At 40.1% G+C, this 234,565-nt stretch overlaps 8 protein-coding genes and 1 pseudogene across 13 annotated transcripts; 5 read left to right on the forward strand and 4 right to left on the reverse strand.

The window, feature by feature from the left end:
• Positions 1-24,700: 24,700 nt before the first annotated feature.
• Positions 24,701-36,790, forward strand: SLC25A4 (solute carrier family 25 member 4). Its single transcript, XM_060778637.2, has 4 exons — positions 24,701-25,043; positions 28,915-29,401; positions 33,434-33,574; positions 36,299-36,790. Exons 1-4 carry the CDS (start codon positions 24,933-24,935, stop codon positions 36,454-36,456), a joined length of 897 nt encoding a protein of 298 aa, XP_060634620.2. The 5' UTR covers positions 24,701-24,932; the 3' UTR covers positions 36,457-36,790.
• Positions 36,791-39,213: 2,423 nt separating this feature from the next.
• Positions 39,214-59,274, reverse strand: CFAP97 (cilia and flagella associated protein 97). Its single transcript, XM_060778636.2, has 6 exons — positions 58,936-59,274; positions 55,655-56,549; positions 55,494-55,565; positions 44,775-45,043; positions 43,314-43,464; positions 39,214-40,532 (listed from the first exon to the last, which is right to left on the reverse strand). Exons 2-6 carry the CDS (start codon positions 56,517-56,519, stop codon positions 40,399-40,401), a joined length of 1,491 nt encoding a protein of 496 aa, XP_060634619.2. The 5' UTR covers positions 56,520-56,549; positions 58,936-59,274; the 3' UTR covers positions 39,214-40,398.
• Positions 59,275-61,648: 2,374 nt separating this feature from the next.
• SNX25 (sorting nexin 25) lies at positions 61,649-134,906 on the forward strand. Its single transcript, XM_060778635.2, has 19 exons — positions 61,649-62,359; positions 74,869-74,953; positions 77,739-77,955; positions 86,440-86,612; positions 87,641-87,827; positions 90,510-90,580; positions 95,827-96,017; positions 102,411-102,542; positions 104,232-104,507; positions 105,524-105,679; positions 107,380-107,511; positions 109,062-109,202; positions 110,457-110,570; positions 121,485-121,649; positions 123,375-123,492; positions 123,966-124,032; positions 131,940-132,121; positions 133,044-133,144; positions 134,311-134,906. Exons 1-19 carry the CDS (start codon positions 61,847-61,849, stop codon positions 134,389-134,391), a joined length of 3,102 nt encoding a protein of 1,033 aa, XP_060634618.2. The 5' UTR covers positions 61,649-61,846; the 3' UTR covers positions 134,392-134,906.
• Positions 102,195-102,313, forward strand: LOC132777371 (5S ribosomal RNA; annotated as a pseudogene).
• Positions 134,907-138,149: 3,243 nt separating the features above from the next.
• LRP2BP (LRP2 binding protein) lies at positions 138,150-155,638 on the reverse strand. Its single transcript, XM_060776186.2, has 10 exons — positions 155,474-155,638; positions 153,166-153,260; positions 152,502-152,640; positions 150,816-150,928; positions 148,873-148,980; positions 145,745-145,887; positions 143,788-143,893; positions 142,551-142,774; positions 140,404-140,569; positions 138,150-138,500 (listed from the first exon to the last, which is right to left on the reverse strand). The coding sequence occupies exons 2-10, from the start codon at positions 153,169-153,171 to the stop codon at positions 138,435-138,437; spliced, it is 1,071 nt and encodes a 356-aa protein (XP_060632169.2). The 5' UTR covers positions 153,172-153,260; positions 155,474-155,638; the 3' UTR covers positions 138,150-138,434.
• Positions 155,639-165,011: 9,373 nt separating this feature from the next.
• On the forward strand, positions 165,012-172,155 carry ANKRD37 (ankyrin repeat domain 37). Its single transcript, XM_060778634.2, has 5 exons — positions 165,012-165,325; positions 165,535-165,687; positions 167,639-167,730; positions 168,794-169,023; positions 171,955-172,155. The coding sequence occupies exons 1-5, from the start codon at positions 165,299-165,301 to the stop codon at positions 171,999-172,001; spliced, it is 549 nt and encodes a 182-aa protein (XP_060634617.2). The 5' UTR covers positions 165,012-165,298; the 3' UTR covers positions 172,002-172,155.
• A 1,013-nt stretch (positions 172,156-173,168) lies between these two features.
• Positions 173,169-196,522, reverse strand: UFSP2 (UFM1 specific peptidase 2). 2 transcript variants are annotated; one of them, XM_060778630.2, is made up of 12 exons: positions 196,326-196,521; positions 190,620-190,698; positions 187,770-187,953; positions 187,607-187,673; positions 186,215-186,372; positions 184,529-184,721; positions 181,870-182,016; positions 178,984-179,148; positions 178,622-178,746; positions 177,055-177,131; positions 175,116-175,240; positions 173,169-173,685 (listed from the first exon to the last, which is right to left on the reverse strand). In XM_060778630.2, the coding sequence occupies exons 1-12, from the start codon at positions 196,356-196,358 to the stop codon at positions 173,599-173,601; spliced, it is 1,440 nt and encodes a 479-aa protein (XP_060634613.2). In that variant the 5' UTR covers positions 196,359-196,521; the 3' UTR covers positions 173,169-173,598. The 2 variants fall into 2 exon arrangements, with proteins under 2 accessions (XP_060634613.2, XP_067324838.1); XM_067468737.1 differs by lacking the exons at positions 173,169-173,685; positions 175,116-175,240 and having other exon boundaries at positions 177,072-177,157; positions 196,326-196,522.
• On the forward strand, positions 196,513-212,680 carry CFAP96 (cilia and flagella associated protein 96). Of its 2 annotated transcripts, none has more exons than XM_060778633.2 (8): positions 196,513-196,725; positions 200,596-200,750; positions 202,860-203,082; positions 204,685-204,822; positions 204,916-204,991; positions 207,856-208,038; positions 209,096-209,268; positions 212,239-212,680. In XM_060778633.2, exons 2-8 carry the CDS (start codon positions 200,651-200,653, stop codon positions 212,285-212,287), a joined length of 942 nt encoding a protein of 313 aa, XP_060634616.2. In that variant the 5' UTR covers positions 196,513-196,725; positions 200,596-200,650; the 3' UTR covers positions 212,288-212,680. The 2 variants fall into 2 exon arrangements, with proteins under 2 accessions (XP_060634616.2, XP_060634614.2); XM_060778631.2 differs by lacking the exon at positions 196,513-196,725 and adding an exon at positions 196,816-199,954.
• A 3,192-nt stretch (positions 212,681-215,872) lies between these two features.
• CCDC110 (coiled-coil domain containing 110) lies at positions 215,873-231,630 on the reverse strand. 4 transcript variants are annotated; one of them, XM_060778626.2, is made up of 8 exons: positions 231,487-231,630; positions 231,284-231,379; positions 227,100-227,152; positions 225,842-225,907; positions 223,839-223,949; positions 219,296-221,387; positions 219,079-219,120; positions 215,873-216,402 (listed from the first exon to the last, which is right to left on the reverse strand). In XM_060778626.2, exons 1-8 carry the CDS (start codon positions 231,542-231,544, stop codon positions 216,218-216,220), a joined length of 2,703 nt encoding a protein of 900 aa, XP_060634609.2. In that variant the 5' UTR covers positions 231,545-231,630; the 3' UTR covers positions 215,873-216,217. The 4 variants fall into 4 exon arrangements, with proteins under 4 accessions (XP_060634609.2, XP_060634611.2, XP_060634608.2 ...); XM_060778628.2 differs by lacking the exon at positions 219,079-219,120; XM_060778625.2 differs by having other exon boundaries at positions 216,335-219,120.
• Between the last annotated feature and the right edge of the window lie 2,935 nt (positions 231,631-234,565).

A 234,565-nucleotide genomic window follows, 5' to 3' on the forward strand; every position in this document is an offset into this window, starting at 1 on the left:
GCATAAGGCAGGGCATTGTGGATAAGCATACAGGTGCAGAGTTGTTTGTTCTGCTTCACAGTCACATAAGGATTCTTTTACAGAGTAAATAGAATTGTTGTTGTGTGTCTTCAAGTAATATCACAATGCCATTGCCATCTTGAGGCTGAGAAAATGTGACTTGGCCAAGAGGGGATTCAAACCCTGCTCTCCAGATTTGTAATTCAGCACTCAAACTGGTTTCTTGGAATTGCATAAATGTATTCCATATAGGACATGAAGAGATGGTGAAAAACTTCTTTAGTTTCCCTGAGACATTGCGATAGGTCTGAGTATAAAATGAGACAAATACTTAATTATGGAATGACTGGAGGCAATAATTAAGATCTCGGGGGGGGGGGGGGGATGCTAGATTTATATTCCAGCACTTCTTCACTCAGTCTCAAATCCAGATTGAAATTATCTTCTCCTTCGCAACCATTCATTCATTGCCATAGTAATGCTGATAAATAAACAGGTGAACAAACAGAGGTAAACTATATGGCGAGATGTAGAATAAATGCATCCAAGCACCTAAGGATGTCAACATCTCGGACAAAGAAATCATACAGTGAAAGAATAGAGAAAAATGTGTACACAAGCAAGGGATGAGGCTGGCACTGCCTTTTGCAATATATGTTGCTTGAGAAAGCAACACTCCCATGGAGACCAGAAGGCATCTGACCCATTTTGACCCAAAAGGCAGTGTTCCAAATCTTTTCAAAAGTCTCCTACAAAACACAGCTTGTTTGACTGGGCCAAACCAACAACAGACTGTTACCCAATGGACAGACTTACAGATTTGGTGAAAAGATTTGTTTCTCATGATGTAAAAAATTGTTGGTACAAAGACATCATTTGTACCGATCGTTGGTCTGCTCAAGAACATTATTAGGCAATTGTAAGCAGTACTTGGTTAAATGATTTGCAGAGTTGCTTACTTACCATTCCATTTCCAAAGGTTGTGGTTAAACAATAACGGGCACTTTACTTTGTATGTATTTGTATGTAAAAGAGTAACTCTTACCTATAGGATTCTTGCCAGAAATTAGTCCAAAATCCAGCATATATACTAGTAATTTCTGTGTAAAATCAGATCGGTTTTTATTTTACTTATTCTTGTTCAGGTGACTATCCTGATAACTATTTTTCTTTCTCTCTTATGCCATTTCATCTTCTTTCTAAATATGTACATCAGTTAATTGCTAGAGCAAACCCTATTTATATCATGGCTGCTAGGCAAAACTACTCACATTTAGTATTTCTGCATCCAAGACTTTTGTTGAAACATATACATTTCAAGGTATTTACACTGAGACTTGGCCAGACTGGTGTGAGGAGTCCAGCCGGCTTGGGCACTCGGGGACCAAGCATGCCTCGAGTTGCCAAAGACAAAATAAGAAAAGACTGACAAACGAGGAAGGCTGAGCATTAGACAGACAGACAGACAGAATAAATGTGCTTTTTCTCATGCAAAGGGTAACACAAAAATTAGATGCAAACTTTACATTTAAAACTGCATTGTTCCCCCTTTTAATCTGGCCACCATCCGTGTGGTGATCTGGATGTTAGAGACGAGATGAATGGGAGACATTGGCAGGGATTGAAGCTCAGGGATGAATGTGGAAATGTAGAATGGATGTTTCTTTTTTTCCTGGCTTTGAGATGACTGTTGTTTCTGTCTGTTTTTGAGAACTGATCCAAGGGGACAGGGAAGTCAGTGTGGGCGGCTCCGAGCTGGGCCCTCCTCTACAGCTGCAGCTCAGCGGATTAGGAAGTTTCATCCACAAGGCAACATTACACAAGTAGCCTTTGAACAAAAGTCATGGATACTATTAATGATATGGTAATCCTTAATCGAGCTACCTCCCAGTAGTGATTATACTGACATGGGAAGAATATCTAAGTCGTAAAAGCAGCCCATAACAACACTGCGCTATTGTTCGCCCCAAGCTTGACCACAACTAACTTTTACCAGCATCTCTAACGTCACCTTCTTCCCTCACTGTCACCATCCTGATCCTAGATCTTTTAAGATGGGCTCCCCCACCCGCCCCCTTGTTCCCACACACATTTACTATCGTCTCAAAAATTCACACTGCCAAAGACAGACGTCAAGCAACCCTTTCCATCTCAGACCAAAGACCACACAAAGGTTAGTTCTGTAGGTCTCGGTGAAGATGTTTTAATTGGCTGACAAAAGGCACCGTAGATCATTTGACTTGCAAATCTGAGGTCTCTTGCTCTGAGATAACACAGCAAGAATGAGAAAGGTTGAGTGTTCGGCTTAGTCCCGCAGTTTAGAATCTTCTCCAGTGAATGATTTTGGCATAAAATTCAGAGTGTCGGGAGTTTATGACTTGTGTATTTTCTAGCAATGGCCCCATTTTACCTATTTAAAATACTTTTTTATAATGATCTGTAGCCTTGTCTGTCATTGCAGCGTCAATGCCTACCTTCTTTTTTGTGCGATCCCAACAATCTCTTCCCTTAAGTTTCAGGTCCAAGTAGGAACACTTCCTTCAGGTAATCCTGTTGACCAATGCCAAGAAGATGAAGACAAGCAATAATTCTCTGTATCAGATGGAATATCTTTGTTCTTTTAATGTAACATTTCGCAGCTCTCCTCGCATGCAACCCACGTGGTTGTGATGGTTTTGGACAGAAAATAGGAAAGCAAGTGTAAAGTTCTATCAAAAGTAGCTGCAAACAATGTTTCATGCAAAAAAGTTGGATTTATTATCAGTGATGGTTTATTTTCTTCAAAACAACACAATTCATAGAAATGTTGGAAATAGCAACCTTCTACAAGCCTCCTATACTAGTTGTTTGTTGTATATATAATTGATATTGCATACTGTATTGTCTCTGTGTGTTGGTATATAGTTTCCTGAACTCTATGTAGTTGGAAGAGCTGCAGACCATGTGATCAGATCTGGGACTATTCAGCTCAGACTCCATTTTAGATCTCAGACTCCATTGGACTTTCAGACTAGGCAGAGACTCTATTAGACTCTTAGACCAGAGAGATGCTACCTTTTTGTGTTAGCCCTGGCCCAGTCCTATTATAGCTGTTCATATAGCTGTTGAAATGTGTAACCCTAGGCCCTACCTTGGCCAGCAGTTAGGATCCTTATCTGTAGTTTACCCACTTCCCTGGCCTGTGCTTCCCCGTTGGTCCAGCCCTCTTATAGCTGTTCAGCAGGCCTTGGAAATGAGTAGCTCGAGGTCCATCAGTTAGGACCCTGCTCTGCACTTTACTCACCCCCCCTCCCCAGCCCCATGCTACTTCATTGCACTAGCCCAACTCTCTTATAATTATCTAGGCCAACTCTGAAATTCTGGCCATTGGTAGTCAAATTTTGCCCAATGGAATAGTGCTGGAACTGACTTTTAAACTTTAAATATGTTTTAACAGCATTATGTTTATGTTTTGTAATGGTTATTCTGTATGATTTCAGCTTTACCTATGCTGAAAACTGCCCTGAGTTTTAAGCTTTAAATCCCTAAATGGTTCAGGCCCAACTTACCTATCTGACCACATTGCCTCTTACCAACCTGCCCAATCATTAAGATCTTAATACCCAATCATTAAGATCTTCTGGAGAGATCCTTCTCTCGTTGCCGCCGCCATCACAAATATAGTTGGTAGCAACAAGAGAGAGGGCCTTCTCAGTAGCTGCCCTGACCCGTTAGCACTCCCTCCCCATTGAGATTTAAACTGCCCCTTCCCTGTTATCTTTCAGGAAGCAGTTGAAGACCTACCTGTTCAAGCAAACTCTTGACAAATGTATTCCGTTGCTAATGGCAGCAAGGTCAATTTGCACTGAGCTTAGCAAAATATACTATTTAATTGATTAATCTCCACAATAATAGTAATTGGTTTCAAATGTTTTTAATGCTTAATATTTATTTATATCTTATTTCTGGATGTTATCATGTTTGTGTGATTTTAGTCTTGTATGCTTATGTTAAATGTCCTTTGATTTGTAATGTATTATGTTGTGAGTCGCTTTGGGTCTTGTTGGGGGGAAAAGCGGGATATAAACAAAGATTATTATTATTATTATTATTATTATTATATGATAAAATTAGACTTCTTTGTAGTTCAGTTATCTATGGCTTTGTTATGATGGCCTGATACCATAAAGATACCAAATACTATCCGATCTTAGAAACTAAGGATGGTCAGGTTCACACTTGATTACCAGATGCTGTAGGCTATATTTCAGAGGCCCTTTCTACAGTGTCATATAACCCAATTGCTGACTCCAGATTATCTGCTTTGAATTGGATTATATGTCCGTGCAGACTCATAGAATCCAAATCAGATTATTCTGGATTCTGAAACTGGGTTATATGGCATTGTAGATCCAGCTTGAATATTCTTCCCTGAAGAAATCCTTATGCAATTCATGGGACATTTGAGAGTGATAACAAGGAGCCAAGGAAGAACCTTTGCTGTGATCAATGCAAACAGGAAGCAAAAGATAACAACACTTTCACCATATCCTCATTTTACCTGGAAAATTTCCTAAGAGACATTTCCTTTCCTGAAGCAGAGCAGCAAATGGTGCATCCCACTTGGTCCTTTTCAGGTGCCTGATACCTAAAGCCAGCTGAACTATTTTGGAACCGGAAACAGATGCCTGGAATCTTGGCTGGATTCCTACCAATGCATCTGGTAAAACAATATGTAAGAAGTAATGTTCCCTTAGGCCTGAGATTGGCTAGAATGATCATTTGTTTGTCATTAAATCTGAGCAATACCATCTGTCCACTGATTTGTCTGTATGGGATTTGAGGATATATAGATATAGATATAGATATATCCTAGTGCAAATTGGGAAAAGAGAGTTGATCCCACAGTTCACTAAAATTCAATTCTCACTTATTACTTTTGTACATGTTGGATCAAAATTAGAGCTGTAGGTGGGATTTTTCTAGTCCAGAGACCAGATGAAAGTTAAAAGCAATACTCACATGTCGGCTTTTAGTTTTAGTAAAGTCTATATAACCCCTCAGACAGTTTTTAAAATATTATTCATCACATGTAATTATTCAATTGTTTACACAACGATTAGGAATGATTAAAAGTAAAACAGACCCTAGGTAGGGAAAACATGGTCTCACATGGGCATACGCAGGAAGATAGAGGAATGGTTATGCACCTTTTCACCCTTTAGATTTAAAAATATGTGTTCATGTTTGCTCAGTTGTTCCAGCATGAGAAATGAAAGCCAACACCCATTACAATACATCTGAAAGGACTTGTAATCTCTTTGTGGCAAGTGAGAAAATGGAAGGTTTTGATATATTCCTATAATAAATATGAGTTCTGAAAAATATGCTTGCTCTTCTCATATATAAAATCGCTTGGGAGTGAATCCTATGGATCTTGGCTAGACACATCTCTGTTCAGTCAAAGAGATTTAATTACAGTGGAACAGTAAACTGTAAGCACTTGACATGGGAAGACTGTTTTCTCTTTATCAGTGCTCACTGAAAACTGTGAAATCAAATATGTACAGAAACTGATATAATCAACTGATAAAATTGCTAAGTGATCTCATAGTATTTTACTATCATTATAATAGCACAATAAGAATGAGAACGTCACAAACTTGTCTTTATATCCATTGATAAGTGATCTCAGTAAACTTTATTATAAATTTACCATACATTATAGTAATAGTTATTATTTTTTGTAAATACACCTTTTGTAATTTTAAAGATAGAACTTTGCATCTTGCCTCCTAAGCTCTAAAACAATTTTCTGGCCACAATACTTCATGCTCTGCTTGCCGTGAGCTGAATGCTCAACTATAGGTATCCTATTCATATTTTGTTTTTGGGAGTTTTCCCTAACAAAAAGGGTTATGGGCCCAGACTATGTGTCCAGTCTCTGTGTGTGTGCTGAAAGAAAGAGCTTGAAAGAAACATAGGAAGGCTGAAAAGAGCAGAGAGGCTCCTTTAATTTTTTTGTTGGATTTTTGGCGCATCTTTATTTTTTGGAAAGATGCAAGGAATGGAAAAGAGACAAGAGTTCTTCCTGAATTTTCCTTTTTTAAAATATAAATATTTATTTTCAGCATTTTCAATAGTTTACAGTGAAAGTGGGGGAACAATGTGATCTTTTTAGAAAGAAGGTTGAGAAGAAGGAATATAGGCATAGAAGAAGAAAGGAAAAAGAGAAAAAGAGAAAAAAGCGGGGGGGGGGGGGGAGTGAAAGAAAGGTGCTGGCTTCCGGTTCGCTCCACAGGGACGAGAGCAATTATGTTCACTTGCTTTTCCACCTTAAAACTTAATTACTTTTCTCTATATTAGTTGGTATGTCCTTCATCCTTGTTGGATTTGCATATCTTCCTGCATGAACCTTTTCAAAGACTCCCAGTTCGTCTGCTTATTTTTATTTTTGTTGTCAATATGTTGTTATAAGTTGTCCATACTCATATAGTATAGAATTTTGTTTATCCAATCACCAATTTGTGGAGGGTCTTTCTCTTTCCATTTCTGGCCAATTGTCGTTCTTGCCGCAGCTGATATATAAAAAAACAATTTCTCTTCATTTTCATTTAAATTCAGGTTTGTTATGTTCAAGAGGTAAAATTCAGGTTTCAACTCAAATTTCACTCTAATAATTTTTTGGGTGCGTTTGTGTATTGCTAACCAATACTTTTTGATTGTTTTACACCCCCACCACAAGTGGAAGTGGGTACTTAGCTCTTTTTCACATCTCCAGCATCTATTACTATAGTTTTTATTAAATTTTGAAATTTGTAGAGGTGTCAGGTACCAGCGAAAATATATCTTGTAGCATCCTTCAATTATATTTGTGGCTTTCGTGAATCTGAATTTTGGCAGATCAAAAAACACTATGGCACTACCTAGAAGGATCCTCCACCTTGTGCGATTGTGGAGCAGAGTATGCTTGCCCACAATGCCCTGCCTCATGCACAGAGGAAGAACTGTTTAAAGCTACAGACAATGTGGTCACTGTTCCCCATTTTTGGTCTAAAACTATTTAGCTGCTTGTGCTCCCTTTATTTTATCAGTTTTATAAGGTAAAGGTAAAGGTTTCCTCCTAACATTAAGTCCAGTCGTGCCCAACTCTGAGGGTTGGTGTTCATCTCTATTTCTAAGCTGAAGAGCCAGCGTTGTCCTTAGACGCCTCTAAGGTCATGTGGCTGGCATGGCTGCATGGAGTGTCGTTACCTTCCCATCGGAGCGTTATCTTGATCAGCAAGTTCAGCGGCTCAGCGGTTTAACCCACTACAGCACCATTTATTTATTCAATGTTTTTGACAATAAATAAACAAAGCTTATTCTTATATGAACAAACTGTCAGATATAAAGCCCAATTTAAAAACTTTGAGCTTTGAGTTCCCCCCTCAGAAACACATTCTTCCTATCTCATCCAGAGTTTTATCAATTCTATCAATTCTACTTCTAGTACATTCGGCCTGCCCACTGTGTCCCATTTCTCTATCATGTCATTTTGGAACTGTTTATTTTATTTTATTTTGTTATGTTATGTATTTATATTGATGGTATTTTTGCTTTTTGTATTTTATTTTGCTGTACTTGTATTGCATTTTGTTGTAATTTTGGGCTTGGCCTCATGTTAGCTGCCCCAAGTCCCCTTCGGGGAGATGGTGGTGGGGTATAAATAAAGTTTATTATTATCATTAGTATTTTAAGTACAAAAATGAAGCAATTTCATCCATCACATTAGGTTGAATCCAACGATTTCTTGCACCAAAGTAAATGTTTGTGATTGTATTTAAAATATTTTCTTTTTTTATTGCCAAGCCTACTGCATTATACAAAACACTCAGGCAATAGGAGTACCGGTAGATGAAAGAAGAAAAAAAAACCCGGTGTGGGTTCATAATGCTTAGTAAAAAAAATGAGAAACAAAGTTAAGGTTCTGCTGAAAACAAATGTCTTCTGTAGGGTTCCATGACCAAAAAAAGTTTGGGAACCACTGATGTAGACTACCATTCCCACAAATATTATATCCAATACAAGGCAAGTATTTTAAAAAAAGATTCCCTTTAAAATAACTCAAGTTGCTCTTTTTTGCTATTTGTGAAGTTTCTTTTGGTGAACAGAAATTGATTGACATATGACAAATGAAACAAAATGTTGGAACTGCATTCCGTAAGTCAAACATGGCAAGGAATTGGGGGATATTTGACATTTCCATCTTCATCAAGGGGGCTTCTGTCAAGCTGAGGCTAAAACTCTTCATCCGTCATCTGCATGCCAGGCCTGGGACAAACAGGGGTGAGCGGCAGTCACTCAGCGGAGTTCACACTTGGGTCAGCCGAACCCACAATACCGCCAAGCATATGGCTGCCATTAAGGCTTTGTGACTGCCTCGATCCCCAAGATCAAGAGCAGCACGTGAATCTCAGAGGTTAATCGGGGTTTTGATCATGGCAGCTTTCACAGAGAAAGAAATTCTGCCCCCCAAATCCCTCCATTGCTGGGGTGCAGAAATAGAAATAGAGGCATGCGCAATTGTCCTCTGTGAAGAGTTATTCATTACACTAAAACACTGGTATCGCTGCAACTAGTTAACTCTGAAAGGCCTTTCAATTGGACTGTTTAGCATGAAAGAAAATGCAGAGAGGGGAGGAAAAGTGCCTTTTTGGAGGTTTGCAAAAAGCTCCTTACCGTCCTTTTTTGCAAAGCATTTTCATAATGGCCTTCCAAGACATTTTGCATAGGGGGTTGTGATTATTCACCAGCAAGAAAGAGTTTTCATAAAAACGTAATCCATGAAATACTGGCATAAGTAGGAATGACTTCAGTGATAATAATGAATAAGGCATTCATTTGCCATTTGGGCGATTTGGGGCAGGGAGGGGAAGAGGGCAGAGGACAGTCTGGGTCCCTTTTTAGCAAGGCAGTGAAAACGTTTACTTGGATAGAATTAAGATATTGTTTGGGTTCCTCCATCAGACCATTCTCTCTTTTCGAATATGAAATAACTTTCGTTTGTAGGTTTTAATTTTTTTAAGTTGTCACTAAATTTGTTGAAATAACTGCAGATATTTTAGATACTTTCTAATTTCTGCATTAAGAATATTGAATGGCTGGGATAAGAGAAACATTCTTTTATAAAGTTGATTCACACACACCCCTACATTAAATAGTTGTCTGCATATGATATACACCAGTGGTTCTTAATCTGTGGGCCACGGACGACTAGTGGGCCACTAGGACGAAAATCTGGCCCTCGAACCTCTTTCCTCTTCATTTATTTTATTTTATTTATTTTATTCCCACTCCTTTTGCACAACCTGCCACTCCTTCCCTGTCACTGACCAACCCTAACCCCTTGGATAGACCAACACATCTCTATATTATTAAATATGGTTTTCTGTGGGCAAGCAGATGGTGACTACTGGATGGCATATGTTCTGTATCAGAAACTAGAGCTGATGTGGTCTATCCAGTGCAATTTCTGAATCAGCACCCCAAATAACCAAACCAAATCTGAGGTTCACTAAAAACGGTTTTGTAACCCTTTTAGGTACTAATGTTGGAGAGTGGTCCCTGGTCAAAGTGGTCCTGGTCAAAAAAGTCTTAGGAACCACTGATATACATAGACATTGGTATCTCAATTTCTCTCTCAGTGTTGTTTCTGTAATGCTAGTAGATCCCAAAATGATGGAAAACATCATAATACAATAAAGGGCAATGAAGAAAAATATTTTCTTGAAGTCTCATAGTCCAAACACTACTGCACTGGAATAATATGAGGATTCGATCTATCTATCTATCTATCTATCTATCTATCTATCTACGATATCTATAGCTAGGCAAATCTAATGGAAATAAACTTCCCCAAATAAGGAAATGCAAGCAACAAGAGCCTGTTTCTATAGTTGCTTTGGATATAAGCATTAGCCTTCTTTTCTCTTTTTCTTTGTTTCATAATGAGATCAGATCCATCCAATTCAGTTTTTAAACAATTGTAGTTTATCTAAAGCCATGATGTAATTGTTTGATTGTTCAAACAAACCATAGTTTGTCCCAGTCCAGATATAATGACAGCCTGTGGTTTAAAATGACTGCCTTGTCAAAATGCAGGAGGAGAGAAAGGAAGAGCAATGCACTCGGTCATAAATGATGGTTTATACATCCTTCCTTGCCATTACAAGGTCTAGATGTTTTAGAGCACAGTATTAACCTATTTTATATCTGGTGATCCTTCCATCAAGTGCATCTGGTATACTCCAGATTATTGAACTACAAGTCTGTTCTCTTCCCAGTGTGATGGCAGTGTAGACTGATATAATTCAGCTCAGATCAAATTATCTGGATTATTTGCTTTGATAATTTGGATTATATGGCAATGTAGAAGGGGTGTAAACAAATTTGAGAAAAGGTAGCTGTGATTGTTGAAGTAGAAATGAAAAAGAGCATTGTGGTACTTAATTTATTACTATTATTTATTTAATTTCTATCCCAGCTTTCTCCCAAATGGGAGTTAAAATGAGTTTAAAGATTCCTTGAGATTAGTTCCAGACTAACTGTATTAACAGTTCTAAACAAAGACAACTCCTTATGAGTTTAATGGGACATTTTATCGGGCAGAGAGCCAGCATGGTATAGATAATGAAGTAACAACAACAACAACAACAACATAGTTGTCACCTTGAAGAGAAAGACAATACTGACAAGATAGTAGCCATAAAGCTGTTACCTATTTAGTTGAAGGCTTTTTTTCAAGACTGGTACATCAAAAGTCATAGAGCAAATTCTGAGAGAACTGAGTTTGAATTCTGGCTTAGCCATAAAATGCCACTGGATGAAACTGAGCAAGTCATACTCTCTCGACTTTAGAAGAAGGCAATGTCAAACCTCGTCTGAGTATATAATGCTTAGAAAAAGGCAATGTCAAATCTCGTCTGAGTATATAATGCAAGAAAAGCCTGTGAATGGGTCATCCTAAGTTAGAACTGACCTGAAGACAAATAACAATAACCACTCTAATTGTAATTATGATTATATTTGTCATGTTTTTAAATTTTTAGATTTTAAAATTTTTGCATGTTATTGTCTATATGTGAGTTATATTAATTATATTGTTTTATTTGCTTATTGCTTTGTTGTTTACTGATGTGTTGTTGGGCTTGGCCTCATATAAGCTGCCCCAAGTCCCCTTGGGGAGATGGTGACGGGGTATAAATAAAGTTTTTTATTATTATCATCATCATCATTATTATTTCTTCTTTCCCAAAGGAGACCCGAAGCAGCTCCAAGGTCACAGGTTAAATACTGGAATCTTACTTGAAATGATATGGGAAAAATGAGATCAATACTGATGTGTTAGCTCTTGTGGAATTGTAGAATTGTGCTGGGAACAAAAATATATTGTGATTGCCACAATTTTTTGCTCCATTGTGAAGAAAGAGAGCTCAGCGCAACTAGCACAATGGATGGTGTTTTTGTGGTGTGTCTTCCAATTGTTTCCAATTTATAGCAACCCCAGCTTTTCTTGGCAAGATTTGCTCAGAGCGTTGAACTATGGCCCCTTCCACACTACCCTATATCCCAGATTCTGATCCCAGATCCTCTGCTTATTATCTGGCAGTGTAGACTCATATAATCCAGTTTAAAGCAGGTAATCTAGGATGAGATCCTTGGATATAGGGCAGTGTTGATCCAGCCAATGACTCTGACTCTGGAGATCAGAGCTGGAATCCCTGCTCAGCCCTGGCAACCTGTTAGGTGAACTTGTCTTTAAGTAATGCTCTCTCTGCTTCAGGGGAAGACACAGACCAACCCTTCCTGAGAAAAATCTTGCCTAGAAAACCCCATGATAGGGTTGCCAAAAGTCAGAAATGACTAGAGGGCACTGAACAAGGATGTAACCAGATCAGTTCTAAACAACGTCTGCTCTGCCACCTAGTGGCAAATATATATGGAGAAGCATGTATTCTTGGGAGGCAAAAGACAGCATTGCTGATAAGGTCGTCCAAATCAGATAGGATTTTACTGGGGAGCCAGAATAAATGTGCCAAGCATCTAGTGGGCAGCAGCAAGAGGAAGGTGACGGAGGCACAGGATCTTGCAGAGACAATGGCAATCGCAGCTTACCTTACTGGAGGAATTAATATGATGATTGAGACCAAGTGACAAATTGAAAACTAAACACTAGGTCTATGTGAAGTGCCTCCAAAAGTTCTCTAAGAATTTAAATGTTAAATTGTTGGTCTTGACAGAAATATATAACTTGTTCCAAGACTGGTTATATATTTCTGCCAAAAGACCTGCAATATAACCTGACTGTAGCAGACAACTGAAAAGAAGCCAAAAACGGATTGCAGGTAGGAATCCAAGAACTTACAGTTATGTTAGCTTTAATGTGTGTTTTGGGTACATTACCTGAAAGTATCAGTAATTATAAGCATCAAGCAATAAAGAGCGAAGTAATTAACCACTGACTAAGCAACAGGAAACAAAGAGTAGGGATAAATGGGCCATTCTTACCACAAGGGATGTCATCAAAGGATTCATGCTTTCATATTTTCTGAATACTAAAACTGGGGCTTTTGTGTTTATTCTTTATATATATAGTGAGGAACAAGCAAGGAGTCAGGGCTCTTCCATACAGCCATAAAACACAGAATATCAAGGCAGAAAATCCCACAATATCTGCTTTGAACTAGGTTATCTGAGTCCACACTGTAATATCTTCCAGTTCAAAGCAGTTAATGTAGGATGTTATTCAGCTGTGTGGAAAGGATGTCGGGTTCACATTTATCTCTCAGAGGTTTTTTTTTTTAAGTAACCCTCCTCCTTACATTTTGTCTCCAATTGTCCCCCATGAGGGTATTTTGCTGTTTATATATAATTCTGGTCCATTTTAGACCCAGGACAAACCTTTGTCCAAAACTAAGTGACAAGAAATCATTTAGGGCTTCCCTGGGCACTGAAATAGCAAAACACAACAAAAATGTCTCAATTTTCTAGAGGGCATTTAGGACATTTTGTTTTATTCCTGGGGTGCCATCAGAGCCCTGATGGCTACAGAAACAGCCCTGATTTGGAGGATTTGAAGATAGCTCCAGAAAGGGGTACATTCACACTGAAAAATTATAGCACTTTGATACTATTTTAATTGCCATCGCTCCAACCTATGGAATCCTGGGATTGACTGTTGGGTGATATAATTGTCTGCCAGAGAGGTCTTGTGAAGCAGCATTTAGGATACACCCAAGATCTCTAAAAACTGGAAAGAATGGGTCACGGTGGCATAATGGGTTAAACCCTTGTGCAGATTGAACTGCTAACCTGAAGGTTGGCAGTTTGAATCCATGACATGGGGTGAGCTCCTGCTGTCAGCCCTAGCTCCTGCCAACCTAGCAGTTCAAAAACATGCAAATGCAGGAAGGTAATAAGGGCGCCCATGCAGCCATACCAGAAACATGACCAGCAGGTGTGTACAGACAACAGGCTCAACTTGGTAATGGAAAAAGATCACCTACCCAAGACCATAGTTGAGAACCGACTCCAGAAGCTGGAGATATCTGTGTATGTTGCAATCTGCTCTCAGTCCCTTTGGGGAGATAGAGCAGAATATAAATTAAATATAATTATTATTAATGTATAATCTCCTCTTTTGTCTTTTGTCAGGACATAGAATCATAGTGGGACCAGGCTTTTGAACAACTGACATAGATAGATAACATTTTGGATATGGTATTGGATATGGAATTGACTGGAATGATGTTATGGCTATTAATACTGTTTTCACTGTTTTAATGAATGTTTTACTTACTGTTTTAATTGTTATTATATTGCTGTGTTATATGTAGTGGCATCAAATTGCTGCCAACTGTAAGCTGTCCTGAGACCCCCTTCGGGGATTGAGAAGGAACAGGATAGAAATACCGGAAATAAATAAATAAAATAAGACTGCATGGGCCATGAAGTCCAATCCTATGCCATGCAGGAACACACAAACAAAGCACCCCCAACAGATGTCCATCCAGCCTCTGTTTAAAAGCCTCCAGAGAAGAAAGCTTCACCACACACTGAGACAGCAAAGCAATCACTTGGGATATAAATTGCCTATATGCATTCATGGTGATGGCTTTTTCAAATGCTTTCCTTGCTTTATGGGGAGGGGGGTGAAAGTAAACAAACCAAGCATCTAAATAACATGTTTTTAATTATGTATAGATATATTGAAGTACTTTGGCCACATCATGAGGAGACAGGAAAGCCTAGAGAAGACAATTATGCTGGGGAAAGTGGAAGGCAAAAGGAAGAGGGGCCGACCAAGGGCAAGATGGATGGATGGCATCCTTGAAGTGACCGGACTGACCTTGAGGGAGCTGGGGGTGGTAACGGCCGACAGGGAGCTCTGGCGTGGGCTGGTCCATGAGGTCACAAAGAGTCGGAGATGACTGAACGAATGAACAACAATAGATATATTGTTATAATGTGTTTTCGTTTGTTCATTGCCTCTGAAGCCCTTATTGGTTGGGAGGCGACACAGAAATACTGTAAGCAAACAAGCAAGCAATTATGTTTCCACATCAAGCAGTGAAGTCATATATGATGTTTAAACATGGAAATAGTGGCTGCCGGTTATTTTATTGTTAGCAGAGTGGTGCATCTGGCACAGATTTTCCCATGAACTTTAAAGAAGCTGCCTATGGTGCTGAGCCTATTTGAAAGAGGCTATTCCAGCACCACGGACAGCTCCTTCAAAGTTCAGGGCTGACTCATCATCCCACTGACATCCGAGCCGCCAACTGGCACTGCAGGAAGGAGGACAGAAAATCCTCCTACTCTTCTATACTTTAGGCAGCACATGAACCAGAGCATATGTTTCTAGATATCATTTCATGTTCCCAATTATGTCAACCAGGAATATTGGCATCCATACGAGATTGTCCTAGTGTTGTAATAATAAGAGAAAGTGTACCTATCAAAAATTATTTTTGTATGACACTTAAAAGTCAAAATCCTAATTTTTTTAAAAACCTGCCAATAAGACAGTCTTGGCAGAAAACACCCCTTTGAGCCCAGTAGATCCGAGAGTAAAACAAAAGCTTTTGGAATCAGTTAATAATAATAATAATAATAATAATAATAATAATAATAATAATAATTTGATACATCATAAGATTGGTAAACAGCAAACAAGATCACTATGCTGGCATTTGTATTTGATCCCACTCTGGACACTTCACAAGTGTCTAGGACTGTGTGATGTATTGGCAAATAATGTGTGCAGATCCAAGCAGGGTGGCCTTTTGCAGATGACAGATGGTAATTTTGTTAGTGCTGATTGTTTTTAAGTGCAGGCCAAGGTCTCTAGGCGCTGCACCCAGTGTGTGCTGATCATCACTGAGACCACCCTTCCTGGCTTGTACCAGAGTATTTACATAAAATAATAATAATAATAATAATAATAATAATAATAATTTATACCACACTTTTCCTCTCCACAAAGGAGACGTAAAGCAGCTTACATTAAAACCATTTCATTTCAATACAATTTAAAATCCAAAAATATACAAAAATTAAATATTAAATTAAAATATGAAGACAGAATTAAACATCAAAGGTATAAATGAAAAACTAATCGTTAAAATCCATAAAACTCCATAAAACGCATTAATACATATTCAAAAGTAAAATCACAATGGCCCCTGACTTGTTCTTAAAAGCCTGCCTTTAAAACTCATATCAGATTACCAGCAAAGTAATACTGACAACAATATTTATTTTTGAAGAACAAATGCAAAACAGATTTTTTTTAAAAAAAAAATCTCACAAAATAGAGATGTATTGACACATGCCATTTTGGAACAGAATTTTGTGCAATTCAATTTTTTAAGCTTTCATGTTCATTTTCCAAAGCAAAGTTAGAAGGTAGGAATGGCAGAAGATGCCTTGGAGTGAAAGCAGTCTCCCCAGAGATTTGTTGCAGGGATAATATTACAGTGAGTAAGCTGCAAGGTTATCCCAGGACACTTGCGTTTGAAAAGAGGCAGAACCCAGTTGCTACAGCAGAGTGCTTCCCAAGCCAACTAGGCAGCAGAAGTCCTTGAGTTCTGGCTTTGTACCTTTCAGGTGAAAAGTCAGCCACTTCAGAAGGCCACTGCTAAAATAAGATAAAAGTTCACAAGGGATCTATAGTTCAGCTCAATGAACAAGTCCCAAGCACATAAGCTCCCCTGTCTCACTGCAAAAAAAATCTCTTTTATTAATTTGCCATCTCCACTAATGAAGCTGAAATGATATGAGGATTGGCTATGGCAATCTGAAGCCCTGTAGAAATGTATAAATGCCCACTATTGGCATTCTTTGCCAGTGTCCATATTGGCAGTACCAATGGGAATGGAAGTCTAACTGCTCTCAGAGCTTGGTTGACTTAAGAATTTATCCTGAGGTTGCTAAATTGCAACTGCAGCAGGATAATTCCATTTTTGGCTGGGACATATCACATGATGTTCTATCTATGCCATTGTTGTATTATTATTAGTTTGCAGCTGCAGCTGCACAATGGGTTAAACCCTTGTGCCAGCTGAACTGCTGACCTGAAGATCGGCAGTTTGGATCTGCAAGATGGGGTGAGCTCCAGTCTATCAGCTCCAGCTTCCCATGCATGAGATAAGCCTCTCACAGGTAAAACATCCAGGTGTCCCTTGGGCAACGTCTATGCAGATGGCCAATTCTCTCACACCAGAATCAATTTGCAGTTTCTCAAGTCGATTTTGGAATAAAATAAAATTTTCTTCACGGATGGAAAAAAAATCCAGCAGTAGCTGCAATACTGATGCTGTTGGATTATTTGTTTCTGGTGCTATCATCCCTTCTGTTGCAGTTGTGGTGTTGTGGCTCCTCTGGCTTCATTGATTTGAGATGCATTTCTTTATACCAGGACTGAAGTGGTTTAAAAGCAAGGTTTGTGTGGCCTGAGCGATCCTGACCTGAATGGCCTTTCCTGCAGGCAAGGGCAATAAACACATGCCCTGATCATACACTCATCCCCTCTGAAGTGACTGCCATGGACATCAGACTAGCTGCAGCCATAGATCTTTGGGATGACAGACTATGGAAGAAGTTCGGATGGAAACAAGAGACAGTCATGTTTCATGTTCCAGAGGGATCTGGAAACGATATTGTTCGACTTTTTAATTTCCAATTTATTATAGACTTTTCTTGGCAACATTTGTTCAGAAGGAATTTGTCAATCATTTTGACTGATAGATTGGCCCAAGGTTACCTAGTGTGGTTTTCATGGTTGAGTGGGGATTTGAACCCTGGTTTCCAAAGCCCTAACAACTACAACATGCTAGATCTCCTTTGGAGAAGCTACTACATCTCCCTTTCCCAATCTCTTGCCTCCGAACTGCTTTGGACTACAACTATCATCAATATCAGGCCCCTTCTACCCTGCCATGTAAAATCCATATTATCTGCTTTGAACTGGAATATAGGGCAGTGTAAACACATATAATCCAGTTCAAATCAGATTATCTGGATTATCTGCTTTGATAATCTGGATTATATGGCAGTGTAGAAGGGGCCAAGGAGAAGACATGATTGGAGATGTTGTTATCTGAAACATCTACTCTGTATTTCGGGGGGGGGGGGGATACTGTTATCCCGCCACGTTTGTGGTTTGGCTTTTGTGGATTTCATTATTCATGGATTTGATCAAAATCTCTCCCTATGTCCTCCAGTGGGATTCTAAGATCAATTTTCCCCAATCTTGCTTAAGGACCTAGAGTTTCTAAACAGAATACTTGTTTAGGAATCTCTAGGTCAGTGTTTCTCAACCTGGGGGTCAGGACCCCTGGGGGTGTTATGAGGGGGTGTCAGAGGGGTCGCCAAAGACCATAAGAAAACACAGTATTTTCTGTTGGTCATAAGAGTTCTGTGTGGAAAATTTGGCCCAATTCTATCATTAGTGGGGTTCAGAATGCTATTTGATTCTAGGTGAACTATAAATCCCAGCAACTACAACTCCCAAATGTCAAGGTCTATTTTCCTCAAACTCCACCAGTGTTCGCATTTGGGCATATTGAGTACTTGTGCCAAGTTTGGTCCAGATCCATCATTTTTTGAGTCCACAGTGCTCTCTGGATATAGGTGAACTACAACTCCAAAACTCAAGGTCAATGCCCACCAAACCTTTCCAGTATTTTCTGTCCATCGTGGGAGTTCTGTGTACCAAGTTTGGTTCAATTCCATTGTTGGTGGAGTTCAGAATGCTCTTTGATTGTAGGTGAACTAGCTGCAATCCCAGCAGATACAACTCCCAAATGACAAAATCAATCCCCCCACCAGTATTCAAATTTGTGCATATTGGATATTTGTGCCAAATTTGGTCCAGTGAATGAAAATGCATTCTGCATATCAGATATTTACATTATGATTCATAACAGTAGTAACATTCCAGTTATGAAGTAGCAACGAAAATTATTTTATGGTTGGGGGTCACCACAACATGAGGAACTGTATTAAGGGAATTTCGGCATTAGGAAGGTTGAGAAGCACTGCTCTAGGTCCACCAATGTGATGCTAGGAGCAGCTTCCAGCAGAAGTTCACCATACAGCCATGCTGAAAGACCTAGAAATTCCTGGGGGGTTGTTCTCTCAGCATTTCTTTATTTCCGATTTTTCACTTTCACAGAGGTCCTAACCCAAGCAAATATGGAGTGCTGGCTGTATTCATGACAACTGCATGCTTGACTGAACAGTTGTAGGTATTTGCTTGTTTGTGGGGAGGTTGCAGGAACTTAACAGTTCATCTGAGTCTTTCATTTGAAGCATTTGTGACCTTCATGACTATGAGACCTGGTTTCCCATGTCAGTGGGGAGGCGAATTTGCTCCAAGTTTTACATCATCACTTTGGATAGAACCTTTAAAGTTCATACTGCAACCTAGGGCAGGTTCACCCATCACTGCCATGGAGGCCATCAACAACCAGATAATTTCCTTAACAAATATGCATACTTATTGCAGGTAATTTTGCTTATAGCTTATACTATGAAAAACTACTCTTGATGATTTCTACACATCTGTTCTTGCATGGCATGGGTTGGACTGGATAGCCTTTATGGTCTATTTCAACTCTTCGATTCTATGCAGCTTTCAAATGCACAAAGAAGTTGTGTCATTTGAGGTCAGTTGTCATTTGTGCATTTTAGTTACAGTTTCATAGAAGAAAGTGCTATGCACTACAGTAGTGGGATGTATCACAGTATACTATATACAATATACATTGTTCTGTAGGATTTACTCCCTACAGTGTACACAAGACCATAGCTTTAGCCTTTTATATGGAAATACCAGTTCAGCAAAGAAGACAGGCAAGGATGTGTGTGTATTTTAGTGCACTCACAAGACTGATGATGTCAGTTCGCAAGCATGTCACACTCTCTACAAGTACCTCCTGTGCTCCCGTTTCATATTTTGGATTACGAACTTTCCGTTTCCTAATCATGTGCTCCTGGAGCCCTCCTCCAGGCTCCTGCCCCCTCCCCCCAGTGACATTGGTGTCCCAATCACATGTAAAGGCTGTCCTTGCAAGTGACAACCACAAAGAGAATCGATTCTTCCTACTGATATCCAGAGATGGAGAAGAATTGTTGACAACTGAAAAGCCTTCTCCATTGAATTTTAAAGAAACTGCACAGCATTTACAATTTAATACCGGTACCTTAAAGAAGAAAACATTCCACTCTTAGAGTAGATCTCCACTGTAGCATTAATGCAGTTTAACATCACTTTGACTGACATGGCTCAATGCTATGGAATCGTAGGAGTTGTAGTTTTACAATGTCTCTTGATCCGGTGACTCACCAAACTGTAAATCTCAGGATTCTACTGCATTGAGCCATGACAAAATGCATTAATTCTGCAATGTAGATGTATCCTCCTTATCATTCAGATTCCCAATTATCATTTACTGGCAGAATATAAACTTTTCATAGCTCTGTAGATCACTGTTTCTCAACCTTCCTAATGCCACGATCCCTCATGTTGTGGTGATCCCAAACTACAAAATTATTTTCTTTGTTACTTCATAACTGTATTTTCACTTCTGTTGTGAATCGTAATGTAAATATCTTGTATACAGGATGTATTTTCATTCACTGGACAAAATTTGGCACAACTATCCAATAGGCCCACATTTGAATACTGGTGGGGTTGGGGGCAATTGATTTTGTCATTTGGGAGTTGTAGTTGCTGGGATTTATAGTTCACCTATAATCAAAGAGCATTATGAACTCCACCAAGGGTGGAATTGAACTAAACTTGGCACACAGACACTGACCCCCCCCCCCCCCCCCCCATGAACAACAGAAAATACTGGAAGGGTTTGTTGGGCATTGACCTTGAGTTTAGGAGTTGGAGTTCACCTACATCCAGAGAGCACTGTGGACTCAAATAATAATGGATCTGAACCAAACTTGGCACAAATACTCAATATGGCCAAATATGAGCACTGATGGAGTTTGGGGAAAATAGATCTTGATATTTGGGAGATGTAGTTGCTGGGATTTCTAGTTCATCTGCAGCCAAAGAGCATTCTGAACCCCACCAATAGTACAATTGGGGCAAACTTCCCACATAAAACCCCCATGGCCAACAGAAAATACTGTATTTTCTGATGGTCTTTCTGCCCCATCCTCTGACACCCCCTCATGACCCCCTCCCAGTGGTCCCGACCCCCAGGTTGAGAAATGCTGGTGTAGATCCAGTCTTTAGGATTGTCAATAGGAAGGCTGGCAGAGATGTGTTCAAAGGGTATGCAATACTGAGATAGATTGGTTATGATTCTACGATAAGACGGAGCGGATTATTTAGTGTAATTATATTATTGTGTATTCGTGATTATTGCTTTATTGTAAATTGTTTTTATATGTTGTACACCGCCGTGAGTCGCCCTAGGGCTGAGAACGGCGGTCAACAAATGCAGCAAATAAAATAAATAAATAGATGGGTTCAACATGTAGAGTATTTGCAAATCCAGGACTTCTTGTCCCTTGAACTTAAAAAGTGTTCCAAGATCAAGGTACCCCTATGAGGGATCTTTTTATCCCTCAGCGAGAAGTGAGAATGTTACTTGCATCATTTTTTAACCTGCAATGGCATAAAACACCTGCCAAAATTATTTTCCTCATAAAACTTCTAAAGGTAGCGTAGAGATCTTGCTACCTTGTCAACATCATTGCACCATTCATATATTAGGAATTTTATTGACTTCCCTCACAGGTTTCAGACTGCAGAAGATGGATTCTTACTTTTCTTGGCAAGCTCTTATGCCAAGATGCAGATACTCTGCCCAGTTTTCAAGATCTGCAGGGAGGGCTTTCTTTCTGCCCCACCACCATCACAGCAATATTTGGTAAGGCTAGGGGAGAGAGCCTTCTTAGACCCTTCCTACACTTCCATATAATCCAGATTATCAAAGCAAATTATCCACATTATCTGCTTTGAACTGGATTACATGACTTTATACTACTATATAATCTAGTTCAAAGCAGGCAATCTGGATGCTATATGGCAGTGTGGATGGGGCCTTAGTGTCAGTTTCCAAGCTGTGGAATTTCCTTCCATGGAGGGTTTGTAGGTACCCTTTCTACTCTTTTTCTTCCAGTAGGCAAATACATTTTTTAATTTGTTACGAGTTTGGGGACCCAGCGATGTTTGGGTGATTTGAAAAGGGCATTTGTCGATTGAGTTTAGTGCTCTCTGGGTAAGGGTGAACTACAACTCCCAGATCCAAGGCCAATCATTCCTAACACTGCCTGTATGCACAGTTAGCTATGTTGGGTCTGTATGCCAAGTTTCATCCAGATCAGTCATCGGGTGGGTTCAGTGCTCTCTGGATAAGGAAGAACTACATCTCCCAGATACAAGGTCAATCTCCCCCAAATCCCGCCGATATGCACAGTTGGCCATGTTGGGTCTATGTGCCAAGTTTGGTCCAGGTCTGTCATTTGTGGGGGTTGCAGTGGCCCATGAAAGTGGAAGTCAAAACATTGCTGCATACACACCACATACATACAAACACTAACTTTTCTCCCCAATCCTCTCTAGTATGTTCAGTTGCTGATCAATTCCACTCTGCTTGTTGTGCATCATAGGAAAGGGTTAAGGGAGAGGCAGTGGGTGGGGTCATGCCTATTCCACACCAATGGAGAAAGTCAGGAACACTGGGGTGTCTGTGTTGGAGCTAAAACAGAAAATCTAGGATAAAATTGTCCCCATATCAAAATTTTGACTAGGGTGGTGAGCAGTATGATGTTTGTGGAGGACATTGGCAGGGCTCTTGTGCATGTTCATGGTGCTCACTACAACCTGCAATATTGGAGGGAGGGCTATTGGTGACTCCTGTATAGTGGGAGCTATAGCTGTTTGTGGAGGCAGGAGCTTGTTGTGTAAGGGGGCACCCCACCCACATCACACATGCACATTTTCACTTTTCTTATGTGCATAGATAGGAAAAAGGAGAAACAGAGAAACAAAATCCAAAATAACAATTATGTTTCAACTCATTTGCAGGATCTGTATGTCAGTTCAAACATATTATTGCTATGTGCTTCCTCCAGTTGTGAACCGTAAGAATGTGTTAATCCAAAAAGCTCATTTTGTTAAATAGTTGCTGTTAGTTATTGAGTTGATATTGTAACAAGTTCCCTGGCTAGGTGCCTTCTAGTGTGATGTGGAGATGTGTGTGTGTGTGAACATAAATGGAAAATAATGTATGTTTGGCTTAGGATTATTGTGTGCCTTCAAATAATTTCTAATTTATGGTGACCCCATTGCTGGGTTTTCTTGGCAAGATTTGTCCAGAGGAGGATTGCCATTGCTGAGAAAATGTGACTTGCTTAAGTGGATTTCTCTGGCTTAGCAGGGGTTCAATCCTAGTCTTCCAGAGTCCAACACTGAACCCACTATTCCCTCTGCCTTGGATGTGAGTGTGTATGTGCCTTCAAGTCACCTCTCCATTTATGTTGACCTCTCGAATGTTGTAGTGTTTCCTTAGGCAAGAAATCCTTGGAGGTAGTGTTGCAAGTTCCTTCCTCTGAAATACAACCTATAGCACTTGGCATTCATTGACAGTCTTCCATCCAAGTATTAACCAGGGTTGACACTGCATAACTTTCAAGATCAGACAGGATTTGGTGCCTTTAGGCTGAGGGGCCAGTTCATGGTCCTTCAGACTGCTGTGGGGCCAGGCTATAGTGTGAAATAAACATGAATGAATTCCTAGGCACACTGCATATCTCTCATTTGTAAAATTAAAAAAGCCAAAAAAGAACATTCCAATATTTATTTGGATTGAATGAACATAATGCCTCAACTTCGTTACTTGGGTTTGGTTCATCCTGGAAAGAAGTGACGAGCGGAGTGCTGCAGGGTTCCGTCCTGGGCCCTGTCCTGTTCAACATCTTTATTAATGAGTTAGATGAAGGCTTAGAAGGTATGATCATCAAGTTTGCAGACAGCACCAAATTGGGAGGAAGAGCCAATACTCCAGAAGACAGGAGCAGAATTCAAAACGATCTTAACAGATTAGAGAGATGGGCCAAAAAGAACAAAATGAAGTTCAACAGTGACAAATGCAAGATACTCCACTTAGGCAGAAAAAATGAAATCAAAGATACAGAATGGGGGACGCCTGGCTCGAGAGCAGTATGTGTGAAAAAGATCTTCTAGGTCCAGGGAAGTCATGTTACCCCTCTATTCTGCCTTGATTAGACCACACCTGGAATATTGTGTCCAATTCTGGGTACCACTATTGAAGAGAGAGATTGACAAGCTGGAATGTGTCCAGAGGAGGGCGACTAAAATGATCAAGGATCTGGAGAACAAGCCCTATGAGGAGCAGCTTAAAGAGCTGGGCATGTTTAGACTGAAGAAGAGAAGGCTGAGAGGAGATATGATAGCCATGTATAAATATGTGAGAGGAAGTCATAGGGAGGAGGGAGCAAGCTTGTTTTCTGCTTCCCTGGAAACTAGGAAGCGGAACAATGGCTTCAAACTACAAGAAAGGAGATTCCATCTGAACTTTAGGAAGAACTTCCTAACTGTGAGAGCCTTCAGAAGAACTTCCTAACTGTGAGAGCCGTTCAGCAGTGGAACTCTCTGCCCCTGATTGTGGTGGAGTTTCCTTCTTTGGAAGCTTTTAAACAGAGGCTGGATTGCCATCTGTCCCGGTGCTTTGAATGCAATTTTCCTGCTTCTTGACAGGGGGTTGGACTGGATAGCCCATGAGGTCTCTTCCAATAGGATCTATGATTCTCTGAGATTGTATGGGTTGAGCTGAGGTCCATTTCCAGGGCCATCCTGGGTCAATGATAAGGCTCAGCCCAGGCTGGATGGAGGATGGGCTTTAACTGTAAGAGCAACCCACTCCTCAACCCAGAAGAAGGAAGTCCTTCTCGTCTAGGCGAGGGCGCATCCATCAACAGCTTCTGCCTTGGGCTGGCCTCTTGCTTTGCCCCCAAGCGCTCGCTTCCCCAGCCCTCCCCTCCCAGGGCTATTAATAAACGCGGGAGCACATGCCGTGCCCCATTGCACCCTCCGAAAAGGAGGGAGGGAGGCAGGCAGGGCGGAGGAGATAACTTTCTTTTGCCCTTGCGCCTTGATGGGAAGCGCAGGGTCATAGCAGCGCTGCCCTGATGCCCTCCAAACGCATTGGTGGCCTGGGGGTCCTGGCCAATACGCATACAGAGCAGCCCCCCTCCCTTCTCGCGAGACCCAGGGCGCCGTGGGGAGTATAAATACCCGCGAAAAGGGACGCCCCGTCCATTTGGAGGTCGCTTTGGTTGAGGCCAGGGGTGTTGCTGGGTGGGGAAGCGCCTTGGTTTTGGGTTTTCCAAGCAACTAACCAAACGACCAACCCGACAGCATGGGTGACCAAGCGCTCAGCTTCCTGAAGGACTTTTTGGCCGGCGGGATCGCCGCTGCCATCTCCAAAACGGCCGTGGCGCCCATCGAGAGGGTGAAGCTGCTGCTCCAGGTAAGTCAGGGGGCGGGAAAGGGGTGGTTTCCCGGGAAAAAACGAGGCACGTGCCTGGCGCGCGCCTCCTTGCTAGAGAGACTGCAAGAGAAGGGCATAGGCTTCCCAGCTGAAGGGAGCAACAGGCATAGATAGTTATGCATTCTACATGTCTGGGTTTGGACAGGATAGTCTTGGTGATCTTCCAAATTAAATCTCGAGATGGTATTGGACAGACCCGTGTTTATTCAAAGTGGCCCCAAATGGACGTGGGGGAGACTTGAGATGATAAAACTGCTGTTCCATTTTTGGTCTTGTGTTGATGTACATGGAGAAGAGTAGTAACAAAGCTAACATCAGAAAGGTATCTGCAATGAATCAAGCAGTTCTGAGGCTGATGACTTGTCACACAGGCTTTCAGTCAAGTGAGAGAATTTCCCATTTATTCCTTCCATCAGTCTCATATTTATTTATTTATTTATTTATTTACGACATTTATATGCCGCCCTTCTCACCCCAAAGGGGACTCAGAGCGAATTACAAGAGATATATATATATATACACACACAATATATTATATTATTAGCATAGTACAATATCAGTATTATATATTACTATTTTGTAGTATACCATTATATTGTAATGTTATTAGTAATATAATAATAATAATAATAACTTTATTTATGCCCCGCCACCATCTCCCCAAGGGACTCGGAGCGGCTAACATGAGTCCAAGTCCAACAACACATAATATTACATGTAATATAAAATATATATTATAATATATTATTATTATATTACATTATATTATGAGTATAGCATATAATATATTATATTATTAGTATAGCACTCTTGCAATGATTCACCCTTTTTAACCTCCTTCTATGTGAATTGAATCCCCTTCAAAGTGAATCCCCAGGCTGCTTTTGGAAGGCAAAGGGTTTTGCTCCATGGTTTTAACTTGGGAGAGCCCTGACTTGAGACTTGGGGCAGGAATGCATAGAGTCAGGTGGGCACTAGCGTCAAGAGTCTAAATATGGAAACTCCATTTGGGCAGTTCTGGTTACACAAGATTTAGCACAGCACACACACACACCCGCTCTCTTTATAGCACAGGACTGGTATAAAGTAGACTCAGACCCCTTCCACATTGCTCCTATATCCCAGGATCTGATACCAGATTATCCTCTTATCCCAGATTATTTTGCAATGGGGACACATCTAATCCAGTTTAAATCAGATAATCAGGGATCAGATCCTGGGATAGAGGGCAATAGAGAAAGGTCCATAGGGCCCTTTCACACAGCTCTATATCCCAGGATATCAAGGCAGAAAATCCCATAATATCTGCTTTGAACTGGGTTATCTGAGTTCCACACTAAGATAATGTGGGATTTCCTGCCTTGATATTTTGGAATATAGGGCTGTGTGAAAGGGCCCTCAGATAATCCAGTTCAAAGCAGGAACTGTAGGTCTTCAGCCTTCCTTGCTGTTGGGGCTTCACCAAAACACCCCCCCCCCCCCATGGCATTTAATGTGGTGTCAAGTTGCCCTGCAGATGCACACTGAATTTTGAAGGAAACTCCTTTGCAGCCCCTGGCTATGTGTACCATTGCATATATTGTATTGTCAAAGGCTTTCATGGCAGGAATCACTGGGTTGTAGGTTTTTCGGGCTGTATAGCCATGTTCTAGAAGAATTCTCTTCTGACATTTCGCCTGCATCTATGGCAGGCATCCTCAGAGGAAGGGCCCATAGTCAAATTAATTAGGATTGGTGTTGTCATTGTGTGTCTTCAAGTTGTTTCAGATTTAGGGCCCTTCCACACAGCTCTATATCCCAGAATATCAAGGCAGAAAAACCCACATTATCTGAGGGTGGACTCATAACCCAGTTCAAAGCAGATATTGTGGGATTTTCTGCCTTTATATTCTGGGATATAGGGCTGTGTGGAAGGGTCCTTAGACCGACCCTAAGTCTAAAGTTTAGGGTGCAAACTGGGTCAATGACCTTGGAGGGCCACATTGGGCTTGTGGGCCTTAGTTTGAGGATCTCTGCTTTAGGGGTTTGGGCCCCATTTGTTGTTTGGTATTGATTTGTTTCTAATTTATGGCAATCTTAAAGCAAACCTGTCACAGGGTTTTCTGGGCAAGATTCGTTCAGAGCAGATTCGTTCTGAGACTGAGGTATCTTCTACACTCATATAAAAACATATTATCTGCTTTGGGCTGCATTATATGGCAGTGTAGACTCATAATCCAGTTCAAAGCAGATAATGTGGATGATCTGCTTTGATAATCTGGATTATATGGCAGTGTAGAAGGGGCCTATGAATGTGACTTGCCCAAGGTCACCCTAATGACTGTGATCTGAGTTGTGATCCTCTCTTCAAACTCCTTCATCAAGATGAAATGTATACATTGTCAATCAAATAATTAAAACTGATATTTGCATGCATATATATATATATATATATATATATATGGGTTGTTATTTAGATTTAAATATTGGCTTTCCTTTAATGTGTTTGAGGGCCCTTCCACACTGCCATATATCCCAGAATATCAAGGCAGAATATCCCACAATATCTGCTTTGAACTGGATTATCTGAGTCCACACTGCCATATATTCCAGGTCAAAGCCGAAAATGTGGGATTTTATTCAGCTGTGTGGAAGGACCCTGAGGTAGTTCAGGATGAAAGAGACAGATTACCCAGTAAGGACTAGAATTTGGATTTTAGACTTGGAATATTTAACTGGGCCAGTATACAGATGTGTTCTGCTACCAGTGTCTGTGGTGTAGTGAACAGAGGTCAACCAAAGGACTTTTCTTTGGAAGGTGACATAGATGGAAGAAAGATGGCATGACTTGATCATTTCCCTTTTTGCTGAAAATAGCATTGTTCCTTTTTATGTTGTAGATCCAAAATAACACTATGTAACATAATTTTTGTTCCTGGGTTATAAATGTCATTTCCTAATTGGTTCTATTATAAAAACAAGGAAAAGGTTTATTAAACAGCAAAAACATTGGTTTGCGGGACGTCCTCCAGCACATTTTGCTGTAGTTTTTCAATGAATATTTCATAGAATCTCAACCAATTCGATGTAGTTTGTGGCAGCCACAAAAAACAAAGTTTCTGGAGTCTAATAGTTACTTTCAAAGAAAGTATCACACAATTAAACAGGAAATGACACTTTCAAAACAGGAACTGATTTTTTTTTCAAATTTTGTTGCATAGTGTAATTGAAGGTTCAGGCTTGATAACGGAAATTGAATTACAGTGTCAATTGCAAACATTTTATATAATTGGGAGGTAATGATTATCTGGATGAGGGAAAAGAAACTGTCCAGTTCTGATCCTCAAGTTAACTACCATATATGTTATCGAAGGCTTTCATGACCAGAATCACTGGGTTGTTGTGAGTTTTCTGGGATGTATGGCCATGTTCCAGAAGCATTCTCTCCTGACGTTTTGCCCACATCTATGGCAGGCATCCTCAGAGGTTGTGAGGTCTGTTGGAAACTAGGCAAGTGGGATTTATATATCTGTGGAATGTCCAGGGTGGGAGAAAGAACTCTTGTCTGCTTGAGGATATGGAGATGTAACAGTTCCTTGTCTGTGTTTGCAAGTTCTTTGCGGATGGTGTGAATTCTCTCTTGCAAGAGGTTGCGTTCCAGGCAACTACCATAACTACCATAGTTGGGCATTCTGTGTAACTGCTGTGCGTTTGTCCTGTGTTAATCTCAAGTACATGGCCAGTTTTGGCAGTAAATGATGAGACTGCAGTTGCAATAGCAGAAATGGCTGCTCTTTTCCATTATTGGCATGGTTCATGTGATTCTTCTTTTCCATTCCCCATCCCGTTCTGCTCTTTTACCTTCAAACAGGTCCAGCACGCCAGCCAACAGATCACAGCCGCGAACCAATACAAAGGGATCATGGACTGTGTGGTAAGGATCCCCAAAGAGCAAGGCATCATTTCCTTCTGGAGAGGCAACCTGGCCAATGTCATCCGGTACTTCCCCACCCAGGCCCTCAACTTTGCTTTCAAGGACAAGTACAAGCAGATCTTCCTTGGGGGCGTGGATAAGCACAAGCAATTCTGGCGCTACTTTGCCGGCAACCTGGCCTCTGGGGGTGCTGCAGGAGCAACCTCGCTCTGCTTCGTTTACCCTCTGGATTTTGCCAGGACCAGGCTAGCGGCTGATGTGGGCAAAGGCGCGAGTGAGAGGCAGTTCACTGGGCTCGGCAACTGTATTGCCAAGATCTACAAATCTGATGGCCTCAAGGGTCTCTACTTGGGATTCAATGTGTCAGTCCAGGGCATCATTATCTACAGAGCAGCATATTTTGGCATCTATGACACAGCTAAGGGTAAGCAAGAGACATCTGGTGATTTTTATAGAGATATTTAAAAAAGCTCTAAACCAGTGCTTCTCAACCTTTCTAATGACGCGACCCCTTAATACAGTTCCTCATGTTGTGGTGACCCCCAGTCATAAAATTATTTTTGTTGCTTCTTCATAACAGCAATTTTGCTACTGTTCTGAATCGTAATGTTAATATCTGATATGCAGGATGTATTATCATTCACTGGACCAAATTTGGCACAAATACCTGATATGCCCAAATTTGAGTACTGGTGGGGTTGGGAGTGGGGGATTGATTTTGTCATTTGGGAGTTGTAGTTGCTGGGATTTATAGTTCACCTAAAATCAAAGAGCATTCTGAATTCCACCAGTGATGGAATTGAACCAAACTTGGTCCCAGAACTCCCATGACCAACAGAAAATACTGGAAGGGTATGCTGGACATTGACCTTGAGTTTTGGAGTTATAGTTCACCTGCATCCAGAGAGCACTATGGACTCAAACAATGATGGATCTGGACCAAACTTGGCACGAATACTCAACATGCCCAAATATGAGCACTGGTGGAGTTTGGGTAAAATAGACCTTGACATTTGGGAGTTGTAGTTGCTGGGATTTATAGTACACCTACAATCAAAGACCATTCTGAACCCTACCAACGATAGAATTGAGCCAAACTTCCCACACAGAATCCCCATGATCAACAGAAAATACCATGTTTTCTGATGGTCTTTGGTGACCCCTCTGACACCCCCTCGTGACCCCCCTAGGGGTCCCGACCCCTAGGTTGAGAAAGGTTGCTCTAAACGGTTCTGGCCCAGCTTACCTGTCCGAACATATCTCTCCTATGAACCATATGGGAGATTGAGATCACATAGAGAGGCCCTGCTCTCGATCCTGCCTCCTTTGCAGGCATGGTTGGTGGGAACGAGAGACAGGGCCTTTTCAGTGGTGGCTCCCCGGCTATGAAACTCCCTCCCCAGTGGTATTAGATCAGCCCCTTCCCTCCTGACTTTCAGAAAAAAGGTGAAAACATGGCTTTGTGACCAAGCCTTCGGCAACTAATACAGTGCAATAGATGACTTTGATTTATGTGTAACGATCATTGGAATGGCCCAACCTTGATTGTGCATAATGTGATTTTATAGCTGTAAGTGGTATTGTTTATGTTTTAATTGTTTTTAACCTCGTTTACATTTGTAACTAAATGTTATTTAATTGTTTAAGGCACTGAATTTTGCCTCTGCTTAAAGCTGCCTTGAGTCCCCTTCGGGGTTGAGAAGGGAAGGATATAAATATAGTAAATAAATATCAGAAGTGGCAGAATACTGTAAATATCTTACTTTATCAGATAGAGATATTAAATATATGCACATGGACCCCCAGAATGGTATTTTTCTGGCTTGAAAGCTTGATATCTATTCGTAATCGAGATTCAACCAGAGTTTTCTTCCCCTTTCTTTTAAATATCTTTTATTCTTCTCATCCATTCTTTTCGAAGGTTCATGAGAATTATGATTCATCATGTGAAGAGCTAGTGTGATATGGTCTTTGTAATATTCTTTGACTTCAAAGTCAAAAGGTTTAAAAGGAGATGTTGATGAGTAACCTATTTTTTTAGTTACCAATCCAATCAGGCAATTTGGAATTTTGATCTTGCCTGTTAGCTGAATACACTACTAGCCCACCTCTGTATTCTTTTCTTGCAGGCTTCCTATCATCATTCAAGCGGTGGTGACATTGTTGCTTGTACTTACCTCCCCTTCTTCAAGGCCGGCTAGGACCCCTTCTACACTGTCATATAAAGTCCAGATTATCTTCTTTGAACTGGATTATATGACAGTGTGGACTCATATAATCCAGTTCAAAGCAGATAATGTGTATTATCTGTTTTGATAATTTGGATTATATGGCAGCGTACAAGGGGCCTAGGACTGCCTTTTTTGTAGCACCACCATGGAAGTCTGGCTCCAGATCAGAAGGAAATCTCCAGTCGGCAGCAAAGATCGTGCTGTTTTGCTTGGTCTTTGCTTCTCAAAATTAGAGGTGGCCTTTCTAGCTATCTTTAACTATTTTTAAAACATATTGTGGTTTTAGAATTTTTTAAAAGAATAATTTTATTTTGTTTATTATCAAGTGTTTAATACTTTTCCTCATATTTTGTTGCACTCTAGCCTGGAATCACCTTTGCATCCCACAGCACACAAGAGTCCGATATTACTAACTAAACGGTTTATTGAAGAAAGCACATATAAAAAGGCCAAAGGTAATATAGAAAACAATGTCCAAAAAGCAATAGGAAAAAAGGCCTTCAAAAGGCAATAGTCCAAACAGCAAAATTCTGTTCAAAACAAGGTACATGAAAAAGACAGGAATCAAAACATAGGCATAAATCCATAACCAGGAATCAAAACATAGGCATAAATCTATAACCAGGAATACAAGAACTGCTTCCAAAATATGAATCCATGGATATGAGCACAAGACTTTCTCAAAGATCTTAGACATAAACATGAATGTGAAATGACAACAAGACCCAAGATGTATATGGTAACGCAGTGTTGCCTGATCTAACCCTTTCAGTAAACAACATCATAATTTAAGATCCACAAGCCATGAAGTCATGCCTTTGACATCTGCCCTGTTTCAAGGATTTCTCACTGGTATCTTTCACTGATTTCTCACAAATTCTCTGTGACCTTCATAATCTCACTCCCTTTTCCTGTAAATTGAGTCCCATACAGGTGTTTTCCTAAGGGAAAGATATTTCTCTTCTAGCTCTTTATCTTCCGTTGCCAAGGAATGACCAGGGGAAAGGTCCTCCTTATCTTCCCATGCCAAAGCATCTCCATCTCCTCCCTGCTCTAAAGCCATTTCTATCTGACCAGACACACAGTCATTCTCTCATAGAGAATCATGATCCAAAATCCCCTCATTTCCCAGACCGGAAAGCCCATCATCCCTCACAACCTCTGATTGAACCATCCCCTCGTCTTCATCCTCTGGCCGAACCACAACATATGTCTTCTTACTGGCCAAGAGGTCTTTTTAGAGAGCAAGCCGTTGTCCATGGGAAGCTAACAATTTCTCTTCTGGCCAAAGGATTCTTAAGTGTCCACTAAACAAAAGCCCCATTGAGTTCAGTGTATTTTACTTCTAATTACCATATATACTCGAATATAAGCCAACCCAAATATAAGCCAAGGCACCTAATTTTACCACAAAAAATGGGGAAAACAGATTGACTTTGAATATGAGCTGCGGGCTGGAAATGCAGCAGCTATTGATAAATTTTGAAATAAAAATAGGTACCAATACAATGATATTAATTGAGGCATCATTAGGTGAAATGTTTTTGAATATTTACATAAAACTGTAATTTAAGATAGGACTGTCCAACTCTGATTAAACCATTATTCTAACCTTCTTCAATGTAAATATGCTTGTGTATCCTTCCAATAATAATAGAGTAAAATAATAAATTTAATAATAATAATAAAGTAAAATAATGGAAATGTAATAACAGTAATTATAGAGTAAAATGATGGTGATGATGATAATAATAATGAATAATCTTGACTCAGGTATAAGCCAAGGGAGAGTTTTTTAGCCTAAAAAGGGGCTGAAAAACTAGGCTTATACTCGAGTATATACAGTAAGTAGGTATAGATGGTGGTTAATGACCTGTGGTCCAATTCAATTTTTCTTGCGAGCCTGATTCATATTACCATTAGTAAAACTTGATTAATTTTTCCCACTGTGAGCTTCTTGAAGGATGCATGCAGTATTAATTTAGTGGATTTCTAATTGCCTATCAGAGGCTTCCAGAAATCAGTTTGTTCCGCTTTACAAACACTGCAAAATTAATCTGCAGTTCTGCCATTGCGAAATTAAGTGCTTGTCTACTGTGCGGCCTGAATTAACAGGACCATGCTTGTTAATAAGCTAGAGATGGTTTGCTGGTGGTGATGATCTTTTCTTCCAACTCTCCTTCACTTATTCCCTCCATCTTTGGGCAATTTCTTCTCGATGACAGGTATGCTTCCTGATCCAAAGAATGTGCACATTATTGTAAGCTGGATGATAGCCCAGACTGTTACTGCCGTGGCAGGATTGGTCTCCTACCCCTTTGACACCGTCCGACGTAGGATGATGATGCAGTCTGGCAGGAAAGGAGGTAAGAAAGTAACCCTTCTTTTATATAGTCCACCCAGACCCAGAGAAAATAAGAAGAGTTAATTGCTTCCCTTCATTTGAACAGATTTATTTTGGCATACAGTACCATTCTGTGCAGGCAGTCCCCAAGTTATGAACAAGATAGGTTCTGTAGGTTTGTTCTGAAGTTGAATTTGTATGTAAGTCAGGGCAGTGTAACTCCAGTCAAGTGTGTGTGTGTGTGTGTGTGTGTGTATAGCTAGCTTTGGATAGCATAGGAAGGGTTAACACCCTTGTGTTTGCTTTGCTGCCTGTGTCCCTGTTCAGATTTCACCTCGCTTTCTGTCCCTGTGATAATTGGATTTTGAAAACATTGGCTTGTTGTGGAAACAAGGATTAGTGATAAAGCTTTAGTTGAGGCACCTTTTCCTCATGATAACTCTTTCAAGAGTGAAATTCCCTTCCGAGGGATAGTTTTCTCTCACTTCCTATTGTCTCACCCTGTTCTTAACTAAGAGTTGTTTGTAAGTTGGATGTTTGTAACTTGGGGACTGCCTGTACTTAGAAAAAGACTGAGAAAATTCAGTTGATACTTTTTTTAAAAAGTTAGGTTTACGATACTGTGAACTAAATTGATTTATTTCTTATTAAAGTATATTTACTGTACTTAGAAACACACTGATTAAATTCAATTGATACCTTTTTAAAAGTTAGGTTTACGATACTGTGAATTAAGTAGATTTACTTCTTATTACATACTACCCGTCTCCTGCCATGCATGTCTGTGGCCCTATACGTGTTTTGTGCGTGTATATGTGTGTGTATATATTTGTGTATATACATATATGTGTGTGTTTGTGTGTGTGTGTATATATATATATATATATAAGTGGTTTTGCGCATGCGCTGTAGAATCTTTTTGCTTTTTTTGCCTTTTAGGTCCTTTTTATTGTGTTTTTGAGTGTTTTTATGAGTGATGGTCACTTGTTGGCCTGATACATGTATTGTGTCCAAATTTGGTGTCAATTCGTCCAGTGGTTTTTGGGTTATGTTAATCCCACAAACTAACATTACATTTTTATTTATATAGATATGCCATGAATATTCTAATAGCAGTTTATGAGTTCTATTTGGGGAAAAGCAGGATATACAGGGTGTCCATAAAGTTTCTTTACAATGTTTAAGAAACTTTATAGACACCTTGAATCAAACAAGTAAGATACAACTTGAACAATTTTATTTTGCAGGTGCTATACGTAACATACTCAGTCTCTTTCTCTTATTATTTCACTTCTCTCTGAATGTAATCACAGAGAAGGTCAATGACTAGAGAATTTGAACAGTTTGTGTAGATCTGAAAACAGAAGAAGGATCCAGATATCAATGTAAAGGATTCAATTTTTGTTAATAGAAAATTACACTGTAAGCAGTTCTAGTGTAATTGCTTATTATGTACTACCCTTTTAATGAAAACTATATGGTGGTGCAATGGGTTAAACCTTTGTGCTGGCAGGACTGAAGACCCAACGGGTCGTAGGTTTGAATCCAGGGAGAGTGCGGATGAGTTCCCTCTGTCAGCTCCAGCTCCCCATGCAGGGACATAAGACAAGCCTCCCACAAGGATGGTAAAAAAACCCATCAAAACATCCGGGTGTTCCCTGGGTAACGTCCTTGCAGAAGGCCAATTCTCTCAAACCAGAAGCAACTTGCAGTTTCTGAAGTCGCTCCTGAGATGAAAAAAAAAAAAGAAAATTATGTAGTGAGGTTACATTAAACAATATTGTTTAGCTACACCAAAATTCAATTATGGGTGTGTAAATCTGGGCCATGGTGGCACAGCGGGTTAAACTGCTAAGCTGCAGAACTTGCTGATCAGAAGGTCGGGTCGGTCGTTCGAATCCACAGATGGGGTGAGCTCCCGTTAGCCCCAGCTTCTGCCAACCTAGCAGTTCTGAAACATGCAAATGTGAGTAGATCAGTAGGTACTGCTTTACAGTGCTCCATGCAGTCATGCCGGCCACATAACCTTGGAGGTGGCTATGGACAACGCCAGCTCTTCGGCTTAGAAATGGAGACGACCACCACCCCTCAGAGTCGGACACAACTAGACTTAATGTGGGGAAACCTTTATTTTTTTAAATCTGTTTTCACAATTGTTACAGTGGTGACATGATTGCCATGATAATTACTTGGCTCCTACTTACTTTACTAGGCATCAGCTGCTTGGGGAGAATGGGGTCAATTGGAAGTGATTGGAGCATGGGCGAATGATGAATGACATTTCCATCATGCTTCAGGAAAGGAGCAAAGAGATTACTTGGATAAGGATACTCAACTAAGTAGCTGATGTAGAATACTGCCCAACCTATTCCATTAAAAATAAAAAATTAAATAGTTCTTTGGAAGTAATTTAAATCAGTTTAAATTATTACCAAGGTTAAACAGGACAAAGGTTGAAAGCCATTAAAAATAGTTTCTCCTTCTGTTGGAGCAGTTAAAGACCAAAAAAGTAGCATTTCCGTTTTTTCTTCTGGAGGTCAGGAAAGTTGCTTTTGGGGCCAGTATCCTCTTAGTATACAATGCTAGTATTGTTGTTACATTTTGTCCCCTGGGGGAATGATACTACAATCCATTTCTCTAATGCTTAGCTTTTGAATAGGACATTTTGAGTTTCTTTGTCATTTTTCTTCTCTAAGTAAGACATCTGGATACAATATGCTTTACCTGCACATGTTGTCTTTCACAGCTGATATCATGTACAAGGGCACAATCGACTGCTGGAAGAAGATAGCAAAAGATGAAGGAGGCAAGGCATTCTTCAAAGGCGCCTGGTCCAACGTGTTGAGAGGCATGGGCGGTGCTTTTGTATTAGTATTATATGATGAGATCAAGAAATATGTCTAAGAGAACTCAGGTGTTCTCTTTTTGTAATCTACATGTGGTTTTAACAAGCAACTAAATATTTCCTAGGGAAACAGAGGTGGCGCTACAAGGGTCAGATCCAGTTGAGAGGTCAGGTTTGCTGTTTTGTAAGATAGGCCAACAGTTGTTCATTCGCTCACAACCAAAACACTTTTGTATGGAAGATTGGAGAGCCCTCTATGTATATATATAAAGATGTGACAAAGATCAGTAATATATTCTTATGTTTTAAGTGCATTTCTTGGAAGTGGCTTATTACACAATATTTAAACAAAATAAAATGTGAATTCAATAAATACTCTTGAGTAAAATCTCACACTTGTTTCTTTTGTGATAAATTGTGTGTGTGTTCAAACTGAGGTAGCTTCAAGACCCCATGGCATGTGGAATATGCGGATTTATATTTCATATTTAAGCTTTTCATAAATATTCCAACTCGTCTTTTACAATATGATACAAGAACTTGTTAAAAAGATGGATTGTCTCATATGTGCAAGCAAATTTGGAAGATCTCCATCCACAAATGTCTGATCATCATTTGTTTTCTGAGGCCTCTTCTACACTGGCAAAAAAAAAAAAAAGCAGATTATCAGCTTTGAACTGGGTTATTTGGTAGTGTAGACTCATAACCCAGTTCAAAGCCAATAATGTGGATTATCTGCTTTGATAATCTGGATTATATGCAAAGTAGAAGGGGCCTAATCTCCACCATCTGAGGTAGGTTCCTCACTCGGTCTCCTAATACAGCCAGTCCTTTACAGACAGGGAAATCACTTCTCATTTGTCAAAGCAGATGTTTCCTTTCATAATTTGGATTCAGATATTCCTCTTTTTCGGAGACATTGCTCCCACCGCCAATGATTATTATGAGGCATAACAAGACAAATTGATTGAAAGAAGAAGTAAAAAAGAGTTGATTGTTATTTTAATGGAGGAAATGGCTGATGATAAACATATCAATAGCCATTTCCCAACATATCAAGAGGTTGTTATACTCTAGAGTGGGAAGAATCCCTGATTGGAAACCAAGTCTAGAGCTTGCAAATATTGGCATGAATGTTAAACGGCTTCCTAAAATAAATAAATAAATAAAAATGTTTAAAATTAATTTGCCAAGTAAATTATAAATAATGATCTAATTAAATTAAATTAAAAACTACCAAAACTGATGCCACTTCAAATTAGCCTCTCATGTAAAGAACATGGCTACTTGATTCAAAATTTTAATGTTGTTGGCATTAACTATTAAGATGATGAATTTTACATTTATTGTTGAAAATGTTAATGAATCAGAATCAACAAATGATTCTGAGCAAGTTATTTTTAAGTTCTAGCTAGGAAAATGTGAGTCATACACGTAGCACTTTGCTTGCTGTCGTCAGTGCTGTTTGGATACAGACCACTGCAGGGAATTAAGCCTGTCTAGCTACTTCAGACAGGCATCTTCAAGAAATGCCTTGCCTACAACAGGAATGGGAGGTATCTCAAGATGTAGCCTTAGACATGGTGAAGAATGTTTTCTCACATTTTTATCTCATTCTTCACTGACTTCTTCAATAAGTCCTTAATTTTGATTGGGAGGGAGGGACTGTTTTCATTAGCTAGTTCTGCTACAAATTAATTGAAATCCCTCGTTTATTTATTTTTATATTTACTTCATTTCTACCCTGCCTTTCTCAACCCTGAAGGGAACTCAAGATGGCTTACAAATCAGGCAAAAATTCAATGCTGCACAGGTAAACAATAAAACATCTCATCAAAATATAAACAATCAAAATATATAATCAATTAAAACACCTATCAATCAAACAGATTAAAAGTGATATAAAATACCGAGTCCTGATCTCATACTAATTGGATGCAATTTTCAGGTGTATTCCCTTTACTGGAATCTAACATTCTTCCATGTTTCATCTGGACATTTTATTTATTTATGTATTTATTATTTATTTAACTTGTATACCGCTACTCCCAATTTGGTTCAGAGCAGTTTACAGAAATAGATTAAAACAATGTTTAATGTTATACTGATATTTAATTATTTATGTTACAATTGTTTTTAATTGCCCTATACTTGTCTCGTGATGTTTTGTATCAATGTTGTTCACCGCTTTAAGTCGCCTGAGGGCTGAGAAAAGCGGTATATAAATAAAGTAAATAAGTAAATAATAAATAAATAAAACAATACAATTAGCTTTAAAACAACCACAACAATAACAGTAGGTAGCATGTAAAAAAGGAGACAAAATCAAAGCCATTTTAGACCTCTCAATGGAAATTATAAGGAGTATAAGTGGACGTAACCAAGGTGTCTAAATGGGATCAGGTACTGACTGACTATGCAGCACCCTAGCAGTCATACTATAAGGAATTATTTTGAAATATTTGACTAAATACTCATTCTGAAAAAAAAAACAAGAATGTAAATGGATGCTTGAAACAGAGGATTTCAACATCAAGATAAGTGATTTTAATGTTTTTATATGTGCATAGGCTAGTTATGTTTGCCGTTTATATGTTGTGCTCTACCCTGAGTCCCCTTTGAGGTGAGAAGGGCAGAATATAAATGCTATAAATAAATAATAAATAATTCAAGAAAACAAGACATTAAGTACAAAACATATGATAAATAATGGATCTTCATGGAGAAAATATTGTTTTTAAATAAATAAAGGAAAACGAAGGGAAATTCTGGAGTTGGCAAGACTTACAGAGACAAATTCAATTATAAGCAGAATGTGAACACAACTGAAAGACACACTTTATTAGAGTTTAATAGTGTTGATTTTGTTACAACACAAAGGTAAATGGTTCAGAATATAGTGCAATGCTGAACACTAGCATAATTAGTCATTTTGCTTAGGTTTTAAAGATTGACATACAAATCTGCTATAACCAACCAAGTACAATACTATAACTACATTATTTAAAACTAGTACAAGCTGTAATGTTTTATCAAAGAGGAAAATGTCACTGGAAAATTTAAAAGTGCTTGCAGTTAGAAAGTGCATCCACAAAATAGCTGCTCATTGGTATTTATTAAAGAAACATCACTGAACAATCAGCATAATTCTGCACATATATTGCACAGCCAGAGTTACCCAAAGGTCACGTTACAAGGCCAACCAAAGATAAAGCTCTTACAGAGACCACTCTTCCACATTATTTGCTTGAAAACATACCACTTCAGACATTAAAATTGTCAATGTTCTGAATTTAATACACAATTGAAGATGCGTCATTGAATTTAGATTCAGTTTATGAAGTACTGCAGAAAGTGGATGAAATTAAGCATGAAAACACTGAAATTGTTCTTGGAATGCAAATATGGAAAAAAGCAGATTTGGCTCTTTCAAAAGGATTCATTTCATGGCCACCTAAGCATTCGATAATAAATAACAATGTAACTGTATGACATATGTTCTCTCCCCAGTTACCATTAAGATTGCATACATCGTTATCATAAACACTATTGATTTATATATACTAAAAGGCTGCATAAATACACTACACTGAATTAAAAATGGCAGCTACATTCATTATGTAAGAAAGCAAAATTCAAGACTTAAAAACAGGCCAGAAAATTTATTGTAAAATATAAAATGAAAAGCAGTTCCCCCTTCTGGTTCCAAAATGGCAATTATCAAACCTAAATTTAATGGGAGAGTAATAGTGTTGCCATTTTTTTCTCTGTATAAGAGGAAATACTGATTGAGAAAATACTATTCAAGAGATGGAACAGAGATTTTGCCTGCAATTAAATAAAATGAAATAATTTAACCATTGTTGTTTCCCTTTGTAGTTAATATCACTTCTGGATGTCCTTTAATCACCAATGGTGAATATTACAATACTCTTACACAGAATTACAGCAATCTGCAAAAACGTCAGAATTAGAAATCTGGTAGTGCAATGCATGTAAACTTATAACCAGGCACCACGAATGCTAGTAGGATTCAATTGTTGCAGAGAACTTCTGTATGTGTCAAAAACTGGTCTTTCACTCCTCCGGCTTATTGTACTGGATGCGCTGTGGCTGGATGGTCGTGAAGCGACTCCTGGTAGAAAGAGAGAAAGAGATCAAGGCTGGGTGTAATGTGGTCTAAGAAATGAGGGGTCCCTTAACGCATGTGTGACGGGGGGAGGGGGGAACCTTCCTTTTCAATCCCAACGCTGCCACCAAATGTAATGTGGCCAGGGACCCGGGGAATAATACTTAACTAATATATTCCCTAGCACACACACCCACACGTTCCTTCAGCTGTTATATTGCCTACAGCTGACCACCAATTTGAAGGATCAGAGTAAAGGATTTTATTTACTAAGGCTCCAATTGGACACCAACACAATCCTGTCACAAAGCTCGATGTGTGTTGAGGAAACGTGAATGTGCATTAGTAGAATTACTGCCACCACTCAAATGGATTTGAGAAAATTATCTTGATGTTAGGCCAGAGGTAAAGCTTGTTGTTCCCCCAGCCCTTCCTTTAACTCCCTTTAAAATGTCTGAGGTAAAAAGATGTTAGAATTTACTGGAACAGATCTAATGGAATGAATCAATGTGGAGGCTCTATTGAAAGTTGAACTAGAACAAAGTTTATTTATATACCAGAACAAACAACTAAATTCTACTTTGAGTTACACAAGCGTATTTGGTTATCACAGCACAATCTTCTCAAACGATTTCTGGGTCCTAACAAGCTTGCTGGACTCCCCAACTGGGTATCTTTTCTTCAACGTGAGCAAATTCCCTCTGACAGACCAATCCTGTCTGTCCCCTCAGAGTATCTAGCTTCCCTAGAATACCCTGTCCCTTAGAGAGTAAAAACAACTAGTGTGTTAACACCCACACCAGTTCACAGGTGGCTAACGACCCTCTAGGCCACTCTCTATAGCCACACCTGCCTTCAAACACTCTCCCTCAGGAAAGCTTCAGCTCACTCGAAATCCACCCAGATCAAAAATCCAATCTCTCTCTCTGTCAGAAGCTGCCTGCCTTTTTTTACACTCACAGCTCCAGCTCCTCCCATGTGTCCTAGCCAATCCTGGGATAGCTGAGCTCCTCCTCTCTGCTGATCTGCCTCTCATTGTATTCCCTCACTAACATGAAGGCCGGCTTACTGACTTCTAGGCTTTGGCTTCGGCCTACAAAGGTACGAGTCCATTACACTGGGCAAGAAGAGTCTGAAGAAATAGTCTAAAACAGGCACGGGCAAACTTTGCCCCTCCCGGCGTTTTGGACTTCAACTCCCACAATTCCTAACAGCTGGTAGGCTGTGGGAGTTGAAATCTAAAACACCTGGAGAGCCAAAGTTTGCCCTTTCCTGATCTAAACCCTATGCAACAAACTTCACTTAAAGGGTTGAAAATTCAGGGCTGGATTCCAACATGTGGGGCTTTTGCTTGTGCAAATCAGTTCTAATACTCTTCCCACTGTCCTTGGAGGTTTCCAAACAGCAACTTCTGAGGGCTGTGATTTCTTAGGGGGAAACCTTCTTTGCACAAACAATAGGTTCATCTTTGACTCCAACTCACAAAATGAGGGACATTAGCTCTCAAACCACTCTGAAGTTTAGTTACAAAAAGGGGCGTGATAACAGAAAGCGAGATGAAGTCTACCCCTAGGAAGGGAAAAACACTCCTGTAGGAGTTATCATGGGGAAAAGGTGTCTTTACTGAAGCTTTATCACCAATCCTTGTTTCCATGAAAACCCCAATTGTACAGGGACAGAAAGTGAGGGAAAATCTGAACAGGGGCACAGACAGCAAACTAAACATTACAATGGTGTTAGCCCTTCCTTATGCTATCCAAAGCTTTATTTGAGTTGCACTTTAAAAATGTACCTGTTCCAACGTACATACAAATTGAACTTAAGAACAAACCTACAGAGCCTATCTTGTTCGTAACCCAGGGACTGCTCGCACTTTTCTTGAAAAAGGATTGTGAAGTACAGAAATAATGAAGGCACTTCAACATTAGTGAGAATGACAGTCACTTGGTAGTTATATTGCCTAAGGCAGTGGTTCTCAAACTGTGGGTCCACAGGTGTTTCAGCCTACAATTCCCAAAAATCTCAGCCGGTTTACCAGTGGTTAGGATTTCTGGAAGTTGAAGGCCAAAGCATCTGGGGACCCACAGGCTGAGAACCACTGGCCTAAGGCATTCTGTTTATAAGGGTGAAAAATGCCTGAAAATGTGATTTTTAATTTTTTTAAATCAAAACTTAGTTGAACATTGATTCCAACACAGCTTAAATAGTCACCTGTAAAAATTTAGGCTGGAATTCTGGGTTGCAGTTTAACAGATTCATAATCAAAATTAGAGAACTATAATTGCTCTGTATTTAGTAAATTACCTTCTTTCTGTCCACCTTAATAGCCAACAAACAAACCAAGCAAACGAAGTTGTTCAGCTATAATTGGGGCACAATGAGAACAATGTTTCCGGCCCTGACCACCCATAAGTGAGGATTTATCAATCAGAAGTAGGACTCCTGTTGCAATTCCTTATACCCTTGTTCACTGGTGAAAGGGGGCCAAAAACATCTTCCTTCTACACCCATCAGCGGCTAAACAGATCCCATTTGACTGATTTGGCCCATAGCTATTAAAGTGGGCTGGGATTCAGGCCAGGAGAACTTATTATTTTTGCATACATATCTAAGTAGCGAATGTCAACATTAATATCTATTTCTTCACCTTTTTCACTTGAATAATGGCGGAGTGCCACACAATTGAATCTTAGTGAGATTGAGGATTATGTATATGTGTCTGCAAAACTATTCTCTACATACACTAAATATACAAAGAGAGAAAATTATCACATTGCAGCTACTTACGAGAAGGGCTGTGGTGGCTTAAAGCAGACTTCCCTCTCCTAGGAGTCGGAGCAGCACTAAGGTAACTCATTTGTCGCTGATAGTCCATGAGTTGTTCTGAGCGCCTCAAACCAACGGTGGGTTTCACTGCTTCAAGTCTCTTCAAAAAAGCCTTAATTTAATTTGTTTAAAAATTAGTTTTTTTTTCATCACCAGTTATTGAGAATTTATGTCAGAATCATGCATAGTTATCTCACTATGACCAGGCCAAGTCTATCGACATAACACTTCTTGTATATGTAAGTATTATGGAATATAACACTGCACATGAGCACATTTGGGAAAATATTTTCAGCTGGGACAGAGAATTCCCTTATGTGGCTATTTCAAGCACTAGTTTGTTCATCGTTTAATGGACATGTACATGGAAACTCAAATGCCACAATATAAGAGGAAGTGAAGAAGTGATAGAAGACTCTGGTTTATTAAGCTACAACCTGATTATTCAGTAAGGCTCAAGAATGTTGTAGCAATCAATGGTAAATATACACTCATGAACCATTTATGCCTTTGCGGTTGTTCCATCACAAAAGAATACAATGATGCTGGAGAATGTCAACTGATGGATTGGGAGGAGGGGGAAGTTATGCAAATAAAGTCTAACAAACATTATGAAAACCTGACCACTGTGGAGACACACTTTAGCCCATTCAGAACCAAAAAGGAGCAGCAGCACACAGAGCTGTAGTATTTCATACTTATTTGACTCAAGAGATGTTACTATGGTTACTACAATGGTTTAACAGCAATGGAACAAGCAAAGATGCAGGCAACTTAGGCTTTCAGGAATGAAAAACATCTCTAGGAGAGGGCTTGAAGGTGGGTATCAGTGGTGGCAGAATGGCCCAGAAAGGCCATATGTGACCTGTGGCCTACACTTTCCCACGTTGCCTACTCTAATCCTTCCCTTTCTCTCAAAATGAGAAGCTGTGATCCCATACGCACAGGGGAAGTGGCCATCACCACATACATGTAAGGTCTTCTGGTGACAGCGAGAAACTCTCTTGCTAGTGCTAGGGTAGCCACTGCTGGCCACAGATTTGTGTTTTTCTCTTCAGGGATAATAATCCAAATACATGGAGCAGAACAAGAGTTCTACCACAATCAGACTCTCCTCTTAATTATGGTATTTAAGTGTAGGGAAAAAAGAAGAGAAAAAGGAGAAAGTAAAAAGAGAGAGGGAGAAAGACAGATAAACTTTGGTATGAGCAATATGTGACCACTTGGGAACACCATTCTCTTTTCTGATTCACCCTCAAGAAACACCTGGTTTGTACTCAGGTTCATGTGCCCTGAATAAGCATGCATTTATAAGGGGCATCTGCCTTCAGCCACATAATTGTCATATAATATTTCTCTGCCCATGACTCAAGGCTGTATTTGCTACCGAAAAGGTCTGTTACAGTAAGAACTTCAACTAACCAGATTCTCTCTGTCAATCCTTTGCTGTTCCCTCTGCCTGTTGATAGCACTGTGGTACATCTTAGCCGTTGGGCCTGAAGGTTTTTTCACTGAAGCACTTTTGCTTCTGGGTTTTGTAGCTTGCTTTGTCAGTTCTTTTAAGAGCCGTTGGTTTTCCTGATCAATCTGTCGCACTTCTTCATTTGTGAAAGAGTAGTTTTTCCTTGACCCTAGAGAAGACTGATCCAAGACCATCTTCTGTTGTTCCTTTTTCTCCAACTGCAGAAACGCTTTTAAGAAAATCAAATCAACATTTAAAAAATGAAGTGAACATTTAAAATTAAATGACTTCTCTGTCAGCGCTTTTAACATAATTATTTCATATGGGTTTGAAAACAACTCTAAATTGAAAATGTCTAACAGGAACCTGTGGTACATATCATTATTGCAGCCATGGCACTGGAAGATGTAAATACACACCCGTGTACATGCTCACTCAAAAATAAATCCCAGTCTGTTCAGTTGAACGTATGTGTGTGTGTGTGTGTGTGTATGTGTGTGTATATATATATATATATATATGCATAAAACTGTATTGTTAATAATCCCAAATGTAAGAAGTATGCAGAATTGCTTCTGACTTCCAAAATATATAAGGCACATTCAATTGTAAGCACTGCCTTCAATTATTCCTAAAACAGAAATGTTTTTAGGATGAGAATGCCAACATATGGATTCTTAAATTTAACCTACAGCTCAGTAATGGGAGCATTAGTAATCTGAACAGAGATCGTAGCTAATTTTGAAAATGTATATACAACTGGCATACTTTTCACTTGCAAATTTAGTGCATACTATCTGTCACCATAAAAGGTGATCAATTTACATTTCTCATAATTGTCAATGTGCATTGTGCTGAAAAAGGTCATGGACATTGGGTTATTTTAGTCTATTCAAAATTGTAGAGTTTCAGCACTGGAGAGCCCATTCTAGCTTTTGTGTATGCGGGGCATCAATGGATCAGGCACTGAACTGTGGTTAAACTGTACAAGATGAGTAGTATAACATATATTAACAGTATTCTCAGGAGTCTCATAAAAGGCTCAAATCTTAGTCCAGCTATTTCTGAATATCATAAAGAACTGGAATGTCATCACATTTTGCTAACTGGATTCAGGACTGCCCTACCAATCTTAACACAGAACAGTTTAATTCAAAAGCTTTTAATATTCTTACTTCTTTACAGACTTATTTTTGTTCAAAGGAAGTTATTTACTCTATAATACCATGTTAACACTTGAACAAGTTAAATTACTTGTGAGATGACTAAAGACTTACTGGGATGTCAGTTGTTTAAATAGTTTTAGGAACTACAAGGTAGGTAGCACAGCTCCTTCAGAAGACATTTGGAAGGAGAAATGTTACAGGAACATATGGTGTGGTAAAGAGATTGTTGTCCTTATGTGCCTTCAAAATGATACTGACCAACCCTATCATAGGTTTTTTTGATGACATTAATTCAGAAGAAGTTTGTCACTAACATCCATGGGTTTTCTATGGCTGAGTGGCAACTTGAATCTTGGTCTCCTAAATTTATAGCCCAAACTCTAAATATTATTATCCTACTTGGCCTTTTGGAAATTCTACACCAACGAGACTCTACACTATCATTTGAAAAGCTTTCACTGTGCCCACTATGCTGAACTGCTGAGGTCAATCATCATGAAAAGAACATTTGAGAAAAGGGCAGTAGACTGACAAAAGAGAGAGAAGATGAGCTACAATTCAGAAACATGTGGTGATTTTTTGAAGAAAGGGAGAACCACACTACATGGAGGGGGTCAGGAAACAGAGAAAGAAACCAATACAAATTCTCAACTTGGATGAAACACTACAATAATAAAGAGCTGCTGCTTAGTGTACAGTATTATGAGATTGGCATACTAAAGAAAAATGATCAATTATTCCCACCACAAACCAAGGGCAATAGAAAATCGGTGCTTTTCTCATGAAATCAAGATACTAATGTAAATAATACAACAAAGGCAAACACCAAGGACTATGTATTTCCTCAAAAATAAACAACATTGATTCAAAGTCTTCCAAAATTGATGTTTAGCATTACTATCTTATACTAATGCAAATCTCAATCATTTTGCATTTATTCAATCATTCCTCAAAAATGAAAATATAATCAAACATTGAAAGCAATTCAATAAAATGAATAATACTGATTGTTGGGTGATAACCAGCATCAATTAAGATGCATGGATTTATGGCACGATACAAACAAATGAGTCCAAGAATACAAGAATAAGTTTAAAATAACACTCCTTAGCATTTATTCAAAAACAGAATAATTTAAATTCTAGTTATTAAACAGGTAAAAGCGAAGAAATACCCCTGAAAAGAAGATCACATGACTGGCTCACATCCTTTCTTTTATTCTAAAACAAAGATCTCAGTTATAGTCTACAAGAACATGAAATGCAACAGTTGCAAAAAAACAAACAAAACCCAAAACAAAACAAAACAAAACCCCAAATATATAATGGTCTATTTTAGATAATATTAGAAATTTGTACAACCTTTTTTAAAAGAAAAAGCACTCAGAGCTTTGGGTTCATATCATGCATGGACACCTCCAAATATCTTCTCATGTTGGCCTTATTACTCCTGAGACAATTCATTATAAAATTATGACATAACCAGAGCTAACCAATACTTCATTTAAATATAACAGATTGCACTGAAAAAGGGAGTTTTCATAGATTCCTATATGAAGTCCTGTTGTACATTTTTGGGACAATGGGTTAGCATTTTGGGGATTGAAGTGTAGAGAGTGCTGGCTTGTATGTTCCCTTTCCTCCTTTATTATGGCCTTGGCTGACTTCCAGTTTAGATTAACTGACACTTTTTATATCTACATTTGAACAAATGTCGACCTTAATTATTGCTGAAAGATGTGAATACAGCTGACATTTCAACTAATCAGAATTAACACTAACAACAATTTAAAACTTGGAAATACTAAAAAATTCTCATTTCTGCCTCATGGCCCCAGAAGTTAGATGAAGGGAGAATGTGCCATAGTATTATGAGCTGAATGTAGCAGCCACTAGAAGCTACTTCTGCAAGATGCCAAATGCAAAATAGACATTCAAACCAGCATGTTTACAGAAAGAAAGGAGGGAACACATTAATATGGTTTGGAAACCAAGCATGTTTTATCTTTACTCTTTTCCCCACTGCCTCTTCTAACCACTTATTTCCTAAATTGCATGGTTCTGTAGAAAGGGAAGGTCCATGACCTCCATTAAACCGTACATGTGTGCTATATGAACAAATATAAACAGAAGTCAACCTTTTACACATATTTGTTTGAAACACAGACACTCAAGTCCAAAGGAATGAGCATTTCACTTCAAGATGCTATACTTTATGGGAAATGGCTGGAATCCAAATAGCTATTTAACACTACCTCAAAGCCATCTACTTATTCAACATTCTTCCCTTCCAGCCTTACACTTTTTGGTTGTAGGTAAAACAGGAAACTATATTCCACATAACAAATTGCTTCAATGGTTTCCATATTTCAAATGGTTTCTTTGCCCCTCAGCATTGGATGCTGCTGGTCAGAAGCAGGTTTCAATTCAACACATTCACTATGGTATAGCATTACCCACTGTTACTTTTGCCATGAAGGCCATAATTAATTCCCCCCCCCCCCCATTCATTGGCCTTGCTTAATCTAGAGTAGTAAAAGATAACACATCCTTACTGGCAAAAGCTCTGGACATACCTAGGAGTGAACGGACCTGCTTAGATATCACTAGTTGAACCTGTAAATGGTACATTGTCACAAAGTGATGTTTAATCCCAAACTCAGTGATTCATTCAGTTTGTTGAATGAATAATGTGTTTGGGAAGCAAGGATTAAAAATGTCGGCTTGATCAACAACAAAGCAACCCTTGTTCATAGACATAACATAAAAAACCAAGAGTCTTTTGGGTTCTTATATGGTTCTGTATCCAATAATAACCTTCTCTATGTTTCCCTTGTTCTATTCCTATGTTTAACATACCGGAATGGGGAAAAACAACTATACAATACTAAGTATTGAAAAGTCACTTACACATCTCAACCCTTCATTGCTTGCAGCCTCTATATAGACATTTTCTTCTACATTACAGTGCTTTAGTTTTCTGCAATGGACAAACCACCCCAGTCTTGCTCTATCATACAGTGCCTATGGAGTACAGTTAAAATCTATTGTTTAATATGCAAAAACAAAGACATTCATGTAATGTAATTAAAGTTTAAAACTCTAACAAGATTAAAATAATTCCTAGTACTATGAAGTGAAATTGTGCAACATTGTAAATGTTGGCAAAGAAGAAAAAAGCGAATAATGTAAGCCCCTGGAGTATTTTTCATGAGCAGTGTCCTTGACAAAAGAGGTCCAGTAAAAGTGGCAAGTTATCATTTTCTGTTCTCACCATAGGAATGCTACAGCTGAGTGTTTTTATATGCAGAAAACGTACTTAAGAAATTATTAAAACCAATCTGGTGCCAGTTTTCTTATATGGATTAAATAGAGGCTATTTGCTTGATACCTGAATTTAAGTTAAGAGCACAAATGACCTTGCTTGCTCTTTCTTTTCACCATGGATAGAGGCTAATACAGTAATCTAGAAATGGGAATTTTGCTTTCCTTCAAATGATGTTGAACTGCAACTCCCAGCAACCTAAGAAGGCAGGTTTAATGGAAGGAGTACTGGCAATTGCTGTCTGATCACCCTCCTTAGATCACCCTCTTAGCCAAATTAGTTATCTATGTGATCAATCATATTAGGTTGAACGAGCAAAACCGAAATAAAAAATAAGGCTTAGATGATACTGAACAATAGATGCCATCACCTATGAACCTTTTGGGACAATTTTCCCATAGAAGCTCATATCTTGGGCCAAAAGCCTTTATTCGAAAGGATTGTGCCCATGCATAAGAATGCATTGGGAGAGAAACATTCTCTGGAAGACTTCATAGTTACCTTCAAAACTGTATAAGTGACATCATATAGATGCTGCACAATCCAAAATGGCAGCATCAAAGAATCAGGTACCAGCTATGTTCTCAGAACATTGTTGAAAATGGGCATAAGTTAATAAGATTTAGGGCCGAAGGACGAAGCGGGTGAAGAGGTTTTTAAATGGGAGCCTATAATCACAACTTGTAGTTTTTGGAAGTCAGACCATGACTTTTGATTGTATTTGTAGAATCTGCAAAAGCATCCCAAAAATTAATTACTTCAGCACATTTCACAAAGAAAACTTGGGGATGTGTGTATAGAATTTCATACTAAGTATGCAAAATAGAAATAAAAACCTAAAGAAGTAACATTAGCTTGAAGTACAGACCAAAATGTTTTCATTAAAAAACGCCAATATATTTAGTACCTTTTTTCTTTGGATTTAAAAAAAGGATTTTAGAATACACACAATGCATAGTGTTATGATACTACTAAACCTAAAAATTAAAACACCTAACTATAAAATGTGTTTTGTACGTAAGTTATTTTTTGTGACAGGATAACTTCAACCAGGATTTTTTTTATAAGGCAAAAAAAAATCGAGTTCACACTGGAAAGTTTTGATGCATCTAAAATAACAACTGGTGCTGTGGATTTTAACCATCTTTCTCAAGAAAGACAGCTATTTTGTTATACCTGATTACTGGACAGCCATTTCTATGTGCTGATACTTTTACCAAGAGTCAGTCCCTAAATGTATTTGCTGCGTTCTCCTTTTGAACAGAATAACCTGTAATCAAGACTATAGGCCAGGGGTCCTCAAACTTTTTAAACAGAGGGCCAGGTCACAGACCCTCAAACTGTTGGAGGGCCGGATTATAATTTGAAAAAAAAAAATGAATGAATTCCTATGCACACTGCACATATGTGTGGTGCAAAAAACACTTAAAATACAATAATTAAAATGAAGAACAATTTTAACAAATATGAACTTATTAGTGTTTCAATGGAAAGTGTGGGCCTGCTTTTGGCTGATGAGATAGTCTTGTTGTTGTGTGCTTTCAAGTTTTTTCAGACTTAGGTTGATCCTGACCGCGGGCCGGGTAAATGACCTTGGAGGGCCGTATCCGGCCCTCGAGCCTTAGTTTGAGTACCCCTGCTATAGGGCATCATTTGTTAGCAATTAAAAGATATTCTCATAAGCAAAATGCAAGTAACTCTCATATATTTGTTCTTTTAGTGGACTGAATGGAAATACATACAGATATACATACATATAACTATTTCTCCTGTTAAATAAGTGTGCCATTTCAGCACCTAGAAAGTGTTTTCATAATTAGAATGTAAGTATAACTATGTACTGTACAAAACAGCAGTAGATTGTTTAATTGCAAACACCAAGACATATGAAATGTTATCCAATGTTCTTTTCTGCGCTTCTCAGTAGAATTCCTCTTTCAGTTTAATTCTCTCCTCTCTTTAGTAATCTCACCTATTTTTGTTTGGCAAATTCCAGAGAACTAGGATGCTTCATCAGATTGGACGGTATCAAACTTTCTGGAGAAACCTTCTTTCTAGCTGTTTAACCCTTGAAACACTTCTGGCACTGGAAAGTGTATTGCCAGCATGTACAGAACCTGCTTATGTGACATCAGCAGTGCATCATAATAGATTGCCACAGGGCATCTCATATGGGAAAAAGTCTATATGAATGTCCAGCTCAGCCAATAAAATGTATGAGATGGTGGCAATGTGATACTGAAAATTAGCTACTACCAGCACTATGACCAAAGCAGTGCAGTGCGGTTTCTGAAGATGCCTATTGCAGAGCATCCAATTACAGGAAGAGAGCTGGATAATGTCTCTGTTCATCTCTATGCTGCCTAGAAAGATAGCCTTGTTAGAGTGGAAGGCTTGTGCTGCTGAAAAGCTAAGTTTGGGGAAGGGCTTTGGGCTGTTCCGTGTGCAGTGACAATAAAAGTGATTTGTGATAGTGCAATACAAACATACTGATTGTAATTACTGAAGAGGATGCCAGACAGAGTACATACCATACAATAAATACCTCTACTACTTTTCTCTTTTAATGCTATGCACTGTACAGTTAAGTAAGCCAAGCCAATTAATGAGGGGAAAAAACCTACTGTAGAGAAATGTAATTCATTAAAAAAAATTATCCCCTTCCACCTACACACATTAATCAATTTTGTGGTGATCTGGAAGCTTTCTTTTGCTGTCTACAACTCCAGGAATACTTCAAGAAGAGGGACATCGGCCAGAAGAACAGTTCACAAGCATAAACACTACATGAATATGGTTCCACGGGCTACTAAAAGAAGAATTGTAATAACTTTATTCTTGTATCCTCCCGAAGGGACTCGGGGCAGCTTACACACAACACAAAGTGCCTTCAAAAACAGAACATAAAACATAATGTAAAATACTATTGAATAAAACAAATAGGCATATAAGACAACAACTCAAGACTCTTCAGAATTCTAGAAGATTAGAACACGGAACTGAATATCTATATAGAATGCTTTCACTATTGTGCCCAGACAGATAACCAACAAGAGGCACACAAAAACTCAGCCATATATGTAGAATGAGGTACCACCCAGAGTGGCAGAAACTTTCCTACATTATTATATGATAGACTAACAAAAGGGAAGCTATGCCTATCATGAACAAGATAAACAACATATAGAAGGCTGAGAGACAACTGCACAACATCACATTTTACACAATGCTCTCTAAATATCTCACTGTGTGTCTGAAGTGACTCCAGAAATTACTCAGACAATTCTCCAGTAATATTTGGAGCAGAATTCAAATGGGAATACTCCGGGAGTCCAAATTGGGTATCTTCTATTTACTACTCAAAATATACAACCAAGACAACTCAGGAAAACCTACTGTCACAAACATGAGAATCCTCACTGTAGGGATATCTGAACATAGGGATTTGGTTCTCAGGTTACATGCCACCAGCACTCCAATTTATGTGAAGGATATCATTGATTTCTCAAGAGAAATACATTCCATCCCCAAACTCCCAGAAAACAATATCCAAAACCTGCCCTCGACTTATACAGGAGGGCAACTTTCATATAAAGGACTGACTTGCAACATGATATACAAAATTAATGGTAATATAGGTGCAAGATCCTGCTACAAACCCGGATGCCAACTCTCTCCACATCTACTCTGGGAGCATTATTACAGCGGTCAATAATAGCAAAATATATCAAAGGAGCATTTAGTTGCTCTCCGTCCAATGTGAATGTCATCCTATGTTGGTAGTTCCCCTACATTCCACATCAAACAGAACGAAAGACGATAAATACACACAAATCTGACACTGGAAATAGCAATACCCCCAAACAACCTTCTTGGACATACCATACAAGTTTTACAAATTGAGGTTCTTCAATAAGAAAATTACCAAGGTAAACTAGAAAGAGAGGAACTTAATTATAGCCATAGATTTCTATTATGTAGTCGAGATATAAACACTTCTCAGTGATATTTTGAAACACACAGAAATCTGGTAAGCTTTCATGCATCCCTTCATCCAGCACTTTGAAAATTTAGGACAATGGACATGATTTGTGTATTTCTGAATCCTACTTTATTCTACTCCATTTCCATAACTGTATACATGCACTTCACACCTCAAGTTTTAATATCACTCCCTACTGCACCTGAAGAAGTGGGTTTGTATTCATATCATATCATGCTAAAATAACCAGTTAAAGGTACTGCCATATTCTTTTTTTCTCCTCTCTCTTTCTTTATTCAGATGTATCAACCTATTATTTCCATTTTTATTTTTAAAGAAAAGCAGTGCCATTCTATACATCTTATTGATTTAAAAATACACTGAACATGATTATCAGTAATACAATTTCCTAACAGAAAAAAATGAAGTTTGAAGGCATATTGAATTATCTTTGACATCAAAGATGGAGCTGCATGGAGCATTAACTGCAAGTGTGGCACAATAATACAGAAGCTGCCCTATATCAGTGCAGACTCTGTGTAGCCAATAGCCAAAGTGGAAGCAGCAATTAAAGGTTGCAGGCAAAGGCCCTTGTCCTCATCATTTACTGCCCAAACTATTTAATTGAAGATGTCATGGACTGAATCTGGGACCTTGTGCTCCACTACTAACATATGGTATTTTCCCCACAAAAGTACACAGGTTTTTCTGAACACGGAATCCATGGTTTCATTTAGCTAGACAAAGAAAGCAAATACATATGAAGACAGAAATGTTCTCAAGCAAAGCAGAGCCTTTTTCAGCCTCAGGAGGGCTTAAATGCAAAAGGGAACTTTCATGTACCATATAAGTCATGTATAATTCTAGGAATTTTAGTTTAAAAAATCAATCCCAAAAACCCGGGCCACCTTATCCATGGGTCAATGTAAGTACTAGCCCTTAACTATTAGATAAAAAAGGGAACCATCCCTGGCAAGAGTGGCAAAGGTTGAGTGTTTAGTCAGTCCTGGTAGAACTTTTAAAAGCACTGATCTCCACTACTTGCTTTGCCGTGGTGTTTTTTCTAGTTTTGAATGTCTAAATGGAAAAGTGGCAGACAGGAGAGCTGGCCTCAAAGTAGCATGAGCACTTTTTCTTATCTGCATAATGACTCTTGGCTTATCCAGGCTACAAATCAAAATCCATAATTTTGGTTCCAAAACTTGCTCTTAACTTATACATAAGTGTATGATGAATATAGGTGCATGGGTGATACCTATGGGTTTAGTGATTCTGTATACTTAAAACTTTGAAGCAAGATACTTAGCTGAGAATCATTTGCTGCAATGATAGAACAGCAGTATGAGTCCTCAAAGAAACTAATACTACCTTAGAAATTAAGATTTTACTTATCAGAAGTGACAGATGAATGAACCAGAGACAGTCACACAGTTGTTATTCTTTAGATAGCTAAATGCCACTACTCTCAGAGTTCAACGAAAATTCATGATAAAAGTTACTGAATACACATGAACTTTAAATTTTATTCTTAGGACTATCCGGATTACTTTCACTTATACATATTATTATGTAAGGAAATGTTGATGAGCTACCAAAACAAGCATCAAGTATGTAAGCAACAATGCTGCAAAATGATGAATACCATGTTTAAATATCAAAAGATAAATAATATTATTGCATCTTATGTTGGTAGTTGATTATTTTGTTGGTTTTTTTAGTTTGATTTGTTATTCAGACATTTGCAAACATTTTAAAAACTTCAATATATGCTAGTTTTGGTTTGAATTTTTTCATATCATTTGATTAGAGCAAACCACAGACCACCTAAAACAGTGCAACCTGGGCCCTGTCACATGCACAATGGAGGATCTTCTCACAGCGACACCACAGCCACTTCAAGTGGCCAGCTTCTGGTCAAAGGACATTCAGCATAATGCTGAGTTCTTTTTTAAAAAATTGTTTGTGTTTTTAAATGCATTTTAACCGTATCCTCAACTTGCTTCTGACACGAGAAATAAAATTGGATTAGGTAAAATTTCTGTTTTGCAGATAATTTCTTTACATAAAATAATTGGGAGTCATCCTATTTTATTTCATCATCCTGTTTCAAGTATAGTTATACAGTTACATTATGCAAGAATACAGCTGTATTTCATAAAAAAGGTTCCCCTCCAACACTTTTAAAATTATTCTGAGAGAAAAATCACCTTTCAAAAGATTATTCAAGTCCAAAGCTTCATTCAGGACCTTTTGATGACATCTGTGATCCAGATCTGGTTCTAATAAAAAGAGAAATTCAATTTTAAAAATTGTATTTATTTGGGGTTTTTTCCAAATTGGCCATCATATTTAGATTACTTAAGCTTACCATATAACTCCTGGCTCACATTTTCTTGCCTTTTAACCTTCAGCTTTTTATCATTGGATGCTGCAACTTCAAAAGATTGGATGGGACTGATATCTGGAGTTGAAAGAGGAGTAACATCAGTCACTGTGTCTTCTGATTCTTCTGCATCATCGCCTAGCTTTGGTTTGATTTCCACTGACTTGATACCTGGGGTAGTTTTTTGTTTTGGAGAAAGTAGTGCTCGGCTATACATGCTGCTCTTTTTTGAAGAAGAACAGGAAGAGTCTGACAAGCCATCATCTGTGTCTGAACAATCTGTATCAGAACTGCAAGATGAAGAGGAGGAGGAGGAAGAGGGATGGACTCCAATAGTCTTGCTACACTTTGCGCCACTTGACTGTTTAGACAACTTAAGCCTAACTTTCTGGTTTCTGCTGTCATCACTGCTGTCTTCTTCATCTGTATAGTAATTTACTTCACATTTTTTACCTATTTCAGGAATCTGACTTGGAATATTTTTTTCATGCATTCCACTACATTGTGCTGAGTTTGTACCAGATGTACTTGCATTTTCTAAATTGAGGGAAGCCAAAAAGGATGCGGCATCCTTAGGTTGATATGCATGACTGCTCAAGGTGTCTTCCTTTTGTAATTCTCCCTCTTTCTCTTGTCTTTCTTCTTCTATCAAGCCACTTTTCATCACTTTAGTTTCGATACTCATGTTAGGATTACTTTCAACTGTAGCTTTTGTTTGTGGATTGTCACCACTGTCTTCTCCATCTATTTTTGTTGTGGTTCCTTTTTTCTTCGGCTCCTCCTCAAAGTCACTGTCAAAAAAGGAGTGATCCACTTCACAGTCTGAAACATCTTCATATCGATGGTCCATGATCAAAAGAAAGTTGATGGCGTATTTCTCCTGGAAATTGAAAACCAAAATCAATACATCAATAGATGGGGCAAACACTTGTTGCTGTGATCCTTTCTCTATAACTTTATTACATCAACCTTATACATGTGCTCTAATCCCTGCATACCAGGACTACTTTTAAAATGTTCCTGTTAGGTTTAACCTTAAATGTGGTTTCATAATGCATCTTATATTAGGAGAAAAGCAATCTATAACATAAACAAATGAATGGAAACCATTTTATTGATATCTTCCTTTACTATTACCCCACTCCTACTATTTCTCTACCTCTGGTTGACATTTTAGTGGGGATACTACCAATCTCCCAAACACACAACTAATGGGATGTCTTTAAGGAAGAGACTTTCAAGGCATTCAATGAAACAAAAACTTATTTATGAAGCCTTATGTTTAAAATAACATACATTTAAGATGTACTTGTTTGCACATTACAGGTTGTACATGGGAAGCCTCCTGAAATACTGCCACAAACTGCAGATTCACATGACAGCAGTAATGTTTGGAAGGGATGACTTACACAGCATACCAGGCAGTAATAAATCATGGTTCTGCAGCTCTGTTGCTATGATACTGCAATAATACTGCAAACAGGTCTGCTAGTACATTTTTAAAAGATTAGACCACTAGTCTTAACACTGCATAAATAATATGTGGAAGGACACAGCCTTACATCCCGGAATATCATGGCAGAATATCCCACAATATCTGTTTTGAACTGGATTATCTAGGTCCACACTGTCATATATCCCAGTTCAAAGCAGATAATGTAGGATTTTCTGCCTTGATATTCTGAGATATAGGTCTGTGTGGAAGGGCCCCCACACAGCTATATAAAATTCCATTTGAGCTGATTATATGGCAGTATGGACTCAGATAATCTAGTTCAAACCATATATTGTGGATTATATGCCTTGATATTCTGGGTTATATGACTGTGTGGAAGGGCCCCAAGTTTGAACTAGATTATATGGCAGTGTGGACTCAGATAATCTAGTTCAAAGCAGATATTGTGAATAATCTACCTTGATATTCTCGGTTATATGACTGTATGGAAGGGCTCTAAAATACCTCATTAAATTTATGGCCCCTTCTACACAGCTATATAGTCCAGATTATCAATCAAATCAGATAATCCATATTATCTACTTTGAACTGGTTTATATGAGGACCCTTCTACACTGCTAGAAAATCCAGGTTATCAAAGCAGAAAATCCACATTATCTGCTTTGAACTGGATTATCTGAGGGCCCTTTCACACAGCCCTATATTCCAGAATATCAAGGCAGGAAATCCCACATTATCTGAGTGTAGACTCAGGGCCCTTCCACACAGTCCTATATCCCAGAATATCAAGGCAGGAAATCCCACAATATCTGAGTGTGGACTCAGATACCCAGTTCAAAGCATATATTATGGGACTTTTCTGCCTGGATATTCTGGGATATAGGGCTGTATGGAAGGCCCGAGTCTACACTGCCATATATTCCAGTTCAAAGCAGATAATGTGGATTTTATATAGCAGTGTGGAAGGAGGCTGAGTCTATACTGCCATATAATCCAGTTCAAAGCAGATAATGTGAATTTTATATGGCACAGTAGAAGGGGCCTGAGTCTACACTGCCATATAATCCAGTTCAAAGCAGATAGTGTGGATTTTATATGGCAGTGTGGAAGGGGCCTGAGTCTACACTGCCATATAATCCAGTTCAAAGCAGATAATCTGGGTATTGCATGGCAGTGTGAAGGGAGGCTGAGTCTACACAGCCATATAATCCAGTTCAAAGCAGATAGTGTGGATTTTATATGGCAGTGTGGAAGGGGCCTGAGTCTACACTGCCATATAATCCAGTTCAAAGCAGATAATCTGGGTATTGCATGGCAGTGTGGAAGGAGGCTGAGTCTACACAGCCATATAATCCAGTTCAAAGCAGATAATGTGGATTTTACATGGCAGTGTGGAAGGAGGCTGAGTCTACACAGCCATATAATCCAGTTCAAAGCAGATAATGTGGATTTTATATGGCAGTGTGGAAGGAGGTTGAGTCTACACTGCCATATAATCCAGTTCAAAGCAGATAATCTGGGTTTTGCATGGCAGTGTTGAAGGTATCGATGCAACTATTACAAAATCCTTTTTAATAATCCTAAAATAGTTCTGATCCTAAGCATTTCAGATAAGGCGTCCTCAACCTGTGATTAAGTAGTGCAATTCAAGCGCAGACCTCCACCCTCTCTTTTAAAATAGGACTCCATCCTCTTCCTTGTGGAGGAAACACACTCGTGCAGGAGAGAGAGAGCAAACCTCCCCTTCTGTTGTGGATACGAAGCCACACTTGAGGCACGCCGCTATTCTTATGGCCCCCTCCCTGGTTACCTTGTCCAAAGGCGGGAAAGCGGGGGCGCCTCTTCCAGCCAGGCCCCTCCAATGGAGGCCGAAGTGATGCTCCCCTCTCAGCCAAAATGGAGGGCTCGGTCCTCCTCCCCGAAACAGAGCCGCTTTCTCCCGCCTCGCGGTTTTTGCGTAACCAGGAAAGGGAGGGAAAAGCCGAGGTTTCCGTGCGCGAAGCTCCCTTTCTGTGCAGCAGGGGGAGGCCGCGAGGCCCCTTCCCCTCAGGCTTTGAGGCCTAGCCGTGAGTGGCACCTGCCAGCGCCAGGCCTTCCCTCAGGACACCGGCTTCGAGGCGCACCTCAGGCGGTTGGCTCTGGCCCACAAGGTGGCTTGTGGCTCAAAGGCACAGCCTTCTCTTTCGAAGTGGGACAGTGGCAGGCAGGCGCTCCAGAAATAGGCTTGTGTAATCCTCCAGATTAGCCTTCCCTTTTCAGCCTCACCCAGGGCCCTGCCACACAGCTGAATAAAATCCCACATTGTCTGTTTTGAACTGGGTTATGTGGCAGTGTAGACTAAGGGCCCTTCCACACAGCCATATAACCCAGAATATAAGGCAGAAAAATCCCACAATGTCTGCTTTGAACTGGGTTATATGGCAGTGTAGACTAAGGGCCCTTCCACACAGCCATATAACCCATAATATAAGGCAGAAAATTCCACATTGTCTGCTTTGAACTGGGTTATATGGCATTGTAGACTAAGGATCTTTCCACACAACCCTGTAACCCAAAATATATGGCAGAAAATCCAACAATGTCTGCTTTGAACTGGGTTATATGGCAGTGTAGACAAAGGGCCCTTCCACAAAGCCATATAACTCAGAATATAAGGCAGAAAATCCCGCATTGTCTGCTTTGAACTGAATTATATGGCAGTGTAGACTAAGGGCCCTTCCACACAGCCCTAAAACTCATAAAGCAAGGCAGAAAATCCCACAATGTCTGCTTTGAACTGTGTTATATGGTAGTGTAGACTAAAGGCCTTTCCACACTGCCATATAACCCATAATATAAGGCGGAAAATCCCACAATGTCTGCTTTGAACAGGGTTATGTGAGTCGACACTGCCATACAATGCAGTTCAATGTGGATTTTATATAGCTGTGTGGAAGGGGCTTTAGGCTGCTTCTATACTGTAGAATTAATGCAGTTTGATGCCATTTTTACTGCCATGGCTGCTCAATGCTATGGACATCTCTTTCTGGATCTACTCTATGTGAAATCCAGGGCCCTTCCACACCCATAAAACCCAGAATATCAAGGCAGAAAATTCCGCAGTATCTGCTTTGAACTGGGTTGGCAGATCATCCACTTCAAAGCAGATATTACCGGATGTTCTACCTTGATATTCTGGGATATAGGGCTGTTTGGAAGGTCCCTGAGTCCACACTGCCATATATTCCAGTTCAAAGCAGATAATGTGGGATTTTATACAACTGTGGAAGGGCTTCAGGCCCCTTCCACACAGTCCTAGAATATCAAGGAAGAAAATCCCACAATATCTGCTTTGAACTGGGTTATCTGAGTCCACACTCAGATAATGTGGGATTTTCTGCCTTGATATTCTGGGATATAGGGCTGTGTGGAAGGGCCCTCAATCTTCACGGCCATATAATCCAGTTCAAAGCAGATAACACAGGGCCCCTTCCATATAGCCCTATATCCCAGAATATCAAGGTAGAAAATCCCACATCATCTGCTTTGAACTGGTTATCTCAGTCTATACACAGATAATGTGGGATTTTTGCCTCGATATTCTGGGATATAGGGCTGTGTGGAAGGGCCTCAGGTCCTTCCATACAGCCCTACATCCCAGAATATCAAGGCAGAAAATCCCACAATATCTGCTTTGAACTGAGTTATCTGAGTCCACATTCAGATAATATGGGATTGTCTGCCTTGATATTCTGGGATATAGGGTTGTGTGGAAGGCCGCTCAGAACAGGGGTCCTCAAACTAAGGCCTGGGGGCCGGATGTGGCCCTCCAAGGTCATTTACCCGGCCCTCGGTCAGGGTCAACCTAAGTCTGAAATGACTTGAAAGCACAATAATAACAATCTAATCTCACCAGCCAAAAGTAGGCCCACACTTCTCATTGAAATACTAATAATTTTATATTTGTTGAAATTGTTCATCATTTTAATTATTGTATTGCTTTTAAGTGTTTTTTTGCACTACAAATAAAATATGTGCAGTGTGCATAGAAATTCATTCATTTTTTTTCAAATTATAATCCGGCCCTCCAACAGTTTGAGGGACTGTGGCCTGGCCCTTTGTTTAAAAAGTGTGTGGACCCCTGCCTCAGAATATCAAGGCAGAAAATCCCACAACATCTGCTTTGAACTGGGTTATCTCAGTCCACACTGAGATAATGTGGGATTTTGTTTTTTGCCTTGATATTCTGGGATTTAGGGCTGTTGGAAGGGCCATATAATTCAGTTCAAATCAGATCATGTGGGATTTTATACAGCTGTGTGGAAGGGGCTTTGGAAGTAGTGCCAAGCTGCATTCATTCTACAGTGGAGTGTTTATGTGAATGGAGAGGAGCCATCTCGCGCAGAGAGGGTGTGATTGACGCCTGGGCGGGCCAAAGGGAAGCCCGGCGAGAGGGCGGCTGACGTCACGGGCCCCGCCTCCCGCTCCTCAGTGGTCATTGAGGAGCGCACATGGCTGGCTGTCATTCAGGCGGCGGCGCCTCCTCCCTCCTTGGCCCCTCCTCCTCCTCCCTGGCGGGCTTCCGGAGGTGAGGAGCGAGCGAGCGGGGATGCGGTGAGGCGCGCTGAGAGAGGGAGAGAGCGAGACCTCTCCGGCGTCGACGGAGGCTGCCTGGCCGGGGATGAGGAGGAGGCGGCGGCGAGGGCGATGCGCTGCTCCGCGGCGGCGGCTCCCGGAGCAGCATGTTGGCCGACCCTGCGAATGTTAACCCCGCCGGCGGGCAGCCGGAGCCCGGAGGGAGCCCCGCGGCTGGTTCCGGCTCCCTGGCAGCGCGAGGGCCCGGCGCCTTGGCCCCCACGGCCGCGGAGGGAGACGCCGAGGAGGAGGAGGAGGAGGAAGCGGAGGGAGGGGGCCCTCGCGGCGGCGGCGGCTGTTCCCGCCTCGCGCTGGCGCTTGGAGCGGCCTCGGCGCTCGCGCTGGCCCTGGCGCTGTTCCTGGCCCCGTCCCGCCTCCCCCTGCAGCTCGCAGGAGCCCAGGCCGAAGAAGAAGAAGCAGGAGGAGGAGAGGCCTGGCTCCCGCTCCGCCTCGCCCTCTACCTGCTCAGCGCCGGCGGATCTTTCCTCCTCGGCGCCCTCCTGGCTTTGGGCCTCCGCAGCCGGAGGCGACCCCGGCCCCTGCCCGATTTCCTCGCCGCTTGGAAGCGCCGCCACCTGGGAAGAGAACGGAGAGACTCTCCCTTCTTGCAAGCGGCGGAGGTAAAGAAATAGAAAGGAGATCTCTGTATCCGCGGCTAAACTGACTGTCATGGGGATCTCGGTATCCGCGGGAGGCTTGGCTCATATTATCATCATCATAGAATAATAGAATATAATAATATTAATAATAATATATGATATATTATATCATAGCATAATGGAATATCATAAATATATATATAATACTAGCCGTCCCCTGCCACGCGTTGCTGTGGCCCACATGGGGGTTCTATGTGAAAGGTTTGGCCCAATTCTATCGTTGGTGGGGTTCAGGATGCTCTGTGATTGTAAGTGAACTATAAATCCCAGCAACTACCACTCCCAAATGTCAAGATTCTATTTCCCCCAAACTCCATCAGTGTTCACATTTGGGCATATTGAGTATTCGTGTAGAGTTGTAGGTTTTTCCGGGCTATATGGCCATGGTCTGGAGGCAGTTTTTCTCCTGACGTTTCGCCTGCATCTATGGCAAGCATCCTCAGAGGTAGTGAGGTTGACAATACATATTCGTGTAGAGTTTGGTCCAGATCCATCATTGTTTGAATCCACAATGATCTCTGGATGTAGGTGAACTGCAACTCCAAAACCAAAGGACACTGTCCACCAAACCCTTTCAGTATTTTCTGTTGGTCATGGGAGAACTGTGCGCCAAGTTTGGTTCAATTCCATTGTTGGTGGGGTTTAGAATGCTCTTTGATTGTAGGCGAACTATAAATCCCAGCAACTACAACTCCCAAATGACAAAATCAATTTTTTTGAGTGAAGGACATACATTGGGTTGTCAGGTGTCTTGTATCCAAATTTGGTGTCAATTCGTCCAGTGGTTTTTAAGTTCTGTTAATCCCACAAACGAACATTACATTTTTATTTATATTATATATATATATGTGTGTGTGTATGTATATATATCAGAATAATATAATATAATAATAATAATATATCATATATCATAGAATAATAGAATATAATAATATTAATAATATATAATAATAATAATAACAGGGAGCTCTGGTGTGGGCTGGTCTATGAGGACACAAAGTGTCGTAAGCAACTGAACGAATGAACAACAATAATATTTTTTTACTTTTTGTATCAGAAGCAAACTGAGGGTGCAGTTGGAATGTATTTTTTTAAAAAAACACAAAGTTTAAAAACCTGGCATTATACTAAATGTCTTGATAGGTTAAGGTTAGCTCTGCATCTTGTGGTGCCAGAGTGCAGTCTGTTCAGCACCTTCCAAGTTGCCCAGTCTTCTGTGTACCCAGGGGGGAGTCTCTCATTCGGTATCATCCATGGCTTAAGGTTGCAGGTTTTAGCCTGCGGTTTTGGACTCTTGCTTCCTGAGGTGTTCCTGTGAGTATCTCTGTACATCTTAGAAATCTATTTCTTAGAACAGTATCATAATAATAATAATAATAATAATAATAATATAGTAATATAATATGGCTAATAGGGCATCCCTAGATCGGTACCCCAAATCCGTGGATGCTCAAGCCCCGTTTTATCTCTACCCCGGAGTGTGGTGGAAGCTCTTTCTTTGGAAGCTTTTAAACAGAGACTGGATGGCCATCTGTCGGGGGTGGTTCTGATGTAGTTTTCCTGCTTCTTGACAGGGGTTGGACTGGATGGCACATGAGGTCTCTTCCAACTCTATGATTCTATGAGTCTATGTATACAAGGACATTGCTTTATGCCACTGCTTTCTAAATGGAGGGCCCCCACCTCTACTCCTTAGATCAGACATGGGCAAACTTCAGCCCTCTACCTAAGGCAGTGATTCCCAAAGTGGGCGTTACCGCCCCCTGGTGGGTGCTGCAGCAATCGGGGGGGGGGGCAGTAATGGCCACAGGTGCATTTGGGGGCGATGAATAACTGTAAGGGGGTGGTGAAAGCATACAAGAAAGAAGAGAAGATTTAGAAAAATCGATTTCCAGGGGGTAGGCCAAATAAGTTTGGGAACCACTAACCTAAGGGTTGCTCACTGTGGCTGGATCTACAATAATAATAATAATAATAATAATAATAATAATAACAACAACTTTATTTGCACCCCTCTACCATCTCCCCATGTAACTCAGTGCGGCTTACATGAGGCCAAGCCCAAAATACATCAAACAACATCAATAACACAACATTAATAAATAATCAATAAAATACAAATCATATGAATCACATAACAAAACAACTATCAATAGTGACATATAAACAGCTTTAAAATGGCTGGGACAAATGTAATAGATTAAAATTGAAAATATGCTGACATGAACAGGTAAAAATATAACTGGATAGGATTTTTCAGAGAGAAACGAGGGAACAACAATCCATCCTGTCAGTGTTAAAGTGCATTATGAGGGCATATTGCTGAGAGTTCTCCTATTCTGGGAAGGCACACTGGAACAACCACGTTTTCAGGCTGCCCCATAACCCAGGATCTGATCCCAGGTTATCTGTTTACCCCTGATTATCTGGCAGTATAGACTCATATAATCCAGTTCAAAGCAGATAATCTGGGATCAGATCCTGGGATAAAGGGCAGTGTAGATTCAGCCAGAGTGGTTATTCAAACTCTGGTCTCCCGAGTCATCGCATGGATCTACACCAGGCATAGGCAAACTTTGGCCCTCCAGGTGTTTTGGACTCCAACTCCCACTGTTAGGAATTGTGGGAGTTGAAGTCCAAAACACCTGAAAGGCTGAAGTTTCTCCATGCCTGCTCTAGCTGCTGGTTGTAAAGAAATTTTAAATGTTATCTTTATCTTGTTTTGTTTAGATTCCCATTTTGCCTCCCAAAGTCTTAGTAGTGAAATTGTACATTTATTATGCTTGCCATCTAAGTTTAGATAATGTGTTATTATTTTTTGATGTAGATGAGGATTTGTTTTTGGGATTTGGGGGTTGGTTGTTTTTGTCCTTGTTCAACTTATCACGGCATTTAATGTTTGCCGACATCTGTTGTAAACCAACTTGAATCCCTTACGAGCTTGAGATGGAGGTGGGACCAAGAGAAGGGCCTCTTTTGAAGATCTCAGGGTCCAGGCAGGTTCGTACAAGAGGATCTGGTCGGTCAAGTACCCAGGACTTGAAAAAGTCTAGGGTTTTAAAGGCTCAATGCTATGGGATCTTGGGAATTGTGCTATTACATTCTCAATTAGGTGGCTTTAAATAAATGAATTGGCATTTCAGAGGTTGCATGCTTCTTTGATGAGGTACCACTGCTCTTTGCCAGAGCATACAAAAAACCACATCAAATGGCAACTTCTATGCTCTACATTGAGTTCAAACTGCTTACCTTCTCCAGTGTAGCCGTACCCCTTAAAATCAGGATTAAATTGCCTCTGAGCTCATATAGGGCCCTTCTACACAGCCATATCAAGGCAGAAGATCCCACAATATCTGCTTTGAACTGGGTTATCTGAGTCCACACTGCCATATATTCTAGTTAAAAGCAGATTTTATGTGGGATTTTATTCAGCTGTGTGGAAGAGGCTGTAGAGTGTGATTTCCCTCCAACTTTGCACTCCAACGACTATTGAGAGCTAGGAGTTCAAAGTTCTGGTTTGCTTGAATCTTGGCATCTCTTCTTTTAAAATGAAATCTCATATAAAACTATAATCAAGATTAGAAGTGCCTTATGCAGGGCTTACAGAGAATAGAAAAATGAAATCTGGCTACTTGGAGAAGATAAGTAGGGGTTCTTAAGCAACTTAGCACCTTATTTCCTGTTGAATTATGCAGAAATCATGTTTTTGCCTAGGAAGTGACAGTGCACTTGCTCCGGTTGTTTGGGTTCCAGGACCCAAAATTGCAAAGTGTGGAAAATTCAGTACAGTTCAAAGTAGGATTAAAAATACATTTTGGGTGCTGGTTCAGTTCAGTACCATAACCCCATCAATTTGCTACGTTCTTCCAGAGAGTGCTGAAATATGATCCCAGTCTGAAACAAACTACTATAGTGTTCAGCATTTCGTTCTTCTCCTTATTCAATTGTTTCATTTTAATAGAGGCTGTTTTATTTATGCAGTTGTTGTACCAAAGACTTTAGAGATTCAACATTTAGCCAGAAAGTTCCCAAAGAAAAGTACAAATACATAACTCAGATATCCCTGGTTTCAGGTTTCCAAACTAAATAAAACAGGAAGTACAAAGGAAAGTGGCTGAGACAAGGAGAAAAGTGCCAGCACTGTGAAGATGTGTCTAATTGCTCTTTTCAGTCTCTGACTATATGAACAGAAATGGGTACCATTCAAGGGTAGTGAAACTGTTCGTTGTTGCCCTGAGATAACATTTACATTTCCTGCCTCAGGTGCCTGTATGTTTCAGGTCCTTTTTGCATTTTTGAGGCGAAGCTTTCCTCTGTTTTGTTGTAGCTCTTTGGGTTGAAACTAGAAATATAAGACGTAATAGATATAAGGAAAGGTGCCAGAGTTGTGCAGAATGTTAATGATATTCCACTGTCTGAGTTTTGTTTTCACTGAAATGGCAAACTTTCTTCTGAAGTGTACTGCTGCAGAAAAACAGCTTGCAAAGTGGAAGGCTTGTCCATCCAAAAACAAAACAAATTCTCACAGCTCTCCCTGCAAGTAGAAGACTAAGTGCTCAGGTTTTTTTTCTTGATAGTTACATTGCTATGTAAAGAGATGCTTTAAAATAAAAATGCAGAAAGCACATCTCTATGTGACCCTCCACCAATCAGGCTGAAGAGGTAGAGCTCTGGCACAGATTTACCTTTTCAAATGAGAATTGACCCAAAGTAAATAAAGAACATTTGTTTCTGTAAAAAATTGTAGGAATCAACTCTTTGACTGCCATGTTATTTTGCTTGTGTGAACTGGCAGGGCAGAACTGGGCAAACTCCCTATGAACATGTTCTTCCCTTGAGCTTCAAGATTTTGTCCTACATGGCAATCTTTGACATGACATTTTTTAAAGAAGCGAAATAGAAATCCTTAGTTTACCCATTCTCCTATGTAGTTATTTCAAATTAAATTTAGTTCAATCTAGAGTAAACTTACACTTGAATAATGCTGCTGTATCTTTTTTCTCATAGGGTTTTAGATGTTTGAAAACCACTTTTATGTTTCCACTTAATCTTTTTTTCTCCAGACTAAACATACCCTGTTCCTTTGACTATTTTTATAAGATCTGATTTCGTACTACACAACATCTTGTTTGTTCTTTATCAGTGTCCTTTGCATTATTACCTCCAGAACCGGACATATTGTTCCAAATGCAAATGAAGTAATGTAGATGGGAACTATTACTTCCTGACTGTGACCTGGATGCTATACATTTGCAAATAGAATACAAGATTGCCTTAGTTTCTTAGTTGCTGCATCACAGTGCCTACTCATCCTCATTTTTTGTTCTACTAATACACCTAAGGCAATTTTAGATATGTTTTACCAAGTCAGATAATCTCCATCCTGTAACTGTGTATTTATTAGTTTCTAATATCTATTTATATAGATACAGTTGGCCCTCCAAACTTTTGCAAGTTTAACTTTTGTGGATTTGATTATTTGTGGATTTGATGAAACTTTACTAACTTTTAGGTCCTCCAGCGTGACACTGTAGTCAACTTCTGCCATATAGAGGACACCTCCCTAGGAATTTCTAGAATTTCCAGTGGACACATGCACATAAGCATATAAGTGGGGCAACCCTCCAATAATCTCAATTAGGTATTTATTTTTAAGAAATCAACAGCATAAAGCAGAGTTTCACAAATGGTGCTCCTCCATATGTTTTGGAATTCAGCTCCTACAATTCCTAACACCTGGAAAGCTGGCTGGGATTTCTTGGGGCTGAAGTCCAAAACACCTGGATGAGCACAGTTTGAGAAACACTGAAATAAAGGTATGGACAACTCTATGACATCGACGTAGAATGTTATCCTAGTAATTTCCACTCATGATTGCTCATTGTACAGTGGATCCATCTAACTGTATTTTTAGCCCAACTGCATTTTATCAGTTTATCAGCAAGGATGTCATTGGAAACTTTGTGAGAAAAAATTGCCTAAATCAAGACATACCATATTCACAACATTCCCATGACCTATCTAGCTAGTAATTCAGTAAGAAAAAGAGGAAGATGAGTTGTGTGATTTACTCTTGACAAATAGGTTGGTTTCTATACATTGATTTTCCTTTTTTTTTAATCGCAACTGCTTGGTAATTATTTTAGAATTTTGCCTTGTATTGGCATTAGGCTGGTCTGTTTCCTCCACTCACATGTTTCCTTTTTGTAAAGATGAGAATACCGGGTGCAGTCTCCTCGTATATCTCCTATTCACCAAAAATTCTCAGAGTTTACAAGCAGTGGCTTAGGATCCAGAAGTTCTTCAGTGTTTGAGGATGCAATTAATTTGACTTCAGATTTAAACTTGAGCTCATAAGTCATCTAGCTAGATGGTTTCGAACCATATCCTTATATATTCCCACATATCACTTGCTCCAGGTAGGAGTCCCTGGTGGTGCAATGGGTTAAACCCTTGTGCCAGCAAGACTGCTGACTGAAAGGTCAGCAGTTCAAATCCGGGGAGCGGGGTGAGCTTCCGTCTGTCAGCTCCAGCTTCTCATTTGGGGACATGAGAGAAGCCTCCCATCAGATAGTAAAACATCTGGGTCTCCCTGAGCAATGTCCTTGCAGATGACCAATTCTCTCACACCAGAAGTGACTTGCAGTTTTTCAAGTCGCTCCTGACACGGGGCAGGGGGGGGGGGGAACTTGCTCCAGGTTGAATAAGTCTACTTGTAGTAGAAGACACACATCCTTTATCATCACTTTGTTTCTAAGATCATCAAAGAACGATCTTGTTGTTTTAACATCTCTTGGAAGCCTCAGCTTATCCTGGCTCTATGCTTTCCTGATCTCTTTGCAGTACACCAAATTGGCCCTGCGTTTTGTGTCTGTGTAGCGCCATCCTAGACATGTTTTGTTTTGCTAAGCCCTCTCTCTTCACTTCGACCATGAGCCATTTGTGTCTCTCTTAGTGCAGAGAACAAATTCAGATAAGAAAAGCAGTAAAAATACACAACATTAACCATGATTAGAAATTGAATCATGCAACTCAGTAGTATAACCAAAGAGAGATTAATGCTGCTTACAAAGAGGGGACATCAAGTAAGCCACAAACCCAACTGTTGGCCCATTAAATTGGTTTCATGCAAAATACCCCTTTTCACTCACTTCTGTCAAATAGCAAATAGAGCTGATTTGCTGTGATTATTCCAAATCTGGTGTATTTGAGACCCAGAAGAGTCATGTGTGTCTTGCATATCATTGTATATGCAATCCTATACAGGAATCATAACTACTGGAAAATTATTAGTGTGATGAATGAGAGAGGAACATTTCTTTATGAATTCTTCATTCAGATGCCTTCACCTATGCTTGTAAGGCAGGGTTTTTTTGGTACCCTGCCTCTATCTCCCCTAAAGGACTTGGGGCGGCTTATATGGGGACAAGCCCGATCATCTCATAGTAAAAATACAACATATTAAAATACATAAACAACAGCATAAAACAAAATAAAATAACATAACAAAATATGAAAGCAAACATCAACCAACAACCAATTAACCTGCAATAATGGTCATTTACTGGGCATGGGTGGACGGACTGGTGCAAATCAATTGTGGGGATAGGGCTGATGGATAAAGTGCATTACTCAATTGACAACAGCAAGGATAGATGGCAATGTAAGATAGAGTGCTTTAACTTTGGATACAGTCCTTTGGTTATTCTGTAATTAGATGAGAGAGTATAAATTGAGTTTTGTGAATGCTGGGAAGTTTGGAGTCTACAGGATTGCCATGCCTTTATTATGTATGGTTTGCCTAGGTTTGTTCATATGCTAACTGTAGTTTCGTTACTCATGTTATGCGATTATTGTTGACAGTGGTAGTGAATAGCCAGTCAACTGCATCTCCTTATTTCATAGTTTGCCTTTTCTTAGGTGTTGAGAGGCTGCTGAATGTGACAGCCTCGTGAAATATTGGCTGCAGTTACTGTGAACAGAGCAAAAACTTGTCTGGCAATTCAAGCTGACAAGTGCTACTGTTTGTATACCAATCAAATTTGTGCTGAGTTGGTATCTGCATCAGGCATAGAGCTTGATTTCTTTCACTCTCCCCTGTATTGCGATATTTATATACATATATATTTATTTAAAAATCTGGAAAACTGTCACAGATTTGTTGTGTCACAGTTTTAGTGTGAAATTTCATGGAAGAATAATGTTATCTGAAGGCAAAATCAGATAAATTGGCTAGTTATCAAACCATTCATCAATGCCCTTGGCCTTTAACATTCCCTCTTGACAACAGGGTTTGTTACACTGCAATATTTGCATTCATTCAACTTATCAAACACAGGAGATTTTATTTGATCTTTGAGACTATCAACTTCATGCAAAGTAGGGATTGAATAGTCAGTTGTTTATTTTATTATGTAAAGAAATTCAAAGCATGTGCCACCAAGTGCTTTCTATTGCATGCACTCTGGGCCTTTCCAGACAGGCCCTATATCTGTGTTCTGATCCCAGGTTTTCTGCTTTAAACAGGATTGTGTGAGTCTGCACTGCCAGATAATCTGGGATAAACAGAAAACCTGGGATCAAATCCTGGGATAGAGAGCCTGTCTGGAAGGGCCCTTTGTTGAACCTTTGCTTCCAGAAAGTAAATCTTGCTGTAATCCCCAGGTACTTGCTGTTAGCAGTCCTGAGGAGTGTTACTCTTTGAATTATTAAAGACCGAGCTGCTAAAGACCGAGCTGCACACCGGGATTGTGGCGCAGCTGGCTGAGTGTCAGCTGCATTAAGATCACTCTGACCAAAAGGTCATGAGTTCGAAGCCAGCCCGGGCTGGAGTGGGTGTCCAGCCATTGTGTAGCCCGTTGTCGACCTTTGCAACCCGAAAGACAGTTGCATCTGTCAAGTAGGAAAATAAGGCACCACCTTGTGTGGGAGGCTAAATTTAACTAATTTATGAGGCCATAAAGAAAGAAGACTCTGGGGAATGTGGAATGCGGAAGAACTTCATCGGTGTCGTTGATGGACGATGAAAAGCAGCAGCTCCCCTGGCGGCCAGAAAAAAAAAAGGTTAAATAGCCTTTGTCTGTTAAATGTTGTTTGTCAAACTGGCATTGAATGTTTGCCATATATGTGTTTACTGTAATCCGCCCTGAGTCCCCTGCGGGGTGAGAAGGGCGGAATATAAGAACTGTAAATAAATAAAATAAATAAAATAAATAATTCTTCATTTGCTAATAAAGTTTATGTGGAGATACACTTTAGTGATCTATTTTTTCAGTGATTTATTTGTGGATATTTATGGTGGGTGGCTTTTCAAATAAAGGGAGAGAAATCAAAGGTTCATAATTTTTATAATATGTTTATTACATATAATACATATTTATTACTAGGCAAACTCAAAGGGCACAAATGGTTTGCAGACTTTTGAGCTCTTCATATTTCTTCAGCTGAGATGTTTCTGAAAACAAGTGGGAAACAAAGGATAGAATGTCTATCCCACCATATAGTACAGCAACCCCCCCCCCTCCAAATTCCTGGTGTCTTGATGTTTAGGTTATTTGGAGGGGGGTGATTCAGAAAATTGCACTGGGTAGACCGTACCCGCTCTAGTTTCTTAGATATGGTTATCATGACTTTCTCTGTGTGATCAGATGAAGACCGGGATATAGCATATGTTCTGTATCTCAAAAATAGAGCTGATAGGGGAAAACTTGTCCAATTTTTGGAATCAGTAGGTCAGATATATGCAGAAACAGGTCTAAAATTTGAGGCAACAAAATGGGTATTGGCCATTGTAGTATATATATCACTAGATTATGGTTTTTTTCTGTAAAGGTTGGTTTTAATTACTAGCCCACACATCTCATCCATATTAGTACATTGGCCACAGTTTCCTTGCTATTTGAAATAAATTAATAGTTTTTCAGTTTTGGCCTTGCTGGTTTAAAAACTGGGGTATTGTGTGGTTTCCAGACTGTATGGCTGTATTGTAGCAGCATTGTCTCTTGACATTTGCCTGCACCTGTGGCTGGCGTCCTCTGAAAATGCCAGCCACAGATGTAAGAAAAATGCCAGGAGAAAATGTTGCTAGAACACAGCCATACAGCCCAGAAACAACACAACACCCCAGTCATTCCAGCCATGAAAGCCTTTGACAATATATTTTAAAACTGTTAAGTGGTCTTTATTAATGGATCAGTTTCAGTGTAAAGTGAGAATCAGCATAATTGAGGCCTGATGTGTACTTCCTGGTAATTGTTATCTTTAAGTAATGGTCCAGCACATTTTTGCGGATGAAGAAGGAAACAATTTTAAACAATTCTACTGCAGATGTACATGCTGTTTAGATTTGTTGTGTATTTCCATTGAGAATGTGTTTTTCCTAATTGATGAAATGCCAACGTATTTTTAAGAAAATATTTTTTAAAACACACACACACACACACACACACACACACACACATATATATATATATATTGTCTGAAATAGGAAACTGTAGTTATTATATTTGGAATAAGCCAAGCCCAAGGTATTGATGCAATTTCAAACTGTTTAATACCCTGACTTACTCTGGAAGTGGTAACTATGGTTTTCCAATTAATTCGTAATGGGAAACTAGTTAGTTAAAGGTTTTCTTTTTTTTAATGAAAAGGTTGAATGCTAAGGGAAAAGACTTACTCGTATATTGGATTTTTAAGCCAGGTTATAAATTGCCTTGGCTATTGCACTGGGGGATAGATGGTTCAGTAGCAATCACATATCCTAAAATAACAGTTAGATAACAAATATTAAAATGCTACCAAGAGCAATGGTTTTTCATTATCAAAGTTGAACTGGACATTAATTGACATCTTGAGATAGTTGGATTCCTGGTGAAGAATATTAATTGACTCAATATTGAATATTAAGCTTGTGTGACTCATCTGAAATTGCTTCTTGTGCAGCTGGGTTTTTAATCTCTGCCTATATTGAAGCAGAAAATTTTGTCTGGACATTCGAAGATCATTATGTCCTTTATGTTCCTGGCTCCATTCCAGTTCTAACTTCCTCATAGTGCTCCAGAAACTATTGATGGGTTTGTTAATTGGTTTATTTTCCCCTGTAGCATCTGCCATAAAAAAATCAAGAGGCTGGAATAAATTTGCTTCTCGTTTTGTCTTTTTGTGCTGAGTGTTTGAAAACGTTTTTGGGGAAAGGGCATGCTTTGAAAATTTGACTTTAAAGCCCATAATAACTTAAGACTGGAATATCTGAAAGACTACTGATTTTCATATGTTCATGCACTTAGGTCTTAGGAACAGAGGAGCATTTAGTGTACAGCACCTGGTATTCATTTGTGGTCTCTCATCCAGATCCTAACCAGAGAAGTCCCTGCTTAGCTTTCAAGATCAAATGGGATCTATTGTCTTTAGGAAGGTTGATGTTCTGCTAGATAATCTCCTCTGTTCTCAGTGCAAAGATGATTGAAGTTGTTAGAATTGATAGACTGATGATCGTGTGTTGGGAAGGAACAAGGAAACATACCTGGATTCACTTCTCTCTCTCATTCCAGCCTCTGGTCCCAATCCAGTTGGTGTTCACACACTATTGTGGTTGTCAGAAATTGAACAACCAAAAAATTGAACAGAGAAGCCATGAGTATCCCAGATTACATTTAACTGCCCCTTGAGATAAGTGGTTAGAACAGTGGTTCTCAACCTCGGTTCCCCAGGTGTTTTTGGCCGTCAACTCCCAGAAATCCTAACAGCTGGTAAACTGGCTGGGATTTCTGGGAGTTGTTGGCCAAAAACATCTGGGGACCCCAGGTTGAGAACCACTGAGTTAGAATTACTATAATCCAGTGGTTCTTAACCTGGGGTTCCCAGATGTTTTTGGCCTTCAACTCCCAGAAATCCTAACAGCTGGTAAACTGACTGGGATTTCTGGGAGTTGTAGGCCAAAAACATGGGGACCCCGGGTTGAGAACCACTGCTATAATCAGTAATTTTAATTGAATGAAAGAGAATACATGTTTGCTTTTCATGTGTTTTATAGCATATAGTTACTTGCATTTAGTCATTTTGATTGTAATGTTGCATTTATCTTTTCTTAAAAGGTATGTTGGTTTTAAACCAGTCTCAGTCCCACCTAGAATAGACCTGTTTAACTGAAGAAGACATTGTGAAATGTTGACCATTTCCTGGTCAAACTTTACCCATTTACTTTAATAAAATATAAATCTTGACTCTTCAGTTTACATAATATGCATATTTGTAATCTGCAAGATTAATCGTTGTTGAGCAAGTCTGGAGTTGGAAGCTTGGCTCAGGTTTTTGGCAACATTTTGAAGGAAAATTCCAGTTTAATGATGGTAATTTCTACATAAAATTTAGCTCTGTATTTCAGACATTGTGGACTGTTCCAGATCTAGTAAACAAACTCTCTTGCTTTTATGTGCACTTAGGGGTATGCGTATGTTTTTTCTTTCTTCTAGAATCTTTTACTTGGAAACGCACATGAAACTGTTCAGTCAAGGAGAGTGGTGATTTCTCATAACATGGACAAAGCTCTGAAAGAAGGTAAGTCTTTAAAGATTATGCAGTACTGGGTAGACAGTGCGTATCTCAAAGCCACGTGTTCCCACCAATTCTGTTCTTGCATTCCGAGTTCCTGAAACCGCTCCCAAAATTTTGTGGCAGATTGCAAAATTTTGTTGTAAAGCACTTTGTGAAATCTGCAATTGAAATATAACATAATTTACCACTGAATTTCAGTGGCCCAGTAAAGTGATGGTGCAGCCTTTAGCAGGTTTGGCCAGAAATTGGACTCCAGACTCATCAAAGTTGTCCATCTCTGGGTTGAGACCAGAAGATAATAAATTATTAATGGAAGGTTTTCATTCCCAGTACTCCACTGTAGTGTATGAGTTATATTACAATAAAAACTCAAGTGTTTCTTTTAATGCTACCTTGTTAATTGTTGTGCCTTTAAGTAGTTTCCAACTTATGGTGATCCTAAGGTGTTTCTTGGCAAGATTTGTTAAGAGGGGGGCTTTTGCCACCCTATAAGGCAGAGAGAGTGAGATTTACCCAAAGTTACTCATGAGATTTTCATAGCCAAGTGGGGCTTCTCCATAGTCCTAGTGCATTGCATATGGCATCCACAACAGTTTCCCAATTGAGAGTTCTTATTATACAAAATTATTTGAGAGTGTAATCAAGATATACATTTGTAGATGAATTGAATGTATATATGTATACATTTGAGAGCCAAATTGATGTGAAGTGGTTTCAACTCATAACTGGGAAACTGTTGTGGATGCTACGTGTTTCTACTAGGAAACAAAACAAAGCAACACAAAATTTACAGCATGATTGAATAAGTAAATTCCAGAACTAAAAGTAAAAGAATTATTTCAGAATATTATCCTTATTTGTCTACAAAAGTTGATGTGATAATATTATATCTCATTTCTAAATTTCAGAGTGTTTAAAAAAAGATCCCAAGCTGCTATGAGTTTATTAGCTATATTCATTTTTCCTTCCTATTCAAATGTTACACATATTATACATAACATGTTATAGTATAATGTACTAAACTTTATCCTGAAAGCTGTTTAGCTATTGTTGTGTTGTGGGCCTTCTACTAGTTTTCTAGTATTGGGATACTGATTTTTTTTTCATAGTAGCAATTAAGAACATATATTTTTTCTAATTATATATAATCAACTATCACGTCCTCAATTATCTTGTTTTTTCCCCAGAACTTTTGCTAAATTCTCACTATATGCAAACAAATTAATAAACCCCATTTTTGAGATGTTGCGAAATGGTGTTTGATAGATGTACTGCATCATTCACTTCTAACTAGTTAAGGTTGCCAGAGTGAAAACTATAGGGGGCTCCTGTGGTTGTGTAGAATGGAGAATTTCAGTAGAGATCTGTATTGGGTTTTTTTTTCTTTTTTTAACTTTGGTATCTAGTGTTATTTTTCTGCTTATACGTTTTTTCTAACCCTCACTGCCGTGCTTCCCCCCCCAAGCCACAGCTTTTACATATCACTTGTCCAAAATTTCAATTCTTCTTGTGGAGGTAATTTTCCTTCTTTATTTTTTAATCCTTTTTCAATAAATTTTCTCCATACATCATCAAAATCACTTTGTTTCCATATACCTCTTTTAACTTTTAATATACATGTCAGCTTATCATTTATTGCCAATTTCCATACTTCCTTGTACCACTCCTCTATTTGTATATTTATTTCTTTTTTCCAATTCCTTGCTATAAGCAGTCTTGCTATTGTTAACAAATTTGTTATCACATCTTTATCCTCTTTTTTCAATTGTTTATTATTATATAATGATAATAAGGCTATACTAGGACTTCTTTCTATTTTAATGTTCATTATATCTTCTATTTCTCTAAATACTTTCCCCCAAAATTTATTTACATATTTACATTGCCACCACATGTGTATATATGTTCCTGATTCTTGACATCCTCTCCAGCAATTTTTTGAATAGTTTTTATTTATATTTGCTATTCTTACTGGTGTTAGGTAATATTTCCATGTTAACTTGTAATAATTTTCTTTAACCCATATTGATAAGTTTTTAAAGATGTCTTTGTCTCCATAATTGTTGCCATGAGATCTGTATTGTTGAAGGCTTCCATGGCCAGAATCACTGGGTTATTGTAGGTTTTTCGGGCTACGTATATGGACATGTTTCAGAAATATTCTCTCCTGACGTTTCACCTGCATCTATGGCAGGCATCCTCAGGTTGTGAGGAGAGAATGCTTCTAGAACATGGCCCTATATCCCGAAAAACCTACAATAACTCAGTAGAGATTGCTTGTCACGCAACTAGAACATTCAGCAGCTGCTGAAATTCGCTCATTTACAGAACCATTAGAGTTATAGGAACTTTCTCTAGTTTTAAAATCTGAAATCTGGCAACCCTCCTTGTAATACTAGGCAGCCACTTGGGATTTCTGTTCAGGCGGCTGACTGACTAAATCTACATACAGGCTTTTCCTTGTTGAACTCTAGTAATCTTACTTACAATCAGTGTTTTCTTTTGTACTTCAACATTACATGTCTCATTTTTTCAAAGAGAGAGAGAATGTAAATTTTAAAGGGAAAATAACAGAAATATTGTGTTGTCGAAGGCTTTCATGGCCACAGTCATTGGGTTCCTGTGAGTTTCCAGGCTGTATGGCCATGTTCCAGGAGCCCAGAAAACTCACAGCAACCCAACAGAAATATTTTTCAGGAATTGTTAGTAAGATAATCTCAAAAGAAAAGAAAAGAACAATGATTCCTGATTGAATCCCACCACATCACCTTTGGTATTTTTTCCCCAGTGTTTGACTATAGCTACAGAGATTACATTTTGTCTTGGTATGGGCATCTTAGCCGAGATGAGGGACAACTGTATCACCTGCTGTTGGAAGACTTCTGGGAAGTTGCCAAGCAGCTGCGGCAAAGGCTCAGTCATATTGATGTAGTTAAAGTTGTCTGCAATGATGTAGTGAAAGCTTTGTTCACCCACTTCTGTGACCTTAAAGCAGCCAATTCCAGGTAAGAACCCGCACTCCACCTCCACACTTCTTATGCTATTTCACTTAGGCATTTTTTTCTTTTCTTTCTTCCTGTTCTTTCTTCTTCTTCCCTAAACTGTGTTGAGTATCGGAGAATTGTATTGGAAATATTCAGAGTGAACACACTTAACACAATGACAACAGGTAAGCAAGACTACCATAAGTTAATGCACCCCTCTCTGCACTTTGTGTTTGGGTTGCATTTAATCAAATCATTTAGAAAGCAAGTCCAGTGCTGAACTCGAAAAAGATAATGATGGTATTCATTTATATCCTGCTTTCTTCTCTTACAGGAAACTCAAAGCAACTAAAAACACAGGATTATAAACATAATTCTTTTTTTAAAAAAAAGAAATCATGTATTTTGAATAGCACATTGTGACATCTAATATAGATCCAATTCTGTTGTTGTGCCAGGAATTGACTAGGAATTGACATTTCCTGTGCTACTTCTGAGATCCTGCCTTTCAAAATGTTTATGAGGAATGGTGTCATAATTCTGACATTGGTGCCATTGGTTCCATTTTAACAAAATAATTAGTTGTTATTTTTCGGGGGGGGGGGGGGAGCAAGGTTTATAGGAACACTGATCTTAATGTTATGTCAACATTATAACAAGTCAAATGATTTTTTAAAAACTATATCACATTAATGAAGGGAAGACGGCATATTACAAATAAATAATGGCATCCCTTTTTGAAAATAAAGAGCCATTTTCCTAGATATAGCTTGCTTGATAAGATTATAACTATAGAGTAGATGCCCTCAACTACCTTGGAGGAAGGTTTGGATATTAATATAAAGTAGTAATAGAACAGATACTCTAACTTGGACAAGAACTCTCACTTGGACATCACTATGTGCTTTAAAACATAATTGCTGAATGTTTTGATTTGTGCAAATAACTTTCGAGAACGGTGTTAAATTCTTTATTGATGTTATTAGTAATTAAGATTAGTACTTGTGTTATCTTAAGAAACATAGAGTGCTCCCCCCTCCTCTGCTTAAAACCTTCCTGAGAATCAGAATTCTTTCTGAAAAGGTTAGGGAACCTAACAGACTGCTTCTGAGGCTCCTTCCACGCTGTCTCTATAGCCTAGGATCGGATCCCAGATTATCTGTTTATCCCAGATTATTTGGCAGTGGAGACTCATATAATCCAGTTTAAAGAAGATAATCTGGGATCAGATCCTGGGATATAGGGCGGTGTAAAAGGGGCCTGACGTTTCAATGCAATTTTCTTTCCTGCATTTTAGGCAGATGCGATATGCAAAGATGCATTTTTGTTTGCAAAAATAATATGGTATTGATTTGAAACTTCCGCTCTGCACCTTTTGTTACATTATAGTTAGTTTTCAATTTTCTAACAGCCTAGAGTAATGATTCAAGATATGAAACTCTTTTAGTTGCATCTTCATTACAGCTCTTATGATTTAGTGACAAACTTGCTATTGCTCATGTTTTTAGAAGAATCCCTTGCAAATTACTAATGGTTTTGATATTCAGAAGGCTTGATAAACTCTTGAAAAACACCTCAGCTCTGTTGTGAAAAGAACTAATGTACTTCAGAACTAAGCTGAGTAATTGAAGTACTCCTTGCACCATTTTCTTTCTTTTCCCTCCTTTCCTAAATAGCTTTTGCAATAGTCATTTTCATGAATGTAATGGATGTGGAAAACATGAGAGGATTTTTCTTTGCAAATAGCAATCTCAAGTCCTGTCAAAAATGTTCTAGTATATGAAAAATGTGAAGTACCTGACTTGTTTCATAGGCTGTCCTTCCTACCAAATTTCACAAAGAGAAACATTTATTATTTTAGTAGTAGCAATTTCATTTAGAGCTTCTTTTAAATCACAAGGCTTTAACAGTACACACATATTTTAAATTTACTATTCTCTCAAGATGTACAGCTACCTGTTTTCCCTCAGGTAATTCTTGGCAGTTCTTTGTGAAGTTATACGTGGAAATCTTGCTAGAAATGCTCTGGAAAGTAGAATTTAGATGTATTGCTGTCGAGAATGTCTTTCTGATTTATCTCATGCCCAGTTTTATTTTGAAAGGCTGATATAGAGATACAGGAAGCCAGAATACATGCATGGCCAGTTTCCTTTGAAAAGGTCATGACTAACATTTTTGGGGAAAACATTAGTTTATCTAGTGCAGTGGTTTCTCAGGACTGCTCGCACTTCCCTTGAAAAAGGATCATGAAGTACAGAAGTAATGAAGGAACTTCAACGTTAGTGAGAGTGCCAGACACTTGGTAGTTATATTGCCTAAGACAGTGGTTCTCAACCTGTGGGTCGCCAGGTGTTTTGGCCTACAACTCCCAAAAATCCCAGCCAGTTTACCAGCTGTTAGGATTTCTGGGAGTTGAAGGCCAAAACATCAGGGACCCACAGGTTGAGAACCACTGATGTAGTACCTTTCTTTCTGATGAAATTATTGGCCATATATATAGAATGGGAGTGAGTGTGTACTCATGTATAAGGTGACCCATGGATAAGTCAAGAGTCATTCTATGGAGAGATGAAAACACCAATTCTAATTCAGGGAGGCAGCTGCCCCTTGTCACCAGGATCATTTCTCCTGCCCCCACATTAAAAAAGGCCAGAAGTGGCATCACAACGGTGGGGTAGAGGGGTTTAGTGCTTATTTTTAGATCCTCCCAGGATGGACTACATTCTTGCCTTTAACCACTCTATTCAGAGAAAGAGATGGATGCTTTTTAAAATAAGACTAATGGTACGGTAATAATAATAATAATAATAATAATAATAATAATAATAATAATAAAATAAAAAAACTTTATTTGTTACCCTGCCACCATCTCCCCAATGGGGACTTGGAGCGGCTTACATGAGGCCAAGCCCAAATAACAGTTACAATAAAGAAAACCAAAAACACAAACCGAAAACACAAACAATAAACAATAACATCATAGTTAAATAAAACACATGAATACATAACAATATGAAAAATAAAAAATATGCACAGGCACAATAATAATGGGCGGGCAACATGTAGTAATCAAGAGGATAAACTGATTAAAACTAATTTAAAAGTCGGGTGAGATAAAAAAGGGAAGCAGATCATTTACGGAGGAGGGCTCATTCCAGCGGGAGTTGTGGAAGGAAGCTTTCCCATGAGGGGGGATGTATACTCCAATGACAGAACTTTGAAGCAGAGCAATCATGTGGGATTATATACCTACTCATCAAAGGCGCAGCGGAAGAGCCAGGTTTTAAGGTTCTTTTTAAAGACCTCTAGGGAAGGTCTTCATAGATAGATAACTTGACACAGTTTTTCTAGATTTTTTTCATGGGTATATAGGGTATTTCTGTCAACGGAGCCTCCAGTGGCGCAGTAGGTTAAACCGCTGAGCTACAGAACTTGCTGACTGAAAGGTTGGTTCAAGTCTGGAGAGCTAGGTAAGCTCCTGTTGTTAGCCTCAGATTCTGCCAACCTAGCAGTTTGAAAACATGCAAAGGTGAGTAGATCAATAGATATTGTTTCAGTGGGAAGGTAATGGCACTCCATGCAGTCATACCAGCGACATTACCTAGGAGGTGTCTACAGACAATGCTGGCTCTTTGGCTTAGAAAGGGAGATAAGCCCCACCCCCCAGAGTCGGACACAGCTAGACTTAATGTCAAAGGGAAACCTTTACCTTTAACTTTACCATCACCTATACATAGAGATCCCTTTACTTTGTATAAATTTGGATAATTATACAATCAGCCTTCCATCCAACGCGTGGTGAGCCAAGAGTGCAAAGATGTGGGATGTCCCAATTTCTAGCACGCTTGATCTGGGAACCCCATTTTGGAGTAGCATTGGTTTAGAGCACTGATTCCCAAACTCTGGTTCTTTAGGTCTTTTGTACATGAGCTCCAGGAACTCTGGCCATTGACCAAAGTAGCTGAGGCTGTTGGGGGTTGAACGAGTTGAATTCCAAAACATCAGGGGAATCATAGTTTGGAAATCACTGGCTTGGAGGATGTGATTAACTCAGTATAGTCAAATGGCCCCTGCCGCTCCCCACACAATTTTCTCTTCTTACTGACATATTGCTGCCCGGAATTGATACATCATGAGAACAGGTTGGAACATTATTAAGTACTTTTCTTGCACTGTGAGTTTCAGAAAGGTTTTTCAAGTACCTGGTGAGAGAAGTCTATCCAGTATATTCTTGTACACTTGCCCTCTGCATGCAAGCACTTACTGAAAGCATATTCTGATTGGAAATGGAAAAGTAGACTTCACTCTGACCTTTTAAATAGGCATTTGCACAATGGGTATCACTTTCCAAGCCTCTTTGCAGATTGATGGCTTTTTAATAAGATGGACTGAAATAATTCTCCATTCTATTATTATAAGAAAACATATAGTTTAATGTGGAAAATAGATTTTGTAGCCATTGCAAAAGAAGTAGTAATTTGTCAGAGCATTTACTTGTAAGAGGGAATAAAATCACATTATAGCAGCATTTGCTTTGGTTTATCTGTCCATTCCTTTTCTTCAAGGATGGTCTGAACACCTCAAAATGAGTCCTAGGAGATGGGTAGGATGAATGAATACAAGGGGTGATGAATTTGGCTAATTGGTTGATGACATCTGTTAACATCTTGAATCTGGGAAATTTTTAAGACCATGCAATGCAGTTTGATAATCTTTTCATACTTAATATGGGAAGAGTGACTTTCCCCATCTTTTAAAAAGCATAAATGGCATATATTCATTTGCCGGCGCACCGGGTTAAACCGCTGAGCTGCTGAACTTGCTGACCGAAAGGTTGGCAGTTCAAATCTGGGGAACGGGGTGAGCTCCAGCTGTTAGGCCCACCTTCTGTCAACCTAGCAGTTTGAAGACATCAATAGGTACTGCTTCTGGAAAGGAATGGTGCTCCATGCAGTCATGCCAACCACGTGACCTAGGAGGCGTCTACAGACAATGCCGGCTCTTCAGTTTAGAAACCCCCCAGAGTATGACACTTCTGGACTTAATGTCAGGGGAAACCTTTACATTTACCTATGCAAAGAGGATATTTGTGGGAGGATGAAACGGGGATGTTGTATGTCAGGACTGATTTATTTTTCTTTTGTAATACAGTGTTAACAAATATAAGCAAAATAAAAGTAACTTGTTTTGTGCATACAAAATTGTCTCAAGAAAAGAGCTAATGAATCATTTAGCTGTGGCACAGTGTCCTTGTGCCATATTCCATACAAAACTGGTACTAAACTAGAATGTTTGTCCTTACTTTAATTACTTGATTACTGTGTTTGTCCTTACCTTGAGTACTTATTCAGATTGGCATCTCTTCTCTGAGATCTTTGGTAGATGGTTCTTTCCCAGTCCTGATACCTGAGGCCTCAGCCCACTTCTTTGTGTTAAACAAATAATTTAAATTCACAACTCATACTGTACAAAGTGAAATGAATCATTACAGCTGAAGCACACTGCTACGAAAGAGGGAGAAACTTCATGACTGATTTTTCTCATCAGAGCTCAGCAATCACAACTCTCCATGCATTTTTTGTCTTCATTGTCACCGGTTTTTTGAACATCTACTTTTCTTTGTTCATTTTGCTTTCATCTGTAGAGAAGCCAGAATAAATGAGTAGCTAGGAAGGAGGGCTTCTGCTTTTTTTTCTTTTCAGAATTGTTATTTTTTTCCTTTTCCTTCCATGAGATGATTTGCAATTTCCCTATTTCAACCTTCTTACCTTATCACCATTGAGTCACTTTTTTTGATACCTAATTACTTTGACCTTTTTTTGCAATACACAAAGATATGACACAATCTTAATTGTTCTTTTAAATCTTTTGCGGGTAAGTTATACTAAACCCAATTACAGGGTATTCTTTGCAAATTTAGGTTTAACAGCTTTGTAGACAATTTCACAAGCTAGAAGGCCCCTTGGTATGACACAGATAGAGGTATGCAGGATTCTCCTACAGTCTTCTCTTACTAGTTTGGTGGGAAAAGAGTTTTAAGAGCAGAGGCTTTACGTAACTGGGCCCGTGTAGAGGCCATCCTATGGCTTTGAGAGTTTAACTCTGCCTAAAATCAAAGTCAGAATTGTTTGATACTCCTGGGTTTTGTACAAAGACATTGCTACTTTTACTTTCAAATTATTAGAAAGCAGGAGAATAAATCAAGATACATATCTCATTGAATTGATACTTAAAATACTAAAAATAGTAAAATTGTAAAATAATAAGTAATAAGATTGTGAAATTATATAGTAGCAAATAGTAAAATAACAAGAATTATAAAATTAAGGGAAAACAACTATCCCAAACACTTTGCATATATCTTGTAAAATTACCTAAATGCTGAAAATTCTCAGTGGGTGTGCTTGTGAAATACAAAAATCTGTCTTAATATCAGAGCTAGAGCAAGGTGAAATCCAGGCAAAGATATATGGAGTTATCTCCAGTAATTGATGAGGTACTTTCACTGACCAGCAACCTTTTGTGTCAATTGCTTCTTCAGTGAGAGGTCAGCTGAATGTACCCTTGAACTTCAGTCATTGTCTTAGTTTGTTTTTCTTGTTCTTTGCACCTTCTACGTCTTACTCCCTTTCACTTTTGCCTTTATTTCAACTCCTTCTCAGCACAGGGTAACTCTCACACAAACAAACGGCAGCGTTTTAAACTGCAGCCACAGGGCTGGGAATGCAGGCAGGGAAAGGAAATCACAGCCTTCCACCCTGTAGTAGAAAAACAGCAGTAGAGTAGTGCTTTGCAGGCTGGAAGAAGAATATGGGATGGGAAGACCTGCACAAAAAAATTAGGCCCCCTTTCCAGGTGAACAAGCCCCTCATATTCTGCTAAAACTAGCCACTGAAATACCCACTTCCCTTTTCCCTTCCTGTAGTGGCAGAGGAGCAAGAGGAGCAGTTTTAATTTATTTGAGGCATCTGTGCTGGCAAAATTACCACTGGATATTCATTGCCTAGGAAAGCCCTATGAAAGTCATAGGGTCATGATAAATCAGCAAGCAGTTTGAAGGCATATAGCTGCTTCGTTGTAAACAAGATGAGGTGCCTTTCCATCTCAGTGAAAAGAGTGATTCTCAGCCTTCAGTCTGACAATCTGAAAAAAGACTTGGCCCAAATAGGAATGGGGAGGAAAGAAAAAAAAAACCCCAGAACACAAAGGTGATGTGGTTTTGGAGTGTGTGTTTGTCTCTGTGCTAGAGAGGGGTGTTAAGTTCAGTTGCTATGGGGTTTGGGTGGAAAGATAGGTGAGCTGCTCCATTATCTTTTTTACGTTAGTTATGGCCTTCTAGGAACTAACCAGTTACTCTATTCGCAAATATTACTAGCTATAGGCAACCAGACAAGTGACTTTTCACCATTTTTACTCTACTTTCTGCTTTCACTGTCTTGTATCTCAATCCAGATTTTGAATGCTGATATATTTGAAAGATATTATAGAGTTTGGAAGCTATTTAACGGTAACTGACTAAAATTTTAATCTCCACACCACTTTCCTGAATAAATTGTGTTGTATTTTACTGCATGCAAGTTATGAGACTTGGATGCATTTGCTGCATTTATGGCTGCAATTTAACATAATGCTGAATCACGGTTTGGAATTATGAGGATGAGCTGGTGCAAGCATTTGGACAATACAGCTCCCTTGCCTGCCTCTAGCTATAGTTTGGAAACTTAAAATACTGTCTTGTTTTTGATAATCACAACGTTGCGACCTTTTGTAAAGGCGCTCAAGACTTGGCTGTTTGGTTGTGCATTTAAGTAAAGTGATCAGATCTAATTTGCCAAATAGTCACTGTTGTATGTTTTTATATTGTGTAAATGCTACTTTAAATTGTAAGTCACTCGGAGCACCTTGGTGGTGAGCAACTAATTAAGAAATAAAGTGAAGTGAATATAGTGATAGTACTGAAATCTAATCTTTACTGTGGTGTAATTTAAAAATGCAGCCAACCATAGTTTAAAGATAAGTTTGTTGTTTTTTAAAAGAAAATATAGTTGGGAATACACACATTGGGTCAAGGTTTTGATGTGATTAGAAACATAAAGGGAATTAGGATGAGGCACATACATAGGCTCATTCCCTCAATATATATATATATATATATATATATATAAATTTTTATATGAATGCAGCTAATCTGTGTGTGGATTGAAGTGTGAAGTATGTTCTCCCAAAAGTGCAAGAGAAATGTGCAAAATTTCTGTAGCATTATTAATTTAACGTGGCTCAAGTGAATGAACATGCTGTGTTTTTTTTCCCTAGGGTGAATGAGAGAGAAAGCAAGGGATTTTAAGACTATATATAGTTGCACCACATGTGCAATTCCTATTTTGCAGTTGCAATAACATAAATACAGCAAAGCTAATTTTTTGTAATTTTTTTATATAGCTAATCTTTAGGGGTCTCATATTTTAAGCAATGGTGGCTGGAAGATAATTGCATTTTCTTTTCTAGACTAGAAGAGCAGCCACGACCATTTTTATTGCACCCTTGTTTGACGAATTCAGATGAAGAAGCAAGATTCCTGCAATCATGTTCTCAGATTCTGGTGTATTGTCTTCTACCCTCAAAGGATGCCCGCTCTCAAAGCTTGCGCATAGTCCTTGCAGAAATACTTGCATCAAAAGGTAATTGCCATATTACACCAAATCTAGGGCACAGTATTTTACCCAAAATTGAGGTTCCAAAAAAGGGGTGTGCCTTGCAATGGATGATGTCCTTGAAGTGCAGGGTTGATTTTTTTTTTTTGAAAAGTCCTCATGTTTTGCTGATAGCATTACTGTGCTAGTTTGGGTGGGAAACCCATTCTCCCTATTCATTTTGAAATAGGTTTTAATAGCATTATTTATTTGTTTACTGTAGTTATACCTCGCCCTCCTCACCCCAAAGGGCAGCCTTACAATTAGAAACAACAGCACCCTAGATTCGTTGAAATACGGTATTAAGAGATGGTTAAGCAATCGCATCAGGAAGTGTAATAACATAAGCAACCTGTATATTAGTTAGTATTGCATTTTAAAGTCAAGCTTTCTATATAAACCACACACCATGTGTATACAGTCAGCTCAAGTTATGTATCTACACAAACACTACTTTCTCCAGTTTACCTGGAAATGATAGGGATTGAGCAGGGGCTTTTTGCATGGATAGCATTTTGATCTTTTTTGTCTGGATAGTGCTTTGACCTTTGATAAATGCCAGGTCAAATTTTGCACACAGTAAACACACATGGATTCACTTTGTAATCCTACTGATCTTGAATCTGCTGCATCAATCAATTCCTCTAAATTGCTTATCGGCCAGTTTAATAATTGAAGCTCTAATTTTAGAGTGTTATAAATACAGTTTAAAAAGCTTGAATGATCCATACTTTTAAAGACTGGGTTTTCAGACTTCAGTGATTTTAATTTTTAAGATTGAATGCCACCTCTTGCTGTTTTTGAAAAAAGCTGTTAAGATTGCAATCTAATCTGTCCTTCTTGGCAGTAAGCCTCATCAAACACTGTGAGGCCTGCTTATAAGTGAAAGATGAATAGTAATGAGCTGTAAATAGGCATCTTATACTTAGTCAATACTTGTATCCAGAATGACAAGCCAATCATGTTTGATGCAAAGATACAGTTTTCTGTGATGTGTCAATTTGTTGTTGTTTCAGTGCTAAAACCAATGGTTGAGCTGCTGAGTGATCCCAACTACATCAACCAAATGCTGCTTGCCCAGATGGAGTACAGAGAGCAGGTGAACGAACATCACAAAAGGGCCTACACATATGCTCCTTCTTATGAAGAGTTCATCAAGCTTATCAGCGGCAACTCTGATGTTGAGTTCCTCAAACAACTAAGGTATCTGATGTTTGCTCATAAAACACTCAGCCCAGTACCCATACAGTTATTTAGTAAGAGGAGCAAAATCAAAAGTCAGAGAGGATAAATACATTCCAACATCTGTGGTGTATGTAAGGGGCAATTTGGAGAGCTGCAGTAGACACAAGATTGGGAGAGCCTTCACATAGGGTTTCTGTAGTCAAGTACTGGAGGCAAAAGACTTTGCTTGTTTCGACTGTACAAAAGCAGGCAAGGCAATATTGGGAGTTATGTCTGGCCTAGCCAGCCCAGAGACTTCTACTAATCAAAGGATCAAATGGCCTTAATTCTTTCAATATTTGAAAAAAATTCTGAAATCTGAGCACATTAGATTTGCAGAACTGGAATAGCACATAAACCAAATAACCAGCAGTGTAGGGTCTCAGATTATGCAAGACTTTTAAACTGAAAAATAAACAACAACCTTCAACTTGTTTTTGGTGATGTCTCACATTTGACATAGTTTAGGGCCTCAGCATGTTTTACTCTTGCACTATAGATTAGGATCCACTTTCAGATTTAAATTCTAGTTCCTGCTATCTTATCTTTTGTGCAATGTATTAGTTATTCAGACTAAGGAAATTTTATATGAATGCATAGACATACTAGTCTTTGATTTGTCGGTCAGTTGAATTTTTGAGTAACTACTGTTTTTTTAAACCAGTCTAAATGGCATTTGTGAGTGAAAGTTAAAATATGAAATAGCTCTTTGCTGTAATTGTACATGTGTACCTTCAGTCTTGTCAGGTCTGAGGATTTGTAGTGAGAGCTGCCTGGGTTATTTGCTTATCCTTGAGATGAAATAAAGAGAGAGAGATAATCTGAGAGGGCAAAAGTGAAAAGTCCTTTCAGACACACTGATTAAGCAATAAAGCCTCGGACTTCAGAACAAGATCTAAGTCAGGTGGAAGAAGGAAGAAAGACCAGGCATAGGAACTAGGATCCTTCCAGGTTGCACATTCAAACCCCTGAGATGTTATCCCAGAAAAAGAAAAACATTGTGTGTATTTGAAGGGTATAAAACATCAATTAGAAACCTGAGGTCCTTCATGTGATATTAAACTGTAGACCCCATTATCTATGACCATTGGCCATGTTCATCTGAGTTAAGGGAAGCTGGAATTTAGCAGTATCTGGAAGGTTCCATAACCTTGTTGCATAACTTTTGTAGCTATATTTCTATTAAGCACAGACTTTGAAACCCCGAACCGATGCATTCCTTTATCCATGGAAATGGAAATGTAATTATATACATCAGCTTGTTAGGATAAAAGCAATGCAAGAATCTGCAAATAAATAGCCTTGCCTTACAGCAGTGGTTTCCAAGTTTTTTTTGACCAGGGACAACTCTCCAACATTAGTACCAAAAGGGATCCGAATCAGTTTTTGATCAACTTTATATTCAGTTTGGTTATTTGGGGTGTTGATTCAGAAAATTGCATTGGATAGACCAGGGGTCCCCAAACTAATGCCCGGGGGCTGGATACAGCCCTCCAAGGTCATTTACCCGGTCCTCGCTCAGGGTCAAACTAAGTTTGATATGACTTGAAAGCACACAACAACAACAACAACAACAACAACAATCCTATCTCATCAGGTAAAAGCAGGCCCAAATTCCCATTGAAATACTAATAAGTTTATATTTGTTAAAATTGTTCTTCGTTTTAATTATTGTATTGCTTTTAAGTGTTTTTAGCACTACAAATAATAAATGTGCAGTGTGCATAGGAACATTCATGTTTTTTTTCAAATTACAATCCGGCCCTCCAACAGTTTGAGGGGCTGTGACTTGGCCCTCTGTTTAAAAAGTTTGAGAACTCCTGGGATAGACCATATCAGCTCTAGATTCTGATACAGAACATATACCATTCAGTAGTCGCCATCTGCTTGCCCACAGAAAACATATTTAATAAGCCTTGGCACTATAAGAGGGTTTCACAAGACCAGTTGTTCTTGTTGCAACAGTGTAGTAACAGTGAGGCAGCGGACCGTATTTTAGTTCTTGCAGACCACTGGTGGTCCATGGACCACAGTTTGGGAACCACTGCCTTATATAATCAATCCTCATTCCTGTTGAAATGTTTCTGATTATTGTGCATGCTAATATAGCCAAATAGAACATCAAGAGCTGGATAAATGTGACAGAACAAAAGATAAGATAAGAAATAAATTATATTTTCTCGGACAGAGTGCATTAGGTGATTATATTAAACTAGTCTGTAACTCAACTACTTCATTGTGTGTCCCTTCATATTATTTGCTGGTAATGGAGGTTAGCTGACACTGAAAATAACTTGGATAGAGCGTATCTAAAATCTGAATTGATGTAGAATTTATTATTTTAATGAGTATGCTTTCTTCAATTGAAAGATAAGCTGCTGCTATGGAGACGTATAATGTCACTGCACTTTTTATCAGCTCTCTTCAGGATGGTGTAAATTGCTGTCTGTAATCTTAGCCGAGGAGATTTTCTGCACATCGATGGAGTTACACTGCCATGTTATTTCGGGGGTGAAAAATTACATTGATTTCATGGATTTTTATATTACGTCTCCTAGAACCTTCTAGTTAGTCGAGTTTCAGTCCAAACACTTAAGATTTCTAAACTTTTTCTATTATTAGAGAGCAGAAATGACAGAATTCCTTTTCCTTTTGTACTAGGTACCAGATTGTAGTGGAAATAGTTCAGGCAACCACTATCAGCAGCTTTCCACAGATGAAGCGCCAAAAAGGTAAGCTGTCTCTTTCTAGGAAGTATTATTCATATGGTCATTGAAAATCAACTTTCAGTGAGTAAATGCAAATGAGCTTGCAGAGCAGTCTCTATCCCAGAAAATCAAGTATTTCTTGTCCAGTTTAGTATTTTTGTAAAAGGACAGTCAGTGATCGTTTTAAAATTGCCAACTGCCATTTTTCTGTTTAAAAGTTGATGTTTATCTACTCAGGATAGCATTATAGAAACCCACTTTTGACATTTCAAATAACATTTTTCATGGTTAGGTGGGGTTTGAGGGATAGATAAGTGAGAGCCACTAATTTTTAGTAGCTGATAAGAGTGACCTAGGAATAAGGATGGAGACATATGCAGAATGGTAGTGCCTTGCTTTCATGCTATTGTCATTCAGTTCCCTAGCTATCTCTGTACCAAGGATATTTTTTCAGCATCAGGGAGGCCTGAAACTTGCTGTCTTTTCTGAAAACTGAGGTTCTAAAAATGCCAACTTTTTCATCACTTCCTGATAATTGTGTGTGTGTGTGTATACACACACTGTCCAGTCATACGTTGTCTTCATGGCCCTGTACAATATATGCTCAGGCCTTTTTGTGTTGTTACTAAAATGTTCAGAATTGTGTGCTTCAAACATTAAAAACAATTTCCTAAGTCTTTAGAAAAGTTCTGAAACCCACGGCTATGCACTGCTCTATAGTTCTCCAGCAATACAAGTAATATGATAATTAGTTTGTTTGTTTGTTTGTTTTTTTTTAAAAAAAATGAGTTGTTTAAGATTTCCATTGCGGTTTGTATGAAGGCTGGATTGTGATTAGTTATGTTGAGCTTGCTAAAACAAGATTTTTTTCTAAAATGTAGACTATTCCAGTTTGAAATATTGGATAGAGGTCTTTTACTAATGTTTGAAACTAAATACATTACAAAATAGATGCCTGCTTTCTTTGTCATCACACAGGTATGTAAAGGAGATTACCAAGTCAAGATAACTACTATAGATTGAGTCTTCCTGATCTGAAATACTTGAGACCAGATCTTTTTATAAATTTTGGAATTTTTTGGTGGAATTTTCGAACACCTCTATTTGAATATGCATGGTGAATGAGATGGGGGGACGGGACGGACGACAATGGATTCTTGCTTTATGAAACGTAGGCTCCTTCCACAGAACTGAATAAAACCCCACATGTTTTGCTTTGAACTGAAATATATGGCAGTGTGGACACACATAACCCAGTTCAAAGTAGATATTATGGGATTTTCTGCCTTGATATTTTGGGTTTCCATTTCCATTTATAGTCTCCTCTGTGGACTTTACAAATTTAGCTCAGATTTTTTGGGCTATGACTTCAAATGTGGCAACCTTTAATATTATATTTTTGGAATAATATGCTAACAGGTCACAGTTAACTGCTGACTGTTGCAGCGCTGCCCTTTTTCCCAGAAGATTAATTCTAGGATCATTATACAAAGGGCAATGTAACAGATAACGTATTAAATCTTCTCTTTCCTTCGACCCACAAATACAAAGTCTTCCCTCTAACCAGCCTGATGGTATTGTCTGGAAGCGTAGGACTGTAAATACTTTCCTGAGGGCTACAGCCGTTATGTCTTGAAGATATTGTTGCCAATAATGGTCACTCTTTAATGGAGGATACCAAGTTGTGAAACCCTGTTGTTTACTGTCCTGCAAATTGTCACATGCATCCAACTCTAAAGATTTTATCTTATCGCCTTCTTGTCCAACTGCATTAGAGTTGTTGTTGACCTGTCAAAGTACTGATGGAGCACGGTCAACCAATATTGAGGCCAGTCTCCCCACTTATATTGATCCATCAAGCATTGCTTTGTTATACTCCCATCCTCCGTTTCCAAAAGTCTCTTCTCATATGAGATGTTAAGCTTATGCATATGGTCTTAATCTGTTTTTATTGTTCCATGTGTTTTATTAGCTTTATAGTTTGATGGGATATGTTTTATTGTTGAGTTTATATGCGGCATTGACCTTTAGCCAGAATTTTGTAAGCCACCATGAGTCCCCTGTGGGGTGAGAAAGACAGGGTATAAATGAAGTAAATACAATAAATAAATAAGTGAGGAAACATCCAATTCAAGCCTTAACAAGGCAGATGGTTTCACGGGGGCAGGGCTAAAAGAGCCTTTACAAACTTATTCTGGATATATGCAACCTGCTTTGTGCTACCCTGTCCCCATATTTCCGCTCCGTATAACAATTGTGGTAGAATTTTAGCAGTAAAAATCTTAATTGCAGGACATGTCAAAGAACCCCCCCCCCTTTGTTTTCCCAAAGGCTAGAATTGATTTTGCTGACCTCCAAGTGGATATTTTGGCTGCCTTTATATGTCTTTTCCAGTTACCGTTACATGTGAAGTAGATTTAAATTTGTGAATTAGTCCATACCATGGCTTTAAATTAGATAGGAGTAATTTTGCCAAAAGCAATACTGAGACAAGCTTTTAGTCTAAGCAATAAAATGAAAGTTAATTTGTATTTCATTAACTATCCTATAATTAGGGTTTTGCATTATTTCTTGTTCTGTTCTGGTAGAAGAATAATTTTCTACAATTGCATCTTTTTGTTCTGGTTTTGACCGTGCATTTATCTTCTATTACTGAAGTCTTTGGAATAAAACCAAGATTCTGAAATACGTGGTGTCCTGACATTCTGCAGTGTCTTATTTTTGTAGTTTTGCACTCAGTTGTAGCTAGCTTTGCAAATCTGTCCTAGGACCTAGAACTAGCCTTTAAAAAATGTTGAAGCAAATGTGTCTCTGGTTCTGAGGTTCTGGATCTGAGGGGCGTGGGGTGTGTGTGTGTGTGTGAGGGATAATATGTGTACAACCACAAGTGTTGTACGCATATTATGCAGTATTTTGTCTCTTATCCTGTCTTGAATTTCTGTTCACTTGATGCCCAACTTAATGGGCGATTGTAGTTTGGGGAACAGGAAACAGGCATGAGTCAATTAGCTGTTTTGTTTTTTTTTGTCGTGTCAGGAGCAACTGCTCCTGTTGTGAGAGAATTGGTCGTCTGCAAGGATGTTGCCCAGGGGACACCTGGATGATTTTTGATATTTTATCATCCTTGTGGGAGACTTCTCTCATGTCCCTGCATGAGGAGCTGGAGCTAATAGAGGGAGCTCATCCGCCTCTCCCCGGATTCGAACCTGCGACCTGTCGGTCTTCAGTCCTGCCGGCACAGTGCTTTAACCCACTGCGCCACCGGGGGCTCCAATTAGCTGTTGGTGATTGACTTCAAAATACCTTGCTGCTCTCCCAATCGTTGGCCAGTAATACATTCATCCAGCCAGGGTGACAGGATAAAGCTTCTATTCTGGTTGGGTGATGAGGTTTAAAGAGATTGGGATATTTTCTCCACCTCACTCTGTTTCGTTCTTTTCCTCACCCATCTTCCCTTTATCTTTGGAGCTTCATTTTGGTGATTCTTGGCTTATTGCAACTTTGGGCTGGTGCCATGGGTTGTGAATCCAGCCAGGGGGGAACTCGTTGGCTTGTGCACTGGTCAAAAATAGGGTCTCACTGGGGGACTTGTGGTGGAGTGGGGGGTTGACTGTGGACCTGCGCAGATTTGGGCCAAACGGGAAACAGACACATGTCAAATTTTCCCTTCTCCCCCGATGGCTGAGAGATCTCAGTTGATCAGCTTCTGACATCCCTATGGTATCTGGCATCTGTGGCAAAGTGCTGGTGCGTTGGTCAATGCAGGTTGGTTGATATCTGGTTCCAGACCCATGTGTACAGCTGTTACCAAAATAAGTTGTCGCCTTTTCCCCTCTAGTGCTGTGGTGTTGTATTGGCTATTGTACTTATATGCAAAGCGGATATAGTTTTTATTATATGTTATGTTTTTAATTGTATTTATGACATTGTAAGCATTGAATTTTGCCCTGTTACCCATCTTGAGTCGCCTACGGGCTGAGAAAGGCGGTATACAAATACAGTAAATAAATAATAAAGATTAATTCTCACACCTAATACAGCAACAAGATTTAAACTGCTAAAACAGAACTGAAAGTTTAGTTTGAAGAATATTTTCATCTTACAAAACTGATCTGTCTGTAGGCTGTCAGTTAGTAAAACTGATATTGTTGATGACTGTAACCTATGTGTTTTGGTTTGATGCTGTAAGATTAAATCTGACCATAGATGTGAACAGCCAATGAATTATCTGATCTTGAAGCATTGTTCTAAGACATTTCTTAAATGTGTTTTTACAATTGATTGGGCTTCCAGCAAGTGCCCTCTGCAGTTCTGAATGGTTGCTATGGAGACATCTTTTGCAATGAGTGTTGCTTATATGCAGAGGACATTCTTCACTATTTAATTCAGTATCCTGTCTACAAGGTGATAAAAACATATTCCATTCCCTCTAAGCTGGCTCTTCATTTTCACCTCAAAATTTCCATATACACAATTTTTAAAAATGGCAACTGGACAGTGATGGTTGAGAATGAAGCACTTTTGTATACCAACAGCTCAGAGACTGCAAAAAACATATTTATATGGTATGTAAGAGGTTGGCTTAGTTTAAGGATGTCTGCTTTTAAAAATGCTTAGTCATACATATAGCATACATATAAATGATTAAGAGTGATACATTAATGCAGATATTTTAAAATTCACAATTCCCAGAAATTTTATTATTTATCACACATCATTTGCAAATCTGAGACCTGTTTATGGCTCCAAAATAAGGAAGAAACACATTCTGTGAATTATATTTCCTGGCCACCCAGAGTTAGTTTTTTCTTGCCACAGGTAAATGACTGCTTTCAAGCAAAGTATATTATTAATGAGTGTTGATCTCATTTTATTTATTTTTAAAGTATTAGTTTATGGAGACTGGCAAAATTTTAGCCAGCCCAGATCAGTTCGTTGAGATTACCGGGGTACAGCATCATCTGATGTTATGAAATGTGTCCCTTGGTATCTTACGAGCAACAATTGTGATTTGTCAGGTTTTTGTGGTGGGCTACTTTGGAGCATATTTTCAACATATATTTAGTACTGTGAGAGGTTCCAGAATTCTGCATGCTGTGTCAAGTATGTTTGGAGACAGTCAGCTCAGTGAACCAAGCATTCAAAATTAATTATATGTTATAAATAACCTTTGCCATCTTGGCCACCAAAAACATTAATTATATGTTGAAATGTTAACTATTCCTCTTTTTTTTTTAAAAAAAACAATCTTTTGAAACTGTTTGTTACAGAAAGTAAAGGAAAAGAGACTGCTGCAATGAAAGCTGACCATCTTAGAGCAAGAAACATGAAAAGATATATTAATCAACTAACTGTAGCAAAAAAGCAGTGTGAAAAGCGAATACGGCTTTTAGGAGGTCCTAGTTATGACCAGTCAGAAGATGGCACATTTGAAGATACTGACAGCCCTCAGACCCAGAAGGTAAGGATGTCTTGTGTGCATGTCAGGGAGGGAAAGAAATTTGGATGTTTTAAATCTTTTTCCTGCCATAAACATTTGGACCATAGTGCTTGTGCTGTGACCTGAAAGTCCTTTTTAATATTCCTTTTAGTGGCAGTATTTAATATTTTCTTCCTACAGGGTCCTAAAAGGCTGGAAATTGGGTGCTATGCTTATGATGCTAAGGCTCATAACCATAAGTTTCTAGTAGGAGTGGCATCAGTATGGAAGGATTCTTCAGCATCGACTGCCCCTATACAAAGCACATTCTCCTCAGCCTTTGAAAAGTGTCTATGCTGCTCCTTTGATTCATACACATTAAAGGGTTGGTAGCTTTTCTTAGCACACTTGAAACACATGACCTTTTTTTTCATGTCAGAAGCGACTTGAGAAACTGCAAATCACTTCTAGTGTAAAAGAATTGGCCGTCTCCAAGGACGTTGCCCAGGGGACGCCTGGATGTTTTAACATCCAGCATGAGAGCTGACAGATGGGAGTTCACCTCGCTGGATTCGAACTGCTGACCTTTCGGTCAGCAGTTCAGCTGGCACAAAGGTTTAACCCATTGTGCCACCGGGGGCTCCTTAGCTCAAGTGTTAAGGTAAACCTTTCTGTCTGTGTCACTATATTTGTTCTGCTTTGTCTGACTGTTAGAGATGCACCAAACTGCTTCTAGGCCTTTTCCAAAATTCTGAAGAACACACCAAATTAGAAACATAGTCTTGGTTGTGGTGGTACTATCCTCAATTCTACTATATCTAGGTAGAAATTAAAATATTTTTAGAAAATAGATTTTCTTGAGGAATAGGGAAGCAAAACCAGAATTTTAAAAAGACTGCAGTAAGCCAAAGAAACTAAATGTGTTGCAGGAGGAGAGATTATTCTAATAGCTGGAAAATGGAAAATAGCAAGAAAATAAGATGTTCTAATTCTCAGTTGAAACAGGAGGAGGAAGAGTGTTGTTAATATCAAGCTAAATCCAAAAATGAGGTAGGAAAGGGGCATTCAGCCATGGAGGGAGCCTCTGAGTATTGCTATATTTATCTGAGATTTGCCTTTCAGTGGCTATTCTCGCTATGTATTCAGAAAGTATAAGACAGTTGCAAACTTAGAATCAGGAACACAAAAAAGAGCAGGGTGATGCAAACAAGAGAAGGACTATTGTATTTTCTTTCTTAACAATGCGACCAGAGGGGTTACACTTTAAGTAGAGTTTAATGCATCAGCTTGCATTATGTAATGTGCAGTTCTCTGGCTGCTGCATTCTGCTCCTGGAAGAATTGTGTGCTTAAGGTTTCTTTGTTCCGTGTAGGCAAATGTAACATCCCTGAGGGCATAGATGTTCTCAGTTGGACCAGATTCTGGGATTACCAACATGAAAACAAGCCATTTGTGCAGCATCTTATTGAACATTTATCAATGTACCAAGAATGCATAAAAACTGCAAACACTTCCTTTAGCTGAGGGGTCCCCAAACCTTTTAAACAGAGGGCCATGTCACAGTCCTTCAAATTGTTGGAGGGCCGTATTATAATTTGAAAAACAAAACAAAACATGAATGAATCCCTATGTACACTGCACATATCTTATTTGTAGTGCAAAAAAACCTTAAAAACAATACAATAATTAAAATGAAGAACAGTTTTAACAAATATAAACTTATTAGTATTTCAGTAGGAAGTGTGGGCCTACTTTTGGTTGATGAGATAGGATTGTTGTTGTTGTGTGCTTTCAAGTCATTTCAGACTTAGGTTGACCCTGAGTGAGGGCCAGGTAAATGACCTTGGAGGGCTGTATCCGGCCCTCAGGCCTTAGTTTGAGGACCCCTGCTTTAGCTGATAGAAGTCGAAATTCCTCACAATCTAAGGTTCCCCAAATTACAACATATATCTTGGGACCAAAAAGTAATCTCGGTGGATGGCATGCTTTATTCTGTCAGCATGAGAACTCGACGTCTTTCTTTTATTGCGTCATAACCTTAATTCATTCTAATTTCAGAAATTCTTGTTTTTGTGCTTAGACATGCACCTGGTATTTCTTGTAAAATTTTAATACTGCAGTTGTCTTTGGTAACAAGTTAGAGTGCTTCCATCTTTGTTGCTACCACTTTTAACCTGCTGTTTTTGTTTAGAAAAACGATTTTGTTTGGTTATTTTTGTTTTTGCTATTGCAAATCACATCAAGTGTTCATGTCCCAAGGGGGAGGAGACATAATGTTTGAAATAAATAATTAAGAGTGGGTCAATGCGACAGGAAAATTGAGAAAAAATTGTGGCCGAGCTAAGTGTGGTTCACTATTCCTCTCTTAGTCTGAAGCTGCTTGACATTAAAAAGCTTAAAGGGATACCAACTCTAAAATTAGATCCTCTCTCTGGTACACTAGTGGTAGACATTCACGTGACAAGATTCTCGCACGTGTCCCAGCATAGCCGTCTGCTTTCAGGTTAATGCTGGACATTAATGGTACTGAAGTATCTGAGACCTGCAAACATTTCAACCTTGTTCAAGGATTGCATAATGGGTGTTCAAAGGCCTATCTAGCAAATAGTGATGTGTCTGTCTGTCTATCTATCTATCTATCTATCTATCTATGTTTGATTATTGCAATTCCAAACATTTACTTAGATGCAGGTTATACTGTTTTTTTATGGGACCTATTTCTGAAAAATATGCAGTGAGGATTGCTAGGCTAGGCTAAACTAATACAACTGCATGCATTATAGGCAAAATAGTAATAACATGGCTAATAGTTTTGTGTCAATGCTAGTGAAAAATTGAAAATACACATATAGATAGATCTCTTTTGGGCTACTGAACTGATAACTGTCAAATTACGGAGTCTATGGTTTACTTTGATATTACAGTATTTCAAACCAGTTTTTGTTTTTGTTTTGGTCTGTGCTCTTACTTCTATGCCCTTGGTTTCAGCTTTTTCTCTTTAGGGATTTAGAAGCATCTAATTAGGATCAGTGGGGCTGAGCTATTTAAACAAGTGGATGAAATACAAAGTAACTGAACTTACTTTTGTTTAGGCCAGTTCATGGAGAAAATTATTGGGGGAAATGGAAATTTATACTTCCTTCCTTATCAGAACAGAAATCTTGATAATTGACGGTCTGATATCTATAGGGTTGACATAATTAGCTTGGCTTTCAAGAATCAGGTTTACAAAAAAGGAATTATCAGATAGATTGGGCAAAATTGTAGGGATGGAATTGAAGTGAAGAGAATTGGGAACTGTGCTATAATTAAAACTTTCCCCTTTGTCTGCACACACCTCCCATCCTCTCTAATCTCAGATATTTCTCAATGTTATACTCTTTCAATAGTAGTAGTTTTTTACCTAAAAGGATATTTGAACTCTGCTTAAGTGAAATCTGGATACATTTCCTGAATACTCCTCCCCCCCCCCCCCACACACACTGAAATGTGTTCTCTTTTTGAATATTTGGGGAGATGCAAATAAAGTAATTTGAAAAGAAGGGAACTCATGCACACTGATAATAGCTCCCATCTCTCATGGTTCCTTCAAATACATATGGCTAATATCCTCAGTGTCCCTCCCGTCATTCATTCCCTTATAATAAGGTAATGCTCATAGCAGAACCTTCACAGTTGCAATTTGAGTCATATTATATCAGCATCTCCTCCCTGCTATAGCAGTATCTAGTCAGATCTAATTGTTTACTTGACAGCATAATTGTTAATTGAAAGGAGTTCATTTTTGTACCACTTTGGGTACAAACTGTTTCTTCCTTGGAGGTCTGTCAAGAAATGTTGTGCTTCCTCCCATCCCCAACGGTTTTTGCTCACCTGTAGCATACACCAGTTTCCATGTATATGCACAGGCAGTCCCCAAGTTACGAACAAGATTTGTGTGTGTCAGGAGTGACTTGAAAAACTGCAAGTTGCTTCTGGTGTGAGAGAATTGGCCGTCTGCAAGGATGTTGCCCGGGGGCATGTGGATGATTGATGTTTTACCATCCTTATGGGAGGCTTCTCTCATGTCCCCGCATGGGGAGCTGGAGCTGACAGAGGGAGCTTAAACCGCTCTCCCCAGATTCGAACAGCTGACCTGTCGGTCATCAGCACGTAGTTTAACTCATTGCACCACTGGGAGCTCATGAACAAGATAGGTTCTATATTTGTTCTTAATTTGAATTTGTTTATAAGTTGGAACAGGTGCATTTTTCACTTCACTTTCTGTCCCTATGATAAGGATTTTGAAAAATTTGACTGGTGGAATCAAGGATTGTGATACAGCTCTCTTTTGAGGGGTCTGTATCCCCACCTGCTTATTCTGTACATATAGAATAATTCTTGTAATTGAAGGGGAAGCTTGGGAAGACTTTAACAAATACACAGAATTGCTGGCTTTTGTGAATGCCTTACTCCACATGAATAGTCTTTGGCTCCTATCTAAAGACCCATGTGTCAGCTGCTGAGTTATCTCCCTATTGCCTGGATGCAGCTTTGTACTACCGACTAATTTTTATTGAATTGGGAGCAAATGTCAAAAGCAGCATTTAACTCAATAAAAGGGAGTGCTGAAAGATGGACAAGGGAATCTGGTGTTCAACTGGAGCTAATTATAGGGAGTGCACGATGCCCCTGTTAAAGCAGCTCGACTGGCTGCCAATAAGTTTCCGGTCCCAATTCAAGGTGCAGGTTGTGACCTACAAAGTCCTAATTGTTTGTACCCCACCTATCTTTGTGACCGCATTTCTCCCATGAACCAGTGTGGGCTCTAAGATCCTCTGAGGATCATCTGAAGCAGGGGTCCTCAAACCTTTTAAACAGAGGGCCAGGTCACAGTCCCTCAAACTGTTGGAGGGCCGGATTGCAATTTGAAAAAATATGAATTAATTCCTATGCACACTGCACATATCTTATCTGTAGTGCAAAAAAACCCCTTAAATACAATACAATAATTAAAATTAAGAACAATTTTAACAAATATAAACTTATTAGTATTTCAATGGGAAGTGTGGACCTGCTTTTGGCTGATGAGTTAGGATTGTTGTTGTCGTTGTTGTGTGCTTTCAAGTAATTTCAGACTTAGATTGACCCAGAGCGAAGGCCAGGTAAATGACCTTGGAGGGCCGTATCCGGCCCCCTGGGGCTTAGTTTGAGGACCCCTGGTCTAAAGCATGGCTGGTGGGACAAGGGAGAGGGCCTTCTTGGTGGTGGTTTTTCAACTTTAGAACACCCTCCCCAGGGAGATTAGACAAGCCCCTTCACTATCCTCCTTTCGTAGGGATCTGTAAACCTGGGTGTTCCAATAAGCGTATGAGAATGACTAATCCCTACTTATAAATGCCCAGTCCTTAGCTCGCCAGATAGTACTCTGTTCTCTGCACTTCTTCCAATCCCCCAGCCCTATACTGCTCTGTTTTGCACTATCCCAGGCCCAGTCCTTTTTATACCCTGATCATGCCCATCTTAGTATTCTGGTTATTGGTTTTTGTTATTGTTTGAGTGAGTTTTGATGTTGCTGTTTTATACCCTCACAATTTATTTGATTGTGTTTTATTTGATTGTTTTGCTTTGCTAAGTTTTATTTTATTTGTGTTTTTAGTTTTTAATGGATTGTTTTGTTTTGATGTTCTGTGGATATTTTGTCCCATGTGTAAGCCGCCCCGAGTCCCTTCAGGGAGATTGAGGTGGGGTATCAAAATTAAGTTGTTGTTTTTGTTATTATTATTATTATTATTATGCATATAAATTTTTGCTTACACTAAAGGAGGAAGGTCCTTGTGATCATCACTGATTTGTTTCAAGAACTACAGCATGCTTTTATATGAATCTAGGGATCTTCGGGATGCTGAATATATTTATTGGAAACATGTAAGAGTGTGTTAGTAATACACTGAGTCCTATCTCAGTTACATTTTCTATCAGCAGAAGAATATTTGAGAATATAGTAAATGAATGTACCTATACGTACAAGCAGTCCCCAAGTTACAAACAAGATAGATTATGTAGCTACACTGCTTCTATACTTTGGACATCGTCCTCTTCCACCGAGCATGCAGCTTCGGGAGAGACTAACGTGGAGTGGTGAGGGAGGAAGGGGATATCCGCCTAGCCAGTCAGATCAGCCGAATCAACCCTAGCGATCAGTGGGGTGACAAATGTTACAACCAGATTGCCCTCACATCCTATGGCCATACCACCCTGAACACGCCCAATGTGGTCTGATCTCGGAATCTAAGCAGGGTGGGGCCTGGTTGGTACTTGGATGGGAGACCTCTTGGGAATACCACGTGCTGTAGGCAATAGATATGTATTCTCATCTTATTGTGCTTGATAAGGTAATTAATCAGTGACGTAGGTTTTAAAATACAGTTTAATGTTAATTCTATCTCTCTCCAGATTCTTCAGTTTGAGGATATTTTGTGCAACCCATCCTATAGACAGCACTTCCGAATATATATGGAACGAATGGATAAAAGGGTTCTAATCAGCTACTGGGAGTCTGTAGAATACTTGAAGAATGCAAACAAGGTACAAACAGACAAAAGTATATCAGATCTTATCGTTGGAAAGATCTCTTTCTCACCTTCTCCCTCCCTCTCCTATAAGTAGACGCTTGCTTATAAATTACTGTTGCATCAATATAATTCCTTATTACAATGATACTGTTTTCATCTGGCTTTAATTCATAATTTTATCAAAAAAAAATAAATTTGTCCAGTCAGTTGTCTTGACATGATGATAAAGGGCCCAGATTTCAAAATCTATTCTCTCTTCCGTGGAAGTGGAATTTTTAAAATATCAGCAGTTATATTACATTATTGTTGTACATGTTCTAATGTTTCTACATAGAAGAGTCATTTTAAAGTGAAGCCCAATCAATAGTTTTGTTTCTGGTTGGAAACATCTTTAGTTCTTGGCTTCAGTTTAATGCTAAACTAGAAATGAAGTCCCCAGGGGAGGACTGCAGTGTGTTTTATAAGGTTTCCCTTGTTCTTTGTCATATGTTCACTCTAATACTTTCCCTTCCAGTTCACTTTGCAGTGAATGCACAATATGTATTAGACCCTTCAGAAGGTGTATTGATGTGGAATCTGTTTTTTTTTTAATGCTAGCAACTCACCATATTTAGGGTCGGGGGTAATTTTTTCTGTGCAGAATTATGCTTTGTGACATGTCTTATGGATACTTTGTGATATTGTGTATCGCTTTTATATTCTGCCTATAAATAACACACCAGATAAATTCTACTCTGGATTATGATTTTATATTATGTGTAAAATTGCATTCCACCCTTGTTCCAAAGTGCTTGGGTTGACATACAAGGTTCTCTCTTCCTACCCCTTTCTTCTTAAGCTTCTATAAGATAGGCTCAGCTGAGAAGGGCAATTTGTCGTTCAGTGAAGCTCCTTGGCTGAGTGAGAATGAGAAGTTCTTTCTTCCCAGCACTCTATCGATGACACTACATTTGACTTCACATTTCATAAATATCCAAAATGGAAGCTTGTTCTTGTTGGAGATAGCAACCTTCTCAAGCCTCCTCTGTTTAATGTTTTGTCTGTTTATAATTTGTCGTTTATTTCTTGAAGTGTATGTCTTCTTTGGTTTGCAGTTTCCTTGCTCTATGTACTTGAGGCAGTGGGTGGGGCTGCAGAATGTGACTGTTTCGAATGCAGTTTAAAAGGGATGACAGTTGAGAAATGTCAGTTGAGGCCTTGAGTCAGTTTGAGTACAGAAGCCAGTGTAGGAAGTTAGAAAACTGTTGATGCTTGAGTCCCTTGGAAGTAGACTGTTACGAAAAGAGAGCTGTACAGAGCAATATAGTTTTGAAGAGACTGATAGAGATTATAAATTAAAGATACAAACCTAAACATGTTAAAGTTTAACCTGACAAGAAATGTGTGAGTAAAACAAACATGTTATTTTAAAGAAGTCTACTTGAATCTTTGTCTGCTGAGAGCATCAACTATAAATAAGATATTTATGTACCCAGTGATCCTCAATTAATTACCCAATAAATTAAAGGAACACTTCTGAAACTCTGCTACCCAATAGTTTATGATCCTAAAAGGTCATAATCCATATCCCAATAGTTCTTTCTTCAGAAACCTGAATCAGGAAAACTTAAAAATATTCACTGCATCATGTTGGGTTTCTCTCTCTCTCTCTCTCCATCCTCCCCCACCCCAACTCTTCCTCCCCCCCCCCCCCCCCCCTTAGGCTGAAATACCTCAACTTGTAAGTCAAATCTATCAGGATTTTTTTGTGGACAGTAGAGAAATCCCTGTGGAAAAATCACTATATAAAGACATACAGCAAAGCCTTGTGGGCAACAAAGGTGTTGAAGTGTTTTACAAAATTCAGACTGATGTTTGTGAAACACTGAAGGACAGGTATTACCCATCATTCATTGTCAGTGATTTATATGAGAGATTGATCAAAAAGGAAGAAGAAAGGAGTTCTGTACAGATGGCATCAGATGACAAAGATGAAGTGGTGAGTTATGCCAAAACTGTGTCGTGTTTATCAGTGAAGGACAATCCTAATTTGTTTGCTGTTTAAATGTTTTTATACCCAGTGTAGTTTTATCATGATCATCGTTATATCCAATTTTATATGTGCACAGGTTCCCTTGTGCATGTAGGACACTTTATACATTTTAAAACACAAAACACGAGCTCACTAGATCCAGCATTTTGGGGATGTTTGGTTTCGTAAAAACTTTGCCCTTTTTATACCTTGTGTTTTAGTGGCTTGAATGTATTGTGTAATGACTCATATTGCAACTAAATTGGAACATAAATGTTTTTCAATTAGACTATATAACACAATTTCTTAAAAAATGTGTTCCTGGTTAGAAATTGTTATTCTTGTTTAATTGTGTTGTACTTACTTTGAAAGTAGTTCTTATACTACAGAAACTTAGTTTTTGTGGCTGCCACAAACTATGTTGAATTGGTTGAGACTCAGTGAGATATTCATTGAAAAACTAGCAAAATGTTGCAGTTTAATAAATTTTCCATGTTTTATTATAGGAAATCATGTTTATAACACAGGAACAAAAAGCATGTGTTATTAGTAGAAATTCTTTGGCAGTTGTTTGTCTTTTCAGTTTAAGAACTAGTTGAAAGAAGCACAAAACACATGGACAGGACCAAAAACATTTATTAAAAATTACTTACAAATACATTTCTGAATTATTGGCGCATTTTCAAGAAATATAGAAATATCTTTAGAAAATCTTGTGATTTGTTAGTCTCTTTATTTTTTATTGTACTTCCTCCAAAGATTTTAGTGTAGCATTTTAGTCTGCCATAATCTTGTGATCACGGTAAGTTGGATTTTGATTTAGTGACTGGTCCAAGGTCACCTTCTGAGCTTCATGACCGGGGAGGAATTTGAACCCCATACCCTATATTTCTGTACCATATTCTTCTTTTTCCTGCACTTAGGTAGCTATTAAACCATTTTAATTGTATGTACCCCTTTGTAATCAATTCTATCTCTCCTAGAACCAAGTTTGTGAAGAAGCTCTTGATGAAGGCAGCTCAGGAATTAATGAACAGGCCAGTTATGCTGTAAATAAGCTACGCCAATTAAATGACAAACTTGAATATAAGAGACAAGCTCTAAATTCTCTTTGTAGTTCACCAAAACCTGACAAAAAGGTAGGTAATTGGTAGCTTTGTTCTTTGTATATACTATGATGTCAAGAGACAGGGTTTTTCAGTAGTCATGAAACTCTGCTTTCACTCCCAACATGAATTCAATGATATTGCCATTTATTTTCTACTACTAATTGTATATCAGTTTGCAGCCTTCTCCCATGGAGTTTGGCAGTTTGGAGCAGTGCTTCTGTTTGTTAAAACATCAAAATGTTGTCAGGTTTAATAATCCATTCTGCACCTTGGATCTCATAACTACATGTGAAGATCAGTTTATAAACTTAAACAGATGTCTGAATTTGACAAACAACCCAGTACTTTCATTTCTGACTAGAAGTGGTTCCCATATTCTCTGGTTGAGAGTTTTCTCAACCCTGAAATTCTTTAACCGCAGATGCCAGGGATGTTTTGCCTTTAAAGCTTATGTTCTGCTGTAGAGCTGTGTCTCTTTTCTCTATTGGCAGCTTACCATTATGGGCAGTGGTATATGTACTGTTATATGCTGTATAGCTTTATGACATCTCATTTTGGAAATGAATACTGGCACTCTTACTAGGAAGGTACTGGTAATCAAAAGTACCACCCAGTAGCTTGTGCTGTTGCTTTAGTTCTTTGGTTGCTTCTAGTTTTCATGTACATTTTAAACAAAGGCTAACTCTGTTTTGCATGACTGATCAGCTCCATTATGACTAGGGTGTTTATTCCTTTCTGTTTCAAGAAGCTGAAGCATAAAATGGAAATATGACTGCCTCCTTCGTGGTGCCAATCCATATTTTTTCTTCAAAAGTATCTTATTCAATTACTGCTGGATTATCTTTAATAAGATTATTAACAGAAATCTTTAATAATGAAGGTCCACATAGTTAAAGCAATGGTATTCCTTGTAGTAACCAATGGATGCGAGAGCTGGACCATAAGGAAGGCTGAGTGCAGGAAGATAGACTCTTTTGAACTGTGGTGTTGGAGGAAAGTTCTTAGAGTGCCTTGGACTGCAAGAATATCAAATCTGTCCATAATCCAGGAAATAAAGTCCGACTGCTCACTGGAGGGAAGGATATGAGCGGCAAAGATGAAGTACTTTGGCCCCATAATGAGAAGACAGGAAAGCTTGGAGAAGACAATGATGCTTAGGAAAATGGAAGGAAAAGGGAAGAGGGGCCGGCCAAGGGCAAGATGAATGGATGATATCCTTGAAGTGACTGGATTGACCTTGAAGGAGCTGGGGGTGGTGACGGCTGACAGGGAGCTCTGGCGTGGGCTGGTCCATGTAACGAAGAGTCGAAAGCAACTGAATGAATAAACAACAACAAAATCTTTTATCACCGTATCTTTGTAAAGTTTACAATATCTGTTGAAAACATAATAGTGCTGTGAGGAGATGGGTTAAACGTGTAATAATAGCTCTCCAAACTTCATATATCTACACAACTCTAGTTTTTCATTATAGCTGCATTACTTAAAAGGTCAAGTATAATAAGTATAATTCTGAAATGACAGCTAAATTAGGCCATAAAATACAATGCTATATGAATATATACTGTGGGCTCATTGGAAAAGGTGAGGAGGTTGCAATAAAATTGTTCTTCTTTCTATTTGCCTTTTTTAAATTTTAGCATGGGTGTCACAATGGACACCCACATTAGTTGCACAAAACTTTCATAGTATGATAATCTATGGTAACAATTCTATTTTTCCCTTGGCAGATTGTTTCTAAATTGAAGGACGAAATCACTCTGATGGAGAGAGAACACAGTGACCTTCAGTTACATATTGAAAGAACAGATTGGTGGTGTGAGAATTTCGGCATGTGGAAAGCCTTTATACATACTAGTGAGGTATAGCTGTTCCTGTCTGAAATGAGTGGAACCTTCTGCTCATGCATGATTCCACATGGGGACTAACTACTCTGCACTGAGTGATAAAGGATTGCAGCTGTGGTTTGCTGTGGATCCCACTTCCCATTTTAGTGTGAATACACACAAGTATCCATAGTTGTTGGTCATGTCAATTTCAGTGTTCTGATTCTGATTCAGTTTTCTGATTACATCTTTTTTTAAAAAGCAAATCTGATTCTTGTTACCCTTTATGAAACAACTAACTGTAGCCAGGTTTGCGTGCAATTAGATAAAATGGGAAAAGCTTTCTGGCTTTCTGTGGGTGAGCAAAAGGAGGAACACAACAGTAGTGAAAAGACTGCCTTCAAGTGTATACTGCTTGTATGTCTTCTAATTTATTCAGGCCAGGATCAGTTACTCTACTTCCAAAGGTGATGGAAGGGGTAGAGTAGAATAGAGATGAAAAACGAAGTGGCACCTAGTTTAACATCCACTGTAGCCCTTCATGCATACCCATGATGCCCTCTTGATTTGTCTTTCAGACAATTAAGATGCTGGGAGAAAGATGTTCCCATGCAGTGACACAATAGCCAGGATGCCCGTGATGTGCAAATATTGTCAAACTAGTTAAATATTAGATATATAGTGCAAAAATAGTCAAAATGAGTTGTTTTAAATGAATGAAGAACATGTAAGGAGAGATAATCCAATGCATTGCTATCCAATTTTGCCTTTTTTGATAATAGCTGCATGCATAATGGGGAGGCACCGTTTGGCATCTACACTTTGCAATGGGTGTGGCTCAAGAAAGGGCTGCAAAACCATGGGGTTGAAATATGTAGGATCCATGTGAAGGCACCACCTCAGTGTGAGGCCTGTCTAACTGTACGAGTGGCTTCAACTAAAAATATTTTAAAATACATCAAGGAGTATAAGCTTTCTGTCTTATGTTTTGCAGTCCTCCAACCTTATGAACACTTGCTTTGAGCTGAAAATACTTTGTTGTTGGCTTTAGTAGATTTGTGCACCTATCTATCTGCGATTTGGGCTAAGAAGAGACAGCATTGTTTGGAACTTTTTAGTCAGCTTTGGGTATTGAAACGGTTTTGAAAGTTCCACCCTGTTGAATAACTTACACCAAGAAAGGGCCTGATGGAGTGCAGTTCTGCTAGTTATTCTATGCCTCCTGTTTCAGTCGCTTTGGTTGTTACGTTGATACTATTCTGGGCCACGTAACTGAGTTAGAGATGGAGCCAAGTATCTCCAAGCCATTCTGGAGAATGTAGCGATAGGAACTTAGTGGCTAGCAGGCACTGGAGTTCCATCTCATTCTTGTAAAGGTAGTTTAGCATTTTAAAAAATCACTTTTGAGTTATTGATAATCAAACTGTGAAACCTGAGGGATGTTCCTAGGACTACATTTCTAATGTATGTACCTAGCAAGGCAATGTTAGCTGTTTGCTGAATAATTTGATAAACTTTGTGTGCATGTTTGCTCTTTTCCAGTAATATCTGTACATGAAATATTCTGTAATCCTGTCATTGTTTAGGTCATAGAAGAGAATGGTGAACAAGTGCCCTGCTACTCTGTCATGGTGAGTTTACAAGAGATCGGTGGCATTGAAGCAAAGGAATGGATTGTTCTCCGAAAACTCAGCGAGTTCCAAAGCCTGCACCGGAAACTCAGTGAGGTATAAAGAGATTTATTTATTTATTTAAAATTTATTTATTTAAAACTTCTATGTCGCAATCTTCTCAACCTCTGTAGAGGGACTCAGACCGGCTGGTGGGGTGGTGGGAAATTGATGTTGCCTGGAGTCAGTATTATTTTTGGTGAAAAAATTGCCATCTCCTTCATCTTCAAGGTCCCTGCTCCTTGCACAGGGCAAGGTTTTTTTTTTAAAGACAGATTTTGCCTTCAAACTTAATAGGGCTCATGTGGACCAGGAAATGTTATTTCAGAAACAATGCTTTGTTGCTGGAGGGCATGTTGATTGTCATTCATGAACACTCAGTTGTTTTCTTGTGAATGGGAGGGGCATAGTAGAGCTTGAGAGGCTTGGGATGTGACCCTCTACACCAGTAGTTCTTAACCTGTGGGTCCCCAGGTGTTTTGGCCTACAATTCCCAGAAATCCCAGCCAGTTTACTAGCTGTTAGGATTTCTGGGAGGTGAAGACCAAATAGTCTTGGAACCCACAGGTTGAGAACCACTGCTCTCTACTCTGCTGGCATAGTTATGCAGGAGGAGAAGGTAGCAGGTATTTAAGAAATAGGACCTTGGCCAGTGTCTGGAGGGCAGTTAGTAACTGTCTCCCTCGCTCCTCTTGGTTATTGCTGCTCCTTTCTTGCACAAGAAAGCCTGGAATCTTGAATACCTTCCTACTTAGTTCACTTGTTACTATAGGATGCTAGCCTGGACCAGAACTTCCAAAATCCCTCAGCCAGTTTGGCCACTCGGTAGTTGGGAATCGGGATAATTAGTTTATCATGTTCACTGGAGGATTCTAGTTCTCAAAAAAGTAACCATTCCACACTCTTAACTATAAGCATGTATTCATTTGTCATAATTCTGTATTCTGCTGAGATTCTCAGCATGATAGGACATAAATTTATACTGTTTAATGTCTCCACCTCACTTCACTACATTTCGAGGAGCGTAAATGTGTAAAGACAGATGGTAATGAAACATGGAATACTAAGCAACTCAATTCTCCTTGTTTAATTTAATTTAATTTAATGACTTGATAGCTCTACCTTGAATTTTGGAAAGCTGATCACTCAAATCAGCTTCAGGTCAGCACTGACTTGCATCTAGAGCAATTGCTGCTCTTCTTTCATGTATTGAAAGAATTGTGCAAAGGAAATGAAGATCAGCAGTCTCATCTCTGTCTTCCTTTTCACCCATTGCACCTTGTAATTGGATTTTTTTCCTCCCCCATCTAGTGCTTCCCATCATTAAAGAAAAATCAGTTGCCTTCACTCAGCAAACTGCCCTTTAAATCTGTAGACCAGAAATTCTTGGAAAAGTCTAAGAACCAATTAAATAACTTCTTACAGGTAAGAACTCCTAAGAGTTCCTCTTGTGTTTTCTTTTTGATAACCCAGAATTATGCACTGTACTTCTTCCTGATTTTTTGCATATAGACTTCAGTTTCTAGGCTTCATGTTCTGACTTTAACCTCCCAATATCTCTGGACCCTCTGGTCTAAGCTACAAGAAAGAAAATTATGATCAATTCTCACTGAAATCAGTCAGAAAAGTTACTTCTGACTAAGTCATGTCTCGTTAAGTGAGTTTTGTATGGCTGACGTTTTTCCTATTGAGAACTATGTTTTTTAGCATATAGTTTTTTGTTATTTTAAAGGTATACTATGGCATATAAAGCATGATAAACTAGTGTTCATGAAACACAAGTTGAATAAGTCAATTTGCCAGAAATTCAGAGTTGGTTGCTGATGGCAGACTTGGGTTTATTCTTCGTGTCCTCCGTGAAATGCACACTTATGGGTTATCCCTCCGCGCATGCGCAGCAATCCGGAACTTTCTAGAGATTTTAATGATTTAAAAATGATTATTTGAGTACAACACAAGCCCCGCCCATCCCCCGCCCCCCCCGGTATATAGGCCGTGGCGTGCGTCTGAGAGGTAGTTCCTTTTTCCGCGCCAAACAGGCAGCATCTTAGGACTTTCTCTCTGTGATCGGACTTCTTTGGCTTCTTACCAGGACTGTTTATCGACCTTCCAAACTCTCCTTACCTGACTCGGACCGGCTGACGACTCTCTCAGGCTAGCATGTCTTCCCTGTCTTTTAAAAATTGCTCTGCCTGCGGGGCTAATCTCCCCGAGGCAGACAGGCACTCTAAATGTCTCCTTTGCCTAGGAGAAACCCACAATCTCCAAACATGCGAGATTTGCCAAACCTTCACCTCCAGAGCGCGCAAGAGCAGGGATGCGAGGCTCAAAGCGCTGCTTTATGAGCGGGCCCTGGCCCCGCAAACGGCTCCCACTCCTTCCCAATCTTCCCCGATACAGGAGACCTCCCAGCCTTCCTCCCCACACGCTGGGGATAGGCGGAGCAAAGATCAGGCAGACGCTCCCATTGAGGAGCCGCCGAGAAAAAAATCTAAAACAACAAAACAGACCACGAGGTCTTCCAAAACAAAGGAAAAAGCTAACAAACAAAAAAAGGGACGGCAACTCACTGGCACACAGCCCTTGAGTCCTCCTATGTTGCAAACTGTGCCTTTCCTTCCCGGTTCCGCTCTGCATCTGCAGGAACCGCTCCCCAGCATGCTACAAATGGAAAACCCCTCCCACCTCCCTCCTTTGGAGCTTTTAGCTCCACACTTGGAGCTTGAGACGCAGCCTCCGGAGGATCTCTCCACCTCACCTCCTCCCCTTCCTCCTTCTCAAGCCTCTCCTCCCCCCTCCCCCAGCCCTCCTCAATCCCCGGATCCGGGCGAATCCCCCTCGCCCGCACAGCCCAACACCTCGGCGCACGCGGCCGGACGCCGCCGCCGCTCTCCTTCCCCGGCTCCGCGCCGTTCCGAAGCTTCCTCTCTTCCCCCTCCCAAGAAGGCACGCTCTGTGCCTTTAGAGCACCAACAGCCTTATCCTCCTCATGGCTACCCTTACCACCTTTACCCTCCTCCTCCTCCTCCTTTCCCCTTTTATCCCTATTACTACCCCCATCCTCCTGATACCTTCAGAGGACCCCACTCTCCTCTCCCCTTGGATCCAAATTTTCCCCAACCCCCACGTGACCCTCCCTCAGCTACACTCTCTCGCCCTCCGGATCCCCAAACAGACTTGGAATCCCAAACCTTCCCTCTGGATCCAATCATGCCCCCCCAACTAGACCCAGAAACCATTGAACTGGATGCTACAGATGACACACCAGTCATCCAAGACCCTCAACCAGATCCTGATCCTTCCCCTCAACATTTAGAGGATTTTAAAAAATTCTCAGCACTACTGATAAGGCTTGCTAGATCCTTAAACCTCACCACACCTGAGCCCACAGACACTGTGACAGATCCATGCTTCACCTCCACTGAACAACAAACACCTGCATCCACTGTTGCCCACTCTTCCATATTTGTTGAAAATCCTAAAGAATACAGGAGTTGCACCAGCCCTGGTTCCAGCAACTCCTAAAAGAGCAGAAAACTTATACCGTATTGATTTATCCACAGCCTCATGGCTCTCTAAGATGCCCAAGGCAAACTCTGTGGTAACTGATGCTCAACCAAAGCCAGTACAAATAAACCAAGCATCCCCTTCTGACAAGGAAGGGAGAAAACTAGACTCTATGGCCAAAAAATTCTATTCCTCAGCATGCCTTTTCGCACGCATGGCCCATTATGGGGTTTATATGAGTGTATACCAAACTTACCTCTGGAACAAAATATCCCCATACCTAGACCTGCTACCACCAGCAGAACAACCATTGGCTAAAGCCTTCCATGGGGAAGCCCTTCTATTGGCAAAATTACAAAAAGACCTAGCAAAAAATACAGCTGATACTTCTGGAAAACTTATTGCAGGATCAGTAGCCCTTCGCCGCCATGCATGGCTTAGGGCAGCAATTCTTACCCAGGCTCAACGCTCTCTCATTGAGAACTTCCCAATGGATGAAGCAGGCCTGTTTAATCCTGAGACTGACTCACAATTGGAGCACTCTCATAAGATGAAACAAACAGTGTACAAATATGACCAACAACCGTACACTTATCAAAGACAACGTTGGGGCTCCTATTACTATCGCCCCCAATTTTACAACAGACCATACAACAACTCTTTCTACAGAGGACGACAGAGGCCATATATGCCGGCAGCATCCACAAGACGCCCCTCACTTCCGTCTAGAGGTCAGTACCGTGGTACCAGGCCCTCTAACAACAACAAACGTCGCTTTTAGCATAACCTCTCCCCTTCCCCCCCCTTCCCCCACACAACCAATCACCTACCTTGACAGATTACACTCTTTTCTCCCACAGTGGCAGTCCATCACATCTGACACTTGGGTCCTGGATATAGTTGACAGAGGATATGCGATTGAATTTAACGAATATCCACCAGTGGGAAAAGTCATCCTTACACAACCCTCCCAGACTATATGGGAAGAGGTCCAATCATTACTCCTCAAAGGAGCCATATCTCCCATACCTCCACATACATCCAACACATGTTTCTACTCCCGCTACTTCCTCATAGACAAAAAGGATGGAGGATTAAGGCCTATCCTTGACCTTCGCAAACTCAACACTTTCATTACCCCACGTAAATTTCGTATGGTCACTCTCTCCAACATCCTCCCCTTTATTCCTAAAGGCTCTTGGCTAGCAACTATAGACCTACGAGAAGCATACTTCCACATTTCAATTAGGCATTCACACCGGAGGTTTCTCACCTTCGCAGTTCATCACTACCACTTCTCGTTCAATTCTCTCCCGTTTGGTTTGTCCACCGCCCCCAGGGTGTTCACAAAGTGCATGGCGGTCATAGCCGCACACCTCCGCCAACAAGGCATAACGGTTTTTCCTTACCTGGATGACTGGATGTTGGCCTCATCCTCTAAAGCTCAATTATGCACAGATATTCATTATACCTTATCTCTTTTGCAGGATCTCGGCCTAGTGGTGAACCACGAAAAATCGCAACTCCAACCAACTCAGCGTATTCAATTCATAGGAGCCATCATAGACTCCACAATTCAAAGAGCCTTCCTCCCAGAGGATCGTTTCTTAAGACTTCAACAGGCTATTTTCTCCCTCCTCCACTCCCGACAAGCCTCGGCTTGGGCCATCCAGTCTATACTTGGCCACATGTCTTCCACTACAGCCGTAACCCCCTTTGCTCGGCTTCGGATGAGGCCTCTGCAAAACTGGTTCATCAGGGTGTTCGACCCCCTCCACGATCCACAGTCCCGACTCCTCCACCCACCACAAAAGGTACTCCAGTCCCTCAAATGGTGGACAAAAGCACACAATGTTCGCCTAGGCATGCCCTTCATACAGCCACACCCATCCATGTCCCTGACAACAGATGCCTCCAACTCAGGCTGGGGAGCACATCTCAAAGGGTTCAGAATCAGTGGCCACTGGCTCCCTCAGGAAAAACATTTCCATATAAACGCCCTGGAGATGATGGCGGTAGAGAAAGCCCTTCGGGCCTTCACCCGCATCGTCTCCAACCGCATAATCCAGGTAGTGACAGACAACACTGCAGTAAAATTCTATATCAACAAACAAGGGGGAACACGGTCTCAGACACTGACGTCAATATCAACACGCATCTGGGAATGGTGCATTCAGAGAAACATCCTCCTCACAGCCATTCATCTACCGGGCCAAGACAACACTCTGGCAGACTCACTGAGCAGAACAGGGAAAAACAATCACGAGTGGCATCTCCACAAGTCTCAGTTCCAGGCCATTACACACAAATGGGGAACACCGACAATAGACCTGTTCGCATCCCCAGTGAACACTCACTGCCCAATGTACTGCGCAAGACTCCGCCCTCACGTATCCCCAGGCTGTCTAGGAGACGCTTTTCTCTTCCGCTGGACACCAGACCTCATCTACCTTTTTCCCCCCCTCCCCCTCCTGTCACATGTCATAGCCAAGATAATCCAGGACAACGCCAACTGCATCCTGATCTCCCCTTGGTGGCCACGCCAACATTGGTTTGCCACCCTCCTCCAAATCTCCAACGGGGACTACTTCCACCTTGCCCCCATTCCGGACCTCCTCACAGTGGAGAACGGGCTCGTTCTCCACCCAGACCTCCACTCCCTCCGCCTGACGGCATGGAGGATCAAACCACAGTAAACTTATCAGACGAAATATCGCGTATACTCCTAGCTGCTCATAAACCATCCACTACAAAATCATATACTTACAAGTGGTCATCATTTTCAAAATTCACAAAATCAGTGGGCTACGAGCCCATCTCTGCACCCACAAAGGTGGTACTGGATTTTTTAGTTCACCTTTCCAAGAAAGGTTTTTCTCTCTCCTCTGTAAAATGTTACCTGGCAGCTATCTCTTCCTTTAGAAAGAAACGTGGCTTGCCGTCCCTTTTTCAAGACAATCTGGTCCAATTGTTTCTAAAGGGTTATAAGAATGTTCACCCTCCTGTCTCCCTCCCTCCACCACAATGGAGCCTGGAGCTAGTACTGTCTCAACTGTCAAAACCTCCTTTTGAGCCCATGTCCTCTAATGATATCTCCCATCTCTCATGGAAGGTGGCATTCCTAGTGGCCATCACCTCGGCCAGGAGGACCAGTGAACTCGCGGCCCTCCGATCAGACCCTCCATATATACGATTCCATGATGACAAGGTTATACTACGAACTGACGTCACTTTCCTACCGAAAGTAGTCTCCCATTTCCACATGTCTCAGGACATCATACTACCGGCCTTCTTCCCAAATCCATCCTCTCCTCTCGAGGTGGCACTTCACTCATTGGATGTCAAAAGAGCCCTATCATTCTACCTGCATAGAACATCTACTCACAGAAAGTCTCCCAGACTCTTTTTAAAATACAGGAAAGACACGATGGGGCACCCTGTATCTTCTCAGGGATTAGCCTCATGGATCGTCTCTACGATCCGTCTAGCCTACCAATTGGCAGGGAAACAACCACTATCTCACTTGGTGGCCCATTCAACCAGGTCGGTCTCCACCTCTCAAGCCTTTTTGCGTGGAGTTCCGCTGGATCAAATCTGTAGAGCTGCTACGTGGTCCACGCCGTCCACGTTTGCATCCCACTACAAGTTGGATATACTGGCCAAGAAGGATGCCGCATTCGGCAGAGCTGTACTGTTTTCCTGCGTGGCATGACCCACCTCCAGATCAGTAGCTTGCTATTCACCCATAAGTGTGCATTTCACGGAGGACACGAAGAATAAATAAAGGTTGCTTACCTGTAACCGTATTTCTTCGAGTGTCCATCCGTGAAATTCACACGACCCGCCCGTCCTCCCCTCTGTCATGCCTATATGTATTATGTCACTATTTGGCGCTTGGGAACTACCTCTCAGACGCACGCCACGGCCTATATACCGGGGGGGCGGGGGATGGGCGGGGCTTGTGTTGTACTCAAATAATCATTTTTAAATCATTAAAATCTCTAGAAAGTTCCGGATTGCTGCGCATGCGCGGAGGGATAACCCATAAGTGTGAATTTCACGGATGGACACTCGAAGAAATACGGTTACAGGTAAGCAACCTTTATTTATCTTACTTCATGTGTAGTACAGCCCTAACTGATGAACATCTGTGATAATTTGTTTCATTTGGTTTTTCTTGAGACAGAAAAAAGATACTGATGTAGTGCCTATTTGGCTTAGGCCCAGATCAGTTTGACCAAACGTGATTTGTAATATTAATTGGTCCTTTTTGTGCAATCCCCTGAACACAGAATGAGGAGGAGGGAACTGAAAAGCTGGGCAAAACAGATCAAGAGAGCCGAATTTATCGGCTACTGGAGAGGATTTTTTAAACCTTTATTTATTTATTTATTTATTTACTTACCATATTTGTATACCGCCCTTCTCAGCCCGAAGGCGACTCAGGGTGGTTCACAGTTGGCAACATTTGATGTCTCAGCAAATAAAACAATCATAAAATACTGTTAAAAATTAGCATAAAATATAAAAACGACCATACAAAGCCGTAAAAACATTGTAGTGAGCGTCATCTTATTATGGAGTTAAGTCTGCAATATACCTGAGACAAGGGTCTGCCATGGGGCTCCTAGAGAAGATGGGATTACCTGCAGCGTCTTTTCTCCCTCCCCGGCAGTGAAATGTTCATTTCTTTGGAAAAGTTCCCTAGGCTACTCCTCCATAGAGGGCCCTGCTGGGAACTTGCTTTCCCAAGAACACGTGCGTGGAACAGGCATTGAAAAGTCTCTTGAGTTCCTCTCTCAGCATGATGGGAGTTGAAGTTTTCCTCTCTCTCTCTCTGTTTCTCAGCCAATAAAAGGCCTGGTTGTGTTCTGATTGGCTGAGAATGGAAACAACCGGTGACTACAATTCCCAGAACCCTCTCTTGCGGTTTGTCTTTGTGGTGAAGTGTAAATTTTTAACTTGCAGTTATGTATAATTATAGATAGATGTTTAAAGGGTAAGTATTTAAAGTTGCATAACTAAGGGGGATGGAAGCCAGCTCAGCTCATGTTGAGCTGGGTTACCATGGAAACAGGGGCGGAGCCAACTGCCACTTGGCAGGGCAGCCATTTTAAAACAGTTAGTCTGTAGTCAGCGAACTACAGGAGAGGCTGGTTCTAGTGGGTGTTGAGAACCAGTAAGTTAGTCTACAGTCTGTGAACTATAGGAGAGGCTGATTCTATAGTAGTAAGAATCAGGAAGGTTTTGGCTTTTAGCCTGATTAGTTTAAATAAGTCGAGTTGACTTATTTATATTAATAGTTAGGGTGAGAGAAACCCAGTGAGATTTCTCTATTGCAACAGAAACATCACAAAGAAAGAATAAGCTTGTAACTGAAGTAACCTGTTAAGGAAAGAAACACAGTTTGAAGAAAAATAAGTTTGAAACCTGTTTAGTGGAAGGAAGAGTCCTTTCCAGAGTTGTTTAAGGAATGCTATAAATGTAACTTTTGAAGAAATGTGCCTTTAAGAGTCAAGAAACATTGAAACCATCAAACTTCTTCTACATTTCAATAAACTTGTTACTGTTTTTCCTAAAACCCTGTCTCTGTTACAATTCCTTTCCAAGTTAAGTCACACTACACATTGAAGAAAGACCAAGTCAGCATCACTATCTAGTAGCTACACTATCAAATTAATAAACCCTTACAAAGTGGTGGCTCCTTTACAAACTCTTTACAAATTAGTGGCATCGTTACAAATTGGTGAAATCGTTACAGTCTTATTTTTTAAAATGTTATGGTAAAAACTTAAAACTTAAAATAATAAATTGGTGAATTGTTTTGAAACTTGGCAGGCCTGCAGTTACAAACGGGATCTAAAACTGAGCTAGATTTCATGCAGATAGGCATTAAAATGACTGAGAATTGCATCTTTAAAGTTTCCCATTGTAGCCAATAGGCCGAAGCTTTGCTGAATGAAAACGGCAACACTCCTCCCAATTCGAGTAACATCTCGGTAAACAGAATGAGGAGTTAGCCGAGAATGGACCCTGAAACAGCATGCGTTTTGGCCAAATTGCATAATCCTAGTGCCTACCTCTATCGTACGGGACAGTTTTGACACTGTCAAAAAATGTCCTCTCCCTGATACCTAGCTTTTAATTTCTTCAGAAGGTGCATGAACCAGTTATTTAAAAAGGTCTTTCTTCCTCTGACACACTTTTTGATACATTCTCTCATTCTACAGTGTACTTGAAAAAACCTTCCATTTGATTACGTGTTCATCTCACTGCCAACTATGATCATCCTCTGTCGATCGTTATGTCTTCTTTTTCCAATCCCCAAAGAAATAGAGCTATACATTTTGAATAAGCTGCCCTGCTGAGGGACTAATGAAATTCTGAATCTGCAGTGGGATGCAGTCAAGGAGTTCCACACTTCTATTTTTTTTAATGCCAGAATAAAAATGACATTTGGCAAGACTTTTCAGGGGAGAGGTTCTTAACAGCTAATTTCGGAGTGTCTGAAATGTACAGCTGTGCTTTGTGTGAAGAAAAAAAAATTGGCAATAGCTTGATAGAGTTAGAGACTTCACAGCTAAAATTTTAATACGTACAGCAAGTCGAAGCAATTGTGGTGTATGGTTTTAAAACCCACTTAAAGAGTACTTCTGCATTTGTGTGCATGAAATAGCTATTCAAATTATTGTATATATAAATCAGTATCACGTATAAGTCAAGGGTAGGCTTGGGGCCAAAATTATGGATTTTGCTATGACCCATTTTTGGAAAGTCATGACTTTTTTAAAGATCATAACCTTTTGGAAAACCAGAATCTCCATAACCTTTTGGAGAAAAATGGAATTCACAATCATCTGAAAATCAACCTTTGGAAGAAGTATGATCTTCTAGAGAAGAACCAAAATTTGTTTGATTAAACATTTATCTTCAGTGGTATATATCCACATATACTTATGCAAGGCAATTTGGCTTTCACTTGTTAGACTGATAACCTAGTTGTCTCTGATCTGTTATGTACAGAGATTATGCCAATGCACAAAATATAGCAGTTTTTCAGAAGTGTTTCTTTTCAGTGCCCCCAAAAATCTCTCATAAAATATCTTGTTTCTATATCAAGCTCTCAAGAAACAAAATAAAGTAGACTTTGTTAAAAGTAACATACCTGGTTTACTCACAACCTTCATGTATTCAGCATACAGGTACATAACTTGTCAATCCACTTACTGCTAGGTTTAATGTAGTTTCTCTGTGTAGATAACACAGTGCTTCTTTCTTATAATTAAGAGCAACATGAGTTTGCTCTTAACAGTCCAAAATCCACATAGCATTTGTGCTCTAATGGAGTCTAAATCATCTTATGGCTAAAGCATTTCTTTGTTCTAAAATGGAGTCTCAGATCTCAGCAGTCCCAGATCTGATCATGTGGTCTGTAGCCCCTCCCACAACCTCAACAAACATAGAGTAAAGGAAAATCTGCATAGCAAAGCATACATATAGAATATAGTAAGCAAAACAGAATCATATGCGAACAAATTACTAGTGGAGGCTTGAGGAAGGTTTCCAACACCTTTGGATAAGTTGGGCGTATAACATATGGGCATGGAACAAAAAAAAATCCTTTCATCTCCTTTGAAAAATGTGTAGCAGAAATATGCTTATGAAGAGCTAAAGAGAAGGAGATAGTCTGTTTATTTGAGGGTTTCCAATGAGGGTGTATACATTGTATTGCTGATCTTATATCTAGAGAAAGGAATATAAATGAGGGAAAAGACTGGGAATGTGACCTGGAAAAAGGGTGGAAGAAAAGCAAAGAAAGCAAACTGCCTTTATTAGGGACTTTATTAGGTCTTATTAGGTAATGAAGGCAGTGACAATAGGTTGGGGTAAGAAATTCCCATCCCATTACACACAATTGATATGGAACCACTGAAAGGAAGGGCAGGTTTAGCAGTTTGCAATCCAAATAGGAAAGGCACCTCACCCTGAGATTTCAGAGTGGTGCAGCCTCCCTATGACTGTCCAATGGCCTGCTTCCAGTGGGCTGCCCCAGGTATTGGTAGTTTCTACAAAATGCTGGACCACTCTCACAACCACCATGTCGGACTACACAGAGAAGCCATTGAAATCCACAAGCATGTGGACAATTTCAACAGAATAGAGGAAACCATGAAAATGAACAAAATCTGGCAACCAGTATTAAAAAAAACTCTAAAATTACAACAGCAAAACAACAGAGAGGAAACAAACAAGGACATCTAATCACCTCTCAACAAAAGATTGCCCCAGGCACTGCCAGGCCATCAAATGCTAATCAAGGTGGTCAGTTGAAACATTCACACCTAGCTCCACCCTGTCCCACCCTGGTCATTCCACAGATATATAAACCCAATTTTCCTAATTCCAACAGACATCGCTACCTCTGAGGATGCTTGCCATAGATGCAGGTGAAACATCAGGAGAAAATGCCTCTAGAACATGGCCATATAGCCCGAAAAAACTTACAACAACCCAGTTTCTACAAATTGCCCTATAATTGCTTCTTAGGTGTTAAGGCAGCCTCGTACATCAAAACAAGCTGCTTTCTTCTTTGTCTTATCACATGTGCCAGCTTTCACTTAACTCACTTGCCAGGAGTGTGCTTAGGAGCCAATGGAAACCATTCGATTCTGGAAACCACTATGCCATGACTTGTAAACACTGGCAATGCTAATCAACAGTTTTTGCTCTCATCAGCTCTGCTCATGAGTTTGTTCTTGCTTCCTGCTTATATAAAAGCAACCCTACAATTTCAGTCTCTTGAAATAGTCTGCCTTCTGTATCTTTCCACAGAAATTGCTTTCTGACGAAAGGCTCTGTCAGAGCGAAGCTCTTTATGCCTTTTTAAGCCCTTCCCCAGAACACCTCAAGGTTATGGATGTACAGGGAAAGAAATCTTCTTTTTCGCTTTCTTCTTTCTTGGAAAGGCTTCCTGGTGATTTCTTTTCTCATCAGGAGGTGAGTGCGCAAAGAACAATATATGGGGGGAGGAGAAGGCCTGTCCTAAACCGCTAGGAAACACTTCGATGTCATTCTAGTTGGACTATCCACGTCCTTAAGTGAATTTTAAGCGTGCTAAAGTTCTCTATAAATTATCGTTTTGGTTACTCGCAAATGTACAAATCCTGATGTGTCTGGTGTCCATATTTTACTAGTAACAGCTATTGATTGAGCCTTTCATTTTAAGTGGATTTGCACACACACAAATTATTCTCAGTAAGAGGCATATCCCTAGGCCTTTTTATAAAATCCCAGTCTCAATCAATTTCATACTCAATTTATAAATATAGGCCAGTAAATATGAGCAAAATAGCACAGAATACAGTTGCCAATATATAAGAGCCATTATTCTTAAAATAGAGTGCACTTCCTTCTCTTTCATGATACACATGGCTGTGGGATTTTGTCATCTTATTGGCAAGAAATCAGGGAACTGTTGAAGTGATGCTAGTAGTGAAAACTGGGTATCATCAAGAGCAGTTGAGTGGGATCTCACAACCTGAAGAGATCTGAATAGCTACAGTGAGTGGCCAAGTTCTACCAAGCTGATTTATATATGCATGTACATTATTCCACATCTTGGCATTTTAACACTTGCCATAAATACTCGAGTATAAACCAACCCAAATATAAGCCCAGGCACCTAATTTTAGCACAAAAAACTGGGGAATGTATTGAGTATAAGTTGAGGTTGGGAAATGCAGGACCTATTGGTAAATTTCAAAATAAAAATAGATACCAATCAAATTACATTACTTGAGGCATCAGTGGGTTAAATGTTTTTGAATATTTACATAAAACTGTAATTTAAGATAAGACTGATTAAACCATTGTTTTAACTTTCTTCAATGTAAATGTGCATACGTATACTTCCAATCATAATAGCATAAAATAATAAATGTTATAATAATAATAGAGTAAAATAACGGAAATGTAATAGTAACAAATATAGTAAAATGACAAATGTAATATAATTATAAATATAGTAAAATAATAAAAGTAATAAAAATAATGAGTAAAATAATGTAATTGTACTAATAATAATAGAGCAAAATAATAAATGTAATAGTAAAAATAGAGTAAAATAATGTAATAATAACAATAATAGAGTAAAATAATGTAAATGTAATTATAATAAAATGAGTAAAATAATAAATAACTCGAGTATAAGCCGAAGGGGGCTTTTTTAGCCTAAAATAGAGGTTGAAAAACCCGGCTTATACTCGAGTATATAAGGTAATTGTTTTTCTCCTGAATACACAATTCTGTCAACTGAAATATACTGCCAGGTTATAATAAAAATAAAGGTGCCCTCTTTCTAACACACAAACTCTTGCTTAAGATATCATACACGTAATCAGGAGTATGTGCAGCTTCTCAGCCTTAAGGGGACACATTACAAAACTTATCTGAAGATATCTTGCCAAGAAAGCCACATGGTAGGATCGCCTTAGGATCACCACAAGTCAGGAATGACTTGAATGCACACAGGTCTGTATATCTTTTCTAAGAGATGAGAGAATAATGATTATTAGGAGAAACTATTCTGCGTCTGCCACAATGAAAAATAAATATTCCAAATTACAGTGCAGCCAAAGATTGCTTTCTTAGAGGAGGAGCAAAAATGATCACCCTTATCTAACTCAATCTCTCACTCTTCTGCTACTTGTATGGCTTGTTCAGGAAGAAGTTGAAGAGGACGACGATCTTTTAGACTACGGAGAGGATGTGGATGGCAAACGAGATGCCCTTGCTGAGCCTTGCTTCATGCTGATAGGCGAGATCTTTGAGCTGCGAGGAAGTATGCAGTGAAGCTAATGTATTTCCATATTAAATGTTTTCTATGAGAGGTTTTAATATGGGGGAGAGGTGTTTATTATTTTGACTATAATCTGTGAGTAAAAGGCTTGCCTATGTAAACATTTTACAGAAACCCCGTTTCATTTTAAAACTGTTTGCCACATGGTCTGGACCATTGTGCATGTTAGGGTGTCACTGAAAAGTGGCCTGAGTGTGTGTGGAATGCTTGCAGAGGCCAGTGCTTAACCGACAGCCCACATCATAGATTCTGAGAAAGAACTTCTCTCTAGGAACCTCTTAACTCCTCCAGAACACTTCTATGGCCAACTTCTGGCAGCTGCTCACCATCGAGTGGGACTGGAGAAGCTGTGAGATTCCTAGAGAGATCTTTTCTTGTGTTTTTTTAGAAGTGTTTTTGTGTTTTTCCCACTTTGAATAGTGTTCTAGTGCTCTTCTTTCTTTCCTTTGTTTTAGTGTTTAAGTGGGTGAGGAAGACGCTGATTGCACTAGTTCAAATCACTTTTGGGAGAACCATCAACAAGTGAGTGCATTATACTACTTCCGTTTCTAGAGACATTGTTTGTGGCTTGTTGTTTTGAGAAACAAGGGTGTGAAAATTGAAAGGAAAGTCCCTTTTGTAAGCTTCATTTTGAAATTCCAGATAAACATTCCTATATTTTTAAGCCTTTGTACATCAAATATGGCAGGTGATCAAGTCTATACAGATTAGGGAACTCAATTCTATGGCAAACTAGCCTACAAATTGATTCCAAGAAATTTTTAATTTGTGCTGTGTGTGCATTCTCATGTATTTGCTCAATTTGGTAAAATTCTGTTTTGTTTGCCATTGAAGGGGTAAACAAATTCCATAGATTATTCTTGAGCATTTGAGCATGGTATTATATATGTTGGCTCTCTAATCATCATCATCATCATCATCATCATCATCATCTTTATTTTTACCCCACCACCATCTCCCCAAAGGGGACAGCTAACGTGAGGGCAAGCCCAGAATTACAGTACAACAAAATAAAATAAAATACAAACAGCAAATAAAAACATCAAAATAAAATAAATAAAATAACAGAAAATGAAATAAACAGATGCAAAATAATGTGATGAAGAAATAAAGTGCAGAGAATAAGATTGATAAAACCCTGGGTAAGATAAGTAAATGGAGAAGTATGTAGGAAGGAGCTCCCCCACAGACTCATAAATTTTACTTGAAATGTATGAGGCTAGAATTAGTATTCTTTATTTAAAACCCCACCTCTCTAGAATTTTAGACTATCTATACATATGGAAGTAAAGATATCCTTAGGATTGTGCAAGGCCTAAATGTTTTATGTATTGTGCGTGACTGTTGTTTAATAGTTTTAACAGTTTTAATCTATTATTATTGTTGTTTTGATATGTGTTGTTTTATACATGTAAGGCATTGAATCTTGCCATTGATTATGTTGGGAACCACTTTGAGTCTCCCTAGGGGTGAGAAAAGCGGTATATAAGTGCAATAATAAATCAAATACATATGCATAGAGAGATCTAATAAAATATTTTTGTGGCAGTGGATGCAGTTTTGCTATTAGTTCATCTCTCAGATCCTCAGGCTCTCTCTTTTTACCACCACTTGCCCACTTGCACCACCTTGAAGATTTAGGGATTTTCAAATATGTACTTCCCTTGCAGTAAATTATCTTGAGTCATGCATACGTTTGCACTGCAAAACCTTGTCAGGCATTGCATGAATCACATATGAGAACTAGAAATGTTTTTAAATGGAAAAAATAGAAAGCTAAGATGCTAGGATTCTAAATCTTGCACTTTACATTTAATGTAAACACCTTGTGGCTGTATGCAGAATACAGTGCATCAATGAAACACCAGAGGGAGCACAAGAGCAGATTACTGTGATCTGGTCCTATATTTTCTACAGATGTCAACAACATCCCTCCTCGCCTTCAGGAGGAAATTAAAAACGTGGTTATGGGACCAGGCATTTGGGTAGCTGGCAGACAATTGACAATGGCAATGATAATAAGGTTATGGAAAATGGACTATGGATAGTCTTCCAATGTGTTATGCTGGCTGAATTCGTTTCTGCATAGGGCTAGATAGCCTGTATTATTGTACTTTTATTAATGTACTTTTTATTTGAAACTAATTTTAATTAACTATATGTAATTACTGTATGTATTATTTATGTATTATTTATATGTAATGGCATTGAATTGTGCCAGATGTAAGCCGCCTTAGGGAAAAGCCAAAGTTATCATATGGTTAACAGATTTCTATTTCTTAATGTTAATAGACATAGTATATATTTGAACAGAGTTTAGGCATATCCTTTAACAACATGAGCAAACCTGTCTCTTTCAGGGGCCACAAAATAGTCCTAGAATAATAGAATAACAGAGTTGGAAGAGAGACCACATGGGCCATCTATTCCAACAAACTGCCATGCAGGAAAAGCACAAATTACCCCTGACAGATGGCCATTTAGCTTCTGTTTAAAAGCCTCCAAGGAAGGAGCCTCCACCACACTACGAGGGAGAGAGTTCCACTGCTGAACAGTTCTTACAGCCAGGAAGTTGTTCTTCCTTGTGTTCAGGTGGAATCTCATTTCCTGTAATTTGAATCCATTGCTCCAAGTTATGTGTGCTGTATGTAGTAGACCAATGAAAGAAAAAGATCTACGCCAGTGCAAAAGCTGAGGTCCAAAGAAGGACAAGAGAACTCAAGAACATCTGGTGGACAAAGAAGGCTGAAGAAATCCAACACCTGGCAGATACCCATAATGCTCAAGGATTTTTCAAAGCCACAAAGGTCATCTATGGGCCAAGAAACCATGGCATACAGCCTCTACGCTCATCAGACGGAACCAAACTCCTGAAGGACCAAAAGTCAATTGCACTACGTTGGAAAGAACACTACCAAAGCCTCCTAAACCGCAGCTCCAGTGTGGCCGAAGAGGTCCTCTCACAAATCCCGCAACAACAAACCAGGGATGAGCTTGCAGCACTGCCTAGTTTGGAAGAAGTCAGCAATGCCATCAGCCAACAAAAGAACAACAAAGCCAGCGGACCGGATGGGATCCCTGCTGAAATCTTTAAAGAGGGAGGACCTGCGCTGACACACCAACTCCACCAGCTCATAGAAAAAGTGTGGGTGACCGAGAAAATCCCAGCAGACTTCAAGGATGCCACCATCATCACCCTCTTCAAAAAAGGGGAAAGAACAGACTGCGGAAACTATCGAGGTATCTCCCTTCTAACCTCTGCTGGAAAACTCCTCGCAAGAATCCTTGCAAACCGCCTTCTGCCCCTCTCAGAAGACACCCTCCCAGAATCCCAGAACGGTTTCCGCCCCTCCAGAGGAACCGTGGACATGATCTTCACTGCACGACAGCTCCAAGAAAAATGCAGGGAACAAAACCAACCTCTGTACATGGCATTTATCGACCTTGCAAAGGCATTCGACACAGTGAATCACAGCGCTCTCTGGACCATCCTCCACAAAATCGGGTGCCCTAGCAAATTTGTGAACATCCTGCGGCTCCTCCACGATGACATGATGGCAACAGTCTTGGATAGCAATGGCTCCCAAAGTGACCCATTTAAGGTGGAATCGGGTGTCAAACAGGGATGTGTTATTGCCCCAACTTTATTCTCCATCTTCATCGCCATGATACTACACCTTGTTGATGGGAAGCTTCCCACCGGAGTGGAAATCATCTATCGGACAGACGGCAAGCTATTTAACCTCAGCAGACTGAAAGCCAAAACCAAGGTCACAACAACATCTGTTATAGAACTCCAGTATGCTGATGACAATGTCGTCTGTGCACATACAGAAGAAGATCTACAAGCCACTCTCAACACCTTTGCAGAAGCATACACAAAGCTTGGCCTGTCACTGAACATCGAGAAAACCAAAGTGCTGTTCCAGCAGTCACCAGCCGCCCCCTCTCCAATGCCAGAGATACAGCTTAATGGTGTAACATTAGAAAATGTCGACCATTTCCGCTACCTTGGCAGCCACCTCTCCACCAAAGTCAACATCGACGCCGAAATACAACACCGCCTGAGCTCTGCAAGTGCAGCATTTTCCCGTATGAAGCAGAGAGTGTTTGAGGACCGGGACATCCGTAGGGATACTAAGGTGCTTGTCTATAAAGCTATTGTCCTCCCAACCCTGCTATATGCCTGTGAGACGTGGACTGTCTACAGACGTCACATGCAGCTCCTGGAACGATTCCATCAGCGCTGCCTCCGGAAAATCCTGCAAATCTCCTGGGAAGACAAGCGGACAAACGTCAGCGTGCTGGAGGAAGCAAAGACCACCAGCATTGAAGCAATGGTCCTCCAACATCAACTCCGCTGGACAGGCCACGTTGTCCGGATGCCTGACCACCGTCTCCCAAAGCAGTTGCTCTACTCCGAACTCAAGAACGGAAAACGGAATGCTGGTGGACAGGAAAAGAGATTTAAAGATGGGCTCAAAGCCAACCTTAAAAACTCTGGCATAGACACTGAGAACTGGGAGGCCCTGGCCCTTGAGCGCTCCAGCTGGAGGTCAGCTGTGACCAGCAGTGCTGCAGAATTCGAGGAGGCACGAGTGGAAGGTGAAAGAGAGAAACGTGCCAGGAGGAAGGCGCGTCAAGCCAACCCCGACCGGGACCGCCTTCCACCTGGAAACCAATGCCCTCACTGCGGAAGAAGATGCAGAGCAAGAATAGGGCTCCACAGCCACATGCGGACCCACAGGGAAACCCATGATGGAAGACCATCTTACTCGTCCAACGAGGGATCGCCTAAGTAAGTAAGACCAATGAAAACAGCAAATGTTTATGAAAATGAAGGGGGAAAGTGTTGGGGGTGCTTTTCCAAAAGAAAAAAAAGCTTCAAGACCACATCATAGAACTGTGATGAATGTCTCATTCCATTCCTGTTTTTTGGAAAGGGGTTTTTTTACTACCCCATCAGCATGCAAATACAGGAAACTGTAGATGAAATGATAGTTGAGGCATTTTTATGTTATCAACTACAGCACTCATTTGCACCAGGTGAAATTATAGTTGACATCTGAGAGCCTTGTTTTGTAACTGCACAGGAAGGTTGAATTGCTACACACTAAACATTTAAAGAAAAAGGAGGACACTGGACATAAGAAAATGCTACTGTTGAGAGAAATGTCAACTGAGTTCTTGGAAAGTGAGGTGGTGATTACTGCTAGGACCTGAGGAAGGCAGCTAGTTGGACATGACCTTGGTGAAGCGTGGAGGAAAGTTTTATGATGGCATTTCCATTTCCAAAGTCAGCAATTCTGCTACTTTTGCAGTGCTGTCACATAAGAAAAAAATGATGTGAGCAGCATTTTTTTTCTTATTTTAGCTTTTGTACTTTGTACAAAAATGATCTAGAAATGATAGCCCAATTAAAGAAGTTTTCTGTCACTTGTTTTCATTAACTGCAAGAATATAAATTTTGAAATCAAATTCCAGGTGCTGTTGAAGCCAAGGAACAAATTTCAAATCACTTTACATCATTCTGTTCCCATTTTAATATCTCATGAATATAATGCAGATAAGTAGCCTGTGGCTATTTACAATGCAGAAGAAGAACATCTATATTTTTTACAGCTATATCAAAGGGGACTTTGGGCACATTTTTCTTGCATTACCATGGTATGACCAGGGATTCCAGAACTGTTTTTAAAGTGGGAAGCCTCAACATTGGAAGGCAGACAATTATTATCTTTGTATTGTCGAAGGTTTTCATGGCTGGAATCACTGGGTTGTTGTAGGTTTTTTGGGCTATATAGCCATGTTCTAGAAGCATTGTCTCCTGACGTTTCACCTGCATCAAAATTTCAGAACAATGAAAATGCAGAATGCATTGCCTTAAAATAACTACCACAAACTGAATCAGCATCTGATTACTGTGAAGGCAGTGGTGAATAATAAATTAAGTATTCCAAAAGTGGAATAAGAAAAGTATGAATACAATTAATATGTTAAAGGAAGGAAAACTGTAAAAGCCTGTTGAATTAATCAAAAGTACCTTCAAGGGCTTTCGACAAACCTATTCTGCTAATACACTGCTTTAAATGAAAAAGTTATGGTGATATGATAGAAAATCATAGGATACGCTCAAAAGAAAATGTAACTAAAAAAAGACTTCTACTTTGAAAACATGAATGCGGGGATATTATCTGTATGGTTGTGGATGTTTCTGTGTAGCATTCAGATAAGAGGCTTCAAAATGGTAAATGGGGGGTAAGGGGCTCCCAAAACCCACATTCAACTTCAGATATATCCCATACTAGCAACAATATAGTCCATCCCGGAGTCATCACTACAGTTCAGCTTCTTTATGGCTGAAACTCTAAGTCATTACATTGGACTTAAAGGATGCCTATTTTCACATTTTAATCAAACAGGCACTTTCTCTATTTTTCAGTGAGGGGACATGTTTTCCATTTTCATGTTCTTCCCTTCAGCCTATGCATTATGTGTTTATCAAATACAAGGCTGTATGGTTTCATGGCTTCGTAAACAAGGCATTGTCCTCTTACTTATACCAATGACTGGTTTCTCCTAGCAAATATTCACAATTCAGAAACATTTGTTTGATCTTCAACCTCCTGGAGGACTTGGGCCTCACAGTAAACAACAAGAAATTGCACATGATTCCATTACATCTTCTTGATAGGCATGCTTCTCAATTCACCCACTCAAATTGACTCCCTTTCAAAGGACAGATTTCTCATTTTTTGCAGAGCCACTCTTAGATGTATTCACAACTGAAAAGTGTCTCCTAAGATTCATGGCTTCTAATACAGCAGTCATGCCTCTCAACAGACTCCTCATGAGACCTCTGCAGGCATGGTTCCTGAACTGCTTTAATCCCATGATGGACTCTCCAAGGGGTGCTTTGAATGTGATTTTCCTGCTTCTTGACAGGGGGTTGGACTGGATGGTCCACAAAGTCTCTTCCAGCTCTATTATTCTGTGAAGTGTCTAAATCAGGGGTCCTCACTTTTTAAACAGAGGGCCAGGTCACAGTCCCTCAAACTGTTGTGAGGGCTGGATTATAATTTGGAAAAAAAAACATGAATAAATTCCTATGCACACTGCACATATCTTATTTGTAGTGCAAAAACCACTTTAAAACAATCCAATAATTAAAACAAAGAACAATTTTAACAAATATAAACTTATTAGTATTTCAATGGGAAGTGTGGGCCTGCTTTTGGCTGATGAGATAGGATTGTTGTTGTGTGCTTTCAAGTTTTTTCAGACTTAGGTTGACCCTGAACGAGGGCAGGGTAAATGACCTTGGAGGGACGTATCCGGCCCCCGGGCCTGGTCTAAATGATTCCTTGGGCAGTAGCTTGATCCCTTCATTGGTAGATAGACATGACACGGGTTCAGACAGGCATTCCCTTTCTGGTTCTGTAGCCTGTGCTATAGGTGATTATTGATGTAAAGGCCTCACTGTCAGGGGCAAATAGACTCAGGAGGAGCTGCCATTTCACATCAACCTTCTTCAAACATCTATGCAGCAAGATTGTTCAGATAGATAGACACAATGTGATTGTGATCGCCTACCTGAACAATCCAGCACACTTCGCCTCACAATGACTCTGGGAGTGGCGTGTCCCATGTCACATTCTGCCTTCAGCAATCTATGTGTCAAGGGGGAAAAGCATGTTAGCAGGTTAGTCGGAATACCAGTGAGATGCCACAAATGGAGATTGCATCTGGACACTGTCTGCCATGTGTTTGGACCCTGCGATACTCTGTCAATAGATGTGTTTGCTTCTCCTCAGAACAAACAGCACAGAATCTACTGCTCCAGAGTCTCTCTTAGAGATAACTTTCTATTCAGCTGGAATGGTCCAGTTGTAAATGTCTTCCCATCATTCCCTTTTGTCATCACAGGAGTCAGTAAGACAGGAACAAGTGCATACTAGTCAGGCTATGGTGGTCAAGAAAATACTGGTTTGTCAACTCTTGTGTCTCTTTCAAGATCAATACTATAGGTGCCCACTGCATCCAGATCTGCTCATTCTCGATGATGATGGCCTCTTTCTGTCAGATACCTTGCTGCTATATCTTGGCACTTCTGAGAGATTGGTCAAGACATTCCTGCATAATTGCAAGAACCATCCATCCATCCCATTGTCTTTCTCCTTCCTACCTTCACTCACAAGTTAATTTCATTCTTTTCCAGATTTTACCTTGTAAAATAAATATTCAGATCTTACCTGTGTTGTCTAGGTAACATGTTGTAACTATGACTACCTAGGTGAATATCATGTCAAGCAGAAACCATTTATGTTCTTTGAGACACAGCTATCCCTTTAAATCTGAGGATGTGTTAAATGTTTGTCTAGTCAGGCATGGCATTACGTCTAATTCTTTTTCATCACTTCTGTTTCAAGGCAAATTCGTGACACTGTAAATTGGATCTTCAGTGAAGCAATGCTTGTGTACTATATCAACATATTCCGTGATGCTTTTTGGCCAAATGGAAAATTGGCATCCAGCACAAAGCCCAAAAGTGAAGAGCAAAGCCGGGAGATAAAGCAGAAAGCACAGCAAAAATTACTAGAAAACATTCCAGGTGAGAACGTCATACAGGAACGTATTCCACTTTTACAAACAGATTAAATTTTCATGCACAAGTGCATATACTTGAGTGGCCCGTTTATATCTTATAGGGATTTCTATCTAGTGTTATTTCTTGAATTCCTCCTTTCAGAATAAATCAGGATGACATTTAGCTGATATGAAAAGAATACAGGAAAACTGAAGAGATACCAATATTGTGGGAATTAATTATCCCCACCTCTTGAAAGTAAAAGGGCATATCTTCCTTGTTGGAATATTCCAGATGCCTACTTCTTCAGCAATGCTTCAATGGGAGAAAAGACAGAAAGCTTAATCTTTTCGTTATATATTTTTATTCTTTTACGAACCAACTTAATGTAATCTTAGTTATAAACGAATACTAAGATTCCTTTGTCACAATAGCAATATAAAACTACTGGGTGAATGGACTGATTATATTTAAAAAGCAATATAAATGCCAGCATTTAATCTTTAAATAGCAGATGTTGAAGTGTATGTAGGGCATGAAATAGATGTCAGTTCTATTCATAGTGATATTGTATTGCTAGAATTTCAGTATTGAAATGAGAATAAATGAACTCCCATTTCAAGAAAACAATGGAAATTTGATGTGGCTGTGCTCACATTGAACTACTATCTGAGCAAAGATTTAAAAATGGATTCCTTGGGTTTAGGACCCATTTTGGTTGAACCTCATTGCTGCTTGACCTGCTGAAATTGAGTATTTGTGGGAAGGTGTGTTTCAAATTAGGAACAGGTTATCTATTGGTGGCAGAGCTCTATGTGTCCTACTATATAATCACAAGATGCATGGCAGAATGTAAGAGCAAAAGATTGGATGTGTACAGATATGTATCTACATAGATTTAATGAATGCTGTTATTGTCACAATTAGATTTCACTATTTCTTTCAGATACTCTCCAGAATCTTGTGGGACAGCAAAACGCTCGCCATGGTATAATCAAAGTATTCAATGCACTTCAAGAAACCAAGGCCAATAAGCATCTTCTTTATGTGAGTTGTTAGCATACTGCTTTGAAGCATAGTGGGTTTCTCGGTGGAAGACATTTACCTTCTTTCCTCAGATCTTTGAATAATAATTTGAGTGTTAGCTCCTACCGTGTATTTTTGCTTGCAGCATTAGATCCTTGTGGTTTTCAAATAACTGCAGAACTGATTACCTAGCAATGAGCAATATACACTGCAGAAATCCAAAGCTGGGCCGCTTATTTCTTCCAAAGGTTGTATCTTTACAGCTGGGTTATGGCTGAAATGAGGAAATGCAGGTGGGCTAATTTAGAGGATCTTGCCAATTCCTGAAATCTCTCTAATTATGCTGTGCCTATACAGAATACTTTCTCTGTCAACAAGCCGATTGTAACATTCATACCTGCCTCAAACAAACAAGAGTTCCTTCTCCCACCCTGGACATTCCAGATAAACCCTAGTTTCCAACAGGCCTCACAATCTCTAAGGATGCCTGCCATAGATGTGGGTGAAACATCAGGAGAGAATGCCTCTGGAACATGGCCATACAGCCCGGAAAAATCACAGCAACCCAATCATCTTTAGGCTTCCATAATCTCCACAAGGAGCATTTGGCCCTTTGATGAAGAGCTGGTCTGGGATGGCAAGGTAGATGTCCACCTTACTGATCTTACATGAGACAAATGATGTTAGGGACCTGGCCACACAATCTAAATAACATTTTGGCCGGTATGCCTTTCTCACCCAGCCAGGCATACTTTGCCAGCATTTTGGCAGAAAACTGAATCCAGATGCTGAAACTCAGCCAAATCTTAAATGCACCCAGCTCCCCGTTTGCCTTCTCACTACCACTGGAAAGGTGAGTGAGGAGGAAGACAGCCCCAGTTAGTTAGTACTTCCAATTGGGATTCAGTCAGCTTCAAGATCACCAGCCGAGAGAGACCCACTTCTTTCTGGATGTTGGAGAGCAAGCTAAGAGCAAAACTCCTGGCTACAAAGGCCTCATCTTTCCCCTCTCTTTTCCCGCCTGATTTTCCTTCTCACAAGTTAGGGCTTCTGAAATAAAAACAGCACAAGAAATAACAGGGAGTGTAGGTGGTTGTCTTACACCCACAAGTTTTCTTCCCTAACCATAAACTGAAATTTTCTAGTCAAGGAGGAAACCTAAAACTTTCATCTCTTCTCTTTTCCAGGTATTATTGGAATTGCTGCTAATTGAACTGTGCCCTGAGTTGCGAACTAATTTAGAGCAGTTTAAAGCAGCCCAGGTTTGAATCTGCACAAGCAAAATACTAGAGAAATGTCTATTATTAAAAATAGACATGAAATGATTTCCCTCTTTTCCACAGAGGGCTGACTGAAGATTCCTGACAATTTGTAGAGTATTTTTTTCCCTTTGCATTTTACGTGAAGCAAACAAAGACTTGAAAAGAATGGATGATGATAGGGTAGAATGCCAGCAAGTGTAGTTTCTGGCTTTTATTTAAATGGTTATATGAATAACTCAGTTTAAGATGCAGATTGAAATGTAAATGTTAATATAACTTGTAAGAATTATAGAATATTTTAAACATTTATGAAAGACATTTTGCTTTAGTGGTATATCAATGAATGTTGTACAGTTAATTTCCTTGCTGAGGATTATGAGCGATCCTCTTATTTTCTTGTGTATTGAAGAGCCTTGTTGTGCAATATATGTAAAGATATTGTGTAAATTTTACTGTTTTTATTTTTACCAAAGATTTCCCATAGTTTGGAGCCTTTGTAAGCAATAAATAATAAAACCAGACTGGAATGTGTCTTAATTAAACCACACCTCCTATGCTACAGCTTGAAAATGGGCTTGAATGATATATTCAGAAAGTGGCAAGGATGATCTTGATAAGGTAATGGTTCTCAATCTGAGGGTTCCCAGGTGTTTTGGCCTACAACTAACAGAAATCCCAACCAGTTTACCAGCTGTTAGGATTTCAGGGAGTTGAAGGCCAAAACATCTGGGGACTCAACCACTGTGATAAGAGGTTGTAAAGTATATTTAATGTTGTTCTGCAACAGTGTGAGTTTTCCAGCCTTGAGCCCTGTATGACTGACTTAACTTGCTGATAAGCTTCAAGTTCAGTTAAATTACTCATCTCCTCCTGACGCTATCTTGTGCTCTTTTTAAAATATGCAACTTTTAAAGGGGCTATTAAAGCTATATTTGATCTTATGCAAAAATGGTTGTTTAATCAGAATTACTAACAACAAAGAGTAGTTGCTATAGCTTGGATATCAAGTTTGCAGACAACACCAAATCGGGAATACTCCAGAAGATAGGAGCAGAATTCAAAGCGATCTTAACAGATTAGAGAGATGGGCCAAAACTAACAAAATGAAATTCAACAGAGACAAATTCCACTTACGCAGAAAAAAATGAAATGTAAAGATACAGAATGGGGGATGCCTGGCTTGACAGCAGTACATGTGAAAAAGACCTTGGAGTCCTCGTGGACAAGTTGAACATGAGCCAACAATGTGATGCAGCAGCTAAAAAAGCCGATGGGATTTTGGCCCACATAAATAGGAGTATAGTGTCTAGATCCTGAAAAGCCATGCTACCCCTCTATTCTGCCTTGGTCCGACCACCCCTGGAAAACTCTGTCCAATTCTGGGCACCACAGTTTAAGGGAGATGTTGACAAGCTGGAATGTGTCTAGAGGAGGGCGACTCAAATGATGAAGGGTCTGGAGAACAAACCCTTTGAGGAGTGGCTTTAAAAGCTGGGCATGTTTCGCCTAAAGAAGAGAAAGCTGAGAGGAGACATGATGGCCATGTATAAATATGTGAGAGGAAGTCATAGGGAGGAGGGAGCCAGCTTGTTTTCTGCTGCCCTGGAGACCAGGATGCAGGACAGTGGCGTCAAATTACAGGAAAGGAGATTCCACCTGAACATGAGGAAGACGTTCCTGACTGTGAGAGCTGTTCAGCAGTGGATCTCACTCTCTCTGCCCCAGAGTGTGATGGAAGCTCCTTTGGAGGCTTTTAAACAGAGGCTGGATGGCCATCTGTCCAGGGGTGCTTTGAATGCAATTTTCCTTCTTCTTGGCAGGGAGTTGGACTGGATGGCCCACAAGTTCTATTCCAACTCTATGATTCTATGATATTTTCGGAATGTATTTTATGTTAAGATTTGGGAGTTTTACCCCTGCTTTTGAGCTGCAGATAGGATCCCTAGAGATCAGTCAATCTATCTTTCACCTTTCACTGATTTTAGACCTCTATGACCAGTATTTCAGTGGGAAGTTTCTAAAGCTTTACTTAGACTCTCTACCTGGATAATTCTACAGAAGTTTCCCCTTTCTCTTATTTGAGAAATCAGAATCCTAGGATCCCTCATGTCCCCCAAACAAGAAGCACACGTGTGTGGGGAAAGGAGACCTATAAAGGAAAAGTGTTTCTTATGCACCAACTATCTATATTGGAAATGTACATTACCTCTTGCATGAAGGCTCTTCTTTCAGGCACACTTAGAGGAGTTACAAAGCTATAAAAAGAGCCTAAGTTCAGTGTATTGTTGAAGGCTTTCATGGCTGGCATCACTGGGTTGTTGTAGGTTTTTCGGGTTATATGGCCATGTTCTAGAAGCATTTTTTCCTGACGTTTCGCCTGCAACTATGGCAAGCATCCTCAGAGGTTGTGAGGTCACAACCTCTGAGGATGCTTGCCAGATGCAGGAGAAACGTCAGGAGGGAATGCTTCTAGAAGATAGCCATATAGTTAAAAAAACCTACAACAACCCTGCCTAAGTTCACTTTCCGAAACATATGTTCCTGAAAGGGAACCCACTGGAACTCCGCCTTCCTGATGCTCCAACTGGTGAAGCAGCAAAAGGTGGTCCACATTGTCTTCCTGTCAGTGCCTCTGGTGAACAAGCAGGTACAAAATACACAAGAGTGGGACAGCATCTCCCAGCTGGTCTTTCTGCTCAAGTCCTTCATGGAGGCCACCAAGACCATTAGTGCTTCAACAGCCCTTCTCAGTAAGGTGGTCCCTCTGATGATATGTCTGAGAAAGCACTTGGATGGGCTGGGAGTGTATGTATGCTTGCTGGTCTGGTTGGGATGCTGACCTGCTGGGTGCAGGAGGTGGTGACCATTTTGGCTTCCAACGTCAAGAAGCACTTGGAACTGCTGCTAAAGTGTCAAACGCACATGGTGGCTGCCATCTGCTGATGTAGCCCAACAACTGCCTACAAAAAAATGGAAGGCCAATCTGGTATTGCTGCTGAGGGCGGTTTACACTCAGAGGGTCAGAGAAGCAGGAGAAGTAGTAGTAGCTACTGTCACACCTGCCGGCACCACCACCTTGCCAGAGGGGACCCCAAGCAGCAGTGCCAGCAGCAGGAAGACGCCTGTGCCCACGGTGGTCATGCAGCAGGAGCAAAAGTGGAAGGGATTCTTTGCTTAGACCTTTGTAGTGCTCATCAGGCCAGTATCGTCCACCCAGCCATGCAGGGCAGACTCAGTGGAGGCTTCCATCAATTGCTACCTGGAGGAGCCAGTGCAGGCTCCATCCTGTGGCCTGGTGGCCTACTAGGCATCCAGGAACTAGGTGCCCGGAACCAGGGGTGGCCAACCGTCGTCATCCCCGGCCTCCCCCATGCCAACTGCCCCTGTCCCCACACCAACCCTCCCAGACTCCCCACTGTGCCAACCACCCTCCCCTCTGTGCCAACCATTTTCCCCCAGCCCAACCCCCAATGCCAACCATCACCCTAGCCTACCCCCGATGCCAACCTTCCCCTGGCCTTTCTCTTCATGTCAACCATCTCCACTGGTATTGCCCCCCCCCCCGTACCAACCCCCCTCCCCCATGCCAACTGTCGTCCTTGCTGCCCATCTCCCACTTTGCCTGGCTATGCCTGGACTATACCTTACTCTAATAAAACTCTAGAACTGCGACGCTTTCTCCAGTTTGAGTGCTGTGGAGGCAACAGGGATTAGTAGTGTTAAAGCAAGGTTGCTGGTCACAAATACCTCCATGCTGTACTTAATTACTGATTAGAAATGTTTATTATATTGACCAAATAAATTAGAGTTAACTTGAGGAACACAATAGCTTTTGACTAAAACATGATGGTTATCTCCTCCTGAAAGAACCCATTCATTCCTGAATAAAGATGTGATAGAAACATCAGAACATTATGTATATATATGAAATTACATATCTAAAGAATGAATATTGTTCACAACCATGATTTATCAAAAGCTGAGTGAAATTTTTGGTTTGTTATATAGTACAACTGCTGGAACTTGATCAGATTCCTCAAAACGGCTCTCTAAATTCTCCCATGATTAGCCGCCAGCTCAAGATCAGCAGCTAGAGCAGGATCCAGTCTGCATGCCTTAAATATATAAAACAATAAATTATATGTACCATAATAAACCTTTAGTGCATCACATAAAGTCTTAAAGTTCCACTAGAAATCGGTCAACTATGTTAGCATATTCTAACTTAGCTCAAATTAAATCACTTGATTAAAAATACACCTGGGTCATTTGATTTTTTTTTTTTAAGATGGATCTGGAATGACTGAAGAGAAGTGACTAATATATGACCAGTTGTGTCAATGCCCCTTTCTTCATCAACAAAAGAAAATTAAGCGGAAATTATTAGACTTCGTAACATATATATAGGGATGTTTTCTGGAAACACTTTCATGTCTGAATTCTGCACTTGAAATTTGAAGCAAAATAGTCCAAGGGAAAGTTAACATTTAGTTCTTCTGGTTTTGTTTAAACACAATTTACCAAGTACATCTTATTTAAAAGTCAGCTTTAACTGTGATTGCCTTGAATTAACATTTCTTATAGTGAAAAATTACAAAGCCTCTTATTTGTGACAGAACACTGAAACCAACAGTTTCTAAAATATATACCACATATACTCGAGTATAAGCCTACCTGAATATATGCCAAGGCACCTAATTTTACCACAAAAAACTGGGAAAACTTAATGGATGTGAGTATAAGCCAAGGGTGGGGAATGCAGCAGCTACTGGTAAATTTCAAAATAAAAGTAGATACCAATAAAATTACTTAAATTGAGACATGAGTAGGTTAAATGTTTCAGAATATTTACATAAAACTAATTTAAGATAAGACTGTCTAACTCTGATTAAACTATTATTCAAACCTTCAATGTAAATGTGCATATGTATCCTTCCAATAATAATAAAGAGAGGAAAATAATCAATGTAATAATAATAGAGTAAAATAATCAATGTAATAATAATAAATAGAGTAAAATAATCAATGTAATAATAACAATAATAGAGTAAAATAATCAATAACCTTGACTCGAGTATAAGCCAGTGGGGACTTTTTCAGCTTAAAAAAGGGCTGAAAAACTCAGCTTATACACAAGTATATACGGTGTGTGTATATGAATATATATGAAAAAATGTACATTATATAAAATGCACAAAAAGCTAGGCTGTTCTGGTTTTCTGGTGTTACATGGGCAACTCTAGCTTATTATAAGCTAATATCTACTGAAAATTTAGAGCAGATATGTCAAGAGTGAGCTGGGTCAGATCCAATGCTAGACTATATTTTAGCATTTCAAGATCAAGCCTAGCCTCCCCATCTACTCGAACAAATCCCCACTTATTTTAGAGCATATCCATGAGGATTTGAGAAGCTTTGACTTCCATTTTTTATTAATGGCACCTTTCCATTTTGTGTCAACAGGTACCAGCCTAGTTAACTATAACTGGTATAAGCAAACCAACAGCTAAAGCTTGGAAATAATTTGTTCTAAAAATTAATTTGTTGCCCATAATTTGTTTAAAATTGTTTCAACTGTGTTATATTTTAGTAACATGTAATGATTTGCATTAATTTCCATACACATCACACTGGAATGCAATAATTCCTGAGGCATCCAAGTAACAGCTTCCAGATAATTCAGAATTTATTTTTCATATCTAAATTTATTTCATAACTCAGCCATCCTGAGTCCCCTCGGGGACATAGGGCTGTGTATAAATAATAATAATAATAATAATAATAATAATTATTATTATTATTATTATTATCAGAAAAACCACCAGCAGCATTTGATCCCACTGCCTTATGTGTTGCCCTTCCTCCCAGAATTCCTCTCTTTTGACTATTCACAAGGAAATCTATAACTTGGGGTTGTTGTTATTAATGGTATTAATGGAAACGCAATAGTGAAATAAAAGGAGAATGTTTGTAATCCCAATATTAGCCCCAAAACAGAACACGTTGCCTCCAGCTTACCTTAGAATAATATCTGTCAGCTGTTGCTTTATCTGGTTGTGTTCCTAGACCAAGATGATAACACCTAGCCAAGTAAAAGGAAGCCATTGCCAGCCCTTTGGCGATGTAAAAGGGAACGCAGTCTGTTTCCTTGGCTATCTTTTCAATGTCATCATTTTCTGTGGTACTGTTAGGATTCAAAACAGAAGGTAAAATATTGGCAACTAGAACCCACAATTTTGCACAGTAGGATGAAAAATGTTGGGAAATTCTATGGTCGGAATCCAATTCTGTGCAAAAAATGCCACATCAATAGATAACAGTCTCACTACTCGAGCAATAGGGTTTTTGCATAGCTGCATCATATAACATTAAGTAAAAGTTAATGTCACATTCAAGTAACAGCAATTGCTAATTGGTGACTATAAAGATCTCTGTACCTGAATACTTGGAAAATTTGGAAATATCATTAAGCACTAACCAATCATGCAATGACCCATTATTTCCTTCCACTGAGACAAGCTGTTGTGTGCCTTCAAATAGTTACTAACTTATGATAACCTTAAGGAACATTAAGGTTATCATAGCTTTCCAGGGGGCTGTCTATATGGGCCACATACCCCAAAATTATCCATGGCATCCATATGATGCACAGGGTCTTCCCACCCCCAATATGGGGGTAAAGCCTGTTAATAGATTTTGTGCCATGTTGGGAAATAATAATAATAATAATAATAATACACCACACAATCCTAAATGCTTGGGAAGTGTTCAACTTGTGATTTTGTGATACGAAATCCAGCATATAGATCTTGTTTCTGTGTCATACTGTGTTTTTGTGCCAGCAAAATAATAATAATAATAATAATAAGAAGAAGAAGAAGAAGAAGAAGTAAAGGTAAAGGTTTCCCTTGACATTAAGTCTAGCCATTACCTTCTTGGCAAGGCAGTACCCCAATGTGAGGTAAAGCTGGTTAATGCATTTTGTGCCATGTTGGGAAATAATAATAATAATAATAATAATAATAATAATAATAATACATCACACAGTCCTAAATGCTTGAGAAGTGTTCAACTTGTGATTTTGTGATAAGAAATCCAGCATATAGATTTCGTTTCTGTGTCATACTGTGTTTTTGTGCCAGTATAATAATAATAATAATAATAATAATAATAATAATAATAATATGTCATAGTAGTAGTAGTAGTAAAGGTAAAGGTTTCCCTTGACATTAAGTCTAGTTGTGTCTGACCTCTGGGGGATGGTGCTCATCTCAATTTCTAAGCCAAAGAGCTGGCATTGTCTGTAGACGTCTCCATGGTCATGTGGCCAGCATGACTGCATGGAGTGCCGTTTCCTTCTTGGCAAGGCAGTACCCATTGCATGTTTTTAAACTTCTAGGTTGGCAGAAGCTGGAGCTAACAGTGGTAGCCCACTCTGCTCCCCAGATTCGAACTGCCAACCTTTCGGTCAGCAGGTTCAGCAGCTCAGCAGTTTAACCCGCTGTGCCACCAGGGGCCCCATAATAATAATGATGATGCTTTATTTATAGCCCGTCCTATCTCCCTGAGAGGACTCAGGGTGACTTACAACAAAATAAACCACAGAGGCAAACATTCAGTGCCAAGGATAACATATAACAAATCAAAAAAAGCAGCTTAAATAAACTAGACATGATACATTCCATACATTTAACATATTAAAACCTTAAAAACTCTTAAAATTCGACTAAAATGATTGGAGTTAAGATGGTATACAGCAGATTAATGAAGGTAAAAGTTCAACAACAAGGCAGGGTGCATATAAGATGTAATTTAGTCCTCCTTCAAGTTTGGGACTGTCGCAGAACTTCCCTGAAGCTCCAAAGCACCGCTTGGAGTGGTGTGAACAGTTCAAATTAGTTCAACAATTATTTCTAGGCCCAAGAGTTAATTTTTGTGCCTCTCACGCCCAGCTTCAGTGCTAAAGTTGGGCTTATTTATACTAGTTGTGCTACTAATTTACCATACCCAAACAAAATTGTTTAATGTAATGTCCATATTCAGGAGTGTGTTGAATGTACTTTTTGCCCAAGTTTAGTAGAAGCCTTTTTAATAAGACATAATCATCCAATTAGGAAAAGCAAAGAAAAAAAGAGTACCATAAATTACTAGCTGAAAAAATTCACCTTTTGGCAAATTTAACCGTTTTTGAATAAAATTTTCTTTTGTAGTAATACTCCACCAGATGACCTTTAACATAGACATTTCCACGATCCGATGCTTGATTTAGACACTCGAGAGCAGCCTTTAAATTTTTAGGTACACCATGTCCATACAAATACATGAGCCCAAGAATGCCTTGAGATTCCAGGCTTCCATTGCCACAAGCTTCTGAATGCCAAAAGAAAGCCTGTGGGGGAGAAAACAGGTCACCAGAGCTCAATTTGGGAAAGAAAACATGTTTGTTCCCCCCACTTTTCTTTGTCTCTTTTTTTTTTTTGTAAGAGTTTGGCAATATATTTTGAAGGCTATACTGATGAAACAGCAGATCAGGAATGACCTCACCTGCCAGGAAGAAGATCACCAGATCTTTGATCACCAAAATACAATGACCATGACATGGCACTTAAGTCAACGAATTTGAAACCTCAACAAATGATTATCTACATAGCAAATGCTTGATAACTTATACATGCAGAATTCTCTTGAGATTTAATGCTTTGTTAATATTTTATGTGCTTTCAGAAGAAAACTGATCCTAGAATATGGTTCTTTTATTGAAAGTGCTAGTGTTGTGCCCAAGCATCAACTCTAATGTGCCAAACTCCATATTGCTTATTGAGGGCCCTTCCACACTGCCCCTTTATCCCAGGTTATCTGTTTATCCCAGGTTATCTGGCAGATTATCAGTGTAGACAAAAGAGAGGGAGAGAGGAAGGGAGGGAGAGAGGGAGGGATGAAAGAGGGAAGGGAATGGAGAGAGAGAGAGAAAGGGAGGGGAGGGAGGAAAGAGAGAAGGAAAGAAAGACAAAAGGGAAGGAAGGAAGGAAGGAAGGAAGGAGAAAAAGGGAGAAAGGAAGAAAAATGGGAAGGAGAAGGAGGGAAGGAGAAAGAGGGAGGCGAGGGAGGGAGGTAAGGGAGGAAGGGAAGGAAGGAAGGACAAAAAGGTGGAAGTGAAGGAGAAAGAGGGATGAAAGGAGGAAGAAAAGAGAGAAGGATAGAATGGTGAGAGAGGAGGGTTTGAGAAAAGAGCCCAAGGGGCTGCATCCGGCTTTAAGCTTAAATTAATCATGCCTGTTCCCCTTAATTTCAGTGATCTCTAAAATCCAACCACTTTTTTTCAATTGGACCACACTGAACATATGTAACATTGAATCCAAAATGTATAATAACTGAATGCAAAATGTCCCTTCATGCCACTACCTTTTTAAGGTCCTTCGGATGCCTTGCTGAATATAACATTCCAAGAGCAGTTTGAGCCTTAACACTTGCTTTTGGGTTCCCATGGTCAGCAGCTAGATACCATAACCTGTGAAATTCAGGAAAGCAAAAGGGTAGTATTTTCATTTAGAGCGTAGCTATGTAGCAGCTTCTTAAGTGCAGTTGTGTCAATGTGGAAGCAGAGCAACTGAAACAAAGTATGAACCTGAGCAAGGCAAGGTCTCACCTTCTGCCCCATTGTGTGTGTGTAGCTTTTGCCATTCCTGCTAAGAACACAGCCTTGGGCAGGATGAAAAACAAGCAACAGCTGAAGCACGTGTGTTTACATGTGAAAGATGGAAAAAGAGAGATGCTAATAACAGCTATTATTTATTTATTTATTTACTCCATTTGTATACCGCTTTTCTCAGCCCTCGAGCAACTCAAAGCGGTTTACTGTAGCAAAATCCAATGTAGCAAAATCCAATGCTTGAACATCATAAAACAGATTAAAACAATTAAAAACCATAGCATCAATATACAAACATTACAAAGTCAATACTACATAACTCATGGCATCTCTTAGTTCAAATCAAGATCCAATCTCATCATCCAGTCGTTTCATGTTCCAATATTTGTTACACTGCCTTTTCGAATGCCTGCTCGAATAACCAGGTCTGAACCTTTCTAAGAAATGCTAACAGAGAAGGGGCCGATCTAATATCTCTGGGAAGGGCGTTCCATAGCCAAGGTGCCACCACTGAGAAGGCCCTGTCTCTCATCCCTGCCAAACGTGTTTGTGACGCAGGAGGGATCGAGAGGAGGGCCTCCCCAGACAATCTTAATGTCCTAGCTGGTTCATAGGAGGAGATACATTCAGACAGGTAAGTTGGGCCAGAACTGTTTAGGGCAGTGGTTCTCAACCTACCTAATGTCGTGACCCCTTAATACAGGTCCTCATATTGTGGTGACCCCCAACCATAACATTATTTTTGTTGCTACTTCATAACTGTAATTTTGCTACTGTTATAGTTTGTAATGTAAATATCTGATATGCAGGATGGATTTTCATTCACTGGACCAAATTTGGAACAAATACCCGATACGCCCGAATTTGAATACTGGTGGAGTTGAAGGAGATTGTAGTTGTCATTTGGAAGTTGTAGTTGCTGGGATTTATAGTTCGCCTACAATCAGAGAGCTTTCTGAACTCCACCAATGATGGAATTGAATCAGACATGGCCACACAGAAATCCCATGACCAACAGAAAATGCTAGAACGGCTTGGTGGGCATTGGCCTTGAGTTTGGGAGTTGTAGTTCACCTAAATCCAGAGAGCACTGTGGACTCAAACAATTATCAATCTGGACCAAACTTGGCACGAACACTAAATATGTCCAAATGTGGACTCTGGTGGAGTTTGGGGAAAATAGACCTTGACATTTGGGAGTTGTAGTTGCTGGGATTTATAGTTCACCTACAATCAAAGAGCATTCTGAACCCCACCAATGATAGAATTAGGCCAAACTTCCCACACAGAACCCCCATGACCAACAGAAAATATTGTATATTCTGATGGTCTTCGGGGACCCCTCTGACACCCCCTCGCGACCCCCCCAGGGGTCCCGACCCCCAGGTTGAGAAACACTGGTTTAGGGCTTTATAGGCTAGAGCCAGCACTTTGAATTGTGCCCAGTAGCAAACTGGCAGCCAGTGGAGCTGGCCAACAGAGGAGTTGTATGCTCCCTGAGCGCCGCTCCTGGCTGCCGCCTTTTGGACCATTTGAAGCTTCCGGACAGTCTTCAAAGGCAACCCCACGTAGAGCGCCTTGCAGTAGTCTATACGGGATGTAACCAGAGCGTTGACTACCATGGCCAAGTCAGACTTCCCAAGGTACGGGCGCAGCTGGTGCATGAGTTTTAACTGTGCGAATGCTCCCCATTTTTTAAAAAGATGTTACCTTTCAGCGTCTTGTTCAGAAATTTCAGTTCCATATCCTTCATAGTAAGCTCTCCCAAGGTTGAATGCAGCAGCAAACTTCAAATGCCTTGCTTTAGGGTTAGTAGATTTGATAATCTCCTCCATGTATTCCACTCCTTTTTTCTAGTGGGGATAAGGAACATTACATGGGTACTCATGAGGCTGCTGCTACTAGCATCAAGTCAGGCCCCTTCTATACTATCTATAATCCAAACTATCAAAGCAAATAATCCACATTATCTGCTTTGAACTGGATTATACTGCCATATAATCCAGTTCAAATAAGTAAATTTGAATTTTATATGGCAGTGTAGAAGGGGCCTCAGAGAGAAGGAGTTGCCTGCTAGCCACCATCCTCTTCCTCTGCAGGAAGCTGTGAGAAAACTTGTCTTCTTTCAAGTTCCCGCTTCCCAGACCCAAACTTCTGTAAAAGCCAATCATGGCCTTCAGTCTGTGAGATGTGAGCAAGGCTGTTGATGAAAGAGTGGCTTGAAGGACTCTCATTCATGGGGTCTCCTTGACTGCACAACACCAACTTTCTAGATGACCCAACCATAACTTACAACAGAATAAGATCATATCCTATTATTCCTAAGAGTTCTGAACCATACCACTTCAGGCTAGTGATGTTTTTATTAGTGCCACAGGTTGAGTATCTTTCAGGACCAGAAATGTTTTGGATGTTGATCTTTTCAGGTTTCGGAACATTTTTTACATGCATACATGTACATAATGAGATATTTTGGAAGTGGGATCCAGGTCTGAACATAAAATGCATTTATGTTCCATGTACACCTTATACACATAGCCTGAATATAGTTGTATATTGTATCTTTGGGTTGTTGTAGGTCTTTGTAGGTCTGTATGCCCATGTTCTAGAAGAATTCTCTCCTGACGTTTTGCCTGCATCTATGGCAGGCATCCTCAGAGGTTGTGAGGTCTGACCTCACGACCTCTGAGGATGCAGGTGAAATGTCAGGAGAGAAAGCTTCTGGAACATGTCCATATATGTAGCCCGAAAAACCTACAACACATCTGGGCGTCCCCTGAGCAACATCTTTGCAGACAGCCAATTATCTCACACCAGAAGTGACTTGCAGTTTCTCAAGTCGCTTCTGACACGATTTTAAAAATCTTGCTACGTCACCCTTTGTTTTTTCAGGTTTTAAAAACAACAGCACAGGACTAGTAAGCGAATTATTCAAAACAACATAAAAGTACTATTAACCCTGTCCCAAAACAGAAATATTACAAATTCTTTAATTAGCACTCTGACATAACTATACTTTTGTTACAAATAAAAAGTTACATATTATTTCCAAAATATGCATTGATACCAATCAAGGAATACAAAATACATCATTCCAACTAATGAAGCACACCAGCTTCTTCATAGGAAAAAAAATATTAAAATCATGTAGAAGAACCCCCCTCCCCACCCTTATGATCACCTTTCCAACTGAAGCAACTGAGACATAGGTTTGTGATTCTGACAGTCACTTTTCTTTTTCTCTATAATTTAACATCTGTGCCTAAGGAAGAAGTCAGTGTGTTTCAGAAGCTAGTATAATACATTGTGCAACTTGTGGTTGGCCCAATAGCACTGCGGTAGCTTTTGGATTCTGTTATATTTCCTTATGCTGCCATAACATATTTCAAGCTTTGTTCCTTTAGATAGGAAAAACAACTTCTCATGTGTTCAAAGAACAACAAAATATTGCCATCTAGTGGCTTTAAGGGAAAATTGATTTCATTTGGTATTTATGTGGAATTCCATAATCAAAAATCAAAATCATAAAATCAAAGCAACACACACACACACACGAGGGTTGAATGAAAAGTAATGCCTCCACCTTCGTTACTTGGGTTTGGATGGAAATATTTTAATAAATCAAATGCAGAAATCCTTAGAATGGGTTGTTGTAGGTTTTTTCAGGCTATATGGCCATGTTCTAGAGGCATTTTCTCTTGATGTTTCGCCTGCATCTCTGGCAAGCATTCAGAACACCAAAGCTTCTCACAGTGGGGTATACCTATGCTCGGTGCAATTGCTGAAGCAGCTTAGTGCTTTGACTCAGCACTAAGATTATTGTATTATGCAAATCTAATGCACATCTTAAGATCATTAGCAAAAAAAAAAAAAGGTGAGCATTTAATTTGAGTAAATACTGTACAATTTTTTAAACCTCTTTTGGATTTCTAGGTTTTCCAGCAAAAACACTATGGCCAACTTCTTCTAAAAACAGAATACAGAACATCATTGAAGGACCTATATATCTTAGCCCCCTTCTGAGTTATATGGCTGTGTAGAAGGGCCCCTAGAGAGGTTTTCTCTCTCAAAATCTCTAGGGGTCCTCCCACACAGCCCTCTATACCGGGATATCAAGGCAGAAAATCCCACAATATCTGCTTAGAACTGGGTTATCAGAGTCCACTCTCAGATAATGTGGGATTTTCTGCCCTGATATTCTGGGATAAAGGGCTGTGTGGAAGGGTCCTAGATCCTTTAGTTTGATGAGGCAGTTGACCACAGAATCATGCTGGAGGACCTAGTGATTCCTAAGATATAACATTTTAAAGCATATTCAGCAAATTATCAAATCCTCAAAAATCAAAACTGCAAATATGGAGGGATGGCTGTAATCTCTGCTGCTGATGGCCAACTGTACTCTAAAGAAAGAATAGGTGTGCTGAGTGGAACATTTTGTACAGAGATTTGGGAGGCATGCATAGGTAATTTATTCCTCAACAATCCACAGCACAATGTATGTCTGAATGGCTGGTCATGCTGGGGCTGTTTGGGTACAGTTCAATAACAATAAGGGCCATAAACCTGGTGGATAGGGCTGATGGGATATTTGGTCTAACATGGGGAAAGCCATGTGTTCCCCATGCTTGCTATGGAGTCGATGAAGTAGCTTTGCAGAAATACTGTGCTTCTAGGGATGTACTCCAAATTTAATCAATTTTAAGCTTGGGATATCTGATTTGTAATAACATGTTATTGTTCGATATTATTTCTATTTGCATGAAATTTGTTTTTATTTAACAAAGAAAATAATTGCAAAAATGAATAAAAAGAAAAACATTTTTTTAGTTTTAACTTACTGGGTCTGGTGGAGTTCCCAGCCCATCGTAATACATTACACCTAACTGGTACTTGGATTGAAAATCAGTATTCTGTTGAAATTGCAAGAAGGCTTCTTCATACCATCCCTGTATAGGGCACAATGCACAAGTAAATACTTAAATACTGAGAAGTTTAAACTAACTACTGCACATTTCAAGAGGGGCAAGCAATGCTGATATAAAATGAATATAGATCTCTACATTAAAAAGTAAAGTAAGAGTTTCCTCTTGATATTAAGTCTAGTTGTGTCCGACTCGGGGGGGGGGGGGGGGCTCATCTCCATTTCTAAGCCAAAGAGCCGACATGGTCTGTAGATGCCTCCAAGAGCTGTGTTACCATCCAACAGAAGCAGTACCTATTGATCTACTCACATTTGCATGTTTTCGAACTGCTAGGTTGGAAGAAGCTGGAGCTAACAGAGGGAGCTCACCCTGCTCTCTGGATTCGAACCTTTCAGTCAGCAAGTTCAGCAGCTCAGCAATTTAACCCGCCGTGCCACCAGGGGCTACCTCTCTACTTTAAAGTGGGAAATAATTCAAAAATCCATCTTTGAAACTCTCACTGTGCATCTTGAAAAATGAAGATAATCTCAGCAGTGGTATAGGCTATTGGTTCAAAACCAAACAGTGCAACCATCTTGACAAAAATGCTTGGAAAAGGAAGTTTGCTTGCATTCCTATTTAACAAGTCGGGTTTCCTTAGCTCCCACAAACAAATAAAAACAACACAGGAAACAAGCTTTTAGAAAGAAATAACATTTTTATGCTCTGCTTCCATGGTAATGTAGGAATTTCCAAACTCTAGGTTTTAACTTTCAAAAGTGACAATCTTTTGTTTGGGAAGCCAGACCATGCTTTAGAGCAGGTATGGGCCAAGTGAGGCCCGAGGCCTGGATGTGGCCCTTGGGCTTTTTTCTCAGGCCCTCCTCTCACACCATCCTATCCTTCTTCCTTCACTCTTTCCTTCCTCTTTTCTTCTGTCCCTTCCTATTTCTCCTTCTATTCTTCCTTCCCTTCCACCCTGTCATCCATCCTTCCTTCCTTCCTTCCTTCCTTCCTTCCTTCCTTCCTTCCTTCCTTCTTTTTCCTCCCTCTTTCCCTTCCATCCTTCCATCCTTCCCTTCCACCCTTTCCTCCTTTCTTTTTTCCTCCCTCCTTCCCTCTCTCCCTCTTTCTCCTTCCTTCCATCCATCCCTTTTGTCTTTCCTTCCATCTCTCTTTCCTCCTTCCCTCCATTCCCTTCCACCCTTTCTTCCTTCTATCCATCCTTCACTTCCTTCCTTCTCTTTGTCCTTCCTCCTTTCCTCCTGGGGGATGTTTATCTCGGATAAGAGAAGGTACAGAAGGAACATAGGAAAATGTTTCAAGATTTCAAAGGATGTCCCATTGAGAAGGAGGGGGAAAACGGACTTTCTGCTGCTATAGAGACCAGGGCACAAGGGAGCAGTGGTTTCAAATAGCAGGGAAAGAGATTCGACTGAAAAGATTAGGAAGAACTTCTTGGAGAGTGGCATGGATTTCCTCGGAGTGTGATGGAGTCTCCTTCTCTGGAAACTTTTCCGCAGATGCTGTCTATTGATTGTGCCTTGACTGTGCCTTCTTCCTGCATGGCAGGGGGTTGGACTGGATGGCCCTTGGGGGACTTTCAACTCTAGGATTCTATATCAAGAGTAGGCAAGACAGGGTCTAATGGATACACTTTTTCTCCCCTGTCCACCATCCCATCCTGACCATGACCAATCCTTTTGTAATCCAAATGTTTCCTTCACTTCCTGCCTCCAAAAGAGAAGAGGAAGGGGAGGAAAGGGCAGGGAGGGGACTTGGGGAGAACCCCCTCCCTCCCTCCCAGCCTGCCCACCCCACCCTGGCTCACCATGCAGCCCCCAATTTCAATTTTATTTTGTAAAAAAGTATAGCCCCACCTCTTCAAAATACAGTTGCCCTTTGAGAAAACATGCCAGAGAATCCCCAGCACTGATCCGCTTTTCCAGTAGCTCCTCTGCCTTTGCGAGCAGATATTCATGACTGTAAGTCTCTGTTTTAAAAGTTATAAAAAGTAGTGTTTGGTCATAAAACTTTACAATGGTCTTAACAACAGAAGGCTAAATCCAAATACCAGACATATTGCAAATCATATTCATTCGATTGGTCTCTTCTACTTGGCATATCACCTATAAGAGTGCATCTTAAACTATTTGATATGAGGGATCAGGAGGGTTTTCCCCTCTTTGTGCCAGAGAATGGCATCAATAGGGTTTTCATCATTAGAACCAGAATAGCTGTCCCTTAAAGGGCTGACAGTATTGCTTCCAAATGCCTCTAGGACAGTGGTTCTCAACCTGTGGGTTCCCAGATGTTTTGACCTACAACTGCCAGATATTCCAGCCAGATAATAATAATAATAATAATAATAATAATAATTTTATTTATATACCGCTCCATCTCCCCGAGGGGACTCAGAGTGGTTCCCAGGTAACATCACAAAACATGCAAAGTAAAAACAACATAACCATAAGATTAACAAAACAAAATATAAGCATAAAAATTGTCGCCATAACACACATATATTAAAAGTAATCCTGCCTGTTCAAAGAAATTTAACATTTAACCAGTTTAACCAACAAACTGCTAGTTAAGCTTGTTTTCTGCTGCTCTGGAGACTAGGATGTGGAGCAATGAATTCAAATTGCATGTAAAGCGATTCCACCTAAGCATTAGGAAGAACTTCCTGATAGTGAGAGCTGTTCGTCAGTGAAATACACTGCCTCAGAGCGTGGTGGAGTCTTCTTCTCTGGAGGATTTAAAACAGTGGCTGGATGGCCATCCGTCAGGGGTGCTTTGATTGTGCATGGCAGGGAATTGGACTGAATGGCCCTTGTGGTCCTTTCCATTCTAAATCTGATGAAGTGCATACCATTCAACTGCTTATCATTTTCTTTTTTAAAAATCTGTTTGGGGAAAGAGATTAAAGCAGTGGTTCCCAACCTTTTTTTGACCAGGACCACTTTGACCAGGGACCACTCTCCAACGTTAGTACCAAAAAGTTAAGACGAATCACTTTTTGGTCAACTTTAGATTCGGTTTGGTTATTTGGGGTGCTGATTCAGAAAATTGCATTGGATAGACCGCATCAGCTCTAGTTTCTGATACAGAACATATGCCACCCAGTAGTCGCCATCTGCTCACCCACAGAAAACCATATTTAATAATCTAGAGCCATGGACCTTATTTTAGATCCAGTGGACCGTGACCCACAGGTTGGGAACCATTGGATTAAAGGCTGCATGTAGCTGTGGGCTGAATACTTCATTCCAAAATTTAAAAATTATTTTTTTGGGGGGAGAGCCAGAAAACTAAGATGATAACTGAATCCATGAGTGCTATTCTGGGAACCCCAGCTACATGTGGAATAATAAACCTACATACTCTGCATCCAATATATTCTTCTATTACATTGAAGAAAAAAGGCCTGTGCACACTTCCCATGGCCAACTTTGCCCCTCTACTTGCTCCACTGTTTCTCCTAAGTTTTACAAATACTGTGATCTTGTCTATTTTTTTCCCACCAAAACAGCAAAAGAAGAGTGTGTATTACTGATTTTCTTTACCTGGGTCCTTCAGCCATTTCAGTCTTTCCAGGTCACAATTGTTCAACTGTGAAATTATTTCAAGGATCGCCTCGCTGCTCTCTTCCTGTGGCAGAGGCTCACTTGTCAGCTTCACTTCTTGCTTCAGGGTTATTTCTTTCTGCAATAAATTGTTTCCAGGACACTGCTACACTGCCATATAATCCAGATTATCAAATCAGATAATCCACATTAAATGTTCTGAATTGGATTATACAAGATCCCCTTTTACACTGCCACATAAAATCCAGATTATCTGCTTTGAACTGGATTATATGGCAATGTAGATTCATATAATCCAGTTCAAAGAAGATAATGGATTGTCTTTTTGATAATCTGGATTACATGGCAGTGAAGAGGGAGCCTGAGAGATAGCAAGGGCTCTTCTACACTGCCATATAATCCAAAATATTAAGGCAGATAATCCACATTATCTGTTTTGTATTTGAATATCTGATCCTGCACTGCTAGAAAATCCAGTTCAAGGCAGCTAATCTAGATTTTATGTTAGAAGGGGCCCAAAAGTCACAGAGCAATTTTCCAATGCTTTATCTTCAGTTAGGGTTTGGGATGGGGACAAAAAGGACCCAGGCACGTTTTCTTAAGAGGAAACCCCATACTAAAATATCTCATATTGCTCACTTACCTCCATGAGTAAGTAATACAGTACGTGTCACTCATAAGGCACATACTGTTTAAATGTTTCCCGCACAATTCCTCTAGTCCACTCTTAAGCCGTCCCTAAGGTTGTTTTGTGTGAGAAAGATAAAAGGTAGTATTAGGAAAACTAGGTACAAAATCAGAGCTAAACAGGGCCCTTCCAGACAGCCATATAAACCAGAATATCGAGGCAGATAATCCACTGGAACTGGATTATTTGAGTTCACACTGCCAGATAATCCACTTCAATGTGGATTTTATACAGTTGTGTGGAAGAGGACTCAAAAAGAAATGTTTGAGAGCTCCATTATTACCATTCAATTACTATAGAAAGGGTTACAGCATAAAATTATTGAAGGCAACGTTACCCAGTGAAGAGTTTTCAAATGAGAAAACATTTCTAAGATTCCAAAGATTGTGAAACACTATTTGAGTGACAATGCACTCTTTGAGTGACGATGCATTACGTCCCCAATTCTACCAATCCTCTCTGGGTGCATCTACACCAGGCATGGGCAAACTTGGGCTCTCCTTCCAGGTGTTTTGGACTTCAACTCCCACCATTCCTAAGAGCCTCAGGCCCTTTCCTTTTCCCCCTCAGCCGCTTAAGCAGCTGAGAAGGAAAAGGAAGGGGTCTGAGGCTGTTAGGAATGATGGGAGCTGAAATCCAAAACACCTGGAAGGAGGGCCCAAGTTTGCCCATGTCTGATCTACACTGTAGAATGAATGCACTTTTGCTTTGCTTTCACTGCCATGGTTGGTTGTCATTTTGCAAGGTCTTTCGGCTTCTCTGCCCAATCAGGTTGGTGCCACACCAAACTAGAAATCCCAGGTTACCAAAGCATTCATTGAACCATGGCAATCAAAGCAGAGTAAAACTGCATTTATTCTACAGTATAGAGCAGGCATGTGCAAACTTCGACCCTCCAGGTGTTTTGGACTCCAGCTCCCACAATTCCTAACAGCTAGTAGGATGTTAGGAATTGTGGGAGTTGAAGTCCAAAACATCTGGAGGGCTGAAGTTTGCCCATGCCTGGTGTAGAGGCACTATATGAGGTGACATACATTTGCAGTGGAAACTAACATATTTGTCAGATTTGTTGTGTGCTACAATTATGATGATTGACATTTTGCACCTGTTTTGTGAGTTTAGATCCTTGTATAAAGCTTGAAACCCTAAAATAATAATGTCAGTTCAGACTATGTATTGTCAAAGGCTTTCATGGCAGGAATCACTGGGTTGTTGTAAGCTTTCCAGGCTGTATACCCATATTCCAGGAGCACTCTCTCCTGCCGTTTCACTTGCATCTATGGCAGGTATCCTCAGGGATTGTGAGGTCAGCCCAGACTATTTTTTCCTGAGCAAAGCACAGTGATGCATAGGTTTACTCTAAAATCTTCTGGGGAGGCCCTCCTTTTGCTCCCACCACTGTCACGAGTATGGTTGGTGGGGAAGAGAGAGAGGGCCTTCTCGGTGGTGGGCCCCCGCTTCTGGAATGCCCTTCCAAGGGAAATAAGACAGGCCCCATCTCTCCCCTCCTTTCGTAACAGCTTGAAGACCTGGTGGTTTCAACAAGCCTTTGGGAATAACCAGTTCTAGCTCAGCCCCAAACATTGTTGAATAAGGCCTTATACTTCCTATCTATTACCCCAGTCATCCCTCTAACAGGCCCTGGAAATGAGCAGCCACAGACCCGTACCTGCTATTGCCGTTAGCCTGTTATAGCACTGTACTTAATTCCCGGTCCCCTCATATTTTTGAGTTTGCACAAGCCTTGGTCCGGCTTTTTAATTGCTCTGAACAGGCAGGATTATTTTTTTTAATATATATGTGTTATTGTGATAATTTTATGCTTATGGTGTTCTGTTAATTTTATGTCATGCTGTTTACTCTGTATGTTTTGGTGATGTTATTTGGAAACCGCCCTGAGCCTATCAGGGAGATAGAGCAGTATATAAATAAAGTTTTTATTATTATTATTACCATATATGCAAAAGAAGCTGTGTCTACACTGCAAAATTGATCCAGTTTGACACCACTTTTCCTGTCTATGGAGTCCTGGGAGTTTTAATTGGGTGAGTCACCAGCACTACTGGACAGAGAAGCCTGAAAGGCCTTGTAAAAAAACTACAACTCCCAAGATTGCATAGCATTGAAGCCCTGGCAGTTAAAGTGGTGTCAAACTGCATTTAATTCAACAATATATAAGCATCCTAGGTCTCCCCAGGTGTGATTCTGTCTAGTGAAAGAAAAAAGGAGAGAGAAAGAGGAAAGGATGAAGGAGGGAACTCACTCAATTCCCTGCTGGCAAGGCGGGACCAGAAGCAGCTCTGCGTTGCCTAGCAACGGGCGCGCGCCAGGGTGAGGCCACGCCTCTCAGACCTGAGCGGCGCGCGCTGCTACCTGGATGACCGCGCGCCCAAAGGAAGCACGCGCCTATTGTGATGGAATCTCACGGTTGGCGCCGGCAAAAGGGGCGCGGCTAGCGACCTCAGTGACGTCACAAACAACTTACCCGCTCTGATAGGTGGGAGATGCTTCTTCTCTCTTTCTCTCTTCTGCATCTCAGGCCACAAGGCTACAAAGGGATCTGACTATGCAATATCTAACTTCAAAGCCAGGAAGCAGCCAGGCTTTGAAGCTGCAAGGCCAGCACCAACTGCCTCTCTGGGCCAGAGTGAAGGGATTTATTTATTTCTCGTGTCAGGGCAGCCAGTCAACTATATTACATTTCTAACAGAACAAAGCAAACAAACAGAGAAAATACACAATGTGTGAGTTTGGTAGTTGATTAAATGTCCTTTGACCAGTAGCTGGCCACTTGGAGTGCTTCTGGTGTTGCTGGAAGAAGGTCCTCCATTGTGCATGTGGCTGGGCTCAGGTTGCATTGCAGCAGGTGGTCTGTGGTTTGCTCCTCTCCGCACTCGCATGTTGAGGATTCCACTTTGTAGCCCCATTTCTGAAGGTTGGCTCTGCATCTCGTGGTGCCAGAGCACAGTCTGTTCAGCGCCTTCCAAGTCGCCCAGTCCTCTGAGTGCCCAGGGGGGAGTGTCTCATTTGGTATCAGCCATTGGTTGAGGTTCTGGGTTTGAGCCTGCCACTTTTGGACTCTCGCTTGCTGAGGTGTTCCAGCGAGTGTCTCTGTAGATCTTAGAAAACTATGTCTGGATTTAAGTCGTTGACGTGCTGGCTGATACCCAAACAGAGGATGAGCTGGAGATGTCTCTGCCTTGGTCCTTTCACTATTGGCTGCAACGTCCCGGCGGATGTCAGGTGGTTCAATACCGGCTAAGCAGTGTAATTTCTCCAGTGGTGTAGGGCGCAGACACCCCGTGATAATGCGGCATGTCTCATTAAGAGCCACATCCGCTGTTTTAGTGTGGTGAGATGTGTTCCACACTGGGCATGCATACTCAGCAGCAGAGTAGCACAGCGCAAGGGCAGATGTCTTCACTGTATCTGGTTGTGATCCCCAGGTTGTGCCAGTCAGAGTGAAGGGAGAGGGGGGCAGTAGACAGTTCCACCTTGTCTCCTGTGCTATGTTAATAATATAATATAATATACTGTATATACTCGAGTATAAGCCTAGTTTTTCAGCCCTTTTTTTAGGCTGAAAAAGTGTCGTCGTCCCCCCCCCCCCCCCCCCCCCGGCTTATACTCGAGTCAAGGTTATTTATTATTTTACTCTTTTATTATTATTATTATTATTATTATTATTATTTTCATTTCATTTATTATTTTATTCCTTTTATTATTATTACATTTATTATTTTACTGTATAATTGTTGTTATTGCTACATTCATTATTTTACTCTTTTTATTATTGTTGTTATTTATTATGTTACTCTCTTTATTGTTATTGGAAGGATATGTAAGCACATTTACATTACATTACATTTGATCAGAGTTGGACAGTCTTATCTTAAACTACATTTTTTGTAAATATTCAAAAATATATAACCCACTGATTCCTCAATTAATGTAAATTAATTGGTATCTATTTTTATTTTGCAATTTACCAGTGGCTGCTGCATTTCCTACTCTCGGCTTATATTCGAGTCAATCTGTTTTCTCAGTTTTTTGTGGTAAAATTAGGTGCCTCGGCTTATATTAGGGTCGGCCTATACTTGAGTATAGACAATAATATAATATATTGTATTGTATATACCAGGGGTCCTCAAACATTTTAAACAGAGGGCCAGGTCATAGTCCCTCAAACTGTTGGAGGGCTGGATTATAGTTTGGGGCGGGGGGGGGGGGATGAATTCTTATGCACATGTCTTATTTGTAGTGCAAAAAAACACTTAAAAACAATACAATAATTGAAATGAAGAACAATTTTAACAAATATAAACTTATTAGTATTTCAATGGGAAGTGTGGGCCTACTTTTGGCTGATGAGATAGGATTGCTGTTGTTGTGTGCTTCCAAGTCATTTCAGACTTAGATTGACCCTGAGCGAGAGCCATGCAAATGACCTTGGAGGGCCGTATCTGGCCCCCGGGCCTTAGTTTTGAGGACCCCTGGTATATACAATATAATTTTATTTTGAGCCTAACAGCTCCTGATTCCCAACAGATTCTGCACCCATGAATTCAACCATCCGTGGCTTGAAAATCTAAATAAAAATCCAAGTATGTATTTAGGTTTGTCTGTTTCAACCACAAAGGCTCTGGATAGGTGAAGTGGCCCTCTGATGTCATGTATATGAGGAGAAGGGAAAGGAAAGGGGGAAAGGGGTGGAGGGAGAAAGTAAAGAAAGGATAGGAATAGGAAGGGAGGAAGAAAAAGGTGGAAAGGAATGGAGAATGAGAAAGTAAAGTGAAAAGGTATGTATGAGGGGAGGGGAAAGAAATACAGGGGAAGAGAAAGAAAGGGGAGAAAAATGAGAAAAAGGAGGGAAGAGAAAGGAAAGAGAAGACGAGAGGGAGATGGATGATGGAAAGAATGAAAGAGCCGCTCTGCCTATCCTTTTCAGAGTGTTGTCATGGAGACATTGTGAGGTAGGTCCTCTGAGAGCTGGAGAAAGGAGGAAGCAGGCCGGCAACAGTCCCCACATGAGGACACCAGTGCAATGCCAAGTATTTTATGCTATTTTTTTTTCATCCAAAAGGCAAATCTTTATTTTGCCATTTTATATAAGGGACATTGTTTCACGATGGCATTTTATACCATGGGATGGGATTTATACCACCAATCAATCATGATTCATATTTGGGCAATGCTGCATTTGGTGGTCCTTATGTAGACTCATCCACAGCTGCTTGGTATACGATAGACTCCTGCAGAAGTGAGAGGATCCCTCTTGTCCTTTGCTGAACATATCATTGGCTGGATTTTCTTAGTGGGTCTGTAGATAGTTTGTATATTGTGTTTTCTCATCAGCTTCCCTATGCGGCCAGTAGTTCTATCTACAGACCCACTAAGAAAATCCAACAAATGCTACGTTCAGCAAAGGACAAGAGGGCTCCTCTCACCTCTGCAGGAGTCTGTCGCATATCATGCAGCTGTGGACAAGTCTACATAGGGACCACCAAACATAGCATTGCCCAAACACGAATCAAGGAACATGAAGGGTAGAAAAGCAGCTGATGGAAAATGTTTGAAAACAAAGGACTTCTGTGCGTATTCCATACAAACCATGAGGAAGAGTGAGTTGTACATACATCCTCTTTCATATTGTGTAATATGAGAAATGCACATTTCCTTCTCTTAACATGTCTTTCCTTTCACACAAGGGCCAGAAGCAGTGGAAAGGGAGCTAAACTTTAGAGTCATTATGTGGAATGCAAACGTTTGAAAGGTGGGATCATGAGAGAATCTTTTAGCAACTTAAAAACTGAAACAGTTTAGCATGACACAAATTTGTGTAGCCTTGAGCCCACACCGTGAGATGAAATAGGCAGAATCCAAAAGTGTATTTTGGCAACAGACTAAACTATCTGCAGCTCTGGATATTTGCAGAACAGATGAAACAATCAGTCCAAGGTATATGCTGTGCTTTTGATTTATGTAGTACTAGCTTGGATACCCAGCGTTGCCTTGGTTATTTGAAAAAGTCATTTTTTAATTGTACAAAATGCATAAGATTATGGGTGAACTACAACTCACATCATGCCAGGTTAACCCCCTGAAACTCCATCAGTTGTTGAAGTTTGTTGGGCAAGTTTGCTCTAGATGCATCATTGGTGGGGTTCAGTGTGCTTTCCGGCTGTAGGGTAAACTACAACTACCACTATGGTGAGTCAGCCCCCTCAATCTCCTCTAGTAGGTTGAGTTAGTCATGTGAGTTCTGTGTGCCAAGTTTGGTCCAGGTCCATCATTGTTGGAGGTCACAATGTCTCTGGTTGTGGGTGAAGTACAACTCCCAGAAAGGAAGGTCAGTCCCCCCCCAACCCCTCCAGTAATCAAATTTCAACATATCAGGTATGTGTGCCTAGTTTGGTCCAGATCCATTGGTGTTAGGGTTAGGGTTAGGGTGTGCCAAGTTTGGTCCAGGTCCATCATTAATGAAGGTCACAGTGTCTCTGGATGTAGGTGAACTACAACTCCCCCAAATCAAGGTGAATTTCCCCCAAAGATCTCCCGTATTTTTTATTGTTTGATTGTCATGGGGGCTCTGTGTGCCAAGTTTGGTCCAATTCCATCTTTGATGGCGTTCTGAGTGCTCACTGATTGCAGGTGAATTATAAATCCCAGTACCTACAACTCTAAAATGTCCAGGCAAATTCCCCTCAAAACCCACCAGTATTAAAATCTGGGCATATTCGATATTCATGCCAAGTTTGGTCCAGATCCATCATTGTTTGGGTTCACAGTGCACTCTGGATGTAGGTGGACTACAACTCCTATAAATCCATCCAAAGACCTCCAGTATTTTTTGTTGGTCATGGGGGTTCTGGGTGCCAAGTTAGTTCCAGGTTCATCATTGGAGGAGTTCAGAGTGCTCTTAGTTTGCAGGTGAACTATCCCTACAACTCCTATAAATTATGGTGAATTCTCCCCAAACCTCTCTAGTATATTCAGTTGCTGATCAATTCTTCTGTTTGCTGTGTTCCATGGAAAAGAATAGGAAAGTGTAAAGGGAGAGGCAGTGGGCGGGTTCATGCAAATTCCACACTAATGGAGAGAGTAAGAAACACTGGGATGTCTGTGGTGGAGGAAACACATAAAATCTAGGATGGAATTGTCCCCATATGAAACACTTCACTTGGATGGTTGGCAGTATTGTGTTTGTGGAGGACATAGGCAAGGCTCTTGTACATGTTCTTGGCACTCACTATAACCTGCAGTTCATTGGAGGGAGGGCCTTTGATGTCTCCTGAGTAGTGGGAGCTACAGCTGTTTGTGGAGGAAGGACCTTGTCTGTGTAACTGGACACCCCAGGCATACACACATACATATTTTCGCTTTTATTATGTGTATAGATAGATGTGGGAAATGTTTTTCCAGATCTACTACTTTCTTATATAAATACATCAACTGGTCTCTTCCATCAGTTTAAGCATAGAAAGTTTCCGTGTGTTTCGTAACCGTAAGCAAAGGCTGTTGGCTTAAGGTGAAGAGATATCATTTGCCTAGCAAATATTAGCTGCAATTGCTTTTAATAGGCCTTTCCTTCCATGTTACTGCAAAAAAAATTTGTTTCCTCTCTTGGGGGCACACAGCAATTTCAGAAGAGAGCAGTCCAACTCAGGAAAATAACAGGAGGATATTCTCCGCCTTCCACAATGCTGAAATCCTGTTTACAAATATCTGTCACATTTTGTTTGGCCCTCAGCCATGAACTGGCTAGGAAGACTCCAACAAGCCATTATTTCTGATTCCTCTCTATGTTGTGTGGAAATAACACTATACAGAAATAACACTCATCTACCATCAAGGGTAGTTCTAAGGCCTTTGGATAAAATACCTGAAGCACCTTTATTACTCAGATCTGTATTACTTAAGAATATGAAAACCATGGGTGAAACCAAAGGTGTACCAACTCCAGGGTTCTGTCCCCATACGAACCCATTTGCACATCCCAGATGAGTGCTACACAACTCTTCGGAGTTTTGATGGGAAGCTTCCCACCGGAGTGGAAATCATCTATCGGACATATGGCAAGCTATTTAACTTTAGCGGAATGAAAGTAAAAACCAAGGTCACAACAACATCTATTATAGAACTCCAATATGCCGATGACAACGTTATCTGTGCGCATTGAGAAGAAGAGCTACAAGCCACTCGAAACACTTTTGTAGAAGCATACAAGAAACTCGGGCTCTCATTGAACTTTGAGTGCTCTTCCAGCAGTCACCTGCCAATCCCTCTCCAACACGATTAGCTTAATGGTGTAACATTAGAAAATGTTGACCATTTCCGATACCTTAGCAGCCACCTCTCCACTAAAGTCAATATTGACACTGAAATACAACATCGCCTGAGCTCTGCAAGTGCAGCATTCTTCCGAATGAAGCACAGAGTGTTTGATGACCAGGACATCCATAGGGAAACCAAGATGTTTGTTTATAAAGCTATTGTCCTCCTAACCCTACTATATGCCTGCAAAACGTGGACTATTTACAGACATACGCTACTCCTGGAACAATTCCATCAGCGCTGCCTCCAGAAAATTCTGCAAAGCTCTTGGGAAGACAGGTGGACAAATGTCAGTGTGCTGGAAGAAGCAAAGACCACCAGCATTGAAGCGATGCTCCTCCACCATCAATTCCGCTGAACTGGCCACGTTGTCCGAATGCCCGATTATTATCTCCTAAACCATCTACTCTACTCCGAACTCAAGAACTGGAAATGGAATGTTGCTAGACAGGAAAAGAGATTTAAAGACTGGCTCAAAGCCAACCTCAAAAACTGTGGCATAAACACCAAGAACTGGGAAGCCCTGGCCCTCAAGTGCTCCAACTGGAGGTCAGCTGTGACCAGCAGTGCTGCGGAATTCAAAGAGGCACGAATGGAGGGCAAAAGGGAGAAACATGCCAAGAGGAAGGCACATCAAGCCAACCCTACTGGGACTGTCTTCCACCTGGAAACCAATGTCCTTACTGCAGGAGAAGATGCAGATCAAGAATTGGGCTCCACAGCCACCTACAGACCCACCGCCAAGACACCACATCTGGAAGACAATCATCCTTGAGCTACGAGGGCTCACGTAAGTAGGTAAGTAAGTAAGTGACTGGTGTTCTATGGTGTGGCCAAAGATGACACACAAAATTACTTGCTTGATAGATACTATCCTGTCTGGATCATCTCGTTATCACGAGAAACAATCGCTGAAATAGAAAACATTTTTTTTTCTTTTTGGCATTGGATCCTCTGCAGAATGACTCAGCTTCAAATTGTTTATGATCAAAAAGGTGCTATAGAAAGGTCACTACTTAAGGAAATTAACTTGGCCACATTTAACCACAAAGTTAAGATGCTTATTAAGATGACCACTGTAGCTGTATCTATTCTTGTCTGGCCCATGTAAGTCCAACACTCAGATGGTTCTACCCATTACACTATGTAACACAATTTTTCTTCCTGGGTTATACATGTCTTTTCTTAATTAGTTCTATAATAAAAATACAGAAAAAGTTTAATAAATTGCAAAAACTTTGTTTTTTGTGGGACATTCTGCAACACATGTTTCTATAGTTTTTCAATTAAAATCCCGAGTCTCAACCACTTCAACATACTTTGTGGCAGCCACAAAAACTAAGTTTCTGGAGTAGAACAACTATTTTCAAAGTAAGTATCACACAATTAATCAGGAAATAAAACTTTCAAATTAGGAACAGATTTTTTTTCAAATTTTGTTACATAGTATTACTATTTTTGAACACCAAAACATTTCTTTTATTCTATAAGGCTTCACTGGGTTGCTGTGAGATTTCCAGGCTATATGACCATGTTCCATTCTCTCCTGAACATGGCCATGTATCCCAGAAAACACATAGCAACCCAGTGATTCTGGCCATGTGAAAGCCTTCCACAACATATAAGGCTTCAGTCATCTGCTTGAACAGAATTTAAATAAACAGGCATAAGAATTTTATATAGCATTTAAAGTATTTAGAACCTTGGTTATCTGAAGAAGCCTTTTTCATATGTTCTTTTCCCAAAGCTTTACAAGGGAAGATTTAGGATGAATAATGAAATGTTGGGTTTTTTTTTTCCGTGTCAGGAATAATTTGAGAAACTGTAAGTCGCTTCTGCTGTGAAAGTATTGGCTGTCTGCAAGGACATTGGCCAGGAGACGCCCGGATGTTTTGATGTTTTACCATCCTTGTGGGAGGCTTCTCTCATGTCCCCGCATGGGGAGCTGGAGCTGACAGAGGGAGCTCATCCACGCTCTCTCTGAATTTAAACCTCCAACCTGTCGATCTTCAGTTCTGCTGGCACAAGGGGGGGGGGGGGGCTCCTAATAATGGAATGGTAACATGTTAATAAAAAGTAGCACTCAGTTTTAGAGCTTACTTTTTAAATTGCAGTAATCACTTTGGAAGCAATTTGCCATAAGAACAAATCTTGCAACCAAGATGTGGCAGAACTGACAAGTGGATGATGGTGATCTGGGAGCTGCAGTTAGTTTGAAAGTAAATCCTGGGACAGGGGTCCTCAAACTAAGGCTCAGGGGCCGGATATGGCCCTCCAAGGTTATTTACCTGGCCCTGGCTCAGGGTCAACCTAAGTCTGAAATAACTTGAAAGCATACAACAACAATCCTATCTCATCAGGTAAAAGCAGGCCCACGCTTCCCATTGAAATACTAATACGTTTATATTGGTTAAAATTGTTCTTCATTTTAATTATTGTATTGTTTTAAAGTGGGGGTTTTTTTGCATTACAAATAAGATATGTGCAATGTGCATAGGAATTCATTAATGTTTTCTCAAATTATAATCCGGCCCTCTAACAGTTTGAGGGACTGTGACCTGGCCCTCTGTTTAAAAAGTTAAAAATATTACAGATATGCTGATAATGGACAAAATAGCTGTATTATTAAGAGGAGAACTATTAGATAACTTTGTTAATGAATGGCAACCAATGCTTCAACATCTTAATGTAAAATTTAATTAAAAATGTATATAGAGGATCCTATAAGACTATAGACAAGGAGGAAGCGGATGTAAAGTAAGATTCAATTATATTTTTATATGTATTATTTAGATAGTAGACTGTGACCTCTTGAAGGAAATATATTATCAGATAAATGATTATGGAATATTAATAGATAGAAAGTATTGCACTGTATGCAACAAACACTTGCAAATGTATGTCTACTTGAATAAACAAATAAAATAATAATAATAATAATAATAATAAATAAAGTCCTTTGTCTCACCCTGGTCATTCCACAGATATATAAACCCATTTTTCCTACTTCCAACAGACCTCACTACCTCTGAGGATGCTTGCCATAGATGCAGGCAAAACGTCAGGAGAAAAATTGCCTCCAGAATATGGCCATATAGCCCAGAAAAACCTACAACAACCCAATAATAATAAAGTTTGAGGACCCCTGTCCTAGGACATAAACTATATTTCTTTTTAAGAGTGCTCCTGTGATCTCTAGTTGTTGTGTTATCTATTTGGTTTGTGAGTTTATGGCTTTAAGTCTTGTACACATCTCTTATCCGTCTCATTTATCAGCCACTTTGATAGTGTAGGAAGCAGTCATTTGTTGTTGTGGGTAAAGGAATGTGTCTCATGAGCCACCTCAGAAGGAAGTGTCAGTGCCTATTTCAGGAAGGTTGTTTTTGTTGTCTTCCTTCCTCCCTTGGCTGCTGCAAAGGGAGGAGTCAAAGGGCAAACTGGGGGTGACTCTGAGGGTGTGCGGTACGTGTCACCCTGCACTGTGCTCCATGGCCGCCCCATCAGCTCTAAGCCTTTCCGTCTCCTAAGCATAGCAAGCACAGGATGTTTGCTGAAAGTGACAGAGGCAGCCAATGAGCACCGAGCGAGGCGGGTTGAGTTGCATGTGCTCTTGTTTGTGTACGTGCAGAAGCCAGCTCCCAGCAGAGAAGGCGGGATTGCAGCCAAAGCACAGCTTCTGTGCATTAGAAGCCCTAGAAGAACCTGTGCTGAAAATCAGTCCTACCACATTTTTGCTGAAAGTGGGGGAAAAAGGATGCTCCTGTTTGACTACAATGCAGAGGTAAATCATAAGTAAGGTACACATTACCATTGCCTTAAGAAGAATTCCAGATGTTGCAGATTCCAGCACATTTTTGGCACATTCTTGCAGACTGCTTTCATTTCATTTTCATGAAGATCTCCAACTATTATTTATGAGAATCTTGACTTTTTTTTTGTATGAATGTGAATTCTTCTTTAACTACAGGAATAAACTCATTTGTTTTGCAGCCTGCTGGCGTGAGCCACCTTCTGGAGTCGGGGACAGAAGTGAACGTTGCTCCCGATGCCTTTGTCCAGTCTCCCGCTCATCTGGCTGCTCACGGAGGGCATGCTTTTTTTCTTCTTTGGCAACAGCAGACAGGAGCCAATTTGAACCAACAGGTATGTTTTCCATGTCTCAAGCACTTTGGTTCCAACCAAGCCCATCTTCTCATAGCAACACTGGAATGGGTAGCCATTGTGTAGGATGATGAATGAGGCAATTGCAAGTTTTAGTGTATACTACCACCTCTGAATGTGATGACTGTTGAATACCTAATATTTTAGCTTCTTATTTACAACTAGCTATACTGCTACGTATTGCTGTGGCCAACCTTCCCTCCCTCATTCTCTCCTTCTTTCTTTCTCTACTTCCTTCCCTTTTTTCTTTCCTTCTCTCCCTCCTTCCTTCCTTCCTTCCTTCCTTCCTTCCTTCCTTCCTTCCTTCCTTCCTTCCCTACCTTCTCTACCTTCCCCTTTCTTTCTATCCTTTCTTCCTTCTCTACCTATTCTTGTTCTGCATCTTCTAGCAGTCCTCCTCATTGATCTATCTACCTACTATCTATCTCTATCTAATCTACATATCTTATCTGTCTGGAGGATTGCTGGGAGTTGCAGTCGAGGAATAGGAAATAGGAAATATGTATGGATTGGGATGCTCTCAAAGAAATCGAAGGAGAAGCAAGCTTGCAGCTTGGAAGCAGTGCATTTGGAGCATCCTCCTCCCCTAAAGGGCCTGGTTTAGTGGATGCTGGGAGCTGTCGTTTCCACGCATTTGTTGTATCATTATTTAGATTTTTTGGGTTTTTAAGTCCTTTCCGCTATTTTTTGGGAAGCGTTTATGAGTGATAATTACTCCTTAGGTTGGTAGGCGTTTTGATGTTATTTCAGTCAGTGGTTTTTGAGTTATGTTAATTCCACAAACGAACATTACATTTTTATTCATATAGATTTGCAATGGGAGAAAAATACTAGGTTCTTGTGGTTTTTTTCAGGCTATAGGGCCATGTTCTAGAGGCATTTCTCCTGACGTTTCGCCTGCATCTATGGCAAGCATCCTCAGAGGTAGTGAGGTCTGAGGATGCTTGCCATAGATGCAAGCGAAACGTCAGGAGAAATGCCTCTAGAACATGGCCCTATAGCCCGAAAAACCCACAAGAACCTAGTGATTCCAGCCATGAAAGCCTTCGACAATACGGAGAAAAATAGTTTTGTAATAAGGTATACTGAACAGATCAAATTGAAAGTAATAAGACCCACATTATTTGTAGGCACCTTTGTTGTAATGGCTTATTTAAAGTAGTATTCTTCTGAAGACAACAACAGAAGACTATATTTCTATATATTGTAGAGAGGGAAAGCATGAGTTAAAACATACTTTTTTAAAATTAAGCCACTCCAAAGAATTACAGTCTATGTTCACTTATGTGTTGTCAAAGGCTTTCATGGCCGGAATCACTGGGTTGTTGTGAGTTTTCTGGGCTGTATGGCCATGTTCCAGAAGGATTCTGTCCTATCATTTTGCCCACATCTATGACAGGCATCCTCAGAGGTTGTGAGGTCTGTTGGAAACTAGAAAAAAATGGGTTTATATATCCCCCAGCCAGTAAGAAGCCAGACCTTGAAACTGCTGAGCAATTAAATGCTAATCAAGGTAGCCAACTGAAACAGGTTATATTTTAAAATCTCAAATTACTTTGTATTGGTGAAAGCTTTCATGGATGGAATCACTGGGTTGTTGTGTGTTTTCTGGGCTATATGGCCATGTTCCAGAAACATTATCACCTGACATTTCGCCCACATCTATGGCAGGCAACCTCTGAGGATGCCTGCCATAGATGTGGGCGAAACGTCAGGAGATAATGCTTCTGGAACATGGTTGTACATCCCGGGAAAACTCACAACAACGCTATGTTCAGCTAATTCTCATGCAGAGATTATGCAATGAAGATTCTGGCATTTCACATCATACACCTTCACCCTCTCCCTATATTTAGTAACTCACCTCAACTATTCATTGTTTACAAAAGTAAAGTAATTGTTTTATTTAACAAATCAAATATTATTCATTTAGGACTGGCTTGGAGAAGCTCCAATTCACAAGGCAGCTAAAGTTGGGAGTTTGGAGTGCCTCGCTTTACTCGTTGCCAGTCAGGTCCGCATTGAGTAAGTACATGAGTTCCAATACTAGGCACTTGGGAGAATATTTATTCAAACATTACACTGTCTTCACTGGGGAAATATAAAGACTTGAAATCGAATCGCCTCCTAAAATCAGTTGTTACCTCCCTCTTTAGAGAATTAAAGTTCTGTATTAAATATACTGAGGGATTAAAGCAATGTTGGATCCCAGTTTGTTTGACAAGCTTGAAATCATGCAAGACTAAAATTAATTATGCCTAACTTGCTATATCACTTTCAACAGAACTTAAGTATAATCCTCAGTCAGATCAGAACCATGTGGTTCAAAATTTTACACATGTTTAAACAGGCCGCAGTGGTGCAATAAGTGAAACCCTTGTGCCGGCAGGACTGTTGACCTAAAGGTCGGCAGTTTGAATCTGGGGAGCAGGGTGAGCTCCCGCCTGTCAGCTCCAGCTTCTCATGTGGGGACATTAGAGAAGCCTCCCACAGGATGGTAAAACATCCAGGCGTCCCCTGGGCAACGTCCTTACAGATGGCCAATTGTCTCTCAACAGAAGCGACTTACAGTTTTTCAAGTCACTCTTGACACGAAAAAAACAAAACTAGAAGTAAGCAGCATTAGATTCACAATTTTTTTTTGTCGTGTCAGGAGCGACTTGAGAAACTGCAAGTCGCTTCTGGTGTGAGAGAATTGGCCGTCTGCAAGGACGTTGCCTAGGGGACGCCCGGATGATTTGATGGTTTTTTTTCCATTCTTGTGGGAGGCTTCTCTCATGTCCCTGCATGAGGAGCTGGTGCTGATAGAGGGAGCTCATCCGCCTCTCCCCGGATTTGAACCTGTGACCTGTTGATCTTCAGTCCTGCCGGCACAGAGGTTTAACCCACTGCGCCACCGGGGCTCCAGATTCTCAATGAATAATAGCCTATCCACACTTACCTAGAAGTAGCTTCTAGTCACTCATACGTTATTTATTTCTGAGTAGACATTATAGTATTGTATGATGGACATGTAAACATTAACATAATTTTGTGCAAATTTAATTAAATTTTAACTAAATGTGTTGATTTTCATTTTGTTTCACAGTTTGCGCAATAACAATGGGAAAACAGCAGAAGATCTAGCCTGGGATTTGGGGTTTTTGGAATGTGCCCAGTTTCTTGTGACAGTGAAAAACAGTCAGAAGAGGAAAAACGTAACACAGATAAGTTGCGTCCCACGTGACAAGGATGAAGATTTACTAACAGATGCTGCAAGGCAGAAAAGAACATGTGAAAGTAAAAGATCCACCAGCCAGAAGAGAATGAAACCAAATGGTATGTTGGCTCAAGTACTGTTTACATAACTCACTATCCATTAGTGTGAGTACAAAAAAATTCTAGATACTGTTAATTATGTGCTACCATTCTACAGGAAATCCAACTGATTTTAGTGAACCTTAATGCTAGCAAAATTAAGCTAAAGGTAAACGTTTCCCCTGGACATTAAATCTAGTCATGTCTGACTCTGGGGGTGGTGCTCATCTCAATTTCTAAGCCAAAGAGCCGGCATTGTCCGTAGATGCCTCCTAGGTCATGCGGCCAGCATGACTGCATGGAGCACCATTTTCTTCCCGCCAAAGCGGTACCTATTGATCTGCATATTTTTGAACTGCTAGGTTGGCAGGAGCTGGGACTAACAGTGGGAGCTCACCCTGCTCCCTGGATTCAAACTACCAACCTTTTGGTCAGCAAATTCAGCAGCTCAGCGGTTAAACCCACTGTGCCACCAGGGGTTCCATTTAAGTCTCTAATTGGAGCTTAATGTCATGGGTTCAGACTTCAGCATTTAACCACACGTGTGTAGTGCTATCAGCTTCATTTATTTTTTATTAATTAAAATATTTATATCCTTGTCTATCCAGAAAGCATACAATAAAACAATTTAACACTTTGCAAGGAGCCCCTGGTGGCACAGTGGGTTAAACCCCTGTGCTGGCAGAACTGAAGACCGACAGGTCACAGGTTCGAATCCGGGGAGAGTGCGGATGAGCTCCCTCTAACAGCTCCAGCTCCTCATGCAGGGACATGAGAGAAACCTCCCACAAAGATGATAACACATCAAAACATCCGGGCATCCCCTGGGCAACATCCTTACAGACGGCAAATTCTCTCACATCAGAAGCTACTTGCAATTTCTCAAGTTGCTCCTGACACGACAAAAAACAAAACAAAAACCACTTTGCAATTTTAAGAATAATTATGAAACAACTTGAACAATTTTACATAATTAAGACAAAATTAAAGGTGGCCTGGACCTTTTTAGAAACAGTAAATATATAAAATTGCATGATGTACTGCATATATTATCCCGCTCCAAAGAGCGACTGCAGCTCAGACCAGGATTTCTTTCAGGATCAGAGCTTGTAACTAACTGATTATTTGTAATAAGTTACCCTTGGTGACTCTTTACTTCTTGCAGTAATGCTTTAAAATAATCTTACTTGTTTTATCTGTAATGGCCAAGGCTGTAACTTGCTAAGGCAATAGGTTTTGGGCCTTTTATTGATTGCTGGGTGTGTTCTGGCTCACTCTGAACAATGGAGAGGGAGGGGAAAGGTCAGGTGGGTTACTATCCATGGGGCCCTTTGAGAGGCGTTCTGCAAGTTTCTGAAGAGGGAGCAACAAAGAAGGAAGAGAACATGCTAAAAACATAAACTGCACTAGAGAATAGTTAATGTAGATTAAAAAAAATCTTTTAATGGCTGACCAAGGTTTTCTGTTTCCTCTGTTTTGCTCCAATGACAGTCACTCATTCTATTACAATGCAGAATTAGAATATATATGAAGGCTGGTGGGTTTCAAACATCTGCAGAGGGAGCATATTTGGATTGGTTGGGTTGATGGAAGCTCAGGAAAATAGCCAATTTCTTCATAAGAGTCAAAGCGATTGTTAGGGGAGAGGGAGATAGAGGAAGGAAGGAAATTTTAACCATATAATCCCAAACATTTGTATAAAGTTTTAAATGCAGAGCCTTGTATCAATCCTGTTACTAATCATATCCATTCAGTTTCATTTTCCCTTCCACAATCTCAAGGCTTCTGCTAATACTTTCCACCATTAGTTTAGTTTCCAGTTGTTTTGGAAGTGTATTTATTTTACAAAGCAACCCTTACACATGCTTGTGGAGAAGTCTGGCTATGTTCACTTATTGCTATCGGTGATAAAGGACTATTTAGATCAGTGGCTCTCAACCTTCCTAATGCTGTGATCCCTTAATACAGTTCCTCATGTTTGGCACAAATACCCGATACCCCCAAATTTGAATATTGGCGGGATTGGGTGGGTTTGATTTTGTCATTTGGGAGTTGTAGTTGCTGGGATTTATAATTCTCCTACAATCAAAGAGCATTCTCAACTCCACCAATGGTGGAATTGAACCAAACTTGGCACACAGAACTCCTGTGACCAACAGAAAATACTGGAAGGGTTTAGTGGGCATTGACCTTGACATTTTGGAGTTGTAGTTCACCTACATCCAGAGAGCACTGTGGACTCAGACAATGATAGATCTGGACCAAACTTGACATGAATATTCAATATACCCAAATGTGAACTCTGGTGGAATTTGGGGGAAATAGACCGTGACATTTGTAGTTGCTGGGATTTATAGTTCACCTGCAACCAAAGAGAATTCTGAATTCCACCAACGATATAATTGGGCCAAACTTCCTACACAGAACCCCCATGCCTTGAAAGGACTCGCTGGTGTGAGTCTCCCTCCCACCTCACACGCTTTCACTTGCCCACACATGTGCACCACACTGCTATGTGCCAAGCATGCCTGCTGTCCCCTCCCCACTTGAAGTCTCAGGAACAGCCAATGACAGTGGAGGAGGGCTTTTGATGTGAGGATTCGCCCTCTGTTTCCAAAAAGGAAGAGAAGGACAGGCGGAGAGATCTTCAGCCTTCTCTGCCAAAGGGGTTCCTAAGATCATCAGAAATATATGTTTTCTGACGGTCTTTGGTGACTCCTCCGAAACCCCCTTGTGACCCCCAGCTTGAGAAATGCTGTCCTAAATAAACAAGCATGTTGTTGACGGTTAAGGAATGGGAGGTTTGTATGGGAAAGAAAATGGTCATTCAGGACAGCAAAGGCATCCAAAACAGTGATGTCATATAGTAGGTGGGATATGTACTAGAAGTCACAATATGTTTAATTCAAATGCAACCATCTGAAATGCAAACCTTTATCTGCCTTTAAACAGATGCACAACCCCTGATGTCATGTGAACACCAATCAACACGAGAATAAGCTTGAATACAGAAACATGAGTCTGCTGCTCGACACCAAATATTTTGAACAATGCCTTCTGGGAAGGAGATGGGTTGCTTCTTGAAGAAGATACTTTTCTATTTTTGTTATTGCTGTACAGATATTTCCACAATAATAAATCTTTGGAACAGTATTGTCCTTTCTCTCTCTCTCTTTTACCAAGAAGGTCTACAGCATTTAGCACTACTTGACTTAACAGTATGAAATGCTACTCCATGAAAGCAAATGGGAGACCTTAGTATTCGTTTCTAAAAATTATAATTATTTGACTTCCTCCATGGCAAAGAGATAGGTCAAACCACACCTAGAATCACATTGTGTCTAATTTTGGGCACCGCAATTGAAGGGAGATGCTGACAAGCTGGAATGTGTCCAGAGGAGGGCGACTGGAGAACAAGCCCTATGAGGAGTGGCTTAAAGAGCTGGGTATGTTTAGCCTGCAGAAGAGAAGGCTGAGAGGAGACATGGTAAGGGCCATGTATAAATATGTGAGGAGAAATCTTAGGGTGGAGGGAGCAAGCTTGTTTTCTGCTGCCTTAGAGACTAGCACATGGAACAATGGCTTCAAACTACAAGAAAGGAGATCCCACCTGAACATTAGGAAGAACTTCCTGACTGTGAGAGCAGTTTAGCAGTGGAACTCTCTGCCCCAAAGTGTGATGGAGGCCCCCTCTTTGGAGGCTTTTAAACAGGCTGGATGGCTGTCTGTTAGGGGTGCTCTGAATCTGATTTTCCTGCTTCTTGGCAGGGGTTTAGACTGGATGGCCCATGAGGTCTCTTCTAACTCTATGATTCTATGATTGTGATGCAGCCCTCATAATGTTGTTGATTGAAGCTCCTGCCTGTCCCATCCAGCACAGCCAATGAATGCCGGGATCTGCAATCCAACAAAGGTCTGCACTTAGCCCATGACATAAAATATCTTTAGCTTGTGTTTGGAGCACAATGCAGGAATTCGTAGGTTAACATACACTGTGAGCATGTGTGTCTTAATCTACAAGGCTCAAATAATTTGACTACAACAATGCAATTGTTAAACTGCCCCTATAAATTTGTCAGGAAGTCCTATTTTCTTAAGTGGACAAAGGTGTGATTGTAATGTTAACACCAGATTACAAAAAGACGAAATAAACTATTAGGAAAATGACAATGTTTAATACTCATGTTTTATTTGAAAATCTCAAATTACTTTGTTAACATTGAAGACTTTCATGTCCAGAATCACTGGGTTGTTGTGTATTTTCTGGGCTGTATGGCCATACTCCAGAAGCATTATCTCCTGACGTTTCACCTGCATCTATGGCAGGCAACCTCTGAGGATGCTTGCCATAGATGCAGGTGAAACATCAGGAGAGAATGCTCCTGAAACATGGCCACACAGGCTGGAAAACATACAACAACCTCAAATTACTTTTCTTCCAACTCTATTAGACTGAGATTTCTATTTCAACTGGGGGTTTTGAACAAGATTTTAATAAAAACGTTCTCATCAATTCTAAAAAAAAATGAAGATATGCATGCGTAAAGACAAAATATATTAAGATAAGTAATTTATCACAATCTTCTAAACAGAAGTTCAAATAGATTTTGGTCGCTGGGGTAGACACAGGTTATAATAAGCATCTTTCTTCCAAAAATCTGGACCCTTCCATCCACACCAACCCTGTATAATAGGAAGGGGAGGGGAAATACATAAAAATACACAATATAAATGTAAGATTTTACTAAGTGGCTATAGCTAACATTTCAGTAAAACAGACATGAATCTAAACTTCTGTTTTGATTCATTTTTGTGAAAAGCTTACTTTTCAAAAATGGAAAAATTATAAATACACAATGTATTGTCGATGGCTTTCATGGCTGGAATCACTGGGTTGTTGTGAGTTTTCCAGGCTGTATGGCCATGTTCCAGAAGCATTCTCTCCTGAGGTTTCAGCTGCATCTATGGCAGGCATCCTCAGAGGTAGTGAGGTCTGTTGGAAACTAGGAAAATGGGGTTTATATATCTGTGGAATGTTGTCCAGGGTGGGAGAAAGAACTCTTCTCTGTTTGAAGTAGGTGAGAATGTTTCAATTGGCCACCTTGATTAGCACTGAATGGCCTTGCAGCTTCAAAGTCTGGCTGGCTGCTTTCTGCCTGGGGGAATCCTTTGTTGGGAGGTGATTCGCTGGCTTTGATTGCTTCTTATCTGGAATTCTCCTGTTTTTGAGTGTTGTTTTTTATATAGTTATGATTTTGGCGTTTTTTAAAATACTGGTAGCCAGATTTTGTTCATGTTCATGGTTTCTTCCTTTCAACTGAAATTGTCCACATGCTTGTGGATTTCAATGGCTTCTCTGTGTCGTTTGCCATGGTAGTTATTTTAGAGAAGCCATTTTAGAGAAGCCATTGAACAAAGGATTCCCCTGGGCAGTAAGAAGCCAGACCTTGAAACTGCAAGGCCATTAGATGCTAATCAAGGTGGACAACTGAAACATTCACACCTACCTCAAACAGAAAAGAGTTCTTTCTCCCACCCTGGACATCATTCCACAGATATATAAATCTCACTTGCCTAGTTTCCACCAGACCCCTCAACCTCTGAGGATGCCTGCCATAGATGTGGATGAAATGCCAGGAGAGAATGCTTCTGGAATATGGCTATATAGCCTGGAAAACTCACACAACCCAGTACTAAAATTATATTCGGCCCAGAAAACTCACAATAACCCTATAAATACACATTCTGGCAGGAATCCTCTGTGGTTTATGCTGGTATAACCAGGGACTTAATACCAGTATAGCAACTTTTCCTGACTTTGTGTAAAGAAGTATCCAGGTTTGATACCTGTGAAATGGCTGTCAGAAAACACTATTGATCAAAATGTTGTAGAAGCCAGGCCTAAAAGAAAGTTCATTCCACATTCTGAGCTCTGTCTGCAACCTAGATCGGTTAGAACTGGCCTTTTTAAAAAGAAACATTTTCAAAACAATGGTTCCAGTTGTGTACTGCCTAAGACTAAAAGAATTAAGGTTCAATGTTCGTTATGGTTCACGTGCTGACACTGTGATAACACAACGGAATGGAAATCAAATGTGAAAGTCAAACCTCACCTTTTCTAATACAGTATTCAGGTCCTCTGCTCCAGTGTAATGGGGGTCCAGGATTAGAAATTTTATGTGCCCTGTGGTCTCATTCCACGCTACTCCAAGTATTGTATGAGCCAAGACACCTCCACCTGAATAGGAAAGATATCAATGACAAAGTTGCAATTAGCCCATTATAGGAAGTAAAAACAGTTGTTGGGAGGGAAAAATGTTATTTCTGGGTTGCTGTGAGCTTTCCTTTGGGCTGTATGGACAGGTTCCAGAGGCATTCTCTCCTGACGTTTCACCCACACCTATGGCAGGCACCCTCAGAGCTTGTGAGGTCTGTTGGAAACTAGGCGAGTGGGGTTTATATTTCTGTGGAATGTCCAGGGGTGGGAGAAAGAACTCGTCTGCTTGAGGCAAGTGTGAATGTTGCAATTGGCCACCATGATAAGCATTGAATAGCCTTGCAGCTTCAAAGTCTGTCTGCTTCCTGCTTAGGGAAATCCTTTGTTGGGAGGTGTTAGCTGGCCCTGATTGATTCATGTCTGGAATTCCCCTGTATTCTGAGTGTTGCTCTTTATTCACTGTCCTGATTTTAGAGTTTTTTTTAATGCTGATAGCCAGATTTTGTTCATTTTCATGGTTTTCTCTTTTCAGTTGAAACTATCCACACATTTGTGGATTTCAATGGCTTCTCTGTGTAGCCTGACATGGTGGTGGCCGGAGTAGTCCAGCATTTCTGTGTTCTCAAATAAGATTCTATGTCCAGGTTGGTTCATTAGGTGCTCTGCTATGGCTGACTTCTCTGGTTGACTTAGTCTGCAGTGCCTTTCATGTTCCTTGATTCGTGTCTGGGCAATGCTACATTTGGTAGTCCCTATCTGGTGGTCCACAGCTGCCTGATAGACAGTAGACTGCGTTTGGTGGTCCCTATGTAGACTTGTTCACAGCTGCATGGTATATGGTAAACTCCTGCAGAGGCAAGAGGATCCCTCTTGTCCTCTGCTGAACATAGCATTTGTTGTATTTTCTTAGTGGGTCTGTAGATAGTTTGTAGGTTGTAAACACAGAAATGCTGGTGAATTCGAACAACTACCATGTCAGACTAAAAAATCTAAAATCAGGACAGTAAATAAAGAGGAACACTCAACAAGCAGGGGAATTCCAGACAAGAATCAATCAGGGCCAGGTTACATGTCCCAACAAAGGATTCCCCAGGCAGGAAGAAGCCAGACCTTGAAGCAGCAAGGCTTCACACCTGCCTCAAACAGACAAGAGTTCTTTCTCCCACCCTGGACATTCCACAGCTATATAAACCCCACTTGCTTAGTTTCCAATAGGCCTCTCAACCTCTGAGGATGCCTGCCATAGATGTGGGTGACACATCAGGAGAAATGCTTCTGGAACATGGCCATACAGCCCAGAAAACTCACTGCAACCCAGTGATTCCGGCCATGAAAGCCTTCAACAACACGGAGATAGAAGTCTTCTTTATGTCAGAAAGTTCAGACTAACACAACCAACTGGTAGATTCATCTATCACGAGTTGGAGCAAACCTGATTCAGCAAACACACTAAAGAGCTTTGAAGTAGGTTGTATCACGTGTTCACAATTACTGCAGAATTACGCTTCATGAGGATGAACCCTGGCAAAGAATTCATCCTGGTAAAACCAGGAGTATTACCAGGATGAAAGCTCCCCTATGTAAATATTAAGTATCTGCAGTGAGAAAAAACATCCAGAACTTTTCACTACTACCCTTATGGAGAAACAGATGTTTTTTTTTAATGTGGAAGAACATCTTAACACACAATCTCCCAATTTGTGTTCTAAAACAGTGTTCCACAACATTCAAGAACTACTTCAAAATGGTCAAAGATCTATAAACAGTGCTCTCTCAAAGGACCAGTAGAATAGTTATGTAAAATAGAAAAATCTGAATAATGTTCAAGATCTTACCAATCATCACTGGTGTTCCCTCAGTCTTGAAATGATTAGCAAGTTCTCTTCCCTGAGAAGCCATCTCAGACCCTTGGCTACAAGGAAAGATGATCATCACTAGCTGCCACAAAAGTAAGGAAGGCATGATCACCACCCATCACCTCTCATTTCAGCACTCCCTATCAGAAATACCCACCTGCCAAGGTTGCTATGGATTCACCTTATATTTGTGGGACTCTATGAATTGAGAAATTTATCAGCAGCCCCGACTCCAAAATAGAAGTCAGAATACCATATATACTCGTGTATAAGCCAAGCCGAATATAAGCCAAATATTTACTACAAAAAACTGGGAAAATTATTGATTCGATTCCCACCCAGCTGAGGGTGGGAAATGCAGCAGCTACTGGTAAACTTCAAAATAAAAATAGATACCAATAAAATTACATTAATTGAGGCATCAGTAGGTGAAATGATTTGAATATTTAAGATACGACTTTCCAACTCTGATTAAACCATTCTTCTAACCTTTTTCAATGTAAATGTGCTTAGGTATCCTTCCAATAATAATAAAGAGTGTAAAATAATAGACGTAATAATAATAATAATAATAATAATAATATAAAATAATTAAAATGTAATAACAATAATAGAGTAAAATAATAAATGTAATAATAATAAATACAGTAAAATAATGGAAATGTAATAAGAACAATAATAGAGTAAAATAAGAAATATAATAACAATAATAAATAGAGTAAGATAATATATGTAATAATAATTGAGTAAGATAATATATGTAATAATAATAGAGTAAAATAATAACTGTAATAATAATAAATACAGTAACATAATGGAAATGTAATAAGAACAATAATAGAGTAAAATAATAAATATAATAACAGTAATAAATAGAGTAAGATAATATATGTAATAATAGAGTAAAATAATAAATGTAATAATAATAGAAAAAAATAATAAATGTAATACATAATAGAGTAAAATAACATAATAATAGAGTAACAAATAAATGCAATAATAATAGAGAAAAATAATAAATGTAAAAATAGTAATAGAGTAAAATAACATAATAATAGAGAAAATAATAAATGTAATAATACAGAAAAATAATAAATGTAATAATAATAGAGTAAAATAATAATAATAATAAACAAAACTAATAAAATAATAATAATAATAATAACAGAATGAAATAATAAATAACTTTGATGAGTTTAAGTTGAGGAGGCTTTTTCAGCGTAAAAAAGGGGCTAAAAACTCAGCTTATACTTGAGTATAGGGTATAAGCATTTGCTCAGCAAGAAAGTTATGCTAGGAAATAAATGCCTAACTTTTTATATGGAATTATTTCAACATGGTGACATAACTGGCGTTTGCCTAAAAAAACCTAATTCCTGAAGAAAACGTTCTCCCCTTAATGCAAAAAATTGAGACTCCTCTCTAGTTTTGATCTCAAAAGGGCAGATTTGAATAGATATGTGGCCCACCCTTTGTGCCTCTCCCTGCTTTTGCTGGATTTCTACGCCAGCTTGGTTTGGTTACAACTGCATTAAATATTCCTTACCTGACAAACAGTATTTTTGAAGTTATCCCTAATAGTTGGCTCAGTACAAGCTGCACTTCAATGGAACCGATCCACTGGCATGATCCAACAAATCCTGACACCTTGTCTCCAACATCAACTAGAGCCTTTGGAATTGAAAACACGTGAAAATCAGAAATAATCGCAGTTTGAAAAGTAACTTCAGTAAATATTACATTTACCTATGCAACACTGTTTTAAATCTACCTTTCTGGAAACAAACAGAACAAGGAGAATTGTGGCACAGTCATTAAATGGAGTACAGGCACGCATCTGTAGGGTGAACAAAGTCTCCTACAAGCCATCAACTGCATCTGTTAAGTCAAGGAAACCAAATTTTGTACCTGCTGGATCTCTTTGTGTGTAGGTATTGATCTGTCTGTGTATCCTTGATGCCTGAACCATGAGCATATAGTCTGTAGGGAACGATACGCACAGCCCCAACCATTATCGTCAATGTGATCTTGCATGTAGTGATGGTAACTGTACGTGCCATATACCAGATATATCTGTAGTAAAAAGAAAAAGCATACAGTAGCCTTGTAGGACAGGTCCAGAAGGAGATTCTCTAAAGACAATCATTTCACATAACCTACATTACAACTATTATTTCTAATGTGTACATGCCTTACAGCCAAATGGGAAAATACAGAAATACAAAGGCTTGGGAAAGAAACAGATGAACAAGGTAATTAAGGCCGCTTCTACAATGTCATACAAAATCCACATTTGAACTGGATTACACGGCAGTGTAGACTCATGTAATTCATTTCAAAGAAGATAATGTGGATTTTTGCCTTCTATTTTATTCGTGTTGTATTTTGAAATGGTCATATGACTAGTCAAATAAATAAATTATTATTATTATCATCATGCTTTGATAATCTGGATTATATGGCAGTGTAGAAGGGGCCTAAGGGTGCATCCAGACAGCTCATAAAAAGTGCAAGCTCCCGTGCTTTTACGTGTGCTGTCCAAATGATGCCTCAGGTAAAAGCAAATTACTTTGGCACAAAACAGGAAACCCTGTTTTATGCCAAATTAATTAGGTACTGGATTTGACCCGGGTTTTCATGAAAGACCCTGGTCTAATCCTGTATGGCCACTGTCTGGACTGCACTATCATGTTTTCCGAGCTCCATGAGCCCGGAAAACTCAGAGAGCTGTAACCCCCCTCCCCCAAACCCATCAGAAAACCCCTAAAAACTAAGAATTAATTACCTTTTATTTTTTAAATTTTAAACTATTACATTTGGCCTGGCCATAGGTTTTTTTTAAATCCTTGTGTGTTACTGTTTATATGTGAGTTATATTAATTGTATTGTTTTTGCTTATTGTTTTTTGTTTTATTGATATGTTGTCGGGCTTGACCTCATGTAAGCCGCTCTGAGTCCCCTTGGGGAGATGGTGGCAGGGTATAAATAAAGTATTATAATTATTATTATTACCTTCCAGCAGCCCTTTCCTAGCGCATAGAAATGATACGCTAGGAGAAGGCGGAGGAGTGATTTTCCTCCTGGCCCCCATCTCTTCTCCTGGTGAGTCATTTCTATGTGCCAGGAGAGGGCTGAAAGAAGGGTAATGGCAGCCGGGGAAGTAATTTTTAGTTTTTAGGGTTTTTTAAAGGGGTTTGGGGTGGAGATATGGGTGTATCCCTGTCCTCCCGGAAGGTTCCGGGAAGATGTCTAGACACCCCCTGCCAAAAACACTTTTGAATTGGTGTCTTGGAGCCGGCCCAAGACACCAATTCATCATGCGTTTAAATAAATTCATTTAAATAAGTGACTAGGTAAAGCAGCTATAGACACAATTCTATCGAGAAAATCAAGACCACATGACAGAATGGGCCAGATTGTATGGCTTCTCTTTCTGTTACCACAAGGTGGAATGATAACACTATGTAACAATGTATTGTCAAAGGCTTTCATAGCCGGAATCACTGGGTTGTTGTAGGTTTTTTTGGGCTATATGGCTATGTTCTAGAGGCATTCTCTCCTGACGTTTCGCCTGCATCTATGGCAAGCATCCTCAGAGGTAGTGAGGTCTGTTGAAACTAGGAAAACGGGTTTATATATCTGTGGAATGACCAGGGTGGGAAAAATAACTCTTGTCTGCTGGAGCTAGGTGTGAATGTTTCAACTGACCACCTTGATTAGCATTTGATGGTCTGGCAATGCCTGGGGCAATCTTTTGTTGAGAGGTGATTAGATGTCCCAGATTGTTTTCCCTCTGTTGTTTTGCTGTTATAATTTTAGAGTTTTTTTAAATACTGGTAGCCAGATTTTGTTCATTTTCATGGTTTTCTCCTTTCTGTTGAAATTGTCCACATGCTTGTGGATTTCAATGGCTTCTCTGTGTAGTCTGACATGGTGGCTGTTAGAGTGGTCCAGCATTTCTGTGTTCTCAAATAATATGATGTCCAGGTTGGTTCATCAGGTGCTTTCCTAGTTCTAACAGACCTCACTACCTCTGAGGATGCTTGCCATAGATGCAGGCGAAATGTCAGGAGAGAATGCCTCTAGAACATGGCCATATAGCCCGAAAAAACCTACAACTATGTAACGATGTTTGGAAAAAAAATCTGTTCCTGGTTTGAAAGTGCTATTTCCTGTTTAATTGTGTAGTACTTACTTTGAAAGTAGTTGTTATACTCCAGAAACTTTGTTTTTGTGAATGAGGGTAGTACTATTCTTTACTTCAGTCTAGACACTTTGTAAATTTCCTTAAAAAATATACCATTTTGAACCTTTCAGTGTGCAGACCGTAACAAGGTTTTTGCAGTTGTATTACACTTTTCCATGTTTTTATGATAGAACCAATTAGGAAATGACATTTATAACCCAGGAACAAAAATCGTGTACTTAACAGAAGACAAGTTGCCTGTTTGTATTCAACTTAAGAGATCTGGAATGAGAATTCCTCTAACCAGGAATGTGCTAGAATGAGCCAGGGATGTCAAAAATTAAATCCAATTGCCCATGGAGGGCTTTGCATCCTTTCCTATACCAGAGTCTTGCTAGATATTTATTTATTTGTAGTCTTCTAGGTAGAGAGTTGTGTGCTAACCATTTATACCAAAGGTGAAACATACATTCTGGGCACCACATACCCACCCCTTCTATGTTCATAAAGTCTTATGATTCAGTGGATTCTGTTCACTTCCTTTTCTGTTCTTTCACTTTGTCCTTAGCCTTGAAATTAGAAGAAAGGCAAGTATAAATGAAACTCACTATACCAGACTCTATGCCAGGTGGATTGAGATGCACGTGCGGGTTTCTGAGATAGCCATCTTTGAATGGTTCATCTGGGAAATGGTAGGCATTCGCCCTTCGGAAATAAGGTCTGTCGAAAGGTAGATTAAACCGTCTATGTAATTCCTGAAAACAAGGCAAAAGGTAATCAAGGCATACACATTATCATGCCGCTCTGCTACATCATGCATACATTTTAAAATTAGATTTTTTTAACAGTGTCTTGAACTGCACCCACTATTGGTACTGAACTGGCACTTTTTGAAACGATTGTACTTCTATTGCAGTGTTTCTCAACTTTCCGAAAACAGCAACCCCTTAATACAGTTCCTCATGTTGTGGTGACCCGCCAACCATAAAATTATTTTCGTAGTTACTTCATAACTGTAATTTTGCTATTGTTTTGAATCATAATGTAAATGTCTGATATGCAGGATGTATTTTCATTCACTGGACCACATTTGGCACGAATACCCAATACACCCAAATTTGAATACTGGTGGGATTTGGGGGGGGGGGGGGGGGTTATTTTGTCATTTGGGAGTTGTAGTTGCTGAGATTTATAGTTAACCTACAATCAAAGAGCATTCTGAACTCCACCAATGATGGAATTGAACCAAACTTGGCACACAGTTCTCCCAAAACCAACAGAAAATACTAGAAGGGTTTGGTGGGCATTGACCTTGAGTTTTGGAGTTGTAGTCCACCTACATTCAGAGAGCACTGTGGACTTAAACAATGATGGATCTGGACGAAACTTGGCACGAATACTCAGTATGCCCAAATGTGAACACAGATGGAGTTTAGGGAAAATAGACCTTGACATTTGGGAATTGTAGTTACTGGGATTTATAGTTCACCTACAATCAAAGATCATTCTGAATCCCACCAACAATAGAATTGGGCCAAACTTCCCAGACAGAATCCCCATGACCAACAGAAAATACTGTGTTTTCTGATGGTCTTTGGTCACCTCTCTGTTATCCCCTTGCGACCCCCGCCACAGGGATCCCGACCCCCAAGTTGAGAAACACTGCTCTATTGTGTTTTATCTCCCTTTATGCAGGGCTCAAACTATTGCCAAGATAAATTAAAATCCTAACCAGGACAGAAAATTATCTGACTCAGGAAATTGGCATAAAGCAAATATGGGTCAAAATTATCTAGGAAGCACTGGAAAACCTATAAAAAAGTTTAAGGAAACAGTAAATTCCTTTCAAAACAAAATTGCCATTCACTTGTTCCACATTGAGCCAACAAAGGGCCTCGAATTTCTCAGGGGAAAAACTCGAGGGTATAATCTATAGGAGGCTTGTGTTACAATAGAAAACCTTGTGTTATAATTTAATTTTAATTTTATTTATTCATTTAAATAAATTAAATGTCTTAATAATTCATAATTTATTAAATAATTAATTTAAAAACTAAATAAATTTTAATTTTCTATCTCGCCTAATTACATGTAAAAAAAAATAAAACAGTGGATGTGATGCCACATTTACTTGATGCCAGCAGATATAGCCAACAAAATAAAGCATGGAAGGGTCACTTTTAGTGTAGTTGTGTATCTTATACTTCATCTCTCTATAAGTGATTACAGATGTATTAAGCTGTTTAGTTTAGGACCTGAGTAATTAAATGCACAGCACATGGAGTAAGGAGTCATTATATAATCAACAATTTATATACAGAAAAGAACAAGAAGCAATGCCATGCGTATAATTTTTAGTCAAAATTCCATCTCTAAAGCGGCTGCACAAATAAGAAAAAAATTCCCGTACAAAGAGAGAAAAAACAACTCTTAAGGTGTTGTTGGAATATGACGATTAGAAATCCATTGATTAACACATTGGATGCCTAAAAATCTGTGGTTCCCAACCTTTTTTTGACCGGGGACAACTTTCCAACATTAGTACCAAAAGGGTTACGAATTAGTTTTTGGTCAACATTAGTTTCAGTTGGGTTGTTTCACAGTATTATCTAAGGAGCCCCCGGTGGCGCAGTGGGTTAAACCCCTAAGCCGGCAGGACTGAAGACCGACAGGTCACAGGTTCGAATCCGGGGAGAGGCGGATGAGCTCCCTCTATGAACTCCAACTCCTCATGCGGGGACATGAGAGAAGCCTCCCACAAGGATGATAAAAACATAAAAAATAATCCGGGCGTCCCCCTAGGCAATGTCCTTGCAGACGTTGACATTGGATAAACCACATCAGCTCTAGTTTCTGATACGGAACATATGCCATCCTGTAGTCGCCATCTGCTCGCCCACAGAAAACCATATTTAATGAGCCTTGGCACTATGAGAGGGTTTCAAAAAAACAGTTGCTCTTGTTTAACGATGTAGTAACAGTGAAGCAGCGGACCATATTTTAATTCTTGTGGACCACTGGTGGTCCATGGACCACAGGCTGGGAATCACTGATCTAAATAGTGGCCACTTTACCAAAAAAACCAAATAGCAATTTTTGTGCAATACAATTCTTGTACGAAGGACTCAAAAGAATACTTGAAACACAAATTAACCTCCACAAAATAATTATGAAGTAATAATCTTATGTCACAAATAATTAAGAAAAATATGTGTCATAATATTTAAAGCAATGTCGTCAAACACAATCTCTCAATGCAAAACATACCTGTCTGTAAGTCTCTAGCTGATGATCAGAAATGCCTGATGGGTATGAAATAGTTACAAGCTGTTTTTTTCCTGGTAGCATGAAATGAAATTGTTCCGGAACCACAACCGATGTTCCTTTCATATATTTTAAAATGCACTTTTCCATGTCGGTTAGCTGTGTGTGAATTGCATTCACCAGAAGACTCCGTACACTGCAAGATACCAAGGAAACCATTTACAAACTAGAATACCGAATGCACAATGTCACTCTCTCATTTTCTATCCATTGACTCTGTGAATTCAGAGAGGACAGCAATTTATAACAAGCAGCTTTTGCTACTCTTTACATATCTCTTCTGGTGAGTTTTCTGGGCTGTATGACCATGTTCCAGAAGCATTATCTCCTGATGTTTCACCCATATCTATGGCAGGCACCCTCAGACGTTGTGAGGTCGGTTGGAAACTAGGCAAGTGGGATTTATATATCTGTGGAATGTCCAGGGTGGAAGAAAGAACTCTTTGTCTGTTTGAAGCAGGTGTGAATGTTGTAATTGGCCACCTTGATTAGAACTATATAGCCTTGCAGCTTCAAAGCCTGGCTGCTTCTTGCCTAGGGAAATCCTTTGCTGGGAGGTGTTAGCTGGCCCTGATTGTTTTCTGTCTGGAATTCCCGTTTTCTCTTCTATTTACATTGGGTAAATAGAAGTTGTGAATGGTGAATAACCATCACTATTGAATGTGAATAACTACCTACAAAAGGCTGAGTCTCGCTTATTTGGAAATCTGAAACACTCCAAAAACCTAAACTTTTTGGCACCAGTTATGGATAAAGAGGCTAGCTGTTGTTATCAAGCTGTAAGTGTAGAAACTGTAAAGAGAGAAGGGAGTCAATCTAGCCCTGCAAACCTTTTAGGATGCTGACTTAAAAGCTGAAAACTGGGATATTTGTTGAAGCATTTAATATTGCCTCTATATCTAGGTTCACCCTGAATATTTTATTTATTTTATTTATTTATGGCATTCATATGCCGCCCTTCTCACCCCGAAGGGGACTCAGAGTGGCTTACAAGATTTATTTTCATACAATATATTATAATATTAGGTTAGTACAATATCAGTATTATATATTACTATATTGCACTATACCATTATATTGTAATATTATTAGTAATATTACATGTAATGTAAATAAATAATTATAATTATAATATTGTATTATTATTAGTAGTATTATATTGTATTACTTTATAATATTATAAATATTATATGTATATACAATATACTATATTATATTATTAGTAAAGACAAGATGGAAATGTCTTCTGCTCCCCTCTGTCCAGAGTGAATATATTGAATAATAATAGCCAACACCCTGAGTTGGTTGCAATAGCAATTTCAAAGGAGACCAAACCTGGATTAGTAAATAATAATAATAATAATAATAATAATAATAAACCTTTATTTATACCCCACTAACATCTCCTGAAAGACTCGGTGCGGCTTACAAGAGGCCGAGGCCCAACACATCAATAAAACAACAGCATAACAAATACAATAATAAATAAAACTAAAAAAAACAATAAACTTTAAAACAATAGCAATAAACATTAGACAATAACCTCTCTGAAACTTCTCAGAGCCTAGATAACTCAGATTTGTATAGCAATACAAAACAATCTAAATTAAATATACAAGCATGACTTACTTCCGCCACACTTCTTCTGGAGACACGGAGACAACCGCATCAACTGGCAAGGTCATGCTAATGTAGTGATGGCTCCTATTCTCCTTTTCAATGACTGGAGCCAGAGGCTCTGCTGAAGTCGTCATTTCTAGCATAAGATCTATATTTACGATGGGCTGCTGCAAATAATAAAGGTTTACATGTACAGATTGTGCAATCCAATTCTTGTATACTTTTCTCTAATTGAAGAAGTAACAACTTAGGAAGGTAAGTTTAGATCAGAAAAAGGCACACTCTGAAAAGCATTAACAGCTCGCTTCCCCAGACACATCAATGTTCAACTACAAAGTTCAACTACAAACCAGGTGGTCCTACTGATGCTTGTAAAACAAGGAAACAATACCGAATATAAACTTAGTTCTGGGTTGCTGTGAGTTTTCCAGGTTGTATGGCCATGTTCCAGAAGCATTCTCTCCTGACATTATACCTGCATCTATCCTAGAGGTTGAGGTGTCTGATGGAAACTAAGGTTTATATATCTGTAGAATGATGTCCAGGGTGGGAGGAAGAACTCTTGCCTGTTTGGGGATAGTGTGAATGTTGTAATTGGCCACCTTGATTAGCAGTGAATGGCCCTGCAGCTTCAAAGTCTGGCTGCTTCCAGCCTGGGGAAATCCTTTGCTGGGAGGTATTAGCTGGCCCTGATTGTTTCCTGTCTGGAATTCCCCTGATTTTTTGAGTGTTGCTCTTCATTTATGGTCCTGATTTTAGAGCATTTTAATACTAAGAAAATCTAAATAAGAAAATGCTCCATTCAGCAAAGGACAAGAGGAATCCTTTCACCTCTGCGGGAGTGTATCATATACCTTACACCTGTGGACGCATCTACATAGGGACCACCAAACTCAGCATTGCCCAAACACAAATCAAGGAACGTGAAAGGCACTGCAGATTAATTCAACCTGACAAGTCAGTCGTAGCAGAGCACCTGATGAACCAACCTGGACACAGCATATTATTTGAAAAAACAGAAATGCTGGACCACTCTAACAACTACCTGTCAGACTACACAGAGAAGCCATTGAAATCCACGAGTATGTGGACAATTTCAACAGAAAGGAGGAAACCATTATAGTGAACAAATTCTGGCTACCAGTATTTAAAAACTATAAAATCAGGACATTATATAAAGAACAACACCCCAAAAGCAGGGGAATTCCAGACAAGACTCAATCAAGGTCAGCTAGCACTTCCCTACAAAGGATTCTCCCAGCAGGAAGCAGCCAGGCTTTGAAGCTGCAAGGCCATTCACTGCTAATCAAGGAAAAATCCCCCCATGCCTCAGAGAAGAGTTTGATCAAACAAAACAAATAAAGTCAGAACAAAAGTCAAAATGATAAAAGATATACATACTGATTCTTGTAACTTTTTGTCTTTCTTTTTAAAAAACCTGCGTTTAGTCTCATCTCCTTGTTCAAATCTGAAAAACAGAAGTAAGATCAATTTAGAATACAAAATGGCAGCAATACCAACTCCATGTAGGGTTCCCATCCCTCCTGCTTTGGCTCATACTCACTGAATGAACTGCAGTATCTCCTTACAAGCAGAGTCATCTGAAAGCTCAGTCGCTACTGAGTATTTCCCACTATTTGGCCACAGGTACACTGGACTATGACAAATCCTGAATACCAGCACATCTGAAGCTAATTTTGTTGAAAGGTCACTGAAAACATATCTAAGTGCCTCTTTAGTTGAAGAATCTAAAATGGAGAGAAGAGAAAAAAAATGTAGATCTTGGAAAGGAGGAGGATTGTTCACTCTGAGTTGCTCTAAGCAACCCGTGATTTCGGCCATGAAAGCCTTCGACAATACATTGTTCACTCTCTCCATTAACAGATGATGACACGTTGCCATTTTTCAGTTAATGTTAAGAAGGGCTTTAAAAAAATGTTTTACCCGACTCCCACCCTCCACCTGGACATAGAGTTTGTACAATAAACTACAGAAATTACATTTGAAATATCAGTCTAGATCTCAATTTTTCCACTCTACTTTTTAATACATTCTCTAAATAAGTCCTAACCGGATCCCACATACTCTTAATTATTATAACATTTTTTTATTTTGCTCCACTGGCTGCCGTTTATTTTCCGGGCCCAATTCAAGGTACAGGCTTTGACCTACAAAGCCCTGAACGGTTTCGGACCCGCCTACCTTCGCAACCGCGTTTCCATTTACGAACCCGCACGACCTCTTCGATCTTCCGGAGAGGCTCTTCTCTCGCTCCCGCCTGCATCACAAGTGCGACTTGCGGGGACGAGAGAGAGAGAGCCTTCTCTGTGGTGGCTCCTCGACTCTGGAACTCATTTCCCAAAGACATTAGGCAAGCACCCATGCTAGCAATCTTCAGGAGGAATTGGAAAACCTGGTTATTCCAATGTGCCTTCAGTGATTGAACGTAAGGTACTCCCTGACCAAAACCTTTGCACTAAATGACCTCAGTAGCACTTTATTTATGGTTCGTGCAATTAAATCCTTCCTCATCCCCAGATCCCCCTCCCGATGTTTGACATTGTCCTATCTCCCAGTGTTTTAAAAATTTATCCTGAATTTGGCCCTGCCCAGCGAAATCTTTTGTGTTTTAATGTCTGATTTTATATTGTTGTGTTGCTATTATATTGTTTTGCATTTATGTATTTTATTTTTTGGTTTTATTATGTTATTGTGTTATATTGTTGTGTATTGTACTGATGGGCGTGGCCTCATGTAAGCCGCACCGAGTCCCCTCGGGGAGATGGAGCGGAGTATAAATAGTTTTATTATTTTATTATTATTATTGTTCAATTTATAATTTGTTATTTGCATATTTAACATATTAATTTTATAATTATACCAGTTCATCAGAATCCACTTTGTTTTATCATTCCAACCTCTCACTAAAACAATTTGCGCACACGCTATCAATTTGTCAACCACTCTTTTGCACATTATACACTCCTGGTATTCTTGCATGTAATACATTTCTATTGTCGAATATTATTTGAAGATTTAACATTCTATTAATGTCTCCTTCAATCGTTCCCCAATATTTATTTATTTACTGTATTTATACACTGTCTTTCTCAGCCCGAAGGCGACTCAATATGCCTACACTCTATCACATTTCCATATCATGTGATTAAAGCATAAAATTATGTGGCTACTCTTCGAAAGCGCGATGGCAGAGCCAGGTCTTAAGACTCTTTTTAAAGGTTTCCAAGGTAGGGGCTTTCCTAATCTCTCCGGGCAGTGAATTCCAGAGTCGGGGGGCCACAGAGGAGAAGGCTCTCTCCCTTGTACCCACAAGGCAAGTCTGAGAGACTGGCAAGGGCGAAAGGAGGGTCTTGCCTGAAGATCGAAGGGTACGGGCTGGTTCATGGAGAAAGATGTGGTCACGAAGGTAGGCGGTTCCCAAATCGTTTATAGGTAAGAACCTGTACCTTGAATTGGGACCGGAAGATGAATGGCAGCCAATGGAGCTCCTTAAACAGGGGGGTTGACCCAGTTATTAATCTGACCCTGTAAGTTGCCCCAGTTATTAATCTGGCTGCCGACCATTGGACAAGTTGTAATTTCTGAGCCGTCTTCAAGGGTAGCCCCACGTAGAGAGCATTGCAATAGTCCTGTCTAGAGGTAACTAAGGCATGGACCACCATGGTCAAGTCAGACTTCACGAGGTATGGCATCGTAGGGGGACATCCATTTGGGATTTCCTCGTTTAGCTCCCCAGAATCACAATACTCTAGAATCACAATGAAGGATCTACAAATGATACAAACATCCTCCAACATTATTCTATGATCAGCTTCTGGAGGAAGCTGACCACAGAGTTGCCCTGGAAGACACAGAGATGATCGCATACTAAATCTGGACATAATTACATCCGCAAAAGTTAAACCCACAGCAGCAGTGAATGTTTCTGGCTATGCCGGTCTACAGTGCAAAAAAGCAACTTACCCAAGCTTTGAAAATGGCCTATATATACCAAGAAACCACAAACCACTGACCACCTGCTGCAATGCAACCCGAGCCCTGCCACATGCACAATGGAGGACCTTCTTGCAGCAATACCAGAAGCACTCCAAGTGGCCAGATACTGGTCAAAGGACACTTAATCAACTACCAAACTCACAAATTTTGTATTTTGTCTGTTTGTTTGCTTTGTTCTGTTAGAAATGTAATATAATTGACTGGTTGCCCTGACACGATAAATAAAAATACCAAGAAGTACTAAAAATCTATTGCTCACCCCATTTGGCTGAAAGGCATACTGTTTTGCTGACGCAGTGCTTTAAAATGACCCTGTCAGTGAAGCCCATAAATATATTTTTTTAAAAGATATATTACAAATACTCTAAGGAAATGTCCAGCAGATGAACAGACGCACCATCAGTAGTGGCCAGTTGAAAGGCCAGATCCAGGCCTCCTCTTATCCTAAAGATAATATCCATCGACTCTAGGATGACCTGTTTGGAGAAGAAGAAAAAGTTGAATAAATGTGAATTGAAGCATTGCTGCTTTGGGTGAAGATCTTAATTTTTAAAAGCTGTTTATATAATACAATTAAACAGTAAAACTGCTACTTTAAGCAAAGTTTGTCTTTACTGGTTTTTATTTACTTTTAATTCCTGTATTTCAATCTTAATATCAAGTCAATACAGAATTTGGTATCGTATAGTATGGCGTAAAGTACTAGGCCCCTTCTACACTGCCACATAATCCAGATTATCAAAGCAGATAATCCACATTATCTGCTAAAAAGCCCACTGCATGGTTCAGATATGTGGATGATACCTTCACCATTTGCAGCCACAGAGAAGAAGAACTAAACAAGTTCCTGGACCACCACAACAGCATCCACCCAAACATCCAGTTCACAATGGAAAAAAAATGAAGGAAAACTGCCTTTCCTAGATGGCCCAGGGTCCTTCCATACAGCCCTATATCCCAGAATATCAAACCAGTCAATCCCCACATCAACACTGACAAAGAAACAGCAAGAAATACTATTTACGCACAAGCATAAAGAAATTACATATATTAGAAACAAACACTTTCTCATTACTTTATTTTCCAGATCACCAGATTGGGCCACAACAACGCGTAGCAGGGGCTGGCTAGTCTAACATAAACAGGCCGGCAGAACGTTGTATAAGCAACAATGTTGGATAATAAGGAGGGATTAAGGAAAAGCTTATTAAACATCAAATTACATTATGATTTTACAAATTAAGCACCAAAACATCATGTTTCCCTTCCCTCATGGCTGCCTGGGACTCGGGGCTCTGGGTACGCAGCATGGAGGCGCCTCCACTGGGCTGCTGGGAACTCGCACAGGAGGGATTCTGTGTGTGCGTGCATGTGTGTATGTGTACACACATATCTCTACACACTTCAACTCCCAGAAAGCTCACCCATATTGAGTTATGGGAAGAAATTATGGGAAATGAAGTCCCGTATTCAAAGAAAGAACAAAAACAGGAAACACACGCTCTGTGAGTTACGAACAGCTGTCCAGGAAGGCACAATCAAAGAACTCCCGACAGATGGCAATCCATTTTTACTTTATAGCAACCCTGGGCTATAATATCTACAATAATAATATCTATCATAATAATATTTATAACTCTATAATAATAATATCTATGTCTGTCGAAGGCTTTCATGGCCGGAATCACTGGGTTGTTGTAGGTTTTTTTCGGGCTATATGGCCATGGTCTAGAGGCATTCTCTCCTGACGTTTCGCCTGCATCTATGGCAAGTATCCTCAGAGGTAGTGAGGTCCTCACTACCTCTGAGGATGCTTGCCATAGATGCAGGCGAAACGTCAGGAGAGAATGCCTCTAGACCATGGCCATATAGCCCGAAAAAACCTACAACAACCCAATATCTATGTCTGTAATAATAATAATATCTATAGGCCTATTATAATAATATCTATAGGCCTATTATAATAATATCTATATGTCTATAATATCTATATGTCTATAACAATAATATCTACATGTCTATAATAACATCTGTATGTCTGTAATAATAATGTCTATAGGAAAAGGTAAAGGTTTCCCCTGACATGAAGTCCAATCATGTCTGACTCTAGGGTGTGGTGTTCATCTCCATTTCTAAGCCGAAGAGCTGGCATTGTCCATAGACACCTCCAAGGTCATGTGGCCGGCATGACTGCATGGAGCGCCGTTACCTTCCCGCTGGAGCGGTACCTATTGATCTACTCACATTTGCATGTTTTCGAACTGCTAGGTTGGCAGAAGCTAGGGCTGACAGCGGAAGCTCACTCTGCTCCCCGGAATCGAACCTGCGACCTTTGGGTCAACAAGCTCAGCGCTTTAACCCACTGCACCATCGGGGGCTCCCAATAATGTCTATAATATTATTATAGGCATATAGGTATTATTATTATAGATATATAGATATTATTGATAGACAGATATTGTTATTATAGACCTATAGATATTATTATAATAACGTCTATATGTCTATAATAATATCTATAGGTCTATAATAACAATATTTGTCTGTCAATAATATCTATATCTGTAATAATAATACCTATATGCCTATAATATCTATGTCTATAATAATAAAATATCTATTTGTTGTTCATTCGATTATTATTATTATTATTATTATTATTATCTTTATTTGTACCCCGCTAGCATCTCCCGTAGGACTCAATGCTTCTTAAGGGCATATGCCGCGGCAATAAAAGCCGCAAAGAAAACTTTCTTTGCGGCTACTATTGCGTCTGCAAAAAACCGTCCGGCGGAGTTGTTTCGGATTGTTAGAGGCCTTTTAACTCCCCCTACCTCAGGTGGGAGCCCTGACAACTCGGACACGCGCTGTGAAGCATTTGCTCGGTTCTTCGCAGACAAAGTCGCTTTGATCCGTTCTGGGCTGGACGCCACATTAAATGCAGTCTCTGTGGATGTGACACAAGCACCTGCTTGTCCTATTTTGATGGATTCTTTTCAGCTTGTGAAACCCGAGGATGTGGACAAGATACTTGGAGGAATGAGGCCCACCACGTCCATCCTAGACCCCTGCCCATCCTGGCTTCTGAAAGAGGCCAGAGGGGGATTGGCTGAGTGGGTAACGGTGGTGGTTAATGCCTCCCTTCGGGAAGGCACGATTCCAGCGAGCCTAAAACAGGCTATTATAAAGCCGCTGTTGAAGAAACCATCACTGGACCCCACTAAATTTGACAACTTTCGGCCTGTTTCCAATCTTCCCTTTTTGGGCAAAGTCATGGAAAGCGTGGTGGCCTCACAACTCCAGGTATTCTTGAGAGACACGGATTATCTGGATCCGGCACAGTCTGGCTTCAGACCGGGACATGGTACCGAGACGGTCTTGGTCGCCTTAGTGGATGATCTCCGCCGGGAGCTAGACAGGGGGAGTGTGTCCCTGTTGGTGCTTCTGGACCTCTCAGCGGCCTTCGATACCGTCGACCACGGTATTCTTCTGGGACGCCTTGCAGAGATGGGTCTTGGGGGCACCGCTTTGCGGTGGCTCCAGTCATTTCTGGAGGGTCGTACCCAGAAGGTGTTATTGGGGGACTCCTGTTCAACACCACAGCCTTTGACCTGTGGTGTTCCTCAGGGTTCCATACTGTCCCCCATGCTGTTTAACATCTACATGAAGCCGCTGGGTGAGATCATCCGGAGTTTCGGGGTGCGGTGTCACCTGTACGCAGATGACGTCCAACTCTGTCACTCCTTTCCACCTGCTACTAAGGAGGCTGTCGAAGTCCTGAACCGGTGCCTGGCCGCTGTGACGGTCTGGATGAGGGCGAACAAACTGAAATTAAATCCAGACAAGACAGAGGTACTCCTGGTCAGTCGAAAGGCCGAACAGGGTATAGGGTTACAGCCTGTGCTGGACGGGGTCGCACTCCCCTTGAAGGCGCAGGTTCGCAGCTTGGGTGTGACCCTGGACTCATCGCTGAGCCTGGATCCCCAGGTTTCGGCGGTGACCAGGGGAGCATTTGCACAGCTTCGGCTCGTGCGCCAGCTGCGCCCGTATCTTGGGAAGTCTGACTTGGCCACGGTGGTACACGCTTTGGTCACATCCCGCCTCGACTACTGCAACGCTCTCTACGTGGGGCTGCCCTTGAAGACGGTCCGGAAGCTTCAGCTAGTCCAGCGCGCGGCAGCCATGTTGTTAACCGGAGCGGGACGCAGGGAGCGCACAACGCCCTTGCTGTCCCAGCTCCACTGGCTGCCGATTAGCTACCGGGCCCAATTCAAGGTGCTGGTGCTAACCTACAAAGCCCTAAACGGTTCCGGCCCAAAATACCTTGAGTACCGCATCTCGGCCTATCAGCCCACGAGGACCTTGAGATCATCCGGGGAGGCCTTTCTCTCGGTCCCGCCTGCCTCACAGGCACGCTTGGCGGGGACTAGGGAACGGGCCTTCTCGGTGGTGGCCCCCCGGCTGTGGAACTCCCTCCCTGCGGAAATTAGACAGGCGCCCTCCCTCATGGCCTTCCGTAAGGGCCTGAAAACCTGGCTCTTTGGAAAGGCCTTCAGTTAAGTGCTATGTTTTGGAATGACCACCGGAATGGACTAAGGACGACGAGACGGATTATGACCCAAACAAGACGAAGCGGATTTTTAGCTTAATTATTGTTGTTAGTAAGTTGTGTGTTATGACTCTGATTTATTGTAATTGTTGTCTTTATGTTCTGTGTTCTGTACACCGCCACGAGTCGCCTTCGGGCTGAGAGTGGCGGTCAATAAATGCAAATAATAAAAATAATAATAATGCGGCTCACATAGGCCGAAGCCTCAAAACACAATACAACAAAACATAATACAACAACAATACCAGAAGCAAATCGAAACGGTTAAGCAAATTAAACAACAACAATAACAATACATCAGGACACTTTAAAACTGGGCCGGCCAGAGCAGTGGGTACAGGATTAAAAGTGCTGAAGTGGCAGGAGGAATGTAGGATTATAAAGTAAGTGCGATGTGCGGTGTGCAGCGATCTTAATTCTACTAAAGTGCTTCTAGGACTTGGTGATGGGGTTCCTAATCTGAGAAGGCACATCGGAACAGCCAAGTTTTTAAATTCTTTCTGAAGACTGCCAATGTAGGGGCCTGTCTAAGATCTTTTGGGAGGGCGTTCCAAAGTCGGGGGGCCGCCACAGAAAAGGCCCTGTCTTGCGTCCCCACCAAGCGCGCTTGCGACGCGGGTGGGATCACGAGCAGGGCCTCGTGATCGTCTCCGACTCTTCGTGAGCTCATGGACCAGCCCACGCCAGAGCTCCCTGTCGGCCGTCACCACCCCCAGCTCCTTCAGAGTCAAGCCAGTCACTTCAAGGATGCCATCCATCCATCTTGCCCTTGGTCGGCCCCTCTTCCTTTTGCCTTCCACTTTCCCCAGCATAATTGTCTTCTCCAGGCTTTGCTGTCTCCTCATGATGTGGCCAAGCGTGATCCCTGGGTAAGGCAATGGCAAACCACCCCAGTATCCTTGCCAAGAAAACTAAATGGACCAGTAAAATATCTATATCTCTGCAATAATAATAGAAATATCATATCTATAATAATAATATCTATACACCTATAAAATATCTGTGTCAATATTAATAGATATTTTTAATATTAAAAATATCTATACCTCTGTAAATTTTTGTGTGTGTCAGGAGCAACCTGAGAAACTGCAAGTCGCTTCTGGTGTGAGAGAATTGGCCGTCTACAAGGAATTTGCCCAGGGGATGTTGCCTGGATGTTTTACCATCCTTGTGGGAGGCTTTTCTCATGTCCCTGCATGGGGATCTGGAGCTGACAGAGGGAGCTCAACCCACTGAACCACCAGGGGCTCCACCTCTGTAATAATAATACGTTAATCCCACAAACGAACATTACATTTTTATTTATATTGATAGAAGACATTGTGGAATGATTGCAGCTTGACACCATTTTAACTGCCATGGCTCAAGGCTATGGAATCCTGGGAGTTGTAGTTTTATACGCTTTTGAGCCAAAGAGACGCTCCCAGGTCGAACTGCCATAATCCGGTGTCGAACTGCATTAACGCCCCTGTGTGGACGCAGCCACTCACTCACCACGTCCGTCAGGGGCACCGCGGGCAGCTGCATGCTCCTCCCCTTTCGAACCTGGACGGAGAAGCTCGAGATGACGTTTCTCCCCCTCGCGCCGGCTGACACGTCACCGCCCTTGGCCCCGCCCAGTCCAAAGGGGGCGGAGAAGCTCTGCGTCTAAAGCCCGGCCACTATATCCTTCTTGGACTGTATTTCCCGAGTGTACGTCTTGCTCTCACTTACTGCGCAGGCGCAAGGAGGCGGAGCGCGCGGAAGTGAGCGACTGCTCGCGCGCCGTCAGCGGAAACCATGGCAACGAGTCGTCAACAGAGAGGCTTCGCAGAGCGAGAAGAGCTTGGCGCCGGTTGCGAAGGGGAGGGAAGCGCGGGAAAGTCCAGGCCCGGCTTTAGAGAGAGAGGGAAGGGTGAGGGAGTGATTACTTCAGAGGCTCTCTGGAAAAAACGGTGGCAACTGGAACAATTAGATGGTCAGGATGGTGGGGGGGGGGGGGATGATGGGAGTTGGAGTTCGATGCTGTGGTAGTGATGTGTTCAGGGAATCCTTGGGTGCATCTCTATTGTTGTTGTTTACAGTCGCTTTCGACTCTTCGTGACCTCATGGATCAGCCCACGCCAGAGCTCCCTGTTGGCCGTCACCACCCCCAGCTTCTTCAAGGCCAAGCCAGTCACTTCAAGGATGCCATCCATCCATCTTGCCCTTGGTCGGCCCCTCTTCCTTTTTCTTTCAATTTCCCCCAGCATCATTGTCTTCTCTAAGCTCTCCTGTCTTCTCATTATGTGCCATCACTCTCATCACTCTCGCAAATGCAGTTGGTGGGGACGAGAGACAGGGCCTTCTCGGCAGTGGCCCCCAGTCTGTGGAACTCTCACCGTAAGGATATCAGGTTGGCCACCTCCCTCCTGTCCTTTAGGAAACAACTGAAGACCTGGCACTGGGGCCAGGCGTTCGATTAGAGGCCAGTGGCAATAGGAAAAGGAAACTTGGCTTTTTGCGCCATGGATTCTCCCGGCTCGGCTTGGTTTTACTGGCACGTTAATCTATTAATTTATTGTTACATTTTATTGATGATGTACAATGTTTTTGAATGATTTTATTGTGAGATGTAGTTTTTATGGTATTTATGTTGTTAGCATCCTCTGATGCTCATGTGAGGCCGCGCTGAGTCCCCCTTGTGGGGAGAAGGGCGGGATATAAATATAAGAAATAGTATAAATAATAATAATGTGGCCAAAGTACTTCATCTTGGCTTCTACTATCCTTCCCTCCAATGAGCAGTCAAGCTTAATTTCGTGAAGTATGGACTGGTTGGATCTTCTGGCGGTCAAAGCCATTCTCAGAACTTTCCTCCAACACCACAGTTCAAAAGCATAAATCTTTCTTCGCTCAGCCTTCCCTAAGGTCCAGCTCTCACATCCGTAGGTGACTACAGGGAAGACCATGGCTTTAACTATGCGGATCTTTGTTGCCAGTGTGATGTCTCTTCTCTTCACTATTTTATCGAGATTGGACATTGCTCTCCTCCCAAGAAGTAAGTGTCTTCTGATTTCCTGGCTGCAGTCTGAGTCTGTAGTAATCTTTGCATCTAGAAATATAAAATCTGTCACTGCCTCCACATTTTCTCCCTCTATTTCCCAGTTATCAATTAGTCTGGTTGCCATCATCTTGTTTTTTTATGTTTAGTTGCAACCCAGCTTTTGCACTTTCTTCTTTCACCTTGATTAGAAGGCTCCTCCTCGCTTTCAGCCATCAAAGTGATATCATCCTCATATCTAAGGTTGTTAATGTTTCTTCCAGCAATTTTCACCCCAGCCTTGCATTCCTCAAGCCCCGCACATCGCATGATGTGTTCTGCATACAAGTTGAATAAGTTGGGTGAGAGTATGCAACCCTGCCATATGCCTTTCCCAATCCTGAACCAGTCTGTTGTTCCATGGTCACTTCTTACTGTTGCTACTTGGTCCTTATACAGATTCCTCAGGAGAGAGATAAGATGATTTGGTATGCCCATATCACCAAGAACTTGCCACAATTTGTTATGATCCACACAGTCAAAGGCTTTAGAATAGTCAATGAAAAAGAAATAGATGTTTTTCTGAAACTCCCTGCCTTTCCCCATTATCCAGCGGATAATGGCAATTTGGTCTCTCCTTCCTCTGCCTTTTCTAAACCCAGCTTGTACATCTGGCAGCTCTCTCTCCATGTATTGCTAGAGTCTTCCTTGCAGGATCTTGAGCATTACCTTACTGGCTTGAGAAATAAGAGCCACTGTATGGAAGTTTGAGCATTCTTTAGCATTTCGCTTTTTTGTTGTGGGGATATAAGTTGATTTTTTTCCCAGTCTGATGGCGTTTGCTAGAGGTGCATCTCTATACAGTACGATTAATGTACCTTGGCTACCATGACTCTGCTATGGAGTCAAGGGAGTTGCAGTTTGGTGAGGCTGAGAAGGCGAATTTCTGTGAGTCCAGAGCATTGAGCCATGGCATTTAAAATGATGTCAAACTACATTAACTCTACAATATAGACTCACTCCTAAGGTGCGTCTACACTGTCAATGTAATGCAGTTTGAACCCACTTTAACCCCTTGCCTCAGTGCTGTGGAATTGTGGGCTTTGTAGCTTGCAGCATTCTTTGGCAGAGAAGGCTGAAGGCTACAACTCCTTGGCATTGAGCCACAGCAGTTAAAGTGGTGTCAAACTGCTCTAATTCTACACTGTAGATCTACCCCTAGTTTGCTAAACCAGCCTCTCACCTCAGGCAGCCCTAGGATTTCAAGGGGAAAATGAACATAGAAAATGAGAACACTGCTCTGTGAAACAGAAATGGAAAAGCACTGCAAGTGTGGAAACAGTTGTTTCAAGATATTTTGTACATTACTAGGATTTCATGCAATCCTGGTGCGGTTTGGAAGAGAATGGACCATGGACGATGGGAGTTGTAGTTCACCTGCATCCACTGAACCTAGCTGACATTGGATCTAGACTAAACCTGAAGCACAGACAAACAATGCCTTTCTCAAATAACCCGGGCACCACCGGATCCCCAAGCTAGTACAGGAATAAAATGGAATTTCACAATTTCACAAATAAAAGTCATACTGAATAGCAATCTCAGAGGGGGAAAAGTTGGGAACATATTTGTCTTTTTTGGGGGCCTATGGTATGTTTTTTGTGGTCTTACTTGCATAATAATAATATTATAAAGTTTTAAAACTGAGGAACACTCAAGGTGTTCTGAAGTTTGTTACTGTTATATACCTTCAAGTAATTTTCAAATTATGACAACCTTAAGGTGAGTCTATAATAGGATTTCTGTGGCAAGATTTGTTTGGAGGTAGTTTGCCATTGCCTTCCTCTGAGGCTTGAATTGCTCAAGGCTGCCCAGTGGGTTTCCATGGGTATGTATAGATTCAAAACCCGGTTTGCCAGCGTCCTAATCCAAGATACCACTAACCCACGTGGGCTCAGAGATAGCATAAGAAAAGTCTTGGATTGAATATTCTACCTTACCAGGACCCACTACTGTCAGGAACCAGTACTGTTAAGAGTAGTTTCATCTGGCTTCGGAGAATTTTCTTTTCTGTAAAAAGTGCTTCTCCAGAAGGACCATCTACTGAGTATCACATATATTGGTAGGTTGTTTTGAAATCACTGTGTAGAAGTCTTAATGAATTTGTATGTGATTGCTGTATGTTCTCTGCCTCAGCATAAAATCCCCACCTGCAATTCCATTCTGCCTTTCAGGACAGGCAATGGTGGAAGAAGCTGGGAGTTATAATCTAATAACATACGGAGAACCATGTAAACCCTCCTTCTGCTTTATATCTTTGATGTTTTCAAAATAATCTATGAGATTCCTTATCATTGCTGACCTGGGCTTCTGAGAGTTGATGTTCAAAATATCTGGTAGACCAGAGGTAGAGAATCCGTCATCTAGATAATAAAATGGGGGAAATCAATCAATTTTTTAAATTGAATAATACATGTGGCATTTTGTGAAAGCTGTGAATATATTTGTCAAATTCAGTAACCAGGACAGTCAGGTATGCTGAAAGTTTGCTTACAGTATTTTATTGTAACTCCCCCTCTCATTTTTGCGATTCACAGACCTGTGCAGTTTGTGTATAAGAGAGTAATAGAAATAAGCTATATCTTGAACATTATATGTTATTTTCAACAGAAACCCAGCAATGTGTTGTAAATAAAGCTCACCTTTATTTTTAACTGAATAAACTCTGAATTCTATATCACTCCTTCTCTATCTTTTTTCTAGGCACCATAAGACGCTGTAAATTTCAAGAATAGGAGGCTAGAAAAAAGAAGCAAACATGCCATCTGAAACAGGAAAAACAGATATGGAGAGGATTGGCCTCTTTAGTGAAATGGAATATGTTACTATTGGGGATAAATATGTCTCACCATATAGCCGTAAGTATATGTCAGCCACTGTCACTATCTGCAGAGCTGTTTTTTGTTTTTGAAGAAGTATTCAAAATATTAATATTGTAATATTAATATAGTATTTGATTATTAACATGAAGAAAGTTGAAACTAAAATAATTATGGTATTGTTGGATAGAATAATTTAAAATACAGATTGGGCATCACTTATCAGGAATTTCAAAAACAAAAATACTCAAAAATCCAATTTGGATGGTTAAGATAGTGACACTAATATACACGGACTTTGTTTCATGAACAAAATTATAAACTCTTGTATATAAAATTACCTTTAGTTTATGTGTATAAGGTGCATACAAAGTGGAAATGAATTTCGTGTTTAGATTTGGGTCCCATCTCTAAGATACCTCATTATGTACATGTATAAAAATAAAGGAATTCCAAAATCTCAAAATATAGGAAATCCAAAACATTTCAAAGCATTTTGTATAAGGAATTCTGAATCTGTTTTTATTTCCTTGATCTTTTATGGTAGCAAGGCTCACACTAGCAAAAAACTACAGAATTATTGACCATAACAACTTTGCCAGTGTTGTGAAGAAATTGCATTTGTATAGGACAGGCACGGGCAAACTTCCTAACTTGGGGGCTGCATGCTAGCACTCCCTGCTAGAAGAACTGGCTGCCCAGTGATTGATTGATTTACAGCATTTATATTCCGCCCTTCTCACCCTGAAGGGGACTCAGGGCGTATCATAATGCACACATACATAGCAAACATTCAACGCCGTTTTTAGACATACAAGACAGACATACAGATAGAGGTATTTTGGCATTTTCAAACTTTGTCACCTCTAGGTTGTGCTCAATTCCAGCCGCAGGAGGGTGTTGTCGCTCCAACCGCTATGATAATGAGCCCTTTTGTTAGTAGAAATTTCCCTCCTTTCTTCTTTGATTGTCGGCATTTTTATGGGGTCGTAAAATACCACCCCGCTAAGTGGTGTCTAATTTCTCTACTCATTGTTCAGCTGGTTTCAAACTGCTTAGGTGGACAGTGAGCTAGGCTAACAGTCGGGCGCTCAATCTGACTCGGGCTTTGAACTTGCCAACTTCCAGTCGGCAATGATCTATTATTACTGATGATTAACCAGCTGTGCTATAGCCCGACTGGTGATGGAAGAAAAGGAGGAAGGAAGGAAAGGAGGAAGGATGAAAGGGAGGAAAGGAAGGATGGAAAGAGGGAGAGGGAGAGAGGGGAAGGAGGGAGGAAAGAGAGAAGGAAGGAAAGAAAAGGGAAGGAAGGAAGCAGAAAGAGGGAGGAAAGAGAAGGAAGGAAAGAAAGAAAAGGGAGGGAGGGAAGGAAGGACGAAAGGGTGGAAGGGAAAGAAGGATGGATGGATGGAAGGGAGGGAGGGAAGGAGGAAGGAAAGAGTAGGACGGAAAGACAGAAAGGAAAGAAGAAGAGGGAGAGAGGGAAGGAAGGAAGGACGAAAGAGTGGAAGGGAAGGAGAAAGAGGAAGAAGGAAAGAAAGAGACAAGGAAGGAAGAATAGGATGGTGTGAGAGAGGTAGTACAGGAGCATTTTCAGGGATTTTCTTTTCCAGGTAACCAGATTCTAGGCCTGCAGACTCCCACATGGAGATACTTTTGTGTATAGTATGGCATTCTTCTTTAGGGTAAAGGTAGATTTTCTGATACTGTTCAAATCTATTTCAAATATTTATTTTCTGGGGAAAATCTTAAAGCTTTACTGTTTTGTTTTTTTAAAATGCACTTCAATGCATTTTTAAATGTTTTATATTTCTACTGTTTGAATTGCTTTTATTTGTCTATTGTCTTGGGGCCCTTATTGGCTTGGAGGCAATATAAAAATATATTAAATGAACTAAAGAAAGAAAGAAATAAGAGGAAACCGCCAAAAAATCTCTAATCCCGCTTTGGGGATTGTTATGGAACTGTTATAATATACTACGATAGCAGGTATTTTCTAAATTACTCCTTTTCAGCTTGTCTGCAAGTTATATTTTTTCTTAAAGGCCTTTGTTATGTGCAGATGTTAGAAATTCAAGTAATTGGGCATCTCCCCTATTGAAAATTAAGAAAAGCCTTACTGACATAAATTAATTCATTTTAAAGGCCCTTTCAATGAAGCTGCAAGCAAAAACAAGCAAATGTTGCCAGGAGGCAGTAAAGAAAAGTCAGCCACCCAGGCTGGTTATTTTGATCCTGTATTTTCAAGAATAATGGAAGGTGAAAGTTATATTAATCCCGTTCAGATAAGGAGACGATATCGAATGGCAGAGGCAAAGAAAAATCTGGGAGACAAAGCCTTCCTCCCCAGTAATGGTGATAAATATCCGTAAGTGCTGGGGGAATGTGGCTAATCTGGGTGTTTATACGGCATAGTTTTTTTGGTGATACAGTATTTTAAGTTAAAAAATACTAGCAAGATAGCTTGGGTGTAAACTTGCTCCCTAGTAGCTCCAGATCTGGCATGTTGTTGCTGAATTTGTGGTCATTGTTAGGATGGCCCAGGAGTGCATCAATGCCTATAGCAGCAGACATCTCACTGTCTGAGCTCCTGGCCATTCCAGTACCTCTGTTGACATCAGAACAGGGACCTCACATGATCAGGAAAAGGGGGAGGTGGTCGCACCTGGAATACTGTGTCCAGTTATGGGCACCACCATTTCAAAGAGAGATTGACAAGCTGGAATGTGTCCAGAGGAGAGCAACTAAAATGATCAAAGGCATGGAGACCATACCCTATGAAGAGCATCTTAAAGAGCTAGGAATGTTTAGTCTGCAGAAGAGAAAGTTGAAAGGAGTCATGATCACCATGCATAAATATCTGAAATGTCATAAGGAGGAGGGAGCAGGCTTGTGTTCTCCTGCCCTGGAGACTAGGACTTGGAGCAATGGATTCAAATTACAAGAAAGAAGATTCCACCCTGAACTTCAAGGGGAACTTCCTGATCATGAGACCTGTTCAGTAGTAGAACTCTCTGCCTCAGAGTGTGGTGGAAGCTCTTTCCTTGGAGGTTTTTAAACAGAGGCTTGATGGCCTTCTGTCAGGGGTACTTTGAATGTGCTTTTCTTGCATGGCAGGAGTTGGAGGGACTACATGGCCCGTGCAGTGCTAACAGTGGGAGCTCACACAGCTCCCCAGATTCGAACCGCCAACCTTTCAGTCAGCAAGTTCAGCAGCTCAGCAATTTAACCCGCTGCACCACTGAGCAATTACTAAATGGAATAGTAAATGGAAGCATCAATTGCCAACAAATATAAGAGGGACCGCCTCACCCCCTACCAATCCCAGAGATCCCTTCATTCTGAGGACCAAGATTTATTGGAAGTTCCCAGTTTTAAGACCTTGCGTCTAACAGCAACCAGACGCAGAGCCTTTACAGCAGTGGCACCATTACTCTGGAACACTCTGCCACCTGAAGTATGTGCCTTGCGGGACTTATCAGCTTTCCGCAGGGCATGTAAGACATATTTGTTTCGGCAGGCTTTTGATCTTTGATATTGCTAGTTTTTTTTTATTGTTTTAGATTTTAGTCTGTTCTTGTAAGTCGCTCCGAGCCCTAGGGGAGTGGCGGCATATAAGTTTGAATAATAAATAAATAAATAAATAAATAATAAGATTAAATGGGGGGGGGGGGAGCACCAAATGCTGTCAAATACAAAATTGCACCATATTTTTCTGTTTTATATATTATTTTTCATGTGTGTCTTATATATTATTTTTCATGCAGTACGTGTGTGCTTTGAGAAGTAACTCTCACTGAATTCAGCGGAGCTACTAGATAAGTGGCAACATTTTTTGGTTCCAACCCTTAATTTTAGTAGCTTCTTAAGATAGGTAGCCTCTCCAGAACGAATACCTTGATTCTAACATGCCGTGCGAACAAATAGCTTATTGTAGTCAGTTTCAAATAAATCTGTTTTTGTATTTCAGTTGTGGTGTAGGAACTTACTATGGAACAATTGGAGGTTCATTTCCTTATTTTAACCCACAAACAAAAGACAAAGTCGCATACGTTCCACCTGGCAAGAATCTGTATACCAATCCTGGGAAGAAAGGAACCGGCTATGGGTAAAACATTCTATAATTGTTATCTGAGGATTTTGTAAGTTTGTAAAGTCTGTTGAATACTGGTGACATCACTGTTTTATATTCTCCATTTAGGTATCCAAATGTCACCATAGGTAAACAATATCCACACTCGGTTGAATTATTTGACGCTGGCAGGATAAACTTTAAGGTAACATTGTGTTGGATTTCCATTTAATTTTTGATCATATATTGACAATGTTCCTTGTTCTAGATCATCAGAACTGACTGTATATACTCATGTATAAGTCGCAGACAGGTTTTGGAGCCAAAATTATGGATTTTTATATGATACGTGGTTAAGTCAAGGGTCATTCTGTGACAAAGGGAAAGCATCAATGCCATCTCAGGGGTCCAGTTGCCTCTAACCGCTGTTGTCATTTCCCCATACATTGAAAAAGACTAGAAGCAGTGCCATAGTCTTTAGGTTCTCCTGAAAGGGAGTAATTTTTCTTTTCACCACTTTACTCAGCTAAGGGGAATGGTTACTTTCTTGATAAAAGGTTAAAGTACACTATTCACATTGACCCATAAAAAAGTCAATCCAGGTTTTTTTGGGTTGATTTAATGACTAAAATTTCTAGACTTATATATGAATATATAGGGTATTTTATTCTGTGCTTCAGAAGACTACGTAAGCACATGTATGTGTGTGTGTATATATATATATATATTTACACACACACACAGATAAACGAGGCTAGATCAAAAAGTAATGCCTCCACTGCTTCAACTTGTATTCCTTTCACAGCTACTGGACTATCTATGCATGATATGATAGAGGTAACCTTACTCTACTCATATTGTCATTTCTTTTTCCGATTGACTGATTAGAACCATAAAAGAAAGACTCATCATTTAGTTTCTGACCAAAGAAGGTTGCGCACCTAAGGAAATCCGTCATTACTTGAAAAATATTTATGATTTGGCCCCTTCTGACTTTGACCTGCTTGAACCTCTGACAACCTACGTAGTTTCAGATTCAAAGATTTGAATGACTTCATAAAATCATGGGTCATGAAGCAAAACCCTGAATTTTTCCAAAATGGTTTTGATGCCCGAGTTAAACAATGGTGCAAATGTGTCCAAATCAATGATGTCTATTGAATGGTGGAGGCTCCTTCTTTGGAAGCTTTTAAACAGAGGCTGGATGGCCATCTGTCAGGGGTGATTTGAATGCAATATTCCTGCTTCTTGGCAGGGGGTTGGACTAGATGGCCCATGAGGTCTCTTCCAACTCTTTGATTCTATGATTCTATGAATGGTAGTTTTGGGTATAGGACAGTTCAGGCTACGATCAGTGGCAACTTCTGCTGCTCTATGTTCATTTTTGACGTTTTTATGACACAGGAGGCAAAACTTTTTGACCCACCCTTGTGTGTGTCATACATGTATAATTTGTTTCTTTCAGTGCATTTGCTGACTCAAAAAGGGAATTGATTACTGCAATGCACTCTGCGTGGGGTTGCCTTTGAAGACTGTTCGGAAACTTCAATTAGTCCAGCGGGAGGCAGCCAGAGTACTCACCGGAGCGTCATACAGGGAGCATACTACCCCTCTGCTATGGCAGCTCCACTGGCTGCCGATCCAATTCCGAGCACAATTCAAAGTGCTGGTTTTGACCTATAAAACCCTATACGGTTCCGGCCCAGCGTATTGGTCCGAACGGATCTCCTTCTACGTCCCACCTCGGAGTTTAAGATCTTCTGGGGAGGCCCTGCTCTCGGCCCCGCCTCTATCACAAGTGAGATTGGCGGGGACGAGGAGCAGGGCCTTCTCGGTGGTGGCCCCTCACCTATGGAATTCACTCCCTGGGGAAATTAGATCAGCGACATCCCTCCTTTCCTTTAGAAGGAAATTAAAAACATGGATTTGGGACCAGGCGTTTGAGCAATCTGGCAGATAAATAAAGGACTACGACGACTGATAGGAATGGACAATGTGGAATGAAGTTATGGACTCTGAGTTGGCGAACGCTGAGCATGAGATTGGTTTATTGACTGTGATATATATTGATTGTTTTAAACTGTTATAACTGTTTTAATTGCTGTCTTTATATGTTTATCTTTATTATTGTGTAGGCATCGAATTGTGCCTTTTGTAAGCCGCCCTGAGTCCCCCCTCGGGGGTTGAGAAGGGCGGGGTAGAAGTACACAAAATAAATAAATAATAAATAAATACATTGCTTGTTCTGTTGTGACTTTTTCTATTTTGTAAAGGTTTCAAAATTATTTTATAAAGCTAAATAGATAAATGTTCTTAAGAGTAAGCAGTACACTTTGGTATCAAGGTTATAGATGCCTGTGTTTTTCACAATGATCCTATCAGCTGAAATGATTACTGGATGATCTATGAGATAGCAGGTGGAAGATTCTGTTATTGCTCTGCACAGGCCGAAATTTGTAACTTTAACATAACTTGAACTGATAGACAAGGCATAAGCAGCTCCTAACATTGCCAGAACCATTCTGTAAGACAGTGATGGCGAACCCTTTGGAGATTGAGTGCCCAATCTGCAACCCAAAACCCACTTATTTATCGCAAAGTGCCAGCATGGCAATTTAACTTGAATACTGAGATTTAGTTTAGATAAAACAACTTAAACATTACCATGTTTTGTCTTAAAAAAACAAATACAATAACAGGGCTTTCAGTGGTACAACTTTTTATTTATGTTTGCATTTGGCATGCTTGTGAAAAATTAATGTGATTTTTGCTGCCATATGCATACTGAAAATTTGTCTGACCTTGGCTTGTACTTTGCAAGTTTGAGAGCAACACATGAACAACTCAGGTCATCTGTTAGTCTATAATGTTACATAGCTATGTAATAGCATTTATTGTGTTATGAATGTTGAGCACTGTTGCATGCATATCTAATTGGAAGAAATTTCCACTGAGTTCCTTATATATTACTGTCTGATCATTATGTAGCCCTGTTTTCTTCCCATATTTATTTTCCATAATCTTAACTAAAATACTCTGTGTGACATCTTCCATCTCTGGTTTATGTAGAAAATTACAGAAGAACACCGTCGTCTAATGAAAGGTGGACCTTTCAAGTTGAATCTCTATCCCCGAGAATATTTTGATATGAATCCTTACCACGATGACAAACCATTGCCAGGAGTAAAGAAACAACCTGCTGCAGTAATACCAATCCAGCAACCTTTTAAGCCAAGTTCTCCTGGAAAGAAGGTATAGTTGTGATCCACCCCAATGTTTTCGAAATGATCTTGTTGTTGTCTATATTGCTGACTTTTATTTATCTAGGAAAAAGACAAAAAATGCATATAGCCCATTTTTGTTGGTGAATATGAATAAGGTGTGTAAAATTAATGATCAGTTTTCCAAATCTCCAGATAGCTTCTACTGTAACTTTGTCCGAATAGAGATCCAGTGTGGTGTGAGGCAGATCTCAATATATATTCAGTGAAGGAAGGTGTTCCTTGATCACTTAATTGAGAACATGGAGCAGCTAGTCCTAGGCAATTAACAAGCTATAATGTGTGTAGACAAGTTGGAACATGTCCAGAGAAGGGCAATCAAAATGAATAAAGGTATGGAAACCATGCCCTATTAGGAATGGCTGAGGGAGCTGGATGTGTTTAGCTTGGAGAAAAGAAGGCTGGGAGAGGATGTGATAACCATGTTTAAATATTTGAAAGGAAATCACACTGAGGAGACGGCCTTGTTTTCTGCTCCTTTCGAAACTAGGACTCCAGAGCAGCAGAATGGATTCAAATTGCAGGAACATTAGGAAGAACTTACTCATGATAACTACTATTTGGCAGTGGAATGTGGTGCCTTAGATCAACTCTCCTTCTCTGGAGGTTTTTAAGCATAGGCTGGATGGCCATCTGTTGAGGGTGATTTGATTGTGTGTTCCTGCATAGCAGGAGGATGGACTGGATAGCCCTTGTTGTCTTTTCCAACTCTATGAGTCTACGATCTTTAGTTAGACAAGAGGAAATAATGGCTTCAGATAGCCCTGGATTTTGTGAAGGTGTATTCAGACCTGTGTTCCTGAACCACAGTAATATCAAGAATAGAGTCCTGACCTTCCAGCTGGGCCAAACTGGTTCAGTCCTGCTAGATGGTTGTTGCTCTAGCTGTAGTCACAAAAGGTCTGGAGGTTTCTTGGTCATTGCCAGGTGCCTTTGCTGATATCAGAAAAGGTGACTGTGTGACTTAGAGAAAATACTGGTAGATAAGTCACCTATTTCTAAATAATTCTTTGTCCCTGTCTTTCCAGCCTGGGGGCATGAAAGCAGGCACGTTTGATCCTTATCCAACCCATTCTGCAGACCCCTACATCCCTAAGCTGCCTAAGCTTATCACAACCAATAAACAAGGACGCATATTTCATCCGTCTCCTGGGGTGAAAAGCAGGCCAATAAGAAGTATCATGGCTGCAAATGTTGTAAAGTAAGTAGAACCCAATTTCTGTAAATAGGTTTCATTGAGGCCTAAGCCTGTAAATGTAAAAATCCCTCTAGAATGTAGTGGTATATTGAACCATTTGGGGACACGTATATAGTGGGAATTTAGTTAAAATTAGAACAGTTTATTTATGATTCAGACTTATGTCAATTGCCAAGGAGGTAAGATGTATTCATGCATTAAAAGAGAGTACTGCATGATCTCGGCAGGCTATTGCCAGCTATAGACATACCGTATTTCATCACACAATAGTCACACTTTTAATCCTTTTTATGTTGGAAAACGGGGGTGCGACTATTACACGATGAAATAAAATTGGTGCCTTGTGTATGCCAGTTCTGATTTCTTTCTTTTTTAAACTGTCTTACCTTTGAAACAAAGGGGAGAGCTCTGTATTTGTTTAAACCAGGCCTGCACAAGTAGTAAGAGGCTGAAATCAAATAGGCTAAACCTCTTTGGGCCACAGATAGATTTTGAACACCTCAATCAGGGTTCGCAAGAGGACACCTTTCCTTCAGAGCAAGCAGCAAAGTGAATTGGCCTCAGTTTCCTTGCCTCCCCTTAGGATGGTGGCAGGTTGCAACCCTTTTCTGGAGGAAAGAAGTGCCTGAGCTCTTGCCTTCACCACTCTTCTTTTCTCTTTGCCTTTGGGTTGCCTCTGTTGTCTCCTTTTCCTGGGAAAAGGGAAAAACCACCAACTCTACACTGTTCATTTCCTTCATTTGTGAGGGAGAAACGTCGCTCCACTATGAATGGCCTGTTGGGCGAGTGGGCTTTATAATGAAAGACCCTCTTCATAAATGCACAACAGAGTAACTTATTAGCAGCAGCGTGACCCAGCACCAGTAGCCCAAAGTGATAACAAGAACAGAAACACACAGACCAAGGAGGCTTTTCTTTATAGCAAAGTAATATGGTTGTACTATTTACAAGTACAAGGTTTCCGTGACACAAATAAAGTTCAACCTTCACACTGGAGCTTCACACACGAGGCCTTCGCTTACCAAGGTTTACCTCACAGACTAAGGCCTATCTCACACTGTGAGGCCTTCTCACAGACAAAGACCTTTCTCCCACTGAGGTTTACCTCAGACTGATGGCTACTAAGCTATAGGCACACCTGCTTATATAGAACTGCAGCTTTTGCTGAATCAATGCATTCATTTAACCCTTTCAGTGCTTGACTCACATTTTTGTAATTAAAAATACCTAGATAATTTTTAATATTTCTGATATGTCGCACAAGAATTTCATAATAAAAACTATGTTTCTCTGTCACAAGTTTGGGAAATGAGTGGTGAGGAGTTAGTGGTTTTCCCCATTGGAAAAGGAGATGATAGCAGCAACCCAGAGGCAAACAAAAAGGAAAAGCAGCATAGTCAAATTTGTCCCTCACAAGTGAATGTGCAGAGCAGACGTTTTTGCCGCTGGATGAAAGGAGACGACAGAGGCAGATAGAAAGGAAGAGGGGTGGAGGCAAGAACTGAAGCCTTTCTTCTTTACTACCTCCTTCTCTCTCTCTAAAACAACCACTCTAATGTTAAATTTTAGTATAACCTGGAGCCCACGATTCTAGCCTCCCTGAATAAAGGTCCAATGCCCCTTAAAACTTCATCCCCTCTCCCCACTACTCCAGCCTGAGTCCAGCAACCTCCCCACGTCATGTTTCCAATGGAAACAGGCACTGCCGGTATCCTGATAGGATGTATTGGTGGAGCCCGCTTTGTCACAGGTTAGTTTGGGCCTTCTCAGTGGTGAACCCTCAGCTGTGGAACTCCCTCTCCAGTGATATTGGAGAAGCTCCCTCCCTCCTGGGCTTCAGAAAGAAAGTGAAAACCTGGCTCTGGAGTCAAGCCTTCGGAGATGAACTGTAGTGCAATAATAGTTACGGAATTATGTGCAATGACATTTGAAATAGCCCCGGATTACAATTGTGGATGGCATGATTTTTAATGGCGATTACAATATTTTATATGTTTTAATGTGTATTTAATTTTAATTTTTAAATCTTTAACATAATGTATTTTAACTGTTTGTTGTTCAAAGGCATTAAATAGTTGCCATATGTAAAGCCACCTTGAGTCCCCTTTGGGGTAAAGAAAGGCAGGATACAAATAGAGTAAATAAATAAATAAAATAAATAGTTTGGTAACTTTGATGCATACAGAAAGGAAACGTGCGGAAGTAAAACACTTGGAAGAGGGAATAGCGGATTCCGATGGCTACTCGGCTGTAGTGCTGCATGTGGCCTCCCTCTTTCAGGCTTAACCTCAGAGCCCTTGTGGGCTACACCCAACTCTTTGGAGGGATGGATCTGGCCCCTGGGCCACATGTTGTGCAGGCTTGGTTTAAGCGTTCTTTGAGGGGGAAAGGAAGAAAAGAAAGCTCCTTGTTTGTTTTTGTTTTGCTTAAAACTACCTGGGACAATTATGTGAGGAAAGGAAAAACATCACTTTGGGGTTCAAAAGGCCGGGGTACGAGGGATGAGGCAGGAGGGGTGGGGGGTCAGGGACAGATAATTATGTAGTGGTGATCATTATGTAGTGAAATATGGTATAGTACAATAAGTAAACATAGCTTAATACTGCTCAGCTGGAAAAGGCCTTCCAAATGATTTTGGAGTATAATTCCCATCAGCCCACACCGTTGGCCATGCTGAATAGCTGTAATGGAAATTGCAATCCAAGAATATCTTCAGGCCACAATTGACTCACAGCAATATAGTTTTTTAAATTAAAAAGCAAAAGGGATTGGAACTAAACTTTTGTATTATTTATTGCTGCGGCAGCACGCATGCAACCTCAGAGAGTCTTGGCATCGCTGGACACCTTGGCATCCCCAGATTTAGGTGCCCATACTTCAGAAAGAAGCTGTGCACATTGTAGTAATGCATAATCTGACAGACAACTAAAAGCCATTCAGTCGTGTGATACTTTCTTTCCATTTACATTTCAGGTCATTAAATGCAACGAACTACACAAATCCACGTGTGATGTCATATTAGCTGCCCAAAAGCAAGGTGAACAAACTTCCTAAAATTCTGGGCACCTTAAGTAAATAAAAATGTGTAGCCAAGGGAAATGAGTCTCATATAACAATCCCTGTGCTGCATGTGTTGTTGTGTTTCATAGAAATAGAAACAGAAGATTATATATGTATGTGTGTGTATATATATATATGTGTGTGTGTATATATTTTTTTACTGATAATGAACTAAATCTAGCATCATATCAGTGGATGTCTGCTAGTACAAGAGGGGGAATTTCTGCCCATCCAGTTCTGCCAACAAAAGCAGTGCTGTCAGTGGATCTATTCAGTATATTTTGCTATAAATTATATATGGATTTGTAGATACTATGTTTTCAAAAAAATAAATATTTATTTTTTGCTTAAGGAACAGTTTTCTCTCTCCATCTGTTCTAAAAATCACAACTGATACCTCTCCTGTGTTATGTCCAGTTTAGGCCCAGTTGATGGTTATTCTCAAATACAATTTTGCTGAGTTATACTTCTGATAAAACCTAACATGACAACCGGAAATGGAATGCACCAGAAACATGCCAAGCTGTGCTAGTTCTGTGTCATGGCCTGAAGTAAACATTTTCACTTGAGAATGAATAGTCAAAGTTCAATGATAAAGCTTCAATTGTGCCTGAAGAAGCAGGGCCCCAATTTCCCATTGATCTTGACTATAGCTTTAAAAATTCCTAATCACTGAGAAGTTCTAGTCTTCATATATTTTGTTCATGTCTTTTTGATGGACTTCCCATAGAGATCACGGCAGCTACTGTGTGGGGAATAAAGTACATCTTTGTCTGATCCAGCAGGTTGATATTTTCCCAAAGTGGTTGCCTTAGGCCCCTTTTACACTGCCATATAATCCACATTATCCTTTGAACTCAACTATATGAGTCTACACTGCCAAATAATCTAGTTCAAATCAGATAAACTGGATTTTAACTGGAAGCAAAACTCATTGAACTAAGTACAGCTTACTGTTGAGTAAAGATGCAACAAAATTGGCCATCTTCCTCCTTCATCTTTGAGAATTCTTGGAGAACATGAGACGTCCCAGCAGACTGGAGGAGGGCCTTCAACAAATTTCCCCAAGACCTTCTTGGAAACAAACTAGTCAAATGTTGGCTAGACAAGAATACTGTTAGTTGGATTTGTAATTGCTTAAGGTACCAAACCCAAAGGGTGCTCACTAATGGTTCCACTTCATCCTGGAAAGAAGTGACTAGTGGAGTGTCACGGAATTCGGTCCTGAGCCCAGTAGTGCTCAACAATGCTTTATCAATGACTTGGATAAAGGTTTAGAGGGTGTGCTTATTAAGTTTGCAGATAACACCAAATTGGGAGGGATGTTCCAGAGGATAGGATCAGAATTCGAAATGACCTTAACAGTTTAGAGAGCTGGGCCAAAAGTAACAAAATGAATTTCAACAAGGACAAATGTAAGATACTACACTTAGGCAGAAAAAATGAAATGCAAAGATACAGATTGGGTGACGCCTGGCTCAACATGTGTAAAGATTGTGAAGCCGTAGTGGACAGCAAGTTAAACATGAGCCAACAATGTGATGCAGCAGCTAAACAAGCCAATGGGATTTTGGGCTGCATCCCTGTTTAGATCCAGGGAAGTCATGCTACCCCTCTGTTCTGCCTCGGTCAGACCACACCTAGAATACTGCGTCCAATTCTAGGCACCACAATTTAAAGGAGTTGTTGACAAGCTGGAAGGTGACCAGAGGAGGGCAACTTAAATGATCAAAGGTGTGGAGACCAGGCCCGATGAGGAGCATCTTAAAGACCTGGGGTTGAGAGGAGACATGATAGCCATGTATAAATATGCAAAAGGAAGCAATAAGGAAGATGGAGCAGGCTTGTTTTCTGCTGCCTTGAGACTAGGACTCAGAGCAGTAATGGGTTCAAACTGCAGGAAAGGAGATTCCACCTGAACATTAGGAAGAACTTCCTGGCCACAGAACTGTTCAACAGTGGAACACTCTGCCTTGTGGTGTGGAGGAAGCTCCTTCTTTGGAGGCTTTTAAACAAAGGCTGAATGGCCTCTATTAGGGATTCTTTGATGGTGCTCTTCCTGCATGACAGGGGGCTGGACTACATGTTCCAACTTTATGATTGTGCGATTCTTCATTTTCTCATCCATCTCCCATATGTAAAATACCATACTTGCTTGGCTGGGAATGATGTATGAGTAGACAGCATTGCTTGAGAGTGAACCTTAGTAAAACTTCCTATTAGACCTAGAATGTATTGCTCATTTAATATATTGATTTTCGATGCTTTAGTTTAGTTAAAATGTGTCTCTCCAGTGAGCAGTCAGGCCTTATTTCCTGGTGTATGGACTGGTTTGATCTTCTTCCAGTCCAAGACACTCTCAGAATTTTCCTCCAACACCACAGTTCATACTCCGTATTCCAGGAAATAAAGCCCAACTGCTTACTAGAGGGAAGGATATTAGAGGCAAAGATGAAGTACTTTGGCCACATCATGAGAAGACAGGAAAGCTTGGAGAAGACAATGATGCTGGGAAAAATGGAAGGAAAAAGGAAGAGGGGCTGACCAAGGGCTAGATGGATGGATGGTATCCTTGAAATAACTGGCATGACTTTGAAGGAACTGGGAGTGGCCACGGCCAACAGGGAGCTCTGGCGTGGGCTGGTCCATGAGGTCACAAAGAGTCAGAAGTGACTGAACGAATAAACAACAGCCACAGTTCAAAAGTGTCTATCAGTCTTCCTTATGGTCCAGCTCTCACATCCATAGGTTACTACAGGGAATACCATTGCTTTAACTATGTGGATCTTCATTGCCAGTGTGATGTCTCTACTCTTAATTATTTTATCAAGATTGGTCATTGCTCTCCTCTCAAGAAGTAAATGTCTTCTGATTTCCTGGCTGCAGTCTGCGTCTTCAGTAATCTTCATGCCTAACAATACAAAGCCTGTCACTGCCTTCACATTTTCTCCCTCTTTTTTGCCAGTTATCAATCAATCAGGTTGCCATAATCTTGTTTTTTTTTTTAAATAATTAGCTGCAACCCACTTTCTTTCACCTTGGTTAGAAGAATCCTCAGCTTCTCCTCGCTTTTAGCTATCAAAGTGGGATCATCTGCATATCTAAAGTTGTTAATGTTTCTTCCAGTAATTTCAACTCCAGCTTTGGATTTGTCAAGCCCTGCATGTTGCATATGTTCTGCATACAAGTTGATTGGTCGGGTGAGAGTATAAAGCTCTGCCGTACTCCATTCCCAATCTTGAACCAATCTGTTGTTCTGTGGTCTGTTCTTACTGTTGCTACTTGGTCATTATACAGATTCCTCAGGAGACAGACAAGGTGACTTGGTATCCCTCTACCACCAAGAACAGAAGATGTTATTTACTTTCACAACTAAGTAAAATATGTAAAATATGGTTTTTGGAAAACCATGTAAAATATGGTTTTTGGAATAGCATTACGGTATGAAAAGATAACAAAAAACAAAAACATTCATTTTTACACATAATTTTAAAGTAAATAGTTTTGTTTTTTTAATAAAGAATTCAAGTTTTTCATTTCACCAGGCATGCTACTTTTTCCCAGTTTGTCTCATTTTAATTGAAGATACTGTTATAACAAAGCCCAGTTTACCAGAATAATATACAGTATAAATACTATTCAAAACTATGTTTGATGTTCCATTCTTTAAAAAGCAACCTTTTCTGAAATAAAGGAGATATGCAAATAAACATTAATATGTGTGCTTGCGGCAGTTTAGATATCTTTCCCATGCACAACTTTGGGTTGATTTTTTCCCTAGTGTTTGTGAATATTTATGCATTTCTGATAGTTCAGTCCTTTTTTGTGTGTGTTAGGCAATAATCAGAAATACATTTTAGTCCTTTACATCTGTATGCTTAGCCCTCAAAGACTAAGTGGTGGAGCAAAGAGTGCTACATTTCTTCTGCATGACACTTGGAAACCCCGATTCTCTTACGATGGATGTGGTGCAACTGACTGAAAAAGTACTGTACAGCTTGACTTTGTTGTCACCCTTCTCTGTAAATAGTTCTTCTTTTTCCAGTTTCCATCGGATTGCAGCAATCTTTCCACACTCTAGCAAATTGGAAGGGTTAGGAAAGTAGTTAACATAGTTTACAATCCAATGAACTATCAAGTTGATATGTTTGCATTGGAATAATATTCACAGGCATTGCAAAATAATACAAACTTGTCCTTCTTGGCAAGTAAGCTGCAGTGCTCTTCCTTACATTACAGATGTTTAGGAACAGATGCATGTGGTAGTTAGTATGTGGCATACATTAACCCAATGGGATAAATTTCTTTACTAAAATCACTGAAGGACAGCTGAGTACCTGACTCACTCAATGCCCCCCTCCCCCCAGCCTGGTCCTTGCTTTGTGCATGCAGTAAGGCCACACATGAACTCCTTAGAACCATTCAGTCATCTTGCCAAGTGAAGAAGATAGAGGAAGCCATCTGTTGACACTAGCTTATGTGGGGATCCTTTGTGTACCAATTTACTAGAGTTGGAAAGTTTCAGGAGAAGATTTGATTCCAAATAAACAACATCCCTGTCACTTCCATAGAACTGGGACCGCATTATGATAGAATTTACTATGAATTCCCTTCTTATTGTAGTCCTTTAAGACCCATTCCAAAGAATTGCCCAGTCCTAAAGAACGGTTTTTAGGGAAGTTCAGAGGACAGAAATATGGAGGGGCATTTCTATTTGCCAATTCTACTGCTCGGATTTTAGCTATTGCCTTCACCTTAAAAACCAATATAACGTATTTTCATATCCCAATAATTTTGTAGGGTATTTTCTCAGTACATGTAAGTACATATGAACTACTCAGAAGTAGGTCACATTAAGTTCAAGTAAGCTCCATGAAATTACTCAAAGGAAAGTTTAAGATGCATTTGTAAATATATTTTTTCCACTACTTGCAACTGCATCTAGTATTTCTTCTTTCATGTTCCACGAACTTGGATTTATATGTAGAAGAATGTTAATTGCCATCCCTACCCCAGTCTGATTCTGCTAATTTGCATTAATGTTGATTTGCAGATACAGAAAATAACTCATACTCCTGGAGCAAAGCTATTTGGCTCAGCTTTATATGTCTTAAGGCCCTTTACTCTTGTGCCTAATGAGAGAAATAATGCCATCTCCTGAGATGGAAAGACTCCTAAAAGGTTCCTCAGATGATCTTTTAATCCTTACAACTCACTTTTATGCCATGGGGGGAGGGAAAAAGTTGGACAGATCTCATGCATATAGAATAGGGTACCAATAGGGCCTACCTGACCAATTGCATTGGAGAGAGGAAGCATAAAGCCATCCTATCTGCTGTATAGCACAAAAGGGAAGCAATGGGGGATACCAATTTTTCAAAGTTTGTAAATTTGTTGAATTGTGATTCCCAGATACCAATCCTGATTTTCAAGAACTCGGGACACATCTACATGCACATTTCACCCCAAAAGGGAGGTGAATCAGTTCAATAACATCTACATGATGCATAGAGTTGATTTGCGTTAACAAGAACATTAAGAAACGAGTTGCTTTGAGGTTTCCTTGAAATCCTGGAGCAAATATGGATTCTGGGCCTGTGTAAATAGTTGGGCCAGTTCCAGTACAAAACTGACTGTAACTGTTTACACAGCAACAGTATTTCCTGGGCTTGATCCTGGGACACAGGATGGGGCATACTGTCCACCTCTTATTCTCACCGTAGTGGGAACTACAAGCCATGAAATGGCTGGTGGCTGCCACTTGTCGACTGGAATAATGTTGTCTGGAGTGTAAGGGCAATCGGAGAAGCGATGGCAAGAAATGGCCACCCGCCATTTTGTGGCTGATCACCACTACAATGAGAACAGGAAGAGGATTGTAGGAGTCCACACAACTGGATTCAGCGCTGCCAAATATACTCTATGTAGCATGTAGCGAAATGTTATATGAAAAAAAGGAAAATTAAAACTTTAAATGTTGTTCATCACCTGCAAACCATCTTCCCAAATTTTTACTGAATGCCTTAGAAAAAAGTATTGTTGATTATATAAGAAAGTTTAAAAACTGTTTTCAAAGAAGATTTTTTTTATTACAGTTTCTTTGAAGGACTGATTGCTGGAGTTTGTCTGGAATTTCCTAGAAAAAAAGACAGTGTTCTTTAAAAACCGAAACCAAAGGATGAGTCCCTTTCAGGAGACTAACTGGGGTACCTACAAATTAAGGCAACCAAAATGCTCAATGATACGCCCAAATCTCTGTTTTTCCATTTTTCCTCCAAAATGTAGTTACCAAAATAAGGACATACTATTTCCTTTTTTCAGTTTGGAGAAAAATAGTTTTGAAGAACATTTTGAGTGATTGTGAAGAACTTTCTTTTGTGCACTTGCACATAATAGGTGGGTGGGCGGACACAATTTTCAAGCAAAAATTGCCTGCATTTTTTTATATGGGAGAGCTTTAAGCAAGTGAGGGAGGGCTTCAGTGGGGCTACTGATTATATATCACAAAATATTTTAAAGATTTATTTATTTTTCCAGTTCTCATTACTGGGGATGTCTGAAATACCTGAAGATCAGGGGTGCAATCCACAGCCGCCCAAGCATAGCTGTACAGAGACAGGAGTATTTCTGGGACAGGGCAAAGTTGAGTAGAGGGACATTTAAATAAGTGTATGGGAAACATAAGTCCAATGTAAAGCAGTGATTGGCCCAATATAATATAAATATCCCTTAGAGAGAAGAGAAAGAGCTCACCTGAATCCTCTTCCAAGCACTTTTCTTTTGATTGATCATGCCCTAAAAATTCAGACATTGCTGTTGGTGTCTTAGTATCATCTAAGCATATGTTCAGACATAGAAAGCACATCAGTTTAGTATTTTGCTTGTCAATTGTGGTCAAGACAATCACAGAATGAGACACCTCCAAGTCACCCTAACATCCCACCCCAAATACTGACATAAATTGACATACCTGGTTGGTTATGCATAAGAGAAATATGCTGGTAGCTAGATATTTCATCACAAATTTCCGCAGGATTAGCAAAAGGATAATTTCCCCTTTGATTTTGAGAGCGAAACCTTCGTTTGTACTGTTCATTGAACAGAGCAATAACTTGGTCTCGAAGATTAGCATTATTCTTCTGGAGGCGGCGTGCTTCAAACTTCAATACATCTCGTTCATTTTCTGCAGAGCGCATTTCATTTTCCATTAGTAAGAGCTCCTCACTCAGTTGTCTTATTTTGTTTTTATATTCTGTGGCCTCTTGCTTATATTCATGGAGATGCTTTTTAAGAAGCCAGTTATCCTCTGTAATGCTTGCCACCACTGTTCCCAATCTCCTACACTCTCTTTCTGTGTTGGACAAATTGGTATTCAAAATTCCCATTTCTAATTTTGCGGTTTTGCATTCAGTCAGAAGCTTCCCTTCTGCATCAGTTCTTTTAGATTGAGCTTCTAAGAGGTCCTTCTTCAGGACTTCCTTTGCTTTGAATGCCTCTTGCAGTGTCTCCTCTAACTTCAACTTTTCATCTTTCAGAGACTGTATCTCATTAAGTAGAGACTCCAAATTAGACATCGTTACCTTCTCATTTTCTTTCAGTTTCTGAATTTCCATTTGTTTTTCTCCATGTTCTTTTTCCAGTAAAGTTTTTGTCCCTGTAAGCTGACCTATATTTTCCCTAAGTGTTTGATTTTCTTCTTGAAATGTTGCCACCTGTTTTTCCAAAGACCCTAATGCCATAATAAGATCACTTTTTTCTTTCGTGAAAAAAGCCAGATCATCCCGTGTCTTCTGATCTTTCTTCTGAAAATCATTGATGTCTTCCACAATACGCTGATTTTGAGCATAAAGCTGATCCTGATTTTCCTCGAGAGTTGCCTTTTGCTGCTGAAGTTCTTTACATTTTTTCAGAAGCCTCCTGACTTCCTTAAGGCATTCTTTGCAATCTCCTTCCGACTTAACTAGTCTCTCTTGAATGCTATTCTTGTCGTCATGTAAGTCCTTAATTTGCTTCTGATATTTTATGTTTTGTTCTGTTAGAGACTGTATAATGTCTGTGAGAGGTTTCATTTGGTTTCTGAGATCTATATTTTCATGTTCAAGATTCATCATTTTTTTCTGAGCATGTTCTGACTCTTTCGCAGGCGTCTGTATTAATCTAACTTTTCCACCCAACTCATCTGGCACAGGATAGGCATCACAGAATTCCAGACCAGTCCCGTTTTGAAGCTCATTATTTGAGCTAAGCAACTGATATTCTTTTTCTACATGGCTGTCTTCAATGTGTTCTGGAAGTAGTAAATTATCTCTTACCACTGCTTTGGACAAGAAATTTAACTGCAGCTTGTCCAGAGCACACTCTTTCATGAGAGTTTCCTTATTGTACTTTCTCTCATATGGAGCTTGGGTTGCATTTTGATTATTTTCCTGAGAAGAATCCATGGCATCATGAGACTTATCAGATGAACCCTCCGCTTCTGAAATTCTTCTAGATTTCAACTCTTCATTTGGCATATTCATTGCTTTTTCTGTTAGGTCTTGTTCTGACAGATAACCAGAATCGTTGTCTTTGCTACATACATTGCGTGTGTTCTGAAAGTCAAAGATATACGACGGTTCATGCCTCGGGTCTCTTTTACTCTCCTGTTGCATGTCCTTGAAAGAAAAACTCACGCTCTCTGTCAAGCATTCATTGTCCTCATCATCAAACTTATGGAACACCTTAGGCACTTTAGAGTCATCATAACTTTTGTACTCTTTCAGAGGAGTCCTGTCATCTGCTTTGAAGCTGATAAAAGATGGGGAGGAAATGTCATTCATGTAATTCTTCAATTCATGATCGTTGTTTAAAGACAGAATAGGTTTATTTCTAGGTGTCTGGACATGGTCTTCTGACTTCCCAATGGCTTTATATTTTAACAAATTATGATGTGGAATATTTTCTTCTATGACTGTGTCTCCAAACAGTGTGCTAGAATCCGTTTTTGTACTGGAACTGGTACAAGACCTGTCATCAAAATGAAGTTGCTTCTTAAAATGTGATGCTTCTTGGTATCTCCTTGGCTGAGAGAGAAAGCAGACACACCGGAATGTTTTCAGTACACAAAAACCAGGAAAGACACAGTTCAGCACCACCAATAAATTGCTTAGATGGCACATTTTATATAGATTTCTTTATCTAGCAAAAATATGTAATGTGAATTTGAAATTGCTGCTTCTTGAGTGCTATACATATCTCTCCTTGAAATTAAGTTTAAATAGCATTTGAAAACATGCTAGAAATATATTACTTTCTACCTTTTGATTTCTAATCTCTATTTTTTCTGGAAGATGGAAGGCAGTTGGCAGGTTGTTGTAATAGTCTCTTTCAGCTTATGCAGGGGTAAAATGTAATTCACAGAAACAATTTATTACTTATTATACTATAGTTTTCTTGATCAAATACTCTACAATTTCTTCAAATGCATATACATTCCAGTTTCTGGCAAAAACCATGGAATGTTTGGTTTATTTGTCTTTGTGTATGTAAGCTGTCATGCATTATACTACTCCAACCAGATCTAAACTCATATTTTGTTATAAAATGTATGCAGTCATTATACCGTGCTCTCCCCGGGTCCTTCCACACAGCCATATAACCCAGAATTATCAAGGCAGAAAATCCCACAATATCTGCTTTGAACTGTGTTATCTGAGTCCACACTGCCATATATTTCAGTTCAAAGCAGATAATGTGGGATTTTATTCAGCTGTGTGGAAGGAGCCCCAGTTACTGCTGCTTTTTATGGATAACTTTATGGTTTAACTTTTGATTTTGGGTTTTTAAACTGTTCTTGTGAAAAGGGAGCCTTTGTTCATTCTAACAACCATTCTAACATTTTAAAAATTATACATACACTGCTTTTTTTAGAGAGAGAACTATCTGCATGGCTCTCTCAGCCTATGTGAGTAGCTGTCATGATTACCACCCAGGCATTAGCCAGACTGGCATATATTTTATTTTAACAATGTAATAGAAACACGCCCAAAAACAGACACTTCAGGACAGTATTGGCATGTTTTTCTTTCATGTATAAAATGGCAAAATTCAATGCCTCACATGTATGAAAATATCACATATCAAATCAACAACATATGATAACAGATTAAAACCATTAAAACTATAAAACAGCAATCACAGATACAACATAAAACATTTAGACTTTGGATCAATCCTGGGTTGTCTAACTTATTTCATATTTCCATATTTCTGTCATTCACTGAATGCCTGCTTGAATAACCAGGTCTTAAGTTGTTTTCTAAACACTAGGAGGGAGGGGTCCAATTTAATCTCATTTGAGAGGGAGTTCCACAGCTGAAGGGCCACCACCGAGAAGGCCCTGTCTTTCATGCTCGCCAATCGCACCTGCAAAGATGGCGGGACTGAGAGCAGGACCTCCCCAGCAGATCTCATAAAGGGAGATGCGTTCGGACAGGTAAGCTGGACTGAAACTGATTCATAGGCTAAAGCCTGCACTTTGAATTCTTCTGCTCAGTATCAGTCTGGCAGCCAGTGGAGCTGACGCAACAGGGGAGTTGTATGCTCTTTACTGCAGGAGTAAGAAACATGTATCCCTATAACTGCCAGGTACTGTTAAGACTGCAGTTCCCATGAACCTTGGCTAGTTAAGCTTGCAGAATTAGAGAGCTGTAGTACAAAACTATCTGTCTTGCACTACTCGTATGTTCTATGATAGTTGGGAATCTGGTGCCTTATTCCCAAACTTGTGAAAAAGCCTTGGAACAAGATTATCATTGTAAGAATATTAAAATATTTTTAAAAGGCAGTTGTGGGAAGAGTTATCTCTAGAACTCTCCTTGATTTGGTCACGTATAATCTCTTCCATGCAAAATAGTATCCCTTTACATCTCTATCTTGTGGGACACTGCTTCATATAGTGGGCCTTTGTTATCTAGTAGGGATTGGTTCCAAGACTGTCAGTGGATACCAACATCTAGGGATGCTCGAGTCTCATTATATACACTATCATTGTAAAATGATGTTTCTTATATAAAATGGCAAAATGAACTTTGCTTTTTGGATTAAAAAATATTTTTCAAACCTGGACGATTGAGTCCATTGATACAGAGTTCATTGAAACAGAGCCAACCCAATCAATCAATCAGTCAATCAATGATTTATTACGGTCTGATCAGCACAGAATAGAATGGGGCACAGGTGCCCAAGGAAGGGAATCGCAGTTCCCAAGTAGATCAGATAAAAAGCAGATTAAAAACATGTTATAAAAGAGACAGATTAAAAAGCAGACTAAACTTACAGTTTAAAGTGCATGTATGAATCTAAAATAGGGGGCGGCTAACAACAAATATCAGACAAACAGAGCCAACTGTATTTTATGAACTGATGCCAGAAGTGATGGAAGAGAAGATGGTTCCTTTTTAGTCAAGGATCCTTTTATCTTATTCCCAAAAAATACCAGTTCTGTGAACACATCTAGTTAAAGCAAAACATACCATAGCAATGTTGATAGGTGTGCTCGTCAAACATAAATCGTCTGGATCAAATTCTGAACTTTTCATATCAATTATATTTTTGTTAAGTATTCCATTGATTTCACACTGGACCTAAAGAAACACCAAGTGAGATCATTAACCTTCTCTTTTCACCTCACACATGTTCTTTCGTTTCTTGTGTATCTGTTGTTAGTCATTCTGATAACACCCTATTTGTTTTAAGAAGTCTATGCATATCTACTTAGAAGCCCCTTTGATTTATGAGAATTGAGTAACAAATACAATGTATTGTTGTTGTTATTCAGATGAACTTATTCCAAGTAGATATGAGGTGATAACTTTTGTAGATTTTGGATATGTCATGATCTTATGAAGTTGGTTTGGCTCACACTTTTACTGAGTATGGGCTTTGTGCTGAACCTAAATTTCACTGACTTAATATCTGTGGCATCTTCCATAGTATAAGATAAGTGTAAGAATCATGTAGGCTAAAACCAATTGAAGGCCAAAGGTTTTCCACCTCTGTATTAAACCACTGCACTTTTAAAATTACATTTTATCTTTTATATCCAGCAATTACATCATTATCCCCAATGCCAATGGTCAGTGTAAGTGGAGCCTTAGATTTGTTGGGCTACAACTCTGATCATACTCAGCCAGTTGGTTATGCGTCATAGTGATAGTGGACATCCTGGTCCAAACCAATTGGAGGGCATAGGTTGAGGGATGTATCCAGCGGTTCCTCACCCCTGAATTAGAAACTTAAATGATGACCGTTAATTCCATCTATTAATTTGCTTTTTAGCAATGGTCTGTTTTTTAAGAAGCAGGATATTTAGAAGAAGGGTGAGAAGATGTCATTCCCAGGTACTCTATTTCAGTTTCTCTACTGCAAAGAAACTGTTGAGAGTACTTTGATAGTGTATTCTTGCCTGGCAGGGAGTTGGACTGGGTAGTCATTTTGGTCTTTTCCAATTCCTCTATGTTCTACGATTCTATGGAAAAGCAAACCTTTTTAATCACGTTATCCTTGCCTTCTGCTCTAAAATGATGTTTTAAACTCTTGGCTGTTTTAAATCCGGACTCATAACCAAAAGCCAGATGTTCCTTACAAGGAATTTTGAGAACACTAGAGTAAACTAAGAGTTGTTGCTCTCGGGACCAGCCTGAGGGTTTCCCATAGAGATTTAGTTGGTCACTATAGGAACAGAATGCTGGAGAAGATAAGACTCTGGCCTTGTGCAACAGGGTGGTTTTTATGTTTCTGTTTGACAAAAAATGGCTTGGTGTATGAAAACATGGGAAATGCGGTGGAAGACTTTAGAAAAGTGGCAGACTATTGAAGAGAGTAGTTAGCTGTCTCTTCCTTCTGGTGCAAAGCTTCCCTCAATTGACAAGCAAGCTATGTTAGCAGTTAAGCACTACTGACTTTCATCTGGACTACTGGAGTGTTTTTAATAAATCCAGAAATGAGCATCTGTAGATCTCCAGATCATCTTGGGCATTACTGTCCATAATACACCACAACCGGTTACGTTGATTAGGGATGATAGGAGCTATGGGAGCCACAGTTTGTCCACACCTTCATTGGCCAATAACTAAGTTGGAGCAGGGGGGAAGCATAATGCAGAAATGACAATAAATCCCTTGAGGGAAATGTTAGCAAATAGTATTTGTATTCATATTATTATTATTATGAATCTCCGAAGTCAGTTTATAACTCTTACAAAGTTTACAAATCTTAGCACAAAAAGTGAAGTCCTGTGATTTTTGTTCTTAACTGTATAATAATGAAATTATGAGAGAAAATGCAACCACAAGGACAACGAAGGTTAATTTATAATGGCAGAGATGGATGGGAATAGGTGAGCACAAAAGAATTATTGGGATTTCTTATGAGGTGTTGAGATTTGCATATAAAAATGATTGTATGTTGTATCCTGTATACATAAAATGGAACATCGTGCTCGCTTGTTTTTCTGATATTTAGGGTTTGTGCTTACCATGCTTACATTCTGCAATGTTTGCTGTCGAAGGGCTTGGAATGATTCCAGCTGTTGTTGTAAGATCTATAGTTGGGAAAAATAATAGAAGGTTTGTACATATTCAGCACAAACTGAGACAGCTGGCCTTTTTGGGGGGTGAGAGGTGGAGGTTGTTTTGTTATGCTACAAAACAAGAACTGCAGACCATGCCGGTTTGCAAGAGGAAGGTGTCACCAAGGCTGATGTAAGGCATGTTCCCCAGTCAGTCTTAGCAATGTGTTTTTACTTCCAGACAGGCCCTATATCCCAGGATTTTAGTTTGTCATACAAATTATGTTCAAAAAATATGGGCAAACAAAACCCACTGATTTATTTAGGAGTGCTAAAAAGTGACATGAAATGCAGAAACTCTATTCCACAAAAGGCCAAGGGTGAATTATCTTTTTAAAAGATGACAAACTTTGCTATTTTTAAAAAGCATTAATACAAAGTTGCTGTTTATTTTCTGTATTATGTTTTATAGGATGATGTATATCATGTTTTTACTAGTCTGTCTTGCCCTCCTCCTGGCATAATGCCGAGAGGATAGCCTGAAGACTGGAGGAGGAGGATCAGGGCAGTCACCACATGTCTCATTTTCCTCCTGGCATAAGGATGGGGTGAGCAGCCCTATCCTTATGCCAGGAGGACAATCTGGGGATGCCCCGAGCCCTCTCCCAGGCCTTTCCTCCACCCTCCTATGCCCATTCCACCCAATGTGTGCCTACAATGCGGCCCCAAGGCAAAATGTTTGCCCATATTCCATGGAATCTATGTTTGATGCAAAATTTACCTTAACTGATTCTAACAGAAATGCTCTAAAAGTTGGGGCTGTGTCAATCAGAAGGTAATTCTATTATCTTGCAGACCAGATCTAAAAATCTGCTTCAGAGGTAGAAGCCTAAAATTAAACTAGGAATAATAAGATTTGTGGGTTTTGAATTAAAAAAAAAAACAACCTAATTTTTGAATGATTATATGATAATAGGTTAAAAGCTTTCAATATTTAGCTTTTAGCACTAACTTTTTTTCCTGCCACCTTAGAATGATAATGCTTACGTTTGCAGAAGTAGAAGCGAGGGAAAACATTCACAGTCTTAAAAATACTAATTATAAACAAGAGAAAAACCTGAAGAAATTAATTAAACTAAAAATCCTCCCTGAACTCTCATTTCCTAGTATCATTTATGGAAATTCACATCACCCTGTCTTTGTTATCCAGAACAGATAAGCTTACTTTCATTGGTGACTGCGGCTGGGCTTGGCCGTCTCTTCCTGAAGCAGATTCATCTGAAAATCAATGAAACAAATCCTGCAGATATAGTGTTGATAAGCCCAAAAGCTTTAAATCTCCACACCTAGGCAAAGAGTACACAGTTCATTCCCTAGTCTGAAGAGTATCTTGGTTGTATTGTAGAAGGCTTTCATGGCCGGAATCACTGGGTTGTTGTAGGTTTTTTCGGGCTATATGGCCATGGTCTAGAGGCATTCTCTCCTGACATTTTGCCTGCATCTATGGCAGGCATACCTCTGAGGATGCTTCCCATAGATGCAGGCGAAACGTCAGGAGGGAATGCCTCTAGACCATGGCCATATAGCCCGAAAAGACCTACAACAACCCAGTATCTTGGTTGAATTAACCTTGTTCCATGTGTTGTCGAAGGCTTTCATGGCCCGAATCACCTTGTTCCATCATTGTGCTAAGAATATGTAAGGTTCATGCTTCTCAGCAGAACACAGGAAGACCTTGAATGCACACTATTTTTCTTCTATCACCATAAAAACCACTGGGGGCATATGCTTAGAATTTGGTCTTTAACAGGTTCCAAGGTTTGGAATATTACTGTTGGAAAATGAATATTTGAAAAGGTGTATCTGTTGTAAATTAGACCAGTGCATGACAAAGACATTGGAGGAAGTTCAAAGAAGGGCAACAAGCATGATAAGAAGCATGGAAAACAAAACATGAGGAAAGGTTGAGTGGGTTAAGCATGGTGAAAAGAAGATTGAAGGGTGACATGACTGCACTCTTTAGATATGTAAAGATCTTCACAAAAAGGGGAATGAACTAAAAATTCATCTGTTGCTTCAAAGTCTAATGGTTTTAAATTAGGGCAAGTAGATTTCAACTGAACCATTAGAAGAAACTTTGTGGTAGTTGTTGCTACTAAGGGTTTGCAACGTACTTTTCCTAAGTTTTGGAAAGGATCAGGGCAGTTTCTGTTGCAGCTGACACAGTTAATTGATGGGAAAATTGAGTGTATTGTTATCTCATGTATATAGTAAGCCACTGTGTGTTTGTACTTTGAGCATTGCGTTTGTAGCTTTGCTTGAGAGCTCATTCTGAGCTGAAAAGCCTTTGTTTGGAGCAGTTCTGCAAGCGTCCTGAAGATTTTTTTTTGGTTGTGTCAGGAGCAACCGCTCCTGTTGTGAGAGAATTGGCCGTCTGCAAGGACGTTGCCCAGGGGACGCCTGGATGATTTTTGATGTTTTATCATCCTTGTGGGAGGCTTCCCTTGTGTCCCCGCATGAGGAGCTGGAGCTAATAGAGGGAACCCATCCACCTCTCCCCGGATTCGAACCTGCGACCTGTCGGTCTTCAGTCCTGCTGGCACAGTGCTTTAACCCACTGCGCCGGCAGAGAGAATGCATCTAGAACATAGCCATACAGTCAGAAAAACTTACAGCAACCCAGTGTTTCTGGCCATGAAAGCCTTCTACAACACAGACACAGAATATTCCAGAATATTTAAAAGAGAGGATATTTGCACTTTTTTACTCTAGTGCTAGTAATATCAAAAGCCCAGGAAGATATTTTGGCTTCCTTACAGAGTGAGAGCTCTTATGTGGAAATATGCTGGCGGCAGCCAGACTGAGACTCGGATAAAATAATCTTATTTGCTAAGGCTTCTAAAAGTATTCTGTACAGCTTATCTGAGAGATAAGTGGAGTGTGCAGACTGTGCAGAGGACTAATTAATTTGATGTTTTATATACGGATGTACGTGGACAGTATGTTTTTAAAATTAGATTTGTAATGGTTTTCAGTCAAAAACAACAAATTGCTATCTGACTGAGAATGGAACCAATTACTTAGAGGGCTGATCCCTTTCTCTGGATATCTTCAAAGAGGCTAGGGCAATTACCTGCTTGGGATACTTCAGCACAGCCATTCCCAACAGTTGGTTCTCCAGTTGTTTTGGACTTCAACTCCCAGAAACCCCAGCCATTTTACCAGCTGTTATGAATTGTGGGAGCTGAAGTACAAAACACCTATAGGACCAATGGTTGGGAACTACTTCTTTAATAGGAAATCCATGACTCATGATCGCCTTCCAACTGCATAATTCTTTGAAATACTTTCCTCACACTGTCCTTTATTACAAATATACCAGTTTTTCTTGGCTCATTCCCTTCTTTTTTTCACAGTTCTGGCACAAAGAAAGATCTAATTGATAGTTGCACTAGGGCCGGAGACAAAATTTCTGCATTCAGGGGCAGCTGAAAGATTGCTTTCTCTCCCTTCCAGGAAAGATATTATGGCAACAGAATGACAATCTTATTTTGATTGTATGTGTTTTCAACCAAATTCCATTTTATGGCAGCTCTATCTTAGGGTTTTCTTGGGGTTCATTTTGGGGTTTGGGTGGTTTTCTTTTTACTGTATCTGTATTTCTTGTTTATCAAGGCAGTGAATGTTTGCCTTTTTGCGTATTGTATGTTGGAATCCGCCTTGAGTCTCCTTGGGGAGACAGGGCTGAATACAAATAAAGTTGCTGTTGTTGTTGTTGTTGTTATTATTATTATTATTCAGGTGAGCTTTGTCATTGCCTTTTTCTAAGGCTGAGAGTGTGGCTGAATAAGAACCTTAACCTTAACATGAGTTTTGGATTTGGGTTCCTGTGAGTTTTCTGGGCTGTATGGCCATGTTTCAGAATTCTCTCCTGACGTTTCACCTGCATCTGTGGCAGACATCCTCGGAGGTTATGAGATCTGTTGGAAACTGAGCATGAGTGTTGCGAGTCCTTCCTCCTCTTAAAACAGGGTTCTGAAATATCCTTATGCAAAAAGGTCTAGCAGCAATGTACAGACTGAGACAACAAAGTTGGTAGCATGTTACCCCTTGCAAAACCCCTTTGTTTACTGATATTCCAGAGCAACAGCTCTGAGTGGTTATGTCCAAGGTGGGAGAAAGAACTCTTGTCTGTTTGAGGCAAATGTGAATGTTGCAATTGGCCACCTTGGTTAGCATTGAATAGCCTTGTAGCTTCAAAGCCTGGCTGCTTCTTGCCTGGGGGAATCCTTTGTTAGGAGGTGCAAGCTGGCCCTGATTTGGATTTGCATTCTATTGTCATACTATTTTGATCTTTGTAGTTTGCGTTTTGGAGTATGGGATTTACAGATATAGGTATTCTGTTGCACGCATTTTATGTTGATGTGTTTTTGACTGCTGTACCCTGCTTTGCGTCATAAGGGGAGGCAAATAAATAGAATTTATTATTGTTGGGTTGTTGTAGGTTTTTTCGGGCTATATGGCCATGGTCTAGAGGCATTCTCTCCTGATGTTTCGCCTGCATCTATGGCAAGGATCTTCAGAGGTAATGAGGTCTGTTGGAATTAGGAAAAAGGGTTTATATATCTGTGGAATGACCAAGGTGAGACAAAGGACTCTTGTCTGCTGGAGCTTGTGTGAATGTTTCAACTGACCACCTTGATTAGCATATAATGGCCTGACAGTGCCTAAAGCAAACTTTTGTTGAGAGGTGATTAGATGTCCTTGTTTGTTTCCTCTCTGTTGTTGTGCTGTTGTAATTTTAGAGTTTTTAAAAATATTAACCCTTTTTCCTAGTTCCAACAGACCTCACTACCTCTGAGGATGCTTGCCATAGATGCAGGCGAAACATCAGGAGAGAATGCCTCTAGATCATGGCCATTATAGCCCGGAAAAACCTACAACAACTCAGTGATTCCGGCCATGAACAATACATTTATTATTATTCAACAATACATTTATTATTGTTGTTGTTTTATAGGTCCCAGCTTTGTGTTGTGGATTACTGTCCACCAAAGCCCATGCTGAAACAAATATGTTAGCCTTCAAAAGTGTTTTTTTTAAATGTAAGTGTGTAGAAAAGTATTAGAAATACAAATGTCAACATCAGAATAAACTGGAAGTTTGAATTGGGCTTACTGGTGAAGTTAGTGCAAGTATAGTAAAATATTTATGCTTGGAAATAGATGCAAGGCTGCACAAAGTCTTAGCAAATCTTATACAAACTGCACATCCTGAAGGAGGAAAGAAGTGGGTGGCAAACTTTCTCCTATCTCACAGAGGGATGACGTCACAGCGTTTCCTGCGGGATGACGTCATGGCCCCCCTCCCCTCCCCATGGAGGAAAGGCCAGGGGAGATGCTGCCCCACCTGCGGCCCTAGGATCCTGGCTCCTGGAGGACAGCGTGGAGGGCAGGCGCTTCTCTCCTTCTCTCGGGTTCCCTCTTTGGTCGCTCGGCAGGGATCCTGAAACGACCCACAACCCGCATCACTCCCGTCCTTCCTTCCGCAGTTTTGCGTTTCCCGCCCGCCCGACTGGCTTTTGAGCCGCGCCGCCTGCCTCTCAAACTCACGATAGCCAACGCCGACTCTCATTTCGCCTCGCGTGCGCCCGCGCGCTCCTCGCCCCATTCAAACTGTTTCGCCAAACCGCCGCTCCGCCCACCGCTACCTGGCGTTGCCGGGCAACGGGTCTCCATAGCGACGGGGGGCGGGGCCGTGTGAGTGCCTGGCCGAGCATGTTGTGACGCGCAGGCCTGGTCGTGCGCCCCCTGGAGGCCTCGAGCCGTTCCTACAGGACTTTCTGTCCGGTTTTCGAAAGCATTTGCACTGGATGTTAGGAATTGTGGGAGTTGAAGTCCAAAACACCTGGAGGGCCAAAGTTTGCTCATGCCTGTAGTAGAGACTTATTTATTTATTTACGAAATTTATATCATGCCCTTCTCACCCCGAAGGGGACTCAGAGCGGCTTACAAGTTATATGGAAATACAATATATTATATTATTAGCATAGCACAATATTAGTAACATACATTCCCATATATAGTTGTTATATTGTATTACTATTATATCGTATTACTGGGCAAGTTTCAGGCATCAGCATCCTGGGTACCCATCGTGCACAGATCTTCGGACAGCCAAGCAAAGCAATAATGTAACTCGCATGTTCTTGTGAAATGCTGATTATGCTTGAAATTTCTCCCTGAGTGATACAACAAACATCCTGAATCAATTTGTCAACCTTTTGCTTGTGAAACTCGGTGGTTGCTGTCACAGGACAGCCAACTCTTCGTTTGTCACGCAGGTCAGATGTTCCCACCTCAACACCTTTAAACTTAATCGACCAATGACGCACAGTACTCACATCAACACAATCACCATAAACAGTTTGCATTCTCCGATGAATTTCCTTTGGGGTGACACCTTCTGCTGTCGAGAATTCAATGACTGCACGTTGCTTAAGAAGCACTGACTGACCGTCTGCGCAGGGTTCCATACTTTGCACTTTAACAACACAACCATTAAATGCTAAGGCTTCCCATCAAAATGGAACTGTAGAGGAGAGTCTACAGAACAAGTAGCCAACAATGAAAACACCAAGGCACTGACATACCAGGCCCATCCTCTGTTCGGATATCAGTCAGCATGCCAATGGCTTAAATCAAGAAACAGCTTCCTAAGATCCACAGATGTACTCACAGGAACACCTCAGCAAGAGAGAGTCCAAAAGTGGCAGGCTAAAACCCGGAACCTCAATAAGTGGCTTTTGTGTGTGTGTGTCAGGAGCAACTTAAGAAACTGTAAGTTGCTTCTGGTGTGAGAGAATTGGCTGTCTGCAAGAATATTGCCCAGGAGATGCCTGGAGATTTTTTTGATGTTTTATTCTCCTTGTGGGAGGCTTCTCTCATGTTCTTGCATGAGAGCTGACAGAGGGCGCTTAACCTACTCTCCCCGGATTCAAACTACTGGTTAGTCGGTGGCCCTACCAGCACAAGGGTTTAACCCATTGTGCCACCGGGAACTGAGACTAGATGAGAGATTCCCTCCTGGGTACACAAAAGACTGGGCAATTTGGAAGGCGCTGAACAGACTGCACTCTGGCACCGTGAAATGCAGAGGCAACCTTAAGAAATGGGGCCACAAAATGGAGTCCACAGCATGTGAATGTGGAGAAGAGCAAACCATAGATCACCTACTACAATGCAGTGTGAGCCCTGCCACATGCACAGTGGAGGACCTTCTTACAGCGACACCAGAGGCACTCCAAGTGGCCAGCTACTGGTCAAAGGAAATCAAGCATAATGCCAGGTTTTTAACTTTGTGGTTTTAAAATAATTATAACTGTATTTTCAATTTGCTCCTCCTGACATGAGATACACACACATGCATATATGTGTGTGTGTGTGTGTTTCAGTAAGGAGTTTATGGTATGGTATAGCGTGGGTATTATGCTTATTTTTAATATTTAAAAAGCACTTCAGCCAGAAATTTATTTTCCCCTGACATCTACCAATCTCTAAGGGTGCCAGTTAGCAGAGAGGATTATTTTCCTGTCATTAAAATGAGTTGTGATGTGAATCCTGGAAACGGAAGATGACAACTAGTGTATGACATATGTTCTGTATCTCAAAAACTAGAGCTGATAATGGAAAACCATTTTTGGAATCACAGGTCAAAATGCAAAATTAACTCAGCAGTTTGGATGCAGAATCTTGTTCTTCCAAGCCAGTTTGTGCAACCTTACTTAGTTTTGTGTATTCACAATGTAACACAATTTTTGATCCTGGGTTATAATGTGCATGTCATTTTGTAATTGGTTTTATCATAAAAACATGGAAAAAGTTTATTCAACTGCAAAAGCTTTTGTTTTATATCCTGTAGCATTTTTTTTTGCTATAGTTCTTCTCAATGAATAGCTCATTGAATCTCAACCAATTCAACATAGTTTGTGGCAGCCACAATAAGGATTACTTTCAAAGTAAGCGCCATACAATTAAACAGGAAACAACACTTTCAAACCAGGAACAGAACATTTTGGAAATTTTGTTATTTCTCAGTTACAACTTTGGCCAACTTGATTATTCTCTGTTGTTGCTTGGCCACATATGTCCCCATTTTCATCCTGGAGTGTTGTGGTCCATTTGGCTCAGATGCTGAAATCGTGCCAGTGGCTGGACATACATAAAACTGAATCTGAGCTAAGCACTGCTCTAGAGTCTCTTTAAATGACATGTCAGGCTTTCTAAATATGCCAAGTATGAAAAACAAGAGCCACTTCAGCCAGAAGTGCCTTTTCTTATGGCTCCATTACGGCGAGCTTTAATGGAGCTGTAAGGACCTGGTGAAAGCTCAGCACTTTTGTGCAAGAGACACTTCGGCTTGTTGATGGCTGTGTTTTTAGTATTTAACTAGTTGCTGATTTCAGTAAGTATAAAATTATGCAAACCATCTTTTAAATCTCTCGATTTTTGCAGGGAAGCTGTAGTTGATTAGTGTGTTAAAATAAAAATATAGGACTTATAAAAATGCCCAGTTTTTCTGAAATTTTGCAGAATGTTAGTTTTAAACCTGGTAACTCAACTTGATTTTTTAAAATTGGAAATAATAATAAAAGAATCTTGAGTGCTTGTTTTGAACTGGAAGAGTTCTTGT

This window comes from Anolis sagrei, chromosome 5, assembly GCF_037176765.1.
Source record: "Anolis sagrei isolate rAnoSag1 chromosome 5, rAnoSag1.mat, whole genome shotgun sequence".
Taxonomy (NCBI): Eukaryota; Metazoa; Chordata; class Lepidosauria; order Squamata; family Dactyloidae; genus Anolis; species Anolis sagrei.

What these genes read in the sequence shown, in the direction of transcription:
- UFSP2 (XM_060778630.2), bottom strand. Translation starts at nt 196,358, where the DNA reads ATGCAGCTGCCCGCGGTGCCCCTGACGGACGTG. An exon ending in GGGAACACCAGTGATGATTG is followed by an intron (nt 175,241 to 177,054) that starts GTAAGATCTTGA and finishes TTTCCTATTCAG; the next exon opens with GTGGAGGTGTCTTGGCTCAT. An exon ending in TGAATACTGTATTAGAAAAG is followed by an intron (nt 173,686 to 175,115) that starts GTGAGGTTTGAC and finishes CCTATTATACAG; the next exon opens with GGTTGGTGTGGATGGAAGGG.
- CCDC110 (XM_060778625.2), bottom strand. Translation starts at nt 231,544, where the DNA reads ATGGGGCGAGGAGCGCGCGGGCGCACGCGAGGCGAAATGAGAGTCGGC. An exon ending in GAGAGTCGGCGTTGGCTATC is followed by an intron (nt 231,380 to 231,486) that starts GTGAGTTTGAGA and finishes GGGTCGTTTCAG; the next exon opens with GATCCCTGCCGAGCGACCAA. An exon ending in CCAGGATCCTAGGGCCGCAG is followed by an intron (nt 227,153 to 231,283) that starts GTGGGGCAGCAT and finishes ATTGATTTTCAG; the next exon opens with ATGAATCTGCTTCAGGAAGA.
- CFAP96 (XM_060778633.2), top strand. Translation starts at nt 200,651, where the DNA reads ATGCCATCTGAAACAGGAAAAACAGATATGGAGAGGATTGGCCTCTTT. An exon ending in ATATGTCTCACCATATAGCC is followed by an intron (nt 200,751 to 202,859) that starts GTAAGTATATGT and finishes TTCATTTTAAAG; the next exon opens with GCCCTTTCAATGAAGCTGCA. An exon ending in ATGGCTGCAAATGTTGTAAA is followed by an intron (nt 209,269 to 212,238) that starts GTAAGTAGAACC and finishes TTTACATTTCAG; the next exon opens with GTCATTAAATGCAACGAACT.
- LRP2BP (XM_060776186.2), bottom strand. An exon ending in GGCAACTGTATTTTGAAGAG is followed by an intron (nt 148,981 to 150,815) that starts GTGGGGCTATAC and finishes TGCCCTATACAG; the next exon opens with GGATGGTATGAAGAAGCCTT. An exon ending in TCTGAACAAGACGCTGAAAG is followed by an intron (nt 143,894 to 145,744) that starts GTAACATCTTTT and finishes TGAATTTCACAG; the next exon opens with GTTATGGTATCTAGCTGCTG.
- ANKRD37 (XM_060778634.2), top strand. Translation starts at nt 165,299, where the DNA reads ATGCTCCTGTTTGACTACAATGCAGAG. An exon ending in TGTTTGACTACAATGCAGAG is followed by an intron (nt 165,326 to 165,534) that starts GTAAATCATAAG and finishes TTTGTTTTGCAG; the next exon opens with CCTGCTGGCGTGAGCCACCT. An exon ending in GAAGAGAATGAAACCAAATG is followed by an intron (nt 169,024 to 171,954) that starts GTATGTTGGCTC and finishes GCCTTTAAACAG; the next exon opens with ATGCACAACCCCTGATGTCA.
- SLC25A4 (XM_060778637.2), top strand. Translation starts at nt 24,933, where the DNA reads ATGGGTGACCAAGCGCTCAGCTTCCTGAAGGACTTTTTGGCCGGCGGG. An exon ending in CATCTATGACACAGCTAAGG is followed by an intron (nt 29,402 to 33,433) that starts GTAAGCAAGAGA and finishes TCTCGATGACAG; the next exon opens with GTATGCTTCCTGATCCAAAG. An exon ending in GCAGTCTGGCAGGAAAGGAG is followed by an intron (nt 33,575 to 36,298) that starts GTAAGAAAGTAA and finishes TGTCTTTCACAG; the next exon opens with CTGATATCATGTACAAGGGC.
- CFAP97 (XM_060778636.2), bottom strand. Translation starts at nt 56,519, where the DNA reads ATGGACCATCGATATGAAGATGTTTCAGACTGTGAAGTGGATCACTCC. An exon ending in GGATTGACAGAGAGAATCTG is followed by an intron (nt 43,465 to 44,774) that starts GTTAGTTGAAGT and finishes AATTAAATTAAG; the next exon opens with GCTTTTTTGAAGAGACTTGA. An exon ending in AAGCCACCACAGCCCTTCTC is followed by an intron (nt 40,533 to 43,313) that starts GTAAGTAGCTGC and finishes TCTTTCTACCAG; the next exon opens with GAGTCGCTTCACGACCATCC.
- SNX25 (XM_060778635.2), top strand. Translation starts at nt 61,847, where the DNA reads ATGTTGGCCGACCCTGCGAATGTTAACCCCGCCGGCGGGCAGCCGGAG. An exon ending in GGACAAAGCTCTGAAAGAAG is followed by an intron (nt 74,954 to 77,738) that starts GTAAGTCTTTAA and finishes TTTTTTCCCCAG; the next exon opens with TGTTTGACTATAGCTACAGA. An exon ending in AATTAAATAACTTCTTACAG is followed by an intron (nt 110,571 to 121,484) that starts GTAAGAACTCCT and finishes ATCTTTCCACAG; the next exon opens with AAATTGCTTTCTGACGAAAG.